Genomic DNA, 258,583 nt, shown 5'->3' with positions numbered 1-258,583 from the left:
CTCATCTGCCTCGCTGGAAGCCTTGCAGTGTTAAGGCCCCTGCCTATGCCTGCCACTGGCAGAGATCCGAGTCTACTTGTGTCTACTTGGTTTCACTCCAGCCTTTAACCTGTTGGCGGGTGGGTCCTTATTTCTGCCCCCGCTGCTCCTCCACCTGTATGAAAATGCAGTGTCTGGGCCAGACTCCCCTCTTGTCCTGACCCTGAGCACTGCAGTTTCCACACAGGGGCCAGGAAGCTGCTAAGTTGAGGTTCCCATAACACCTTTCTTCCACAACACATCAGTGTGTCCCTCTCTACAAAAGATGAGACCCATGCCTCTAATAAACTATTAAACAAACACAGTACCTCCCGCTTTGCTTGTCCCTCATCCTTCCTCTGTCCCCATCCCCTGGAACTGGCCCACTCCTAGCAGCTGTCATTGCATGGAAAGAGTTGTTTGGAAAATTGCTGGTCTTGTCTGCCACTGGGCTCCTGAGGTGATCTGAGCACATACTGCCGTGTTCACTACAACTGAGGTCCAAGACTGAAACACTGAACACGTCTCCAAGTACCCCTATGAAGAATGACTGGGTGAATTAAGCACTTTAACCCCTAGGGGGATAGATAGAGCCAGTGACAATTCTGAAGACTCCTTTATATAAAAAAGTGCTAATGGCTTAATTTTAAGTGCTAAAAAGAATGCATTATACACTACTATGATTGCGGACACATAATGACATATGCTGATGAAATGAATGGGAAATGAACTTGAACAAGTGAGAACAATTCAACTTAGAGTGTTGATAATGTGTCAGCTTTTCTCTTTACTCAGAGTTCAATTAACTTATGTCATGTCATTTATTTGATAAAGAATAAAATGATTAGAAAAAAAGTAATAAAAGGCCCAACTCAGATCTCCTTTGCATACATGCCAGGCTGTGTCTGAGCTCCCAGGAGGGGCTGAGGCTCAGCAGGGATATGGGTGTGCCACCCTGTTTTCCCTGGGAAAACTTCCAGCTCAAATTCTTGTTTGTTTTTTTTGCTAGCTTGAATTCTAAAGTCATGCAAAGGACTTTCTCATTTATAGTTGTAATGTGTAATCCCAATGTTGAAGGAAAAGTGATAACACTATGTTACAGGGTTGTCTCTTATTTTTAAGATTTATTTTATTTTTTTATTTGAAAGGTAGAGTTACAGAGAAAAGGAAAGACAGATTTTTCCATCTGCTGGTTCACTCCCCAAATGACTGCAACAACCAGTGCTGAGCTGATCTGAAGCCAGGAATTTCCTTTGGGTCTCTCACATGGGTGCAGGGGTCCAAGGACTTGAACCATCCTCCACTGCTCTCCCAGGCCACAAGCAGGGAGCTGGATGGGAAGCGGTGCTGCCGGGATTAGAACCAGTGCCCAAATGGGATCCCGGCACCCTGAAGGTGAGGACTTTAGCCACTAGGCCACCGCACTGGACCCAAGGCTACCACTCTGTGCCCTGTGCCCTATGCCCTGTGTTTTAACCACAGCACCCCGAGTGGCACTGTGGACAGCCTCACAGGCGTGGACCTGCAGGACACTGAATCTCACTTACCAGGATCCGAACTCTCAAACTCATGTCTTGAGAAATCCATGTATAAGTGGGAGGGCACTTCATGAAGCTCGCGGAAAAACTGAATGAAGTTTGTTTGATGTGAAGAAAACATGAAAAATCCAGGCACAGTTTTTTTATTCCATAATGCTCACTTTTCATACACTTTTTAAAAGATCTCTTGTAGACATAAATTTCAAAATCATTTTTGTACCAAAATAAGCTTATAATTCCATTTCTCATGATTTTAAGTACCTATATATGCACATGTGGGTATATACACATGTATGTATACATGAAGTACACACACACACAGAGTTTTATTTTGCTTCCTCATGACTTTCAATGCATTTAGCTTGGCATTTTGGCTCTGCTGTCCCAACTTGCCCATTTGGATCCGAGTGCCTGCCTCCGGACTCTATCTCATCATGCCTTCCATAACGCTCTCCTGACTCCTGACATTGCCACTCAGCAATTCACCTAGGCCACTCCCGGCTGGGCAGGCTTTCTCCTGCCTCTGTAGCGACCTAGGATCCTCTCCCAAGGCTTCGGAGGAGCAAAACAGGAAGCAGCACCTGCCCTGCGAGTCTCACTGCAGTCAGACAGCCTTCCTCTGCCTCATGGGTGTGAAGTTATTTAAGTACTCTGACAGGAAGCATAGCTATCTCACTACCTTTTTAAGGAACTGTAAAGAGTATTTTGGACATTGCAAGAAGTTCGAGTGGCATAACTTACATGGGGAGGCTCTCAGAACTCCTGCAGACCCTTCAAGTCCTTGCAAAGGCACTGCAGCTGCGGGTGGCAGGACCTGGAGGCCGGACCCAGCCGGCTCCACCGCATTCCAGATGTGAGTCCCACGTGTGTGTGTAGGCTCATCTGTAGAACAGGAATAACAACAAACACCTGACCGACCAGGTGAGGAGGATCAAATGAGATGCTAGCAAAGTGTGAGAAAAAAAAGAATAAATAAAAGGCAGTTGTTCTAATTATTAGTGTCACGCACTCATTGCCTTAATTACAGTGGAGAACAACAGGCTTGTCTTAAGGGACATAAAAGACTTGGCCCATGCCTGCAAGATCCTGTTCAAGGAAAGAAATTGTGGAGGCAGCTTGCGTCCATTAACACTGAGTCCCATGGAGTGTTGGGATCATCTGGTTCCTCAGGCTGGGGTTCTGGGTGTGGGATGGGGGTTCAAGGTGTGAGGTAGTATCAGAACTGGCTTTTGGTGGATCTCAGGCTGCCCGGATGGAAAGCAATAATAGGGACACTCAGTCCTGCGTTTTGTGCCCCAGATCCCTGAGTCAGCCAGCTTCAGGGCAGCCCAAGGTCAACCAGGACCTCTGCAGTGGTCACAGGCTGAAGCACAGGCCCCCCGAACTGGGGTCCCTGGGTTATCTGGTGGGAAGCAGCTGCTTGTTGCATCCTTGAGGCTGCAGCAGGACCTCACTCATTCATTCATTCATTCATTCATTCGCCTCCCCCACCGCTCGCACCCCGCGGAGTCCCTGCAGCCCGCTGGGGACCGAGCAGGCGGTCTGCGAGGGTGACTTCAGAGAGAAGAGATTTCCATTCCTGGGCTGCAAATTTCTGTAACAAGTACGTGCCTCGTTCTAATATTTGACCTGATCGAGGTCCTTGCAAAGCTGTCACAACGCGGCTGTTCACCAGTAACAGATTGTTAAATGAAAGGGAGAAACAAAAGTACAGCTAGGAACTCGCGAATTAGTCAACAAACAGTCGCCCTTACGGTCGTGGTCATGGTTACTGTCAGCGGCACTGCTGCGTCATTGATGGAGGGCTGAGTCAGCTCTGCCTGCACCCGGAACATCCCGCGGGACCGAACGTGTTCGAGGCTCTCTAGCTCCACCCTCTGGTGGGGGCCTCCTGCTAGCCCTGCTGTCAAGGAAGCCACGAGCCGGGCGGATGGCGAAGAGGAAGTCGCTGTGCCTGGTTGCTGCGTCCTCCTTCCGCTCCCTGCCCAGCCGCCACCGAAGTCTCTGCCCAGGCTGGGGAACTGCCTGCGTTGCTGCGGCTTCCTCACCGTGAGGACTGGGCGGTGCTGGCTTGGCTAGAGCCGGATAGCCTCCTTGCCTGAGGCTTCCACTTTTTGTGTGTGTGTGTGTGTGGGGGGGGGAAGGTTTAGCGGGGTTGGTCTATGACGTCCTGTAAAGTGTGCTCCCGCCCCACACCACAAGGCATTGTCTTGCGTAAATGTTCCGGGACCCAGTGGACATTCAAGTAGGGCAAAGGCGACTCAAGATTAATTCTCTGAGCTGGAACACAGCGCCATCTTACAAATCAGCCAAAACGTGTTTTTGCAAATCTTTTTGTTGTTGCTATTTTTTTGAAATTATGATAAAATCTACAACATAAAGTTCAGTGGCATTAGTGACGTGTGTCCTGTTGTGTGGCTACCACCATTATCTGTTTCCAAAGTGTATTCATTGCCCTAAATGGACCCCCCCACCCATTAAGCAATAATCGTCTGTCCTTCACCCTTCTCATCACACCCCAGGAACCTCTGTTCCATTTCCGTCCTGGGAACTTGTCTATGCTGGTTAGCTCCCCTGCGGAATAGCATGCCATTTATCCTTTGTTTCATCAAAAGCTTTACCAAGAGTTGTTTTCACATTGGAAAATCACCAGCAACCAGAACAAGGCCACACGTGTGGGGTTAAGCCAATATAATATACGTGGATCAGTCTGTACATGTCATCATCATGGCCCATATACTTGACACTTGGATATGTTTCTAATGTAACTGAATGTTTATGTTTGGATACATGTATGGGGTGGGGAGGGTAGGCAGAACACAGCGTCCCTGCTTCATTCCTGAGTTCAACTTTCCATCACTGTTGTTACTGTTGTGCTGTGATGGGCAAATCATGAACACACGGAGCCTGGGTCATTTCTAGGCGGAGCACCGTGCAAGCAAAAAGTGATGGCTCAAGGTTTTGTATCTCTGTAACCCACGGGGGGACCTGAATGAGGCTCTGGGCTCCTGGCTGCAGCCTGACCCAACCTTGACTGTTGCAGGCACCTGAGGAGTGAACCAGCAACAGGTGGGAGATTTCTCTCTCCTCTCTCTCGGTCTCCTTCTGTTTCTCAAATTTAAAACAAAAATTATAATCCTTTAATTGAACATGTTATTTTTAAAGTTATATGCAGATAGCATAAATGAGCTATTAACTTTATTTCAGATTAGTAAAGGAGACATGGAAAGATATTTTTTGATAAGAAGGTCCTGGACCTAAAGCGGCATCTCCTGTAGTCACGGACAGATAACCTTTCATGAGAGTATGTGACACTGAGGTGAGGCACTGGGGACCCACCATGAATCCTGTCAGCCTTTCCCACCTCATGCAGCCAACCCACCTCTATCAAACAAAACCCCCACATTCTGGACTGCTATCTTCCTCGTGGGAGACTTGGATGGAGTTCCTGGCTCCTGGCTTCAGCCTGGCCCAGACCTGCAGACATTTCAGGAAATACCCAGCAGAAGGAAGGTATCCCTCACCTGTCCCCGCCCCACTACCACCAAATAAACAAATGAATTTGTAAATAAATAATAACTCAGTAGGCTAATCTTCCACCCTGTGGCACCCAGCACCCATGTAGGTACTGGTTCACTTCCTGGCTACTCCACTTCTGATTCATTTCTCTGCTATGGCCCGGGAAAGCAGTGGAGGATGTCACAAGTTCTTGGGATCTTGCACCCATGTGGGAGACCTAGAAGAAGCTCCTGGCTCCCAGCTTCACGTCAGCTTAGTTCTGGCCATTGCAATAATTTGAGGAGTGAACCAGCAGATGGAAGATCTTTCTCTCTGATTCTTTGTAAATCTACCCTTCCAATAAAAATAGATCAATCTTTAAAATAAATAAATGGAGAAGCCCTCACCTGCCGAATCTGCTGACTCTTGGTCACAGCCTGCCAGGAGTTTGTGCCACTTCCTTCCATGGGAAGGGGGGGCATTGCTGTCGCTGTTGTTACTGTCGTTCTGTGATGGGTAAATCATGAACACATGGAGACCAAGTCATTTCTAGGTGGCCACCTGGGATTGAAGCTGTACTTTTAGCACTGGGCAAAATGATGGATCCTGGCACAGGCACCAGACATCTCATCCAACAGGCATCTTGACTTCACACCGTGGCTCCAGGCTGAAGGACATCTGCTTGGGAGCATCCAGATATCGATTTCTGCAGGCTAAAAAGGCAGGAAGTGTTTTAGATGCTGTCTCCTAATCAACCGCCTCTTTATTAGTCACACTTCCTTGGATCGGCCCCAAGGTCTTTCCTGAGAATGCGTAAGACCACAGGATGTTAAATCAAGTCTGGTTTGGCTGCACAGATCCTATGGATGTTAATGTGTGTGTGTGTGTGTGTGTGTGTGTGTGTGTGTGTGTGTAATGTGGATCTTTGGGAGTCTGTTGCTTTGTCAGAAGGCTGGAATGTTACAGCTAGATAATGCAGGCTGTATATTTCCTCACCTGTGCCACTATTCCCCCAGCCACAGGATGGCTAGCTCTGTACTTACGGCTGATGCCACCTACATGAACAGAATCCTTGGCTTCAAGGCAGTTGGAGTCTCCTGTAACAGCCAGACCAGGAAAAGAGGTGACATTACAGAATGTCATAGATGTGTTCTCAGAACTGTAGAATACACATATACACACAACCACAGAGACAAAGATAAACTGAGAGAAATCTTCCACCTGCTGGTTCATCCTCCAAATGCATGCAAAAGCCAGAGCTGGGCCACACTGAAGACAGGAGCCTGGCACTCCACCCAGGTCTCCCACATGGGGGGCAGAGATCCAAAGGTCTGGGCCAGCACCTTCTACCTCACTGGCTATGCATTAGCAGGAAACTGGATTGGAAGTGGAGGTGGGGCTTGAGCTGAGGCACTCTGATACAGGATGCACGCCTCCCAAGACATAGCTTCATGGCTGAGACACAATGCCCACTCCTACTCCAGTTCTTGATCAAGTACTCAGTGGAAACTCCAGCTTGAAAATGCTATGCCATGCAGCTCAGAGATGATTGAGACAGAGAAACCTCAAGCACGGGGCTCTGGCTGTGCAGAGCTGACCTAGTTTGGTTGCCTGCAAGTGCAGAAGTCTTTTTGGTAGCTGCCACAACAGGAAAGTCACAGGTGAATGAGTTATTCATGTGTCTTCAGCCTTGCCAAAAAGGTTCGCCCTAATGGGAACACCTGTCAAAATGAATGCTGCCAGAGATTCAAAGGCTTTTTATCAAGAAGCACAAGACCAGTCCGACAAGCTCATTAGACTGCCAGCTGTCTCTCTTTGTCCCTCCGTCCCAACAAGCACCCCTTGTGAAGTTTTGCCAGAGGGAAACCAATGCTGGTTGAGTGACAGGTTGGATAGGTATGATTATAACAATTGTTATCCTCTGTGGATCAATGAGGAGCACCAACAAGGAGGAGTGTATAAAGCAGGAAAAAAAAAAAAGCAGAGAGCATAAGTAGAAGACACAATTCCTGGCTGCAGAGTAGGGTTGCTATAGCAGGAAGACTTGGATGGCTGATAGTCTGTAGGTTTTTATAGATGGTAAAAAGGGGCCGCTTTCATGATTGGGTCTGGAAAGAGATGGTTGTGACTGGTAAAGAGGGCAGAAGTCCTGGTCCAGACAACAGAAAACACTGACACTTCCCCCAAGGTAGGTAGCATTCCCGTGACCTAGATCAGGTCCAACAGCACAGAGCATCTTGAACACAAGGATAAGCACGTGGCACCAACACTCTTCACAGAAGCTGGCTGCCTCAGGAGCCATTTCAAACCCCTCACCCAGTCTGTCTACCAGCACAGAATCAGTCACCTGCTAATGACCATTCTGAGCCAGGGTGCCACCCCGATGTGGACTAGGCTTGGCCAACTTCTTATGCCTTGTCCTCTCAAAGCTGGGGGTACATGTCCAATGTAGCTAACCAGTTCGTGTATCTTGAGTACCACCCAGTTCAACAATTAGGAAGCAATTGTCCAGGGACAGGACTGTGGCATGATAGGGTAGGCCTCCACCTTTAGTGCTTGCAATCCCTATGGGCACCGGTTTGAATTCTAGCTGCTCCACTTTTGCTCTGGCTCCTTGCTAATGACCTGGAAAGGCAGCAAAGGATGGCTCAAGTCCTTAGACCCCTGAACTCACGCGGGAGACCTAGAAGACTTCCAGGCTCCTGGCTTTGGACTGGTCCAGCTCCAGCCATTGCAGCTATTTGGGGAGTGAACCAGCGGATGGAAAAATCTCTGTTTCTCCTCTCTCTCTAAATCTGCCTTTCAAGTACAAATATATATATATTTTAAAAGCAATTGTCAGTATCATCATGTTAGCTAAGGAATCTTCCAGTGTTAAGTGAATTCAACAAAAAATACTTAATGTAGCTGCCGTGGGTGAATGGGCTTCCACTTCTTGTGTATGTTGACTAACTCTAGAAGCTGGTGGTGTTCTCATCTAGGGGACCTCAGATGTCCGCACTACACCTGTCACACACACATCCTGTTCCTGTGTTAAAGTATTTTATTTTAAAAAAAGATTTATTTGTTTTTATTGCAAAGTCAGATATACACAGAGGAGGACAGACAGAGAGGAAGATCTTCCGTCCGATGATTCACTCCCCAAGTGGCTACAATGTCCAGAGCTGAGCCGATCCAAAGCCAAGAGCTTCTTCTAGATCTCCCACATGGGTGCAGGAACCCAAGGCTTTGGGCCGTCCTACTGCTTTCCCAGGCCACAAGCAGGGAGCTGGATGGGAAGTGGAGCTGTTGGGATTAGAACCAGTGCCCAAATGGGATCCTGGCGTGTTCAAGGTGAGGACATTAGTCACTTGGCCACAGTACCAGGCCCCCTCTGTGCTAAAGTATTTTAAAGGAAGCAGAGCAGCCTGTCTAAGAGCCCTGTAGAGCATGTGATTAAAGGGGAACTTAGCTGAGACATAACCACAAGAAACTAGCTCCACACCCATTGAGCTGGGAGCATGGGCACGTGTCTGGTATAATAGGTAAATGCTGGTGCTTTGGATTGAAGTCATTGATTTCTTCTTTTTATTAAAAAAATAATAATAATTGTAAATTCACAGGAAGTGACAAAGAGAGGCACCAAGTGCCCTACACCTAGTTTCTTTCAGTACCTACATTTTTCTAAAAGTTAACCTGTTTTGGGTTTTTTGGTAGCAGTGACCATATGAGGGAGAATGTATGCTTGTTATTTCCCATGTATAGTGGGGTAGTGTCAGGCACACTCATGCCATTGTGCCACAACCTCCAGAACTCCTTTCAGTGTGGGGAACTGAAACTCTGGATGCACTGAGCCATCACTTCCTTCTGCCCACTACCCCTGGCAAAGTCTTCTTTCTCTGCAAGTTGGATATTTCGGGGCTTCACTTAGAAGTTGTACAGAGTTCATGATTCCGTGACTATGTTTTACCAGTACAGCATGAAATCAGCCATGTGCACTGGGACACTAGGTGTCCCTGTGCCCACCCTGTGGTGATGGACACACAGAACTGCTCCCCCCACTGGGGGACAGAGCTGCTTCCTCAGTGTTGCAAAGGGACAGTTGAGTGGTGGCTCACGCTACCTCTAGAGCCACATGCCTTCTGCACCCCTTGCCCTTTGGCAACCGGCAACATGTTCTTTCTGTACTATTCGGTCACTCTGAGCATGTGTATACATAGACATCTGCAGTGGAACACACCAACTCTAATCTGGTGATGTCATGGCCATGATCGAGCCAATGTTCTTGCTTAGGGAGCAGGTTGGGTTGTTTTGGAAGTTGCTGTGGCTCTCAGGAACAGACCCATCAACTGGGAGCGTGTGCTCTTAGGGGCTGTGGTTGTGCCCAGGCACACAGTCCTCCTGACCAGAGGCTGTTTCTCGCCTGGTGGAGGTAAGTTCAAAAGCACCCAGGAGGGGCAGGTGCTGGCACCGTGGTTGAGACATTCGTGTATGTATCAGAGTGTGTGGGTTCAAGAACCATCCCAGCTTCCTCCAAATGCACACATCAGAGGTAGAGGGTGGTGGCTTGGGTACCTGGGTCCCCACCCCAGCCACATAGGAGACTCACATGGAGTTCCTGGCTCCTGGCTTTTGGGGGAGTAAAGCACCAAATATAAGATCTCTTTCAAATAAATACAATTCAACTCTTTTTTGTTTGTTTGAGCAAACAAAAGCATCCCAAGAAAATCTACAAATAAATAAATAAAAGGACAATTAAAGGTAAAATGAGACCAATTGGATTAGAGCTCATCTGTCTGTCCACTTGAAATGTGGATACACATACTCTAGGGGTAGAAAAAAGATCAGGAGAAGATACAGCAAGAGGACAGCTATCGGCAGGCCCTGGAGGCTGGGGGCCAGGGGTCACAGGGCAAACCAGCCCTGCCCCCAGGCCTGGATCAAACACTTCCAGCCCCAGAACCTGGACGAATAACCTCCTGAGGTTGAAGCCCCGAAGCCGGACGGTCTTTCAGCTTTGATGTCCTGAGACAACAGTTGAATGCAAAGGCTCTGCTGGGGTAAAATATAATTTTTTAGAAGGATTTTCACTTAGCAAGGGCACCAGGAATAACATTTTGAAACATTTAACTGATGTGTTTCTCAGAACTCAATAAATCATGTGCTCCCAGCATCCTCCTCCTTGCTGTTCTGCCCTCCCTCCTCCCCCAAGCTCTGCCCCCTGAAGCCTAAACCACAAATTGGAGGAAGGAGGTGGGAGAAGTGGTGGTGGTGGCTGGGGGGAGCCTAGAATGAAAAGATCCTTGATGAACTTTGGTTTTCAAAGCTGACTTTGTTGATTTCACGTTGAAATGGTAGATTCAAAGGTCAGTCTTTATGCAAAAAGAAAATGTTTATTTTCTGAATTTTACAAGCTCCCTTTGTAGATGGGGTGTCTGGCTGGCATTTTGGCATGTTTTAAGTGCTAGATAGAGAGAACCTGGGTTATTCAGGGAGGAGGGGGCGTTGCTGATGGGCTGGAAGGAGGAAGACAGGAGGGAAAATAGTTGGATGCTTGTGTCCTGAAAGAGGGTAGTGTTAGAGACATCCAGCTATGGGGAGTCTGGGAGTCCTGGTCAGTTCCTTTCCAGGTAATGCCTGGGGAGTGGATGTTGAAAGCTTAACTCGCACCCCAGCACTGCCGGCTGGGCGCCATGTTCACAAGACACAGCAAGTCAGAAACACAGGTGGGCATGCTTGCATGCAGCCCACCCCTCTTGTACGCAACCAAGGCAAGTTCAATGTGAGCAGCTTCTGCTCTCCTTCCCTGAATTTTCACTTAAAAGCACTCAGTGTGATGGGACATTTTTTTTCCCACTTAGATCCAGCCTTACTACTGAAGGGGGGTGGGGGTAGAAGGACCACCAGCTCAATATGCTCTCTTCTGCATTTTTCCTTGGGTCTCAAGAATTTTGGTTTAACGGGAAGGTGAGGAGAGAGGTGGGGCTTGTGCTGCCAAACCCAAAAGTTAACTCCTCTCTATCTCTGCATGCATACATACACACACACACACACATCACCTGCACAGAAAGGTTGGTTATGAATGCTGGATTCCAAGGTAGGCAAATTGAAGCAGAAGCAGGCAAAGGGCTTGCGTAGAGCCCAGGCCTCACACATGCAGGAGAGCTGGGATCCTAGAGCTGGCCGAGGCACTCTCCTCCAAGTCCGTTGTGGTTGATAGCAGGTGCTAGGCATTGCTGGGTGGAAGGAAGGCTGCAGCACCACAGGACCCAGCAGGAAAGAGAGAACCTGATTATTCACCTCTTCTGAGTTCCTGATAATCACTTCTACCTGGTATCACAAGACTGTAGCACAACAGTGATTTTAGTGCAGGCCCTTACCTCTTGCTGCCACTCTGCTCCCTGGAATGGGCACCAACTCGCCAAATAGAAGGACCCGGCGTCTCTTTGGGATTTCTCAGGTTTCTGCTTCTTGTGACCACACCCTCAACAGGTCTCCAGGGAACACTGTGGTGCCCAGCCTGGGGCTGACATCTTGGGGAGATTGACTGAGCTGTAGCTCCCATCTGGAGGTGCAGGACTGCAATAGTCAGAGATCTGGAGACAGCCCTGGCGTATGACCTAACAGAATAGAAGAGGTGAGAGAGAGAAGCTGAAGGTTCTCATGTTTGGCTAATGTCCCATTCCTGGAGTGTTGTGAGTTGCCTCTCTCTGATTGTACCCAGTCATCTGATAGAGGCCATGGGGATTATTCAACAACCACTTATAGGGCCACTTATAGGTGCTAAGCTTCACTTCAGAAAGAGAGGCTGACTCTGTTGTTTGTATCCATTTCTAGTCCAAGTGTGAAATCCATGTTCTTAAATAGCTCTTTGCCTCATTACTCTTCTACCTCCTCTTCTCAGCTGAGCTGATGTGAATGCAAGGAACCCTAATGTCTGTGAAGCAGGCAGCTCTGTTGGGAAATCCAGAGATGATGAGTACTGTGACAGGCAGATTCCTATGACCATGGAAAAGTCTGGAAACAGGTAAGAACCCTGTTGGGTAAGCAGATGTTTATGATCAGAAGGGTGCCAAGTAGGTGAACCTGGGAATGCTAGTGAGCCCAGCAAGAACCCCAAGTACAGGCAGATGATTGGTGTGGGAAAGCAGGTGTTAGTGATGCAGGATTCCAATACATCGGGCCCCTTACCTCAACTGGCGAGAAGGAAATCAGGAAATGGGCACCAAAATATCCCCTTCTTATTGCCAACACTGATGCTTAAGAAAGAAACTATGTTAGTAGGTGGGGAAGCTTCCCAGGACTGAATCCCAGAACACAGTGGACTTACACTCCAGTCACTGTATGACCTGGCCTTCCCGGGCCTCCCGCAGGGTTACAGGGCTAGTTCATCACACAGGAGGAGGTGGAGCGCGGCTCCTGCCATCAGTGGCCCTAAAGGAGAACACGAGGGGCAGATGAGCCAAGTCTGCATAACAGATTACCCATCACTTGGCAAATTAAAACCACCATCATTGTATTCATCCGTGCTGCTTTTGGAGCTCAGCTGGGCAGTTTTCCTCCATATGGTATTGATGTGAGTTACACATTGGTATTTGGCCAGTAGCTGAACTGGGCTGGTCTGGTCTGGAGAGCATGAGAGCTTTGGGACGTTGAGATTAGCATGGGATGTTATAGAAGTCTCTGGAAGCTTGGATCTGCTGGTTCTATCCAGGTATTCATGAGCTCTGTATGTGGCCTTCTCATCAAGAGAGTCAGACTCCTCAGAGATTTAGCGCTCCCAGATTTTGGGGAGTGGGAATCCAAGAGATGGGAAGTGGAAGTTGCCAATAGGCCTGGAAACTGTCCCAGCATCAGACTCGCCATATCTTGTTGGTCAAGGAAGCCTGCGGGATTCCTGGGACGAGTAGCAAAGAACTTGTGTCCTCCTAATTTGCCACAATCTGAAATCCTCTCCCTTCTGATATTCACTGTTCTGGCCCTTTCATGATTCAGGGCTCAGCTGGGAGGCTCTCCCTCCGCCGCTTCCCCATCGTCCATCCTACAACAGCTGCATTTAGCACTGCCTCCTTCCCCCCTGCCCTGGCCAGATCGCCACTGCTCCTCTGTGATTGCCCACCCAATCTCATTGCTGTTAGAATGACCTTGCTTACTGGTCTTTCCTGCTTGGAATCAATGCAGTCTGTGAGCAGGGAACACTTCTTACCCATTGTTTTATCCAAGGGTGCAGAACAGTGTTGTCTGTGAAGCAGGCCCCCAAGAATACCAGTTGACAAAATGGCTACTGTGCGATGAGCTTATCAGCGTGTACAGTTAGCAGCAGGGTTTCCACAGACAGAACAGAAACTTGTGTTCAGGCTGGCATTCCTGCCCCTTTGTCGTCCCCAGTGAGGCCTGTTATTTCACTGCCATGACTGTGTGCTTCACGGAGAGCCAGGGGCAGACCACAGCCAAGGAGTGATGGAGCCAGCAGGGCTGAGAGAAAAGGTTAGGGGCAAGCTTTGTGGTGTAGCAGGTGAAGTTGCCGTTTGGGGTTCCTGCATCCCATTTCAGAGTGCCTGGGATAGAGTGCTGCCTCTGTTTCTAGTCCAGCTTCCTGCTAAAGCCCCTGAGAAGATTATGGTACAAGTACTTGGATTCCCGCCATGCATTTGGGAAACATGTATGGAGTCCCTGGTTCCTGGCTGCCTTCAGGTCAGGCTGTTACAGGCATTTAGAGAATGAACCAGCAATGAAAGAGCTCCCTTTATTTTGGTCTCTCTGCCTTTCAAATAATGAAATTTAGAAATGGGGAGATATCCTGTCTAAGATGAAGTCCACATAATCACCTAGGCCAGAGGTAGGTGAGGAAGAGAAGCAGTGCTGTTAGTGACAGGAATGGAGGAGTATCTGAGTGTGAAGGAAGTGGATACAACATTGAGGAATTTAGTTTGAAACAGCAGAAGCCAAGTAGCCAGAAATCAGCCCCCAAGGCACCGGCGGAGCTGGTTGGACACGGTTGCTGGTTTTGCTGTTGAACCCTGGCTCCCACAGCATGGAATGCAGACCCCACAGGCCCTGGACACGCTCCTGTGAGACCCCCGGTGTGGAGAGGGAGCTCCTGGATGTCATGGCTTCCCTGCACTGCTGAAGTCAGTTTACTTATTTAAAGGGCAAAGTGGGGTGAAGGTTCATTCTCCAGGCTGAGCCTAGAGGTCCATCCAGGTCTCCTGCGTGGGTGGCCGGGACCCACTTCCTGGAGCTGTCACCTACTTCCCTGTAGAATGCATGTTAGCAAGGAGCAGAGCTGGGTCTCCAACGCAAGCATTGTGATATGGACTACAGGGATCCTGTGTGGTGTCGGCCATTATGCCAACATCGAGCCTTTCATCGTTTTAGGTTCTCTAGCGCTGTTCCAATTTGTCTATATTATTGATAACAGTTGTTACTTTCTTAAAATAGCAAGCTTATGCTACTCTTGTAGGTATGCATGGATACATTGTGATTATTTGCCTGCTCCCCTACCCCACCAGCCATCAGCTGGTTTCTCCGATAATTGCCTCTGAAAGCAGAAAGAGCTGCCTGCGGAGGGAGGGCACTGGCTCCGGTTCCTGCATGCAGGTACTCTGGTCCCTGAAGTACCACAGGTGTGGAGGTGTGCCTTATGATGCTGATTTGCATTTCCTTAATGACTAAGGTCTTTTCATCTGCTCATCATTTGTATTTCCTCTTTGGGGAAATGTCTAGTCAAGACCTATACCCGTTTTTTAATCCAGTGGCTTGTCCAGAATGTATCAGGACAGATATTCTTCGAATTTATAAGAATTCCTGATATATTCTGGAATATTAGGCCTTTATCAGATAAATTGGCAAATATTTTCTCCCATTGCATAGATGGTCTTTCTTGATAGTCTTTTGATGCACACAAAATTATTAATATTGGTAAAGTTCAATTCATATATATATTTTAACATATTTTTATTGCATTTCATTTTTTATCTATATTTAGATCAGAACTAAATATAAAGAAGTACAATAATTTTTTTTAAAGATTTATTTTATTTTTATTACAAAGTCAGATATACTGAGAGGAGGAGAGACAGAGAGGAAGTGGAGCTGCCAGGATCAGAACCAGCAGCCATATGGGATCAAGGCGAGGACCTTAGCCACCAGGCCACGCTGCCGAGCCCAAAGTACAATAATTTTAACAGTAACATCAACCATCTTTTCAATGATTCCCATCTCTAACACTGCATATGCACTTTTACACATACTGATTAAACTAAATGCACAGCTCTTTCAGCTAACTATAAATCATAGCATTTTACAAGGAAAATGACCGACTAATGCAAATTTAACACATCAATCACAGCATGAATAACAGCAGCAACAACGTCAACGACAAATTGTAGCACCTTGATTAAGCAATGGGTCGCTGAGTAGGCAGCACATGCTTAACTAAAAGGAAACACAGAAGTCTCTTAGGAACTATGTTTCCATCCCATACTCCATGGGCACTTGATGAACTCCACCTTTCCATGTTGGCTTCCTTATATGAGAGAGAATATATGGTATTTATTCTTTTGTGATTGACTCATTTCGCTGAGCATAATAGTTTCTAGTTGGGACCACCTGGTTTTGAATAGAATAATATCGTTCTTCTTGACAGCTGAATAATATTCCATTGAGTAGATGTACCACAGTTTTTTTAACCATTCTTCCTTAGACGCACATCTGGTTTGTTTCCATGACATTGCTATTGTGCTGCTGTGAATATAGGATTACAGATCCCCTTATCATATGCAGATTTTACTTCTGTTGGGTATATGCCTAAGAGTGGGATTGCTGGGTCATATGGCAGGTTTATTTGCAATTTTCCAAGCACTCTCCATATGGATTTCCACAATGATTGTACTAGCCTACACTCCCACCAGCAGTGAAGGAGGGTACCTTTTTCCCCACATCCATGCCAGCATGTGTTGTTTTTCGAATTCTGAATGTAGGCCGGTCTCACAGGAGTTAGGTGGTACCTCAAGGTGGTTTTCATTTGTATCTCTCTGATGGCTAGAGAGCCTGAGCATCTTTTCATATGTTTGTTAGCTATTGCATTTCATTTTTTAAAAATTAATTACATTGCATTATGTGATACATTTTTTATGCACTGGGATTCCCCCTGCCCCTCCCCAAACCCTCCCCCCATGGCGGATTGCTCCACCTTGTTGCATTTCCATAGTTCAAATTCAGTTGACATTCTTTCATTGGAGGTGTTTACCAAGCATAAAGTCCAGCATCTTATTGTCCTGGTAAGTTCAATGGTTTCTTGGTGAGACCATCTCTGGTCTGAAGGTAGAGCCGGCAGAGTATCATCCCAATCAATTAAAAGTCCCAACATAATATTTCCAACCATTTACAACATTATGGCATTAATTGACATGGTATTGATTAACCAATATGTTACTAGGAAAATGCAGGTTCTCAACCACAACCTGTGACTTCTTCATAGACATTTCAATTTTGGTTTATATTCAGCCGTGTTCTATACACCTTAAAATGGCTTAGATTGCTATTCAGCTGTCTCATGCCTATTTTAATTTTAGTCTTTAACAGTTTATAGCATTGAAGCATGTTTTCGCTGAACCTGGCTGTTTTTCACGTGGTCTAACTCTATAATTCTAACAGGATATATGTCAACAGTTTAGGTGAGCGTGTTTAGGAGGGGTGTGCAGAGAAATCTTCAATACCCCAGTGAGGAGTAACTAATCTTTGTGTCCCACTCAGTGCAATTTATATATTTTTAATTTTAAAATGTGTTTTATTGAGGTAGCTTTTGTTTTAAAATCTAAGAACCCACTGTCAAATAGAAGGTCATGGCAATTTGCCTTTATGTTTTTTTTTCCAAATTACATGATTTTAAATTTTACATTTAGATCTTTAATGTGGTTTGAGTTAACTTTTGTGAATACTGGAAGTTAAGCACTTGGTATTTTAAAATTTTAATTTAATTTATTAACATGTCAGAGAGAGGGAATAAGCTCACTTATTAGCCGGCTCAGTTCCCAGATGTCCGCATCCAACTGGCTGGTTCAGTCTGACTCCAGGTCCTTGGAGCTCCATATGGGTCTCCTATGCAGGTAGGTGGTAGAGACTCAAGTGCTTGAGCCATCATCTGCCTCTCAGGGTATGCATTAGCAGGAAGCTGAGTCGGAAGTGGAGGAAGGAATTTGATCCTAGGTACTGCAATATGGGCATTCCAAGTGTGGCTTGCCCTCCCCCCCCATGTCACAGTATCACAGTACCCACACTGACACTTGAGATTTGTAAAAGTTTGTGATGATGCCAACAGCAGCCAAAGTTGAGAACCACTGATGCAGATGGTCGAGGATATAGGGCTGTAGGATGCTTGCTGTGCCAGGTGCACCTGAAGAAGGGGTCATGGTTTCCAGGCAACAGGCACGAGCTTGTACTCTGTGAATTAGGCAGTTGGCTTTGGAGAGAATCAAGTTTGCTCATCACATCTGAGGGAGATATTTCAAGTCAGGAGAACTCACTTCTCTGTTGGCCAGTGTTTCAGGGACTCCTTTGAAAGCGGCTGCAGTCTGGTTGGAGGGGTCTGATATGAAAGAAGCAGATGAGGGGAGCAACAGGGGTGACTTCTGCTGTGGCAGAGACCCCAGGAGGCACAAGTTCTGAGGTTTGGTCTTGTTAGTGGGTAGGTAGATATCAGCCAGGGGACAGGTCAACCCGTGTCTGCTCTCTAGTGGGCATGCTCATTGCACAACCCTGTTTCTTTTTTTTTTTTTTTTTTTTAAATTATTTATTATTTAACTTCAGTAATTACATTGTATTATGTGACACAGTTACATAGATACCTGGGTTCTCCCCACCCCTCCCCAACACAACCCTGTTTCTTATACTCAGGGTACCTGTTATCCAACATGCTAGGGCACTGAGTTGCTGTAGAACATCAAGCAGGTCGATTGTCCAGGGCTATTGCATGTGATGTACAGAGGGGCTATCAGCTTTCTAAACCTTAAAATAAGAACTGTGGGGCCTAGCGCAATGGTGTAGCGGTTAAAGTCCTTGCTTTGGACGCACCGGGATCCCACTTGGGCGCCGGCTCTAATCTCGGCCGCTCTGCTTCCCATCCAGCTCCCTGCCTGTGGCCTAGGAATGCAGTTGAGGATAGCCCAAAGCTTTGGGACTCTGTACCCACGTGGGAGACCCAGAAGAGGCTCTAGTCGTTGTGGTCACTTAGGGAGTGAACCATTGGACGGAGGATCTTCCTGGCTGTCTCTCCTCCTCCTCTCTGTATATCTGCCTTTCCAATAAAAATAAATAAATCTTTAAAATAAAATAAAATAAGAACTGTGGCCTCTCACAGTGTCTGACTCTCCCCTCTTCACTATAAAAGACCATGTGTGTTAGGATCATCCAGTATGCTTATTCAAAATGTTGATTTTGAGGGCTCCAATCCAGACCAATGAATCTGAATTGCCTGGATTAGACAGCAGGAATTTGCAGTTCAAACCACACTTCCTGCATTTGGAAGTGTGACCTTCTGGGCAGACCTTGAGGACCTATAGGATTCATCATTGTGAGCCTCCCTGGTTACTGTGCTGGAGCCCATAGCCAGAGGACATTGAGCCTAAGTTGTTTTGACCATTTGACATATGCTGGAATTTGTTTTTTCAGTAAAGAACTATTGCAAGTTTTGACTTGTAATTTGTCTAAAAATACATAGGGTCTTCAAAGAGTTCATGGAAAATATGTAATATGAATAAACTATGCATTTTTTGCATTGAAATAGCCTTACCATTTTATTCTCCTTTTCCATAAGCTTTTGCTGTAAAGTTCAAATATATGCAGCAGGTGTCTAGCCCAGAAGCTCAGCTGCCAGTTAGGATGCTGTAGCCCAGCAGTGCTTGGGGTCAAATCCCTGGCTCTGGTCCTTGGCTCCAACTTCCTGCTGAACACTGAGAGGCAGCAAGAGGGACTCAGGTCGCTGGGCTACTGCCGCCCTGGAGGGCACCTGCATGGAGTTCCTGGCCCCTGGCTTCAGCCTCCAGACATGGCCCAGCCCTGGCCACAACAGCTACGTGGCGAGTAAACCAGTGGCTGAGAATTTCGTTTTTTGTCCCATTCTCTCTAACTCGCTTTCTCAAATAAATACAATTATTTTTTAAATGTCAATTTTATGATATTTTATATCAGTGTCAACTTAATGTATACATATATTTATTCCAAAAAGGAACCAAAATGGTTTTACCCTAATGGCTTTATATTTTTACTTTCTTCCTTGTTTTTATGAGAATGGTTTGTTGTTGCGGTATCCACAAATGTCTCAAGCAGTAATCTGTGTCCTCCATCTCCTCTGTGCTTTGTTTTCTGCACCCCCCTGGTAGGCAGCTTACTTCTTTCCCAGGAGTACTCTTCTGCAGTGTGCTGGGCTAAAAATGAAATTAGGAATGCTGCTTATCAGAAAAATCCAGTTCTATCAGTTGCATTTGTTTATTGTTCCAAGGATATATATTTTTTATCTTCAGAAGGAAGTAGTGCCTTGGAAATAATCTGGACTTCTTGGGCTATTTTAAAAGACAACTATTCATGTGGATGTAACATGTTCTCATAACTGGAGGGAAATCTAAGAGTGAAACTGGGACAGTGTGGGGAGAAGAGAGCAGTGGTGAGCATGGGTAGGGTGGCTAGAGCTGTGCTTTCTCGGGTACAGGCTGCTGGCTGCATAGGGGACACATCCCATAGGGCATTTGCACCACTGCATCTCAGATGCATGGTGAACTCAGGCTTGGTGCTGTTGCGGTCTCAGCCAGGGGTGGTACACACATTTCCTGGCAGCAGGCAGTCCTGTGACATCAGCTGCACTTGAACAATGGCTCTGAGATAGATGCACATTCACAGCGTTATGCTACCACAGGCTGGTGAAGCCGGGACCAGGCAGTGAGCTCCGACTCCTGGGAGAATGGAAAGAGTGCTGATGAAGACTTCAGGAACACAGCCAAGCAGGCTAGGTTCAGCAGGACACAAGCCCCAAGGGGAAAGTAGTGTGAAAGTCATGGAAATGGGAATTCAGGCCAAAGCACAGGCAAGCATGAGCCAAATGGACAGCATGTTCCGAGACCCTGATGATTCGCAGCATCTGTTGTCATACTTTGCTTGAACCAAAGTCCCAGCTAGGAATCTGGGAGCTGCATTATCTGCACCCAAGGGCTGGGTAGCCCCTTGCAAGGAGTATTCATACATGCCTTAGGGAGGGATTGGAAAAGAGAGGAACATCAACAAGCGAAGGCCTCGTGATACTGCTAACAGCATATGGAACTATGTCCAAGCCAATGATGGCTTCAGGAGAGCAAGGCCTTTAGCGTCCGAGGGACTCCGTGGCCTCCTTTTACATACACTCTCCATTTTCCCTCTTGCTTCTATTTTCTTCTCCTTCTCCTGATCTCTGTCTCCCCCGACTGGTGTGCCCCATCATGTGAAATTGCTGGGACCACATTTTGCTCAGGTTCCTTCCTGAGATTGTGGTTCCTCTCTTGTCTCTTTCAGGATGATAGATGCTTTCAGGGAAAGTTCTCTTCTCACTGACATTCTCACTTCCCTTTGATCCTTGTGTCTTTCAGGAATACATTTTCCTTTTCTCAAGAGCTATTTTTCACCTCATTATTTGCTTAAGTATCCGAATAATGGATGATACCATTCTTCTTAGAGGGTATCTTTCCTAGTACCTGGCTAGAAGGTCTATGATGATTTCCATTCCTATATCTAGACCTGACTCAGGAGTTAGATCCTCAACCTGATCTGCAACATCCAATCTACTCTAAGAGGAGTAAGACCAGGGAGCTATCCCAAGCCCCATTTCTTTTCTTTTCTTTCTTTCATTTTAAAAAGAAGATTTATTAATTTTTATTTGAAAGGAAGATACACAGAGAGAGGCAGAGACAGAGAGATAGGTCTTGCATCTGCTGGCTCATTTCCCAAATGGCTGCAATGGCCAGAGCTGAACTGATCTGAAGCCAGGAGCCAGAAGCCAGAAGCCAGGAGCCAGGAGCCTCTTCCAGGTCTCCCATATAGGTAGGTATAGGATCCCAAGGACCCAAGCCATTCTTTGCTGCCTTCCCAGCCATAAGCAGAGGGCTGCATGGGAAGCAAAGCAGCTGGGACCAGAACCAGCACCCATATGGGATACCAGCACTGCAAGGCAGAGGGTTAGCCTGTTGAACCACAGTGCTGGCCTGCCTGCCTTCCTTCCTTCCTTCCTTCCTTCCTTCCTTCCTTCCTTCCTCCCCCCTTTCTTTTTAAACATTTATTTATATGTTTGAAAGAGTTACAAAGAGGGAGAAGAAAAGAGCTTCTGCCCATTAGTTCACTCCTCCAGTAACCGCAAATGGCCAGGAGGGAGCCAGGCTGAAACCAGGTACCAGGAGCTTCATCCTGATCTTCCACATGAGTGGTGGGGCCCAAATACCTGTTCCATCTCTACTGCTTTCCTCTGGCCATCAGCAGGGAGCAACTGGGATGCAAACTGGTGCTCTCATGGGCTGATGTTGTTAGTCAGCATCTTCACCGGCTAAGCCACAGCACTGACACCCAAGCAGCATTATTTATTTATTTATTTATTATTTTAAAATTTTTATTCAAATTTTTGAATTTTATCATATAATTCTATATAGTCTGGGATTCCTCCCCCCCCCCCGATTCCCACCCCCGACTGATTTTCCCATATTGTCACAACAGTACATTCCATCATATGGTGTTACAGTTCCATCAGTCTGCTGTTTAAGTGTGCCAGACATGACTGGTATACAGACAATGTCAGACAGTCCATCATCCCATTGTTTAGATATATTCAACACTTTTATTGGGAGTTCATCTTTTGTTTAGAAGTAGGGATGCATGTTGCATTGTGTCTTCACATCTGGATATGGTAGACTCCATTACTCCACAACTATACATTCCAATTAGCATGATGGTTTCCTTATATTAGAGAAAACATTGGTATTTGTCTTTTTGTGATTGACTGAGCATAATAGTCTCTAGTTGGGTCCATCTAGTTGCAAATGGTATAATTTCTTTCTTTTTAATGGCTGAATAATATTCCATGAAGTAGATGTACCATAGTTTTTTTAACCACACCTCTTTGGAGGGGCATCTTGATTGTTTCCATGTTTTTGCTACTGTAGGTTGCGCTGCTATAAATATAGGATTACAGATCCCCTTCTCATATGCAGTTTTAATTTCTTCAGGGTATATTCCTAGGAATGGGATAGCTGCCCAAGCATCATTTTACAGGACTGTTTTCTCCAAGAGTTGACTTGGTATACATCGTTGGGATCCTGTCTCACTTCCTTTAGTGTTTTGAATTCCCCTGCTGCTCTGAGTGCCCTGATGAATCCTGGTTCTTCTGGGAAGCCAGAGTCCTGGGAAATGCTCCTGGAACCCACCTTGTTCCTGTTGGTGGCTTCCTCTGTGGTAGGAGGGTGAAGGATTAGCAGGATTTACCGCTCTTCTTAGAGCCTCACCCCTAGCTTGTCACCTGCCGTTTGACACATCTCCCAGTCAGTCACACCATTCTGCCTGCCCATCCACTACAGCCCCAGATCTCTGTTGCCATGATATCAGCTCTTTGCACTGACATTGATGCTTTTCTTAAACACAATAGGACTGGCTATTAAAAAAAAAAAAGCCCTGTATCTATGTTATTTGGTCATTTAAGAACTTCTATGTCTTTATAAATCACACATTTAAAAATTTTATTTTTATTAGAAAGGAAGATTCGCAGAGAGAAGGAGAGGCGGAAAGAAAGGTCTTCTGCTTACTGATTCATTCCCCAAGTGGTTGATGGCCCGAGCTAAGCCAATCCAAAGCCAGGAGAGCCAGGAGCCAGGAGCTTCTGCTGGGTCTCCCTTGCGGATGCAGTGTCCCAAGGCCTTGGCCCATCCTCAACTGCTTTCTCAGGCTACAAGCAGGGAGCTGAAAGGGAAGTAAAGCAGCCGGGACCCAAACTAGCATCTGTATAGAATCCTGGTGCTTGTAAGGTGATTACATGGCCACTGAGCCATCAAGCTTTTAGTTCATGTCCCAGCTGTCCACTTCTGCCCAGGCACATTGCTGGTATTGACAGTGGTCCTCATCGCTGAGATGTGGGAGGGTCTGATGCCAAAGCAAGTTATAAATGAGTGCATAGGTTCTCCAGGCCCCACAGACAGGCCAGTGTGGGGCTGCGGAAGAGACAGTTGCTTGGGAAAGCCAGCTCCCCAGGAGGAGCCTTGGCAGCAGGCAGCACCTCTTGCCACAACCCTGTACTGCGCTTGCCCAGGCAATTCTTGCACTGCATGTCTCTGGGATTTCAGGAGGTCTCCCAGCCCTCAGAGCTGCCTGGTGCACGGTGACCTTGGCCTCAGTTACCCCTTTCATGCCTGTTCCTGAGCAGTCTTGATGAATGAGCCCTTTCACCGTGATCAACTGCCCTTAGTCCTGTTAACATTCCACACAGTAATATTTACTTTATCTGCTAACAATATAGCCTCATATCTTCTTCTGCTTCCTAGAAATATGTCTCTTTTCCTCTAATTTTATTTTCTTTGTAACTTTTGTAATCAGTGAAATGTATTGATTGATTTGAAAGCTAGAGTGATAGAGATATCTTTTATCTACTGCTTCTCTCCTGAATATCGCAATAGCCAGGCTGAAGCCAAGAGCTGTAAGTTGCGCTAGGTCTCCGACCTGGGTGGCAGTAACTCAGGCACTTAGACCATCAGCTGCCACTTTCCCAAGTGCAGCAGCAGGAAGCTGAACTGGAAGTGAAGGGAGCAGGGCTTGAACCAGCACTCTGCTATGGGATGCAGGCATCCCAAGTGGCAGCTTTTATGGGTTTTTCATGGAGGGCAGGATCAGTCTTCACAAATGAATTTGAATGTTGGTGCTCATGATACCACCCACAACAAGAGATGATGGAAAGATTTGTTACTCATGTAAGGACTTTTGGGGGACAGCAAGGTGAGGACAAGGTGGTCAGGAATGGTGTGAGCCAAGGGGTGGAGGATGGGGAAAGTAGATTTGATTTATCTTGTGGTTAGGAGTTGGCTGGTTTAAGAGACTTGCTGGGTTTGAAATTTCTCCTTCCTTCCTTCTTTCCTCCCACCCTCCCTCCTTCTCTCTTTTTACTCTTCCTCTGTCCCTTCCTTCCTCTTTTCCCCTTCCCTCTCCCTCTCTCTTTCTTTCTTCCTTTTTTCTTTCCTTCTTTCTTCTCTCTTTCTTCCATCTTTCTTTCTCTCTCTCTTTCTTTCTTTCTGGCACACTTACAAAGAGAGGAGAGAGAGAGAGACAGATAAAGAGATCTTTCATCTGTTGGTTCACTCCTCAAGTGGCTACATTGCCCGGAGCTGAGCTGATCTGAAGCCAGGAGTTTCTTCTGGGTCTCCCACACAGGTGCAGGGTTCCAAGGCTTTTGGCCGTTCTCGACTGCTTTCCCAGGCCTCAAGCAGGGAACTGGAAGGGAAATGGAGCTGCCAGGACACGAACCGGCAGTGTCTATATGGGATCCCGGTTCATTCAAGGCCAAGATTTAGCCACTGAGCTATTGTGCCAGGCGCTGAGGTTTCTTTCTTTCTTAAGTTGTATTTACTTATTTAAGAACAGGCAAAGAGCAACAGAGACACAGGAAGACCAAGAGATCCAGGGAGGAGGCGGGAGCATGCTGCCATCCGCTAAGCAAGGGCCATAGCCAGGACCTAGGGACTCAGTCCTGCCCTCACAGAGGTGGCAGAAACGCAGCTCTTAAGCCATCACTGCTGCCTCTCAGGGTCTGCCCCAGCAGGAAGCTGCCCTTAGCAGCCATAGCCAGCAAGGAAGCCAGGTCCTCCTCTCTGAGATGTGAGTATTCTGACTGCAGGGCTTAAGGCTCACACACACTCAGGGTTGGACTTTGAGTCAACACCAAGGGGGGGAGCCGATGGGCTTGCTTTCAACTTGTCCAAAGGTGGGACGCAATCCGGTGTAGAGAGTAGGACTTGTAAACCACCAGCAGTCACACCTCGGAAATAGTCACACAATTTACTGCACAGTGTATCTCTTTATAAATGCTCATTTCCTCACAAATTTGCGTGTCATCCTTCCGCAAGGAACATGCTAATCTTCTCTGTATCATTTCAATTCTAGTATATGTGCTGTCGAAGTGAGCATATTAAATGCTTATTTCTTATAGACAATCTATAGTTAGGTTTGATATTAAATTCTGACAACTTCTGCCTTTTAATTGATTATCCAATCCAGTTATAATTACTGAAGTCATTGATATGGTTGAATTGAAATGGGCTATAATGTTATATTTCCTTTTTTGTATTTCCAATCTAATATTGTGTCTCTTATTTTTCCTTTTCTGTCTGCTTTAGGTTAAATAAAATCATGCTTAGAACTTCAATTTAATTACTTATTAGATTTTGTAGTTTAAAAATTTTTTTTAAAGATTTATTTATTTTTATAGGAAAAGCAGATATACAGAAAGAAGGAGAGACAGAGAAAGATCTTCCATCCTGCTGGTTCACTCCCCAAGTGGCCACAACTGCTGGAGCTAAGCTGATCCAAAGCCAGGAGCCAGGAGCTTCCTTCCGGTCTCCCACATGGGTGCAGGGTCCCAAGGTTTTGGGCCGACCTCCACTGCTTTCCCAGGCCTAAAGCAGGGAACTGGAAGGGAAGTGGAGCTGCTGGGCAGTACCCATATGGGATCCCAGTGGATTCAAGGCAAGGGTTTAGCCACTAGGCTACCATGCTGGGCACTATTACATGCCTTATTAATGATCAGGTCTACTTAGGACTGATGACAGACATCTGGCAATGCTGTAATTCATTTACTGTTGTTGTTGTAGTAACTGTGCCCACCTAAAAAACTGCCTGGAAATTAGTCCATCTGCCGACTATCTCTCAGTGTGCTGGTCAGTTCTGCAGGGCAGGAATGAGGACAGCACTGTGGGGCTGTCTGGGCTCAGCTGCTCAAGCACAGGGACTCAGCCAGAGGACTCGAGCCTTTGTAGCTGCCTTGCCAAGTAGAAGATGGCCAAGGCTAAGTGAGGGGAGTTCTGAGATGGGCCGGAAAGGGCAGTTTGGTCTCCCGTTGGGGCTCCTTGTCTCTTTCCGGTGCTCATCCCATCCTTGTAGTACAGCTACCATGAGGCTGCCCAGTCCACACAGAGAGGTCCCATCTAAGCACTCAGTTGTTCCAGCTCTGGTATCTCGCGGCTAACTTCCAGACACATGAGGACACAGCAGGTCTTCGGTCAATGTAGCACACGGAGTTCCAAACTTCTGGCTGAGTGTGTAGACTCACAGGCCTTGGTGTGTTGAGGGATGTTTTGTGGGAGGCACTGTGGGTGACATAGATAGGACATGTGACAGGCCATCCTACAAATGCCTCCTAAGCCTAAGATAATTACTGCCTGTCCTCTACAGAAAAACATCACTAACCATAACTCAAAGGCATGGCCCTTTCTCCTAAAGTGTGGCCCTCCTGGGATCTCAAATGTCCAAGTGCGTAGGGGGAAATCTCTCCACTCTGTTTTAAGTGCAAACTCCAACAAACTCTGGTCTCCGGAATACCTGTTCTTTACTAAGCGTTATGGAACCCCATCTGCACATGTCAAGTACAGCCATGGACTCACGGGGAACTCCAGCACGAACTTGTTGTGCCTGCTCAATCACGAGTACTCCTGGACTCTGTCCTGAGAAGTGTAGCCACTTCCACACTCCAAACTCAAGTATCCACCGCTCAGCATGGAGCGTTTTCATTGAATGTCAGTCCTCCTATACCCTTGTGCAGTGCCTAAGAATGGCTCCCTCATAATCTAGCCCTGTCTCACAAGTGTTTTAAAAAATTATTTGTTTAGAAAGGCAATTCTGGTAACTCCATTTTTTTACAGTGGAAGCCCTTTGACTTTTTTTTTTCATGTAGAGACTCCCTTTCCATCTTTTCATTCCTTCTCTTGCAATTTATTTATTGAAAGAACTGTATAATTCGCATGATTAAAACTATTTGTTTACTTGAAAGGCAGAGAGCCAGAAAAAGATTTTGCATCCACTAGTTGACCTCCCAAACACTGGCAAGAGCTGGGGCTGGACCAGCACAAAGCCAGGAACCAAGAACTCATTCAGGTCTCCCAAGGGGCTGGCTAGGACCAAGTTCTTGAACTGTCACTTGCTGCCTCCCAGGGTCTGCTTTAGCAGGAAAGCAGGCAGGAGCTGGATCCCAGGATCGAGCATCCTAGCCACTAGGTTACACTCCCACCGGTGTGACCCACTTTTGAAGTAACTTTTGGTTGTCAGGTCTGCGTTCAGATGCCTTTAGTCGCCTGTAGCTATCCAGTTGTTCTGATACCATTTGTTGAGAAAACTTACCTTCGCTCTATTCTGTAGCCTTTATTTCTTAACTAAAAGTTAAATGTATTCATGTGAGTTCATTTCTAGTTTCTTTCCTTCCACGGATTCATGTATCTATTCCTTCTCCAGGCTCCCACCGTCTTGATGGCTGTCGCCTCATTGCAAACCCTGAGCTGCAGGAGCATCTGACTCCTTCAGTAACTGTGTGTTATTCTGGTCCTTTGACCTTTTATGCACACTCTAGAACATCTGTCAGTAGGCCGCTGAGCTCTGGGCTGGGCTGCTGTGACCTATCGGTCGAATTGGGAAGAACTGACATCTTGACAATATTGAGTCCTTCTGTCCAGGTACATGGAACATTCTCCATTTATTTAATGCTTAGATTTTCTATTCAGAGTTTTCAAGTTCTTCTCTGGTAACTCTTCTGAGTGTTTTGTTAGATGTGTTGCTAGGTATTTCGTTTGGGAGAGACACTGAACTTTGAATTTCAAATCCCCCTGTTGGCTACTGATATCTAAGAAGGCAACTGACTTGTATATTGACCTTGCATGCCATAGGCTTACTATATCTATTGTTTAAAAGTTGTGTGTGTGTGTGTGTGTGTGTGTTTGCATGAGAGAGAGAGAGAGAGAGAGAGAATTCTTTCAGATTTTCTACACAGACGACCAAGTTCTTGTCTCTCTTCCATCAGCTAGGGTTTCCAGCATCATACTGAGTAGCAGTGTTGAGGATTATCCCTGCTTTCTTATTGATCTCAATGACAGAGTTTCTAGTCTTTTGCCAATAAATGTCATGTCAGCTGTAGGGAATTGTTTTTAAAGATTTATTTATTTGTTTGTTTGAAAGGCAGAATAGAGGGAGGGGAAGGAGGAACACAGAGCGGAGACATGTGGGAGAGTGCTAGCTACCTTTCACCCACTGGCTCACTACCAAATGATGGCAATGACCAGGCCTGGGCTAGGCCAAAGCCAGGAGCCAGGAAGTTTAGCTGGGCCTCCCACAGGGATGTGGGGGTCAGAGAATTTTGCCGGTTTTCCACTGCCTTCCCAGGTGCATTAGAAGAGAGCTGGAATGGAAATGGGACAGCTGGGATTCAAACTGGTGCCCACGTGGGATGCCAGTACTGTCCATCCCACCACGCCCCAGCCCCGGATGTAGGTCTCCCGTAGCTGGTCTTGAGCAAGTTGAGGAAATGTCTCTCTAGTCCGAGCTGGCTGCTTTTCTTCCCAGCCTTCCCCTTTCTTGCCCTTCCTCCCCTCCTCCCTTCCTCCTCTCCTTTTCTTCCTCTTTCTCTCCCTCCCTCCTTCCTTTCTTCCTTCATAATCTTTTCTTTTTCTTTCATTTGAAATGTTTTATTGTTTAATCCTTCTGCAGTTGCTTTTGGCTTGATCTGAGAGTAAGGTTTATTTGAGTTCTTCTCACTGACTCCACATCTAATTGAATTACCGCAACTTCCCTGAGGCGAGGAGCCCTTTGCAAGACAGAGAACTTTAAACATCTAGTCCCTGGCTCTTGGCACCTGGGGTCCTCAGATGACACACAGGGTCCCAAAGTTAGTCTTCACTATTACTAAAGGCCAGTCGGAAAATGGCTTATCCACCCACAATGAAACCCACGCTGGTGGGCACCTGTAACTTCTGATGAGAATCTGATCCACTCCATTGAGCACCTGTTATGGACCCGAATCTACAAAACCCTGGGTTCTTGACAGTGATGTCAGCGAGCTCATGGAAAAAGAGGCCAATCATGGAAATGGTATGAATAGCTCCTTTCAAAACACGAGGTCTACGAAGGAAAGGAAATAAAAAATGGGAATACATTGCAAGATTCCTTCATGTCTCCTAGGCCTACTTAGTTTTGCATACTCAGTACCTAGCCCAGTGCCTGGCACCTGGCAGGCACTCCAGTGATTTAGTGAATGAAATTAAACTGCAAAGAAATTCCAGTTGATGAAAGCCCATGAACCACAGAGCCCTGTTCTCTGGCGACAGTTTTTAGCTTTCAGGGGGGAGGCAGTGATGTTATATATTTCAGTGTATTCTTCCAGAGAAAGAATCTATACAGTTCCTCTGGAACTTGCAGACAATCCTGCCATAAGCCCTGTCCTGATTAAGAAACACTCTCTTGCTCAAATTTGCTCCCTTGAATAAGATGTTGAAACAACATATTAATGACTCCTGAGATCCAGTTTTCTGGGAGGTGAGAGGTGTATTTTTCAGACAGACAAATGTCACTGGTTTTGGGCACCACACCAGGGCTTCTTCCCTTGCCAAGTGCATCAGAGGTTATTGGGTACAAAGATAATGTCCTGCCAGGGAGACCCACACTAGTAAAATCCACCGAACCATTGACCCAGCTGGGCACATCGGGGTATGTGCCCGTTCCCAGCCACATGCAGACTTGGCAGCCAAGGTGGAGACACTGCTTGCTGGGTGGACCCAGCTGCGGGAAACACCCCCAGACCTCTGTAATTCCAGAAAGGCACAAACTAAGAACACTCCAGGCCTGGCAGGAGAAGATGGTGGAGCTCCCACATCCCAGAGTGCCAGGGTGGCCTTCCCGAGTGAGCTGTGCTGGGGTGGTTCGCCCTGCTCTCGGTGGACGCTGGGGGGAGGAGGGTGGTGACCTCCATCCTTCTGCTCCCACATGAGCACCTGGACCGCCTGGCCCAAGATCCCTTCTCACTAAACAAGGAATGAGAGCTCATAGCCCAAGCTTTATGGAAAGCATAGCCGAATGCACGTAGGCTGTGCCTTCAGAATTATAAAAATAAATCATAGGACAGACTTCCCTCCTCGAATCAGTTTTTAATCCAACAAGCACCTCCACCTAGCCGGCCATGCCTATCTTCAGGATCTGGCCAAGGCGCTGCTGTGCCGATGCCAGAAGGTGGCACAAATGTCCACTAGATGGCGCCCCAGTCCAGGAAAATTGCCCCCATCTTGGCAAGAGGTCGGTTTTAGTATTACATGTCGCTTTCCCGAAGGCAAATTAGCACAAAGCCTATGGAATCCTCACCTAGATAGTTCCGTTTCCATTAGAACAGTTCTTTCTGTTACCCCTTACTTAGTTTATGTGACATTTATCTGTGTGCCTGTAAAGGTGGTGGGCAGCCTTGTGAATGACAGTTTGCACTCAGAGCAATGGATTTGACATTCTTGGCAGTTTCCCGCTCATTTGGCCGTGTGGGGAAACACCGCGGGGACGTGGGGCGGGGGCATGTCCTGGATACTCTCCTCTGCCTGGCCCAGGGGCTGAGGGCTTGGCCCCTCTTACTTCAGACGGATCTTTCCCTGCCCTGGGGTGGGGGTGGACTTGGGGAAAGGGTGATATTTGCTCCCCACCCTTTCTATTCCCTGTAAGTACACTTTTTTGGAGGGAGTTATTTAATATTTACAGAAAAGTTGCGGATAGTAGATATTTCCAGCCTAGGCACTCTTAGTTTCTTTTGGTGCTTACATTAAAAATGCACATTTATGAAAACAAGGAAATGGGAGAGGTGGGTAGCCAAAGAAGGGGCCGGATGGGGAGACCCCACGGAGTCCCACCCTCAGACAGGAGTTGATCCCAAGACATCCATTTTAAAGAATTTGTCCCTGTGCCCCAAATTCCCTTTGGCTGTTAGGAAGGTCCTTCCTAAGTTTTAAAAGAAAGATTTATTTATTTGTATTGGAAAGGCAGATTAACAGAGAGAGGAGAGACCAAGAGAAAGACCTTCTACCCACTGATTCGCTCCCCAAATGGCTGCAATGGCCAGAGCTGAACTGATCTGAAATCAGGAACCTTCTGGGTCTCCCATGTGAGCACAGGCTCCCAAGGACTTGGGCCCATCTTCCGCTGCTTTCTCAGTCCCTATAAAGAACACTGGATTAAAAGTTGAGCAGCCAGATTACAAACCAGCACCCATACGGGATGCCAGCACCACAGGGTTGAGGATTAGCCTGTTGAGCCATGGTGCCAGCCCTGCTTTCTAATTTTTTCATGTTTGAAACTTTTGCACTCTGCCAAAACAGAGCAGAGAGAGAGGTAGAGCTTCCATTGGTTGGTTCACTTCCCAAATGCCCACAGCCACCAGGGCTGGACCAGGCTAAAGTCAGGAACCAGGGACTGCTGGAAACTCCCAGGTGGGTGGCGATTACTTGAACTATCACCACTGCCTCGTAGGAACACATGAGCAAGAAACTGGAGTTGGGACTGGGGCTAGGACTTGAACCTGGGCACTATGGTATGGGATATGGCATTTTAACTGCTGAGCCAAACATGCCCCCAGGTTGTAACATCCTAGTTACCAAGCATGTTCTTTAACTTACCATGGCCCTTTTGGGTTTTGTAATCTATAGTCCCATGGTTATTAGTTTTGCTGTAGTTAGAAGAGTGACAGGATATTTTAGTTCAGTTCTGCAAGCACTTAATTCATTCTGCACCTGCCTTGCCCTCCACCTTAGGTTAGGCGGTATGTAGGCTAAAAAGGCATGGAACTGCATACAGTTAAAATCCTACAGGGCAGCGGGAGAAGCTGTAAGCACGACCACAAGGCAGAGCCCAGGGGAGGTACTTGCCATCGGATAAACCCATCACAGCACTTTCTTGGGCAGCCTTTCACGGCTTCCAGTGCTGTCAGGGCGGACCAAAGTTCTGGGCCTGCTTCCCAGCTCCTTCAAGACATCTTGCTGTTGGTGCTTTAGTCCTAGGAGCACTGGCTGCAGAAAGCTTCCCTCATATCCTTGAGGGATGCTGCTGCCTCGAGTCTGGGCTTTGGAGCTTTGCAATTCCTGCTGCGTAGAACAGCCCCTCTTTCCTGAGCAGCCGCTGACCTGCAGCTTCTGTGTCTCTTTGTCAGAGAGCTGATCCCCACATGGCCTGGGCTCCAGTCTGCTGTCATGACATCCGGGGCATCCCGGTCCCTCTGGGCGGACGCTCATTGCCTGGGGATGCTGACCCGCAGTTCAGGTCTGCCTTTGCCAGGCCTTGTCACTGTTGGGTTGTAAGTGGCCAGCACACAGGCCATGCTAAGAGAGGGGATTATGGGGGTAGATGGTGGATGATGGGAAGGTGGAAGGATGGGTGGTGGATGGATAGACATAATGATAAAGTAGGTTTCGATTTCAAGAGACAAGAAAGAGCATTTAGATTGGTGAAATCAGAAAAAAGTTCCTGCGTAGCCTGACACTGACATGGTCAGAAGGATGGGAGGCTAAGCAAGGGCACTGGCAAAAGCATGGCGGCAGGAAGTGGTCCAGTGTGGACAAAGACACGAGGGAGGAGAAGAAACCAAGAGCACAGCGCACAGAGGGAGTCTGGCTAGGGGACTGCCCATAGCAGGACCTGATGCCACTTAGTACCTGAGATAGAACATCAGGAAACAGCACTCCTCCTGCCGCTGGGAACGTTGCCACGGGCGCCAGGTGGCCATCTTCCCGCAGTGTGAGGGAAGCCATTCCTCACAGCGTCAGAGGACATGCTAAGGCTCCCTCCAGTTTTAGAGCCTTTATCCTTGCGATCTCTCCTTTCTGTTCAGTGGGCACACGCGCGGAGCTCAAGGACCCTGGCTGAGAATACAGGAGCGCCACTGCCCTGGAAGGGAGCATCCGGCCTACAGCCTTGGACCTGGCTGGAGGTTAGGCCAGACTGCCTCAAAGCTGTGCGCCAGAGACCTCGCTCCGCTCCGGGAGAGACGTGGGAGGGAGAAGATGGTGGGTGGAAGAGCCGGGGATGTCGTGAAGGGGACAGGGCAGGGGCCGAGGGCGGTCGGAGAAGGGCCAGAGCTTGGAGACAGCGGTGTTCTCAGGAGCTGAGGCACACAGTGGGGCAGCAGGGCATATGAAGGAGCTGGAGCGCCACTCCTCTGCGCCTGGCACCTGTGTCCGTGGCCTGCCATTTGGGAAATGAGCCTGTGGGTGGGAAATTCTCTGTCTCTCTCCCTGTCTTTTCTCTGTAAAATCTGCCTTTCAAATAAAAATAAACAAATCAGAGAAAGGAAGGAAGGAGGGAAGGAGTGAGTGGTGAAGGGAAAGTTTTTTTTCCCTCTTTTTAAATTAAGATTTATTTATTTTAAAGAGTTAGAGTGAGAGAGTGACAGAGTGAGAGAGAGCGCGTGCGCACTTTCACCTGCTGGTTTACTATGTAGAGGCTGCAGAGGCCAGGGATGGGCCAGGCTGAAGCCAGGAGCATCATCCAGATAGTTCATGGGGTGGCTGGAGCCCACGTCCTCGGGCCACCTGCTGCTGCTGCTCTTCCCAGGCCCTGAGGGGGGGGTCAGTCCTGCAGTGGGCGGGGCTGGTCTTTGATTCAGACTGGCCAGATGGGCTTTGGGTCTATCAAAGAATTGGTCCAGTCAGCTTGTCAAAGGCAAAAGTGTTTTGGTCGTTTCAATTTTGTAGTTTCGTGGACTGAAGCCAGGAGCCAGGAACTTCTTCCAGTTCTCCCACATAGGTGCCAGGGTTCTCGCACTTGGGCTATTTTTCACTGCTCTCCCAGAAACATGAATATGGAGTTGGATGGGAAGTGGAGCAGCCGAGACTAGAACAGTGTGCCCATACGGGGTGCAGGCATCCAGGGAGAGGGTTAACTTGATATGCCATAGCGTCATCCTCCTGAACGGTCTTGACTTCCTTCCCGTCCTTCTATACACCGATGAACTTCCTTCCCCTCTTCTACACACCGATGAACTTCCTCCACATCCCCGAGAAATGGTGCAGGGATGGGCTGGTGCTGCGGCACAGCAGCACAAGCCATGGCTGCAGTGCCAGCACCTGCGTGGCTGCTACATGGTGTCCCAGTGATTCCGCTCCCTGCTGATACCCTGGGAAGAGTGACCAGAAGGGCCCAGCATGGTGGCCCAGTGGCTAAAGTCCTCACCTTGCACGTGCCAGGATCCATGTGGGTGCCAGTTTGTATCCCGGCTGCTCCACTTCCCATCCAGCTCCCTGGGAAGGCTCTAGGTAGAGGATGGCCCAAAGCCTTGGGACCCTGCATCCGCATGGGAGACCCAGAAGAAGCTCCAGGTGCCTGGCTTCAGATTGGCTCAGCTCCAGCTGTTGCAGCCGTCTGGGGAGTGAACCAGCGGATGGAAGATCTCTCTTTATCTCCTCCTCTCTGCATATCTGTCTTTCCAATAAAAATAAATAAATCTTTAAGAAAAAGTGAGCCAGTAGATGGAAGAGCTCTGCTTCTGTTTTTTAGTTATTTGTTTGTTTGTTTTGGTTGTTTTTGCTTTGTAACTCTGAGTGTCAAATAAATAAAGAAAGAAGAATGGTTGCCTGGCACAATCATGTCCCAGGCATGGACATGTCCCAGGTGGAACTAAGACAGAGCTAGCAAGGATCTGGTATTTTTTTTTCTTGAGGTAGGCAGTTCATGTCATTTGCTCATGCTTTATTCCAGCCACCAAAGGGGTCCAGTAATTCTTAAGGGGTTTCAGGGAGGTTGCTTTGAGGTAGACCCTGATGGGGCCTGGGTAGAGGGTGGTCGTAGATGCACACATCAAGGGGAGAGGCGACTGACACGTGGCAAACGTGTCGTGTGACCGGGGAGGCAGGCCCTGATGCTGTGCTGTTCCAGTGCCGCGGGGAGCTGTTGTTCAGAGTGCATTCAGTTCTGAGCTGCTGTAGGGGATTTTAACTGTTCTCACCAAGAAGTGTTGAGTACATCAGTTAGGCTGGGGTGGTCATTCCACAAAGTAAGCATGTATCAAAATATCACGTAGCACCCAGGAAGTCGATGAGAGGTCTCTACACTGTCCCCTGACACCCCACACGGGTGGGCCTGGCTGGGATTCCCAGATCTATTCCCAGTTCTGGCTTCTTATGTTCCAGCCACCTCTGTAGGAGTCACAGAGGAAGTTCCTGGCATGTGGCTTCAAGCTGTTGCAAAGTGAACAGGGCATAGAATGTCTGTCTCCCTGTCTCTCAATTACACAAAACAGATGGTTTAAAAGTTTGTGGGAAATGTGTATTATAAAAATGATGCCTGCTTTCCAAATTTTTCAATTTTTTTCACACCCAAATAAATGAATTTTTTTTAAAAAAGATCTATTTTTATTGGAAAGGCAGATTTTTGCAACACCTGGAGCTGAGCTGATTCAAAGCCAAGAGCTTCTTCTGGGTCTCCTACGCGGGTGCAGGGTTCCAAAGACTTGGTCCATTTTCCACTGTTGTCCCAGGCCATAAGCAGGGAGCTGGATGGGAAGTGGAGCAGCTGGGACATGAACAGGTGCCCAAATGGGATGCTGGGGCTGCAGGCAGATGACAAGCTTGCTATGCCACCATGCCAGCCCCGTCAACATAATCTTTTAATTCTGGTTTTCCGTGAATGGCTTGGAGTACTTTCATCTATAATTATTTACCAATTAAAAATAAACTAAAACTCAAGGAGAAGAGAGTGGTAGGATGTGGAAAGCTGAGGTAGGTGATGTGCACACAGCCTGAGGATGGGGCCCGGGCAAGCTATGGTGGCGCGGATGCATCTGCTGTGGGCTCAGTGGCAACCAGGGGGACAGGAACCACAGCAGCCTAGTCCTCACGGTTTCCTGGGGGTCTGAGATGGCACCGAGGGCCTCTCCTCTCCCTGCGAGCCTGGAGTGCTGTCACCTGCAATTCCCGTAGTTCCCAGCAGACGGCGCTGCTGCAGGTCCTGGCTGCACTCTGACAGTTGCTGGTCCAGACTCATCTCCGCACAGATGGCAAGGATGTTGCAAAGTCAATCACGGTGTTGAGCCTTATCATCTTCAGTACACATGCAAGAACAATGAGGTAGATGGAGTTCAAGCCTGCAGGATCACATCATGAAAGAGCAGCAGGGCTGGATGCCGTCCAAATCCTCTGCCTGGTGCCCCCTAACTGGCAAGCTCACTGCTGGCAAACAAAAAGCCAACTAACAGCAGCAGGGTCTGGGGTCAGCCAGATGCCCAGAAATGACACTGTGAAAGTTCTCAAAAGCAAGACAAAGGAACTTGAAAGCCACGGATGAGCTGTCGCTCTCCCAGGTTCTTGGCGGTGGGGGGCAGTGTTTTGTCAAGATGGGCAGGCCGTTGGAAAGCTGTCCCTTCCTGACCTGAATTCAGATGGAGGTCCCTTGGAAAACCTCCATCTTGGAGGAGTGAGGATCCTCAACAAGTCATGCAAATTGGCTGCAGCTACTTGAAGCTGAAAAGCCCTTCCCGGAAGGCAGGGACTGCAAGCAGAGTCACAGGGCAGTGTCTCTTTGGGGGACTGCGGCCCCCAGGAGCCAGACCGAGAACTGCACTGCCACATTCGTGGACAATGCTGCTTTCCCAGCCGTGCACCCCATGTCGCTCTGGTTGTTCCACATGCTGCTGCCAGCACTGAGCATAGATGGTGTCCCTTAATTGAGGCACCTGCCATCTAAGTCTAGAAGATGATCATCTGCCAGCAGAGCCCACATCCCATGCCTGGCTGGTGCCCCAGGGGACAACATTGGCTTCTACGGTGGCCATCAGACCCTCATGCCCAGGCCTCCTGGGAAGATGTGGTGGGCTGCTCTGTGTTCCCCTGATCCTCCCCTGTGGGGACCCTGACACCCAGCCCCCGTGAGTGTATCTGCACATGAAAACAGGATCTGTAAACACGAGGTCATTTGGTTGGGCCTCATCTCACTGGACAGGTGTCCCTATAATAAGAGGAAATGTGGACAGACAACACCAGAGATGAACACACAGAAGGAAGACCCTGTGAGGACACAGCATGGAGACACCGTGAACTGTGTCATGCCCTGCCGCCGCCTTGACCGTGAACATCCACATCCAGACTGTTGCAAGTCCCGGCCACCCGTGCTTTGCGCCAGCCACTATGGCCGACTCAGGTGGAAGGGAACTGCTCCACCTGGGGAGGGCGCTGGGGGTACATGGCTGACAGAGCCCAGATCTGTCCTTTGCCTTCCACCAAGAGCACCTGTGGCTAAGGTTGTGGCATCCAAGGGAGGTCAGTTGTGGGTAGGAAGACGTGCAGGCCCGCTGGTGACCACCCTGCCAGGGCTGCCTGAAGCCCATGTGGGGAAGCCTGTGACTCTTGCAGCTGTACCACCTCAGGCGCCTCCAGAATTGGCTTGTACTGGTTGCATTTGGCAAATGTGCGTGCCTTTGGGGCAGCCAGAACTCGCCAGCTCAGGGTCTGGGCCACCTCCCAGGCCAGCCTGCCACCAACTACACTCCTTGCCAGGCCAGCTGTTGGGCACTCTGGCAGGGCCGGGCACAAGCACACGTGTTGGCTGCAAGACCCTATTCTTGGGGTGGAGGTTGGTGGCCTTTGGCTCTCGGGTCTTGCCAGCTGTTGTCTTGGCCAGGGCTGTGCCCTCCCTTGCTTATGCATGAGTAGTTACCAGCCTCATGCTGGGTGCTGGGGACAGAAAGAGGATGCCATGGTGTGTGTGTGGGGCGGTACAGTGTCCTCCTACATCTGGCAGGGGCAAACGATTCAGCTGGAGGGACTATCCTGGCACAGGTGAGAGGAAAACCAGGGCAGAATAAAATCTGATATATCTCTTTCTGGATTCTGGCTGGTGGCATCAGATGGTCTCATGGCTACTTGCCATTCATGATAAGCCACACCTAGCTTGGTGTGAGTAGCTGCAGGCCCCAGCAAGTCCCAGCAAGTCCCAGCAAGCCCCATAATGCTGTGGCTTTGCATTGTCTTGGTCAGAAGGAAGGTGAGACTGGGATCCAGTGGGTTCATGTGTACTGTCCCCAAGCCCATCTCCGGGTCCTTTAAGTCTGAGCTTCGGGGACTTGGAATGGCCTTGCATGCATCCCAAGTCACAAATCCTCCTTGTGTCTTGGCCTGAAGACAGGCTGGGGCTAATTATCTCTGCCCTGCACATGCTGGGTGACCTGGAGGGGAGCATTTGACCTCTCTGGGGCTGTTGCCCTCTCTGTAAAATGGGGTTAATAGCATTGACCCGTCTCACAGACTTAGCACAGGAGGTATCTCTAATAAAACTTGCCATAAAGCCTTTGTCCCTTCTCTCCGACTCGCTACCCCCTCACCCAGATCAGCAGTTACAGTGTGTGTGTGTCTAGAGGTGTGAGTGGCAGCTGTGTGTCTGTGTGTCTATGTCTGTGTAGAGGTGTGGCAGTCCTGGGAAGCTGGAGTAGCTGCTGCCTGGAAGAGACTGAGGGCTTAGTCTCAGGACAGTGCCAAGGAGAAGCAAGTGCCCCCTGCCAGGCCCCTAGTTGAGGGCTCTTGTGGCAGCGTGGGACATGTGCAGTACTCACAGTGACAGCTGCCTCTGATGCTTGCTGTCTAGGGTTCACCAGCACTCAGGCGTGAACGAGGCCGACTTGGCTGGGAGTTTGTGCTTGCACAGAGGCATTGTTTAAGAGAGTGCAGAATTCTGTGGTGTGAACTAAGTGGATAGAGCTGGCCACAGTTCCCTGCGGAGTGCTAGCCAGCACAAGGGCTGTGTGAATGTGTGTACATGTGTGGGGGTGTGGCTGTAGATGTATATGCACATGCATGCATGTTTAAACACACATGTGTATCATGTAGCCAACATACTTGCGCATATGCGTGCATGTGTGCACTTACATGATTAGTGAGTAGATGTGTCTGCATGCTGTGTTCGTCATATCTGTGAGGATGTGTGGATTTTGAAATCTTTTTACCCTAAAATGTAGATTCTGTTTTCACAAATTTTTAGAAGGGTCCTCATGTGTGTGCAGGTGTATGCAAATGCAGGTGTATGTGTGTGTATTTATGTGCCTGTAGATTATGCATATAGGGACAGCTGGAGGACGGGGACATGTCCACACGTCTTGCCTCAGGCCTTCACAAGGTTGTAACAAAGTCAGAAAGCTGCCTGGGGACTAGGGCCAGCAAACCTATCCGGCTCCAAGGTGTGCGAGCTGGCCTGTGACAAGGGGCTGCCTAGGTCCAGAGCCCGTCCCTTCCCTCAAGGGCCGAGAGGTTAGATATCCCACATTCACAAGTCAGAAGTCATCCAAGCCAGTCACCTTTCCGTATTTCAAATCTTACAGATGCCAGGAAAGTACCAGAACACACTAGTGTTTCTATTTTGCATCTGTGAAAATTAAGAAACTCCTTTGAGTTTCATCTCATCCAGGTAGTGCTTTGGCTGTTTTCTACTGTTTTCACCTGATAGACATGTGGTTTTTCTTACTAGTTTTCCAGTATTCCCTGAATGGCTGTGGTCTAGGGCCACACAGGACTCTGTGCCAGCCTGAGCTGGCGGGCTTTGGAGCTCAGTCCGATAGTTCTGCAGAGCAGGTTAGTCTTGGGGGAGGTTATTGGCTGTTTTAAGTCATCATATTCACATCTCTAAAATGGGTGCATGCTAATGGGAAGGGCCTTATGGGACTGGTACAAGAATTCACTGAGAATCTGCAGGGTGTGCCCACCTATGTGCCTGTGAGGTGCTAAGGCCCCAGCCACCAGGCTTAGCTCATTAGCAGCATTGGGGGCCAGGGACTGATTATACTGTGGGGCACACAGTTTAAAGAAAATGTGGAAGTTTCTTCTTTTTTTTTTTTCCATGATGATAGTGTACTATGCAATAAAGCCGTCCGCTTTATTTATACAGTCAGTCAAACTCTGGCTCAGACTTTTTACGTCATGATCAAATGGGTGTTGCTAAAGATAATTCTGCTGTTTGTCTCACCTAAGGCAAGCTCAACCAGTAACACATACCTCTTGAATCAGCTAAGGGAGGAATGTGTCCGGAGGCAGGACCCAAAAGATCAGAGAGAGAGAAAAGAATAGATTCCCCCAGCACCTGGAGGGTTAGCACCCTTGATTAGCATATGGTGAATGGTGGCAGCCGTAGCAGTAGGTAAAAACCTTTATGCTAGAAGCGAATATCAGTAACATCAACTTCCAAGCTCGCACAGATACCATACGTCAACTGTTAACTCCGCAGGGGCAGACAGTGCCTAGGCAGATTACTGAAAACTCATTGGGGAAGTCCTGTGTCCGGCAATGGAAAGCGGGCTGCATTCAGGTGATCAAAGCAACATCCCGCTGAAGCCCTGCTCGGCGGGGAGTTCCCTCGCGGCCTTGCCTGCAGTGGAAGCAATGCTTCTCACACCTTCCTGTTTTCCACATCCATCACACGGAAGTTTCTTCTTAAAACGTTGTCAGAAATGTTCAGACGATGATGGCAGAGTGATTGGCTAAGTGCAGGGTTCCCCCAAGCACATGGCATTGGTTGCCAGCCCGGGAGCCCAGCTGTTCCTGCAGGTGCCTCATGTGGAGGGATGAGTGACACTGGGCGAGGCCATAGTCTGCTGATGCAGGCACTCCTGAGGCAGGAACTTGGACTCCTGAATGTGCCTCTGCCACTCACAGGCAAGTGGTCCTGGGCACGGTGGTGCCCCAGCTGCTCAAGGCGCTAGCCAGCAGGTAGTCTGGCTAGGGACACAGGCGTTCCTGGGTGCTTAGCATCAAGTGACATCAAAATGACTGCCTTTACCCAAATCAGGTGCTTTGTGACTGATATGCCCTCCTTTCTAGCATCACTTGGCTTATTTATTTATATTTATTTTTGTTGGCAAAATTTATAGAGACAGAGAGAAAGATCTTCCATTTGCTGGTTTACTCCCCAAATGGCCACAAGGAGCTTAGCCTATCCAAAGCCAGGAGCCAGGAACTTCTTCTGGGTCTCTCACATGTGAGTACAGAGTCTCAAAGATTTGGGCTGTCCTCTTCTGCTACCCCAGACCATAAGCAGGGAGCTGGAAGGGCAGTGGAGCTACTGGGACACAAACTGGTGCCTATATGGTATGTCAAAACTTGGGAGCGGAGGATTAGCCTGTTGAGTTACTGCACCAACCCCAAGGTGACCACATTCACAAATAAAGTACACCCCACAGATTATAACTTCACCATGACTTTGAAATGCTGACTACAAAATAGATTTGACTCAATGGTGGGCCTTCAGTCTAGCAATGAAGACACCAGGTAAGACACCTAGGTCCTGTCTCTGACTCCAGGCTCCAGCTTCCTGCTAAGGCAGACCTTGGGAGGCTGCAGTGTGGGCTCACATACTTGGGTACCTGCCATTCATAGGAGAGCCCCAGACTGAGTTGCCGGCTCCTGGTTTTTTTTTTTTTAAAGATTTATTTGTTTTTATTGCGAAGTCAGATTTACAGAGAGGAAGATCTTTCATTCACTGGTTCACTCCCTAAGTGGCCACAATGGCCAGAGCTGAGTCAACCTGAAGCCAGGAGCCAGGAGCCTCTTTCAGGTATCCCGCATAGGTGCAGGTTCCCAAGGCTTTGGGCTTTTCTCAACTGCTTTCCCAAGCCACAAGTAGGGAGCTGGATGGGAAGTGGAGCAGCTGATTCAGAACAGGCACCCTTATGGGATCCTGATGCATTCAAGGTGAAGACTTTGGCCGCTAGGCCCTGGTTCCTGGTTTTGACCTTGTTCAGTCTCAGCTGTTGTGGGTATTTGAGAAATGAATCAGTGGATCGGAGTGTTTGGGGTCTCCTCTTTCTCCCCACCTCTCTACTTCACAAATACATTTTTAAAAGTTTGGGATCAAGTTCAAGGTACTAGCATTACCAAAGTGCAGATGTTACGCTGTCAGTGAATACCTTATAGAATTCAACAATTGAAATTTCAACTCACATTTGAGTCATATAGGCACATTTGATTTGACATTCAGGACTGTGAGGTTTGACTCCCCACTGCCCCTTAATATGTGCTGGCTGTAGACACTTTTGCTACCTATTTGAGTACACAAAATTTCTTTACAATGGTGAATACCAGGAATTGAAGCCATGAACCTTAAAAAGGGGTTGGGTCAGAAATTGGGTTTAGGAACTGGCACAGCAGTATAACAAGCTAATTCTCTGCCTGCTGTGTTGGCATCTCAGATGGGCACTGGTTGGAGTCCCGGCTGCTTCACTTCCAGTCCAGCTCCCTGCTAATGGCAGAAGTAGCAGAAGATGTCTATGTAGTTAGGAACCCTGTACCTATGTGGGAAACCCCAGAAGAAACTCCTGGCTCCTGGCTGCTGGCTTCCGATCATTCCAGCTCTGGCCCCTGAGACCACTTGGGTAGTGAACCAGCAAAAGGAAGATCTTTTCCTCTGTCTCTGTACATTTTTCAGCAGATGGAAGATCTCTATCTCTTTCAAGTAAAAATAATAAACAAACAAATAAATAAATCTTTTAGAAGAAAGAAATTGGGCTTAGCACTTAAAGTATAAAACCTAGCATTCTAAGGAGTGAACCAGTAGTTGGAAGATCTCTCCTTCTCAATCTCTCTCTCTCTCTACCCCCTCCCCCTCTGAGTTTTACTGTCTTTGGAACTCTGGCTTTCAAAGCAAACAAAGCCCTTTAAAGAAAAGGTTGAGGAGGCAAGCTCAAGTCTTCCATGAAACATTTAGATGTTTTATCTAAAGTCAGCTTTCACTATCTACCCTATTGCTTGACATTTTCTTTTTCTAATTAATTAATTTATTTTTTGGTACAGTTCCATAGGCTCTTGGATTCCCTCACGTTCCCCAAATGGCATTTTTTTTTTTTAAATTGAGGTTATAGCTCAGAAGTAAATTAGCATATAGTGTTTTTTTTTTTAGATTTATTCATTTCATTACAGCCAGATATACAGAGAGGAGGAGAGACAGAGAGGAAGATCTTCCATCCGATGATTCACTCCCCAAGTGAGCCGCAACGGGCAGATGAGCGCCGATCCAAAGCCGGGAACCAGGAACCTCTTCCGGGTCTCCCACACGGGTGCAGTGTCCCAGTGCATTGGGCTGTCCTCAACTGCTTTCCCAGGCCACAAGCAGGGAGCTGGATGGGAAGTGGAGCTGCCGGGATTAGAACCGGCACCCATATGGGATCCCAGTACTTTCAAGGCGAGGACTTTAGCCCCTAGGCCATGCCACCGGGCCCGGCATTTTCTTTTTATCTTAATTATGAAGTGCCGGCTGAGTGTGAAGGGCAGTCTCCTTTAGCATTCAGGGGGAAGTGGAGGGGTAGTTCACCCACTCACCCCCAGGTGCCACGCCTGCGGCATCGTGTTCACTGAGGGCCAGGAGGCACAGACTGTTGTGAAGCACAGAGTGGCAGATGTAAGCAGCTTCCTCGCACTCAGCGAGCCGTGCATCATGTTAACGATGCCGCTCCTGTGTTATTGCTGCACAGAATGTGGAGGAAGCTCTGAACTGGTTGTCAGAACCTGGGACTGGGAGGCATGCTTCTCTCATAAACCATCTAATGATGCTAAATGAGTCACTTTATCTTTTTTTTACATCTGTTTAAGATGCACATTATCTCACCTGCTCATTCTGCCCAGTGTGTGATGTGAGGAGACTCCTCACCAAAGATCTCTAGGAAAGATAAATTATTTTTTGCCAGTTCTGTTCTTTCTCTGAACTCAATGCTTTCTCATCATTTGTGGGCATTTAACGTTAATGAAACTGGAGTGAGATTGAGCATCTAAGTGCTCAGGTATATAAACTGTACGTCAAAGCCGTCAGAGGCACATTTGAGTTGACATGCAGGACAGTGAGGCTTGACTCCCCACTGCCGCTTAATAGGTGATGGTTTGACTCTGCTTCCCCTTAACGTGCAAGGTGTGCTTTCTGTCTGCTTTACCTCTTGTGGATCAGGTGGGGAATATTTAGATTGTCACATGGTAGTAACCTGTCATAGGTAAAACATCTTTTAAAAAGGCTGATTCTGCTTCTGTGGGATGGGAAGATGCTGGTGAGATGTATACCTTTGATGGGTTTTCCTTGTTTTCGCACAGTTGAGCATTTTGAGATGTTTGGAAGGGCTGGAACGTTATAAACAATGGCAGAGCAAAATGGTATTGCCAGTATTAAGACCAGGACTGTGACTTCATGGGTATGATGTTCCCACCATCCTGAACTTGACCATTTCCAAAGCCATTGTCAAACTTGACTACAGTGACTCCCATGGACTCTCACCATCCTAGCCCCTGTCTGAGCACAGCATGGCTGATACTGGGTTTCAGGAGTCTGCTGCAGTTACCACTTGCTGTAAAGACACCAGGGAGAATGAACAGGCATGGGTGCCATGTAGCCTTCCAGTTGTGGTTCAAATAGATCCAGGCCGCTTCCTTATTTCATCCAGAACCCAAGTCTGTGGGCTAGCACCTATATGCATGGTTGTCTGGAGGGGAATCTTCTCCCTGATCCACTCTGGAACAAAATAGTATTTCTTTTTTGGCACTGGGTTGTTATTCAACCAAATCAGCTTGGGCGACTTGAGGAAACACTGGTTTTCTCTCTTGCCTTTGAAAAAGGCTTGAAATGGACTTGGAGACTGAACTTTCAGTAATCACTTTGCTCTTTCATATACACAGAAAAATGACAAGGACAGAACCGACCCAATGCAGATAACTGCCTAATTAAAAGTTCTGTTACTGACCAGTTAAAATCAGGATGTCAGCAATGTTTGTTAGAGACAAAAATTTGACATGCAAGTTTTTTTTTTAAGCTTGTTGAGCTGGCGTGGTGGCCTAGTGGCTAAAGTCCTCGCCTTGAATGTGCTGGGATCCCATATGGGCACTGGTTCTAATCCCAGCAGCTTTGCTTCCCATCCAGCTCCCTGCTTGTGGCCTGGGAAAGCAATTGAGAATGGCCCAAAGCTTTGGGATTCTGTACCCGTGTGGGAGACCTAGAGGAAGTTCCAGGCTCCTGGCTTTGGATTGGTGCTGCGCTGGCCATTGTGGTTACTTGGGGAGTGAAGCATCAGACGGAAGATCTTCCTCTCTGTCTCTCCTCCACTCTGTATATCTGACTTTCCAATAAAAATAAAACAAACGAACAAGCGCTTGTTAATGTTTAGAAATAAAAACTGACTTGGACAGCAGGTGTTTGGTCTAGCGGGAAAGATGCCCATGAGGAAGCCTGCGTCCTCCAGCAGAGCCTTGAGTTTGGATTCCTGGTTCCAGCTCCCAGTTCTTACTTCTTGCCAGTGCAGACCCTTGGAGACAGTGATGTTGGCTTAAGTAGTTGGACTCCTTAGAGACATAAATTGCATTTCCAGCTCCTCATTTCTGCTCCAGTCCAATTTTGGCTGTTGTGGACATTTGACGAGTGAACCAATAGAAGGCACCTCTCTATTTCTTTGTCACTCTCCTAGTAGGACAAAAGAGAACAAGAAAACACAGTATCTTCACAAGAGTGCGTGTGATCCAGGGTATAGTAGATGCTGTGATGTGCTACCATGGAATAGTTGTTTCCCAGCTGCTTGATTCACAGCCCTGTCCTTCTTGGTGGAATATGTTCAACCAAAGGAAGTCCTCTTGCCCAGGGTTGGGCCCTCTTCCCAAGGGCACAACTGGCACTTCATGAGGGTTGTTGCAAAACTATGGTGTTTATGTCCCTTATTTTGGTTCAGGGTCTCTCTGATGGGCTAACCCAGCTTCAGCATTCCTTGATGTGGGTCAGTGTCTGCTGTCCAATTCTATCTCCCTTGCTCTGTCACAGATTTTCATTGGGGTGGGAGTGCTCCCTAATACAACCCTGGTTTATAGATCTTAGGATCCACTTTGTTTGGTAACCTATCCCATAGCTGGTCCTGGGAGGCAGTTGCAAATAAGTGGGGTTTTTGCAGATGGTCCAGCTGCTAGAGGGTTACAATGAAGATCATAACATGGGAGATTGTGTATGGAGAGCCTGTCAGGCTGCAGTTGTGTCTGCCATTGTTAAAATTTTTATTAAAAATGAAAAGAGAAAGTGCAGCCATGGGTAACATAATCCAGTTCTTTGAGATGAGCCAGTGCCGTGTGTTACTGTAATAAAATACCACAGATGAGGTAGCCCAGTTATTTCCTGCAGTTTCAGAAACTGAAAGTGTGAGATGAGGGCTCTCTTTCTTATTCATAGACAGCCACCTTCTGTTTGAGGTGCCCATGTGGTGGAAGTGTGGGATCAGTGCAAAACTCCAGCGTTTGTTCCCAAGAGGACACTCACCATACCACAAAGACCCCATGACCTCATCTGAATCTAAGTCCTCTCACCTTGGGGGTTAGTGCTTCAACAGATGTATTTAGGGAAGGGATGGACACACTAACCAGTCTAAAGCAGCCAGAGTAGTCATCATGCTACAGTGGAAGTTGGATTGCTGCTCCTGAGGGACATCAATGCCCCGAGAAGATGGCACATGGCTGTGGGAGATGAATCACCAGCCAGAGGCTGCATGTGGCAGCACGGAGCTCCCTGACTGTACTGGGGAGACTCTGCTAAACTCAGAGCGCTGACAGAAAAGACGGAAGATCTGCCTGGGATGGAACTGCAAGGGGCCAGCTCCAGTAGTGCAGAGTCCCGGGCCCTGAGGGAACAGATGCTGGCAGATGAGACAGTGATGGTGGCATTCAGAGCAACTCACTGTTAAGAGTTCTCAGAACATTCTCGGCCTGAAGAAGTGACCTGCTCCTCCTTGTTATAGACAAGGCATGGGCATCAAGATCCTTCAAGACAAAGCACACTCTTCCTGTATCTGAGCCCACTTTCAGTGCTGGCCATCAGACCAATCACTAGAGCCAGTTTCCAGGATAGCCTGCCCAGGTATATGCTGGGCCCACTGAGAGAGGAAAAGGACTATTCCCTGAAGGAGCTGCAGGGCCCAGCCAACATGTTCTAGAAAGAGCCAGAATTTACAGTGGAGGATATACTAAGGGAGGCAAAACTCAAAACCAGGTAAAGGAGAATGTAGCTATTGGAGCCCACTGTCTCATTTAATAATCTCATCAAGTCTCCTGGATCCTGGGAGATGTTGCTGACACACTTAGGATGTTTTGAGTAAGCTCAAAATGATGGCTGACACTGCATAGATTGGAAGGCCCAGAATTGCCATCAGAGACAGCGGAACATGGGTCCAAAGGCCTTGGTGAAGCAGGCATGCTGCTGAGGGCTGAAAACCTCACCAGTCAATGCTGCTTCTCAGAAGTGCCCATTCTGCCCACTGTCTGCCCCCCAAAGCAGATAGAGCCACAGAGAAATGCCATGGCAGCTGACCTCTGTGGACCAGGGCAGAAGGGCAGGGCTACTGTTGGATGAAGGGGCTTCCACAACAGTGGGAATGAGGAGGTTCCAAAGGCAGGGAGGCCGAGCAGAGGGGCTCTGACAAGGCAGGCAGGTGGGAGAAATGATCCTAAGGAGCACAGGTCAGAGTGGCTGCTTGCTGATGTGAGGGAGTTGCAGAGCCAGCCTGTGACAGCTGCTACACACACGGCCAGAGACAGACCCAAGATAGTGTCCTGCTGTTGTTCGTCTCTTCCTAGCATGCTGGGGAGACAATCTCAGAAGCCTGCTAGAGTCAAATTAAAAATGTTCTATTTAAAATATCCAGTTTCTTTAAATATAGCTCAAACAAATATAACCTTTTGCATTTGCTGCTTATTTTGCATACCCTGCATCCAACCTTTGCAAGCCATAGGTAGGATGAGTCCTGAGACTGTGTAAGATTCCAGACTATTGTTGCCCTTTTGAGAGCTCAAACTCACTTCAGGCTCCTCTCCAGTTCTCCTCTTTCCTAGGAGTTCTCTTGCCTTCTGCAGGCAGCCCTGTCAAAGCTTGCCCAAACCAAACTCATTGTGTGGTTCTGCCATCGGTGGTCCCATTTGTTTTTTCTTTCATCAGCCCTGAAAGCCCAGCCCATATCCCCAGGGACAAGACAGAGGAGTAGGCAGCAAGGGTAGGCTTGACCTGTAGGATATATAGGCTAAATGAAGACCAAGGAGAGGTGAGCCGGAGGCTGAGAGCAGCTATCTGGAGAAAGCCACGATCCCTCACTTATCTTCTGAGCACGAGCCAATTTGCAGACCTAGAAGAACCTACCAGCTGCAGGAGAGGCAGTGTCCTCCAAAGAACAGATGCCACAGCACTGTGGCAAATGTATGGTTGTTGACTTCGCCTTTCTCTTAAAAAACACCTATAGCTGCTTGTTTAATTGCTCCATGGGGAAAGGTGGCAATGCAGGCATTTTGAGGACTGTAGGATCCAGGTTGCAAGTTGACATGGAGTCCTGGGCCCCCCAGATGTCACTGTGGCTCCCTTGTTAGCATATGGAAGCCTGGTAGATGGAGTTCTGCCATAGATCTGCCCACTGTGGCCCCTGTACCCATCATCCACCTAGCGCGTCTTCCATTGTCTTTGAATGCATTATCAGAATAGACCTATTGGGGAGGTGGAGGAATGGCTACATAGATTCTTTGTCTTGTGACTAAGAGGTATAGCTGTGAGGGAGAGCAAATGGCAGCCTCTGAAATCTCTCCTTTTACCCTGGCTAGAAAAGCAAATAGAAAAACCAAAATCACCTCCTCAGGGCAGAGGAAGAGCTTAATAAAATCTTTAAATGTCTAAAGGATAAACTCATGATGGCCCCAGTTATATGCCTGTTGGATCACATTAGCCTAGCTCCTACAGTAGCCAGAGCATGACAACAGGCAATCACAAACTAACACAAACAGCAGCACCAGTTCTAGCTACTGCACTGGATATGGTGATTTCAACCATAGTATATAGCTGTCAAGGCAAATGTGTTCCAATACCCTTTAGAAAGGAGAGTCAGAATCAATTCATGTTCATGTGAGACAAGCAGCATATACATTTGTATTAGTGGCCCACGGTTGGGCTTAAGTTCTCACCCTTGGTCATAATGCAGACTTAAGGGGCCTGGCCAGTCCCAACAGGCCAGCTTCAGTCTCTTCATTCCCAGTAACCCAGTGACTTAAAGAGCTTAGGCTTCTTTTCTTTGAAGTTCTAGGAGGTCCTGGGGGTCCTGATTGCCAGAGGGAACTATATCCACCAGGACACATCACCAAAGTCTTTGTAAGCATCCAGCAAGGTTATTGCTAGAACATTGGGGCTCTTGGAGCCAAAGCAATGAGTCATCCACCCAGCCAGGGTGTTGATTCTAATCCACAGGGGCAGGTGGGGCTACTAGTGAAGAATGAGGGGCAGGAGGTGTATGTCTGGCTCCCAGGTACCCGGTGGAAAAACCTGCTGGCGCTCCCCTGGTGATTCTGATGGCAAGTAGAGAAGGTGAGAAGTCATGACCTGAGAGCTTGGTCCCCAGAGTCTCCATATCATGAATGACATTCAGAGTCACGAGCAGGGCAGGCACCCTAACAGGCAGAAGGGGTAGGTTTCACGAACTCTAGAGGAGGGGGAAGATGAGTTCTGGCTGTCGTCTCAAGACGGGTATAAGTGGCAGGGGCCATAGTTGGCCTCTTTCTGTGAGTTTCCTTTAGAAAAGAGGAAAACTCTGAGTTCCCTAGGTGCTTTCCAGATGGGGTAGACTTTGTGAAGAACAGGACTGGGCAGCTCAGGGGACAGACTGTGGTGGACACTGTGTTGGCTGAAGTCTGTTTGTTGCCTTTGGGACCCAGGCACTCTTTCTTCTGGCTACTGTTGACTGTTGAAGGTCCACAGATGCTTCCTACCTGCAGGCCTGACCTCCAGGGAAAGCAGTTGCTTCATCCAACGTTAGGCACGGTTAGTGCCTACCTCATGGCCCCTGGATGGAGGAGAACAGAGGCCTGGACACCTTGCCTCCATTTGGGATGTGGCTGAAGAACCATTGCATTTTCAGAGTTTCCTTTGGCCCATCGCAGTGAACTTCTGCTGCCCAGTCTGACCTCTCACTTCCTCTTACTTACTGTGGGTAGCAACGTTCCTCAGCAAACTTTCCTGCATACAATCTCTAATTTGGAGTTGGTTTCCCAGGAAATCAAGGCATACTATTTTCTCTATCTTTTTTTTGTTTCACCTGAGCACTTCTTCTCCTTGGTGATTTTATTTCCCATTTCTTTTATGTATAGGGTAATTAAATATTTTGGATTCCTTTGAACAGTCCTGTTTTATGCACCTGTTGGTATGGTGACTCATTTGACTGGTATTGCTTTTCATTTTCAAAAGGGTCCTGATTTAGGCCACAAATTGTGTGATCATCCTACTAATTTATCACATTTTATACTTATTACATTTTTACTAGGTGCTAGGAATATAGAGCTAAATAAAATATTCCAGTCATCTGAGCCCAGGCACTAAATTCCTGCTGAAATTAAAAGAATATTATCGTAGAAAAAAAATAAAACCTATTATTTCTGGGAACCAGAAAAAGGTTCCATTCTCATACAATAAACTTCAAGAAATTTCTGTAAGACATATTATAGGTGCAATTGGATTGAAGAGAAGAATTTGCCTGGACAGGTGTTTCCTTGGCATTCTTTTCATGCATTTTTTTTGCAGATGAAAAGCTGCCTAGGGACCAGGGCAAGTTACCCCAGCAGCATTACCAGCAGGAACCAGTGATGGCGTGGGTAGCTTTCAGTTCCTGCTGGAGCGCTGAGCCCTGCATAAAATGATTCTCTGACATTAGTATTATTCACCTGTTGAGGAATCCTGACCACGGACCACAGGAGCGTACCTCTAGAAAAGCAAAGTGTATAGTCATTCTGAATGCTCGCTTTCTTTCTTCATGAGGTCTGTGGGGGATCTCAACAAAAACCCATGTGAGCCCCTGCCTCTACTCTTGCTAGCCAGAAGAGATATGGGGGTGGGTGGGGGAAAGGAGCCCTACTCCACTGCTGGTGGGATTGCAGGCTGGTGTAACCACAATGGTAGTCAGTATGGAGAAGACTTAGGCAACTGAAAATCTACCTATCATATGACCCAGCAATACCACTTCTAGGAATATATCCAAAAGACTTGTTATATGAGAAAGCAACATGCACCCCAATGTTCACTGATACACAATCAATAATCGCAAAAACATGGAAGCAACCAAAATGTCTGTCATCAGAGGACTCGATAAGGAAACTGTGGTTCATCTACTCTATGGAATACTACTCAGCTATTAAAAAAATGAAATACAATTGTTTATAGCCAAATGGGCTGAGCTAGAGACCATTATGCTAAGGGGAATGAGCCAATCCTCAAAGGTCAGATATCATATGTTTGCTCTAATATAAGATAATAAGCTGTCAAATCTAAGGATTTTTCTTGTGAATTCTACCTTAACGCACTTCCTAATTATTTGTACCTTTTATAATAAGACCTTGTGATGTAATCCATTAATTAATCATCCATAAGAGACCGATTGCGTGTAGTAAAAAAAGATTTATTAGAACTTATTCATAAAAAATACATTTGCTACAATTCAACAACTATTTGTGATCAAAATTCTTATTAACTGATACATTTTTATTAATATATCTGACATAAGAAAATCAATAATATCCAGGACAAGGTTTGTCTCCAACATGTCTACAATGTCATTGTATTAGAGATCTTAGCCAATGCAACAAAACAGGAAAAATAAAACAGCTAAATTTATTAGAGAAAAGAAACAAAATTATCATTAAGTGTACATGACAATATTGTCTATTTGGAAAAATCAACTGAATAGATTAAAAAACTATATTCAACTAATAAGAATGCGGGAATAATAATTCATTTTCTTATATTTTGGTTATAATCAGGAGTTACCACAGAAAAAGAGCATGCTTTCTAGGTAGGATAATTGAGTCAAATTTTTTTGTTGGACCTATATGAGAAGTACTATAAATTTTACTGTAAGACATAAAATGCATAATCCAAAAATTCAGCTTCCTAGTTTTTAAGTGAGTAATAAATTTCTGATTCTACTTTGTCACAAGTGTCTCAGGTGGCAGCATGACCTGATACACCATAGTGCTGATCCCTGATTGCCACTTCTTAACATGAACCAAATTAAACTTCAAATGATAGTTGACATATAAGTAGCAAATGTATTTTGAATACACGAACCAATTAAATGTTTCCATGTATCTATGAGTCTTCACAAAGTTCACAGAAAAACTCATACTATGGATGATGAAAGGGTGCAATTTTGCACCAAGATATTTTTAGTTCTATTTTCCCACAAATCTTTTGAAGTGTCCTTATGTAGCTAACATTGTGTTTCAATGAGTCTTCCAAAATTTGGTGCTTACTGTTGAAAGTGGAACCAAGATCTCAGTGAAAAAAAAAATCTATTGAGGGCAAAATTGAATGGAATAACAGAAAGCATAAGAAAATTTAATATTTAAATTACCTTGGAATGAGGTGGCATTGCCTGAGTGTGACAGAAATGGAGAATTTCATAAAGGAAAACATGGATGGATTCAACAACCTATAATTTAGAGGAATGTGTGTGTGTGAGAGAGAGAGAGAGAGAGAGAGGGTTTGATCTGTTGCCTCATTTCACTGCCGTTGCTCATCTTGAGGCATCCTCAAAAGTAGATGTCAGGTGGTGGCTTCCACAGCATCCAGTCCAGCTGCGGATGGTTGCGGCCAAGGAGACCTAAGGGCTGTTTCTGGAAAAGCACTTACTTTGCTACAGGACAGAGGCTGCCTGTCTCTGTTCCTCTTGCCTCCTGCCATAACTGTGTGCCGGTCTTGCCGCTGAGTCAGCAATCTTGTACCTGACACAGTAAACATGAGGTTGAAACCAATACACAAAGGGTGAAGAGGTGGGCGAGGGAGGGGAAGAACCAGGATGGTCCGTGGCTTACAGAGTGCAGCACCCAACCTGGGCCAGAGTTCTAGCTGTGTGAGACAATTAAATGTCTCTATTGCCTAAAACATTTTTAGTCACTTATTTTGTCACTTGCAGATGAAAACATTATATATAAAATAAATCTACCCCTGCCACCAGGCAATTACCATAAAGAAAATGAAAGGCACAGGAAGACTGGGGAGATACCTGCAACGCTCATGGTAAATTAAGATTCAGCATCCTTAATAGAATAAGGACTTGCAGCTTCTCCAGAGGTGTATACTGGCCAAAACAAACAAGAAACAAAAACAAAACCAGAATGTCACCTTGCTGGAAATTCACAAATATAAACAAGCTACAAGTAAAAAATGCAAAAGATGATGTCTACACTTAGAAAATTTGGCCAATTTGTAGAGTAAACAGAAGTAGCCTCAAGGACCGAGGACGGCTGGGAATCAGGACCCAAGGTCAATCTCCAGTTTTGCTGGTGGAGGTATAAAGATCTTCCCAGAGCCCACATCTGCACTGAAACACAAAAAACAAACACAGCCTTTGGTTTTGCAATTGTTATTTAAGGACTTCATGGCAAGAAAAGAAATCAGAGGCTGAGGAGCAGCAGCTACCAAGATGTTCATCACAGTGTTGTTTGTAGTGAAGAATTGGAAAGAAACGTCTAATGGTATTATACTGGCTCAGCAACTGGTGATATGGATAATGAGCCACCATACCAATAATAAAGGTTACAGTATTGCAGTATTTAATGGTAAGCATAGATATCCTACACGAAATTGGCCAAAACGTTACAACTGATGCCTTGATTTACAGTTGACCCCAAAGAAACATGTCTAAAAGAAAGGTTGGGAGAAAACCTACTCCCACACTAGCAGTCATCATTGATGTGGATGTTGTTAGAAGTGGTTATCAATTTCTCTCGTCGTTTGTCTAGGTTTTCTGCGATCAACATACATCTTTGTATAAAAGGTGCAAATAAAAGGACTTCTAGGGAGTCCTTTGGATCAGGACATTTGGTGCCTCCCCTCGACACTGGTTCACCCCCTTTCCTGTTAGCCCAAGCTCCTGGGTCGGCAATGCTCTCAGCCTCGCAGCTTCTCCCAGCTTCGTTCCACCCGGACTCTGGAAAGCGATCCTCAGCTCTCAAGGGACCGGGAGACACCGCGTTCCTGCAGAAGCACAGCGGCTCCTGCGGGTGACCGCTGGGGAAGGGGACGCAGGAAGGGAAGCGAACCGCGAATAGACTGTCAACACCGTCCCAAGGATCTTTGGAGAGTGCGGCACGGTTTTCTTCAATTCTCCAGCGAGTTCCGCGATCCCAGGACACGCCAGCCTGCCAGCAGCGGTTGCGGAGAAACGCGCTCGCGTCCAGGGAGGCGACTTGTGGATCACCGCTCCCAAAAGGCAGGCGCTGCTCCGGGAAAGTCGCCTTCCCCCATCCCCCCAGGGAAAGGCACCCACTCGGTGGTCCTAGTAGGCGCCGAACACTCCCGAAGCAAACACTCACCTAAAAAACTCGAGAACCCGCCAAACCAAGGTTAAAAAAAAAAGGCGACTCAGAATTTTTCACTGGTCCGGGGAGAGGGGCGGGAGTGTGGGTGAATCTTTCACATGGGAGACCCACGGAATACTCTCGAGGGCTCCGCGAGTCCAGTGCGCCAACAGGAGCTTGGTGGTTTTCCATATGCAGATGCTGGGAGCACGCACGCACGCATCCAAGAAGCTCCAGTTTCATGAGGACGCCTTCTCACCCAGAAGGCAAATGAATCTCTGGCGGAATGGATATCCCCATTTCACGAGACGCAAACTGAGGTTCAGAGAGTAAGATCAAATGCCAGGCTCTAGCCTGGGTCTGTGGATACCGAAGCTGGTGGCTTGGGAACAGCAGAAGCGCCCGAATTTGCCCAGGGTCAGATGTGGGCAGAGCCCAAGATGCGAGCCTTCCAAGACTCCCCTGTGGGGCACGGCCGCTAATGCCCCAAACAGGGCTCTAGACTTTCTCTGCAGTTGAGAATCACCCCGCGGTGATTCTCCTTACGCCCAACAGCCCACGCCTGTTCTCCTAGGGGAGAGCAGAGAAGCTGCCCACCCGTCCGGGCGACGTGAGTCTCTGCCCAGCTTGAGGCTGGAGTGGGCACCACTTGGGTGTGCCTTGGATGGACCTCCCTAAACCGAAATGAGTGATCCTCTTCCCCATGGGCCAGGGGTCGGGAGGAGATTCTGGGTATCGGAAACCGAATTGCTTAGGCCTTGGCTTGAGGGACGGAGTCCCACAGCTATACTTTAGGACAACTTGAGCTGACCGACCACCTGGACTATGTAGGGTGTGTGTGTGTGTGTGTGTGTGTGTGTGTGTGTGTGTGTGTGTGTGTAGGTTATGCGTTGGAGGCGATCTTCGTCTCGTGCCAAATGCAATGGAGTTCCAGCAGGTTCCACATTTGGATGTGGGACCTAATTCCGCTGCAACCCCCCCCCCCTTGGGAAAATAAGTGGAGTAAGAAGAAAGTTGGGTCTGAAGGCCAAGGGTGCCTGTCTGGGGGGCTGAGACCAGAGACAGCTTGTACTGGGGATGGGGTGGGAGCATTTGTCTCCTCTTCCCTGCACACGCCCCCACCCGCCCCAAGACTGTGGCCTTCCCTAGGGGCAGCCCCCGGGCACGTGGAGGCGATGTGTGCGCGTCGGCCCGGGGTAGAGGTGCGCGCCAGTGCGCTCGAGAACGTACGTGTGAAATGTAGCGACGGTGGCCGCGGCCGGGAGTGAGTTCGGCAAAAAAGATGCATAATCAACACGTCGCTCACACCTCCTAGGCGAGCCGGGAGGAAGCTCAGGCTGTCCCGCGGGCTTTCCCCAGCCGGCTGGCGCGAGGCAGGACCACCCGGAGAGGGGGGTGGGGCATCTCTGCGGCGCTTTGCGGTTATCTTCCCCCAGCTCGGCGGGGCTGAGAGTGGGGACGAGGCGTGTGTGTGTGTGTGTGTGTGTGTGTGTGTGTGAGAGAGAGAGAGAGAGAGAGAGAGAGAGAGAGAGAGAGAGAGAGAGAGAGAGAGAGAGATTACAGGTTTTTCTCGGAAGACCTGCTGCGTATTGGAGGGTGCAAGATGGGTCTTTGTTGCCTGTATGGCCCCTGAAACGCCAGTTTTCCATACTCACTCTCAGTTTGTGCATCAAAATCCGGCACAACATGAGAAATTGGGGCAGGTAGCTCCCTCTTAAAGTGTTGCTGGCTAGGGGTAAGAACACGACAGCGAGGCGGGGGCTTCCTCTCCCAGCCATTCAGTTAATGCCTGCTCCAGTTGGTTCCGGAATCCGGTCCTCGTCTCCAAGAAGACGGTGGGGACCTGCTGAGGTCCTGCCTGCGTGCACAGGTTTCTGGACAGCCACTGGCTTTCTTCACCCAGCACTCCCTCCTTTCCCCCAACGGCCGCTAGTGGGTCCCTAGCTTAAGTGGGTGGAAGCTGCACCAGGCACCTCCCTTTCTCCAGACCATTTGACCCTCACAACCCGCACACCTCCCGAGCAGCACAAGGTGCTGGTTTCCACACCACCTGATGCTTTGAGAATGTTCTCTTGGCCTTTCCGCTTTTCCGTCCAGGCTTCCTCCCTCTCTGCCGGCAGAATAAGGCAATGGGAGGAATGATCTTTTCCACTGGGCAAACCTGGAGGGGGAGCAGCAGCAGGCTGGAGGTGAGGAAGCTGGAGAGGGGGTGAGGTTGAGGAGAAAGACACTCTCTGGAGGTGCCAAGCATTGGGGCTGAGGCTAACCTGGCTCTACCAGCGTGGCGACTCAGCTGGCCAGGTCCATGTCCAGTGGCCCACAACACCTGCACCCATGCTTCAGTCTCTTGGCCACCAGTCCCACTCTGTTCTTTTTGGCCATGCAGGAGAATAGAGAGAAGCGCTTCCGTTTTGTTCCAAACTGCATTGGTCGGGGTGGGTGGATGGGGGCGTCCTGGGGCGAGCTGTTGTGTACGGCTGCACAGTTTTTCCTCCTCCATTCTCGGCTCCAGTTTCTGGGGAAGAAAAATGCCCATGTTGCCATTTGGAGTGAAAGTTCATGAAGCTAGGGACTTGAAAAATCATTTCACCAGGAATTTTCAGGAGGTGGCCCAAGAGGGCGGGCAAACATTTCTAAGTCGGTTAACTACACGGGGAAGATCACACACACACACACACACACACACACACACGATTCTCATCCAATGGGAGGCTTTGGGGTCGAGCACTTACTTGCAAAACTCAGACTGCTTGTCTCAGGGCATCCAATTCCCCCGGACTAGTCCAGCAGTTTGAGTGCTCCCTGCTGCCTTTGCGCTGCAAAGCAGGTGTGTGCACTCGCAGGTGGAAGTGACCACCCCCAGGGAGGGAGGGAAAGAGGGAGGATGGGGCTGTGACCTTTGAATTCACTCCAGGAGCCTCCAGGAGAGAACCGGCCCCAGAGGGCAACTTTAAAAAAAAAAAAACAGTTCTCTGAGTTGGGCAGCTCGGAGGAGATCGGGTGAACTGGCCTGAAACTAGTGGCTAGTGCGGAGGTGCAGCAGCGAACCGTGTCTCCGGGTCGTTATTTGCGACGGAGGGGGCCGGTTAGAGATAGAACCCCGGTGCCATCGCCCTCCACCTGGGCTGAGGGGCCGAACGCAGCTAGCCGGCTAGGGGAGAGGAGGGGAGGGAAGGGGAGGGGAGGCGAACGTGCGGGCCCTGGCTCCACACCCCTGCCGGGCCGCACTTTCCCGGTTGCAGCTGCGCCCGCCCTTGCCCGGCAAGGCTCGGGGCAAATTTTGTGTAGCGCATTCAAAAAGGAGGTGTGTTCAGGGGTCGCCCGAGGCGGTGGGAAGGTCCCTCAAGGCGCAGCGGCTGCTGCCGCCGCCACTAGCCCCAGCCTTAGCCAGCGCTGCGTCTTCGGCTCCTCAAAACCAATACGAACTCAATGAGAACCCATTCGGTTGGCAAGAGAGCTCAGCGCCCACGAGCGCCGCAGCCCCTGGCGCTGCCCAACTACACCCGAGGTCGTCGCGCAAAGACGGGGCTCCGGTGGGTCAGCTTCCATCCGGCAAGGAACTGGTGCGCCTGAGGACAGCGCCTGGGGAGCCTCCCGGCCACGCCCGGCCCTCGGAGCCTTGGGTGAGGAGCAGTGTGGACCTTCCGACCTGGTCCACAGCTCCCCCAAACCACCTCCCTGCGGCTCCTGAACGTGTCCCTAGGGGGTGGGGCTGGAGTGGCGGTGGCCGGGCTGTCCCTGGGCAGCCGTCTGGTTGGAGGCGGGCTGCCTGGGAGCTGGGAGAAAGCAGCAATTCATTCGTTTCCTGAAGGGCATCATTTGGGTGGCAGCTGTTACCCGCGAGAAAAGCCAGCCGTGTCCCCGACCCCGGCTCTGCCCTTTAACCCTAGCCAATCTGAGCCCGAGGGGCTGAGCGTCCGGGCGAGGGCCAGGCCCGCTGCTGACCAGCAACGCCTTAGGGTAAGCAGGCGTCTCTCCCTTGCGGCCAGAGGTGTAGCGGTGCAGCTGAGCGACATCCTTGGGCAAGAAGAACCCCAAGGCTCACGCACACGCAGTTCCAGTCTCAGCCTCAAGCCCGAGGCTTCCCTTTTAGGCAACAGGGGCCGAACGGTAAAGAGGAGAGGCTGCTTGGGGTTCAAAGAAATTTATCAAGGACGGCCAGGGACCACAACTCTGCTTAAGTTTTGGAGGCACTTGAACGTTAGCCACAAGGCCTGAGTTTAACAGAGAACAGCAGAGTGGAAACCAGGCAGTAAGTTTTATCTTTGCAAATTTCCCTGTGTCTTGTTGTCTTGTACAACTCCTGTCTAACTGGGCTTTTACGGCCCCTGGGTCCCTCTTCCTGAAATCCGTCTCGTGTGATTTCCCCCGCTGCTGGGCCGGAGCCCTGGGTTCGGTAGGCCCCCCCCCCCCGTGGACACAAAGCAGAGGCGGGGTTTCATCTCCCCTCCTTTCTCCTTTAGTCATCTAGCCAGTTCCGGAGAGCCGGGGAGCGAGGGTCAGGGTCCTGCTGTTCTGCACGCTGGCCCCTGGCTTTCCAGTCTCTGCAGTGGAGCCCAGGCGCAGTCCCGCGCGCTCCGGGATTGGGCCGCGCCGCTGGCCCCAGGCAAGGGTGGAGGCGCGCACAGGTCCCTTGGCGCGGAGCGCGCCTTTTCAGAAAGCGCAGGCTTGGGGCCGGCACCGCCGCGCAGGCTGGCGCTGCGAGGCGCCGTGTCCTCTAGCGGCAAACTCCCGCAGTTCAGTTCGTTGGCGAGCGCTCACCCACGCCTAAGGGGTCTGGTCCGGAGTTAGTGGACGCTCACATCAGAGTCCCACGGGATGGGTGGGTGTTGGGGAGGGGGGTGTCTCTCGGAAACGATCCAGGGTCTGGGGCAGGCCCTGTCTGTGCGGAGGCCGGGAGACGCGGGCGCAGTCGCGAACAGCTGATTGTTTCGTCCACGGCAGATGGTCTTTGAGCACAGATTTGCATTCATTGTCTTCAAATCTGTTTGCGCGCGGGTGTTCTAGATTTCAGCAGCCGATCTACGCACAGAGCAGAATATAAAAGGAGAAGCAAGAAAATCATACCCAGCCAGCCGGGAGATTATTTTTTTGTAATAGGTACCTGGAACAGCGGCCTTCGCTGCAAGCTAAAAAGCCGTCTAGGGTTTCAGCCGCGCGGCCGAGCGGCTACCAGCTCCGCGGCCTGTACGCACGGCGGCGGCGGGCAAAGTTTCCTCCTCTTTTTCCCGGGCCTCCACCCCGGGGGCTTCAGGAGCCGGGGCTGGGGGCCCCGGGACTGCGCCCTGGCGTGCGCCCTGGCCGCGGGCGCTCCCCGCCTGCCCCGATCTGTCTGCAGCGTCTCGGCACCGGTGCGCCTCACGCTCACGCCGCCCGGGGGTGTTTTCCGGAGCTTCTTCGCCGGCCGCAGTTTTTATTTGAACAACACTCGAGCCTCGCTCGTCCACACACCCCACCCCATCCCATCCCCGCCTTCAGGCCTTGGAGCCCACCGTACCCCCCACCCCTGTCCCTTCTCAACAACTTGCAGACCGCTCGCAAAATCGGAGCATCTCTGTGGAACTCCAAGAAACTCGGGGTGTGTGTGTGTGTGTGTGTGTGTGTGTGTGTAGGGGTGAGGAGGGAGGACGTGTGCGCGAACACGGGGACGTGGGGCTCACACCCTGCGCGCCTTCGCTGACACGCGCACACACCCAACCCCGGGCAAGCTGATTGCAGGCAAACAAAAACAACACCACCCGCGGCCGGAGGCGGGGTGTCCACCGCTGCCTCTCACTCGGGTTAGCAGGAGCCCCTGCTGCGGGGCCTCCGGGCAGGGTTCTGGAGGAGCCCCCAGTCCCGTACGGCGGGCTGCGACAAGGACGCGGCGCCCGCAGCCGCGCGTCCCCTTTCACCTCCCGCACTCGCGGCCACGCCGAACGCCGCGCGCGCCGCCGGGGGACGTGGGCCCGGCCTGCCCGGCGCCGGCCAATCCCGAGCGCGCATGCAAATGAGGCTCCTTATCGGGCCGCGGCCCCGCCTCCGGCTGGCCGGCCGTAGTAACCCATGGACGGACCGGCGCGCGGCCGCAGCCGGGCTCCGCCGCTCCACGCCGCGCTGCGCGTCCTCCCCTGCCCGCTCCACTCTGCCTGCCGGGGATTTTTTTTTTTCAATTGGAGAGGTGGGGAGGAGCAGGGAGAGGGAGGGAGCCCTGGAGGAAGGGGGAGAGATTAGGCAGCCATCAATCTCCTCCCGCTTCTCCCAGAACAGGTGATGCTTCTAAATTGTGACCACTTTGTGGAGGCAGCACTGCGGCTGGAAGGATGCGAGCGACCTAGGGCGCAGGGCCTGGGGCGGCAGATCTGAACTTTGCGAAGGACAACCCCCAAACTTTTGACTCCATCAGTCCACGTCGCGCGCGTGAAACCAAGGCCCGGGTCTTCTTCTTCTTTTTCTCCCCCCAACCCCCTCTTAACTTCAAGAGAGACTCAAACTTCAGCACTTGGTCCCTTTTCTTGGATTGCTTGGAAGGAGACGGTGTGTTGGCAGCCGCTGGGAACTGTCGTGACTGTGTTGTTGTAAACTCTTGATTTTAAAGCGACAGTCGAGGATCAGACTTTGTAAATGTTTGGGATTCAAGATACTTTAGGACGAGGACCAGCTCTGAAGGAGAAGTCGCTGGGCGCGGAGATGGATTCGGTGCGCTCCTGGGTCCGGAACGTCGGCGTGGTGGACGCCAACGTCGCGGCGCAGAGGTAACGAGGCGGCCGCGCGGGGACGGCGCTGTCTGCGAGGCGCTCCCCTGCGCGTTCCCGCCGCCCGGCCCCTCGGCCTGTCCCTCTCGGTCCCCAGCTGTCGCGGGGCTCGCCTCAGGCCGGCGTGTCGCGGCCCTCAGGGGCACGTAAAGGGCCCGGCGGCGGTGCACACTGCCTCGGTCGCGTGTGCTTCTTCCTGGCTTCGTCCCCGAAGGCCACTCTCGGGGACAAAACCTAAAGTAGTATAGGTCGCCACGACGAGGCTCAGCCCCTGGCCCTGGGGAGCCGGCGAGGCCCGGGCGGAGCGCGGGGAGCCCGAGCAGGGAGCCAGGGTAGTTGCTGGGCCCTGGGGTTCTCCACCGCGCCTACCTTCCCGCATCACCGCCGGCCTGGTTCCCAAGGACCGGGAGTTGGGGTGGCCAGAGGGCAGCGACGAGAGGAGACTGAGAGGCGCGGGCGAGGGCCGAGCGGCTCTCCGGGAAGGAGAGGTGCAGGCAGCCCTGGAAGGGACTGCAGCAGGAGACTGACCCGCAGGCCAGACGCGCAGAGGCGGGGAGGGCGAGAGGCGAAGTCAGGGAGTCACCGAAGCAGAATGGCGAGGAGAGGAGCCCGTGCGCCCGGCGGCCGCCGGCGGGGTGATCCCCCAAGTTCACTTTGTTCCCAGGCGTCCGCGCTGGGATCCTGGACAACGTATCCAGGGTGCCACCCACGGGGACGTCTGTCTGCTTCCCTTTCTGCCGCTTAGGGGCTGGGATTTTGGGCCTCCTAGAGGCAGACTTCTTTCCTTCCCGCAAAGAGCCAGTCCTTCTCTCACGAGCCCCTCCTCGCCACAGGACCTCCCGGCTGTTCTGTAAGTCCCGGCGTCGCACCGGGAAATTGCTGCTCTCCCAGGCAGGCTACGTCTCCAGGTGTCCCGGGTAGGGCGAACCCGCCGCCGCCGCCTCCCTCGGAGCAGAGGAAGCAGAAGTCGCAGCTCTCAGGGCCTGGGGCCGGCGGCGGTTCTTGCCCGTGGGCCAGAGCTCGGGGGACGCGGGTGCCTACGGGCAGACGGCCCCACGCAGCGGGCGGGCGGGCGTCCGGGCGGCGGCGGCGCGTGCCAAGGTCTGGGCGCAAGCTAAGCTACGAAACTCGGTGAAGCCTACAGCGCTACCGAGGCGTCTCCGCGGCGCACCTCCTTCAAGACGTCTCCCCACTTTCCTCCCTTCCCGGAATCAAATAGTTTGTGAAAGTTGGCAAAGCCATGCTGTCCGGGTTTGTGGTGTTGGTGCTGGTGTTGGTGGTGAGGTCCTGCCAAAATAACTACACTCTTGAAACAAAGAGTGAACGTGCTTGCCACTGGGACACAGGGCTGGGCGACCCCCAGCGCCACGGGACAGCTCCTGCCACCTGTGCGGGCCTGCACCCCGACTGGACGCGCAGAGCGAGCGAGCGGGGTCATTTTGGCTTCTAGGCGTCCAGTAACTCGGTTGTGTGTGCGTGTGGTGGGGTGGTGGGAAGGGGGGACTAAGCATCTCCAGTGTGTGTGGTCCACGGTGACTTATGGTTCCCAGGGCTGGTCGTGGTCATTCTGCCCCAGGCTGCACGGGTCACAAGTTTTCGGAAAAGCGAGGGAACCCTGAGGGTGAGGCCAATAGCAACGAAATTTGGGTACTGGGCCTTCCTGCTCCCTCGCAGGGTGGAGGGGAGTGTTATAGGCAAGGGCTCCAGGACCAGAAATTATAATGAAGTAAGAGGGTCATCCCTTAAAGAACAGATGAGAAACACAGGTCTCTAACCGGTGGGCCCCAGCTTTGAGCCGTGGGGGAGAAGGACGAACGCAGCCCAGTGCGCTGGGGACTGCTCCAGGCCAAAGTCGACAGACAGCCGGGCCCTGAGGTTTTTAATCAAGACACCAACAAGCAATCGACTCCTCGGGTCGGCGTTTCCTGGACACCTGGCCTTCAATGCTCACCGCCGTTGCCACGGGGACTCCCCTTAAAGAGTTTTCACTTCTTCCTCCGTTTTGAGACGAGGCCGAACGGGTGCAGGCTCCTGGCGCCCCCTCCCTGACGTGGCCCCTCGCCCCTCTCTGGGGCTTTGGTAAAGTGGTTCTCTCTCTCTTCCCCTTGTCACTGTCCCCGTGTGTTTCTTCTTGCGCAGCGGGGTCGCCCTGTCCCGGGCCCATTTTGAGAAGCAGCCCCCTTCTAACTTGAGGAAATCCAACTTCTTTCATTTCGTCCTGGCGCTCTACGACAGGCAGGGGCAGCCGGTGGAGATCGAGCGCACGGCCTTCGTGGACTTTGTGGAAAACGACAAAGTAAGGGACTCCCCTCGCACTCCCCCACCCCATAATTCTCTCTCTCTCTCCCTCTCTCCCTCTCTCTCTCTCTCTCTCTCTCTCTCTCTCTCTCTCTCTCTCCTTGGGAAGCACTAAAGATTCCATCTGTCACATGCGACACTTTTCGACTCGCATCATCAGGGATGATAAATTGAGGCTTCTCACCCCCAGCTCTCAACCAGCCAATTCCCCCCACCACCACCTCCTCCTGCCGCCTACCCCGTGGACCCTGCTCTGTAAGGAGCGCTCCTCTAGCTGTGGGCAGTGAACTTCAGGGTCATTTGCCCAGCCAGATCACGGCGGCAGCGGCGAAACGCACTTGCTACCTTCCCAGAGTTAGAAAATACACCCAAGACCGCTTGGTTCCTGTTTGGTTATTTTTGCACCTGCCAAAGCCCACTACCGTAGGATGGATGAGTACTAACTGGAACCGCACTATCCAGTTGTGGCCCAACTTTCATCCTCCTAACTCAAACCGAAGTTGGAGGCTTGGATCTGGTTTCAAATGAAGCACACTCCACCTAAACCTGATGTGTGACCAAAACTGCCTTTACCAGGGAACCTTAGATCAAAATGCCCCTTGACTCTGGCACTGGGTCACTGAGCTGGTGATGCCTGCGATCCCTGCAAGATGCTGGCCAGACAGCTGCCCTTTCAATTGATCTGCCCCTTTCCCCTCTGCTCTGGGATGGACAGACAGAGCTGGATGGGTTGGGTGGGTTCTGTTCAAAGGCAGCCTTGTTACTGTGTATGCTGATGGCTTCTCTAGGGTCCCACTCCTGAGGACAATTGTAATGGGGGCAAAGAGCTGGAGAAGGTCAAGTGTCCAAGAGACTTTGCAACTTTCAGAGGTGGCCAGGGGCAGGCAGCTGCTCCAACTCCTTGACCTGGGTTGGACAGGAGGAGGTTGTTGGAGGGGTAGAAGGCAGCGGGAGGTGGTGTGAGGACTGTCATTTTTTTTTTTTCTTTCCCCCTCATTTGGGGCTGAAAAAGGGAACTGGATGCCTTCTGTCTTTTCAGGAACAAGGCAACGAGAAAACCAACAATGGCACCCACTACAAGTTACAGCTCCTCTACAGCAATGGTGAGCGCCGGCTGCCGGGTGCCCGCAGTCAGTACCCGTTCTTGCCATGGACCTTGTGCGATCCTTTGCACAAGGTCCATGGGAGGCTGGAAGGTCGGCCGCCTGGGAGTGGCCCAGCCTGGGTGCTGGGATTGCTGGCTGACTGGTTTTCCATCCTCAAAAGTGGAGATGGGAGGGGGTTGGGGTGCCTAGCAGGGGCTCCGAGACCCCTGACTCTTGCATCCTCTCTTCGGCCCCACAGGTGTTCGCACAGAGCAGGATCTCTATGTCAGGCTCATTGACTCGGTCACCAAGCAGGTGAGCCCCATCATCTGCCGCCTCCTGGCACTGATCTCACCTGTTTCTGATCCCCCCACCCCTATTTCTCTGACATCCCCCTGCATCTTGATTTCCTGGGCCACACTAACACCCTGTTCTGTATCATTCTTCATCGTTCACTCTGGATTTGTTTTCTCTCTCACCGATTGCCTTGTTTCTCTTGTGACTTGGGGAGAGATGTTGGAGGGAGGGAGAGGTGAGCTAAATCATGGCAAGGAGAGACAGCAGTTGTTGGGAGATTTAGCAGTTATGTATTCCCAAACTTTTTTTTTTTTCCTGGCTAAGAACTCTGGCCTCAATTGGGGCAGATTTCTCTGGGATGATTTCCCTTGGATTTACCTGGCAACCTGCTCTTGTTTTGTACTGCGTGTTGGGACTCCTAAAGAGGTGGCAGTTAGTGAGAGGGAAAGCCAGGGTCGGTGCAGGATCTAAAATTCCTTCTTTGTTTCTTCACTCCCTCTGGTATCTTCCCTACCTGCGTTCACCTGCCTCTCAGCCCATAGCGTACGAGGGCCAGAATAAGAATCCAGAAATGTGCCGAGTTCTGTTGACGCACGAAGTGATGTGCAGGTAAGAGCCACATGGGTCTGGGAATTGGCTGGGAAGCCGTGCAGGTGAGCCGTGCCTGCAGGGTTGCGCGCTCTCGGGGGTGGGGGCGGACTCAGCAGTGAGGGCTGCCAGCGAACCGGCGCACGCTGGCCCGGGCCATTGCGCTAGTCCTCGCCTCTATCCCAAACAGGTGGCTTAGAGCAGATCCATTAGGACTAGGAAAGAAAGCCCCGCAGACTCTCGCGATTCCAACCTCTGCACAGCCAGAGGTTCCCGGGGCCTCGGGCTGCGTCTGCTCTCCCTCTCTCTGCACCGCAGCGCAGGGAGGTGACAGGGCAGCCTCCGGTAGGGCCCTAGGACGATGGATTCTCACGCGCCGGCTGGCTGAGAGTGGATGGTCAGGCGGGGCCACCACCTGTGGAGTCGCTGAGGCCAAGTCCTGGAACAAGTTGCAGTGTGGCTCAGGGACCACCGCCCGGTGAGCCGATTGTGTTCCCGCCGCTGGCTGCGCCTTCGCACCTGTCGGTGCCGGGAATGCGGGTCTTCTGGTTATTTCTTCACTCTGTGTGAAATTGATTCGCCTAGGACTTCATGTTTCCGCAAAATTTCTAGAAGAAAGACCAGTCGCGATTCCCAACAGGATGTGAGCGGCACGAGCGGGCGATGGTGGGGGGACCCTTTCTTGGAGACGTGGGGAACAGAGCCACAACTGTACTCTGATAGGCACGCAGTGAAAGTTGCAGGCGACTGGTATTCCTGTACTTTTCCCATTTGCCTTCCAGAGACCAATGCCTTCCTTTTGAGTTTTGCCTGTGGCCCTTTTCTTCTGCTTGATCTGAAGAAAAACATGTTAGAAGTTCATATACACACTTACTCATTCTTTCATCAATTGTTTGAGTGTCCAACTTGGACTGTGTATTTGGGGTGTGGGCAGTGGGATCCCATTGCCAATAAGGCTAAGGAAGCCAACTCTGGCAAGAGCATGGTTATTTCACTGTGAAAAAGAAACCAATCACAAATGTTCGTTCTATCCACATTTCTTCTTCCCAGCTCCCCCAGAATCTCTGGTTGAAGGGGATGCCTCAGTTTTGCTTGCACTGCTCTTGCTTCAGCCTCAGGTCTCCCAACACTATTCCTGCTGGTGTTGGTAATTGCAGACCCTCTAATTTAGCATGGGCTGTTTTATGGGTCACTCCCTGAAGCTCTGTTTCCCTCGCCAACCCAGTTAGGAAGAAATCATAACAATCAGACAAGTTTGTTTTGGTTCTGACCCCATATTAGAAAAAAACACGCTTGCCAAATGCCAAGTTCAGCTCAGCCGAATGCTTCAAGGGAGGAGTGTTGAGGGTTCCGTGGCTGAATAGCAGAATGGGGCTCTGGACCACGGACTCAGGAGATAGAGGCTGTGTTATTCTGAGGCTCCTACAAAGGCTTGTTCAGAAAGAAAATACAGTTCCAAGATGGACTTGCCTGTTGTGTCTTGATTAAATAGAATGCCGTGATTTGGTTATCTAAATGAAGGGAAGTTTAAAAATTTCTCTCTACACTTATAAATGTCTTAGAAGAAAACAAACAAACAAAACCCTTGGCCCCTTGTCTAATGAATTATACCTATCACTTTGAATAATATTTTCGAACCCATCCAGCTGTAGTTAAGGCTGACATTTTTATTTTTAAGCCCCATCAAATCCTCCTCATTTTATGCTGTTTAAGTAGCAGCATCAATTTTTAAAGCCTCTAGTTTAGTCTGCATTAGTAACACAATATAAAAATTTAATGTACTGTAACTTCTCCATGGTGGAGACCAGGGAAGATGCACAGCTCTTTTCTACCCAAACTAGAATTTAAAACAAATATTAATCATGGGCAAATAAATGATCCATTGGATGGGTACTTTCTGGTGTGTGTGTGTGTGTGTGTGAGAGAGAGAGAGAGAGAGAGAGTGAGAGAGAGAGACCGAGAGACAGACAGACACGGGGTTTTAGACAGACAGATAAACACGGGGTATGAAATAGATCCTGGCAAACATTGGATGCATCTGAAAGGGAGATTTTTACTCCATCTTTCAGAGCTGGTGATTCCCCTGGAAGGGGGAGATTCCTTGTTCCACATTTTAAGAGCCAGTTCTGGCAATCAAGGAGAGAGGTGAAACAGATACCCTGTTTTCCAACAGTTATTGCATGCACTTAGTTTCATTTGCATGATGTTCTTCACCATACCTGGGTGCTCCCATGAATGGTTTTTATGTTCTGTAATCTTTATTAAAAGGCTCCTAAATGGACATTTAGTTTTGAGAGAGGAATAAAGCATAGGGACAAAAATCAGTCTGTAGGAATAACTTTTTCCTCCCTTCCCCAGTGGGTCTCTGATCCGCTCTCTCCTGCTTTAGTTCATTTTGCCAATTATTAGCAAGGAGAAATCTAGTTGTTATGTTGCTGCCAGCCACCTCTATGCCCTCAATGCTCAGAGGGTTAAAAGATATTATAATTTGAACAGAAGTCGTCTCAAGGCCTACAGCTGGCTAATAACAGAGTTGTATTGAGCGCGAGCAAACCCCACAGCTGTGACTTTTCGCCACAAGGCGCAGGCTAGACAGGGCCCTAATCAGATGGGCCAGCCGGGCAGTGGGGCCAGTGTCTTTATCGGCCAGATGGTGTGAATTTAGACACTTTTGTTATGCAATCGCAGGGAGGAGTTGGGGAGAAGAAAACAAAACAAAAGCCACCATGCTGTGCGCTTATTTGAGTTTGAAATTAGAGACAGATTTTTGAAAGTTGAGGGTTGAATTTTAAAATTGGTATTGAAGGGGAAAGGGACACATTTAGCTTGTCTTAAGCGGGAGTTGGCTGGACATGCTCTAGCTAATGCGAGGGCTTTTATTTCTTTTTCAATTTCCCTAGTCATCTTTTATACCCTTTATTTTTCTGGAAAAAAAAAGCAGGTAAAATTCAGGATTGTGATAAGATTTCTCATATCTTCTCCCCACCACCCCCCTACCCCGCCTCAATTGTCTTGTTCTTTCTCTTTCCCTCCTAAAAGACTCCGTGTGGAGGAGGGAGAATGCAAGAGGCCTGTGAGCCAATTGCGAGGGTTTCAGGTGGAACTTATTCTCCAAATAAAAGTGCTAGATTATAAGTAGCCCAACCGAGCCGGACAGAGATGCAGAGAAGTAGCTTTCATTTGCTACAGGAGAAGGAGAGCGTCTGGAAGCCTCTTGGCTTACTGCTAAGTTTAATTTCCTCTTTGTTTTAGAATCCTCCCCCCCCCCCCCCAATCTTTCCCTACTTATAGCCTCTCTCAGTCCCTTATTGGAAACTCCAGACTTTTAGACTTGGTTTGGGGAAAAGAGCCCTTCAAGTCTTGTAACCACAGTAGCTGAACTTGAAGCTGGCCGCCCAGCCTTTGTCTGTACAGCAGAGGGGAGGAGGAAGTGCGTTTGTCGACTGAGTAAGTCGGGGTCCCTATTCTTCAGGGTCAGCTTCGCATGTTGTTTGGGGAGGCTGGATGTGTATTTGGTGTTCCACTTTGTTGGTTGGTAGGACTGTTGCTGGCATGTGGACTGAATGTTGAAATAAAACAAAAATGAAAAACAGAGTCTACAAATGAGCATTTTTTAAAAAAAGATGAAAAAGAATTTTCTTTGGCTAACTTTTAAAGACTCAGAAATTTTAACGGATCAAATGAGGCAAATATAACCAAGTGCTATTATTTTTCTACCTTTAATATTACTGTTGAACAGTAAAGTGACTGTCTTTCCTATCTTGTCTGGGCTGAATGTTAACATTGGGGATTACATTTAAATATGTCACTGTTGGAAAGTAGGGTTATCGGGTCCTAAAGTTCCTTTGCATTTTTCTTGGGCCATCATTTCCTTCCCCACACTGGCACCAGGCTTACATTTTTATCTGTTTTTCTTTTCCTCCAGAGCAAATCCCCATGGAAAGCAGCTGAGTTGAGCTGAGCAATTTTGCAAACTTTTCTCAGCCTCCGCAGTCAGAATCATTTCTACCCAAACTAAACAGATTGGCACAATCTGCCAGTGTGTGCTGTTGTAATTAAATTGCACCCAGCATCTCGCACATATTTGGGGTTGGGTAGACATGCTAGTGATGTCAAGAAAGCATCTAACTTGAAGTCTTTAGGTAACTATTAGGCTGAAATTGTGCTGCTAAGCAAAGTGGTTAGCTTGAGCTGCAAAGGTGTTTGATGTAACAGGTGAGGTGGGAGGGGAACAGTTGGGTGGGGGTAGGGAGCTAGGAGGAGAGGCAGGGCAGGTGGGAGTGCAGCTGGCCATACTTTCATTGGTGTTAATCTTGTGAAGATTGAAAGTTGAAAAGTTAAGGCTTAATATGATTTCAAAGTCCAAATATTATTTCAGAAAGTCCCAGTGGCCAACTCTGGTATTAAAGTTAAGACAATTCTTCTTATGCTTCTTACTAATTTGATTAAATTTCTTTAAAATCTCATTGTGCTCATTTGGTGAAAATGATCTAGCATTTTCTCCAGTATATTTTCCTTTCTAAGGATGGGAGAATTGTTCACCAAGTGACCATGACATCCCTGAGTGAAAGAGATGAGTTTTAAAAGTTTTAAAGTGTTTGTTTTTTTGTGTTTGATTCTATGGGCAGAAGTGAGGGGTTTTCTGAGGGCCACAAAATAAATTTGGGACTGGTGCCATCTAGGCCTTACACTCGATGGCTTGTCCTTTTTTCCCTACAGGATCATCATTTTGGAAGGATGCTCATGGAATCCTGTAGCCTCTTGAATTTAAACCGAAAAGGGACTCTAGAGAGAATCCAATCCAGTACTTTAATTTTATATGGAGGAGAGGTACAGCCCAGAGGGGTTAAAGAAATTTGACTAAATTCGTGCAGCTGGTTAGTGATGAGTTAGACGCCAGAGAGCCGATTCCCAGTTCAGCCATGTTTCTCTGGCACCACATCAATCTTAAGCTGCAGAGAAACTGCTGGGGGAAGGGCAGGGTTCATAGAGTTTGGTTATTGTTAAACATTTATTAGACATATTCTCCAACCACTATGGAAGACAATGATTTTCTTACAAACTATATCAAGGCTGCACCCTTAATCAACTACAGTTGATAGTAGACTGTGCACTTAAAATGAACTAAGAGGGCTTCAGTGGTGGGTGGGCCTGGCAAGTGGCAGAGAGGCACCACGGTGCTTGTGTCAGGTGGGTGGGCGTACTTCAAGTTTCTTTTGCCCTTCTCAGTTTGTCTCCATATTTGCAACACATCCTTTTGGACAGGAGTGTGTTGCTATCTGCTCTAGTCTTTCTATTTGTTTCTGGTAGAAAGGTGCTGGGGAATGCTTTTTATTTCTCCTTGTCATTGGCACCTCTCCCCCTCCTCCCTGTCAGTATTTCCCCACCCTGGGTGTCTACCCAGCACTTAGCCAGGAGGTTGCCTTGGGACGTGAACTTGTCAGGATTGGGAACTACATGCAATCAAGTCCCGTTTCTTTCCCAGGTGTGGTGAAAATTACTGGAGAAATCATTTTACAGTTCCCTACCTCATTTTCTTCCTATTTTGAAATATACACCATGGTGCTGGTCTTCATGTTTGGAAAATGATGGAAATGAGTAAATGAATAAATGTTTATAAACTACGCTGAATTCTCTAGAGAAACATGCTATGTAAATAAGGTTTATAATAATGCAGGCGGCTCCTTGTGGTCTATTTTATACATTTGCCATCTCCCACCCCTCTCTCCTTAAATATTTTTTTGCAACACAAAGATCTAAAATAAAAAATGATCAAGTCATTGAATACCAAGCTGGAAGTAACCTCGTAGATCTTAAGCCCAACTGTCTGTAGTTCAGGTTGCAGAGACGGCCCTTGGGAAAGCTGAGGTGTGCTGAGTGGTCATGAGTGGTGCTGAGGTGTGTGTAGGTCATGGAGTGAAAATTTGAACGTGTGTGTTTTGGCTTGACTCAGTAAATATCTTCCTTTTTACAAATGAAAAACATGGTGCAGATTCTGCCCTCTAGCAGCTGGTAGTTGAGAGGCTCCCCTGGACACAGTTTGCTTTTTTGTGACCGTTCTGACAGTGAGTACCCTTGGTATTGCCTTGACTTAACACATTTTTCTGTGTACTCTTTTGGCTGCTTCCGGAACTACAGTCGCTGCTGTGAAAAGAAAAGCTGCGGAAACCGAAATGAGACACCTTCAGACCCAGTCATCATTGACAGGTAGGGGGAAAACATGATTTCTGGGGTCTTGTCAGTGTCTTTCCTTCATGAATTTCAGCTGAGCATTGGTGGCTCGCGCTGTGCTGTGAGATTGGCTGCTTCTCCAGTATACTAGGATCACCTCTTAAGGGTTTTCTAGTGCCAGCTGGCCTCTCCTGGAAGGAACGAGAACCTGCCTTGTAGAACCTGTGTCTTTGAAGCTGGACTTTTCCCCCCAGGTGCACTAAGGTCGGCTTAATGGGGTAGTGGGGCGTGAATGACACAGGAGGTGAAGCCTACTGCAGCTCCTTCCTGGTGGGTTACACCCTCAGTTTCTTCGGTACAGCTGGTGTGGCCTGAGGCAGGTGGCTCAACCTTGACCTGTCTCTGTGGTTGCTGCACAGGATTCACATGGCGTGGGCTGCAGCACACGGGATGGTGACAGGCCCTCCATCGCACTGGGACAGATTCCCTCCTACTGCCTGGGTGTACCCTGTGGATTCTGTGCTGCGTTTGGAGCAGGAGAGTGTCTTTGGGACAAGATGCTAATTCGCTGAAATGTGATTTAAGCATCCTCAGCTGTCTGTTTGTGTGATTGGAAACAGAACTTACAAACCAACAAAGAAATACCAAATTAACTTCCAGCAATCATGTAATTTTTAAGAAACCCCATATTCCCACCCCTAATTTTTTCTCTTTCGTTAAAAAACGGAGTAATTCCCTGTTGCTTCTTTCTTTGGGTTTTTGTGTTTCTAGCCAGGTCCTGAAATGGATTGGAGAGACCACAGTCTCCAAAGTTGTTATTCCGATATTCCAATGAATTCTCAGCTGGGAGAATGGAACCTCTGGCATCCTTCCCAGAAAGCTAGCTTGGTTTCTTCATGGAAAGTAAAGTATAGGCCTAGGAATTGAGGAGGTTAGAATTCTGATCCCGACCTAGCTGCTGACCTGGGATGAAGTATCCTGCATCTCCATTCTCCAGATGTGTGGTGATGGGTGGGAGGGTGCTGCCTGCTGCTCTGTGGGCTTCAGGAGGCCGCTGAGATGTCAGGACCTGAAGCGAATAGTGTTCTCTGAGATGCCTGGGGACAAGATGACAGATAGGGGGTGTCTATTACTTGTGTACCAATGGTGCCTTTGCCATTTTATCAGGTTCCAGTGAGCTGAGGGAGTTCTTTGAGTTTCTTTGGCATTTTTGGAAGCGCAGAGAAGCTTAAAGCTATGGAGTTGAGGTCACTCTGCAGGGGTGAGCCGTTGGCTCCGTTTATACATGCTGGCCTGATTGATGCACCTATGCTTGCATAGCTGACCAGGGCAGAGCTGGTGCTAGGGCCCCGTCGTCCTTACTTCTAAGACCATAACCTTGTACTTCTAGAATGTTGTCTGTCTGAACAGATGAGGTGGGTCTGCTGATTGCACATAGCAGCATCCCCTTGCGTTTTCAGGGTGCCCTTGGGGCTCTGCTGGGGAAACTGGATGCATGAGAGGCCAGCCTGGACCTGAGTCCTTTGCTTTCTGTTGTGTAGACTGAGCTCCCTAGTCTTCTAGCCATTTTCACGAACGTGAGCTCCTCTTTGAAGAAGGCACTCTACCCTCATGCCTGTTACATCTTTTCTTGTCATAAACACCCCATAAACCAGCTTTAGAAATGTTTGCCAACCCGTAAATGCTAACCTGCACATTAAATCTACACACACAGCCTAACGACATGGTGCTTAGCAGCAGTGCTTAAGCTTAAAATACTACAAGTCGCTTGCATCTGTGGATGAAGCTGGGTATGTGTGTGCTTTATTCCTGTGCTGTACACATGTTGCATGTAGAAAAGAGTCATATTGATACCATCACAGTTCATGCTAGGAAGCTTGAAATTCTTCTGAGAACAGCAATTGTATCTGGGCTTCATTTGCTGGAGTCTTACATGACTGGCATTTATTTTTACCATCCTAGGTACAATAAAGCAGCCAATTGATGTTGTCTGCATCATTTGAAATATGCATTACTTCCGAAATGTTGCCTGTCTACACATGGAGACACCCATACCAAAGGGTGCTGTAAACTGACAGTGTTGGGTTTTAAGAGAACCCGTTTTTATTATAAACAGATGCGTTTGTTTGGCTTCGTCACTGAAGGGCTTTGTTTGAAGATACTGTTTCTTCATCACAGCCTTGTCTTACTGCTTCTGAGCTACCTTTTTGACTATGTGCTGTCATTTTCAGACGTAAAGGCACAGGAATTCAGGTTTCCATTTGCTCGAGTTGGAAAAGGTGCTTAATGTTATCCAGAGGTGAGCTGTGCATCTGGTTTGGGGTGCAGTGTCTGCCGGCTTGGCGGTGTCCGGTTTCCTGACAAGCACCGAGTGAGTGCAGAGTACCCTGTGTTGTTGCCCTTGTTCCCATAATGCCAACTAATGATCTTCTCCCCCTTGTTGCCCAGCCTTCCCAAATTTTACACCGTCTTTCTTGAGTTTTCTCATGCAACAGGCCACCTCCTTCTGGCCTAAGGGAAGTCTGTTTAGTTCTTGACTGGCATGTTTCTTCCTTGGTGAAACCAGGGTGATGCAATGACATGCCTCTCAAGTGTGAACCATAGCATTGATGTGTTTGTGATTCCATTTTTTAAAAATCAAGGATGTAAAGGATTAAGAAGGAATTCTCATCTCAGACATGCTCTGCGTGTCATCAGTGGCAGGTCAATTTTTGATTGGTGTAGGTGTATGCGTTATCACATTTGCTGGAGAGACTTCAGCTCAAACACGGAAAAAAACCACTTCAGCTTCTAGTCAGCCCTTGTGATAGTCAATTTCCAGTGGACTGGTTAAAAAAAAAAGGAAAAGCACTTAGAGGCAGATGTTGTGGCACAGTGAGTTAAGCCATTGCTTGTGATGCAAAATTCCATATCTCAGTGCCAGTTTGAGTCTTGGATGAGCCACTTCTGATCCAGCTTCCTCCTAAAGTATCCTCAGGGACAGCAGGTGATGGCTCAAGTGCTTGAGTCCCTGCCGCTTACATGGAGCAGCTGGATGGAATTCCAGGCTCCAGGTTTCAGCCTTGCCTAACCCTGGCTATTGTGGGCATTTGGTGCATGAATTTGAATCACAGAGATGAAAATAAATAGACATTAAATAGAAAGATTTCATTACCCTGTAGCTCCTTAATCGTAAACCACTGTATTTTACAATAAGGGATTTCCCCCATGAGGGACTTCGTTCTTCATTTCCTAAAAATTGGCTCCAAATTGAAGATGTGATTTTTTTTTCTCTGCTAGATGACGTACTGCCTTGATATCTCTAGAAACATTAGCAGACTTGTCCACAGGCTTTGGTAGCTTGTTGGGCACTATGCCCCTCTTGGAAAAGCCAGGCCAACACACAGCGCAGAGATCTGCTCTGTCAGGAGCTCTCAGCAGCACCTTCCTCCTATGTGAAAAACATGTATGAGCACAGGCCAGGGGCAGGACTTTATGATTTTGGGGGTAAAAAACAAATGTTCCAGTTGACAAAACCAAATCAGAACCCAGCAAAACAAAACCACCAAGATAATACCAGCCTTCTGGTGGTCTCCAGCCATGAGCCTGTCCGTGAAAACCCGTGTGGTTCACAGAAGCTCAAGCTGATTCACATTTGTGGTTTTGGAAGGAAGCTCCGACTCCCACTGGTTTGTCATGGGCTGTGCTGTCTCCACTCTCTTCTTTCCAAGAAACTTGGGAATATCCATGGAATCTCCAAAACTCAGGATGACTTAGTGGCCCAGGGAAGAGAGGCTAAGGGCCAGTTTTACTGGTGTGGGAGCAGAAAGAAGAGTCTATAATTTCTATCTCATGGAAAGTCAGATGAGTAGAGAAGAAGGCAGGTCACCTTCTTACCTCTGTAGGGTGTCTCTGCCTCCGTAAATCCTTCTAGGGCCCTTTCCTGCGAAAAGAGCAGGTCCAATATATTCCTCACTATCTTTAATTTGGAGATCTTGATTATTTCAGAGTTCTGTCCTGAGAAGACTATTTCAAGAGTTGATATTTTTTTGAAGCAAAACAAATAACAGAATGACCCTCATTCAAAAGTTTCACTCAAAAATGTCGGGTTTAGTTGTCTATAAGTGATTTCCCTGACACTATTTTGTATTTTCTTAAATTTCTAACTGGCATCCTATTTACAATATAAAACATGTCATCTTAAACATTCGCTGACATTTCTGTATTTGTTTGAAAGGCTGTGTGACACACGAGGAGAGAGAGCCATTTTCCTTCTGCTAATTCAATCACTAAGCATCCCTAACAGCTGGAGCTGGATTGTGTTGAAGCCAGGATCCTGGAAGTCAATACAGACCTCCTGTGTGAGTGGCAGGAACTCACACACTTGAGGCATAACCTGCTACCTTCCAGGGTGGGCATTATCAGGAAGCAGAATTGGAAGGAGAACCCAGGCACTTGAACCCAGGCACTCCAATATGAAATGCAAGTATCCTTAGCAGTGTCTTAACGTGCCACACTGCAATGCTTGCCCTGCCTTAATCATTTTGAAGTGTGTGGCTCAATGGCATTAAGTACATTCATATATTTGGGCTATCATTGCCACCCACCAGTCATAGCACTTTTCCATTTTACAGAGTTGAATCTTGATATCCATCAAAGGATTTCCACTGTCTCCTCCGTTTAGTGTCTTGCAATGCCCATTCAATTTCTGTCTCAATGACTTTGATTCGTCCAGGTAGTGTACATAAGTGGAATCAGACCCTCTTGTCCTTTGGCTGCAAGCTTATTTCACAGGGCTTGGTGTCCTCTAGGTTCCTCCCTATGGAGCCTATGTTGGGATTTCCTTCCTTTTTCAAGGCTGAGTTAGGTTCTGCTGTGTGTGCTAACAGAACCCACGTTCTGCTCTCTGCTCATGTGGTGATACTGTGGGTGGCTTTCACCTTTTGCCTGTTGGAACCAGTGCTACTGGGAGTATGGATATACAAAGGGTCTGTTTAAGTTCCTCCTTCCAGTTGTTTGGGGGATACACCCACAAGTGGAATTGCTGAATTACATAGTAATTCTTTGGTTAATCTTCTGAGGATCTGAAATACTGTTTTACACAGTGGCTATACCATCTTACATTCTTGCCAACAGAGCACAGGCAAGGACTGGATCCTCTACCACTTGTTGTCTCCTTTTGAATGTTTTTTTAAAAGATGTATTTATTTTTTATTACAAAGTCAGATATACATAGAGGAGGAGAGACAGAGAGGAAGATCTTCTGTCCGATGATTCACTCCCCAAGTGAGTGCAATGGCCAGTACTGCACCGGGGAACCAGGAACCTCTTCCAGGTCTCCCACGTGGGTGCAGGGTTCCAAAGCTTTGGGCCATCCTCGACTGCTTTCCCAGGCCACAAGCAGGGAGCTGGATGGGAAGTGGAGCTGCCGGGATTAGAACCGGGCCCATATGGGATCCTGGGGCATTCAAGGCAAGGACTTTAACGCTGCTAGGCCATCGCTGCTGGGCCCTCCTTTTGGATGTTTTTGACAGTAGCCCTCCTACTGGGTGTGACTCCTATCTTTTTTGTAAAGTTTTCTCCTACCACTATCTTCGTCTTTTCTCCACTCTGGTCCAGCCCTCTCTTTTTCCTGTCCTTGGCTGCCTGGCACACCTTCCTTCTCTTTTCCCCACAGACCACCTTATTTGATGGGAGCATATGTTTGCACCCACTTTTTTCTGGACCATATTTCTGATTCCTCTCCCTTGATAGGTCATTTGACTCCAGCAAAATCTTATCTATGGGACAGAAGCTTCTAGCAGTGGTGGGGAATATCCAGTGCCGTTGAAATCATTTGGTCTGGTCCTGCAAAGGTGATTGCAGGTGGGACTGGAAACTCAGTAACTCTATAGCAGGCTCATTTTAAAGTTGATAGTTCTGTATAGCCCATGCATAATACTATAAATATCCAAATGACGCTTGGCAGGGAAAACTTTCCTCACCAATGTAAGAACAGAACTGTGGGAGTAAAGCCCTCACGTGCTGTGCATGCTAGAGAATACTAAATCAATCTTGAACAGTGTGAGTTTTCTTCCATTTTTTGCTAATTTATCAAGCCAAATGTATATTAATCTATTGTTAGAAGCAGATTTTTTTTTCAGTTACAAATTTAAGAATCGATATCAAGATGGCAGAAAAGGGCAAGGACACGTTTTAACAGAATGAAAAACATTAGCCAGTGTGAAGCAGAGGGCACATGCCAGGAAACAGGATAGACAATTAACAGAGGGGCACCTGGAGACTGACAGACACAGAAAAGTAGCAGACACAATGGTGTGGTGTTGCAGTGACTGATACCCCAGTGGCATTCAGTGAACGGCGATCTGAACAGCACCAGCAGCCAGAACACCACCAGCAACAAGGTGGGAAGGCGCATTTAACGGGAGCTGAGGAGGTGAACGTAGACAAAGAACTGCCCGTCCTGTGAGTCATAAAGAGACATGAGAGAGAGAGATCTGTTGGTTTAATTTCTAAATGCCCCACTGGGCTCAGGGTGGGGACTGAAGTTGGCAGTTGGAAACTCACATGTCTCCAATGTGGGTGACAGGAACCTGATCCCTTGAGCTGTCACTGCTGCCTCCCAGGGTCTGTCTGCCTTACTGAGAAGAAGCTGGGAAGGGGCACTAGACCTGGGGATCAAATCCCAGCACTCTCATGAGACACAAGTGCACTAACCAATGTCTCTATTGTTGGGCCAAATGCCTGCCCTCCAAATGGACATTTCATCTCACTGTTCCTTTCATGATAGAGATGGTTATTTGGTATAGTTGGCATTCAGATTTATGGGTGAAATCCATGACTGCAAACCCCAGCATACTCCTGTGGGCCTTGGCCACTCAGGCCAGATTTCAGGCCGTCACATCTTCCTTCCCTCCAGAAATGGCTGAGCCTGGCATAACGGTGGTGACACTCCTTTGAATGAAGAATTCTGTTCTGAGAAGCACAGTTAAAATCAAGAATAAACATTTTACTTAATTGACACTTCTAGTATGCTGGGCCTTGTGCTAAGCAGTTTGTGCTAATTAAATGACCTTCTTAATTAGTTTTCAATGGTTGATCAAAATCTCAATTTTACAGATGGAAAAAATCAGTCTGAAGGAGTCGGGTAACTCGGCCAAGGACACATAGCCAGTTTGAATGGTGAAAGCAGAGCGCAGTCAATGGGTAGAAATTACAGAGAACAGGATGCTAGTATTGTGGAAGGAACAACTTCACAGAATTTAGCTCTGTGGGAGGTGGGATGATCTGGAAGAGGTGATCTGGAAGAATTTCTGATACAAACATTAGGGAGGGAATCTGCTTTCTGCAAAGGGGAGTGTTGTTGGCCCCTTTGGTGTTGTTTTCAACCATGTGGTATTCTTGGTGTGGCTCGGGGTGGCTCAGTGAAGCTGAATGGGCCCTAGGTCAGGAGACCTGCCCCTGGTGCCAGGTTGACACATTATACGTTCATGAGCCTGCTTTCTGAACCTCCGTTTTTCTGTTGAATGGGTTGATGGATGACCTCTTGTTGCCTTCTCACTCTGATTTCTCGGGTTCTAGTTGAGGGCCCAGGGTTGGGTGTCTGCATTGTTAGTTTGGGACACTAGAGCTGCTCAAATTCATGTTTTCTCTGCCCAAACTTCCCTTCTAAAATGCAGAAGACGTAATGCTATGAAGAATCTATAAAAGCCCGATCCCCGACCTTTTTTCTTTTTTTGGGAAAAATTCTATTTCCTTTAAGAGACTTGAGATTTTTTTTTCATTGAAAATATGCGTATTGTCTAACCAATGTGAATGCACCATTCTTTCATGTTCTCGTCCCTTTGTTTCCTAAATAAAGATTTGCTAGTTTCTTGGCCATTTTGAGAGATGCAGATAGAGGAAGGAATTTTCACTTTTCAGTCTAGAAAACAATTTCCCCATGGGTCAAAGCTGTTCACTGGATGACAGCCTGAGCCAAACAGTATAAGATACAAACAACATTTCCTTTGAGAAAATGATTTCTCTTAGTGTTTAACTGGGTGGTGCTACAAGTTGCAGTGTTGACTTCAGTTATTGGGTTAGATTCTAACAATCATACTTGTTCTACCTAGGTTATTAGTCTCCCTAAAATTGCAAAGCTTTAGAGCTTGACACGCACCAGCTTAGTCATCTATGAATCGGTTCGTTCCATCATTCTTTGACTTAGCAGTGTCTTTTGTTGTTCAGTAACTAAGCAAATATTTGTGAATTCCTAGCAGTGAGAAGTCAGCAGGGAGTATATAACAGGTATGGTTCTTACTGTTGAGGAGTGTGCAGCTTACATAATTGCAGCAATGTGTTTATAAACTGTGGGGATGCTCTGAAGACCAGGTAAATGAGTGATAAGTAGGTTCCAGCTTTCTTGTCCAAGTATGCCTTTTCCACAGACTTCCAGGTCCATTACACAGATGTGGAATATTTACCCCTTTCCACCTTTGTATACACTATTTCCACCTGAAATATCCACTCCAGGCTCTCAGTCTAAATCTTGTCTTATTCAGGACTGACTTCATCATCTACCTCCTCAAAGAGAATCAGTGTTTGTAGCCAAATTGACAGTTACCACCTATGCTTGTTGTTGTTTGCATATGAGTGTATGGATAGTAGTATCTTTGTACCCATTTGTGTTGCCTTACATTTTCAGTTATGCTAAAATTCTTGCCAGACACTACATATCCCATAAGTTTTTTTTTAAAAAAGATTTATTTATTTTTATTGGAAAAGCAGATACACAGAGAGGAGAGACAGAACAATCTTCCCTCTACTGGTTCACTCCCCAAGTGGCTGCAATGACTAGAGCTGAGCCTATCCACACCAGGTCTTCCGCATGAGTGCAGGGTCCCAAGGCTTTGGGCCAACCTCAACTGCTTTCCCAGGCCACAAGTAGGAGCTGGATGGAAAGTGGAGCAGCCAGAACATGAGTCTTGATTCTAATATTAGCTGTGTGATGGTGATGTGATACCACCTCTTCAGGTGAGTTGTGTAAAACACATTAATGTAGTTCAGGTATCTAAATGATGCATGACAGAATAGATGCTTTAAAACAAGTCTCACAGTAGTTAATACCCTATATCTCCTACTATGACTATAAGTGAATTGGATACTGCAGGCACACACTAAGTATTACTTGACAAGATGATTGTCAAGTTTGAAAGAGTTGGGATGACTGAATCTTTGGCTGTTCCTATTTTTGACAGCTGCTTTTCTGTCTTACCCTCAATGGCAACTGGGTACACAATACTTCCAGAAACTTATCTAGGGTCGTAGAGCCAAATGAAGCCTTATTTATTTTTTTAGATACTTATCCAGGGTCTATTATGTCACAAATTTTGTAAGGTGTGCTTTGTGGTTTAAGTCTGTTCTGCACACTGAATGGACTTGTTCTCTGTGTTAGTGGGGTGTAAACACAGCAACTATTCAGAAAGATGGAATAGATTCAAAACGTTCATCCATATATTGTTGGTTTTCATGGAAAAGCAACAGATTTATATCTGTAACTAGGATAAAATGTGAAATGTATAACATTCCAGAGAGAGATGGAGACAACTGCAAGAGAGGGTTGTGTCCTGGCACAGCAAGTTAAACTACCATCTGTAATGTCAACATCCTGTACATCCTGGTTGCTCCACTTCCAATCCAGCTTCCTGCTGCTCTGCCTGGAGAGGCAACAGAAGATGGCTTCAAATAGCTGATTTCATATGAGGCAGCGGTTCCCTGGTACTGGGACATGTGGAAAGTCATGAGTGGTTGGTTTCCCCTTTTGTCTCTTCCCTTCCCCCAGGAATAACAAGAAGAAATAGCAAATTTGGAAGCAATGAGTTCACCCAATTTTCCCTAAACCTTAATCCTTCCCACCTTGATCAACCACGTAATCATTACTAAAAAAATAAAATTTAAAAAATGAGCTGATTTCTTGTCACCCATGTGGGAGACCTGGGTGGATTTCTTGACTCTGGTTTCATCTGGCCCAGTTCTGGTTGTTGTGGCCACTGGGGGAATGAGCTAGAGGATTTAAGATGACTTTGTCACTTTGCCTTTCAAGTGAATAAGTAAATATTAAAAGGTATGCAATATGTTAAAATCTTATATGTACTGAGGGAGTGAGACAATTTTCATCTTCAAGAGGTGGATGGGGTGACAGTTGTAACTTGGATGTGCTCAGGCTGAAGGACATTGCAGAAGGAAATTGTGTATAAAAGACATGTAAGGAGGATGTAATTCCCTAAATCGGCCTGCAGTTTTACATGTGTTGCATGAGTGTGATGCAAGACAGGAGAAATTGGAAAGACTATTTGTGATCAGATTTTGGAGGGCATTATGTGTCCATCCACTTATTGTGGCATTATTCTATTGGTGACGGAAGACAGGAGGACTTTGAGGAGGGCAATTTCATGCTCAGGTTGACATTTTGGGGAGAGGGATTAGAAAGCAGGAACTAGATCTAGGAAGTCAGTTTTTCCCTGCCAGATACATTATCAGTCACTGGAGATGAAAGCTCATTTTTCTCACCTCTCCATATCCCTCTTCTCTTCCCCTAATACACCCACCTCTGCAAAGCTGTTGCTGACATTGCCACTTGTCCCTGGAAGTAGATATCTACTTTGTTCATACGGGAGCTGATTCTTTGCAAAGAACTGCTATTATACCATCTGGCAATCTGAATTTCTTAGTGGCCTAAATGTTTGCGAGAAAGCAGAGGCTCTGAATTTAGAGTCCAAACAATTTCTAGGAAATTCTCTAAAAAAGAGGAAAGAACCATCATTGTGAGTGTCCTGGCATTTGAAATGCTTTTGCTGAAGTCCTCCAGATCAGTTAGAGGACTTACTAGTTGCGTGGGGTTATTCATAAATCACTGTCATGCCGCAACTTCCATTTTCTTTATAAAATTGTGCAATATGATTAAATAGTAGCTTTGCCAGGAAACAGATGAACTGTGGAATTGTGCTATGCTGGATATAAGAAGTAGTTATTTGTTTCTAGGAAAGGTATCCTACTCTGAGTATGTCTGGTTTTGGGGGAACAAAGATCCTGGGCCTTGGGAAAGATTATGATACAATTACATATGAAAAGTCCATAAAAAGTTCTTGAAGAGGTGTTCAGCTTAGTAGGTAAGACACCTACGTCCCATATCAGGGCGTGTGGATTCTGGTTCCTGCCTCTAGCTTCCTGAAAGTGTAGAAAGCTTTGAGAAGACATGGTAATGGCTCAAATACATGGGTTCCTGTCTGCTATGTGGGAGACCTAGATTGTGATCCTGGATCCCAGCTTTGGCCTGATCCTGCTTTGACCATTGTAGGCATTTAAAAGTGGATCAGAGGATGAGAGCTCGTTTTCTGTCTGTCTTCCTCTCTTTGCTTCTTAAATTAAAATTAATGGAAAATACGTATTGGTTACTTCTAGTTCAATTTTGTAATGGATTTTTTGAAACACCTTTGGATTTATCTAAAGAGAACTGTCTAGAGATCCCAGGTAGTTCCTTTCTTTTTCTGTTTGAGTAAGTGATATTGGTTAAGTTCTTTTGGGCCTATTTTGACACTGCCAAGAGACTAATGGACCAAATGATTGGGAAATGGAACACATGTTTCAGAGATGAGAAGAAGGAAGGTATCCACAGATTTGCATATTTAGGGTTCTAAACACTAGGACTTCATAGGTTATTTATGAGAACTGAAGTTTTGCAAGCATTGTACCTTGTTGCTCTGTTTCTCACATTGATTTAGAGTTGTAGTTGGAAGGGATATTTGATGAGACAGGAAAGCAGTTAACTGACTAGAAGCTCGAACCTGTTAGCTGGTCTGGACCCAAGGCCACAAGGAGTCAGCATTTCAACACTCTGTGTTCCAGAAATAATTATCCTCCAGGAAGGCTTTGTTCTCAACTCAGAATTTCCAGCAAAAAGCAAATTTTCCTGCACCTGGTTGTCAGGGCCAGGACTAGTGAGAAACTTTTCAGCTACCTTCATAGAACAAAAACTTGGTGGGAAATTTCTAGTTTTACAGATTCGATGTGAGGAATGGAAAAATTTTCAGGGCTGGCATCGTTGGCTCCAAGTTGTTCCTTTGTGGTAACACTTCCATTTGTTGGACACTGGGACTTTTTCAAAAGAGAGCAGTGGGGTTACAGCCAACACCATGATACTTCCCAGTGCTACTTGCGCATGATCCCTTCCACAATGTCCCAAAATGGATCTCTCTGGGGACAAGTGGGGTCTGTCATGCATAATTGCACAGACACTCCCAGGCTAAATCTACAGCTATGATATATGCTCAGTTTTGTTGTATTCTGGGGCTTTTATCCCACATCTCAGAAGAGAAAACCCAATTGAAAATGAGCTATTATGGGAGCTGGGCAGCAGGTCAGAGACTCTGCTGGGAGTAGAGGTGAGGTCTCTAGTCCCCAAGACAAAACCTGCCGGCAAAGCGACAGGAGAAGCAACAGGGTTCTTGCAGGAAGTACTGTTGCTCAATTACCAGGCTTCCAACGGAAATGAAGGTTTGGAGAAAACATCAGCTTCCAGGCCTGTGCCATGGGGCAGACAGGTTGCATTTTACTTTACTATAAGCAGATATTTTTGTCACTAGCCAGTTTCTTCCATGCAAGAAGAATTTTCTTACTTCAGAAGAAGTAAGGAATATACAGGACTAAGATTTATGAGATGTGGGCTGAGGACTTCACATGGCTATTACCCTGCAGCAGGATGATGACTGTAGTGAGATCTGGCAAAGAAGTGGTTTGACTATTACCCTGCCATTCACTCACTCACTCACTCACTCATTTCCTCCCCCTCCTTGAACCTAGAGATGCCAGAGTTAGCAAATGAAAATAGTTGAATGTTAAGTATCAGTCAAACATTTCTTTAAGCTTAAGTATTTACAGTGAAATTTGAACTTCAATTAAACAATGAATCCTTTTTCACTGTAAGTCCTTCCCATATGTGATATTTGGGATGACTTATACCAAAAAATGACTATTTATCTGAAATTCAGAGTTAACTGGAAATTCTGCATTTTATCTGCAAACCCTTCCTGAATTGTTTTTTTCTCTGAAAGCTAGGAAGCTCATGGCTGTCTCACAGTGTGTGTGTGTGTGTGTGTGTGTGTGTATGATGCAGGAGTCTTGCCCATAGCTAGTCAGCACGGATGGTTTTCCTACTTGTATGCGGCACTCATTATCTTTGCCTTCTAGGAGATGCATTGAAAAGCCGAATAGAGCAGCAGACAGCATTGTTGGGGGTTTGGCATATTCCCCCTCTTCTTTGTCAGCTGCTTCCAGACTCCTCATTCCTGTTCCCTCTCTTCCCTCCTTTTTTGTCACCTCTCAGTGCCTCAGTCTCATGCTCTGTCTAGACCCTGCTTTATGGACTTGTCACCTCCCTGGGATTGCTTTTGCTTAGCGTCCATGGTCCATGTCTGCCCACTCACTGTCTGACTTCCCTAAAAGCCTTTGTTCAGTCTTCCCTGAGTCTCCTTCCTCAGTGCTTCAAACATGTGGGATTGTTTAGGCTCAAGTGATAAATTGCACGGAGTTAAAGGTAAGGGAGAAGCTTCGCTCTCTCTGCTTGGTCTGGGCTGACGTTTGAACAAGAGCCAGACTTGACTTCGAGGGACTGCAAAGAGTCCACTTGATGCTTGCCCAAGCAAATGTAGAACGGCGAAGACGTTTTATCATTCAGCTGTTGTCACAAGATGAAGAATAACTGCCCTTTAGACGTATCTCTGGATAATTTAGTGAACTTAAAAAAAAAAACAACAAAACCCTAACTTTGAAAATTGTAGTTTCAGCCTATGTAGAAAAAGGGTTGGTGGGTTTCAAAAGTCCCCTTCTGCTTCCCTTGCTTGCTTTTCACTGGCACCTTTACCCTTAGCTCCCACTTTGTTTTCCAGTCCGTCTTTCCTCGTCCTTTCTGCCTTCCCCTTTTGGATCTCCTTTGCTTGCTTTTAGCCTGCATTTCCATTGGGGTATCTCACCTCAGTTTCCACTCAGCTGGTCAGGAATATTTTTGTTAGCAACTTGCACCCTCTTGCTCTCCTCTCCAGTTCCCCTTCCTGTTTTGTTTCATTCCCCTCTGAAGAAGGAAATGTCCGATTCTCTGTAGGTTCCCCTTTATATCTCTGGTTTTCAAGTGGTGTCCATTGAGCTTGTAAATGGTATTGGATCAGTGAGCCCATAATGAGACCTCCAAACCCAAACACTGGAAGTCTGCTGGGATTTTATTGTTCATAAAGCTTCTTCCCCAGGGAGGGATAGAGTCATTAGGTGTGCACTGTGTTTAATATTTGGTCATGACAGGAGGCAATTGTTTTCTATTTTTATGGAGTGGGGTTCAGAGGTTTTTTTTGTAATGCAATTGTCTGACTACCGTGCCTCAAACTGGAAGCCAGTGAATTCAACAGTGGGGCAAAGCATGTATGGTTTTGCTCGGGGTGGATCTTGCTTAGTGTCTTCCTCCACCCTGTACCTGATCTGCACTTCCTCCTATGGCTGCCACCTGCCTGTGCATGAGTACAAACTATGAGGTACCTGGACTCCTCGCCAGGTAGAAGCATTTCTTCTCTGAAGAGCAAAAACAATTGTTGCAAAAAGGGCCTCTTTGAGAAGCCCTCCCCTTGTTCTTCGAAACATTCCCTCCCTCCCATGTGAGAGGTGTTTCCACCCTCCAAGTGACTGCTTCTGCATGTCTTGCCTTAACTCTTGGGAATGCAGGTGGCTTTGAGTGTGATTGCCATTCTGCAGATTTCCAACCCAATCCAGCATGAAAGAAGTGTTAGGTCTCCCTGCCTCACTGGGGAGGGACATGGCTCAGGCTAGAAACTTCTGGGACAGAACCCAGGTGCTGTAGTAATCCCAAGTTCCTGGAGAATACTGGAGAAAGAGCTTTTGATCAGTTTGCATGATTTCCATCCATTGAGCCAGGCCGAGCTCTGAGGCCAGATGATGAGGTGGGAGTTTTTGAGGGGATGAGTTCAGCTACACTTAAAGGACCATAGCTAGCCAGTTACCCCAGAGGTCATGGGGCCCATGTCCACTCAGTTCTAGATGCTCATCTACGCTGACAGCAGAATTTCCAACTCCATGGAACCAATTTTCTATGATGTAATTCTGAGGACACCACAGGATGACCAGTGCACCAGCTGTTTTGGTTGCAATCCATTCTGGTTGTAGAATGTCTTGATCTCTTTGGAACATTTCTTCCTCCTAGTAGAAAAGTAAAAACGAGACTTCAGACACATGCTTCTTTTGGATGTCACAGCCTATCTGTTTTTGAGTTTTCCAGGCTTAGTGGGAACCAGCTGAGAGAAATTATCCTGCTGGACCTGGCCCACAAGCTGTGGGACAAACTCTCAGCTGTTAATCGGATGTGATGGCCTTGAGATATTTTCTCAGGCATTTGATGCCTCAACTTGTTGCCTATTAGGGAGTTCCAGGGAATGTTCGGAAAGCTTGGTCTAAAGGCACAGAGCCCAAGCCAGGGAGGACAGCAGAGACTCCTACCTACCTGTTCCCTGAGACAGTATGTTGCCTGCGCAATGTAGGGATGCTTTGTGCTGTGCCCAGTGCACAAGGTTTTCTTTACCTTTTAATTTTTTTTTTTTTGGCTAGGAACCCTGTGGGTGATCCAGGGTGTCCTGTGAAGCTGTCCTTGTAGCTTTGTCTACATTTAAAATGGGAGGAAATGATGGATTTCAGTTTGAGAGCAGTGGAAGTAAAGATGTAGTGTTTACCTGTCCTAGTTGGGGGACCTCTTGGATCTCCAAGCACGTGGGCAGTGCTACCAAGGACACTTGGTGTGCCCTTTCCTGTCTCCCGTCCATCAGTTCCCATTGTTTCCTTGCTCATCTCTTGCTTTTTCTTTGTTCCATTCAGTTTGCTTTTTTGTTTTTGTTTTTGCTTTATCTGTTTTTTTTTTTTTTTCTGTTTCTCCACCCTCCCGTTGCCCATCTTCTCTTCTCTAAGTTACTGAGGATGTCTAATGGGAGTAGCTGACAGCGTGTTTGTCGGTACCTTAGCCTTCACCATTCTGTTGCTCTCAACGGCCCATTTGTTTGCTTCTGTAAAGAAAAAAAAAAAAACTTTTCCAACCTACGAGTTCCGTTGTCTCCCTTGGGAACCCTGTTTGAATCTTTGCTGTAAGATTTTTTTTCCCTTTGCTCTATGAAAGTACCGAAGAAATAATTGCCTTATCGTTAACAAACAGAACCTGGCTCTTATCACTCCATACCCCAGAGTCTTGGTGCGAAAGTTGGGCCTTGCCAAGTGCATGCATTAACCTGATACGCGAAACCCCTTTTCAAAGCCAGTCCTCGGAGGACGCTCATTGAGGGCGTTTTTGTCGAGAGGTGGCACAGAGAAGCCACTTCTTATAGCTCTGGGTGCCAAAAGAGATTGGCTGGCGTTTACACCCCTGTTACAACAAAAAGGAGTGTATTCTTCCAGGAGGAACATTTTCAGATTGTTCTAATTGTCATTGGCAACAAACGGTCCTTGGAACTCAAATCTTGCAGTGGTCTCACTGGAGTTTTAAAGCATCCCTTGGCACAGGCGATTTGTTGGTTCCATTGGTGAGATGTGGCCTGAAAAAGCAAACTGATCATGAAAAGGAGCAGGCCTGGCTGCCTGTTTGTCCTGGCTAGAGGATGTGATGCGACCTGGAGCTCTAAGCAGGCTGTCCATGCACTTTCTGGGTTTGTTGTTGGAGCCACAGAAGCCTCCCATGAGAGCTCCTTTGCATGTAGTAACAACCTCTTTGCTGTTTTGTAGAAAGGGCTCATCTTCCTTTGGAACCTGGGTGAATTGTGGTGTCTGCACATTTACATTGATGGTATCATTTTCAGGAACATTGAGCTTGAGTTGGACTCTATCCTTTCCTTGCCAGCAACAGACCAACACCAACTTCTGGTGCATTTTTGATTTCTTTAATCTGGTGGATGCTCAAGAGGCCTGGCAAAGGGTTTGCTCTGGGATCTACTTGCATTTCCATCCTTTAAAAGTGTTTTCCCTACTGTATCTTCTTTGTTAATAGAAAATAAATAAATAAGGAAATCCCACAGCAAAACACAGCAAGATATATGATGTTGTTTCGGCATCAGACACTGACAGCAAGTCTCAGAAGATCCTTGGGGAGGCTTTTGTTTGGGGGTGGGAGAAATCTTTCTTTTAAGCATTTCCCAGCATTCCTTTCAGACATCTGGTTCTCTCATTTTCTGACTTCTGTGCCTTTTTTTTTTTTTTTGGAAATAACTCCACTACTGTCATTATTTTTATTATTTTTAACCATTTAACTAAATGTGCTGAATGGTGATCTCACATGACGTCTTCTCCAAAACTCATTTGACCTTCAGAAGCCATGATCTTAACCAGTTTATACTGGCAAATGTCTTGACATAATTACTTGGAGACAGCTTCCTTTTGTACCTTAAGGAGTGAGTGAGTTTGTCTTAAGATCAAAGGAAAGAAAAGTACAAGGAGACTCTACCTACCACCTATCTCTGTGCTAGGCAAAAATGTTCTCTTTCCTATCCCTGTTTTATTATCATTCTCAGCATCCTTATAAAAATATAAAAAATAAGGTGAAATCTCACCCATGTCTTCCATAGCCACATTTCCTTCTTAAGGCATTTGGGTGAACTTTTTGTTTGCTCTTTGAAATTGGGTTGCTGAGTTGTAGCATCATCTTAAGTAATTACTGTGTTATTTTGTCCAGTCCAGGCAGGGGCTAAATTTGTTAAATATAAGATTGCATGGGTGAGTAAAAGCAAGCTAGGCCATTGGATTCTGTTATAATTTAGTAGGTCTAGGTTTGAGCAAGAAGGATGAACCTGGTTGCCTTTTTATGCTACCCCTTGACTGTATTGCTAACCTCAATGCGAAGTGGGCAGAATGGCATGCAGTTGGTAGACACTGGATAAAGAGGCTCCAAGGCAGAATGATCACAGTAGATGGAGTAATCTATGTTGGGTTGGGAGTGAGAAATGGCAGGAAAGCAGATCAGCGTTGGGCTCTCTCTATCTCTCTGCACTAAAAGACAATTTAGCTTTCTGGCATCACAAATCTCAAAGGCCTATAAACTGTTAGGAGAAAAGAGCATTTAATCTGTAGCCTCTTCCCTGGAAATGGGAATGAATCTTTTGCTCATCTGAGGTTGCTTGTTAGGAAAAATACTATGGCCTTGACACTGAAACTTTCTTGTGAGGTGTGTGTGTGTGTGTGGCGGGAATAGTGAGAATGGAGAAAGGGGGCTTCTTTAGGGAACAGATGTCTGGAGGGCATTGTGGTGTGGGAAGGGTCCAGAGCTGCTCTCTGTTACCCAATATTCACTTATATCACTGCCTTCAGACTCTCTTCTCTCTTAATAGCATTGGCTCTATTCATCTGAGCTTTACCACATGTCAGGAAATTCAAATACCTTTGGCCAAGTGCTTGACCACATTATCAGGTACTGTAAGGAAGCATTTTTGTTGGTGTGCTGAGGTAAGGAGATTTCCTTTATATGTGCCATTTAAAGTTTGGATTGGTAGATCATCAGTAAATACCATTTGCAATAAGAGAAAGTGTTTTAGAACATCGAATTTCTTCATGTGACATTACTCTGGCAACATTGCTCTCATACTATCCAAAGTTCTTAAAGACAAGTCAAGCAGTGCTGCTGATCCAGTTAGCTGATCATGCTTGGTCAACCCACCTATGAACTTAATTACATTAAACACCATGGTAGAACCAGGGCAGGGAGTATGAGATTTTTCTGGTTATAGTGGAAGGGCATGGTGAGGTTTGTGGCTGTGGTAGAGATGACCATTTCTACATTCTTGGTTCTATCTATGCTTATCTTTGTACCTAGAACTCTTAGGATATGGTACACATTTCTGGGTCTCAAGCTCAGCGATCAATTCTAGAAGTCATGCCGATGGCATTGCTAGATTGTTTTTTAAATTCTGTGGTCACTATTAGTTTCTTGTCCTCCCCCTACCCATCCCAGTCGCAAAACAGAGGTCATAGCACCATGACCTTTTCCTGGTGGAATGGACTGCCGAAGAAATCACACGGCCAAGTTTGTACTGGGGGTCCACATTTGTTTCTTCTACTCTTTTAATCAGAATGCTCATTTAATTCTATTCCAGCACCTGTTCAGCAATTAACACCCTACGATTTGCATCTTACCCTGACATTTGCTATCTTTCCAATTAGTTTTTATATCAGTATAATTAGGCAGGGTTATTACAGTGCATCAACCAGGGTCATGGTGATTCCCAAGCCTTTAAGCGCTTTCCCAGATTTGTTTAGGGAAGCCACTAAGGGCAAATGGTTGATTAGGATCACTGTTTTTCTTCTTCATTCAGATCAGGAGAAAGCTGTTTCCCCATGTGGCTCATGAAAGATCAGGGAAATATGTCAACCTATAAGAATTAGTATTATGTAGTTCATGACTTTGGGGCAAATTTACAGAGGGGTATAAATAAAGTACATAAGGTGGCTGTACTGCACACATTTCTACACAGGGGCAAGACAAGTCCTTATGTCACTTATTTCTGGTTAGCAGTGGCAAGGACAAAAGGAAAACATCAAGAGGCATTAAAGTCAACTTTTCAGTGAGGAACTGGGGTAGGGGAGTTGGCAGGGGTGGGAATTTTCTCTCCAGGGCAAAAGAGACAGTTTGAAAACCATCCAATATATTTCACTTTCGGTTTGATTTGATAATTTTTACTCACCTTGGGAGTATCCAAAGAGGTAACAACCAAACTTTTCTACCTAAACAAATATGCCAAGGGAGGATGAGAAGAAGCAAGAGAAAGTTAGAGAAGTCATAGCAGAACCTTTGCTCACCTCGTTAACGTACCTGTTTATCGTAGCCTGGATACTTGCAACCATATGGAGGTGTGCTCTGCAGATGATCTGTTATATGAGCTGGAGGGAATTGTTGCCTATCATTAAATAGAACATCCAGAATAGAAGCTAACCTTTGATGAGATTTCAGGTAAATATTGTTCAATAATATATTATCCCATGATGCAAATATGTGTATACTGTTCTCCCATATATGCCTATATTGGAACCAGAGCTTTCTTATAAATGTGTATGCATAGGTCAAATTCAAGTTCATCCAATACACATGTCCCAGAATACCAAGAGCTGATAACTATTGGAAGAGTTCAGATTTTTGTAGATTTGGTACTACTTGTAATGATACCTGACTTCATGGTTTGAAGGAAAGAGACTGCTGAATTGGTAGGATGACAGAGCAATATCTGGATACTGCATCTGATACAGTTGTTGGAGAAACAATGCCATGATTGATGGGGGATGTAATAATGCCATATTCCTCAGGGAGAGAATTTTACACTGTCTGATTTCATATCGACAAGGTTTTCTTTTACCTGTTATACAAGGTTGCATGGAGTCATCTTGTTGGGCTTACCTTGATTTTTTTTTTTAATAATAGGAAGAATGTGATTTTTTAGGTGTGTGGATCAGAAAGCCAGAGAATAAGAATTGTCATAACTGGAACACATTTATTTACTCTTTGGAGGATGTGTGAAATGAAAACCTCCAAGTGCTGAGTTGGGATGCTGTGAATTGCCTGCCTTAAGGAAAGTAGGAGAGTAAGGGGAGAAACAGACGAACAGAACCATGGGATGGAATAGCTGCTGCTGTCCATCCATCCTGATAGTTCTTCCTTGCTGTGCTCGACATCGAATAGGCACCCAGCAAATATTACTTAAAGTCATGATGGAGCTGATTGCTAAAACCCCAGGAACTCACTGGTCCAAGGTGAATGGTAGAAGCTGTGAATTGACCTCGCAGAGTAAAATAGAAGCACAGCTCTTTTCCCAGCTGTGATTGGAATGACACCAACTATAAGAAAGTCCTTCTTGTGAGCTGTGGCCCATTACTTACTAGTGGGGACTCTGTGCTGCACTAAACAGCCTGTAGCTCTTTGCCTGGTTGTCACCTTGGTGGCACATCCCTCCCCAGCCCAGCACTTAAACCCCCTTTTCCTGTTTTCCTCATAACGCTTGTCACCAACTACAATGCTGTTTCTTTTACTCGTTTATTTGTTGATTGTCAAATTTCCCTTTCCCTGCCTCCCACTGCTAAGCTTTTCTGTTCCTTGGTATCTCAACATCCAGAGAATGCTAAGAACAGCATTTCAGTGAACATTTGTTTCGTGGATGAATAACGGAAGACCTGTTACCATGGAAGGCTGTGTAATACTTCATGGCAGTCAGAGGTGTGAGGATGGTTTCAGCACTCAGGACACACACTGTGACTAATAAGGACCTTGTCTGTTCATCTGTATGCATTATTAATACAGCTTGTTTGGCAGACACCCCCAAATAGAGCCCAAGTGTCTCCAATGAGGCATACATATGTTAAGAGTGTAGTGAGAGTGGTCGCCATGCCCATTTGTGGAAAAGTTAAGACCCCTTTGTGACTATCTCAGCTCACACTTCATGGATTTCTCAATAGATCTCGTTTTGTACTGAAATCACTTGGAAAATACGAGTTGCTCACTGTGGGAAGAGGATAAAGCTGAGAACGAGAGCGAGAGAAGCCAGTCTAGTGCAGGCATCAGACATCACTTGAGTGATTAAAGTTAAGGAAAATTTGGCCAGCTATTTCAAGCTAGTTATTTTTGATTGTATTGTTCCTTACATAATATTTTACAGAAATTAAATGTGGTCTATCTTTTCCTATACTGGACTATCTGACACAAACTTGACTAAGTCGAGGCAACCATTCATGAAAAAATCTCTCTGGTGCACCTTGTTCTCTTCCAACCCTCAAACTCCTGCCCATTTTAAATTTCAAGGTCAAAAGTAAACTTCCTTGAACCCAAATCTGTGATGTAATGGTGCGAAGAAAGTCACATGCTTACAAAGAAGTGGGAAAAGTGGAAAAGCAGGTGTTATTCTTCCTCATTTTCCTTGCACCAGGAGCAGATTTGGTTTCCTAACGTGATGAAGTTCCTTTCTCTACTTCAGTTTTCCGAGGCTTCCATTCTTTCAAGGCCCTCTTTGTCAAGGTACTGTAGGGCGGTGGGAAGACATCAGCCCATGAGGAGGAGGGCTGCTGGGAGGCGGTGCTCGCCTCGGCCCCTGTTTGTTATACATGTCACCGTGCTTCTGGCTGTGCACATGTTCTAGAAATATGATCCCGTGGTTCTTAGGAGAAAGGGTCCCCAGGAAAGCTGTTCTCCCTTATGTCTGCTGAGGGCTGGGAAACTCTAGGAGTGGCCATCAGAGCAGACTCGATTCTTCATGTAAGGGTCCATGGCCAGTTCTTGGTCAGGGACCTTGTCTGTCACTGGTCTCATCCACGTGTACTTAGACATCTGGTAAAGACCCATCCAGAAGTTGCTGGTAGTTTTTGCTGAAGCATCTCTACTGTGGCAGTGCTGCTTGGCTGTGGTTACAGTGTCGGACGGAGGGCGTATCTATCTTGGGATTATCTGTATTGGGTGTTTGGAGGGGACCTGGTGCAAAGAGATGTGAGCTAAAGATATATATATATATATATAAAATATATAAAATTATTATTTTTTTTTACTGGAAATGCAATAGGTGAGAACGGCGTATAAAGCCAGTCTAAATAGAACTTAAAACAAGGGAGCTGGAGACTTTTCTCCTGCACAGAAAATCTGAAAGGAAAACAATTCTGTTCTTCTTCTTTCCACCCTTGTTTGAGTGGAGCAAGCTGATTGTTTTATAAATGCAACCTAAAAATCAGAAATCATAGCATGTGAGAGGAACGGCCAGATTAGCAACATGATCAATATAAACAATATTGCCCACTGTATGCAGTTTCCTTGGGAATAACCCTAAGTGACAAGGATGCAGTTTCAATCACTGTGATAAATGTAGGTTGCTTTCCTCTGTAAGGAGCAAAGCTGATCAACTGTTGCATGCTCGCTTAGAGGCGGAAGCCATGCAGAGTTGGGAACTTTGGCCGCAAAGAGGAACGTGAGACTACCTTGAAGCATATGTGTGCATACGTGTGTGTAGATATTTGCACATGCATGCATAAGCACAGGCACATATGTGAAACAAATCTCATCTTCTGAAGGTAACAGTCTGCTTCTGGACTTTTAAAATTAGTATGGACTGTTGAATCTTGCCTATCCATGCCCACCTTGGTCAGTGCCTTTGAAGATCTCCATTCGCAGGATGGGAAGAGCTACCCTCTGAGGTGGCCCCAACACAGGCCTCAGGGAGCCAGGAGCTTCAGCACCGTGCCATCCAATTTGGGACAGGCACTACAAGATGTCGTAAAAAAAAATCACATTGGCTGTTGTTTAGAAATCAATTAATTTGTAAGTTGAAAGGTCACACAAAATATTGAGAGCTTGGCGGGGCGGCTCTAGAGTGGCGGCAGTGGTGGCCCAGCAGCAGCTGGAGGGAGCGTGCACCCTCGCAGCGCACCCTCGCAGCTCTCAGCTGCTCGGCGCTGGGTATTTTCCACCGGGAACAGTGACCGCTTGATTAGTCGCTACTGGGTTTTGTTCAAGGGAGAGCTCTGCATGGTTGCATTTTAACACCTTCTCTGCTAAGCAGGAGGCCAGCCCAGGGTGCTAAATTCCTGTCTGTGGCTGTCTGTGAAATACATCTGTGTGTTGTGCCGTTCCAAGCTGTCAGCAGTGGTTCGCCCTGACGGGTCCCTGAAAGGAGTTTCCTCCCAGTCTGTGGAACAGTGAGCAGCCACTAGGGAGCTGTCTTTAGCTCGGATTTCAGAGTTAGCTCATTAGACCAATAACAGCAGACACTCTCTTCAACATATTCACAAAGTTATCTTAGGAGAAGGAGGAAAAACCCCACGGCCAGACAATGCTAATATTCGGTTTCCCTTGCCTCCTGCGCCAGCCTGCGGAGGAGACTGGAGGTGGCAGGGCTCTGTGACTTCAGGCTCCCTTTTCTTTCGTGTCCCCCTACTTGCCTTTCTGATGTGTGGCTATCTCTGTGACAAGTTTATTTATAAAAGCCCAGTTTCTGCCCTTTCTGGCGAGCCAGTATCTCTTTTCCATTTTCTTCATTCCTCCTTAATAGGAGCCTCTGCCAACGGTATCTCGAGTGAAGGCCGTCCAGTGAGATGATGATTCCTGGCCCGGCAGCGCTGCTTGTTCGTTAAATTGCATGGTTTTTTTTTTTCGTGGCTTAGGAGGTCAGCTGGCCTCTCAGATGTTTATGTGAGATTTTATGACATGAAGCCAGCAACTAGATGTCTGGGTTGCATGGTCTCCCCCACAGCAGTGCTACCCCCTACTTGTTCAGTCAGCTTCTTCAACTCTTGAACTTTAAACATCCCAGAATTTCTGGGACTCTTTGCCCTAGCTGTTCTTGGTGCACGATTGGCAGACTAGAGGCCACGGAGATGCTGTTTACAAAGAACTTTGGAAGCCTTTGCTTTTGGGGATGTGGGGGCAATCAAAATTTTCTTAGAGAATCCAAGCTAGAAGAAGCAACATCTCACCAAACCCACAACATGCAGTGTTTGTATTTCAGTAGATACTGTCTGCCTTTGAGATGATGATTTCTTTGTTAATTGTTTAAAAAGGACCTTAGGAGTCCAGTTCTCGGCTGATGTATCCCAAGGACTCGCTTGCTGTGTTATTCCTGCAGTTGCTTGTCATTATGATGTGTGATCTGGGTTGGGTCTGGCAATGCTGGTGTTACTGTTATGTATGGAGCTGCCTTGAGGATTTCCTAGCACTCCTTAGTTGGAACATGCCAGATAGGTTCATATTTGGCCTTAACACAACGGTGAATTTCTTTTTTCTACAAAATAATTGGAAATAAAACCCCTACTTGGGTGAAGTTTGCTCAGCCATTGTAAAGTATCTCAAAGAAAGGGAAAGAAAGAGCAAATAACTTTTTTTCCCTCTTTTATGACAATTTCAAACTCCCACTCCATGTTTTTTTTTTCCCTTTCACTCATGGATAACTTAAAAATGGCTCAACTTGAAATTTTCCATGTGTCCAGCAAAGCTCCTGGGACTTCTGAGGCTGTGTAGGCAGGAAACACTTTGGAATATATAAGCAACCAAAAATTTGTTTTCAGTTTGTGAGCGCGGTGTATAAAATACCACAAACTTTCTGGCTTAGCTACATTTGCCTACAATTTTATATGCACATACTGTATGTTGTTATTTTTACTTTAGCTTAGTTTTTATACTGAGACACTGATTAATAAGGTTAAGAATAGTTTCGTTATTCTACATATGGACAATGAACTATTTCAGTATCAAGTAACTGCCATTCCCCTTCTGTTTAATTTCTAAGGAAGCAAATGCTTGGGATATGAAAAGCAAAGAAGAGACAACACTGATCATTTATTTTTTAAAAGATTTATTTTTATTGAAAGACAGATCTATAGGGAGAAGGAGATACAGAGAGAAAGATCTTCTGTCCACTGATTCACTCCCCAAGTGGCCACAAAGAGTGTAGCCAAGTTGGTCAGAAGCCAGAAGCTTCTGCCGGGTATCCCACATGGGTACAGGGTCCCAAGGCTTTGGGTCATCCCCTACTGCTTTGCCAGGCCACAAGAAGGGAGCTGGATGGGAAGTGGTGCATCCGGGACATGAACCAGCACCCATATGAGATCCTGGCACTTGCAAGGCAAGGATTTTAGCCACTGAGCTATTGTACCAAGCCCAGCACTGATCATTTAATATTGGTTGTAAAATTTCAGGCAGATGTTATAAATTTTTGAATTTTACTCCTGTTGATATTGTTTTATGGGTTTTCATTTAAGGGAATATATAGTAACTGTGTAACAGACTGTCATATCCAGATGGGAAAATACAATGCAGTATGCATCTCTACTTCCAAATGAAAGATAGACTCCCAATGAAATTGTGAAATACATCTTGACAATAGGATGCTGGACTGTCTGCCATTGTCCAGACCTACAATGTCAGGACACACTTAAGCAGCAGAATGATGGACTTATGACTGCTTATGAAGGACTATACTCTTGTAATGATATTACAATATGCTATTGTGATAATAGCAGGGGGAGGGAATTTGGTGTGGGCTAAGGGGAATCTCAGAGCCTATGGAATTGTGTCATAAAACAAAATAAGCAAAAAAATATATTCAGGCCAGAAGAAAAAATAAAATGCAAACTCATAGTTCTTATCTGAACTGAATTTACTACTGTGAGTATTTTGGTGGTTTCACCAAGTGGTTTGATGGACTGGAGTGTGATTTCTTGGGTAGCACCTTCTCTCAGTCTTCCCTCACTTTCCGTGCCACCTGCAGGCTGACTTTACCTGAACAGTAACTCAGACATTAATGCATTGAAACATGACCTCACCATGTGCTTCTCACAATGAAGGAGGCAGAATCTGTTTTGCAATATTATTCAAATGCAGAGTAGGAAGGGTATGGAAGGGCATGCAGAAAGAGAATAGAAAATGGAGGAGTGCAGAGATGGAGCACATTACAGCTTTTCATCCTGGCCGAGGGTAGGCTTGGTGCTTACAGACAAGGAGAGGTTTTGTGCTGTAAGTACTGCTTAGTAAAATGGACCCACATCCCTGTTTCACTGAGGTCCCTCTCCGACGTAGTTGGAGAAAACCGATATTGACCTCGAAGATCTCCCAGGCCCTGCTAGTCATGACGATTGCATTGGAATTGGGGACAGAATCTCCCAAGTGGATTCAAATATTAGCCTCTGTGAACAGCCCAAATGTAGGACATTTAGAACGATTTCACTTGGAAACTATGCAGTGATAGCGTCGTTTGCAGGAAGAACTGCTGAGATCTTCTGTGAAATCAGATTTTAGGGAGACCTGTGCTGGCGCTGCACAGTTCAGGTTATACCGTGTTGGGCTGAGGTGTGTAACTGGGGCTGTTTTTCCATGAGTGAGTGAATGAGTATACAGAAGTTGTAAGTGTTTAGGGAAGTGATGGTTGTTCAGGAGTTAAGATCTGAGTCCAAGCTAAGAAACAAAGGTGCTTTGGCTATTGCAGCCTGGTTCCCATTGCATGGGCAGTGTTAGCCTGGGACTCCACATAGGCATATGTACGTCATGTAATCTGGATTCCTCCAGGCTGTCAGTACCAGCCCTCCATACCAGTCCAGATTGGAATTTGTTTTCTAGATGGAGCTGTTTTGGTTGCCATCCATTTCTTTACAGTAACCTCCCCCATTTTTTAAACAAGATAAATGGATCTGGAATTAGATGATTTTCCAGAAGCAACTCCAGTGAAATAGAGAACAGACAGCAAATGACAGTATTGGCAAGGAAACATGATGAAGCAAATCGCATCTCCATCTTCCCAAAGGGAACTGACACTGAAGCAATTCATACTTTGTGAATGGAGCATGTCAGAGGCCACAGCATGTGTTCAGGGCCTCCCTCAAGGCGGTGGAGTAAATCAGCCCGGGAGGCAGGACATGAAGCCTGTGCCTTATCAGCATGTCCGAAGGCCAAACTCTCTCCCTGTTGACCACTCACGTTAAGATAGTGGGGATAGAAAAAGCCTTCCTCCAAGAAATGGGGTTCCAATGAACAAGAAGCCATAGTTGGCTGGAAGTTATACTTTAGTTCTCGGAGCTTTTCTTAAGGTTTGTGTGGGTCCTGTCAGCTCCCTTGCCACTGTTGTCTGGAGGGGCTGCTCTTGTGGCAGCAGTGAGCGGCACATGCATTCCTTCTGGTGGAGAGACTCTGCTCCCGGCTTACACGAATATGGCCAGAAGCTGACTTTGACGGTGACAGCAGAGTTTGGATTGAAAGCTATGTGCCTGTGGGTTCCTCTCTGAGCCTGTTGCCAGGTCCCATGACCTCTCAAGCCAGAAAGAAATGGCACTGGTTCTAAAGAGATACAGCAACCTATTTCTAGTCTCTCAGAAATGGAAGGATGAGGACTTGGCAGTATGCCTTGTCCCACTAAAGCCAACGTCATTCTGGCTGTTGGACTTTCTGGTTTTGCCTCCAAGGAACCCCTGCTGGTAGCTGGCAAGGAGGTGGCGTCACAGAACTGTGGTTGACTGCACCGTGTAGTTTACTCATGAAGAAGTCTACGGGAGGTTGATTATTTTTGTATGGACTCATGGGGGACGATGCAACAGGAGAAAAGCTTATGTCTGTGAATGTTCACTTCATTATATTATCTATATTAGCCAAGACCTCAGCAATCTAGTCCATCAGAGAAGACCATGTAAATGGTAGCATAGTGATGTGCAATTGGACACACTGTTATGCCATGGAAGAGAAGCCTAGACCATCTAGCAGTGAGGGTATTGTTTGATTAAGACTTAGAATACATACTAGTCTCTACAATAGGTAGCGTGCTCTTTACTGGAATGCTTGGGACCAGAAGTGTCTCAGCTTTCAGAGTTTTCCAGATCCTAGAATATTGGACTGTATTGGTTGGATATCCAAAATCTGAAAATCTGAAATGCCCCCAAATTCTGTCAAGAATTTCGGGTTTTGGAGCATATTTGATTTTTGAGATTCTCAATCTGCACTGTGTAAAATATGCCTGCATTTGTGCATTCAGCAGCAGAGAAAATAAAACGTGGTGATTAGGGTGGTAGCATTACAGCTCTATGCCTGCTTTTTTTCTTTTCTACTTTGTTTTTATCCCTAATGTAATTAATATTAATATTTCAGAGAAAATCCCCTGGACCAGCTTTTGGATAATCTGCCTTCATATGTTTTTCACTTAAAAAAAAGATTTATTCATTTTTATTGCAAAGTCAGATATACAGAGAGGAGGAGAGACAGAGAGGAAGATCTTCCGTCTGCTGGTTCATCCCCCATTGGCCGCAACGGCTGGAGCTGAGCCAATCCAAAGCCAGGATCCAGGAGCCTGTTTCAGGTCTCCCACACGGGTGCAGGGTCCCAAGGCTTTGGGCCGTCCTTGACTGCTTTCCCAGGCCACAAGCAGGGAGCTGGATAGAAAGTAGGGCCGTCAGGATTAGAGCAGGCACCCATATGGGATCCTGGCGTGTGCAAGATGAGGACTTTAGTTGCTAGACTACCATGCCAGACCTCATTTTTTTTTTTCACTTCTTATTCCCACTCTGCCTTAGTGTGGATCCAAGAATGTGTGGCCCTTTTGTAAATGAACCTTCATTTTGCATAAGGAGATGTTTTTCCCCTTGTTCAGGGGAGGAAGCAGAAGGCCAGTAGATATGTCTACATGGAGATGCTTCCATTTTAAAACCTCAAATTGGTGCTACTTTGGGAAAGTTTGTATGCTTTGCAGTTACTGTGTCAAAGCCCAGGCCCTTCCTGATATGGTTTAAAACTCTTTCCATTAAAAAGAACACACAGCACACTCCATCTTAGAGTTATTGCTGTGGACATCAATCTAGAAAAATAAAGTAACTTTAAAAAGTTAGTCCAGCTGTTCTCCAACATGCAGATAACTTTGGTAGCAGCATTCCATAGGATTTCTCATGACCTGTTGAAAAGCACATTGGAGAAAGAAAAAAATCCTGTGCTCTAATTGAATTTTTACCACTGAATTTGTGTTTCTGGGCAGGTGGTTCTAGCTCTTTGTTATCTTCCTACCTCCCTCAATAATCTCCATGTCTCTTATCTATCTCCAAGGAATACTAGTAACCTCATGGGGCTGTTGTGTATGGATCTCATTGTTCTAGATACATGAAGCAACTGAAGATAATTCTATTTTACTCTGGGTGAATGATATGTGTTTTGGAGTGAGGTGTAGCTATATTTGAACTATACTACTCAGCTCTCATGTCTGGTTCTGAAATTACTTAATAGACTGTTAGCAGTGTAGCTGCCTTTCAGGGTCTCCTGTATTTCTAAAAATGGTATGTTTAATTTTGATGGACTGGCTTTTTCGGGGAGCATTTTATAAGAGAGCACTTTGATTTTTAGCCCTGTCTTACTAATTAAAGTAATTCACACTTTGAATGCAATTTGGAGGTTAGGTGCCAATACAAATCATGATACAGGTCTACCCTGTTCATTTATCATGCAATAATTTTGTCAAATGTGGCCAATTTAGAGACAGTTCATTTGTTGGGTTGTTCCCAGGAATAGCAAGTGTGTAAATTAATGGAAACAGTAGTACATTTTATTTTAAATACTCTTAATAATTAAAAAAATTTAAATTCACCTATTGAAAAGGGGAAATATTAACTATTAGGTGGCACCTAGAAACTAAAGTCTTCAGCACAATGCTTGGAAAAGACATCTCCTAACGTGATGGAAAAAGAGGAGTGAGTGGCAAAGACAAAGAGCTTTGGTACAAACTACCCTGTTCCCCTGAGAGGCCAAACTCTTGCTGGCAAGAGAAAGCACTTTGGTTAATCCTTAATTGTTCTCTTGGTGTTTTGCCAAAGAGGTGCTTTTTTCAGAAGACATGATGGTTCAGATCAAAGTTTTTGATGATCTGATGGTGAGAAGGACTAGTAGCATCTGCAGTTCCAGGACAGGACTCAATGAAAACTGTCCAGTAGTGGATTTGGGAGAGCAGATGCAGGTGGAGCCAGGGGATGCCACTTCTTGCCTGCAGAGGTGCCCACTGCTCCAAGACCTGCTGCAGGTTGACCTTGGAGGCATGTCAGGCAGGACTACTCGGGCACATACTGGGTGCTCTGCATTTAGCCTGAGCTTGCCTGTGGCCGGGGAGAAGCCCCCTCGCCTTCGGGGCTCCCCAAGGAAACCATAGCTGCAGGCTCCAGGCTCCTGACGCTGAGCTGATTCCAGCAGCGCCAGTGGGGAGAGCCACCTCCCTGATGTATAGGAGTAATTATAAATGACTGTTAGCTCTCTGTTTTGGGGAGAAGGTAGGGAGTAGCAGGAAAAGATGGCGGTGCCAGAGAGCTACAAGAAACTGTTGATCACAGAAACAACTTTGCGATGATGTTTGAACAGAAAGGATGAAGAAGCTGATGGGGACTTGCTGCTCCTTTCTAACTGGATCTGGAAGTTTCTGGCCACTTTGCAGCAGGCTTTCCCTTAGGACCAGAGCCTGAGGATGAAGGGTAACCCTTATATATCCATTGCACAGCCACTCAAAGCCTCAGTTGCAATTTTACTCTGAGTTTCAAGAGACCTCCAGAGCAGGAGCAGAGAAGTGGCTAAGAAAAGGCTCTCAAGGTGCAGGTGAGGACCATACTCCTTGCTCCCAGCCTGCTGGGGACTTTTTTCTATGGCTCCCTCTTCTACAGAATGAGACTGGAAACAGGGAAGGGACGGTGCCCAACAGGAGCAGTCTAGGGCCTTTATATAGCCATTGGCCCACCTGACCAATGCTTAGGATTGTGTCTATAGACATAAACAGCCACACTCTGCTTTGAGACGAGGCTTCACACCCAGGGGGGAGAGACACAGCCGGGAAGAATCGGGCCCATTATTACCCTCATTATTTATTTCTCACTCAGCACTCCAAAGCCTGCAAGGAAAAGAAGTCTAATTCCCTCCACATTTCAATCCTGCAATATTTACTCCAAGCCAGAGCCTCTGCCTGTTAATGCTCTCTCTGAGGAGCTGCACTTGCTTTGAGGCAGGTGCCGTGGGGAAACGGAACACAAAGGGAAGGGGATGCGGGGAAGTGCTCAGGCCAGGCCTTTGCCCAAGTGCAGGGCTGTCGTGATCTCTACACCTTGCCTAACACACAGCACATGTCTGGCCCATGGAAGGCTACAATTGGCACTGTCTGCATCACCATGGGCCTGCTGTGAGTATGTCAGTGAGACTCATAATGATGACAAAGTAGTTCATCAATAATGTGTTCCTGTCACACCCTCATCCAAGGACTGAGCAACAAAATAAAATCCGGCTCCCTCCAACTCCCATTGCACCAGCCCTGAGTGGACTTAGGCATGGAGGCCACAGGCTCAGTCCCAGAGGGGTGGGGTCCTGGCTTGCAGGCTGGGACCTTCCACTAGGCTTTCCAGCAAGAAGCCCTGGTAGCTCCCTGTTTTCCTTTTTCTAAACACTCTGTCCAGTATGGTAAAGTCAGGTGGTCCTTTGGTCCCTGTGCTATATTATACTTCAGAAATGGAAACTGCTAGTTCTTCTGTAATCTTAGAGAGTTCAGTATATTTCAACTGCCTTATATGCTTCAGCCTTGGAGCTAATCTGGGAGTGGCCTAGGGAACACCACAAAGTAGACAGAGCCATTCTTTATAAAGATGTAAATGGGGCAGACATTGGTACAGCAGTTAGACGTCACGTGGGACTCCTGCAGCCCATGTGAGAGTGGTCATGTTAAAATACTGGCTCAGCTTCTGATTCCAGCTTCCTGCTAGCGTGACCCTGGGAGGCAGCCAGTGATACTTTATATACTTGGGTCTGACTTTGGCTTGTCCCAGCCCTGGATGCTACGGATATTTGGGGAGGAATGAATTGGATAATGGGAGATTTCTTTTTCTCTTTGTGAATCTACCTTTCAAATAAAATGAAAATAAACTTTGTTTTATATATATACTATGTTTCATGGATAAGAATTATTCAACATTAATGATATTATAAGAAGAACAGAGCCCATCTACTGAGCCTAGTCACTACTAACATTTACTAAATATGCAGATACCTATTCAGCTAGTTTGTTTTCCATCAATATTTTTCTCTTTTCTTTCATTCATTCTTTTTCTTTTTCTCCTTCATTTCCTTTAAATACAAGTTTGTTACGAGAAGCAGGAGCCACAGAGTGGGTATTGTGGCCCAGCATAGTAAACCATTGTTTGCTCTGCTTCTGATCTGGCCTTCGCTAATGTGCCCTGGGAGGCAGATGATTCAAGTATTTGTGTCCCTTCCACCTATGTGGAAGACCCAGATGGAGTTCTGGGCTCCTGTATTTGGCCTGGTTCAGCCCCACCTGTTACAGATATATGGGGACTATGACCCATGGGTGGACGATTTCTCTTTTTGCAGCTCTTCCTTTCAAATAAACAAGCAAATACACATTAAAAAAAATGTAGGAGCCAGTTTTATAAGATACAGTCCGTGTGTATGTTCTCTCCTCTTGTAGGCAAGGATGAACGGTTGGCAGTATCTGATGGAATTTGTTCTTTGAGGCCCCATTGCCAAGCATAGTGCCTATCCCCAGGAGTTGGGTTAGTGCTCATGAGTTATGTGTTTGTACAATGTTTGAGGTATCCCAGGGCTGTGTGTTTATTTCTTCTGCTGGAAATCATATACTAAAGACTGTATCATAACTGGAATTTGTGGTAAGGGCCCCTTATTGAGATGGATCTAACTTCCACTCTCCCCTACACACACACATTTGAGTTTGGTATTCACTTTCCAAAACATGACTGTTACTGATGTTCACACAACACAAAAATTTTTTGTTTCTCAGACTAGCTCCTTAGTTGACATTTTCATGATGATGTTGTACCTGTTGATAGAACAAAATTCTGGCTGATGACCACAAGGAAGGACAGTTTGCAAATTCATTTTATCCTTTTGTTGCTTTTGCAGTTCCAAATGTTCAAGGTTAATTTAACTAATGTATTATCCCTGGATCCCAGGTGTTTCCACGTGACTGTGTTGCCTCGGCCTGACTCCCTGGTGGGACATTCAAGATGCTAGAATGGATGCAGCCGATGAAATACTCAGTTCCATTTATTAAGGGCTCGAGGACCTCAGCATAGCCAGTTGATTAAAGTTACAGACAAATAGTGTCATTATTTATGTGTTGACAGATGGATTATTGCATTGGTCATCCTTGCACAACATGGCCTCGACACTGGTAAACACTGCCACTGCTCACGGGTTTCAGGCTGTAAGTGCTGAGCTGACAGGGACTAGCAGTATCTCTTCAACTTCTGTAAAACTTACCATTGCCATAAAATATGTTGGTGCCTCATATCTGACATTTGGTGATGTTGTTGATGATGGTATAGCTGGCACTTGGTGGTTATGTTAGTTGGCCAGCCTAAAATACAATGCCCAATGACCATTTTAACTACTACCCTCTGTTCTTTCGCTTGCCAACATGAGATCAGTGGAGGCCTAAACCTCTCCCAAGTCTGCAGTTGCAGTGTGACTGGGAAGTAAGGACTCAAATGACCACATTCTCACATTTTAATTATCCTAGGACAATAATGTTGTGAATTGTTTGATAATGTGTGTATTTGAATATCAGCCCACCCAGGAGTTTATTCCCATGAGATACACTGTGAATTGCTGGTACTATTGCAATTGGTCTTAAAGTCAAGTGGTCTGGAGAACTTCTCTTCCAGAGAACACGTTCAAATGTATTGGTCCAAGTAGAGAAGGGACTTGAGGCATGCAGTGGGACTGGGAGAAATTTAGGGGAAACAGGCAGCAGAGTCTCTGGAGCATGTTAGACAGCTGCAATGGGTACATTCTGTGAAGAAATCACAATTCTGTTTTTTTAATGGGCCACAGGACTAAGGTACAACTAGTTGATTAAAGCAACAGATGGATAGTGCAGTTACTGATGCATGGAAACATGGAATTGTGGGAACGTGGGATAGCAGGAAGAACTGGCTGGTCAGGCTGAGTAAGAAAGAGGGACAGGAAATGGAGAGAAGGAACTGTCCATGAAGAAAAAGTCTGAGGCTGTGATGGCAGGCTTGGGGGAGATGGGAGGCAATGGAGGACGAAGCAAAGTTGAGATCCAGAGTGACACCAGGAAAGAAAGCAGATCTGCAGGGAGAAGAGGAAATGAAAAATCCAGATGTAGAGAAACCAAGACAGCACCAGCAAGAGAAGGAGAGAGATGGGAAATGACGACAGAAACAGTGGCAGGTTTTCTTTGAAGAGGGAATAAGGAATTAGTCAAACGATAGTTTTTATCAAACATGCTAAGTTTGTTGGCTGACTTCAGGAAAAGAGGCTGGGAAACTAAATGATATCTGATGAGTTTTAAAAAATGACTGATATCTACATTGGCACCCAAATCCACAGAACAGAGACCAAAGCGTCATGGAAAGGTGTTTTAAGGAGAATAGACAAAATACAGTCATTGCAGTGGATTGTTTTTCATTTTCCATTTCAGAGACAATTTAATAACAATTTGGCTTTGATGCGGTTGTTTATTTTGCTGCTGCTTCTCAAGGGCCTGTCTTGTTTGCCCTGTTTGCATCATTTGTTTACAGCTAAGAGAAACCTAATCTTTTACTTGAGTAACATCAACACACTTTTCGCAAGGAGACTGGGTTTTTCTTTCTTCTGCTATTTTACAAGAAATGGGCTAGCTGTCCATCTTTCCTTTTCTTGAAAGGTTTTCTTCCCTACCATACTGGTTACTCAGTGGTGCTAAGAGGAATTGGCTATTTGTTCAAAGAAAGGCAGTGGTGACGAGTGGGTCTTCCGTGGTGTGAAATGTGAACTCAGCTGCACTCTTGGATATCAAGCTTTTGTGTAATGCCAGGTACTGCGCCTAAGTGCCCTCTTGTAATGTGTTATCCCTGAGATGATCATTTGAGTTATTTCTCCGTTAACCTTTACACAGCTGATAACAAATTAAACATCATTATCTGAGTTTAAAATAGGCTGTAAATCTTTAAGCCCTAGTAATACCCAGACACCTACAACTAGGGAGTCATAAAATGACATTAAATGACACTCGGAAACACAGCCCAGAAAGTGGGACAAATACATAAGGAGAAAGCGGAGCATCGCCAACAGGAGTTTATGTGGGCTGATCGGTCTCATTCACCAAGCTCAGACTGTTCAAATGAAGGCAGTTTGCTGTAACACCTCAAATGTACTTTTTGAGTCTTTCTACTGCTTGTCCTTCAGAACTGGATGCTTATTCTTTGTGTGTGGCTTTAAACATTGGGAGACTCAAAGCTTGCTTCTGTGGAGGAGCCAGCATTGTTCTTTTCTCACCCATTGCCTGAATCTCGTCTGTTTGCTTCCTTTTTTTTTCTTCCTCACTAACGTGGTTAGTCATGTCTCCCTCAGGATTCCAAGAGCCTCTTGACAACAAAACTGTTGTCTCACCCTTATCTGCATAGGAGGTGAGCCACAGTAATGAGGCGGGTGGGGCGGCAGAAAAAACTGTTTCTGGAGCAGCACTGCTAACTTGCTTGTTCTTTTTTCTTTCTTAACTCACTCTGTGGAATCACAGTCTACTTAAATTGAGCCTTGTGCTTCCTCCAAGGCCAGAAGGGCCGAAGACAGCAAAGGTAGTATAGATACTTCAGTGAGCAGCAGAACGAGAACTTAGGGCTTCCAGAACTGAATATTCTTTCTGTTATACCCATGTCTGATGGAGATGGCAAAAGCTAATTCCTTGGACCAGAAACTATATATATAGTTATATATATGATTACATAAATAGTTGCGGCTCAACAACATATATATATATATTTATATATATACACACACACACACACACCTGCTCACAGGATGCCTTATAAGATGGTTTCAGTGTCATAACAATGACTGGTGTGTTTACATTTCATACTTGTTGAAATTCTGTTTTAAAATTTAGTACTTTCTTAAAACTTCACCTCGGCTATCTCAGACTTGACTTGCACGTATGCCAGCCATTGCAGGCTCAGGTTTGGTCTGTCATCCAGTCCAGCCAATGCACATTCCAGTGAATGCAGCTGCGAGGTCAGTGCCATCCCATCCCCATCTCTCATGCAATCTGATGGGTGCTGCAGCCTCGCTCAACCAGCTCGCCACAGACCCAGCCCTCACACGTACCAGCAGATGCTGCGACCCAGTCGGGGCAATCCTCAATAACCCACAGCAAATCAGCCGCTAGCCTTGCATGTGCCAGCTTCTGCCATGGCGTAGTCCAGCCCACCCTGCATCCCATCTGGCTCTCATGTACACCCATGGGTGCCACAGCTTAACTCCCAGACTCAGTCCTCACGAATGCCAATAGGTGTTGCTACCTTGTCCAGTCTGGCCCATCTCCAGCCCTGATTTTCTTGCTTACCAGCAGTAGGTACAGCCTAGCAAGAGAGTGCCCACAGTTCCCCTGCTAGGCATGCTTCCAGTTCCGGTTCTTGTTCCTGCCAGGGGGTACTGAGGTCCAGCCTGACATGACTCGCACCCAATCCTGGCACTTGTCACATGATGCTACCAGCTTAAAAATTTAGTACTTTCTTAAGAATAGTATATGTAGTCAACATTTTTTATAGTTCATAATTATGTATGATATTCTCATTCATTTTTAAAAAATCTCCACTTTGGTTAAATTCCTGATTTTCTTCATTTCTGTTGAGTTTAGTATGTTTGTTTCTTCCCTATTCCTCTTTTCTTCTCTTTCCTCTTATTTATTCATTGGAAAGCCAAAGAAGAACAGAGAAAGATCTCCTATTTGCTGGTTTCCTTCTCAGATGGTCACACTGATGGGTGCTGAGCCAGGATAAAGCCAGAATTAAGGAAATTCTTCCAGGCGTCTCACATGGATGGCAGGGGCCCAAGCACTCGGGCTATCTTACGCTGCTTTTCCCAGTACGTTAGGAGGAAGCTGGATTGAAAGTGGAGCAGCTGGGACTCAATCTGGCACCCATATGAAATGCTGGTATCGCAGGTGATGGCTTTATCCACTGTGCCACGATGCTGGCTCCCTCTCTTTTAATATTGTTGACGGTAGTTTTTTAGATATTTAAATTATTATTTATTACTTTTAAAGGATTTGTTTACTTGAAAGAGTGGCAGAGAAGGAGAGAAAATGAGAGGCAGGGATAGAGGTAGAAAGGGATTGATTCATCTTCACCACCCAAGAGGCTGTAGCACCAGGTCCTGCTCAGGCTGACCCCAGGAACCACGAGCTCCATCTTGGCCTCTCATATGGGGAGATGAAGGTGCATTAGCAGGAGGCTGGATCAGAAGTGGAGTAGTTCCAGGATTTGAATATGGAATGTTGGAATTGCAGCTTAACCCACTGTGCCATGATAGTGATCACTATATTTAAATTATTTATGTAAATCTGTTCTATTTTCTAATTCAGCTTCCCTGGTTTCTGTGAGTATATTTCATTCTAAATTTCCTTGTTTGGGTTCTTTTAAATTTTATGTCTGTTTTTATTATTGGATAGGAAATGTGGGTGTCTAAATTGGAGTCTTAACCAATAGTCTACGTGTCCTTATGTTTTATTCCTTTTGCTTTTACATCAAGGAGATGATTTTGGGCTGTGCATTGTCCTCTGTGTCCAGTTTTGATCATAAATGTCAATGTTTTTCTTCAATGTCATTTATAAGTACTCAAATATTAGTTTTTTTATTAGAGATTGATTTGTTAATTGAACTTAATTTTAAAAAAGTATAAATCTTACATTGTGGTAGGAAAAATGGGATATGGACAGGTTGGTGTTGTGACACAGTGGACTAAGCCATCACATGTTGGAGCACTGGTTTGAGTTCTTGCTACTGTGCTTCTGATCCAGCTCCCTGCTAACGAGCCTGAGAAGACAGCAGAAGATAGGTGAAGGTTTTGGGACCCTGCTACCCACATGGGAGACCAGGATGGAGTTCCTGGCTCTTGGCTTGAGTGTGGCTCTGCCCTTGTGAAAATTGGGGGAGTGAACCAGTGGATGGAAGCTGTCCTTGTCCTCCCACTAACAACCTTTAAAAATAAAATCTTTTTTTTTTAAAGAGATGTCATGTGATCTGGACAATTTCTACTTTTTTTTTACTCTGAAACAAATAATTAAAAAAATGCAAATTAGAACAAGTTATCCTTTTTGAGTGAGTTAAGTGCTTCTTACCTTCAACTTTATTGTGACTAATGTTGGTTTTGTGACTTTTGCTTAATTTTTTATAATTGCCTCACAATTTTTGCATGTATTTTTATTTCTAATTGTATAATTTTTCTTAAAATGGTTTATATAGCATAGAATACTTTTTTGCTGTAGGACTTAATCATTTTTAATAAACTCATAGATGTGTATTTGGCACATTGGTTAGGATGGCAGTTGAGGTACCTAGATGCCATAAACTTTCTCATCCCACTTGCTTCACTTCTACTCCAGCTTCCTCCTAGTGTGCACCCTGGCAGGTGGCGTGTGGCAGTGAGGTCCTTGTGTCCCTGCTGCCCACTTGGGGGATCCTTATGGAGTTCTGGCCTTCCAACTTCAGCATGGCTTACTCCTGGGCTTTTGGGGAGTGAATCAACAGATAGAAGACCAACGTTTGTGCCTCTGCTTTCAAATACAATGAAAATAAGTACCCAAATACCCAAATAAGTTTGTTAAGTTTTGGAACATTTGAGTGTTCTTTTTAAAAATAGCATGTAGTTGAATATAATTGGATCCAGTGTGAATCCAGTCTCCTGTTAGTAAGAGAGTTTAACTTATTTACATTTGTTATACATAAGTTAAACTTTCATTTTTATTTCCTTGTCATTTTTAAACCTTTCTTCTTAAATATAGTTTTTCACTTTTAATATTCTTCAGTCTAATTTTATTAAAATATTTTCAAAAATATTTCTTCACCTATATTTCTGTTATCAGTCATGAGTGAAATGACATCTTTTTATTTAGCTCTCTTCTGTTGCCATTTATTAGTATTTTAAATAATAAATTCAGCTTTAATTTCCACATTAATACATACTTTTTGTCATGTCTTCCCTCAAAGTATGTTTAGCCAGCTAAGTTGCTTTGATAATTAGGATGCCTCCATTTTGGTTGGTTTCAGTATCATCTCACTAATCTTTCAGATGATCCTATTTGTACTTGAGAGCTTTTAATTTGGCTTCTTTTTTTTTTTTTATAGAGTTTGATTACATCTTCACAGATCTTGTCAAGAAGGGGATGTGGTTCTTTTTTCTGAAACTTTGATTTTCTGCATCTTTTAATGAGATTTTTACTTATAATGGCTATGGAATTTTGCAAGCATGTGCTTCTCAACTATTTAGAAGCTGAACAATGTATTATAGCATTTCATGTCAAGACGGAGAATTCTGGTAATAGCTTGATTTTCATTGATTATTACTGGAACATAATGAACTTTTAGCATCTGCATATGTTTTTTTAAATTCAGGAACATATTCCCGTGTGTGTGTGTGTGTGTGTGTGTGTGTGTGTGTATGTGTTCATTTGTTTTCCCTCTTGCATTTCTCTCTCCTCCTCTGCGTCTGAGGAGAGCATCTCAAGCTATGCCCACATGGTTGTTGCAGCTTTCTCCCTGGCAGCCCTGTGGCAAAGGGGCTTGAAGGAAGCTGGGGATAGGGTGCAGCTGAAGCACAACTGGTGGCTCTTGAAGAGATGTAGGAAATGATTTAGCACCACTCAGGCCAGGGGATTGACAGAACAGAGGTAAGGAAGTCGATGGATCTTAGATGCATGTTTACAAGTAAATTTCAGGTTGTTGGGAGCAACCTCTGTTTAGTTGTCTCTTCTAGTATTGTGGTAATGAGACTGGAGAGAGCCTAGAAACTGCTAGTTAAACGCTGTTTGAGCATAGCTCTGCTAAGAGGTGTGGCAGATTTACAGGGAAGAGGAATTCTAATAGCTGGGCACTTACAAAGTGCTTGAAAACTTACAATGATGGGCCCGGCATGGTAGCCTAGCAGCTAAAGTTCTCGTCTTGCATGCACCAGGATCCCATTTGGGCACCAGTTCTAATTCCAGCAGCCCCACTTCCCATCCAGCTCCCTGCTTGTGGCCTGGGAAAAGCAGTAAAGGATGGCCCAAAGCCTTGGGACCCTGCACCTGCGTGGGAGACCTGGAGGAGGCTCCTGGCTCCTGACTTCAGAGCTCTGGCCATTATGGCTACTTAGGGAGTGAACCAAAGGCTGGAAGATCTTCGTCTCTGTCTCTCCTCCTCTCTGTATATCTGATTTTCCAATAAAAATAAAATAAAATCTGAAAGAATTTATTTATCTGATGCCTTATTTGAGCCTCATACTACAGCATAGAGAAAGGTAAGAAAATGAAGGTGATGAGTGATTCAATGACTTGCTTGTATCAGCAGTTAAATGGTAGTGGACTCTCCACTTAACCAGTATATTGAGAGCCTTATGTGTTTATACAGATGCTGAAACTGCCATCAGAGTGGGAGGAGGGCAGAGGGAGGGGACAGGTCAAGTCTTCACACAGGGTCTGGTTTCTTACAGTGTAGAAATACGCTTTTTTTTTTCATTAAAGGAAGCCTGTTGCTAGAAAATGGAGCTTGCAAATCATTTCAGGATATCATGTTGCCACCAGCCGTTGAACTTGATAGGTCAGTGGCTTTAATACAAAGATTGAGATCCTCCCCTCCCTCCCAATCTAGATTCTGACCAAGTGCATCGCCAAGTGCAGGTGTCATGACAGCCTGAGACAGTTTGGAAAATTCATAGTTCAGCTTCACTGAGCCAGGTGGCTTGGAAGCCTCTCCACCCCAGGCTGCATCTGCCAGCAGCCCACAGCCACCCCTGCTCCTTTCTTGCCTTTCACTTCACCTGCTCACATAGAGCCCCATCCCCATCTCTCTCTCTCTCTTCATATATATACATATATATACTGCTATATATATATATATACACACACACATACATACATACCACTGTGTGTGCATATATATATGCATATATACCACTCTATTCTGGTTTAAAAAGGATTTTAAAATAAAATTTTGGATTTTATTGATTCAAAGACAGAGACAGACAAAGGTCTTCTATCCAATGAGTCACTCCCCAAATGCCTGCAAAACTCAGGGCTGAACCAGGCTGAAACCAAGAGCCTGGAACCTATTTCAGGTCTCCCACATGGGTGGCAGGGGCTCATGCAGTGTGACCGTTACCTGTTGGCTCCCAGCAAGCTGGAATTAGGAATGGAGCAGGGATTGAACCCTGCTCCCACTCTCACATGGGGCTGCAGGGACCCCAACCAGAACCTCCGTGCCAAATGCCTATTCTTTTTATTTTTTCTTTCCCATATTTATCTTTTCCCACTGTGATTTCTATCCATATTTTTTGGCATATTCAATGTTGACTTACTTTCATTTTTGCTTTTCTTCTGGGTCTCCCTTTCCAGTCCTGTTTTCCTATCCTTCCCTTTCCCTATTTTCCATAATACTTGTCTTCTAGTCCTTCTGCTATTTTTAATAATTTTATTATGAAAATACTGGAAATGCACAATGCCAAATGCATTTCACAACACCTGTGTGCCCACCAGATTCCACTATTACCATTGTACTAAACTTGCTGTACTGCCTATCTGTTTATAACCATTCACTAGCATTTTTAGTTGCTCCCCAAGTTTTGGTTATTGCTCCCCGAGCTTCACTTATAGTCCATTTTTAGTATGAAGTGAACATTATATTTGAATGGCACATGTCTTAATTGTACTACTAGATGTTTTTTGATGAATGAATATCGCTGGGTAACCCAAATCCTAATCAAGAGGGAGAATGTTCCAGTCACTTCTGGAAGTCCCTGCAAGTCCTTTCTCACCCAGGCCCTGCTCCAAGTCACCATGGGGAGACAACTGCTATTCTGATAGATTGTCATTAGATGATCATGTGAAGTCCCAAGACTTCCTATGAATGTGAATTTGAAGAATAAAGATTTTGAGTCATGGTTCTGGAGGCTGGGACGTGCAGGGGCATGTTCTAGCACCTTCTGGGTTTCTGGGGAGGGCCTTGTGTTTCTTCCATTCCAGGTGGAAAGGGGAGGGGCTGACAGGGATGTGTGGAAGAGAAGACAGGAAGGGGACAGCTCTGCTGCCTGGCTTTGTAACAACCCACTTCTGACACAGCCAGCTCAGAGCCCTGAGAGCCACCTTGATCCCTCTGGACAACCAATCCCATTGTAACTGCCCTGCCTGCCGACACTGCCCAATGGGAGTCCGATTTCCACACCAGGGTCAGAGGGGACAAATGGTGATCAGACCATGGTAGCTTGTTCCTCAGCAAAACATGCAAGTTGGTGCTGCGTCCATGATTGTTTCTTTGGCTGTGCTCCTGTGGATGGCTGTGTTTGTGAATAAAAGGGCTGTGCATCTGCATTTTATCTTTATTGCCCTTTGTTTTCAGCTTCCCTTTCCTACTCATCCTCATCACGTTGCCAGAACACACTCAGGGTGTTGGAGTAAAACGGAGATCCTAATGCCTGTGTCACAGAGTTGTGGTAGGAAGCAAGTCAGATGTTACCTAAAAGGCTCCCAGGTCAGGCTCTGACACACCAGTAAATGGTAATTAGGATTATGTAAAATAGACATCAAGGCTTCAGTCTGCAGGACTTCGGGGATTGAAATTTTGTTTCATTTTCTAGCTCTGCGCCTCTTGCCAAGCTGTATCACACCTATGTGCCTGTGTTTGCTTCTCTAAAATAGTTCCCTTTCCTCGTAGCTATATAAATACGGAAACATCAATGGCCCCACTAGGATTGGAAGGGGCTGATGAAGAAAGATGACAGCAAAAGAGTTAGAAAAAAAAGTAGCACCTACTTTTTCCTCCCCGCTAAAGTTCTGCAAGAAATTGCCTTGAGATCCTTGGATGAGAAAACTGTGTTCAAAAGCCAAGAGCTACAGTTGGAGGGATATCCTTTTCCCAGACCCATTAGCTGCCATTCAGCTAGGACTTAGCAGTTTCCACTGGAGCAGAAAGAAGTTTATTTTACCATTTTAATTTGGTGCTGCTTTATTTACCCTGTTTGTGCTAACCCAAATTTGGCACTCACTCTGTACTCCAAGTGCTAATTTAAGTGACATATTTCCGTTCTGCCTGGGAAGAGTACGCAGAAGAGCTGAAAGACGTGTGTTTATAATTATAAGGGACCGAGTTGGCTCAAATAACATCTCATAGCATATGGGAACTATGTGGGTTAGTTAGCAAAAGTTTATGCTGAAGCCTGATGCTGTTTGGCTGAGTTTTGTAAACTCAGAGTTGTTAAGCTGTGTCTAATAAAATATGGGCTGAGTCAATTTAATATTTCCAGGCTAGTTAGTTGTGGCAAGGACAGCCCCTTTCCCTGTTGGCCTGGATATGCGAAGGATTAGGGTTGTGTTCTGGAGGGTGGTAGATATAGTTGGGATAAGAGGGACAGGCTATTTTCTTATAATACGGTTTGAAGAATTTGTACATGAGTCCTTGGCTACCAAGTGGAGTTCTTTTATTTTTTGTTCTAGATTGATGTGGTTTATATTCCACATAGTATATTTAAAATGCTTATTTATTTATTTTCATTTTGTTGGACAGAAATTATGGGTCAGAGACACTGGACTGTGAAATGCTAACTCTCTACACATTGAACTCTAGAAAACTCTAGAAGCCTCTAGACATTGAACTGCAGGCTAGGTCAACCTGTGGAAAAGAAAATCATTAATCTTCAGTGGAAGGAGCTGGGAAGCCTGTCCTGATGCTTAAGGCACTGACTTTTTGGTGAGCTTAGCAATAAGGCCACCAGCCAGTGCTTTATGCAGAAAACCAGCTCAGTTTGTTGACAGGGAAACCCTCGTGCCTTTTTGTTCCTTACTTGGAACACGTGATGCCTTCCTATTGCAGGCGTGCTGCCAAGAGACTGAGTTCCAAATTTAAATAAATGCCTTGTAATGTGGGAGAGTTCTCTGCAAGCCATTGGCATTGTTTTATATCCAAACTGTTTTGACTCTCAAGTTCCTTGGGTGCAAACAGGCTGAAGTGTGTAGTCTCAACACCCTCCTTCTGCCATGCATGTGGGTATTTGTTTAGAAAAATCGGAATTTCAGATGTTAAACATTATGCTTGTAAATTGCATCCTTTTCCATTTTCAGAGGGGATTAGGTGTGAGATCTTGTTCTTTGACAAGTTCGTTGTAACAGAGATCTTTATAACCCAGGGTTGAGTGTGCTGGAGACAGACACTCAGCAGAGAGTACAGCTGGCCCTGCTGCAGTCCTGGCCTGTACGCCCCTGAGTCTCATGGCTGTTAACACCCCTGTAGAGGCTCCCTTCCCATTGCCCTTCCGTCCATGGTTAATGCGCCATATTCCCTTGTTCTTGTTCTGTCTGTATCCACTTATGCTTTACAATGACCATCTTGCTGGAGGAGATGCAGTTCTTCCATTTTATAGAAAACTTGAGACTCAAGGAGGCCTGTGTGAAGACATGCTGCTTTACCATAAGCAATAAGGCATGCATTGTTGGACTCCAGGTACAGTATATTCCTGCATGCTGTCCTTCATATGTGGATATCAGATCATCATTAGCTGGATGCTCTCGGGTGATATGATGCTGTTGGTTTGGTTTTCATGTGCAAGTCTTGTTTTTGTACAACCAGCATGATTTCTTGAAAAGAGCTGTGGATTTGGAATCTGAAGAACTTAGCTGAAGTTTTTGCTTTTCCTCAGTTTAGTCATGTGGCTTTGAGCAAACTGATTGTTTTCTTACCTGTGAATTGAGAATAGTAGTAGATGTATGTTTTAAGATTCATATGCTGGGCCTGGAGCATTAGCCTAGTGGCTAGTCCTTGCCTTGCACACGCCAGCATCCCATGTAGGCCCTGGTTCCCATCCAGCTCCCTGCTTGTGGCTTCGGAAAGCAGTCAAGGACGGCCCAAAACCTTGGGACCCTGCACTCAAGGTTTAAAGTGTGAGAGACCTGGAAGAGGCTCCGGGCTCCTGACTTTGGATCAGTGTAGCTCCGGCTGTTGTGGCTGCTTGGGGAATGAATCATCGGACGCAAGATCTATTTTTCCTCCTCTCCGTATATAACTAACTTTGTAGTAAAAATAAAATAAATCTTTAAAAAAAACATTTATTTGCTTATTTTAAAGAGAGGGAGGGGAAAAGAGCAAGAGAGTGAGAGATCTTCTATTCGCTGGTTCACTTCTCAGATGACTCCAATGACCAGTGCTGGGCTGGATGAAGCCAGGAACTTAATCACCTGGGTTTTTCTTGTGGAATGCAGGGGCCCATCCAGTTGGGTAATTTTCCTCTGCCTTTTCCAGGTCATTAGTAAGAAGCTGGTTTGTAAGTAAAACACCTGGAACACAAACTGGTGCACATATGGGATGCTGGTGTTGCTGGTGGCAACTTCAACTTCCACCCCACCACACTGGTCCTAGGAGTAGATATCTTGTAAGAAAGCATCTTGTGAAACAAAATATGATGCAACATGTCAAGAGCCTAATTCCCTAGAGTATAAGAAACATGTCTCTTAACCTGTTCATATGCATATTCATGAACTTGGAGAACTCAGTTATGTGTGAGAGGGTCTTATAGGTGATAATCTGTGTATGTGCCAGGACTTTATCATTAGTGGGGGCTCACTGACGGCCAGTGCATAGGACCAATGGAGCCTCATGTCAAGGCTTGTCTGTGTGACTCTGGGCAGCTCTTTGATGTTCCAAGGCTCTCAGAGATGCATTTAGGGCCCCTGGTGGGAGCATTTGCTGCACCTTTCCCATTTTTCCATCTCCTCACACTCCTCAGTCAGTTGTTTAGTGAGCAGCCAATTGGAAAGGAGGACTAGGCAATCCTGAAGGACTAAATCTGTTATAGAATCCTTGGATAGCACTAAGATGTCCTTGGAACACATGTCTATTAAAGCATTTAGTGAATCGTAAGATGCCTTATAACATGAAAAGAAAAACGAGTAATTTGGAAGACATTCTGAAGAGATTTTCAGTAATATTGCTTTAATATGTGACTGCTGCATACATGTTTGTGGCTGACAGGCTGTCTGTGGGCATACAGCTACTCCCCAGATCCTGGAGAAGTGCTTGGAAGCCCCTGAGAGAGGTGCATTGAGGGAATGCAGGGAAGGCATGCTGCAGGTGTGTTGGACTGAGGTGGGAGGGCTTGATATTTGCTTTGAAGGGGAGCGTTAGCATATAAACCACTGAACGCAGAAGTCAGGAGACCTGGATTTTGGTTTGACAGTTTTATTCATGACACAATGTAATCTCTGTGTGCAAAGAATCAAATGGGAATTATGCATGAAACTTCTTAGAAATCTCTGACGTGTTGAGCAAAGAAAAGGTCACATGATGGTTGCTCTTGGGTGACTTGGCTGACGTGTAGGCTGGCCCAAGGAGAGTGATGGAGAGGAGCCCTCCTGAGGCTGCTGGGGACCAACCCTCAGCTCTGGTACTTGTCTGCTGTGACACATGCTGCTCTGTCTCTGTGCCTCAGTTTCCTCTTCTGTAAACAGGAGGTGATAGTCTCCAACAGTGCTGGAACACAGTTTATGCCTCGATATATGCTTTGTTTTATTTAAAGTAAAAATATTTGAATATAGATGGTGTCCATATACATGTCATTTACAAGTTTGCAAAGAATGGAATGGAGATACATTTATTTTGATGCAATTTTAAAAACCACGCATGTGAATTCTTCAGAAGTTTCATGATAAATACATATTATGAAAAACTGTAAGATTCCAAACATTTTTATATCAGAATAAACTTTTCATTCAGTGAAGTTTTGGAAATGCCTTCTTACATCTCAGATTATTATCTGATGAATGCAATTTTTAGTAATTCATTTTTCATTATTAATAGTGGATCAGTTTTTCTTATTTCCATAAAATCAGTTCTTCATGTCCTTGCCCCCATTTACATCTCTTTAGGCTTCCTCTTCTCTTCTGATTTTATGGGAAGAAGTTCATTTATCACTGATTTAACAGTTCAGGGTTAAGTGTTGAGCGGTGGATTTGAGTTGTGCTCAGCAGAGCCCTGCAGAGCTCACTGAAGGATTACAGAAGTGCTGTGGGTGCAGGTAGGAGAGCTGGGCATGGGCCTGGATTCCCATTTAGGTTTTCGCAGAGCCTTTATCCCCTTTAAGCGTCTTTGTATGATTTTGTTAAGTCAGAGTTTAGTTGCTTTAAAAAGTTAGAAACTCACTGGCTCAGTTTAACAGGTGGCTCCAGTCTCTGGGACCTCTTCTCTCCAGGTCTGCTAGTTTTGTAGAGTGTTGTTGGTAATCTTGATGAACCACAAAGCCTTATGCCATATCCAAAACAACACAAACAGGTTGGGTTTTTTTAATATGTATTTTGGGGGCTAGTGTAGTGGGTAGAACTGTTTGTGACACTGGTATATCATATGGATATCAGTTCCTGTCCTGCCTGCTCTACCTCTGATCCAGCTCCTTGCTAATGCCCTGGAAAAGCCAGGGAACATGTCTTGGGCCCCTGTCATCCACATAGGAAACCCGGATGGGACTCGTGTTTCTTGTTTTTGGCCTGGCCAAGTTCTGGCCATTGTGGCTTTCTGGGGAGTGAACCAATTGGTAGAAGATTTTCTCTCTCTCTCTCCCTCCACACCCCATTTTTCTCTCCTACTTCCTCTCCCTCCCCTTTCCTCTCCCTCCCTCCCTCCCTCCTTCACTCCCTGTCCCTCTCTGTATATGGCTTTCAAAGTAAATAGATAAATCTTTAAATATATGTATATATATATTTATTATTTTTGGAGGTAGACTACATGAAGCAACTACAAAACATCATTGAAAAGGTTAAAAATAGATTAGCATAAACATTAACTCAGATGATTAGAAAATAGCCCATTGAGGTTTTAAAAAGATTATTTATTTGAAAGATAGAGTGACACAGATGTAGGTGCAAGGGTGTCTTCCATTTGGGCCTCACACATGGATGAAGGGGCCCAACAACTTGTACTATCAGCTGTGACTATTTCCCAAGTATCTTAGCAGGAAGTTGAATCAGAAGCCAAACATCTGGGGCGTGAACTGGCCCTCTGATACAGGTTTGCCAGCATTGCAAGTGGTGGCTTGGCCTGCTGCGCCAAAGTGCGGGCCTCAGGCCACTGACCTTAACTGAGATTTTTACACAGTCAGAAGTGAATCAGGGACTCTTACTCTTAGAATGGGCTTCTGTCCTGACGCACTTGCATAAGGTGAAAATATCTGAAGTTGAGAATGCACCAGATTCACCTACTGAATTCTCCCAGCGACCTAGTTCCCTGTAGTGTATTGGCTGGCGTCGTGATCCTGGGGCTGACTGGGAGTTGGGACTCCATGCTGTTGCCTGGCAGTGTGAAGGAGGGTCAAACTGTGCATTGCTAGCCCATGGTAAGATCAAAATGCAAAGTTCAGTTTCTACTGAGTGCATGTTGCTTTTACACTATCAAGAAATTTAGTAACTGTGTAATGGAGACTGTCATGTAGTAACATGTTATTTAACTTCATGGCATTGTAAATTTTTATTTTTCTTTCTATTGTTGATTTTGTATTATGACTTTTCATTTAAGGGGATGTACAGTAGCTGTGAAATGGAGATTAACATCCAGATGTGAGGATACAATGTAATATGCATTTCTACTTCCAGACAAAGATGGACTTACAATGAAACTGTTTACTATATCTTGACAATAGGATGCTGGGCTCTCTGCCATTGTCCATGCCCACAATGATGGATGTATGACTGTGTGTGAAGAACTATACTTTAGTAATGATATAGAGGAACTAGGTGGGGGGGGAGGAAATTGGGGAGGGGATAAGGGAAATGCCAGGAGCCTATGGAACTGTATTATAAAATGATAATAATAAAATGTCAAAAAAAAGTTTAAAAATCCTAGGTCGCACTACTGGTAGGAAACCATGTTGAGAAACCGCTGTCTCATATAAAACCCTGATTTCTTTCTTTCTTTTTAAAAGACTTATTTATGCTATCTGCAAGTCAGTGTTACAGTGAAAGCAGGGTCAGGAGAGGGCTTCTATCCACTGGTTCACTCCCCAGATAGTTGTAATAGCCAGAGCTGGGCAGGTCCAAGGCTGGGGGCCAGGAGCTTCCTCTGGGTCTTGCATGTGAGTATATGAGCCTAAGGCCTCTGCTGCTTCCTTAGACCATTAGCAGGCAGGTGGATTGGAAGTGAAACATTCTGGACTAGACTCAGTGCCCATATGGGATGCTGGCACTGCAGGCAGAGGATTAGCCTACTATGCCACTGCACCTCACTCCCCCACCCCTGCCTGCCTAATGTCTATCTTATGGCTATAATTACCTTTTAAGTTCATGAAACCTGTCCACACCTTACCCACTTCTTAAAGAGCAGCATTCTCAGTCCTTCCCATTACTCTCAACTTCTTCTGCCTGGTTGGACCGAGAATAGACTCCCAGTGCATGTCAAGGATTTAGGAATGATTGTATATATTCCAAACCTCTGTATCTTAGAAGAAAACTAAGCCCACAGAAGTGGTGTGACTCACCCAGGGTCATACAGCCAACTGGTGGCTCACCGTAGGGTTTCCTTCTGTTCAGAAGATTGGCTTTGCAGTGTGGTGCATGCCTTTCCTGTTGGGGTGGAGTGGACTCTGGGAACCTCAGCAGAGCGCCCGGCAGCTCATCCTGCCTTGTTGTCTGGCAGGTCATCCTGCCTGCGTGTACGTATGGAGTGTGCCGATTTGGGGTAACCCATGTGTGAGGGCACCTGCTACCGCAGCATGTGTTGGAGTTGGGACCACTGGGTGTTTCGGAGAAGGCAGTGGCTGGTCTGCCAGACAGTCCGGAGAGCACCTCTTTAATGGTGCTGCCAGAGAGCTCCTTGGAGCCGTGGAGGGTTCTGTGAAGGCACTGGGGTGCACTGGTGAGCTCCTGGCTTAACAGCCTGCCTCCTGCGTGGTATAGCTGTTTTATCACTTTTCAGATAGAAAAACATGCCCCTGCTTCCCCTAAGAGCAGAGTTTACTGTCTCTGAGATCTGGAGACAGAGGAAAGAGGTTTTTCCTTTGAGCCATGATTTTTTTTTTTTTTTTTTTTTGGCAGAAGCTCAGTTTTTTGGGGGATGTTTCTGTTACAGAAGGTGGGTGTATAAACATCTTTGAGAACACCCAGGAAGGGTAGCTACAGATCTGAGCTGTGCGAATCTCATTCTGTAAAATGCCAAAGCACTCTGCTTGAAGAAAGAATGCTGGGTGGGTCCCAAAATACAAGCATCAAGGAAACACTGCCCCAGTGTCATCGCCCGGGAGCTGACCCTTCCGGAGCAGCCGTCAGCTAAGGGGCTCACTGACTTTTCCCAGTGCTGTGACTTGTTTGGTAGTCATGTTGACAGACCTGAGTTTGGGGTTTATTTACATCTGCCTTTAATTGTATGGATAATGCAACTGTGTGTTAATCTGACACACACATTGAGTCCGCCAGTATTGTTTAGTGCCACTGCTGCTTCTGTGAAACTGGTGGGCTCTTACAATCTTACGGATGAAGGATTCTCAGGTCCTACTATATTTGGATTTTAGTTGACACCCACATGCACAAACACACAAAGTACACACCTTGTTTTAACTTATGCTTTACTCTCCTTGACTTGTATTTTCATGGCCACGCACTAGTGCACGAGACAGCCCTGTCTGCAGCAGCAACCTAGCAAGTGTTGAAGGAGCAGATCCTTTAAAGATATGTTCTTATGAAGGTTTTTTTTTTTTAAATCAATTGTTGAATGGCTAACTTGGGCGTAGCTTTTAAGTAACACCCCATGGTCACAAAGGATAAAGTTCACAAAGCAAAGTTTTTGATTTTTTAAATGGACATTGATACCAAAGGGAAGTCCTTTGTTATGTCTCCAGTGCTTGGATCTCGGCTGATCCATCTGCACCAGTGGGCACACGCAGCAAGTTTTCATAATGCATAAGCCCAGAGGCCCCCGGCGAGCAGGAGCGCTGCACAGCCGGGACTGAGCGCTGTGCTCAGGAAGCTGGAGCTGGCTCGGCTGAAGGCTGCAGATGGGAGCGCAGGCGTCCTGCCTTGCCTGAGTGGTGTTGGGAATCCAAAGCCCAGGCCCCAAAGTGGGTCCCCAGGGACAGCCTGAGAGAAGACGGGACTGTGAAAGACTTCTCACTGGAGGCGGAACTGGGCTTGGAGTCAGAGGACTTGATTTTAAAGTTTTCTTCTTGAGTTCTAAAATGAAGTAGCAACTCAAAATAAAGTCTGGGAAATAGGAGGAGAAAAATCACTAGGATTCCCAGCATGGTTGCATAACTTTTCACTATTGTGTGTCCTCTCTGATTGTATCTATAAATGTATTTTACACATGTTAATATGTGTGAGAGCTGGTATTCTGTTAACGTTCACATTGAATGATGCACATTTTCGGTGCTCTTACATATTCAGATTTTCAAAATAGATACTATATAAGTTGGGTGGACAAATATAACACAATTCACTTTTTTTAACATTATTTTTGATACATGGAAGTTATCATTTTTTCCTTTAAGAATGGTATGTGAATAAACATGAAAGTATGAAACCTGGTTTTGTTCCACATTTGGGTGTTTTGATGAAGGGCATTAAACTGCTTCGAATTTGTCTTTCACAATAGAATATTCTTATACCTGTTTTTCCTATAATTTTAAATAGTTATGTGTTTTATAAATAGAACCATATTAAAAGGACACATTAATATAGTAACATAACCTATTCATATATAATTCTATATATAGCCACTATTTCAAATTACGTGAGTTTACATATATCTTCATACATGAACATAAATGTGGGTTATATGTAGAATATATCACATAAGTACAATTTTGTGCCTATGTCATTTCTGTATGTTTCTGTGAAATTTAATGACAGTTTCTGCATTATGAAACCAAAGCAATTTAAACCATCTTTAAATTTAAGAAAAGAACAAACAGTTTTTCTCCTGCAGGGGTGGAAGGGAGAGGAGGTGCTGGAACAATCACACAGTACCAGCCTGTTACCACTGTCAAAAGGTTAGAGGCCACCAATTCATTTTACTGGTCTTGGAGGGCCATGTAAACACAGATCAATGAAATGCACACACAATCCCCCAGCCTGCTGCGAGAGAGTGGCTTTGGTATCCTCATCCATGCAGTCCTGCGTTAAAACTCTTCCCCTGGGAATGAGTTTCACTTCCCACATCCAGCTTGAGTGGAGTGTCCCATGCACTGAGCAAGAGGCAAGCGGCAAGGGATAGAGTGAGGGAGGGAAGCAGACCCCAGCAACTGGCTGGGGAGCCTGCCTGGTAGACTCCAGTTGACCAAGCGCCCAAGCTCCATCCCACCCAGGAGGCATTCCTGGGAACTGGAAGAGTGAGCATTCAGTGTGGGTGTTCCTTTGCACTTACCATTTAGCAAATGTCTGAAGGAATAGCTCACAGATTTGGCAGGAGAGTTCAGAAAGAGTATGGGAAAGAGGAACTTCAGCTGTTTTTGAAGCGTAAGTGAGAATGTTAAGCCCAGGTGTCTGGGAGTAGGGAGTTAAAAATGCCCATCCAAATCTGCACTGTAATTGGGTCAATTTTATATATAATGTGAGGAACTGGAATGACGGAGCCTGACCTCTGGGGTAAATCTGCAGTCAAGGTTTTTTTTAAGCTTGGTCCACAAGTGGTGTTGGACTCCACCTGCAAGGGCTCTGGTCCACAGAATATTAGTTAGTTTTGTCCATTGTATTAACCAGTTGCGAGACTCTGAATTTGCATTTAACTATGAGATTATTTTGAAAATGTAACTCTATGTCCTTGAATTTAATGAAGGGAAAGCCAGATACATATGACCCATACCGATTGTTGTGCACATAGTTCCTCTGGGAAAGCAGATGCAAGTTCTCTAAGGCATTACTTGAACCCATTGCCTGCCTTCACTACTCTGTACGTTTCCTTCTGGGGACCACACTCCTTACACAGTCATCAACATGGATTACAGTGTGTTGATCCATCCAATCCTAAGTGAGGGAGGGTGGGATGGAGGCCGGGATCTGGACAAATTATAACTAACTTTTCCTGGTTACAATTTAGAGGTTGGTGCTAGGGAAGGGAGGTTAAAACAAACAAATGAACAAACAAACCTAAGGCATATGCAAAGGGAAGTGCAAGGGACCAAGCACCGAATTTGCATTTTGGGGCATGAGTGGTGGCAGCTGGGGTCATCTGGGAGAGCCAGGAGGAAGGCTTTGGGGACATAGCTTGTAAAGGGGGAGGACTCTGGCTGAGCAAGGCCTTTAGGTAGTACAAACAAGAAATATTTGTTGAGTTTCAGGCATAAGCTGAGCCATTCCTGGAGCTGGGATCCAGAACTAGATGGTAGTTGGAGTTCTTTGCTCATGGACTTTGTCCCACTGAGCTGATCAAATCCTCCCTGGCATAAATTACAGTCCCTTGGGGGTGAGGAGCCTACTCCATCCACCATGCTATGGTGGCAGTTTGCTGGTGGCTCCTGACTACACCCACCCCCAACTTCTCTTCTTTCAGGCATTTGGTACATGCGGTGGTGTGGTGTAGTGGTAGTAGTGTGTATGTGGTGGCCTCCTAGTGTCATTAAATAAGTTAAAGGTCATCAGTCTAGAAACTGACACACTTGACCCATTTCCTTTCTGCAATGGACCTTGAGTTTGGAGCCGGCTTCCCCAGGGACCGTGTGGAGGGCTTGAAGCCGAGTCCTCAGTGCTTTCTTCCCATGAGGTGTATAATTTGATATTTATTGCTTCTCTCCCCAACAAGGTCTATGGTACCACTGGGATCCATTTGGTAAAGAATGCTCGTCCCCTTTATGAATTTTTGATGATGGAGGAGGAGCGCTGGAGACACTGGGAGGCCTTGTGAAATGGAAATTTTTTTTTTTCTTTTTGATCACTTCTCTTGTTATTTTTCTCTCCTCGATTGCTTTCTTCCCTCCCTTCCTCCCTCCATCCTCTCTTTCTCATTTACTGTTGTTGCACTCTCCGGTCTTCTCTGATGGCAAGTGTGAAGTTTCTCAACAAGAAAGCAAAATCGCAGGTCTTCAGGGCACCAGTTCCTAACACTTCCTTGTGTTCCTAACAACTGTGGAAACTTTCTTTAGGAAAAGGAATATTTTACGTCCCCAAATCAAACGAACAAAATGTATAGATGGAAAGTGGAACAAAGGAACAAACAAGATTCACTCTAGATGGGAGAGGATAAGAGCCACCCCCTACTCCCCCACCCCTGCCGTGCCTTTTTTGGTGGTCTTAGGGGGTGGGACTCCAGGGACTGAACGAGTCAGGATCTGTATTTCATTGCTGAGAGTTTGACAGCTATAGTGCAAAGCAATACAGTCCTGCTTTTTATTAGTCTGTGTGGGTCCAGCACAGAAAGGAGGTTTTTTTTTTTTCTTTTCATTTTTCAGAGGTAGAAGTTTTTGCCAAACTATGAGATGATTTAACCACAGTTTCCTTCCTGATTTTTTTTTTTCCAAAGGGTGGGGGGAGGAGAGGACCGGGTGGGTGTTATTGTTTAATAAGATTTAAACAGGGTCTCTGTTTTGTGGCCGGAACAGCCTTTCATGCCCTTTATCTGCACTGGGATTTCAGCTGGGTTTTTATTTTGGTGACATATGGCCCATCGTATAATAAAAAGAGACGAACCATTCAGATTTAATTTGAGTAGCTAAGGACGTCAGAAGGGCTGCAAGGGGAGGCTGTACCTGAGCTTTCATTTGTTTAAAAAAAAAAAAACACAGAGAAGTTGAGAAGGTGACTTTTGGAATTAGTTTGGTTTGGAGGCATTAAGTCCCAGATCAAGAGAGAAGGTCAATTTGAAAGTTTGGGATGGATGCCAGCTTTGCTCGCTCTTTTATTGGAGGATTGCCTGTGGGGCCTTTCAGAGGAGCTGCCCTTCAGGGGTCCTGCTTTCCACCTGCTTCCCCCTTGAACAGGGAAATGGGCTTTTAAAAATATTACGCAGCACGCTGCAGCCGCCTCCTGATCCAAATGCTGTGTGGCATGACACAATGTGACTCGAGGGCCCGGGGCAAAGCTCGGGTCTGCAGCTGGCACACAGGGCCTGGCCTGTGCCGAGGTTGCTTCGGAGCCCAGCATGTGCCTCCCTCCGCGGCCCGGCCCACCTGGCCTCCAAACACCCCTGGCAGCGGTCCTAAATCCTTTACTCCAGATTCACCCACAGGCACTGTCATGGAGGACATGTTTTATTTTTTGTTTGTTTGTTTGTTTGTTTTGGTATCTGTGGACATACACCAGCTTGCAGGGATGGTTTTGCGGGAGCTGGGTGTGACAAGTACGTGGAGGTCAGAGAGATGTGATTCACCACATGGGACTCTCCTCCTCCTTCCCCCGTGTGCATCTTTGGGGTGTGTCCTGTGTGTGTGTCCTTTGATTGCACATGCTTGGGGTGTGCATCCTTGGCATGTACGTGTGTTCATACACTTGGAGACTGCCACAGCAGTTTGAACTCATGGTGTCACAGGAGCAGTGGTGTTGAGTTGCAGAGTGAAGCCTCCTCATGCCAGGCGGGTTGTTTGCCCTCCCCATCAAGCTTGCATCTCTAACATCTTTGAAGCTGCCTCTAGAGGGTGGAGCACAGCTCTTCTCTCCCATTCCTTTGGGTCCACTTTTCTTAAACTCTAAGATCTGGCTCAACTTGGACTCCTGCTGCGATGTCCCTCATTGCCATCAAGGAATGACCAAGATGACCCTGCAGGCCACTTTCCAAGACAGATGCCAATAGTGTCTTTGATTTATTTGCAGCATCTTGGAGATCCACTGCTAACAGCCATCTTGATGGGAAGCAGTCTTGTAATTGCATGGGGAGAAGGGCAGGTGTTTAGCAGTCATAAAAGAAAGTCTGCTCACCGTCAAATCAAATCCTGCAGCTCCCCTTCTATGTGGTTGCCACGTGTACCCTTCTAGGCAAGCCTCCTCCTCCCCACCCCCAGCACACTGGGATCCTCCCAGGCTATTTAATCCTGCCCGTTTTGAATCTGGGGTTTCGGGTGATTCACTTCCATTCCCCCAGGGGAGGTGGAGCGCACAGGGAGGGGGTAGCAGTATTCAGGGCATGCTTTCTGGGGCTTCCAGTGTGACGAGTTCCATGACAGGAGCTTCTGACGGGCTCGGGCTGCCCAGCAGCCTGTGACCACAGTCGATCAGCTGGGGGTTCATGATACTATCTACCTCTTCAAAGTGACAACAGGACACACACACACACACTGACACACACACTCACAGAGTAAAGCTTAAAGCAAACCCAAAAACCTGCAGGCACACACATACAAGCTCAAAGCAATCCCCAAAACCTGGGTAACATGATAAAATCCTAACGATCCATAGCTTTTCCCATCACATGCCTACATGTACTCCTTATCACCTGTCTCCAACCCTGGTCTCCAATTGGCTATTTCTGTAGCCAGCAAAATGTGTTTTTGACATGTGTCATGGAAGTCACTGTCAGCCAATAGCAGGTGTCCTTCTGTACTTTGGGTAAGGAAGTCGAGACTGATGGGGAATGAGCTCTGCCGGTGCCAGAGGTCAAAAAGGGTTGCTACTGTCTTTCCCTGGGAACAAGGCACAGCTAGTCCGATGGCATCAGGTGGCCACCTCTTTTCTGGGTTCCTTCCTCCTCTTCTTGCCCTTGGCTTGCCTTCACCTGTTGAGGATGCTATATAGGCCATGTGTGAAGTCGCAGGCCCTGCCCCTTTCACTGTGGGGTGTGGAGAAGCTGCTGTGAGCCTTAGGTACCCAGAACTCTGTGGAGGATCAAATGAGAGAGCATAGGAGGAAGTGTTTGGTCAAGTGGCTAAGCCACAGAGGGCATGTGATGCGTGGGCAGAGGGCGTTGTGGGGCCCAGACTGCCCTTGGCCTGCTCCTCCCTCCACCTCACCCTCTCACAGAGGTGCCTGAGAGCCAGAGCTCCGTACCCAGGAATGCAGCGGCCTCTGGGTCTGGAAGTGCCTCTGCCGTATTCCCTAATCAGATCTCCGCCAGATAGCAGCGCAGACCTGGGAACATGAGAGTTTAATGTGAAATGAATAAGTACCCTGAGACTGAAGCTTGTCACTGCCGCGCATCTGGAATCACTTACAGCTGGGTAAATTCACTGGGAGCCGCAACTGAAGTGAACAAGGGGTTTAAAAGGAGGCGCACAGCGCGTTCCTTTTAATGTCTAAACAATCTGATGTTGACAAGCCTTTCCCATTAACCCCAAAGTGGCAAAGTTTAAACCCTTTATTATCCGATTGGGTTTGGCAAATCATTTAGAGGCTTAAGAGTCCATATTTACAGGGAAGAAAAGTCAATCTCTGTCTCTGTCTTCCCTCCCCACTCCAAGCGCTACTAATGAACACACGCTTGTATTTACTGAGAAGGTTTAAAAGACCTTCAACATCAAATGAGATTCAGGCTAGAGAAAGTTGATTTTTTTTTTCTTGCTGGAGGCCTCTAATCACTTTGAATACATCAGGCATGAACATTCTAAACCCTGGAAAACTATATCAGATTAACAAATAAGTAGAGAAGAAATACAGGAAATTGTTCCCAAGTATTACTAGTTTTCATTTGAAAAACATTGTATGCTGGCAGCTGACTCCAACCCTGTGTCACTTTCCTAAAGTTTAGCTCAGAGCATTATGACTGATTGTGAAGATAGCAAAAAAGGTAGTTTGGTGTTCTGTAAGAGACCACCAAGTATTGTGGCATTTAGAAAGCCGAACAGTCAAACATTGCTTAATAAACCATTTCTTGGACCTATTGCCAAATTTTACGGACCTCCAAATTAGCATGTAGAAGAACATGGAAGTGGCTTTTGGGACATAGAATTAAATCATAATTTTAACCACATCCTCTAAGAGCAAAGGAGATACTCTAATTCAGCTTATTTTTTAAAAGCATGATAAGAGTTAAAATGTTAATTTTCACCTGAGGAGAATTTAATGTGATTGAATTTATTACTGTTACGTTATTTCGAAGAAGACCAAATATTAAGAATATGGTAACAGACTCATTCTCTAGAAGGAATCTCTCTGGAAGGTTTTGGCGTTGGTTTGAATCATAAAGGTGACCGCTATAGTATAATTTTGACCATGGCTGTCCAGCCTTTATATGTAATTTTTAATATTGTTTTGGCAGGTGTACAGATCCTGAAACCAGACCATTGGGTTCCTGCTCCACTTAAGCAAAATTTCCAGTTCTGTCATAACTTTCTGCCTGTTGATTCTTTCTGGTAATTTTGTACACAATGCCAATATTTATGACTGAGGATACTGCTGAGTTTCTGCAAACAAAAACTTTTTTTTTTTCCTTTTAAAATATTGTTTGGGGTGGGGAACATAAATATTTAGCATAATGCTGCAGTTTTCGAGTCAGGCAAGAGGAAAAAAGAATTTTAGAATCTTGTTTATTTAAAACATTTCTTACAGCACAACCATGCATATAAAAAAATAGACTGCGTATTCCAAATGTTTCACTTAGCAAAGCCAATGAATATGGTCAACAGATTAATCGGTCTGCAAAGCATATTACTCAACTTATAAGTGCACTGGTATCTGCCTAAACTTCTATTACTTAACCATGAAAAATTTGCATCTGCATTTAGCGTAAGAGTGGTAAGAAATATATCTGCTGGTATTTTCTGCTTTTGCCTACCTTACATCATGTACCCATGGCCTGCTTTCCTGAGATTGTTGTTCTTATACCAGCCCAATTTCAGCAGGAGTGAAAGCTCCAAGACCCATTCAGGTTTGCCTGATGCAAATTGCTGTAAAATGTGGACCGTGCAGCGTTTCTTTCATTGTTCCTGGTCACCCCTGCTCACAGGGTTGCGGAGAGAATGCAGTTCTCAGCACAGGAGTCCCTGTGTTCACAGCAGTTCCTGAGTTCGGGATGTGAAAGTTTGCTTTTGTTTGTTGTTAATTCGGGTGTACAGTGTCAAGGAGTGAGACTTAACAGTTGAGCTGGCACTGCTTGAACTCTAGTCTCTGACGAATCTTTTGTTGCTTTTCATTTTTGGTGGAAAACAAATAGTTTCAGCAAAGGTAATGTTTATTTGAGAAATGGATGTCAGCTTCGGAACAGGAGGGACGGAGCAGGCGGTAGCTGGATTGTTCTGGATGAACTGGCAGGATCTGGTGGGAATACTGGTACCTTGATCCCGATGGCCCTCAGAGTGCTGAGTGTGAAAAATGGGAAGTCTTCCCAGCCCTCAGAAAGCACAAATGTCAGAAAAATGAAGTTCTTGCAGAACTAGTCTTTTGGGCTAACGTGTGATTGGGAGTGGGGAAGGAGGTTGGCAGGAGGGACTAGAGGGAGAGAAGGGGCTTCTATTACTTTATGGCCAAAGTTCTAGTTCTCTACTGTTAGTATAGTGTGTTAGGACTTAAGAAATTGAAGTAAATATGTGTTTTTTAAATCTCTTGGTTGTGTAATAAATTTCCAATTCTTTTTTTGTTTAGTTTATACAACAGTATAAGTTCCAGCTAAGTGATTTCTGGCTCTAGTCATGTTACCCACATTCTCCCAAATTAAGGGTAGTGTCTTTTTGATAACTAGGATACCTCTCCAGCAGTTGTCTGCTTAGTCTTCCAAAGGGGTGCACTAGACTTTAAAGAGATCTCCCGCTCACTCATAATGAGTCACTGGTTGCTCAAGTAATCAGGGAGGGACAGGAAGTCAGTGGGAGGTGCTGGCAGGGGCTTGCTGGGATCTGAATTCCAGTCTCAGTTTTGCCCACTCTCTCTGCGACCTGAGCCACCTCCCATCCATGCTAATGGCTGTCAAAATGAATCAGAGTTGGAGAGCATGGTGTCCCTAATTCTTTTCTTGGGTGAGGATTTCTAACTCTTTAGAGGAGTTTCAGCTTGGAGCTCTCCTAGATGAGAGTGGCACTCAGACCTCGCATTCTTTGGAAATGAGCAGAGAGCCATGTAGAGTTTTCAAGAGAAATGAAAAAAAAATCAGCCTTGCAGGAATAAAACAGTTGAATTCAACAAATAGATTTGAGAGTGAAAATTTGGTTTGAGGGTTGCTTGTTTTTTTTTTTTAATTCAATTTTCATTAAAAAAAAAAACAAACCAGTTTCATCCATGATTTTACAAACCTTTGGAAATAACTCCTCCTCCTCCAAAGTAAAATTTTAATGAAAGTCAAAATAATGCTTTGTGGTGACCACAGGCCAGTCCAGTGTGGGAGGAACATAAGTTCTCTGCTGTAAATAGACACTGTCCAGATGAGCTCTGTGGATAGGCAATGATATTGCAGAAATGATCTGTGTAGGTGACTGAGGCTGAGCAGGTGAAAGGTGGGTTACTAAGCCTAAAGGATGGACTCCTCATTTAAAAATGCAATAAATACATAAATTGATGTTGACCTTGCATTTTTTTGATCGTCTGCCCAAATTCACATTTACCTGGGAGACCAGTTGGCACCCAAGGACAATCTATGTCTCTCAGGTAAATAACAAATGCTTTGCAGACCGCCTAATTGTGTTCCTTACCCTGGAAACCACAGGCCTCAGGGGTAAATGCTGTGCTTTGGAAACTTGAAGTAAGAGGGATACACAGTGTGTGCGTGTGTGTGTGTGTGTGTGTGTGTGTGTGTGTAACTTAGACCCAACCAGAGCCAGGAGAAGAGAGGACACCAGTAGCTCCCATCCAGGGGTGGGAGTAGGGAGAAGATCAGTTTTTGAAATGGAAGGGAAATTCAACCACGTTTGATAAAAAAAGGTGGCTTCCAAAGCAATGCTACTCCTGTCTTCTCTTGCCCTTTGTACCCATTTGTTTTCTGGAAAATTCCAGCTATTCCAGTTGTTGGGTAACACATAGCTCCTGTTGCCTGTGGTTTTTGCACCTCGCTGTCTGACTTGCCCTCGCCTGTGGCCAAGAGTCCTTGAAAACACCCTGCATGGGTCAGACTGGGCGTGGCTTGGGCTGCACCTGCTCGCTGGTGGACTTCAGACATTGTCACCCTTCCTCTCCAGTTTCCTTGTCTTCAGCCTGTCAGATGAGACTGGTGTTTCTGTTGCCTCTGAGAATCTGGGAAATGAGCCATGGATTCTGTGCTGTGGATTCACTTGCCCACTGTAATCTCTTCAGTGTGACCCTGCGATGGATTCTGATCCTGCCCGGGTTCTGAGCCTTCTTTTCACTTGGCACAGGGGTAGCTTGTTGGACCCTCCCAATCACACCACATTGGACCTGCAATAAAACCTCCAAATTCACCCCCAAAGGAATAAGCTTTCATTTGGCAAGCTAGAGGGGCTTCTTTTGTCCCTCATTCAAGGAGAGGGGTAATTCCTGGTCTTGAGTAGCCCAAGGTTGCTTGGTGTTTAATTTTTGGGGGGTGGTAGGGGAGTGGAGGTCCTTGAGGCCCCTTAATAAGGGAGGATCATGACAGTCTAAGACTACTGTTGTTCAGGAAGTTGCTGTGTGACAGGTGCCTGAGGAACCCTTCTCAGGGACGGAAGGCTCCATTCTGTTGACTTCTGCAGCCTAGGTGTGGGCTTTGTCTCCTGGGGAACAGTGTAGTGTCCTGCTCTTGCTACTCAGGACCCTGGGCCCTGGTCAGCTGGAGTCAACTCTGCCACCCCCTTGCAGAGCATGAGCCTTTTGATTTAACTTTATTCACCACAGCAGGCCAATCACCAAAAAAGGGAACAATGCATCCTTACCATCTGGCCTTAACTGCCCGAGGGCCCCCAGCCCCGGCCATGCGCAGCCCAGAGCTCTTGGAGGGGCTGCTGAGAGCCACCTCCCACCAGCCTCACTAGACGGGTGTCCTGTTTTTGTATTTTTGCAAATCAACTTTTTAAAATCCAGATGCAGGCTACAGCCAGTGACTCAGAAAATCATAAATAATACACCAGACTTAGCTGGAGAAAAAAGAAAATACAAGAAAGTGTCTCTGTCACTGTACTCAACCGGTAACAAGCCAAAGATGGTCTTTTTCTTTCATTCTCATGACCCTTAAGTAAGTGTGACAGGCATTACCCTATCAATATTAGTGAGTGATTTAAAACACCAACCAACATTTGCCTGCAATAATTTCTGTTGTAAACGACTCCTTCTGGGCCCTCCTACCAATAATTCAGTGTTCATAAATCAAAGCCCAGAGCGTGTGGCTCTGCTGCTGCCCTGGGCAATTCTTGAGGTCTTTCTTTCTAGGGGCAGAGGTCTGGAATCCATTCATATTGTTGTATTCCCCCTCCTGTCCTTGCTGACATCTTCCTATTGAGAAGGAACATGGCTCTGTGAAAGCAGACAGGGCTGCATTGGCCACGGTGCCCCTTCTCCACTGTCTTGTCCTACTAGCGGAGATACAACTTCCTTTTTCATTGTTCTTGCTGGACACATCATCTAGGGGTTATGCTGGCTTTTGGAGGAGGGACTTCTAGCTAGAGCTCCATGTTAGCTAACAGCATTAGAAGGGTCATCCTAAGATGGGGTTTTGTTGAGACCCCTAAGAGAAGGAAGTGACAAATCCAAGGAGAGATGGGATAAGCAACCATATGGTTAGTGATCCAGCTCTAGGAGAGCAGGCTTAGGAAAGTTCTGGATAAGGAATAATAGCAGTAGCAACATGGCCAACACCAACAGGCCTCATGTCTGCAGCTTTCATCCTTCTGACCCATATTCTGGCTCAGAGTCAGCCTGAGTACACTCATGCAACCAAATAAAATATCCACTTCAAGAAAAGTAATTTCTTCAGAGTTAAGATTTATTAGGCCTTAAGTGTGTGTGTGTGTGTGTGTGTGTGCATGTGTGTTGCGGAGAGACTGAGACCCATCTGGTTTGTTGTGGGTCTTTTTTTATTAGAAGAGAAAAAAATCGCTCTGTGGATTCATATGTCTAAGGAGAGCTCAATTAAAGTTATTTGCTGGAGCTTAAAATATGCCCGCACCTGCTTCTGCGCCAGGCTCCGAGACCGACATGTGCTCCCAGAAGGCAGAGCAGATGAAGGCTCCTGTCGAGGCAAGCGGCAGAGCAGGGGACAGACTTTCAGGGATGCTTCGGTCCCAACCTCGACTGAGAAAGTCAGCAGCCAATGAGAGATGGCTTCCTGGTTTACCCAGAAATTAGAACCCAGGAGTGTCCCTGCTTAGCCAGCTGCAGCCCTCTGGAACCACAGCAGGAATGGAGCTAGAAGACAGAATGGCACTGGCTGAAACTGTTAGCATCTTATCCAAGTCACTCACCCACCGGGTGGTTGCTGCTTTCCCAATACCGGGAAGACTGTAAAGTCTGCTCCAAAGGTCTGTTGCAAGGATAATAAATAGTGAGGCTGACGTTTGCTGTGGAGTGGAAACTAAGCCTGTTTTACACATCATCCCATTGATGTTTTACCGCAACACTTAGAAAACAGGTAATGTTGTCATCCACATTTTATAGATGAGGAAACTGGTGCCAGGAGAGATTAAATTCCTTGCCTGTGGTTACTCAGCAACCCAGATCCATCTGCCCCCAACCTGAGCTTTTTAGCCACCTTGCCTCAGAGGAGACTCGTGAGTGAGAAAGCACTTGCCAATAGTACAACAGCAATGTAAAATCACCATGTTCTGAGCTAGGCTCTGGTTAAACATGCACCTTTGCATTGAATATGTTCTGTGTCCTTTCCGGGTCTCAGGTTAGGACGTGTGCCCCCAGCACGGTGTCTAGTGTTTCTGTGAGTCGTGAAAGAACCCAGTCCAGGGAGGATGTTGAGTAGCACAACCCGGTCAGAGGTGCAAAGAGATCACCAGAGGTGGGAATGTCTGTTGCCTTTGTTTCTGAAACAGGAGGCAGACTTCAGGGCCTCCTTTCTAGCTCGCAGAGCCTGGTGTCTCCTACCTTGCAGGCAGCACACCATGAAGGGAGCCAGGGCTCCACACTGGGGAAGCAACACACATAAGAGACAGAGGAATTTGCCAACACTTAGTGGTAGAGTTTTTCACTCATTAGACCTGAGTCTGAAACTTTTAAGACAGGTCCATGGCCTCCAAAGGTTTGGCGATGAGAAGGCCTCTCCAGCACAAGAAGTTAGAGGTTAGTGACCACTCATGTCTGAAAAGTTTTGATTATGTTAAAATACACTTGCTGTAGATGTACTGCTTTAATGATCTTTGTATCGTTTGCGTTCGGTCTGTTAGCATTGGTGCAATCACTGCTAACATGCACCTGCAGATCCCTTGCATGTTGCAAAACTCAAACTCTGACTCCCCTAGAACTTCATTGCCCTTCCCAAAGTCATTGTCGTTTACTATTGTACTTCTTGTCTTAATGAATGTGACTCCCCAGGTTCCTCACCTTAGAGGACTCGCTCAGTCTTTGTCCTTTTGTGGTGAGCTGACATCACTTAGTATGATGTCCTCAAGGTCCATCCATGGTGAAACTGAGTCAGAATTTCTTTCCTTGTTAACACCAGATAACATTGCACTGTACAGTTATGCTGTATTTCTTTATCCTTTCATTCTTTGGGCACTCGAGTTGTTTCCAGCTCATGGCAATTCTAAATAATGCCATTTTTGCAAAAGGATATCATTTAGATATCGTGCTCTCAGTTTGTTGGAGGGAGATCCTCAGAAGAAGAGTGGCTGGATCTCCAGCCTCTGAGGTTCTTGACTAGCTCTTAAGTGGACTGGCATTCATTTAATAGCCCACCAACTACACACCTATATTTCAGACAACATACACGCACACCACATACATACATACACACACACCAACTACAACCTATGTTTTGGACAACTTTGAAGACCTCTGATCCTGATTCTTTCAATTATGCTGTATGAATGTGTATATGAGTACTGTGAGTATACCCTGGGTGCATATATGTTGTATGGGCCACCCCTGTGTGAAGTGCTGCTGCTGGCTCCCTCACTTAACCTTCATTATGATACTCCTATGTGGCAAGTGCTGTTAGCTCTCTTCTGCAGTCTGCGACTGGACGAAGGCTCACAGAGGCTAAGAAACCATCCCGTGCGGGAGCACATAACTGAGCTCAGGCCTGCTGTCTCCAGAGCGGCTGTCTGAACAGCTGCTCTTTGCTGTATCACAAGGCCCTTGTGTAGGAAGTTCAGCTGATGAATGCTCCTCTCTCCTGCCCCCAGTACATGGATGCACACATTCCAATTCTCTACTCAAGAAAGAACTTAATTTTTCTTTCTTCTAAGCTAAAATACAGATTTCCAAATGGTTGCTTCTAGTTTCTATCCTTAGCAATGACTTCATAAACATCTATCATCTTTTCCTTTGCAGCCTCCACCCAGTGGGAACTCCCCCTTAGCAGTGTGCTGTACATACCTCTCTTTGAAGATTTGGTTTCCAAATACACAGCCATCTCCATTTTCTTGCTTTATTGCCTAAGATGACTGTATTTATTTAGCTTCCCTTTTCCTCATTGATTATAGGCGAATTTGTAGTTTCTGCATGATGAATTCTCCTAGCCATTGTTGATATTGGCTCTTGGAATTATATATATTCAGGCATGGTGTCTGGACAGGCCATCTAGTGAGAATCTGCAGACGAAGATACCTGGCTAACTGTGTTTCAGGGAGGGCTCGGGGCTTGTGGTGTAGCCTCACTGGCTGCTGTCTTCTTGTACGCTCTGGCATGCTGACTTTGGATTTGCACAGGAGGGTCTATGGTCACCTTACTTGGTTGACTTCTATCAGCCAAATGGCAACAATGTTGAAGCACTAGGAGGCGGGGTGTAGAATAGACTTCATCTTCAGGCCAAGGTGCCTCCTCAGTGGGACTTTGTTAAAGACCTGGGGCTTGCTTGTAAAGATGGTGCAGACGCCTTGCCTTCAGGCTTGGATGAGGCCTCTGGGGGGTCGACAACAGAGCTGCCAGGCAACTTCTGCCTTCTCACTGCTACTGCTCGAATTCTTTCATCCCAGATAGATGGGGTGTTGCTGTTGCCAAATGTGCAGATAAGGGAAGTGTGTGGGATGGGATTTCTTTTGGGTCTCAGGCTCCTGGGACAGGCTTGGGATAGGGTGGGAAGAGTAAGTAAGGAAAACTCCAACCCACCTTTCCCCTCCTCACCCCACCTTCCCACCATCGCACCTTCATTTACCTTTCTCTACTTCATGGGGATGAGGCGTGGGTTTGAATGACTCATGTCAAATATGCCTGTTCGTTGTTTTTTTTTTTTTTAAGATTTTATTGTTATTGGAAAGCTGGATATACAGAGAGGAGGAGAGACAGAGAGGAAGATCTTCCATCCGATGTTTCACTCCCCAAGTGAGCCGCAATGGGCCGGTGCGCACCAATCCGATGCCGGGACCAGGAACCTCTTCCGGGTCTCCCACAAGGGTGCAGGGTCCCAAAGCTTTGGGCCATCCTCGACTGCTTTCCCAGGCCACAAGCAGGGAGCTGGATGGGAAGAGGAGCTGGCGGGATTAGAACCGGCGCCCATATGGGATCCCGGGGCATTCAAGGCGAGGACTTTAGCCGCTAGGCCATGCCGCCGGACACATATATGCCTGTTCTTAAATGAGTAGCTTTGTAAGCAAAACCTCTAGAAGCTCCTGCAGCTTACTTCCTGGCTTGCAAAGGCATTGCTGTCATTAAATGCTCTTTCCCTTTAGGAAGGAGCCAGCCCTGCTGCAATGGGGTACAGTGGGTGCCCAGATGGCCAGAATGCTGGAGGTTTTCCATCTTTATTTTCCTTTAGTAGATTAATCAGGGAGGTGACAGTGCTCCTCCCCCATGTTTAGCCATTCCTGAGTGAAATGTTTTATGTGCAGAGTACATGGCCAGTGCTGTCCACATAACAGCAGGAAACCCTTCACTGCTGCCCATGGGAGACATGGTGACCTGTGGGACTTGGTCAGGTACAGATGCTGGGATTTCTTTCCACCTCACTTGATGTGATCTCATGCTGCCTGTTCTGCTAAACACCTTCCCCATCCTTCAACCTGAGTTGGCTGAGACAGTCAATGAAAAAGGCAAATCTAGGGTCCTACAGTGAGTCTGGGAGTCTCCAGGGCCCCATGGCAGTAGGTTGTTCTCATGTCTTTGGTGGAAATGGCAGGCATCAAACTACCAGCAGTCATCTCTGGTATTTGTCATCTCCTGTGAAAAGTTGACAAATAGGATTTCCTTATGGATACACATTTACATTGGTTGCATTCACTTTTCACATCATAGATTATTTTTGGCAATGGAGAAAATGAATGGACTCCTCAATCTGATATTGTTAGCATTTCAATGTGCATTGGGACTGGACTCTGTCTTTCTTTTGGTGGTAAGTTGCATGGGACCAGACACACACAGCACTTGCATATAAACAAAGCAGCAGAAGACAGTGGGTACTTTTTATGTTGCTTAATAAAATATGTTAACACTAAATCTTTATAGACTGAATATGTACTCAGAGTTCCAACAAAGTAAACCAAAGTAAATATCAGTCTTTAGGGAAATAAAATTCCATGTGGTTAAGGGAAAGGCTGTGATTAATTCAGTGGCAATGGACGGACCATGAAAATATAGCAATGCTATTGATTCTGACAAAGAATTTAGTATCTGCTATATATATACATGCATGAATATATATGTGTTTATATTATATATATGATTTAATACCAAGTGATGGGTGGTGGGAGAGGAATTGGAGTTGCTTATCTCTAATTATATTTTTTAAAATGTGCAGATACACACAATTGATGTATAGAAATCAGTAAGGAAAGCAATGATATAAAGTAGCACTGCAAACAAGAGGTGATGCTTCTGTGATTATGTGTGTACACATGCATGTAATACTCCTGTGTGCGCATATACAGTTGCTAGTCTGCAAGCATGTTCACGTGCATGTGATAGTTTCTTGTGGGTGTATCAGTGTGAGTGTAGACAGTTCCATTTACCTTTTTAATCATTATCAACTGAACCGGAGATTTGTCAGAGTTCTCTTGGACTGCAGCCATGTCTAAAATGCATGCTTTCATAATATGCATTTTTAACATTAAATGATTTTTAATATTCTACATATGGTTTCATGGCTTTATGTCTCCTCTCTGGAAATGAACAGGGCTGTGGTATTATGATGAATGGTGGATTGTATCCAGGACACCCACTTACTTCCCTACGTATCAAACATGTGGCGCTCTCATTAAACATGGGACTGTCTCTAGAGATTGCAGTTGTCCTATCTAATCCAGTCCTGTTTTGTTCCCTCGACCCGGATTGAGAAGGATACATTGTTCTCATACATTCTTCTTTTAATTAAATGCAGTAGATATGTCACGTCCATGAAATATTCCAGGTCTGTGTTCACATCTGTGGCCATTTTCCTCTCCTATATTTCCATTTGGCTTTTTGGAAAGAAAATCAACCTTAAATGTATACTTGGATTAATTGATTGGTTGTGTGCAATTTGTCTGGATCTTATTTTGTTTTAGATTAGATCTTATTTTGTGTGTTTGTTTCTCATTCTAGCAAAATGCTGTTGGTGGCAGCGCTTTGGGACACTTACTGAAGACTTCATTCATGTCCAGTGATTAATTTGAGTAGGATATTCTTATTCCAGTTGATTCAGACAAGGTCATTCCCACCTTCACTCCTGCTGGAGTATCAAGGGTACTTTTGGGTGTAGGGATATGCCTGTATGTGTTTTAAATTATAATTGCTGGGATAATTTGCTAATTGATCCTGTTGGTACAAAGCACTGTCAGGAACCTTACATGCAGACAGCACTAAAGCAACAGCACCGAAACCTGATATCTCGTCAAATTCTCCATTCAATTATAATTTTAAAATACTGGAGTAAACTCCTAGCAATTCACAAGAGGCTAAACTAGAGCCCCATTAGAAGAGTACTACAAGTAAACATTATTAATTATAAAAAAATTGCCTAAATTAGATTTTTTTCACACCTGCTTCTTGCTTAATTAGCTAGCAATCCACATATTCCATTCAGTTGAACTCTTACTATTTATTCAAGCATACTTGACATTAACATACTGTTTGATGTTTGATATCCTCAGTTTTAATTTAACCACATGACAACAAATGGTGTTTATGAAATACCAGTGAGCTGGAAAAATATCCTGTGTTGTAGTCACACATGGGATTGAATAAGTGAATAGAGAATAGAGCTTTTTCTTAGGAAAAGCTTGGAGGCATAAAAAAGTGAGACCCTTGTTTTCTTTCTTTTGGCTATTTTCTTCCCTATTCTTTTTCATTCCCTTAACAAAAAAAAAAAAAAAAGCTTTGGATGAACCTACAAGAATAGCACCCAGGCAATGATACACAAATATCGAATAGCATTCTATTAGTAGTTAGAAAGGATAGTACAGAATTGTCTTCATATTAAAGATAGCACGACCATTCTCTAGTGATTAAAAAGGAGGGCAGGTAATATGAAGGCCTTGCAGGGTTGTTTGGTGCCAGAGAGGAGAAAGCGAAGGGTACAGAGGCAAAGAATTCCAAGACTTGACCTGTGTTACATATTGGCTAGTCTAAGAAAACATCGCTCGAGTGTGATGCATTTGCATCTGCTAGTCCAGAGTCACACCCATAAAATGGGATGTGAGCACAGGAATGGGCTACACCATTCAAAATAAACCTGCTGACAAAGCCTTGGATTTGTTATCCTGAGACTCCCATGTCTAATTGGATTTATTCCTTAAACTTTCCTCTACCCCTCAAAAACGAGCCACACAAGGGATCATGATTGTGATTGCTGTCAGCCACTTTGTAACCCGAGTCCCTTGCAATCTAGCGATGAAACTCAGCTCAGAAAATTACCCAGGCTGAGAGACAAAAGAGAAAATTGTCTCCATAATGTATTGGAATTGACTAATGACACAACTTGTTGTAGGGGATTCAGATTGATAGCTGCTGGCTTGTCTCCAGTTCGACACCAGGTTCCACCTGACTCTGATCAGACGGCCTGTAAATCATTGTTAACTTGGGTCCTGTAGATTTTGTGTTCACACCACAGAACTATGGCTTGGGTTTGACATCATTATTCTTCCTTGGCTGTCTTTGTTCAAGAGCCACTTAAAATTTTTGGCTGCTGGTGAATAGAAAAGCTTGTTAGCTAAGGAAACATGTGATGTCCCACACTTGCAGGGTTTGTTTCTGTTTGTTTATTTTTTAAAATTTTGATCAGGCTGTGTGGATCCAGGAGAATGTGTGTTATCTGCAATGGGTGATTTTCGGTTCAGAGGCCAGGTTCAGATGTGTCTGGATAATAGCTGGAAGTTGATCCGAAAGGGCGGCTGTCTCTTGATAGCTAGTATATTTACATCAGACCAGTATTTCTCACTTCTGGAGAGCTTGTTTATCCTTGGCCTAACTTCTTATCTGAGACAATTCTCCTGTAAGAAGGGTTCCCTGAAAACCAGGTGCAGCAGAAAGCATCTGCCAGTAATACCACGAGCCCATCTCATTCCAGGACCTCAAGAAAAATGTACCTGGAATCCCAATTCTGACCTCTTCCATTTTATTCTTCACTCACAGAAACACATCCACTCCAAATGCGATTTTGAATGGAGAAGACAGCAAGTAGGATTTGTATTTGGCATTCAGAACACGTGCTTCTGCTCTGTCACATCATTATCTGTTTCAGTTGGGCTGCCCCAAGGAACTTGCTTTCCTGTTGTCTGGGTCAGCTAGATTCTGGGTAGATGGACATCCTAGTGTGATGAAAGGCATAGTTTGGCTTCTGTGCTTGCTAAGGACAGCTTGGAGAGGCCCTTGTCTATAGGAAAATTCTCTTTCTCTTTTTAAATGAACTGTTCAGTTACCAAGCAAAATGGCAAATGCAGGTTCCATTACACCTCTTCATAGTATATTGAGTTTGTCCCTAAAGGTTCCCCTTCCAAAATGACCCACTACTCTTTCCTGTTGAAAAAAGTTGTAACAGCGTAGGAAAACCAGCAGAATAAGGAGCTGTCTCTGTATTGTCTGATCTGCAATGTTCCATAAGGATCAAATTGTAAAGTTCATTTTAGTTAATCTAGGGAAATGAGTATTAAATTTTCTGTTTAGGAAATATCACATACATACATAAATAGAGTAATATGAATCCTTGTGTTTCAAAGGATTCATTTGTTTTATGATACACCTATTTTTTGGATTTCAATGGTTAACTTTGTGCTATTTTTTATTTCACATATACAATGCAGGGAAACAGATATATACTTCCTCCCACCATGTGTCAAACATAATGAAGTGAAAGTCCCTGGATTGTGTTTTTATAGTGTTCAATACAGGTACTATGAGCACATGCTTAACAGTGTTATCCACATGTAAAAAATTTCATGGAGAATTTTATTATCTGTTTTTAAGTCTTTTAAGATTTATTCTTTTACTTGAAAAAAAGCAGAGTGTGTGTATGTGTGAGAGAGATTGATGTGTTGGTTCACTCTCCAAATAACTGCAGTGGTTGGAATTGGGCTGATGTGAAGCTGGAAACTTCTTCCTGGACTCTCATGCGGGTGCAGGGGGCCATCCTTTGTTGCTTTTCCAGGTGCATTAGCAGGAAGCTGAATCAGAAGTGGAGCAGCTGGGTTTTAAACCAGCACCACTCTGGGGTGCTGGTGCTGCAGGTAGCAGCTTGATGGTGGCTTTACTCACTGTGCTGCATTGCCAGGCCCTGTTTGTAAAAAATTTTAAGTTGGGTACATTGAGGGGGTAGAGAACTCTAATGTATTTGGTTTGATTCCCAAATGCTTGTACTGGCTGGGGCTGGGCCACGCTAAAGCTGAAAGCCAAGAAATCTTGGTCTTTCACGTGAGTTACAGGGACCCAACTACCCTGGTCATCACCTGCTGCATTTCCAGGTGCTCATTAGTAGGAAGCTGGAATCAAGGATTGAACTTGGATTTGAACCTGGTTGCTTTGATATGGGACTTGGGTATCCCAACCATTAAGTCAAACACTTGCTGTCTGTTGTCATTTTTATAATTTGTTTTTATTTCCATCTGCTGACACATATCCCAAATATCTGAAACAACTAGGGCTGGGTCAGATTAAAGCTTGGCACCCCGAACACCAGCCTGTGTGGCAGAGACTCAAGTTCTTGACACTTCATTTACTGTCTTCCAGCATGTGTCTTAGCAGGGCGGTGAATTGGAATGAGAGCAGCTAGGACTCGGGCCAGGTACTCCTGAGGTGGGATGCAGGTGTACTGAGCCATGCAGGCCCGGAAAGGGGGAAGCCTGATTCTTGCAATTGGATTCCTGGTTTTTTAAAGAGACCACGTGTGTGATGGTAGACTTTCTTGCCTCAGGAACCCAAAGGAGGTTGTGATGTTGGGTATGCTTCTGTCTCTGTGCAAAGGTCAAGAGCCTGTCATGACTCATGGACTCCAGGGCTGAGCAACCAACAGAGGGTGGATGCCCATGTTCCCTGTGTGCCAGGCAGGGGCAGTTCGCCCTTGCTCAGACACACATGATGAACTTCTGGCCAATGATGCAGCATGCATATGTTAGTGGTCCCATAAGTATAATCTCTAGAGGCCTTGTTGCTATCTTAGTTTATGTAAGCATGCTCTGTGATGTTTGTCCAGTGATGAAATCACTTACTGGTACCATTTCTCAGAAGCAACTCAGTGCTGAGTAATGCCTGATTGTACTTGAAAACCATTGTTTGAAGTACTATATGGGTAGCCCCTACCAGAAACCAAGAAAGATGAGTGGGTCAGGTGTGAACAAGTTGTGTTGATTCAGTGTTAGCTTTGCTGTTTGCCATGTCTCTAAGCTGTTGGTTATTATCTGTAGAATGGAGCAGTACCGCCTAATTCCTGATCCTGTTCATGAGATGAACTGAAAACCACACACACACATGAGTTATTAAATGTGAGAACTGTGTTCTGGTCTTTGGCGCCATGTAAGTGTGAATTATACTACTTAAGAGACTTACTGGCCCACTTTGGGTCAAGAGGATAACTCAGCTCTACTCAATTGGAAAAATGACTTTGCTTTTAAACCGTGAATAAAGTAAACAATGAAAAGTCATGTTTTTGAGGCATGCTGCACATCTGTGCTATAAAACAGTGTAAGAAGACGCCTTTCCTTCACTTGCCCAGGATGTAATATTGTTGCTATGCAAGCTGAGGAAAGGGAGAATGTGTTGGAGAACATTTCAGATTTTGTGGGATGAAGTTTCTACTTGGACACAAAAACTTCCTGAGTGCATTTTCAGAGAAGGAAGCAGCACAGGCAAATGCAAGGGGCCCCAGATCAAAGGCCAGGTGGGCAAAGCAGCCTCAGGGTTGTGGGCTTCAGGAGGCTGCTCTGCCTTCTTGGATCTGAACTGGAGACAAATGAGAAGAGAAGCCATTGGAAATGTCAATGACCTTTAAGCTTGTGATGGTCAGTGGTGTTCATTTCCTACCACTTGTTAGCATTACTTCTGATGCATCACCATTTTTGTAGCTTTTTCATTTTGGATGCTATATTTTAGAGGGGACTATGATGATGTAATTTTAGGTGATAAAACCCAGGCAGGAGAGGGGACCGAACTTGGTGGTAGATACATCAAAACTTGGGGCAGAGAGATTTGGGATAATGTTGAAATGATTATGGGGTGAAGGATGGAACTGGAAGCTGAGTTTGGATGTAAGAAAAGCAAAGTAAAAGCCAGTGTTTCCTCAAACAACAGACAAGAGCTAATCTCATCATGGGAAGAAAAATGATGGTTAGCTTTTCAAACTTCAGTTCAATTGCCTATAAAAGGATATTTTCAATATGAGTTGGTCCTCAGTGGCAGCCAGGAGGCCGACCCTGGGTGGCTTCTGGCTTTGCAGAACAATCTAACACATTGAAAAAAACGCCTGAGCCCCAGCAATATGGAGCAGTCATTCCTCAATCTCTTCTAGAAAGTTCTACCTCAGTGTCTTCTCCCCTAGGGCCTTTCCCATCTTTTTCTGGGCCTAACTTGCTGCAGCTCCCAAAGAACCACTCCTGACAGCTATTTGTCACAGGTTGGGGCCAGTCATGCCGCTGGGAGTAAAGTAAACAAAACTTGAAGACCCGATTTTTTTTTCCTCCTTAAAAAAAAAAAAAAAAGACATGGAAAGAGGCTACTTCAGATTCGACTGAAGTGAGAATAAAACTAGCCCCACTGGGTCACCATATGTTGGGAAAAGTTCTCTTGGGCCTTAGTGTACACACTCAGGGAGGGAAACAAAGAAAGACAGAGCAGCAGTTCTATTGGCAACTGTTGTTAGGTAGTATAAACAATGGCCAGTCACTGGCATGGAGCAGGAGCTCGGATTCCAATAGCACTCAATGGGGAGCCTTCCTTAAAAAATTACAAGAAGCTGGGCTGGAGCTGGTCCATGCTGGGAATGGCAGAAGAAGCAAAAACAAGAGTAAATGAATGGAAATTAAGCAGCAGGAAATGGGGATTTGGCACAAAGTTGGAATTTGAAACTGCAGAGAGGTGTCAGTGATAAGGTTGTATAGAGTTTCTGGCCAAAAAAAGAGAGGGAAAGAATGCAGATGTGTTCATTGAATAAAGTGCAGATGGAGAAGGAGGCAGGAAGAAAAAAAAGGGCTGGGGAAATCATAACGAGTGGAGGTGCGTTTATGTTTAAGCAAAGCTTTCAAAATTATTCTCCCTGCATGTCTGGATGAAATTACAGGTTGTTTCAGATTGTTCCAATCTACTGGAGAGATTAAGGCTTCGTTTATTTACTTTCACCCTTTCCTGCTCTGGGCAGTCTGGGCTGTTTCTGCTGACGGGCTCTGAGTGGGGCTGGACAGGCGGGACCCAGGTGGGAGTCTTGGTTTAGTGTCTGCTTAGGAATTGAGTCTATCAGTTCCTCTTTAGCAGAAACAGTTGAGACATCTCCAGACAGCCTGGGTTCTTCTGTAGGCTTGTCACCTGTCTGTGGAGCTCAGGAGCAGATGGGTGGCAAGGAGCTCTGACCTCTTCCAGGGCCACCTTGTCCTTGGCTGGGGAGGCAAGCCAGCTCCTTGGCTTCTGCCTCCCTGACTTCCCTGCCCAGCCCCCAGCCTACCCTTGCAAGTGCTGGCTTGGACTGCTTTTTGACAGAAGGCAGCCCAAACAGTTCAGGACAGTTCTTGAGTTTTCAACACTGGCTGATTTGGCTTATCTCATAGACAGGTTCGAGTTGGCCTCTGCAGCTATATCTTGGTCCCTTCTCTTTCTTGCCCAACCTTGAGTGTAGTTAAATAATAATAACAGGATCCAGTCAAATACTAATGTTGTGCAGGCAATGGGGATGGGAGGCAGAGGGTGTCCAGGGGGGCAATGCAAAGGTCTCTAGCTCTGAGCTAGGAGATGGGACCCTGACGAGGTCACTTTACTGTCTGCAGATGGTATTTTCTCAACATGACTGACAATCATGACCCAATGCATTTGAATCTTAGGTGACACATGCAGGAGTGTTCTATAGGATGTCCTGTGTCATTATTTGCAAGGTATTGTCAACTTTGTCACACGTGGGACAGAAAGATTTGCCCTTGGAAGGGGCAATGGCCATGTCGGCAAAGAGACAGGGTATTGCTAGGGAGGAAGGCCATCTAAATGGGGTATTTTCACTGTCCTCTTTCCTTCTAGAAATGAAAAGAGTGGTTTTTGATGTGTGTTACTCAATCCTTGTTCCGTGTTTGGAAAGCAGTTCACTGCATAGGGATGCAATTTGGTTGTTGCCAGATATTTCCAATGGATCAATATGGACATTGGTAAATGCACAGCAGTGAGTAACATGTCAATCTGGTTTCCTCCACTTGATGAGCAGTGTTTCCTTGGGGATAAACACAAATGTTATGTTTTCTACATCAGTGCTGGTGACATGAATGTCTGGATTACATTCAAGTCTGATTCTGTCATCTTGTGAGAGAATATTGGTTAGTTAAATGTTAGCATTGAAACATAAAGATTAGGTGAGGGTTGGAGATTGGGCTGCAATGGCACAGGTGTCACATAGAACCTGCTCACTTTCTTGCTCCTTTTACTGGGGGATTCCGGGTCAGAAATAAGGACTTTCTGTTCTTGCTCTGTGTACTGGCTTGTGCATCCTGCCCATTCAGTACTGTGCTCACTTGGAGGGGGAAAAGGGAGCATTAATACCTCCACTTGTTGTTACCTGCGATCACCAAACACAGGAAATCGTACTCAGGCCCAGCCAGGATGAGAACTTTTAAAAGGCTCCAGGTAACTGACAGTCATCTTCAGGTGGAAACACGTTTGAACGTGGCTTATGGCTGAAGCTAGTGGGCGTCTAGTGACTCCTTTCCTCGCCCCCATTTCCTTCTTTGGAGCCTTTCTTCTATTAATAACATCAAAGGATCTATAGAAAAATATAGATCATGGGTTAAGATAACATTTAAAATTATTGTCACAAAATGTTTTCTATAATGCTCCTGGATGCATGAATGTATCAGTGAGTAAAGATTAGTGAATATAGATAAGCATATTGGTAAATATGTACTAAATGTTGGGTCCTTAATTTTTTGATCCCCTCTCCATCCCTTAGAATCTTATAAAATAATGTTTCCCACAAAATATTTTTGGAAATTCTCCTTTTCCTTCTCCTCTATTCCCAAGACCCCCCCCCCCCTAATTTGTGTTCTGTCTTGTAGCTAATTAGAAGAACACCTGAGCTGTTTTTCTGTCTTCAGGCTTTTCCTGAATTCCCAGAATTAACTTCCAGGAGCACACACTTGACCTTGGTTAGTGCAGGAGTAGCAGCTCCAGCAGCTGTTGGAGGGAAGCCTGGTGCTGGCTGCCCTGGTCTCAGGGCTGGACCATGTAAAGGTGGGCAGTGGCCCACTGTGGTGACCTGTCCTGGTGGCTTGATTCTTCCACAGCCCATGTGCATCCTGAGGATGTAGTGTGCCTGGTGCTCCCTCTGACAGCTTTTTATGTGTGCCCATGTCCTCCTGGCACAGAAATTCAGGGCCCCATACTGTGGTGAGCACATTAGGTTCAGCCCCTACCCTAGGGGAGGCGGCAATCCATTCAGGTAGAATCAATCCACCAACTAGAATTAAAAGTGCAGTGGATCTCCAAAAGAGTAGGAGGCTTCAGTAGTGGATCACCAAGGGAGCCTTGTCAGGTGCATAGGAGGGGTGCCTGCAGGAGCAAGAAGATGAGTGGGGAGTGTTGCCACAGGTAGGTGTGGGGGTACCATCCCTAAGAAGGGCCCTGAACTGGGAGCACAATGCAGATGGCGAGTACAAGATGTTAGAGGGAATGAAGTGAGCCCTGCCCCTCACCCTGCCAATGAGTCCCTTTCCAGAAGGGCCATGATTATATGGAGATATAGATATAGGTAGATACAGGTATAGGTATAGATATAGGTATAGGTATAGGTATAGATATACATATAGATAGCCTTTAGTAACAAAGGTGAAGCATCTGCATGTATCAAAGCCCCTACAGCCCATGCCCTGTGGGAATCTGCCCCTGTATCCTTCACCTGCTCAGCCACCAGGATCAGGAGTTGCCTCCTCTTCTGGCCTGTGCACTGCATGATGGAGCCACAAGCCACACGTGTCCCTTGGCACCCCCAATACAGGTGGCTGCCCCTGGAAAGCAGTTTGGATTCGTACACTGTCCATGGCATTCTTCCTCTACCTCGACTATTCTGAAACATTCCTGCCTCTCTTCTCTCTCCCACACAAACCCTTACCATGACTAGAATATGGTTGCTTTGAGCTAACATATGTTCTTATAATTATGTTGCTAGCATGATAGATTATTCATTCTACTCATTTTTTTGGAGTCTCAGCCCTGTGTATCAAGACGAAAGATCCTTAAATAAAGAGATACTAACACACCTTGACAGCAGCCTATAAAAAACCAGAAAAGCCTCAACCTTTAAGAGGTCTCAAATCTGCATTCCATCTGTTTAATATGCAACCTAATGGGCTATTGGGAGACTCATTTTCTAAGAAACAGAAGGGAGGAATCAGAGGCTTTGTCTGTCGAGCTATCCATCGCTGACTGTGGGGACCTTGGACCTGGGGGGTGCTGTTGCTGCAAGGGGGGCCTCCCCAGGCTTTGGGGCCGGCCTTCTCCAGTTCCCAATGGGCAGTCAGAAGCCCTGAGCACAGTAACTTGTACATGGTATAGGCAGAGTTGGATCCCAAGCTAGTTACTCTTTGGCTTTCATGCCTCGTTTGCTAAATGTTATGGGTCAGCAAAGTTGGTGGAAATGGATTTCACTGGCCAATCTGGGAGACAAACAGGAGCCAAGAATGAGCCACCCCAATGTGCTTCCTGTAACTGCTGCATCCCAATCACTGAGAACATGGTGATTGATGCAATGGAGTTCTTGTCCTTTAGGACTTTTCCATATGGTGGATATTCATTCAAGAGATGGCTGTGCTGGTCCAGTCATCATGGCAAGTGATATCATACAGCAGTCTGGGCTGTACTGTGAAGCATACATGGTCCCTGGAAATCGTGGAAAGGGCACTCTACACACACTCTACTAGAGCAGTGGGTGTCAGGATAGGTTCTTTCATTTTGCAAAGAAGAGCCTTGATATGTCTTTAGATAAGGTTATGTCTGAAGTTGCTCTGAAATTCCTCAATTGTTCTATTTAACATTTTGAGCATGGTGTATGCTGTCCTAAGATACAAGGCAGATGCCCACCTTGCAGGAGCTGAAAGTCTGATTGAGAAAGGAACCTCACCTTGAGGAAATAAGTAGGGAAAAAAATCCAAATCAGCATATAGTTCAGAGCTTTGTTAGATGAGATGGACAGTAAATTCTCAGGTTATACAAAGAGACGGAAAAAAAGTAGAATGAGTTGGAGTAGGCAGAAAGTCGTGGGAGGGAGGGATGTTCATTTGGGTTTGAAATAAAGAATTTGATTTGCGTAGAAGAAGGGAGATGGGGGAGGACAGTCCAGGCATGAAGGATGGGGGAGATTAGCAAGGCCTGTGAAAAGGAACCCAGCAGGCTGGGACTGAGCTGGCAGGCTGGGCTGTTTCTGAACTCAGGGACATCCTGGCCACATACACAGGGTGAGCTCATATCCCAGTTAGCCCTAGCCTTTCCTGGATGATGTGCCCACTGTTCTGGTGTAATTCTTAACAGTTTGCTTTGAACCCTCTTAAATATGTTCATGGTTAAAGAAAAGTGTCATTTCTACTGAGCCTTGAGCATACATCTTGGCCTTGTCTGTTTCTCTAAAGGTACAAGCTTGAAGACATTACTTCCGATTTCTGTACCTTTGTTTAGTCATCTGTAAAATTGGAGGGACATTTCTCCCTTGGAATAAGTGGAACAAAAAGAATTCTTCAACCTTGTTTTTTGCTTGATAGGCCAGAACAATGCAAATGCTTGTATCTTTCCTCCAGCTCCGTGTGTGTGTTCCGTCTTCCCAAGTGAATTTCCAGGTTCTCAGAGATCCATCTTTGTCTAAAAGGGCCAGAGAACTGAGTCAGATGACTTGGAAAGCATTTAAAAATTCTTTGTACAGAGGCATCATAGAAATACCAGGTGGCCACTGGGAAGTGAGGGGGCGGACTCCATCCAGTGGTGGCGCCATTTATCATGTTCAGTTGGGTGGGCCAACAAGGATCCTGGAGCAGAGAATAAAGGATTGTATGCTGTGGGACTTGATCTTGCTCTCACAGCTGGTAACTCAGCCTGCACAGGCCTGGGCTTCAGCTGACATAACTGTTTCTGAGTCTGTCCCTCACAGGCACTGTCAGTACAACACCTTTTTATGAGTACTGAGCTTGTGAAAATACCAAATGAAAATGAACTTTTGCATCCATTTAGCTTGTGTTCTGTACAATGAAATAAATAAGAGTGATATCAAATTAGGGACTGATTTAATTATCTAGAAAAAATAATTTCTAAAGATGCCAAATAAGAAGGATAAAAAAGCAGTTATTTATTTTTGATTTTCATTTGAGCAAGAAGCTATACAGAGATTTGTTTTTTTTTTTTTTTTTTTTTTTTTTTCTTTTAAAAATGTGAAAGCAGTACATGGTCCTGGCCTGGGGAATCAGTAAAGGCAAAAAAAATTAAAAAATTAAAAAAAATTTAAAAAATAGATGGGATGGAGGAGGAAGGACTCTTTAATTTTATCTTGTTGTGGTTTTATTTTTATTCTGACTTTTATCAATTCATGTTAAAATGTTGGTACATTGGCCTCATTTGTTAAGTCTTGCTGGCTTTTCTGGTAAAGGAACGCCAAGGCATGAAGATTGCCTGAAGAGTTCTCAAACCTTAAGACTAGGATTCCGTGCCTGAGGCAGGTGATGAACAATTGTGGTAACATCTTTGACCTAGGGTCAGTGGTTAAAAGATTTGAATCCCTTACTTGCTGAAGAAGACCACAAGGTGTGGTTTTTCATTGGCCCTGCTGACTCTTCGTGTGTGTGTAAGTACTCAGGATCATTGATGTTTTACCACCCTTTAATTCACGTAGAGAAACTGTCCCACTCAGTGGCCAATGGTGGCTTGGCTGCCTACTTCAGCAGTCTGGAACTCTCTGGAACATAAAAGCATTTAGATTCTGGGGACCTACATATTGTACGTGCACGCTTTATGCAGAACTCTTCTAGTGCTTAATGAGGCCAGTTTTCTTTCACATTTGTATTACTATTTTGAATTCAAGTGTGTAGCTCTCCTGTGAAGAAGGCATTGGTGATGGCAGCCATCTTGTTTTAGCAAAATATGGAGTTTGAGAGGCAGGCATGAGGTTAGAAGGAGAGTTTCTCCAAAAGTTACGGTACTGATGAGTATAAGAGGGGAAGCGGGCAGTTCTGCTGGGAGGCTCTTTCAGGAAGCTCTGGTCCACCTTTTAACATGATGTCCACGAACTTGCTTCTAGACTGAAAAGTAAGGTTGTGGGTTTTTTTTTTTTCTTTTTTCAAATAAAATCCCAGATCTGTTTGGCTTCTTGCTTCTTGCTGTGGTTTTTATTTAAAAGGTGATAAGGTTAACGCTTCTAGAAATAATGATTTAAACCTTAACTGATTTAAAACATTTCACCAAAATGTCATCCTGTGGTACTGATAAATGCCCCCAGGCCAGCTTTGGGCAAAACTGAAGTAGGCCAAGTTTATTTTCGACTTGCCCAACTGGCTCCCTAGGTGGTCACTTCCCATCCTGCCCAGGGCCTTTGGCCTCTTCTTTTCCCTCACTCTCATAACCCGCTTCTTCAATCCCAATGATATCCTTCTAATGCCCTTAGCTTGGTTTTGTTTTCTTTCTAACAGTGAGGGGATGATCTGGAAACCCTGTTGCTTGCTGAGGGGTTATTGCGTTTCACGAGGACATACTGAACAAGTCATTTACCCTTATAGGAGGAACCTCTGATGGGCATCTTTCAGGCTGTGCTATCAAGGATGTTTAGTTAGGGTGTGAGTTGATTTTTATTTGGACCAGTTGCTGGATTGATCTCTGAGTAGTTTGTTGTTTGCCAAACCAGAAGAAGATCCTCATTGAATCAAAGTCTATTAGAAGAAAAAGACTCTCCACCTGAATGTGGAGATACTTAAGGTTAGAAACTGCTGAGAAGTGGGGCAGACAGCATCGTGTAGTAGTTACAGAACCTGCTGGGGCCACAATGCCCAGCTGGAATCACAGCTCCACTTCTTTCCAGTGGTGTGAGCTTGAGAAAGTTACTCATCTTCTCTGTATCTTTATTTTCTTGCCTAGAAATTGGGAACTGTAATGCTAATGTACCCCATTGGGTTATTGTGAGAGTGTGCTAAGTTAAGGTGTAGACTTAGTGTTGGTAAGTGTTTAACCTATAGGAAACACTTAACAAATAGGCCCCTAGATGGTGATGATGATGATGGTAAGAATAACCGCAAACATTCAAAATGTGCAAGTATATATTTGCTCAAGATCTGTTTGGCTTCCTGGCTGATTCAGAATCACCCCTAGCTGCCCAGAGCTGTACAGTCCTAGTTGGAGTTTGAATTCAAGCCACACCCTGGCTGGCCTCCCTCTGCAGAGATAAGGCACAGCCAAGGCAGTCAGCACCAACAAAGGATTAGACTCCAGAACTCCCGGAGTTGCAAAACTCAGGGACTCAGAGAGAGGTTCATCTTGCAGTTACAGTGCTGTTTATTTCCCTGGTGTTCAGGAGCTCAAGGAAGGAACTGTGTTTCCTTTCCTTTATGAATCACAGTTCTGTGGTGTCATTTGGGGAAGGGCCTCAGGCCCCTCAGCAGTGTTGCCGTTGCTCAATTATCTTGAGCAAAGGCGTGCACACGCACACACAGAGAAAGAGAATTTCCTTTTTAATGTAGTTATAAATGTCGCTTCAGTTAGAGATTTAGGGATGCGATCAGGAATTTCATTTCATAGTCAAATGGGACATAATTAGAATGGGACTCTGAGCCTGTGGCTCATAAGGGCGGTGTAACTGGGGAGAGTGAAGTCAGGTGCCCGTGTGCTGCCCCTGCCCCACGAGGGTATCAGCCAGAGATGAGCCCCCTTGGAGCTGCTCTAGTCTGTGCACAGCTCACACTCCTCCCACTCCCTCCTGCCACACCCCTGCTTCCTAGAGAAACAACAAGATAGTTTCCAGTCATCCACAAAACTCCAGTGCTGGGCAGGGAGCATGGCAGCAGAGGCACACTGCCCATTTTAGAGAAAGGCTAAGGGGCCTCCAAACCATTTAACAAACCTGCTCTCTTAAGATTAGGCTCTGAGCTGTTCCATGTTCAACATGGAGGAGACCTAGAATGTAACAGGAGTAAACGAATGAATGATGCTTGGCCAACCACGTCATCTGAAAGAAGCTCCTGGCATCACATGTGCCCTTCAGAAGTTTTTACTGCACATCTTCCGTGGAGCGAGCATACACTCTGCTCTGCAGAGAAAAGCACGTGTCACAGTTTTTTGCTTTCCAGCTGGAGAAACAGGCAAGGACACTATAAAATGACAGCAGAGCGTGTCAGCATAGACCAGAGGTCTGTACAAACTTTACTGACAGGGTGTCTGACTCTTACGACTGCAGAACAGGATCATGGATTCTGCGATGCCTAGACTTGGTAAAGGAGGAAGAGAGGGTGCCTGGGAGGGGAAGGAGGGAACAGCCTCCTGGGTGCAAGGGACAATAGCAGGTGCATGAAACAAGGGAGGTGTGCAGCACTGCAGAACTCTGAACTTGCGTGGGGCTTGCCTGGGAGTGTGGTGAGGAGCATATTATTAAGGGCTTTTAGACCAAGCCAAGGAATGTGGGCTCACTGTGGTGTGAATGCAGTGGTGTTGGGGTAGTGTGTGTGTGTCGGGGGGGTGGGGTGAGAAAAGTTTTCTTGTAAGAATGCAATCTGATTGGACTTGCCTTTAACTAGTCATAGAGTGGTCATGGGAGAGAACCTAGGGGCAGGGCATCCCTGGAGGGTCCTCAGGTAGTAATCTGGCAAAAGGGGACAGGAGACCCAGACAAAGGCAGTTGCATGGTCATGGAGTAGAGTGGAAGAACTTGGAAAATATTTTAAGAATCATCAGGGTTTCAGAGGGTGAGAAAATGAAGCAGCGGGAGAAGCCTAGGTTGGCTTTGTGGATCCTATCTCGAATAGAGGGTGGATACAGAGTGTGTTGTTTAGAGGGTGTGTTTTGGTGATAGGAGCTGGTTTGGGCATGGGGAAGGCAGAGAAGAGCACAAGCAATACCTTGTACAGTCCAAAGTAAATTCTTCCAGTGGGTCCAGTTGCCCTTTATCAGATGACTGTTGGGAAAATTGGTAAGTCTTGATCTATTTTCCTTCCAGTCACTTCCTGCTTGGTGAGCATACTTGGATATAGTACCATGCCAGGTATGGAGCACACAGCTATGATAAAGCATAATCTCTGTTCCCAAAACATTTGCTTAACTGGGTTCTTCCATGAGCACTCCCTATGCCCTGTCCCACCTTGAGCTCATCTTCCTGGTGTCCCAAACCTAGAGGATGTGCTTTATTTCAGCTAGTTATTGCCCTGTGGTAAACACAGTGGTTGACTGTAAGAGTTGCAGGGTTTGTGGCCATTCTACACAAGTGTGCGTTTGCAGGACACTCTGTAGGGATAGGATCTTGTTGATCAGAAATCATGAATTTGGATGATGGCATTTCTCCAGCATGCCAGACCTGGAAGGGATGGTTTGGGTCTGTTAGGACTTCCTGGAGCTGGAGTAGGCAGATTGCTGAGGTAGTAGCTGCTCAGTCCCTGTGGATGGGCTGTCCAGTTGCAACTCCTGGCTCGTGTTGAAATCAGCCTTCCTTATGAATAGTGAAAGGCTTTCACTGCTTTTACAATGAAAGACCAGGAGAGTTTAGAATATTTATTCCTTCTATAGCACTGAGAATATAAATTCCATTCCTCCCAATCAATTTAGCTAGCCTCCAGCAGCATTAAAAATTTAACAGAGCTGGAATCAGAACCACCTTCCTTCCAACTTTACTGTTTTTTTTTTTTATAATCCCAGCTACAGACCCATTATTCAGAGACCCTCAAAGGACTGCATTATCAGAAATAAACTCTGCAGCTTTTCCTTGTGATCCTGAAGCCAGACACAGCTCAAACTAACAGAGAAAAGAAGGGAGAGAAAGAATTTGGAAATGATGCCACTCCTCTGATGTACTTGTATTTGGGATATGATCTCCTCTGTGTTGGGAAAACCAAGGCAGACACTTTTACTTCTCTAATCAGGTGATCCAAGAAGCCTCCTTCAGCCCGAGAGACTGAAAGGGAAATGGAGTCAGAGTACAGAAGAATATGGTCTCTGCCTAATTTTCCTTAGCCCAGCTGCCCCAGAAATCGGCAACTCATGCAGCTTGAGAGCCTTCAAAATTCTCTAGTCTGAACTACCACCTAACAAAAGAAGGGGGGGGGTGAGATGAGAGATAATTATACCCACTTTTCCCTAACCCTAGATCCTTCCCACCCTGATCGACTATGTCAACATCATGTAAAATAAAAATTAAAAAAAAAAGATGGGGGAAGAGTTAGCTGCCCAGGAAGCCATGTGAAATGACACCTAAACATTGGGTTCAGCTTTGGGACCATAACAGAAGCATGTTGACATCTGAGCCTGCATCAGAGGAGAGCCATTAGAATCGTGCAGGTGACAGGAACTGGAACCCGGGGCAGAAGCAGGTTGGAGCAGTGGGTCTGGCTAGGAGAGGCCATCTTCATATACAGGGAGGATCGTCACATGATATAACGATGGATATTTTACTCTTGAGAAACCTGAAGCCTAAAGGGATAAACACCTTTTTGCATAAGAGGCCTGCACACTCGTGTCCTCACGCATCGGACAGAGGCCACTTGTCAGGATGTTGCTGACTTCTTACCTGGATGCAGCCCCTGCTTAACAACTGAGTTGCTTTGTGTCATAACCTTCAGTGAGTCTGTGAAAAATGAAATTACAAGATAAATTTATTTTGGCATAAATGAAGTAAAAATCTATGCATAGGTTTCATCATAATACTCTGTTAACGAACTTGCAGACCCCATCATAAGCATGGATTGTAGTTGTTTTGGTGCCAAAACAAACCTGTTTTAATTCTATCTCATGGACTCTTGTAAGTACCTTTGTATTTTTTGGAAGGGCAACTGAGATTTATGCTGGATGCTAAGGGGAATTCGAACTGTATACTTTGACATCTACCTCTTTAAACCTTCCCATCCTATCAGGAGAGGGAACCTGAGATTGATAAGGAAAGAACCAACTGCGCCTAGCAGGTCATCTCATAAGGGTGTGAAGGGAGAGTCAGGAGATGGTTGCTCTTATGAGACTAGATATACAAATATCACTTCAGCTGAATGCTGGGACATAAAGTTTTTCATGAACTTGAATTTGTAAGTCTGTTGCTGGCCCTTGTCATCTGTGTCTTGTCTGTTAACTTACAGCTCCCTTGAAAGCTGGAACCCTGCCTATGCTTTTTCTCTTATCTCCACAGAGTGCCCAGTGTGAGCCAAACAAATAGCAAGTGCTTAGCATAACTGAAGTAGAAAATTATACAGAGATGCATTTTTAATGGAGATTGCCTTTTGTTTTGTTTTGAAGACTTGACTGTTCACCAGATCTTTTCCGAAGGGGAATAAGATCCCATTTCAGGGTCTGGCTTGGGCTTGCTGGAATCCTTTTGTACTCTAGAATTTTCCCAATTGTTGGACATTGAGTCAGACATCTGTTCATTTCAGGATTTGGGGGCAGCTATGAGGATTCTCTGGTATCTTGTTCTGCTCTATTTAATTTTAATGAGAGATGAGAAGGAGGAGAAGAATGTTCCAGATAATAATCCCATGGACAGCATTTTAGTATACCAGTTTGGAATTAGTGTTTTACTGATCTTTACAGTTCTATTTTAAGGGGTGAGAAGTTGTCTAGATCATGGGGAAGGGTTCTGAGATAATCGCAGTCACCATCCATGTAGAAGGATCTGTACTAGTAGGAAGTTTTAGAGTAGAGCTGAGGAACCTTTGCTCTGCCAAGGGTCATTTGGACATTTATACCGTCATTCACTGGCCGTGCACCACAATCAGCTCAAAAAATAGCCTCCTATAGAATTATTGGATTTTAAGGCCTGCCTTTCAGGGCCAGATCAAGTTATTTTGCAGGGTCCTTAGATGGACCATGGGGCCAGACATTCACCACCCTTGCTGGAGGAACACAGAACTGGGGGTTAGGAAATCTCTGATTTAAGTATGAGATCCCAGGCAGATGGTGCCTCACATAACAATCTCATTCCCTAGAGGAAATACATATTTGACTCCATTCAGGCTCTGGAGCTAAGTGGGTGCTTAGGATCCACGAGAAACCCTGTGACGTCTCCCCAGAAGATGACCAGCGGTTTTCCCACAGGCTTCATGGAGAAAACACTGTGCCCTAAGAGGTTAGCCTCACTTGTACGGGAGAGCAGTAGAGCACACCCAGCGCGCCGCACTCCCATGGCTCGGTTATCCTTCCTCAAATTCTGTCCATGTTAAAAGCCTCCCAGTGGGCCAAGAACAGTGCAAGAGGAGAAAATAGGAAACTCCAAGGAGGAGCCATGGAGGGGGCAGGCCCTAGGTCAGGGAGGGGGGTTGGTGAGATGGGCAGGGATGAAGGGAGATCCAGTTTTCAAAGCTGCTCTGCGCCTTGGCCGCCTCGAACTCCACAGTTAATTACCCAGGAAAGGAGATATGTGTAGAATCTCCAATTTAGGCTTAGGTCAAGTTAGAAAAGCCTTTCGGTTTCCATTTCAGGAGTGACTTTACCATATATGTATCTCTGAAGCTGCCTGGGGAGGGGGCCTGGGGTAGCCTCTGCCCCCCTAGTGACCTAAGACAGCAGCTAATCTCCACAGAGCCTCCCTAAAAGGGGGATAAGCCCCACAGGGACCTTGTGTCCATTTGCTAATGACTGTAAAAGGCGGTGAAAACCCCCAGGACTATAGGAATGCTACTCCCAGCAAAGGGAAAAGGAAAGCAATGTGACTCTGTGATGTGGCAGCCTTGAGACTGTGTTTTCCCTGGGTGCGGGTGCGGCGGTTGACAGCTCCTTGCCTCCATCCTTAGGGGTAGCTGGGCTCCTGTTCAGCCACATAAGGACTGGGTGGCTTCCAGGTAACAGAATGCAGCCTCAGAAGGGGAGAGGAATTCAGGAGAGGGCTGTGGGGAACCGTTGAGAGGATGAGAAAGAAGACAGAGGAAGGATATGTGACAGTTTCCAAGTCCGCTTGAATTCAGAGCTACTGCCTGAGTTCAGGGGCACTAAGAAAGGAACTGCTGTGCACTAATGTCTTAGCAAGTTTATTAATCCAACAAACATTGATAGAGTCCAACAAATGTCCCATGTGCTTATTAGACATTGCACATGATACATCATTATAACTCTTTTATATGTGGGTGTATGAATGAATGCATATATATGCAGGCACTTAAAATTTGTGGAAAATAGAATTAGAAGATCAGTTTATTTTGCTGCAAAAATTTGGAAATGTGTGCATGCATGGAATTTTGAAACAGTTCACACAAAATGCATAAATGGAAAAGACTATGCATGAATTTCAAATTGTTTTGCATCAAAATTAAGCTATCTTTTAATTCCATTTTCCTTGAATTATTTGAAGCCTGCACACATGGACACGGACACAGATATATACAGATGTACTTGGCAGTCCAGATACAGCAAATGCCTCAAGAGATCCCTTTAACCTTTCCCAGGACTAAAGTGTGCACACAATAACAGATATAAGTGCAATCCGCCTGCTATTGGCATGCCCGAGTGAGTGCCCGGAGTGACAGTGAAGTCCATGCACCCACACTGTCCTGGTACTTGACAGTCACTCTGTGGGGCCATGCACCTCATTTTTCATTGATTGCTTTTCCGGTTATTTCTGGAAATCCTTTCTTTATTAGTTTTCAAAACTGAAACTACTAATGTCTCCAAAAAGTATTCAACAAGTTAACAAAACATAAATATGCACCAACTTAAAAAGGTTACATTCAAAGTTTATTGATATCAGTATGCTTATGCCCCAAACTCTGAGGTTCTCTGGCTGCACAGCCCCTTCCCCAGGGCTTCATTCAGCTCGCAGGCGGAGGGCTGACCATCAGCCAGGCATGACAGTGAAGGCAGATGACCTGTCCATTCATCACGGAGAGGGACCTGATTTAACTCACTAACCCGGCCTCTTTCCTTGGAGATACATGCCAAATTCAGGGGGGAGGAGCTTCTGACATAATACAGATTGCTGGTGGTAGATTAAAGATTGATTTATTTTTGAAAGGCAGAGTTACAGAGAGAGGTATTCCATCCATTGGTTCACTTCCCAAAGAATTGGAACAGTTAGAACTGAGCTGGTTCGAAGCCAGGAGCTTTTTCCATATCTGCCACAAGTGCAGGGGCCCAAGCACTTGGACCATCTGCTGCTTTTCCCATTTATATTAGCAGGGCACTGGATAAGAAGTGGAGCAGCTGGGACTCCATCTGGCTTTCATATGGGATGCTGTGCTGTAGGTTGTGGCTTTGCCCACTCTGCCATAGCACTGGGCCCTAGAAGAAGTATCTGATTTTCAACTGGAAGATGTGATGTGAGAGTCATTCTATGTTCTCAGATGGGGTTTTTGGCTCCTCTTCCATGTTGCCTGCTCACCTCACTTCTGTCTTGGGACTGAGTACATCATCTTAGAATTTTCTCACAGTGTTAATTCCTCTCCACTAACTGTTGGGTTTTGGAAGACATGCCTTTCTATTTCTAGCTTGCAGTGCAGTGCTTGGCATGTGACAGATAGCCCAGGAAATGTATTGAATGAACAAATGATCCACTCATATAGCCTCAGCATGGACTAAAGTGGACCAGGACTGTCTTGATGGGAAAGGTTCACTTTGGACTACAATCCCGCATTTTACAAATGTATCACAAATTGGAAAATGTGGTTGGACGGAGGGGGAGGCTGTTTCAAACACAAGGGAGGCAACTTAGTCTAGTGGAGGTTGGCTGTGGGACTGGCTCTGTGAGAGCAACCGGTAGCCCTGTAGCCTCTTCTGGCCAGTCTGGATGTCTTTCATGTTCTTCTGAGGCATATGACACCGATTAGATGGAGGGCTGATAGTTTCCACTGTCCTGTCCTCTCCTTCGCTTCTTATATGGTGCTATTGTACTATCCCTCAAAAAAAACTTAGGTGGAAAAAGTGAGCAGAAGTAGAGGGAGCAGCTGCTGCTTGGGGTCTTTGGTGGTTGTCTAGTCCAACAGCAGCCAAAGCAGGAAGTTGGGCAAACCCCAGGGCTGCAGAGGAATGGCCTGCACCCTGGCGTCCCCTCATTACTGCCTGGCACCCTTTACACCTAGGAGACTCTGTGTCACACCCTGTTGACTAACTGAGGGAAAATATGCACAAACAAATGTTTTAGACACCGAGTGCCTCAGAAATAAAGGATCTTTGTCATTGTTATTACATCTTGACAAAGTGAACTATTTCCTTCAGGATGAAGTTGTTTGGCACACGGGAAAAATAATCCCAGCTGTCAGCCTTGGAAATCACCAGGCCGCATTTACTAGTCTACCGTGTGTGGGGCATAGGGAGGCAGTGCTGGGCCAGGGATTCTTGCTGGATTCCTATTCCACATGCCTTGCCTCATGAGGCACATGGAAAACGCAGTGAATGAAATCATTCATGCACTCACCTGGTTTGAATCATTGTCTGCCTGATCAAGTGGTCAGGGTGCCTATTTTAAAAGTCTTTGAGGATGCAAGCAGAAATGAAGGTTTTCAGTCCGGATGGCTTGTGAAGAGGCTGGCTCATTCCTTTTTTTTTTTTTTTTTTTTGGACAGTGAATGAGCCTCGGGAGCTGACAAAGCCCCATGCTTGCTACGGGCATCCCTGGGCTGCTCATCACCTCGGGGTGAGATGTGCATAAATCTTGAACCAGGGAGCAGCTTCTGGACAGATCCTATCCAGTGTCCCAGGTCCAACCTTTCTGCCACTTGCAAATCATGGGGGTTCAGGCAAGTCCCCCCATCTTCTGTGTCTACTTCAGAGCAGCTAGGGAGTCCTACCTCACAAGGTTGGAAACCATTTCATCAGATGCTGTTCTGACATGAGGCACAAGTAGCCCTGGTCCTGCCAACAGCCTCAGGGAAGTAGAGGGGTTGCCCAGATAATTTCCTGGAGGTCTCTTCTGGTTCTAGTGGTCTGTTCTGTGATTCTTACCAAGCAAGTATATGAAGCCCCCTACTGAGCTGCTCTCTGCCTTAGCATTATCATTATTTATAAATGTAAATTATACACACACACATAGCTGAAAGAGACTTTGATAGCATGTGCAACACCAGGCAAAAATTTTCTTTTTTGAAAAAATTCTTTTATGACATCCTTGATATTGAGTTTATCATGATAGAGAAATGGTGCCTAGCAAGACAGCCTCTTGTGATTTTGAGTGGTATAATACTTTTTTTGTAAGATTGATTTTATGTATTTGAAAAGCATAATTACAAAGAGGACATGGAGGAGAGAGAGAGAGAGACAATGTCTCCCATCTGTGGGTTCAATTACCATATGGTCACAATGGACAAAGCTAGGCCAGGCAGAAGCCAGGAATTTGAAACTCCATCCAGGACTTCCAGATCTTCCACATGGTAGCAGGGACCCAAGCTTTGGACCATCTTCTGTCTTCCTAGGCACATGAGCAGGGAGCTGCATCGGAAGTAAAACAGCTAGGACTTGAACCATGATCATATGATATATATCTGTCACAGACAGTAGCTTAATATGCTATGCTACAATGCTATTCCTAAATAGTTTGGCACTTTCATTCATTTTTCTCCTATGGAGCCTTGTTACTTGTTTATGTCCCCTGGAGCCCTGAGCAGATGAAAGTATTAGTTCTAGCTCAGACTCCTCTCTTGTCTGGGTTATTCATCCTCTCCCTGCTTCCAGGACAGGGAAAAAGAACAAAAGCTTTGTGACTAGTCCTGATTGCATGGTGGGGCATAAAAAGAATGATTAGAATTTACTCCCACTGAACCCCCCTGAGCCTTTTGGAAAGGATCTTTCAACTCATGTAGGAAAGTCTTCATTTTGTTTTACCAAGAAACCACAGCCTATTGCTTTGTTTTGGGTCCCTCAGTTTAGTTCATGTTTTCATTCCTTTCAGATAAGGTCATCAGTACATGAACATGCACACACATGCGTGCACATCCACAAAACAAACATGTGGAAATCCAACATCTAACCCAAGTGATGTATCAGGATACTACGGGGGAGAGCTGTTGTTAACGTTTGTACGTTAAGCTTGAGACAATGTCAGGAAAATAGGGAACATACAGATGGGGTGAAGACCTTTTAGTGCTGCCAACCCCAACAAACCAGTGATGTCAAAGAACAGAACTAAGAAGAAAATGGTGTAGAACAGCAGCCAGGTTCAATCCTGACTGTTGAGGGCATCTGAGGAGTGAACCAGTGGATGGAAAATCTCATCCTTCCTCCCCCCTTCCTCTCATCCTCTCCTCTCCCTTCCTCTCTCTCTCAATAACTTTTCAAAAGTACAGAACATTTAAAAGAAATTGAGTTTTATTTTGTTAAGACTGTGGACTATCTTCCTTAATCTTCCTGATATTCTATTTTTTTTGAGTCTGAGTGGAAGCACCCCAACAGCAAAATGCACAGTGGCTAGGATTGTGTGGGGCAGCAGGGAAGCGGTGAGTCTGAAAGCGGGGGCTGTCCTTGACTCTGGGAGCCCCTGAGGGGCCTCCAGGCCTTTAGGCTCAGGAGTGAGGGTGGCAGACCAGGCAGTGGGATCCTAAGGGTTTTTTGTGACATGGGGGTCATCCAGAGTTCTCTGTCTGCTCTCCATACTGGCTATAACTTTCCAGAAATTGGAAGCCCAGAAAATTGTGGTGACTTGAGTGCCACCACTTCTCTAACTGGGCAGGGCCAAGATTGAGTCTTAGACCAGTGCTGTGATCTCACTTATACTGTCTATGGACACCCTAAAAACAAAGGCACCTCTCATCCCACTCAAAGCTCTGGGAGTCACCCCTGCCACTGAGCCACAGAGAACCTCTTGTGGTTACCCCATCAATGTTTGCCCCAAGGCGTTAGTGTTTCATTCCTGTTTCTCAGATTTCGATTTAGTATCTTACAAGGCTAAGAAATTTGTCTTCTCGACTTGCTGTCAATGAAGGAAGAATTTTAACAGCTGTGCAACTAGAGAAAAAAAAAAGGAAGGAAGGAAAAAAAATCCTAGGCTTTTATTTTTTCAGGGTGAAGGAGGAAAAATAACATGAACACAAAGGAACACTCTTACTAAGAGTAGGTGCAGAAAGGCATCTGAAAATAATACCTCAAGATGCATTGAAACATTTTAGGGAATTAGGGAATTCTGATCTCTTGGAAAAAAAAAAGAAAATTAATATTAAAGACAAGCTGTGAGTTTCCATCTGGCCTTGCCGCTTTCGACTAACGCTTCCATGACGGAATTCATCTGTCCATCAACTGTCAAAAATTCTCCTGTCAGTAACTCCCCCGACGCCCCAGCAAGCCCACCCCGCTCAAAATATTCCATGCCACAAACTATTCCCAATTCTGAATCCTTTTTTTTTTTTCAGATCTCTGCACTGTAAGACATAAAAGTTGTTGCTTTCTCCCCTCCCCTTCTTTTTCTCTGCCTTTGACTCAAATCTCTCTTCACCCATATTCTCCGGATGGGGCTGCAAGGAAATCCCGGTGGAAGATTTGGGGATCCCTCAGTCATTTGGAAATTGTGTTCCCACCAAATCCTTCTAAGCTGTTTCGCGGGAGTCTGACAACAGACAGCCCACATCTGTTTTAAAACACTGAGTGGTTGTGAAGTGTGAACTCCCCACTGTTTAATGTAACTACATGACTATTTAATGTACACAGTGGTAGAGCCGCTCAGAATACCAAACTGTTGTGACATGCCTGAAGGACATATATAAACAGAATATACTGTGGTTTATTGTGACAAAGAACATCGATGCAACAAATAGGGAGATCTGTTTGCTCACCGGAGTAGTCAAATGAGGCAAGAACAAAGCCTGTGGTGGCCTCTCCACCCCCGCCAACCACCCCATAATCCATGTCCATTGTGAAATTGCTACGGGACACATCTAGAATGGGCATTTGCAAACGTGTTCTGTTCATAATTTTAAATCCACAGTGTTGCGTGACTTGGTCTTTCTGTGAACTTGAATCTGGTACAGATGGGCTGGGCACAGGGATAACTGCTGGAGACTTGGTCACTTCTGTGAGTGTCACGAGGAATCCTCACATGGCAGGAACTCAGCCACCCTTTTGGGGGCTGCTCTTGGTGACCATAATTTTCCATACATTACCACCGGTAGAAAAATATCTAGAGTTGTGTTTGTGTTAACACACGAAGTAATAGGCAAAATGGTATGGCTTCGCAAAAAATATTTCAGTTTGAAGACAATTCTCCCAAAGGTGAATTGTTATACTTTCTGACATCTCATTAATCAATTGATCAAAATCTGTTATCTTACACCTCATTGCTACAATTCTAATTAACCTTTGCTAGTTAAACACTTAGCAAAAATCCTCTCCAATTGTAACTCCCTTTACTGTAATCCAGGCTTCCAAGCAGAAGCTTTTCTTTTTAGCAGTCTTTAATTAGGAATTAAGTGGAAAAGAACTTTGCTGTGTGGTGCCTACTGCTCTTTTAGGGGTTTTGAAATTCTAGAACAGAATCTATACATACAGAGCACATTGGAGATCACCCTGGCCCAACCCCGGAGTGTCAGTGAAGCTACTCACATGGACATTTAGGAAAGCATGAGTTGCTTTTTTGTTCTGTTTTTCTCATTTAAAGTGACCATTTCTTAGAAAAAGAGTTCCACGGAAAACCAAACATCCTGAGATGACAACAGCAGTAACTGTCTTGCACACGACACCAGGAAAGAGATCTAGTTTAAAAAATACATTTCAAATTTTTATGGTTGTCAGTCTTTAAACCATTTTGGTACAAGACCAAGATTCAACGACATCAATTATTTCTGTGTGGAAAATACCAGCATTTGTCTCCATCATTAGGGAAACTCACTCCAGTCATTGACTGTGTGTGGTGAGTTCTTGTGATTTGTCTAGTCGTGTGTATCCTATGGTTTCCTTAAAAGTCCTCCAATAACTTAGCAACCACCCAGGGAACGAATCGGAGAAGACCATTCACAAAAGTGGCTGCTGCTTGCATTAGCTTCGGCAGCATGGCCTCGGTCCTCCGTCTTCCGTCTGGGCTGCAGACGAGCTGTCCGAGGCACTAAGGACTTTTCCTGCAATGCATAATTTAGAAGGGCAGTTTCAGGGGCCCAGAGTGGAGTAATCCAGCAACACGTCCAGGAGGGGGAACAGACCACTTCTGGAGAGCAGGGGAAATGCAGAGTTCAGGTAGCAGGTTGTTTAGAAGTGAAATGCCGTTTTTAAAAGGTAGAGACTTCACTGTCTTGTCTTCCACACGGTTCTCTAACTTAGGCCTTTAAGTTAGCCTCACCCAAGAACACCCCAACTTAGCCACTCACACGCTGGTTTCTGGTCTCAGGGCTGCAGCTGCTGGCTAACGTTACCACCCTTCCCCAGCCTAGAGGACTTGAACGGGCTTTTATTTTAATTTCCTTTCTCCTGCTGGTTTCAACTTTGGAAAGGAACGCAAGCGGTTGCTGGCCACACAAACAGGGTTAGTGCCTCTTTAAGGAATATTTAAATTGCATTTCCTACTGTCAGTTAAGTCTCATCAATCATGTTTTTAATTAAAAAGAAGGACATCTACATCCCACTTTCCACTCAAACTGCCTAATGAAATTGTAGATTGGGCTAGGGCTGGAGAGTTTTAGCTTTGCTGGTTGCCTTCTGCGGAGATGCAGAGGAGGCCAGAAACCCTGGTGCATATGCAAGTGGCAAGCAAATAGCACTCCTGATAGGGCCGGGTGACATGTGTCAACCCTTGTCATCGAGAAACAAGAAAGGCAATGTGCCCAGACAAAGGGTAGGGTGGAATCTCTACACACTGGCAGAACCTGACCCACGAGCAAGGGCTTTGTGTAGCAGATGCCGTCTCTCATTGTTCTGTGCCTCCCTCCCCAGTACCCCTGACAACAGCCACTGCCGCTGGCATTCCACCCTGACATCTGTTCAGCTTTATTGATGCGGCCCTGGAGGAATTCCCAGTGTAAACAGGGAATTCTCTAAGGGAACCCCATGTTGTAAAGGGATGAGCTGCATAATGCAAAGATTTAACCACTATTTAAAGGTGTGACACTTGATTGAAAGTGACTTGATTCCCTGCCCCCCCATCCCACCTCCCTTCCACCCTTAACTATATTTGGCGCAAACTGGCTGCAGCCACACCCCACCTCCCACTCCAGCACATCGCTTTGTTTTCCTGATGCGGAACTGTTAGAAGGAATGAAGGCTGGGGTTGGGAGGGGCGGGTGGTGGCTTGGGGAGGAGGTGGGGGCTGGGGGTGGAGAGTACCACCATCCAAAAAAGCCACTTAAAAAAAATTCTGAGTTACAGTCAATTGAGTCTAGTTGTCACATTGGGACCCTGCCCATTGCCCACCCGCACTCCTGGCGAGAAGCAGCTTGGAAGTCACTTGGTCCTGTGGCTGACGCTAATGGGGTGGGCTTTGTGCTCCCTGCTAGAAGCAACTGTGGCAGTTTACAGTCCCCAAGCAAAGCCTACTCATACTAGTTCTGGCAGTGCTAGAACTTAAGGGATTTACCTTTGGAATTTTATGTTTTTGGCAATGGCGCCGTAGGATATTAATAAGGATTTTTTTTTTAAAAGCAAACCTGGTGGGACACGCCATGCATCTATCATTGCCTCAGCAAAAGTACACACACTCCAGGGCCAGCTCTGAAATGTTGTAGCCTCACTCAGCTGCTTGGCTGAAAGTCAAGTCCAGGGAGTGTCGTGTGAGCTCTGGCCACCAATATTTTCTTACTGCAGTTAAATATGCAGAGATCTGTAAGCAGGGCCCAGTCCAGTGTGATTGCATCCAGTTAGGAGTGAACTTGACTTATAGCATGTGAACAGTGGATTTTGTGAGGCTGCGGGCTGGATTTGGATTTGTGCGGTTCCAACCCCTGCTGCCTTCGGTTGACGAGTGGCTAAGACAAAATGGGAGAGCTGGAAGGACCGCTTTCTGCACTGCTTCAGAATAAATGAGGTTCTGGGTTGTCTTAGGAAGGGCATAAGAAACTAGGAAAATTACCAATGTAGGCAGACTCAAGACACTCAAAGAAAGCTTACCAAGGTCTGAAGTGCTGCTGATCCGCGTTCAGAGAGCAGGCATGGGCAAGAAGACTGGGCTGCCTGTGTTGCTCAGGTGCAGTCTGCAGGCCTGCTCTTTCCCAGGAGTCTTCTGGGTTGCTTTCGCTTGGCTGGGGTCTCTCCATAGCTGGACTGATAGACGGACTGACGCGGAAAGACAACGGAGCTCACGTTGAAGAGGCCAAATCCCCACTCGGGAAGGTTTCTTTTTCTATTGCTACACGTGGAGTTTTTAGAAAAGAAAAAGAGCAGAAACTGTGTAGAGATTTTTTTTTACTTCTAAAAATGTTTTTTTTTTTAACTGAAACAATGTATTTTTAAAGAAAAATTACAAAATATGGACAAACAGAAGAAAAAAATGACACTTTATCCCACCCATCAGAAAGAATCATTCTTGCTCTGGGTGAGCTTTTTTGGTCCTCTCTTTTTTGAAAAGAGTGACTATTCTGTGCTTACTGCTTTGCAGTTTTTAACTTGACTACCATCTTTCAGCATCATTACATATTATCTTAAACATTGTTTAAATCATGACATATTATTATTCCTTGGAGCTCCAGAGTCGATTATTTATTTCAGGGCAAATGTGGTTTCTGCTATTTATTATAAATAATTCTGCAAGGAACATCTTTTGTCGTTAAAGCTTTGAATGAAAACATGGTTTTTGCTTTGGTGCTAATCCTTCGAATAGAGGTGCTGGGTGAAAGTCCACATGGGTTTTTAAGACTTGTAATCTGTGTTGTCATAACCAGGAAGAATGGAATCAGTTTACCACACTTCCTCCCCAGCCTGGATGGATCAGAGTTTGTTAAAATGGACAACTTCTGGGCTTATGCATGTGCATCTACTTCATAGAGAAGCATGAGTATCATGAAATACTTAGCATGGATTTTTTTTTTAAAAAGGTTTATTGTGTCAGAATAAACTTACCTTTTATGAGACTTAAAAAAAAACTCTTTGAAATACTCTTGTGTGGTGAAGTTACAGTCTCTCTTCCAAGAATCCCAGCATCGTTCTAATGAATACATTTATCCCTTTGCATCTGTAGGACTCTGCCCACAGTGACTGGCAAATAATGCACGCAGCCAAGGGCTGATAGAGGGCTCAGGGTCTGACCGCTCCCTTCCTGTCCTTTTTCAAGAAAATAAGTTAACTTTGTCATTTTCACCAATGGCCAGTTTAAGGCAGAGTGGAAGGGGAAATTCAGGTCCAAATCTAAACAGGACAAATGAACGCAGCCCACAAGCCTGGCGAGTTCTACTAGGAGGTGGTGAAAGAGAAACACCTCCCAGCTTTGCAAGCGAGTTTGTTTTCATCAGAACGTGACTGGTGACGGGCTGCCCCTTTAAGTGCAGTTTGCCTTCCCTGAGTCTGATATACCTTTTGGGATTCAAAATAATTTTGCAACAGTGGATACAGACCTTCTTTATGTGTTATTGGTCTGGGAACAGCAACAGATTAAAAAAAATATTACCAGGTCAAATAACAGCTGTTATTATTAAGTTCAGCTTTTATTATCAATTTGCCAGTAGATTCCAGCAGTAAAAAAAAAAGTCTGCATCTGAGCTTTTTCCTAATCAGTACTCTCATTTTGCTAATATTCTAACGACTGTCAATTTACTTCAGTGCTGCCATTTGCAGAATTTTCCAATTAGCAGCAAACCTGTTCCACCTTCTCCTGTAATTACAGGGGACTCAGTTCAGATCAGCTGTGGCCAGACAGCATATGATGTAGTTGCCAAAATCTGTGCAATGTTGTTTTTAACCTTTGCATGTGCTGGCACAGTTTTAACATCTCTGTTTGTAGGCAGGAGGCTCCCACAGTAGTGGCATGTGTCAAAATATCAAAATTATTTTTAATAAACACAACACAGATGAAAACACAAATATGGGCATATTTGGTTTTTGGATCAATGTAATGTCTGCTCCACATTCAGTAGCGTTCTCATGCTTTGCTCCCCCTCCTCCCTTTTCATTTTTTAAATCAGTAGTCTTTACAAAAAGAAACGAGCGAGTGTTGCTGCATTGCATTGCATTCATTTCTCCCCATTTCCATTGCTAGTAAGACCACGTTTATGAAGGAATCTTAAAATTTGGCATGGAAGGGTTGTGCACGATAATTTTTACAAAGGAGAAAACTAAGGACCAACAGGCAGAAGGTACTGTTGTAAGGTCACAGAGCTGGCTGTGGGCAGAGCTGAGACTAGAACCTGTTCCTTCCGCCTCCAAGCCAAGGCTCTTGCCACTACAGCTCACATTCCCCAGCTCCCTCCGGCTCCCACTCCTGGTGGCTTCTAAATATGGCAGAAGACAGAACAGGGAAGTCTCACCCAGATTCCTTGTTTCACAGAATGCCTTGCTAGCAAGATCAAAGCCAGTCATACTCTGTGAGAGGCGCCTAAACAGCTGACATTGCAGTAATAACAATAGTGCAGCAATAACTATTATTGCTACATGAAAAAAATATATTTAATAATAAGCTCATTGATTTTTAACAACATCTCTGTGTTGCCTAATTGATGGGAAGTTGTATGTTTGTGTAGCCGATGGGGGTTATGAATTAAATATGGCCGTCTTTCCTTGAGGGATGCATGTCAATGCAAGGAAGACGGAAGATCTACATTTCCCCCAAGCAAAATAGTCCCCTTGTAACAGAAGCAGGGAAGACTGAAATGCGAACAAAAATAAAAACCATCCATCACTGTTTATTAAGTGCTGCTACTTGAAGGTAAAAGGGATATTGAACTGTTTTTAAATTGGAAAGAATGTAGCTGGACAAAATATTGATGGTAATATTAGCTGCGTGACAAATTTTATTCTTTTGTCCACATTTATCAAAGGAGCAATTTGGAGTGAATTATTCTCTCTATGCCCATAAACCAATTTTTCTCCTCTTTTTATTTTTTAAGCACACATGTTTATTAAAGAACCTGGGGTGGACAAGATGATGGTTTTGGGTTCAAGTTGTGCATCTCTTGCTGTATGAGTCAAAGGGTTCCCCAACTGCTTGAGACTAGGGCATGCACTGATCTCAAAGGTGCTTCCGTAAAATTTAACATAGACTTAAAAATTGAGGCCGACTAAGTCTGTTCCCACAATTTGAAAGAAAAGGGGTGGGTCAGATTTGATTTCATTTTTAGCTGTGGTTTTCAAGTGGAAGTTCTGAAGCATTTATTTATTTTTCCAAATTTATAGTATGCCCCACCAGTCCAATGTTCACTGGCTGCTGTTCAATGAAAACATCCAAGTTTCTATGGCAAAATGGGCTGAGGCAGGGAAATGAAAATTGAAAATGTCGGCTGACAATGGGGAGAAATTTCAATAAAAATTTAGTTTGAGGCTTCACTTACTTCCATTCCATTAGGCTTCAAGTCTTTGTTGTTTTTTGTGAGGCCCTGTAAACTCTGAGCTGTTTCCTGAAAGCCTTCCCAGGCAGCCAGGGTTCTCAGCAGGAGAGAGGAATTACTGTATTTAAGATTCAATCCAATCCGCGGTGTTCTCCGAAAAACCTGCTGTGTGTCTGCAGCTGGGCAAGCCGGTTGGCATCCCCAACTTCTTCACTTGGATTTTTTGGAATCCAGGTTCTCTCATCCTCACACATGCAGGAAATGACAAAATGAAAGTATGGATTCTTCCAACAGATCTCATCATCCCAACCAAAGTCAGATTGACATGAAGAACTTTGTTTGTGGGTGTGTTTAAAAACTGAAAGAAACTGTTTCTGGAGAGCCCAGTGAATTTTCTTGGGTGACACGTGACTTACACTGTTATCCATTTCTCAACTACGTGAGAAAACTTTAAGGAAGTTACCCAGAGTTAATTAATCAGTCAATTGATCCACAAGATTTTAATGAGTCCGTGCAAGGCACTGGACAGTGATGACATTTATGTGGCCCTTTATGTGTTTTGAACACACCCATGTACTCTTACTTACTGATTATATAGGAGGCTATTATCAGTGAGGCTCAGAGCAGTTCAGTGACTTCCCTAAAGTCACAGAACTATGAAGTAATGGACTCTAGTTTGGGTCTTCTGCAATTGGTTTCTCCTCCACTGCCCTCCCCTGCCCTAACTCCGCTTGAGATGTCAATTACTGTAACATCAAGTATCAAACAAGTGGAGCAGTCAAAAGTATGCATGGTCTTAGGTGAGCCTAGGAGATGCATTTGACAGAAAGCTGCAAGTCCACCTTCCCTGCCTCAGCATGATGTTAGACCCAAACATTTCAGTAACCAAAAGTAGTTGAAAGTCATTCTAATTTTCTAGGTAGCTTTCAAAGAGCATCAATGCAAACTAAGATTTCATCTCATTATTTTGTTCTCCATCCCTCTTCCCCACTTCAGCCACCAGGAAATCTATTTCCCAACTCCCCATTTTCAAATGCTTTGCCCCAATTTTTATTCCTCCTTGTTTTTCGTTCTCTCTTCTTGAGTAACTTTTAGCCTTTCCTGCCATGACTCCATTATTTTCCTGCTAGTGGTTTGGGTATGAATGAGGTTTTGGAAGCCCAGTGGTATAGATTGTGTTGTGGGTGAAGAAATAAGATGTGAGACTTACCTGGAATTGATGTCTCTTCCTTGTGTGTGTGTGTGGTTATCCCGATGTCATGGATTAAAGGAGCAAGGCTTATAAGGGGGGTGGTGTTTGTGTGTGGTCTGAAAAATGGGTGAGCCTTACAACATTTCAAAAACAGAGAAATTACTTGATGGAAACAAAGGAAGACGCACATTGGATGAGAATTAAAATAGAGCCTCCTTGCCTGGGAATCAGGCAAGTTTACAGTAAAACGTTGTATTGTATGTTTTCAGCAGGCATGTAGCAAGGGGGTCCAGTCACCAGCCTCCTGATGAAATGCTTGAGGGGAATACAGTGATTCCTTCTATCAGCTCTTCGATCTGTACAGTGGTTCAATAAGGAAATTCTAGGAGAGCATACCCTGTGTATATCCCCTCTCTGCCAGCAGAAAAGAGTTAAAATCAATTTAACCTCAGTTTTCCCATCTATATAAAATCATGTGGAAATGCTATACATCTCAAAGATTGTGAGCATTGAATTAATACCAGCAGATCACTGGTCAACACAGGATGAACATTAGTTAATTATTGTGTCTTCTATTGAACTCCTGTGATTGTTTTTGGATTGCTAACAATGCTAACAAGTGCATTGTTATTAGGTATTGATATAAAGACATTTCACAAGATTTTACATAATCCTTGAGGGCATTTGGCATGGTAGGGGCCTCTCCTATTGAGCAGCTGCTTCTTGGAAAGTAGGGAGTGTTTCCTGGTCTGTTCATAGTTTGGCCAAACCCGGTCCACTCCCTGGTGGAGAGGGGTGACTTATGGTCCCTTTTCACCCTCTCTCTGCTTGGTGGATGGCATTGCATGGAAGTCTGTGAAAGATCTTCAAGGGTTCTCTTGCTCTCTCTCACAGTTTAAACCCAGGTAAGGTTTCAGTTCATGGTTTCTCATAAAGTTTTTCTGTCCTATAGTATATGGAAGTCCAGCCTGCATATTCTTAGATGCCCAATAGTTCAAAGGCAGCAGGGTAAATGTTTTTGGAAATCACACTTAGTTGTGCATTTGATTTTTCTGAGTTCAACTGAAAAAAAAATTGCTCCTACCAGATTCCAACCAGTTTATTTCCCCTGTTAATTAGTGGAGAACCCATATCTGACAGTTACTGAAAGTTTGCCTACAGTTATACTGATGAAAGGAGAAGGCTGAGACTTATTCCTTATATGACAAGCATGGTTCTTTTTCTATTTTCATCCAATGGAGTAAATACATCCTGAGCTTTTCCTGAGGCAATGTAGGCCAGGTTTTATTCTTAACAATATTTTCTTATTGGAGTTATATAATCCTTCCAGAAAATCAGGGGATTTCTCAGAACAAGAAAAAAATATGCACAATTTGACACACTTTAGTTATACTTGGGCTATATTAATGACGGTAGCCATTAAACTCACTCTGCTTAGGTCTTCAGCTCTAATTGAGTGCATTTTATTCTGATGTGTTAAAAGTAAGTGCTGTAGGCTTCAAGTGTTGTAGGCATCATAAATGACGCAAATATTCCTCAAACCCTTTATCCTGCCACTTTTTTAACACTCAGAAGGTCCCCATGAAGTTGTGTTATTACATTATTATTTTTTAAAATTTTTATTTAAAGGTCAGAGTTACAGAAAAGAGGAGAGGCAGATCTTCCATCTGCTGGTCCATTCCCCACATGGCTGCAAGGGTTTACAGCTAAGCCTATCTAAAGTCAGGAGCTTTTTCCGGATCTCCCACTTGGGTGTAGCGGCCCAAGGACATGAGGCAGCCTCTGCTGCTTTCCCAGGCCATACATAGCATGGAGCTGAATTAAATGGAGCACCAGGTATAAATTGGCACCCATGTGGGATGTCAATGCCTCAGGAAGATCGTATGTTGTTCCTTCTTCCTCCCAGGGACATTGGTCTGTTGTGATCTTTTACATAGAACTTCAGTCTGGTTTGGTAAATTTACATGGTTTTAGGGGTGATGAAAAGAATCTTCAAATGTACTTCTCAAGTCTTAAAACAATCAACTACTGCTTGAATTGGATATTGGTTTAAAAAAATCTTTTAGAAATAATCTGGGAATATGGAGAAGGTCCATGTCTTGATGGATTAGGCATGATTATTTCTTTTTAAGTTTTTTTTTTTTAATTGGAAAGGTAGATTTACAGAGATGACAGAAAGATCTTCCATCCTCTGTTTCACTCCTCACGTGGCCTCAAGGCCAGAGCTGAGCCAATCTGAAGCCAGGAGTCAGGAGATTCTTCTGTATCTTTCATGTAGGGGAGGGTCCCAAAGCCGTGGGGCCATCCTCCACTGCCTTTCTAGGCCACAAGCAGAGAGCTGGATGGGAAGTGGAGCATTCGGGACATGAACTAGCACCCACACTGGATCCTGGCTCACGCAAAGCGAGGATCCCAGCCACTAGGCCACTGCACCAAGCCTGGACGTAAGTTTTCACTGCCTGTATTTTGATAAAGTGGAGCATGAGGAGGAATCAGTGAAAGTGTGGAGATGATACCAATGAAGATTTTCTACCCAAATGAACAGCCTCAAGTCAGCACGCCTGAGTCAGGGAAGATGGTACCTCAAGAAACAGCTCTCACACTGTCTCCAGTCGAGGCGGGGAGATGAGTGTCCAGTTCAGATACTTAAGTGTTCTCTGTCTTCAGGGACAATCTTTCCTAAGAGACTTGCTCACCACCATATTCACTCAATTGTTTATTATTTCTTGGCAGGCTTGAGAAGAATATTAGAAGTATTGGTGTTCAAACAAATGTGGGGTGAGATGGGAGGCGCCACAAGTACCTTCCGTTTTGCAAGGCTGTCTTTATCGTGGGCGAACTGGCCTGAACCAGGTCACTCTATGGAAAGGAAGAGGGGGTCCAGTGGCTTATGGAAATATGGAGCCCTTGTCTGGTGGCCACACTTCATAGCGGAAAGAGCTCACAACCATTCTGAACTGAGGAAATGTTGTCGAACACCTGTTGTTGGGTCTGGAAATTGAGGGATATTTTGCAGTTAGGCTAATTGGAAGAGTGGGAAAGCATTATAATTAGCATCTCTTGCTCTCTCACACACACACACTTGACAAAGATAAGTACAGCCTGCAAGGAAATAGACAAAGGAGAACCTTCTAAGGAACTGGCTGAAACCTGTCTATATCAGTTGCACTTAAGGAACATTTATAACCAGAACCTGTGAATTTAACAACCCTGACATAGGGATAGTCACACTTTGACCTTTAAAATACATTCCCCACGTGGGCCAAAAGCACTTTCCTTCCTATCATGGCAATGGAAAGCTGAATACTTCCCTTTCCCCAGACTGGCTGTGAAGGGATTTGGGGCTCCCCAGCCATAGTGACTCAGAGGCAGCTGCTCTGACCTGTGGCTCACACAGACCTCCAATGCAGACTGTCCAGAGGTTTGGCTGCCTGGTGATGAGGCCCTGAAGAGCTGTTTGGCATTTCTGGCAGTTGACATACACTCACGCATGCGCACAAATGCTTCAAGAAGCAGTGGAAGAAGAGGTATGTTCAGAAGGACTGGCTGCAGGGATGGAATGGAGTGGCCTCAGACAGAGGCTAACACAGCAGAACGTCCCTTGAGCCCTTCTGTAAGGTGCAGAAATGCTCTACTAATTCCCAAGTGTGTGTGTACAAGCCATGCTGGGCAGTACCTCCAATGCATGCAAGAGCCCCCAACCCTGATGCTTCCTCAGCTTCTACACTCAGCTCATTTTGTACACCCCTGGCTTTCAGAAAAGCCTACTCTTTGCTAGTTATAAGATTCTAAAATTCTGAAAGCCATTGGAGTTTCAGGAGTAACATCTATTATAACTTCTCAAAACTGCAGAAGTTAGAAGGGGACAAGATACGTATAAATTTCCCTAAGAAGGGGACTGTTCTCAGGGGCTGGGAAGAACTGCAGGGCCCTGTGGGGTCCTATAACTGCAACAATGGGCAAATGACCAGGGTCCCAGAGAGAGCCATGAAAACAGGGCTATTGTGTGTGAAGATGTCCCCTCAAGGCCAAAATGTATGTCCAAAGCACCCCCTTAAGACAGGCCTTGGGAAAGCGTCAGTGTGCTTTGCAGAGTAAGCCCCTGGTTTTCTGCACATCGGCTGTGTTTCCAGGCCCCAATGGATGCTGTTGCAGCAAAAATAGGTGCCTGCATTTGGCATGTATGTTAAAGGCACAGGACTGCAGGACTTCGAAGGTCTTGTGCCAAATCATGTATTGCAAAAGTCAAAATTCAGGCTCAGACGGCTGATGATGGAATCACACAACTCCAGGATTAGTCATGCTAATGAAAGCCATTTGGCCCTGTTTTCTCTGTGAACAAAGCTATCCGCGTTGGTTCATTTAATCTAGCAGATATCTGGTAATTATTGATATTAAATTGATTTATTGGATTGAAAGATGTTTCAGGCACCAAACACAGTGCTCCCCGTTTATTTTACAGTTGAGTACGGAACATGAATTCCTTCCCGACACAATCAGCTTTCCATTTAACCCCTAAAGTGGAAGCATCAGTTCTTCCTTAACTCAGCAACTTGATTATTAACCACCACACCCTCCCTCTGTGCGATTTACTGTCTAGAAATAAACAGAACCAGGGAGGGGGGTTCACCTGCCTAAGCTCAGGAGAGCATCACTGTTACGGAGTGGAAAGACAATTTGCTAAGTGTGCTACAGTTATTTACCAGAGGCTGATTCTATGAGAGGAACATTAACAATATCTGCTATTTCACAAGAAAGTTATAAAAGGTGTTTTAAGTTGTTCCCCAAAGCACCTAAGTAATTCTCCCTGCATCTCTCCGAGGTATTACCCAATTTTCCAGGAAGATATGTGAGAATGTGGATGAGGGGTGAGAGTAGGAAAGTGAGGCGCCTCGTCGGTTATTCCAATAGTCGCTGAGTGAGAGCTCCTTACTCCTGAATTCCATTCTGTCAACCACTCTGCCTCCTACGTTACGTTATCAGTATTAACATAAACATGGGAGATTAATTTTATAGGTCACATGGAGGTAGGTGGCATTTATGTTTCCTTTTGAGTGAGTCATCTCATTAGGGGAAGCATCAATTTCAACCCGGGTTAAAATAGTTAAGAGCAAAATTAATCCACTAATAGCTTTATCTCTGAAAAAATTGTAGGGGTGGGCACAACACCAGCTATGATGCCCACTTTCCATAGTTGAGTGCTTAAATTCGATCCCTGGCCCTGCTCCTGGGTCCAGTTTCCTGCCATTGTAGACACTGGGAAACAGCGTCGATGGCTCAAGAGTTTAGGTCCCTGCCACTCCACAGAGACCTGGATTGAGGTCCTGGCTCCTGGCTCCTGGCTCCTGGCTCCTGGCTCCTGGCTCCGACTTGGCTCAACTCTGCTCTTGTAGGTGTGTGGGGAATGAAATCAACAAAGGAGAGACTGTTCTTTTTCTCTCTCTCTTACATAACCGTTCAAATAAATAAAAACATTAAAAAATTTTAAAAAGGAACTTTTGGCATGAATTATGCACTAAGTGTATGTTTAGGATAGTCTTCTTGTGCTTCCCTTGACATATTGGGAGATGTAGACAGACAGACAAAACCCTAAGTCTGATTTTCCCTGTTCTGTTCTATTTCAAGGCAGGATTTGGCCAGGAGGAATGGGGGACATTTAAGTTTCCATTGAGGTCTAGTGAGCAGCCAGTGAATTCTGACTCAGACATGCAACCAGAGGACTTCCTTGTCATAGTGTTGATCAGAGACATTGTGGGGCCACTTCTGGGCGTGGCAGCACTGCTGATGTGTTTGCATGCAAGCCTGATGTCAGGTCCCTAGTGTCCAAGTGAGCACAGAGCACTGGGCTGCAGAGTGGCCTCTCTCCCAGCACAGCGTGCCGGCTCTTCTGTGCATCTTCCCCAGGGAGCTGTGGTCTCTCTTTCCCATGCTTCTAGACCCCGTCCCACAGCTCCCTGAGAAAGCAGATCTGGCTCTGTGGCCTCTGAGTGAAGGCTTGAGATGCTTTACTTCCAGGTCAGCTGATGGTTTCCCAAGGGAATTAAAAAAAATGTTAATGGTCATATTCCATCATCCACTTCATGGGGAGAAACCAGGAGCACAGCTCTCAACTTTGGGGTCAGAAACACTCATGTAGGTAAAATCAAGTCACTGGTTTTTGCGAATTCTTGGATACTGAGCATATTGATAAGGCCTTTTGTCTGCTATTGTCGAAACTTTAGTCATTTATTTAATTCTTTGTCCCGTTCCCCAAAGAACTTGAGGTGGTTCGTTTGGCTTATCTGTACTACGTTCAAAGGCTAGTTGAACAGTGAGAAATCCAAGGACATTGAAAATCTTAATTCAGTTTTGAGGGGTTCAATGTTACATATACATTTTTGTGCTGCCCCTGTCTTGTGTGTGCATGCATTTATGTGTGTGTTTCGTTTTAATGATGATATCTATTCTGGCAAGTTAAATAGGTTGGTGAAATATTTTGAAGTTTAGAATTTTTATAAACAATTATACCATTGCATTCTTTTTCTCAAGAAGGGTTTGCCTTGAGTCATCCTGATTATTTGGTCTTTTTTTTTAAAGATTTATTTTATTTGAAAGTCAGAGTTACAGATAAGGGATAGGGGAGAGAGAATGAATATCTTCCATCTATTGGTTCACTCTTCACATGACTGCCTTCTCCAGAGCTGGGCTGGGCTAGACTGCAGCCACGATCCGGGAGTTTCTTCTGGATCTCCCCAATGGGTGCAGGCACCTAACACTTGGCTCTTCTTCCACTGCATCCCCAGGTGATTAGAAGGAAGCTGAATTGAAAGTGGAGCAGTCAGGACAGGTACCCATATGAGATGCTGGTGACTTAACCTGTTAGGCCAACAATATGGTCTTTGGTAGAGAGTTTGGTTTGTTTAGTGTTTGTTGCTTGGTGATTGTTTGGTCTTTGATAGAGAGAGAGTTCATTTGACCATGTTTTTGAAATAGATCTCACTTAACTAAGCCATGTTTTTGAAATAGATCTCACTTAACTAAGGTCAGAACCAACAGATAAAATCTTTAGAAATTATCTGGATTTATACAACCTCGTGAAAACATAAAGCCAGGTTAAAAACAGAAGTCCAGTTCAGCTTGGAAGTTATTTGGAAGGCTGAAGTTTGGGCTGACCTCAGTTAAGGACTTCTGAAACCTCACCGTGAACTCAGATTCTTGTTTAAGCAAATTGGGGCTGATTTATGGTGTTCTTATGAAACCACCCCAGGCACATTTGCTTTTTCTTTGGATGTGGGGTGAGAAAGTTCAGTCACTTGGGGTGGGATATTCTATGCCTGGCCTCAGTTTTTGAGATCAGATGGCTCTGATTTCACCTTGTTCAAGTAATCCAGCGTAATTTTGAGTAACAGTGTGATGTAATATGCAGGAAAGATTGGAAATTTAGGATTGATCTGTAGAACTATCCAGAGACTACTTCTACTCCCAGGGCAGGCTATTCAGCTCAGCAGGGCGCTCCATTCTCCCATGTCACTTTCTGTCAAAGTGTAATTCTAAATGGAGAAAATGAAAGAAGAGACTATGGGCCAAGTGAAAATTTCACGATGACCAGTGTTTGTATAAAATGCAATGGCATTATAGATAAGGAAGAGATGTCAAACACATGGAATTCTCTTTGGACATTTAAAAGAAAGCTTCCATTTGGGGGGGCATGATTTGGAAAACTCTAATTACTGACTTCCATAGAGTCAATGGAAGCTTTAGAGTCAGTAAAATTCAGTGAACAAAATGTTGGAAATAAGTGACTGCTTCCTAGAACCATAAATAGACTCACAATTTTGGCTGCTCAACTGATAATACTTCAGAATATCCTGAACCTTTTCTGAATGTCTTTTGTATCAAATTCTTGACCTGGTTTCTGTCCCAGTTTTTGTTTTATACCATTTTAGGTTTAGTTCTTTAAGAAAAAAAAAAGTTTAAAAAAATTCCAATGAAAGCTGGCCGACTCTACCATGAGTAATATAAGAAAATCTGTTTTGCTAAGAAAGTGAGAGAATATTGAAATGCCTGGTTTCATGTTTTTATGTGGGTTTGGCAAATGTAGTCTGAAGGTGGCTAATATGATACCCGACCTGGTGTTAATAGCCAATGATAATTCCATATGTACCACCTGCTACCTGTCAGGCTACACCTTTCTTTCTTTCTTCCTCCTTTTTTTTTTTTTGTGGCATGAAGTTTCAATTAACTGTGAATATGGGTTGTCTTGGTTAAAGTAGAGGCAAGCTGTCATACATTTTTCAAACAAAATTGAGATCTGCTATAATTATCGTCTTGGTTTCTCTTCTTCAGTTCACCTCCTTTTCCCAGCTCACTTCTCCACCTGCAGTGTTACATAGCACTGAAAGAGCATCATGCATCAGGCTACATTTGGAAATGGGGATAGGGTAAAGGCAAGAGAGAGAATGGATAAAACATGAAGGATTTTCATGCAGGGAAAAATATTCCTGCCAAAAAATAAGAGAAATTTCCTGAAATGTGTGGATGAGGGAAAGCAAACAAAACAAAACTCCAACCACCAAAGGTGCTACTTTGTGGACCCCCTGCTTCATACCTGGGAAACAGTGTCACCACATCCTCTTTCTCCCTGGTAGCATGCTAACTCCACATGGGACACCATAGTGGACCAGTACATATTTGGCAAGTGGCTGGGCAAAGCTGAAAGAAAATGAAGCCCTAACCCCAAACCTAAACCAAAGCAAAACTGCCTGCCTTTCTGTTGATGTACTTGTTGGTGAACCGTCGGGCTGTGTGCAGCTCCAAGGTTGGCTGTAGCAGGTAGGGCCAGCCTCAACTGGGCACCATCTGGGAGGAAATAGGTAGAAAGACTCCATACTTGACGCTGTGGGTTTAACCATCAAGCACTTTTTGCTGCAGAAAGATAGACTGACACATGTCCCTGACTACAGAGAAGCCAGATATCGTATTACAAGCTGAATGTCCCTTGTTCATAATGCTTGGCAATAGAAGAATCTGTGGTTTCAGGATTTAAAGAAACAGGGAGGGAGGACTGGCATATGTGTAATGAGGTATCTTGAAAAGAGACCTAACAGCCAGGCGTTTCCAAAATAGTTTTCGCACTTAGGTTAGTTGTTGGGGCCAACCCCATAGCTGTCCTGGCTTCTCCTTGCAAGTAAGGAGATGCAGAGATTTCTGGAGTCGGTGTCTCACCATGAAATACAGGACCAGCTGCTTGGGTGGCAGGGGCCTGCCTTATCTGCTGGCTTTGTCCAAGGGTCTTTTAGACATCTATGCACTTTTTAACTTCTCAATTCCCAACTTATTGTCTAAGCTTCATAAAACATTGAAAAATACACTTTAAAATGTTGGCTGCCTGCTATTGAGACAGTGTATCTGGCATGGGAATGAACTTGGGGAAATTGTTTCTCCTTTACAATGTTTTACCTAGAGGTGATAGAGCCCTCATTCCATTTCAAGGGACTCCGGGCTTTTGGTTCAACCTCTTTTGGCCACTCATATATGTGGTTTCACTGAATTGGAAGGGTCAAAGAGCCTTTTATCTTCTCCAAAATCCTATTTCTCCTCTTCTTGATGGTTTAGGGTTCCTCTTGCTAGCACATTCATCGCCCACAATCTTTCTAGATTCTCTCAATGTGCAGCACTGTTTATTAGGCTTACCTGTCTTCCACATTCTTGCCTTAGATTTTCCAAAAATCATCTACCCGTACCTTGAGCCTGCTTGTCCTGGGTTTATTTTTCATGTCAAAATAAAACTGAATGCTTAGTTGTAAAGTCTACAGCTTCCCGTCTTCATGTGCACAAATGCATACTTTGTGACTCTACTCTCCAGCATGAAAGAGGGACCCTTCGTAGCGATCATTACCGAATGGATACAGTACTAATGGAACTTAATTGTTTCCACTAGATGGATCTCGGGTGTTTTTGGCAGCCAAAATGAAAATGATTCCAAATACTATCAAAGGGGCTTCTAAGCACCCAGCATGCACAGAGTGTTTTGATATACAGTGGAGTGTTAATATCATTATCTCTCCTAATACAACATACGGTTCCTTTAATCCTTTCCCGCCTCTGTGATCTTGGAAGATCCATTGGATAGAAGGCAAAGAATAAAACACTATATACAAGAAGACAAAGGAAGAATTAGTCCCCATCCTCTGGATGGTATTTTTTTGATTGTTTGATTGTTGGCTTCAAATATGAACCTTTATCAATACTGACTTCTGCATCTTCTACGCTAGTTTGAGTTTGTATGTGACATCAAACATACCTTTTCACACATGTTCTTCCCAGATTTTTTTTAACACTTACTTAGCAGTTTATAGAAGGAAGTGAATGATCTCCTCAAGCTGCTTACAAATTAAAAAAAAATCTGTGCTTATTAATTATGCAGGATTAGTCTAATTATAATTCAGCAAATTAATTAGCGACAGAAGGTGTTCTGAAACATTGGAGTACATTTGCATGTTAAATGGAGAGGCTAGTCTGTAATATATGTAAATTTATGCATGGCTTCATAGTTTAATTTAAAAATTTGCAGCTGCATATGGTATGGGAGCAGGTGAAAAGTCAGTTTTAGTTTAATGATGCTAACAAACATTGGATGGTGTCCTGTCTTAACAAGAGAATGCACTCATATCTGCTAATCTATGAATCTGTCAGAAGAATATAATGTTGCATAGGTGCTCAAATCCAAGGGCATTAATGAGAGAATCCATAGGTGCTGTACGTCTAAAGCTGAAAACTTAGTGAGGAGGCCATGCTACAAGGTGCCCAAACTCTAAACTTAGTTCCCCACTTTCTCCAATATTGGGTATTTAGTCATGCAGCCTTGGTTTAAGAAAAGTAACATTCCAGCGTGTATGATGAGGTATCATATTGTCTCACTGCTATCTGTTCTGGCAGGTGTAAAAGAGTTGCCCAACCTTGATTCCCTTTCCAAATATTCACATTTGCACTTCATGTCAATTTCCCGGAGTCATGGGAAAGTTATTGCCGAGTTATGAATTAATGGTAGGGTAGAGAGTTTTACACATTGGCCTCAACCATCTGGCAAAACAGTAAAACCAGCGGACCAGGCAGCAGCAAAGGGCTCTTGGTGTAATTGGTGTTCACTGCTCAGCCTACCATAGATGAGCTTCGCTGGGAGGGCAGAGAAGTAGCGGGGGAGGGGAAAAGTGGGGTACAGGCACTGAGGAAATACCTTGGTGAGGACCGAGTCAGCTGGTGGTGGACTAATCACTGCATTTCTCTCCTTCACCTGAAGAGTCATGGTGCAAGAAAGGGAAATCCTTTGTGTTCTTGTTTGGAAGTTTCACAGCAAGATGTTTTTCAGAACAAAATCTGTCATGTGACTCAGTTTTGTTTTTGGCTCTGGAGGAGAAAGGAAAAGAAGGGATAGGTCCAAGAAGAGGATGCAGTTTGAAACACAAAGGAAAAGATAGGACTAGAATGGTGTACCTTGCAAAGAGCCCTCCAAAGATGTTTTAGAACAATTAGAATCATAAATATGCTCTTCATGTTGTGTTCCATTGCAATTCAAACCCAACAAGTTCAATTATTATTTTCATTAATGGTGTCAGATTTTTATCTGAGTGCAAAAGCAAGGACTTTTCCTTAGAGATTTTCTCCCCCTACGCGTCTCATGGTGCCAAGTCATGGAATTCAGCAGAGTGAGGATATGTCTGAGGACCTTGTCTGTGTGATGGTCAGAAATCAGCTGAGCGTCCAAGTGGCCCCTTATCTTTGTACCGCCACGGCTGCAGGTGGTCCACCACTTGCCGTGTGAGCTGTGGGAGACATTTGGTTGGAAGAAGTCCTGAAATGGCTTTGGAATGAAATCTATCGATATGGAGTTGTATTTACACAGTGGGAGAAGCAGCTCCCTCCTGGTGCCTAAATGAATACAGCAGAACCTCCTCGGGAGGCAATGTGTTGAATAACAAAGAATCTATTGCCAAATTGCAATGCCACTTCCAGGAGCTTGTCATTGGAGTGAACATGGAATCAAATGTGATTGGACAGGGCCTGTTGCCAGTTAGGAATAGCCATAGAGTGTAGATTAGCTGTGAAATCTTCTCTTGACCAGAGTTTACTAACAATGAGGAGGACTTTGATCTGCTGTCTACCTCAGTGTGTATGTGCGTGTCAATATCTCTCCCACAAAAATTAAGGGGAATTCTTCAAGTAGAAGACACGCCAATATTGGAGAGATGGCCAGTGCCAAGAGAATCGGATTGGATTTTGTGATTACTCTCTCAGGAATGATTTTGTTGGCATATGGGTTGTTTAAAGACTAGCGGGGAAACCTGGACAATATTGGGAAAGGGACAGGAGTATGCTTAATGAAATGGATAGCAGCTGACTTTGTACCAGGCATTTACTCACACACTTTGCATTGATAACTAGTCCTTCTACTGGTCTTTGAAGTTCCTTAATTTTGATGTATGATCCTTAATATTAACATAAATTTTAAATAATAGTAATATTAGATACATTGAAGTCAGGTGGAAATGACTTGGTAGGCACTGCCTGATTAGCCGCCAAAGGAACCAGCTTGCTGGATCTATTTAAAAATCTCCCTCTGAGGAACTCTTCCTCTCTCCCTTGGGTAAGGCTTTCAAAATTTAGCTTTGATGACTTGATTCTGAAAAAATGTTTTCCAAGATTTAATTCAGCTTCTTATGTGGCATGTTTAATTCTTGTCTCACCCCTCTCCATAGTGATGATGGACAAATGGGCCAGAATCTTCCTAATAAGCTAGAATAACTTTTTACATTTTCTGGCAGAGGACAGCAACTGTTTGATCTGTGCCATTTTTGGAACTTGGTTTCATTCAAAGTCTGGTTTTCTGACTATCTCATAGACTTTCTTGTATAATCATAGACTTTGTGAGGGCTTGTAGGCATCTTGGCTGTCTTTGTCTCACAATGTGAACAACTTCACTCTGATTCGTCCAGGAAGGGGGAGGACGTGACATGATTTGCCAGGTAGACCAATGAGGCCCTTAGTTTCTGAAACAAAGAGCTGCCTCGCAATGTACTCCACCTTTTCCTTCTAAAGGGGCCTGGGCTCGCTCCCTCTAGAGCAGCTTTGGGCAAGCCTGAGTTCCGCTGCTAGCTCTTCCACGTCCTAGTTAATTTGCATTGGGAAAGACTCTAACCTTTCTGAGTCTTCTTTAGCACCTCTGTAAAATGGGCTGTTAATCCCCCTATTCCCAGAGCAATAAATGCATGCATAACAAATAATCTGAGCCCATTGAGTCTGGGCTATCATTAATTGTTACTGTAATTATCATCATGTTCAGTTTTTTAGCCAAAGGAGTTAGAGAAATTGAGGGGGTAGCTGAAAACAAGAATGTTTATTGCTTGAAAAATTTCTGAGCACATAAATATTTTAGATATGAAATGGCCTTTACTAAAATAGTTCAATGAATAATCTTTTCTGGTAATATGTCTCTTCTGCAGGAAGGCCCACAGGGATTACAGATTTTATACCTAACTCTGTTTAGATATTCATATTTACAGTGGAAGCATTGTTTATATAAAGGGATTAGATAGAAATTAGCTTACAAAAATTAATTTTGGGTTTAAACATAAAGAAGCCAGTCAGGCAAAACTTGTAAATCATTTCCCTTTGCATAGATCTTCTTGGGTCTTTGTGTCAACCATGCCCACCTTGCCAAACAGCTCTCAAGTACCAGGCATTCTCAGATGCCTCATTAACAAGGGACTTCAGATAGCAAGGGCCATGGAAGGCTGAATCTGCTGGAGTCTCTTCATTTTCATAGACTCCATTTAGAATCATCTCAAGGTGTTTAAAGCTTCCAGACCCTTGCCAGCCTGGACTAAGATCTCCATGGATCAAAAGATTGATCAAGGGCACTTTGTTCCCAGACCAAGGTTGGGATGCACTGTGGCCCTTCATGATTGGTTCTGCTGCTGTTTGAATTCTATTGGAGGTTTTGGGAGAAGGAAAGTATGTTCCCCATTGACAAATTCAAAGAGGATATGACTGTTAAGTCTTGGGTCAAAGATCATTGTCATTGTGTTATCACTGTTCTCCAGTAGATATCACTTATTTGGGGGTTGTGCTACCATATGAAGCACAATGAGTTCCCACAGGGCCATTTTCCAAGTGAGCAAATGGATCCACGGGTGCACCACACAGCACTGCATCTCACTGGTGTGAGAATTGAGTGTTCTGATCCTCCAGGGGGTGTGGCGTCATGGAGAGGACCCAAGGAAAAGGAAGGCAGTTCATTTCTCTCAGATGGGATGTTGTGATCCAGCCTCTCCCTGTCATTGGGTGCTCATAGACATGCTGTCAGGGAAAGGGGCCCAGCAGTTTTGGAAGCATGCACAATGACACTGAATATTTGAATTTATTGGACTATTCAAAAAAAATTCAACAGCTAATCTAGATAAAAAAACATCTTCCTCTCAAATCAATGAACATAGACCTCAAAGGACCTGCATGGTGTGTGAGGGTCAACTGCAGGTTTGACTCAGCCGTCAGTGATTGCATCCGGTTTATGTGAGCCTCATGGCAGACAGACCCTGCCGCAGTACCCTCTTCTTGGTCTTGGAGAGTGCGGGGTGTTTTCATTCCTGTGGTGTGTAAAATGTGGCCAAGTCATAACAGAAGTTGTTTCCAAGGTGGACAGAATAAGATTTTTTTAAAGGAGTTTTTCATTTTATTTGAAAGGCAGATTTACAGAGAAAGACAGAGAGATATTGTCCATCTGCTGGTTCCATTTGGCCTCAACTCCATTTGGAGTTGGGTCTGTCTGAGGCCAGGAACCAGGAGCTTCTTCTGGGTCTTCCATGTAGGTGTAGTGGCTGAAGGACTTGGGCCATCCTTGGCTGCTTTCCCAGGCACATTAGTAGGGAATTGGATCACAAGTGGAGCAGCCAGGACTCAAAGCAATGTCCATATGGGATGCTGGCATTGCAGACAGAGGCTTAAGCTATGATGCTATGACACCAACCCTTGAACTATGTGTGTTTTTTTAAAGAATAAGGAACTAAGTTTCAGAGTGAAGGCTTATTGTACTTTTTGCACACAGGTTAAGACTTTGTATATGGATGCTGTTAGGATGCCAAGGTCCTGTATCTTCAATATGCATCCCTTTCTAATTTTTTCTTGAAAGATGCTTTGTTACCTTTCTGAATACTTGTTTACTTTTTTTTGTACTTGAATTGCTTAAAAAGATTTATTTATTTAAAAGGCAGAGTGAGTGAGAGAGTCAGAAACAAAGATCTCCTATTTGCTCGTTCACTGCCCAAATAACCACAATAGCCATAGTTGGGCCAGACAGAAGCCAGAAGCCAGAAACCAAGAACCTCTGGCCTCCCACATAAGTGTAGGGGGCCCAAGGACTTGGCCCAACCTCCACTGCCTTCCTCAGGACACATTAGCAGGGCCCTGGATCAGAAGTGGGTTAGCCAGGAATCGAACCAGTAACCTTAGAGGATGCCACCAAGCTGGCTCCTTGTACTTGTATATTTTTTTAAGATTTATTTATTTTCACTGTGAAGTCAGATATACAGAGAAGAGGAGAGACAGAGAGGAAAATCTTCTGTCTATTGATTCACTCCCCAAGACACTGCAACGGCCAGAGCTGAGCCAATCCGAAGCTAGGAGCCCGAAGCCTCCTCTGGTCTGCCATGCGGGTGCAGGATCCCAAGGCCTTGGGCCATCCTTGACTGCCTTCCCAGGCCACAAGCAGAGAGCTGGAAGGGAAGGAGGGCTGCTGGGATTAGAACCGGCACCTATACAGGATTCCAACACACTCAAGGTGAGGACTTTAGCCACTAGGCTATTGCGCTGGGCCCTTGTACTTGCATTTTTAAAAATGGCACCAGAGCTGGGATTTTAAGTGGTAGGGGGAGGGAAAGTGTAAATTGAATGGCTACTTCCATCTATCTGGAGAAATCTGGTGCTGAGTTTTGTGGCAATTAGACCCTTGCTTACAATCCTGGAATCTGGCCAACAGTTGCCATTCCAGGGATTTTTGATTTCTCCCTGTCTCCCCTATTGGGGCTTAAGTCGGATTTTGATTTGAGCATGCAGGTTCAAACTTGGTTTGTATCTTGGGAGGACACAGGACATGTCTAGCTCACTTGGGAGCTTTCACTGTGTTTCTGAGCAGTGCAGAGTCTTTCTAGAGAGTAGAGGGGAAAGGAGGACCACCTTTGTACAAGGAGATCCCTCAACCTTCTACCTGTCCCTGGGACTTTGCGGACCCAGGCTGCAAGCTGCACCTTCACCCTGTGGTGTGTGGTTTTGCAGAGTTCGGTTTTGAGCTTGAGGAGGCATGGACTTTGCCACTGTGCCTGAACTTTCCTGATGGATAAAACACACTAAATGCATATTGATCAAATGAGTAAATGAAGGAATTTAGCAGTTTTTAGTCTTTGCATTTACTTCCATGGATTCTCTTTCATCTAATACTTTCCTCTTGGGGGTGCTACAGCCTCTCACTTCCCCCAAGAAGCCAGAACCCTTCACCTTTTTTTTCCCCTACTCAATTGTTCTTGCTTTACATTTTGTCCCTATTGCCCTTTTTAAGTCATGTTTTCTGAAGTTCTTTTCTGATAGCTTTGCCAATATATAATTCATACATCATAAACTTTTTTTTTCAAGATGTACAACTCAATGATTCCTGGTAGGTTCACAGGCTTATGTGATCATCACAATGTGATTGATACAGGGAACACACAATGCCAAATGGAGATGTGACCAAGATCCAGGTTCGAATCGTTGCATCCACCATTTATAAGCTTGGAGGTCTTTGGTAAATATCTGAAGTTCTTGGGGTCGTCCGTTTTCCCCGGCTGTACAATGATTCATCACTCTTAGATTGTTGTGAGATTCAAATGAGGCATTGTATATAAAACACAGGACTTTACTTTCCATGGTGTTGGTTAAATGGGATCAATTGTGGCCAGAATAAAACTAAATAGAAGATCTTAGAAATAAGCAGTTTAAGTTTTAAATAAATCTTCTTAGAAGATATTGTTATCATTGTTCCGTTCTGTTATTAGCTGTTGTTGTTTGGTGTCTTCTTGTGCCTAATTTATAAATTAAACTTCAGTCATGTCTGAAGAGAAAAAACATGGTGTATTTAGGGTCTGAGACATTGCCTGGGGGTTTTGGGACTCCTATGGCTGAAGTGTGGGAGCTGCACAGATATCCATCAAGCCCCCTTTCTCCAGCTGCTGTGACCCCGAAACCCTTCAGCTACTGAGCACACAGGACGGTGAGAAGGCACAAAGATAGTGCCGATGTGTGACGCTGCCCAAGTACAGTCCCTGCCCCAGGATCCCCTAGGAAGGATCCTAGTGGAAACTTACCTCTGCGCCAACCAGCTGCCCGTCTGCAGTGGGCACTGCCAGGGACAGCCAAGGCAACATCCCAGAGACTCCATTTTCTGCCCCTCACCTATTTCCTTAGCCCCATCTCGGTGACTCCTAGCTGTCTTTCAGAAGCCACCATGTCACACACACACTGGGACTCAGGAAGTGTTGATCTGTTTGCTTTCAGGAGTTTCTCCCTGACAAGGAAGTCGCTTCCAGAGGTTCGTCAATTCTGTGTATTTTTTTTTTCATTGCACTCACATAATATGAGAATGACTCGAAAGATAGGTGGAAAAACAAGGTTAAAAGAGGCATTATGGGCCCGGCGGCGTGGCCTAGCAGCTAAAGTCCTCGCCTTGAAAGCCCCGGGATCCCATATGGGTGCCGGTTCTAATCCCGGCAGCTCCACTTCCCATCCAGCTCCCTGCTTGTGGCCTGGGAAAGCAGTGGAGGATGGCCCAAAGCTTTGGGACCCTGCACCCTTGTGGGAGACCTGGAAGAGGTTCCTGGCTCCCGGCTTCGGATCGGCGCGCATCGGCCCGTTGTGGCTCACTTGGGGAGTGAAACATCAGACGGAAGATCTTCCTCTCTGTCTCTCCTCCTCTCTGTATATCTGACTTTGTAATAAAAATAAATCTTTTTAAAAAAAGAGGCATTATTTTGGTGTAAACCATTTTGAAATCCACACATAGTTTTTTCATGATACATATTTTCCATGAGCTTTTTGAAGATCCCTCCCAGCTCCTCCTTCCACCGACTCCCCACCCCCCTAACACTTTGTATGGTAGTTGGTAGCAGATCAGGACTTGTGTGCTGGTGGCATTTAGTACATATTTGTGGACCAAAGGAATGCCTTTTAGTACATTATATTTCCATCAGTGACCTGATTACCAGACTGAAATCTGAGGGTTTAAGTTGCAACTGTGACGTTACCTCTTGACTCCTCTTCATTCATGACACAAAGATAAACCTGTAGTTACCAGTGTTCAGTTGAAAGAGCAAGATCAGAAGCCTTGCCTGCCCCATCCTGCTAACGGATTGTAGCCTTCACGTTGTCAGTATTGTTGGGAGAACGTGGAAATGACCTCCATCCTGATGAGATGGGAAGCTGCACATTCGGTCTGGATCTTGTAATTCATTTTCTTTCCCATTTCTGAATGCAGAGAGCTGACATTTTCCAGGCAGCCCTGGCTTCAGTGGGATCTAGACCCAGGGGATTCGAAGAGAATTTGTTCCCTGCATGTTATGCGCTGGCTAATGGACGGTATGGTTGGTAGAGGACGTTGAATCAAGCCCTGAACACAGAGGTCGAGGGGGAAAACAGTGGAAGGCATGAATAAAATCAGGAGCCCTAGAATTTTCTTTTATTACTTTTCAGAACCATACATTTTAAAGGATCTAGGTTTTATTTCTGGAGCTGATCATTTGGGGTAGCAGTGCCTGCCTTTAGAAGATACTATGTGTGTAAGAGAACCTTCTTTTCCCTGCCTCCTCTCCCCACCCGCCTTCCCCTTTGTAAGCTGAATGCCACATCCCAAGTGTGCAGGGCTGTGCAGTTCATAAACTCAGCCCCCAGACACATGAAAGGGTCAAAACAAAGTACTCTCCATCCCAGTAACTGTTTTGGTCCTAATTTAGAATGAATAAAGCCTTTCAGCAGGCTCTATGTTTCCCTAAATCAGTTTGATTTTATGTAAACATTTATCTCCTTTGCACTTCTCCACCTACCACGCCGTTCACGTAACAATAATGCCTTCGCGAACATTAATGTTTTCACCAGATCCACTCTGGAGAAGGAGTGGAGGGGGAGGACGGAGGAAATTTCTCTCTTTCTCTCTCTCTCCCACCCACCCACACACCCACACACAGTGGGTTTGAGTCTAGTTGTGGCAGAACTTCCCTGAAATCGAGTGAATGAGAAAAAGCACTTGATTTTGGTTTAGTACAGGAAAATTATAAGTTGCTGCTGGGAGTTTTGGGGGTATGTGTGATGTGGGCTAGGAACAGTACTCTAGAAAGAGATCCTGAAGAGAAAGGGCAGGTGTTTGATACAACCTCAGAGCGTCCTTGTACGCTTCAAGTGGCTGGCACTGTCTGGGGTAGGAATGTCCCCATCGAGCTAGGCTTCCTTTTTGTTACCTGAATCCTGATCTGTCTTCACTTACCAGAAAAGCAGTTTTTGCGCTAACGCCCTCCGATGACTGCGGGCGGATGTTTCACTGCAGGTCCGAAGCGGCGGCGGGCTGTGAATTTACACCACGTGTAAAGCAAGGCCGCTGTTTGCCTTGCCTTGTTCTTCTGGAGCAGCTCTGACTGGGCCTGGGTGACACCTCTGTTACTTGGGATGGCAATGTCCCACCTTCCGCCCTCCCTGAGAACGATGGAAAGACAGAGTGAAAAGTAAATGTTGTAAAATAATGAAATAGTACTTAGCTGTTACTTGCAAATTCACACCCAGCTTTATTCACACATTGGGTCAGGAGCATGTTGGCAAATATTTTTAGCAACATCGTAGTCAAGATACGAACTATTTCTCCATTATTGTTGTTGACTGTTTATCTTCTTCTCATAAGGTTTTGTTGTTGTTGTTTTTTTCCTTGAAGTAGAAAGGGAATTAATTCAAGCATTCTCTAATTCTTTTGTGTGATTGTTCCAAACATAAAATGGAGCAGAAGGTTGTGAAGGGAACATTTCACTCAGCATCGCTTTAAAATAGAATTTTTGGAAGCATTGTTGATTTCTTCATATTTTTTGTTGGTAAATCCTGGGAAAAATGTATATCTTTTCCTTTAAAGTTCTAATTCAAGGCATGGATGTGAGAGTTCTGAAGGGACTTTGGGACTGCGGTAAAATTTCGTTGTCATAGTAACAGAAAGGGAAATAGGCCTAGCTCACCTGGGACTTTAACACTGCAAAAGCTGGATTTTTTTTTTAAGGAAAAGGACTCTGCAAGTGAAATAAGTGAAAAACTTATTGTATTTGGAAACAAAATTTCAGACATTAATGAGGTGAATTACTTCCGCCATTTTTCTTGGTTGAGGCACTTTATTTGATTCCTGGTGTCCGATTTTAAAATGGCCCAGAGAGTTAATTTAGGAGAATATGGGCTTCAAAAAAATAACGTCTTCGCATTGATAACCTCTGTATTTTTCTGGATGAGCTAGAGATCATCTAGACACACACTCACCCTTAATCACAAAACCTCTGACCCGTGTGTGCACAGACAGAAGTTGTCTTTGGATAGCAACATACCATGTACTGATGATATGTGTAAACAATGGTTAAGAATATCAGGTCATCTTTGCAAGTGAGCATAGGTGTGTGTGACTGGGGAAGTGCCACCTACATCAGGTGCCCCAGGGGTCATGGGTCCAGTCCAAGCATTTTTAACCCTGGAGCAAGATTTTCTGTACAGCAGGGGTCACTGCTGTGTTTGAGCAACCCCCCCCCCCCCCCCGCCGCTTTTTTTCCAGTGTGCTGTGCTGTGGAAATCCCAGAGCCCATGCACAAACCAGAGCCCAGCTCGTGAACTGCTTAACAATCCCCTACAGTGATGAAGTAGGGGTTGCTGGGCTTGCGATTGAAAACATCCAAATTTGCAAATTGCACCAGGTCAGCACTGTTCGTTCACAGGCAGGGCTGGTTGAAATTCCCCAGACCTGAAATACAATCGCTTTCAAATCAAATCTAATAGAATGCAGATATGGTCTCCCTTAAAAAATGTTTACTGAAAAATGTAACACATTGCTTTCTCTTCACAGATTCTTTTTAAAATTTTTCCTCAAGTGCAATCAGAATTGTTTGAAAACAGCAGGAAACCCAAGGGACATGAGACGGTTTCAGGTAAGGAGTTCTGCCGATCTCGCCTGCTAAATAAGTCATCCTTTCGCTTTCCTTTCTCACTCCTTTTTCTCCACCCCCAGTAACCACCTCTACCACCAAAACAAAGCAAAGCAAGACAAAACCAAAAAAACCCACCATCTTTCAGTGATGCTGCTAACAGTCTCAGAGTCTCAGAGATAAGCATCTAGGCTAACCCTCATCCATTAGTAAGGGTTGGGTGGGGAGAGCTGCATTTTGTCGTATTTAGGCTTTCTGCCTCCACTGCCCAAGTCCCACTGGGAGAGGCAGCGACCTAGCCTGGAGATTTGATTCGAAGCCCTCAGGCTGCCCACTGCACACGCAGCTGCCCACAGCAGGAGCTGTGTTCTTGATATTCAGCCACCTTGGGATTTTTCAAAGCAGCTTCTCCATGTGTTTTGGCGAGCAGCAGTTTCTGCCTTCCCTCTTCCCTGGTTTAACTATTCAGTGGCCTGTCTCAGAGCCTTTTGGAAAGCAGCAGCCCAAGCAGCTGTGGTCACTTTAAGATCGCAGCATGACAACAAGACCCACGGGACAGTGACCCAGCTGCCTGGCAGTTAAATCTGCCACCGGTTTCATCAGCCTTGCCACTGATGTACTGAGAAGACAGCTAATAAAAACACAGAGAAAGGCCAAGGGTGTGGGGTGGAGCTGGGAGCAAGTGCAGCCCTTCTCGGCCCCTTTCCTTAAGCTTTGAAGGACCCTACTGAATTTGCCAAAAGACCCCACTGCCATTCATGTCCAAGTTAAATACATGGCATCCTCTTTTCCATAGAAAAGTAAAAAATGTGTTCAACAATAGTATTTGAACTTGAGGCTTTAAATAATCATCCTCACAGCAATGCAGGAGACAGGGATTTCCAAGCCTCACACTTCAAGGGAGGGAAATGAGGTTGTGGGTGGTGAAGTGGTTTGCCCACAATCACAGTGAGGAGCCAGTGGAGGCGGGAGCATGTGTTGGACCAACCTCTTCCCAGTAGGCCATGCGTGCCACGGGTGGCTCATGCGTTGCAGCCGGCAGCTTTGTACGTTGCAGCGCACTTCTTGTAATTCTTCGCCATGTTGGAACAAGGAGCAGTGCGTTTTCGTTTTGCGTGGTACCCCACACGTGCTGTTGTGCTCTTGCCTGTTACTTAGGGAGTTTCTGGGTTGTGGCCATGTTCAGACAGGTGACTTGAGACAGAATCATTTGCAAAGTCAACAAACGAGATGGGTAAAACAGGGCCACTGAGAGTTATTTGGAAAACAAAAATCCTGTAATTTATCTATTTTTGCACCATTCGTGGTTATTAAGCCAATCCTGCTATGCCTTTGACAACTTTGTGATACCACTTAACACAGTTCCCAGCTTTCCTTAAACACATGGAAGCCTACCTCGCTCCCACAGAATCTTCCCTTGCTGGACGATCCCAAGACAAACAGAAATGCTTTCAGCTTCTCCTGGGAATGAAACAGGAACACTATACAGAGTGGAAGTATCAGTATTTCAAATAAAATAATAATAATACTAATAATAATTTCAGTCCAAAGGATAGCTAGATTCAGAAGAATCCCAGAGTACCTGGATCACCAAAGCTCAGCCTCATTCGGGAAGAAGTAGCAGCAGGTACGGTTGGCACAGTGGCTCAATAGGTTAATCCTCCACCTGCAGTGCTGGTGTCTCATGTGGGCACCGGTTCTAGTTTCAGCTGCTGCACTTCTGATCTAGCTCCCTGCTTGTGGACTTGGGGGTGGGGAACTTTAGCCGCTAGGCCACGCTGCCGGGCATATGGACTAGGAAAGTAGTGGTAGATGGCCCAAATCCTTGGGTGCCTGTACCCACATGGGAGACCTGGCTTGCACCTGGTTCCTTGCTTTGGATCAGCTCAGCTTCAGTCATTGAGGCCATCTGGGAAGTGAACCAGTAGTTAGAAGATACCTCTCTCTCCCTGCCTCTCTCCTCCCCCTCTGTAAATCTACCTTTCAGATATAATTAAAGTTTAAAAAATAGAGATAGGAAACAGAAGATGCTACTTCAGATTCCTTTATTTATTTATTTGAAAATTAGAGTTGCAGGTAGAGATCTTCCATCTCCCAATTTGTTTCCTAAATGGCTGCAGTGGCCAGAGCCAAAACAGGCCAAAGCCAAGAGCCAGGATCTTCTTCAGGGTGTCTTATATGGGTAGAAGGTACTTAACAACTTGAGCCAGCCTTTGCTGACTTTCCCAGGTCATTAGCAGGGAACTGGGTGGAAAGTGGAGCCTCCAGGACACCAATGGGCAGCCAAATGGGATGGTGGCATTGCATGGGATGGGTTTGTTCACTATGCCAGCACACTGGTCCCCTTATTTCAGATCCTTATCCTATCCCATTCTCCACTTCTGTGGAAGGGTTTTAAGATGAAGAATGCTCCTGAAATTGTGAGGAGGTCTTAGAGAATGCCTCGTCCTTTTTCTTCTCCTGAATTTTAGCAAGATATTCACAAAGCAAGAGCATGCTAAAATTTCTGCTGCTTCCTTGGTTATTTGCTGAATCAGGTTTTCATTGTGCCCGAGATTTCTACTGGCTTAAATAGTGTTGGTTTCAAAAGGAGGAGAAATTCTGATCCTGGGTGAAACTATTTGATTTTGATAAAGCTGAGGGGACGGGGGTATAGAGAGGTGTGTGTGGATTCTGTGCTTACATTATTTCTTGGGTAGAAATGAAATCAATTTGCAATTTTTTTGTGTGTTTTTCGGGGATAAAACTCATTTAACATAAATTTACTATTTTAACTCTCTTAGAAACATACAATTCAACAAACTTTATTGCACTCTCAGTGCTTACAACCAGCATCACCCTCTGATTCCAGAATGTTTCCATCACCCCAAATAGACCCCAGGCATCTTAATTCTTGTTTCTGCCCAACTGTCTACAACCACCAACCTACTTTTTATCTCTCTGGATTTTTTCCTGAAATTTCATATAATTGGAATCATGCAATATGTGGTCTTTAGTCGGATTTCTTTTATTTAGTATAATGTTTTCAAGATTCACCTATATTGTAGCATGTATTTGGATGTCATTCCTTTTTATGACTGAATAATATTTTGACCTGTGAATATATCATTTTGTTTATCACTGTTAATAACCACTTGGGTTGTTTACACATTTTGGCTGTTATAAGTAATACTACTGTGAATATTTGTGCACAAGGCTTTTGTGAGCATATGTTTTTCATTCTCTTGGGAATGTGACTAAGAGTGGAAGTTCTGGGTCATATGGTAGTTCTAACTTTAACTTTTTGCGAAATTGCCAGATTGTTTTCCACAGCAGCTGCACCATTTTCCATCACCACTAGTAATGTTTGAAGGTACCAATTTCCCTAACTTCTGCATCAACACTTAGTTGTTTTTTGTTTGTTTTATTTTGTTTTGTTTTTTAAATATACCCATCCTGTGGATGTGCAGTGCTATCTCAAGGTGGTTCCCATCTGTTCATCGCTAATGAGGGAAGGATGTTGGACTTCTCCTTTGTGTAACTTCTTTAGAGCAATGGCCATTCAAATCTTTTGCTTTAATTGTGTTATTTTTTAAATGTTGAATTATAACAGTTACAATATATTTGAGATACTCAGCTCTTATCAGTTATGTAATTTGCAAATGTTTTCTCCTACTTAATAGATTGTAGTTTAACTTTCTCCTTTTTTCAAAAACCACTATGATGTGTCTGTGTGTGTGTGTGTGAGAGTGCTGATTCACTCCAAATGCTTTCAATTGTCAGTTCAAAGACAACATTTTTATTTTATCTTATTTTAGATGAGATTTACATATTTGATCAGGGTGGGAAGGATCAAGGGTTAGGGAAAAGTGGCTATGATCATTTTTTCTGAATTTCCTACTTCTTCCTGTTTCTGGGGGTAGGGAGGAGCCACACCCAGCCTCCCAACCACGTGCCCCAGTACCTGGGGATGGGGAGAGGCCACCTGATATCAACCCAGGGTCTCGAAGTGATGCATGCTCTGAGGCAAAGACAAAAGTTGTGAACTCCTCAATCCAGGTCCCTCATGTGCATAGCTAAAGCTCAATTACTTGAACCAGACCTTGAATCCTAGGTGTGGGATGCAGGCAGCTTAACTGGCCTTAAGCTACAGTTATACACCTTAAACACCTATCTTCCACTTTTTTGTTGGCATTCTTTTCATAAAATAATTTTTATACTGTACTCAGATTCTATTAACAACCCTCCATGAAAGCTGTTTCATATGAAGAAAGCTAGTATGAAGAGAAGCTTGACTATGTGCTGCTGTAATAGCCAAGTAAGATCCAGGTGCAAATAAGAAATCACTACAGAGTGGTGGGGAGTGTGAACCGAAGGGATGGTAACTTCTAGGACTTCTGGAACATCTTTCTCATTCAGAATGATAAAGTTGATCATCTTGAACCACATGTACAGTCATTCCAGTTCACGATTATTAGATGATCAAACACATGTTTTGACATGAAGGGCTCACTTATGAGAACTTGATATAGGCAAAATAGAAATATAAAACATTTCTAACCAAATGATGAACTCAATCAAACTCTGCTCATCCTTCTTCCTGCCCCATCACCTAAACCCTGGTGGGACCTGAAGTATCTTCCCCAGAATGATCAGATGAGAAGATAATTGGTTTATCAGACTTTTTCAAGTCTGAACCAATCTTCTGTTTACCTCATTCAAGTCTTAGGCATCACTGAGTGTAAAAAGCATCTATTAACAACACAGTAGGCTTTCACCTTTGTTTGGTCTATAACCCTTTAAGAATTTGTAAAAACTCCGCTCTTTGTCTAAACAAAAACCTGTTTTTTAAAAACACTGTCCTCCACAGACCTCCATTCCGCCACTTGACACTTGGTCTGATGACAGTTTCTCTCTTGACTAGACTGTGTGATGCTTGCACTGGTTGGCAACTTTTATTCACATTTATATTTCTCTCCAATGGCTAGCACAATTCTAGGTGCTCTGTGGAGCAAATTATTAAATGAATCTAAGAGCAAGAAAGAAAAGAAAAAAGAAAACCTTTGTAGGACTTTCCCAAAACCTCAGTCCCTTGATAATTTTTTTCTCTTTGAAATGGGGCAATTAGGTGAACACCAAGATGAACAGCTCCTTGAAGGAAAGAAAAAAATATTTGTCGACTTTAGACAGGCCTGTTAAAACATGAATTCCGTTCTTTATTTCTCTGCACTATGGGTGGAGAGCAGGACGTTATAAAACCTAGAAGAAAATGAAGTCAGGAAAATAAAGTTGGGCACACTATCTTTTCCCAGTCAGTGTCTAAAGGATAGAAGAAATTGACAACACTTTGGCTCCTGTTGCTTTAGTGAAACCTAGAGGTTATTCATTCATTTGTGCATTCTCCCATCCTGTGCTGCTGAGGACAGCCTAGGGCCAGGCACTCTCTGGGTATAGGAGATGGGACAGAGCATATCAGAGCTCACCTTCTCGTAAGGAGACAGAAGATGAAGAATGAAGGTACATGGATCAAGTTTGCTTGTCTGTGGTCTCCAGGGGACTTGGTGGGGAACAGTGGGATGCCTTACTATGCCACTTGTCTTTGTGGTGCCGCCCAGAACTCTGCAGGGTGACCAAGTATGGGGAATATAGAGTTAAATGATGCCCAGCGTTACAACATTGGCAAACAAGGACACGCCTCACAGTGGTTTCCAGAGACTTCCACAGCATCATCTACAACAGATACCAATGTTAGCAGCTCTTTTACTTGAGATAGAGGACTGGGTGCCATCTTTTTACCCAGTACCTCAAAAGAATCCTATTTTTAAAAGACAGGATCCACTGTAAAAGTGTAAGTTGTTTTCCATGCTGTGGGCAGCACGATTGAGTGTTAGATCTTGCTGGAGTTGGTAGCTTTCTTGATAGTCTTGACATATCTCCGACTACCAAGTTACTTTTAATGAACTCCTTCATTCCAACTTAGAGCTTGCTTGCATCTAAATAAAGATTCTTTCTTGGGAAGCTCTTGGGTAGTTCAGATTCATCCCATAAATTACTCCCTTTTTTGATTAGGTTCACCAAAGTCGTCATCTTTCATTTGTACAGTCATACTGGGAGAAGACTGCGATGCATGCGTAGATGTGTCATCTCTGGCTTCAAGAGACAAGGATCCCAGCAGGCAAGGAAGGGCATGTGCATTTCCAAATGCAGATCAGGCTGATGTGATGTCCACTGGGAAGCTGGGTACTATGAGAGGCCTGGTGTGTGAGGGCCCCGAACTGGATGTAATGACTGCACAAGAATGATGGGAAAATGAATGTCTGTGACAAAGACACCCAGTCCACACAGCTGGGTGTTAGCCATTAGTCTGTTTTACTAAACGATGCGAGAGCAAAGGGCACGGCTACTCATGTCTTGGAATCAAGCCAAGATCCATCCAACAATCCCTTATGATTTTTTTTTTAAACCCCCAGCTCTTATATAAAACTTTTAATGGCACCACCATCTATTTTCCTTAAATAAAAAACACTGAATGTTTCTCTCACACCCGTTGAAGAGGGAAACGAGAGTTTAAATTAACTCCAAATGGTAAAAATTTAATACAGCTCCAGCTGCCTGCAGGTTTCTCCAGTTCCAACCTTTCAGTTGGAGAGCTACTCCAGCTGCTCTGTGATCTCATCCACCATTTGAAATGTGCTGTGCTACTGAGCAGCAGTTCTAAAGCACATAATGAAAATCACTTGACTTATGGCCTCTCACATCAACAGGTGAGTCCATTATCTGGTGATTAAACAAACCAGATAGTCCAAGTTAAGAACAATAATTATCTATTCAAGTCACAAAATACCTTGCAGGAGTTGAGTATCTTGGCCTTGGCCTTGTGCTGTCCATCTGGAGAAGGCTTGCTGGAGGAGGCTTGCTGGGGGAGGTATTAATCTGCCATCTCACTCTGACTTCTTTTGTGTCTCAAATGAGGACAAAAACCAAAGCAATCATTATTTTGACCAACTCACATAAGAAGTGTGCTTTGAGTTCTTTCTGAGAGAAAAAGAAGAGTTGCAACAACAGGTATTTGCTTAAGTAACCTTTAGGAAAGTATGTGCCGGATTCCATGTAGGTGCAAATAAATTCTGTTTAGGTGCAAACAAACAAAATCCCAAGTGCTGCAGTATTCTGGCTAGCTGGAGTTTGGGCATCTGAAGCCATTTAGGGCAATCAGATACAGAACTTCCTGGAAAGCAAAACTTAGTTCTGCATGATGAGTACACGGACTCCTCAGCTGCCTTGGGGGCTGGTATGCTCCTGATTTTAGACGGATGATGGGTGATTCATGAGGTTCCTGGGCAGAGAGCTAGAGATTTGTGCTGGTAGAGCCCAAGAAGTGCACCAGGAATGTTCTGGGGGCTCCCCTGTGGCTCTTAAAACTTTCACTGGCAAAATACTGCCCCACCATAACCATCCCTCTTGGCTTGCATTTTAGATGGGAAAAACAATGAATTCAATGGAACAAAGCGAAGAGGGATGATATTGGCCAGTATCTCTGGCCTTGGTGTTAAAGGGAAATGCAGTGTTGTATAAAAGCAGTGAAGGACTTCAGGCTCCATGTGACGTGAAAGGCTTGTTCAAGCTCTCACTTGTTTTCTGTACCCACACAGCTGGATTTCAACAGGCAAACTCTTAAGAAGCGGCCGGAAATCCTAAAACCAACCTGCTAAGATGTGCCCATGTAAAGCACTGAGCATACGCTACTTCTGTTTAAAAATGAGAATGTTGAAGTCACTCTGATGATAATTTTGGCCATCTCAGGCTATTGCTATCCCCTCACTTGATCGGTTCGTTAAAGCATAGCCCAAGTCTTGCTTCCTTCATGAAAATGTCTGCGTCTGCCTTCAGTGCAGGTTGACTCGGCTGATCTCTGACACATAGACTACTCAGTGGCTGCAGTTTGGGTCTCGGTGATTTAGTACTATGCAGTAACATCTCCTGTCTATGTCTGGTGTGCTTCTGCTTTGTCAACTACGGGTTAAGCTCCTTGAGAGAGGGGCAGTATTCTCCAGAAATGTCCATGGCAAGCAAGGGAGTCTCCATACATACCTAATGGCCGCGTAAAACCCCGTGCTTCCTGGTTATTGAAAGTACCTGTTCAGTCACACCACAAATACCACAATCCTGCCTCATTTAGTGCTGTCTCTATGGTCAGCAACATTGGGTTGTTCTGTTTGCAGCTTGATGCTTCAACGATGAAAAATTTTAACCTGATAGAATATGAAATAGCAGTTATTGCTAAGAATAATATTCATTCCTTCTCCTGCTAGTCCTCTTCCTTCAGCCACCTCCCCTCTTCTTTTTAAGACAAACTCCATTCTTATTGCATAGGTGTTTAAAAGTAATGTTGAAGGCTCCAGAGTTCACTAACAGAGAAAAACCTGGGCTTCAATTCTGGTTTGAAAATAGGTTTTGTGCCAAGAATCAAGTGGCATGGAGACACAGAATGTAGTAACCAATTGGTTTGCTGTTAACTTGGTTTGAATTAATTGAGGCTTAGGCACAGTTGTTGCCTTAGATTCACCTTATCAATTGTGAGAATTAGCCAGTGACGAAATCACCAAAGTTTATTTCTTACCACAGTGCGGACTCCCAGTTTGACTGCCCACCACAGCCAAGAGGCCCGTCTTGATTTTCTCTGCTGCTTTAATGGTCTCCGTGTCCCTCTCCTGCTTCCACAGGTGGAAAATAAAATCCCACATAACAGCCGTGCTTTGGGAAAGCTGAAATAACATATATAGCAACTGAACAGTTATAAAGGAAAAGCACATCGTGAATTTAATTCCATTTCCAGATGTAAAATGTCATAAAGAATTTTTTTCCATACTTGGCAAAATAACAGGAATTTTTTAGACCATTTTATTTAGCCGGGTGTATGCATGTTCGTAAGTATGGTATCAGAGTCTTCAACGCTGAGTGTGCTGTAAATGCTACGTGTTATAGCTTTACTGAGATTAAACTACCAAAGGCCCCACATCCAGCTAGGAGGAGCATGACTCGCATTGAATAGTGGGGACCTGTGTCTCACCAGTGGTAGAAACTGGTATGTTTTTAAAGAAAAACTCTGATCTGTGTGTTGGGGGGAGGTTTTTAGCTGATGTAATTTTCTCCAGAAACTATATACTCGAAATATTGTCTGTTTGAAAGAGCAGATCATTTAGTCATTCCACACATTTTTCATTTGAAATTCATTTTTTCCCTCTCCTTGTATGAAACTTTGGGTCTTTGTAGGAATACCTGGGTGTGAACTGAGACGAGCTAACTGCAAGGAAGGCTTGAGCTGGCCATTGCTCTGACTTGTGTAATTCAACTAAATCATACAGCTAGAACTTAGAGAAATCTCAATATTAAACACACACACATGTACACACGTGTAGAGCTCCAAAAAAATAAGAACAAGGCATAAAAATAACCCAAGGGTGAGAATTAACCCGTTTAATAACTGTCCTCACATCACACACTATCATGGTGATACCAAAGAAACAGCTCCTCTACTCGAAAATGAAAGGAGCAGGAGATTAACAGATGTGTCCCCCTGATAGGTAAATCATGAAGTGGCTTTTTATGAGCAGGAAAGAACTGTTTACAACTCAGCTGTTTCTTTGTATAAATTATTAGAGTAAGGGAGAACTTGTGGACAATGAATGAAAAATAGAATTTGAGAAAACCAGTTTCCTTGAGTCATTGTAGCAGACCACTAGCGTGTTTGTAGATTTTACTTTAAAACTTTTGCTTGTACTTTTCAAGGGGAGATAAGACATTTTATTCTTGTTTACTTCTGACTATCTTACACTGTTGTATAATTAGAAATGAAACCTACCACAGTCACTCATCACTTTTCGGCTTATTGAGCTGGCTTCCTCAAAACCTAAGATATCATATCAAAAGAAAGTAAGGGATGACGAAACACAAAAATCACTTTCCCTTAAAAAAAAAAAAACAAACACGCAAGCAGTGTCAGCTGGTCCCACAGTTGTCTTTCTTGGATACTTGGCTTCCAGGTAAGATCACAAATACTTGGGTTGTTGCTTTTGTGTTGAAGTGCGTTTATGGAAGAGGGCTGCTACCTGCAATGTCTTTGCATACAGATCTGCTGACTGCTACTGTAGCTTTGAGCTGAAATATAGTTACATCAACTAGGAGAAATAAATGGAAGTTGTCACTAGTGTCAGCAGCAAAACCCAGGGCCTGTCCCACGCAAATTATGGACATCTGTGTTTCTAATTGGCATTCTTGGAGGACTGTGCCAGCAGAATGGCAGTGCCAAGAGATTCTGAGAGCCTTAGAAATTAGGAGGTGCCATGCTGAGGTGACAGGATACGTTGATGAGGCACACAGAATCCTTGGTAGAGAACACCTTCCAGATGTTTGTTGTGATGGCAATGATGTTTAGTTTCAGGTATCTTCAAATGGCATCTTTTATCCATGCTAAATTAACTACTTTTAAAGCATATCAGTTTATGATCTTAGGAGAACAAGTGGTATTGACGGTTACCTGATCATAGGACGGTTGGCAAAGTTGCATACAAATAGTTAACAAGGTAATGGTAAGAAATGTTGACCTTGATTTGTTTAGCTAAGATGTAAAGATTTTTGAAGGTCAAAGGTGTCCTTGTGTAGTGTTTTGGAGTCTAACTGTGCCTGACCCTCTAACATTAAGCTGCTGTGGCCTGCAGTTTTGAAGAGTGAAGCAAACCAGGGGAAAAGCGAGAAGGGGGAGAGAACAGGAAATGGAGTGAGGTGTTTCAGGAAGTTGTCAGGGGTTGACTGATTGATTCCAGATGGAAAGGGTCAGCCTTCATGACCCAGGAAATACTCACTAGGGGAAAGAAGTTGGCTTGTGCAAGGGGAAGGCCTGGGAGGGAGATGATGTTGGAATGCACATTCCACTTCCTTTAGTCTTAAAGCATTCCGAGAGTTTAACTTCTCTGAATAGAAAGATATCAGTGTTATCATCGTTCAGCAGAAAAGAGTGAAGGAAGTCGAATTAGAAGCTCTGTTCCAAATATATCTTCCCTCCATAGTGTGGTTCATTTTAATACAAGTGGTGTGAACATAGGGAATTTCAGTATTTAAGTGTGCGTCTCCACACATCAAAACCACCACCAAAGGGGTCTGAAAGCATTGTGGACTTTGTGAATTTAATTCGTTATTTTTCCAAATTTAATTTCATGGGCAGGCTCTTCTAGGGACCTAGCAGTTTAAGATATTTGGAATTTGAAAAACTAGAAGTTGCCTCATATTTGTATCTCTCTATCTATATATCCAGGCACACACACATACATTTGGACATAATTTAGAATCTTGTAATAAATTTTACAGACACTGAAATAATTCAGGTTAATTCCCTTGCTGTCATGAGAGGCCAGCACTAGCCAGCAAGAGATTAAAATTTATTTCCATTGTTAATAGAAAATAATGAAGTGCATCTGAGCCATCAGGGTATGTCATTCGGGAAATGTTCACTTTGGAACTAAGTCTCACTCCACCCAAATGAACAATGATGGAATCAGCTGGCTCAGGAAAGCCCCATATTTTGTGGCAGAAATGCATGAGGAGCGTTAACAGACAGCATGACAAGAAGCTTGTGGAATGAATTAAACTGGTCGCAGAGAGAACGCTCTGTACAGCCACGTAATCCTCAAGTCAGGGCAGAGAGTCCCCTTGCTGTGCTGTGTCCAGCTCACTAGCAAAGCTGCAGATAACTTTGCTGTGTTTTTTTTGTTTTGTTTTGTTTTCTAGGGATGACAGCCATATCTTTGAGAATCCATTCACTCACATAATTTGTCAGAGTGACTTGAGTCCTCTGCTTCCTTGCCTTTCTCCTATTCTTTTCAGAGGGTAAACATGACTACGGGGGATTACTTTCAACCCTCGCCTTCTTAAGCCTGTGACTGTGAGGTTCAGTCTCTCACTGGAACGGTCATGTGCTCTTATGCTTTTTAAGATCCCTGTGTTAGAACTTGGGCCTTGGTGCCCTTGCGGGGAGTGGTGGGTGTCTCTGTTGTATAGATGCCTGCACATGGTAGGAACTCGCCAGAAGGACTTTTCTTGGATTCTAACATATTAACATGGACACAATTGAAAACAGACCCAGAGCCAGACAGGCTGCATCCCTGAATTGTGAGCAATTATGCTGATGATAATTTTCTGAATGACCACAGAATTTCCTTTAGGTTTACTCATTGAATCCCCAGAGCCTGTCATAGTACCTGACATGTAGTAAGAACTCAATGAATATCTGTTGGGTTGAATGATTAAAACTTTGTGTCCATGTAAAATTTCATGTATGCTGTCACCATGCCTATGGTGTGAGGATATATGAAATGATTTGTGGGCCCATGGGTTTCATGAATTCTTCCAAATCAATTCCATTCTAAATAAATAAAGATTTTTAGAGATACCATCAAAAACTGTTTACAACAAAAAAAGGAGAAGAATGTTGCTTTTGTGGTGGTGGTGGAGGAGGCAGGGTTAGTATTCAGTGGTAAGAAAATAAAATAACTTTCTGAGGAGATGAAAATATTATAAACTGTGCAGCTGAAATTTCTGCATTTTAGTGCACATTAACTTTACTTGATAGAAAACCCTCAATATGTGGTCAGCATCATGACAGAATAGGGAAATGGAGTGGGTGTTAGCATAGATGAAATAACAATAGTAATATTTTGACAATTCTTAATGCTGGGTGTTAGGTACTGTGAATCCATTGTGATATTTTGTTGTGTTGAAATTACTCAAAGAAAAAAAATTCTTGAAGTGTCATCTAAGATGTAAGTGAGGGTCAGCCTCCTCCCATCCCCCTTCATTTAGGGAGTAATGTGAATGGCCACCAGTAAAATTGGATGGCCATCAAATTTCATTCAGGAGTAGGTAAGAGTAGTTCCTTTAAATAGAACTCTCCATTATGTACTTTTCAATGTTCTTCCTTGAGAAGTTTATATATATGCAGAAATAAGTACATAACATGTTCCTTTGTCAAAACAAAGTGTACAGAAATAAGCATAGAAGTAGTGGAGAAGTAGCTCTTTCTAGAAGCTTCCTTAGAGCTCAGACTATGGAAAAATCTCAGTAAGTCATCTTTCTGACTGACTAGTCAAATCTGGCAGGGGTGAAGCAAATGAGGAACTCATCCTAATTTGGCACAAATCAGGCGTTGCGCTGAATGCTTTTATGTATTATCTCATTTTATCTCATTCAACACTGAGAGGCAGTTTTGTCTTTTTTACAAATAAGAAACACAAATTCTGAAGGTTATGTAATCTGTCCAAGGAAACAGCAGGCTTTGGATTTAAATTCATTCTGATTCCAAATACATGTTCTTCCACTCCTGCATACTCATCCCTTTTCTCCAATTAAAGAACCTTGCACTTGGAGCAGTGCATCTCAATGACCTCATTCTCTTCTTACAAAGCCTGAGCTCTTCTGTCCTTGTTCTTGGTGGGTGAGAACGTCACAGACAACACGTCAGCCAGAGACTGGATGTATGATGTGACTCTAAGGTCTGACTGATGAGCAAGAAGCCCGTCCCCAAGCTTGGGGCGTGACCTTCCAGCCAGTGTCTACATCTTAGCTTCCGGAATCACGTTCGGCTTCTTGCGGTGACTACAGCTTGAGGGACTCAAATGGGAATGATGGGCCAGTGCTTTGAGAAAGAACTACGTTTCTGAAAGCATCAGGCAGATGGCCAATCTCCCCACTTCACTACATGGATATACTTTGAATACAAATACACAACAGCACATGGGTGAAAGGCAGTCTCTTCTTCATTAGCATTCTTCCATAAATGAAGGAACAGGAAAACCTGTTGAGTTGTTGTTAATATCATGCCCCATCCTCAAGTTCTGTAAAACAGAATCGTGGGACCCCTTACTATTTATGTTAAATTAACTCTGCTCTCCCCTCTCTGTTCTACTTTGAATATGTAGGTTGTGCTATCAACCACAGTCAATGTGGATGGACATGTGCTGGCTGTTTCTGACAACATGTTTGTTCACAATAACTCCAAGCATGGACGGAGAGCAAGAAGACTCGACCCTTCAGAAGGTGGAGCCTTTTGACTGAGCATAGTGGACAGATGAAGTTCCCCACATACATCTTTATTTTAATTTCAAATTCATGTCTTAGAGTTAGAATGGAGGAAGTAGACAAAACCATGTGGGTTTTTGAATGAAGTTGTAAACACTGACTCTGGCCTGTTCTATTGCAAGCTATTCCAGCATCCATCCCCAAGTCTCCCAGTCACTTCCATTCAGTTCTGTGTTTTTCTTTTTTGCTAGATACGCATTTCAGGCAAATGTAGGCCTATGACATCTTAGTTAAACAGGAACATTACAGTGCCAGACATGTATGAATAAGTGTCAAATGTGCCCTTAAACAGATTGTGGGCAAAACAAAACAATGTGCAGAATGAAACTGACACTAATTGATTTTTGTTTGCTTGGACAAGAAGAAATCATGTGCTGTTCTGGGTAGTTTTCCAAGTGCATTAAAGTAATTAGAAATACCAGTAACTGTTAAACTTCAAGTTGTCCAAAAAATTAAAGTATATTGAGGAAGATAACTGACAAATCGAAGTAAATTCCAGTTCAGTCGTTCCCCTTCCTTCTGCACTATTCAACTTAGTGGTGTTAGGCAAACCTTATAATATGAATGAGTGGCCAGATTAGGCTACTATTTTAGTGTGATATTTTGCTATATTCTGACCACCCACCCCTAACCCAGCTTGGCCCTTTAAATGTATCTTATATCATTTTAAATAGGAATTAATGAACTGAAAGAAAATGATTGAATCAGTAAAGAATTTGGAGTGGTGTTAATTCTCCCACAGTGGGCCCTGAAAGGAGAGAAGAAAATCCCAGAGTTCAGAATTTAGGAACCCCTCCAGTTGCTTTTGACTGATTGGATGTGATTGACTGGCTGTTCAAAGGGGGCTCATGTTTTTGGAGTCCTGCCAAAGTTCTCCTCCACCTTTGACCCTGTCAACTTTGGAAATGGAGTGATGGATTGACTTTAGTTATGGCCTGAAAACCATATTGGGTTCCTGTTGGGATGTAAAGTCCAGAGGCCTCAAACATATGGAAGAAGGGAGGAAAATTCTACCTACAAAGTTTGGAGCACAATTAGAAATTGTCTCTAGATTGTGCTAGAACAAACACACATCTCTCTCTCTCACACACACACACAAACAAAACAAACAAAAAAACGAAACAAAACAAAAAAAACCACTTTCAGCCACAATACATTCTGCTTTCTCTTTTTCTCTCTAATATAGTGACAAGCCTTGCATATCTTAACATCTTGGGTCAGGGGGCAGGGGAAAAAGGATTTACGCATTTCTATTGATCAGCTTATAAAAATGTAGGCAAAAATAACAGTTTAAAAATATCCTTTGCATGGTTAGCTCAATGTTTCACTTTTTCATACACTGATCAATTAATTAAACCTTAGTGATCTGGAAAAAATAAATCAACAATCAGTTTGGGAAGGATGGCAAATGAACAAAACTCAAATTGAATTTCTTGGAATGACCAACACTGTGTCCAAAAATTGCACATTTCGACCACCAAAGGACAGAGCTGACTTTTTTTTTTTATTTTATTTTAAATTCATTAATTACATTGTATTATGTGACACAGTTTCATAGGTACTGGAATTCTCCCCACCCCTCCCCAAACCCTCCCACCATGGTGGATTCCTCCACCTTGTTGCATAACCACAGTTCAAGTTCAGTTGAGATTCCCCCATTGCAAGCATATACCAAACATAGAGTCCAGCATTTTATTGCCCAGTCAAGTTCAACGGCTTCTTAGGTATACACTCTCTGGTCTGAAGACAGAGCCAGCAGACTATCATCCCAGTCAATTGAAAGCTCCAACATACCATCAGCAAAAATTTACATCACCATGGAATTAATTGACATAGTAATGAGTAACCAATATGTTAAAAGTAAATGCGAGTTCCCAGCCACCTTCTGTGACCACCTCATTGACATTTCAATTTTAGTTTATACACAACCTATAACATTCAAAACATAACATGTTATACATAAAATCATATCATCTTAAATTAAGGCAAACATGTGGTATTTAACCTTTTGGGATTGGCTCATTTCCCTTAGCATTATGGTTTCCAGTTTGGCCCATTTGGCCACAAAGAACTGCATTTTGTTTTTTTAAATAGCTGAGTAGTATTCCATGGAGTAGATGAACCATAGCTTTCTTATCCAATCCTCTGTTGATGGGCATTTTGGCTGCTTCCATGTTTTTGCAATTACTGATTGTGCTGCTATGAACATAGGAGTGCATGTTGGTTTCTCATAAAACAACAGAGCTGACTTTTTCTCTCATCTCCTTAGCCACTCCCTGCATCAAAGCCATTAGCCCAAGTGAAGGCTGGACCACAGGAGGAGCCATGGTCATCATTATCGGGGACAACTTTTTTGATGGCCTCCAAGTAGTGTTTGGAACCATGCTTGTATGGAGTGAGGTAGGCAAAATCAACTTATTTCCCAGATTTCATTTGGTGCAAAGGTTGTTTTGATTTTAGGAAATCTAGTAATTCACCGAGTATTGCTAGCATGAACACACATTGTTGAGTATCTTCTAGGAAAGAGACACCAAGGGTACAAAGACATGGAAGCCATGATAATTGAGGGGATAGATTCCTTAACAAAAACATAATATTAATTGTGGAAGTATTTTAAATGTTGAAATATTAGAAATAAACTAGAATTTGGAAATAGGAGACTAGAAAAATATGTGATGAAAAAAATTCCATTATTGAAAATCATGTTTTGAAAAAACTTCTAATGATACAGGAAAGGTGCTATGTGTACATGATAATGTTAAAAAGAAAAAAATTCAGGACAGCAGTGTTTATGCCTTGCAAAATCTAATTCTGTAACAGAAAAATATCGGAAATGCTAAATATTAACATTGGTTTTATTTGGGCTACATATTGTTAATATTGTGTGATTTCCAAATTGAGTATATTTTACTTTCACAATAAAACAATGAAATATGTTATGAAAAGATCAGTAACAGTACTATATTGGGCATGAAGATTGTTAAATCAATATGTAAGGCTGTCAGCAGTGTCCCTGGTGATGGCTTGTCCAACAGCATCTTAGTTCCTTTCCGATTCTCTCCTCAGCTAATAACCCCTCATGCCATCCGAGTACAGACTCCTCCTCGACATATCCCTGGAGTGGTGGAAGTGACATTATCTTACAAATCCAAGCAGTTCTGCAAGGGAGCTCCAGGAAGGTTCATTTACACAGGTAGGTGAGAACATGTTCCAGGAGACAATGGCTCCTGGTTCACTTTCATTCTACTTCCTAGTATCTACACTTTTCAATTATTCTAAGTTTCTGGGTTTTTCTACCTGCTTGGGATGTTAAATATGGAGGTGTTAACTTAATTCTGTATTTGCATTTTATTTAAGTAATTTCAGTATCATCTGAAAAAGCTCATTTCAGGAATATATCATTAGAATTCTAACTGTATAGGAAACTCAGTAGTATCCTCTTTCATTCAAGCAACTGGATTTAAACAATAGTGGTCTAAACCTAAGTTTTCTTTAAAAACCAAGGTTTCCCAGCTATTCAGTAGGGTGATAAATTATTTTAAAACTTTATGAGGTTAGAATTCATCTATTTCAACATTTATTGAATGTCTACTTTGTATGTACTGCTTTCTCAATGCTGAAAGTTCAGGTTACATGTAAAGATATGCTTCTATCCTTGGAAGAGGTAGGAACTCTGGGAGAAGGTAAGGAAGAGCTGGAGAACTTGTATTTTCAAAACTCTTGGTATGTCCAAAGAATGGAATGTGGGTTTCATTAAGAGAGTGTTTAGTGTGAGTTAGTCATGGGTTGTGGTGTCAAGAATGGGATAGATAGGGAAGACTTGGATGAGCAAAGAGAAAGGAGAATGTTCTGACTGTGGGAATCCTATGTGCAAAGGTGGTAGGATCAGGTGAGTTTGTGTAAGGAGCATGCAAGCTGGCTCAACAGTGAGAGTGATGCATTTTGTAGAACGTACACACAGATCTTAGTCTCACTGAGAGACAACCTCTTCTGTTCAGTGTGTAAGTGGTTAAATATCAAGTAGGAATATATGGAAAATTGCTATGTTCAGCTATATTTGTTTAAAATTTTACCTTTGAATGCTGTCTCCTGTGATAAGTGCATCTCAAGTGTTACTCCTTTTGTGAGTCTATGGAAGATTCTGTTGTGACATTAAAAACACTTCTGCAGTAACTCTCAAAGGGGCACATCCATGAGTTCAAAGTAGTGTTTATTACAGGCACACAATGGGTGGGTGCAACTCTAGCCTCTGAATCATAGAAATGAATGAGGCAGAGTCCCCTGTGTAGAATAGAAGAGACAAATAAAACAAATGATTTAATTGCAGAGAATGAGAGATGGGTGGTGGGGAGGAGTGGGGAAGGTCTTGGCTTAGAATGCTGAGAGAGGCTTCTCTGAGGAAGGAGCATTGAGCAGGGACCTTTATCACAGGAAGGGGTTAACTGTGGAGTTTGGCTCCCTCCATCTCTCTCCGCAGTCCCTCTCCTCCCCGTTCACACTGCCTTGCCTCCATCTGGAGCTCCTCAGGACTGTGTGTTCTGTTTGGTTCACTGATGGTCAGTGCAACATGGACTGGCAGTTGATGAGTCTGTGGGAGGCTGTGCTAGAGACAGAACATAACAGGATGACAGGCCAAGAGGTGGGAGGGAGCCTGTGTGGGAGAGGGGAGTCACAGCAGAGACGGTGGGAAAGGGCGTCGTGTGGGAAGATCTTGAGACTGCTGGGCCATGGAGCAGTCAGCATCTTGACAAGCTTGAGTCTCAGGGCTGGATGAGCTCGCTGTGGAAGGGATGGGAGCGAAGGATGATGGCTTAGGAGCACCACACACCTATGGGACCCAGGATGACGGAGGATGACTCAGGAGCAATTGAGTTCAAGGCATTTTCCCTATAGGAGGCATCTGGCATTTCTGCTGTTTTGTTTTTTTTAAAGATTCATTTATTTTATTACAAAGTCAGATATACAGAGAGGAGGAGAGACAGAGAGGAAAATCTTCCGTCCAATGATTCACTCCCCAAGTGAGCACAACGGCCGGTGCTGTGCCAATCCGAAGCCAGGAACCAGGAACCTCCTTCAGGTCTCCCACGTGGGTGCAGGGTCCCAAAGCTTTGGGCCATCCTCTACTGCTGTCCCAGGCCACAAGCAGGAAGCTGGATGGGAAGCGGAGCTGCCGGGACCAGAACCGGCGCCCATATGGGATCCCGGGGCATTCAAAGCGGGGGCTTTGGCCGCTAGGCCATGCCGCCAGGCCCATCTGGTGTTTTAAAGATACCCATTGGATGCAGAGGATGGGTCTAGCCCATGAGGACATAGTAGATATAATGGCAAGCATATTAGAACCAATCCCATACTCTCTACAGAAGTAAAGAAGGATCTCTGTGGCCAGCAGGGCTATGGACATTGAGAGTGATGGGTAGTGAGTGCATGTGTGTGTGCACAGCTGTGCACATCTCCTTAAAGCAGATTCTCACACAGACTGGACTTCAGGTCACCAGTGCCTAGGCTAGACCCAGACCAGTTAGAAACCTTACAAAATAGAAGAACCCAGGTAGCAATGTAATCTATCTATTCAGTGAATCAATATGTGCCCAAAATTAGGTTCAATATCAGTGCTGATAACCAGTAACCACTTTATCAGTCTGGAAGCAAGGTAGCTATTTCTCCAAGACAATAATTAGGGTAAGTCTCCTAAGATGTGTAGAGACAAAAAAGGGTGGAAGAGTAACAGGGAGTGACTAACAGGCAAGAATCAGGGGATGTAAAGCTGCACCCGATGAAACCATGGGAAGGAATCTGTGGTCTGTTCTTGGAAACTGCCCATTAGAAGAGCAGCACCGTGTAACCCTGAAAAGAGCAGATGTCACTTAACATGGCTACGTGTCAACGAGCACTTCTTTCCTGCTGTGAGGCATCATGCAGTGATATCACTGACTCTCCCGTGCAGCATGTATTCACTGAATGTGCACATTGTGCCACGTGTTAGTGCTCTCAGGGACAACTCATCAGCCCTCATGGTCCACAGGGTGTAGTGATGTAAAGGTGAACTTCTTATACTCTGAAGTCAGACTGCCCAGACTCACAGCTTGATTTGTCCCTTACTGTTTTTTTTTTTTTTTTTTTTTTTTTTCTCTTAAAAATGGGCTACCTGCCTTGCTAAGGTAAAGTGAGAACCAAATGGATGTGGTGTTTGGGAACAGTGGTAAACTGGTACAGGTTTAGTAACCCACCAGCTCTCCAGGAAAAGGGAGATTAAACAAGAGCATTGTTGTAGCAGCTGTGATGTTTGTGGTACAAATATTCTCACCATGTCTCAGTTCAAGCAACCAGTGTGACTTGGACCAGGTTACAACATTCCTAGTAATTTAACCACCTGCTCTTGTAAACTGATAAAGTCCAGACTAGTGCCCCTCTCCATGTAAAGCACTTGGGACAAAACATAAGTAGAGAATGACATATCTTATCCAAAAGATGTTTATCATTAATATTATTGGTAATAATATACCATGGAAACTGACTTGACTAAGCAATTGAAAATGTGATGAGTACTATAAGGGAGCTGAGAATATATGCCAAGAGAAACAATAATTTAAGGTTATAGGAAAGACCTAAAAAGTCCAAGTAGGAAAATTGTGTACAGAGACCCTGGGGTGAGAAAGAACATGGAACATGTTTGTGAAAGATGGATTAAATAGAGGTTGGGATCCAGCTGGAGGGAGGGCAGGGGCCAGTCTCATCAAGGCGTTTCTTTTATTCCCCCACCCCACAGGTGTTCTGGAGAGCTCTGGGAGAATACTGCTATAGTCAGACTCACCTTTTATGAGGTTTTTCTGCATTGAAGAGACTGGCTTAGAAGCCGGGGTGGATGCAGGCAGGTCAGTCAGAGGCCAATGTGGTGGCCTGGGCCATGAGTGTTGGCTGCTTGGTCCGCAGTGTCAGCAGCAGGGACAGGCAGAAGTAGATGAAATTTAGGAGGTAGCATTGACGGGACTTGATGATTGATTGGATGGGGTGAAGGTTGGGAGGGGAGGGAAAGGGACAATGCTCAGGTTTCATAGTTGAAAAATTGGGTGGGTATAGCTTAGAAAGTGATTTTTTAAAAGGTATAAAGTGCTGAGGGAGTTCAGAGGAAGGACAAAATACTTCCAGCTGGAGGAGAGGTGGGAAGATTTAATATTGTAAAGATGTCGATTAGTGAATAAACTTAACACAGTGCCAATCACAATAACAACAAAATGTTTAGGGGAAACTTTACAGAAGTTCATCTGGAAAGGAAAGGTGCTAAAATAGGGACCTTGATTTTGAAAAATGAGAGGACCTTGCCCTGCCAGACATTAAAACCCATTTTAAGTTCCAATAATTAAAAGAATATGGAGTTTTGCAAGAACATAACAGCAATGTCATGTAACAGAAAATGTAATAAATTGTTTTTGCCCACATCCAAGGTATGAGTATCAGTGTGAGGCGTAATCTCAGGGCAATTGGCAGAGATGGAATGGTTAGCAAATGTGTTGGGTCAGCTAGTTAAGCTTTCCCAGAAAGAGTTCTCATCAGCTGAAACATATTCAAGTTAAATTTTCATTAAAATATAGACATTTCAAAATATGGGGGCTAAGCAATACTTAGTCTTGAGCCTTGTTCATTTTGACAGTAAGAACAGACTGTCAGGCAAAAGATTTGATTGCATGACAAGCAAAATTTTTCATGTTAAAAGACAAGGCAAAAAATAGCTGGGGACATATTTTCTCTGAATTCCATAGTATCTTATGCATAATAATAATTATTCTTGGGCGTGTGTTGTGACACAGTGGATTAAGCCACCACTTATGCCGGTATACCATAGCAGTCCCAGCTGCTCCACTTCTGATACAATTCCCTGGTAATGTGATTGGGAAAGAGGCAACGGATGACCAGATAACTCAAGTGCTTAGGCTCCTGCCACCCACATAAGTTCTCTTCATAGAGTTCTTAGTTCTTAACTTTGGGCCCAGCCTTGGCCAAGGCCTTTTGGAAATACAAGATTTATATTCCTTGTTTCTCTCTCTCTCTCACACACACACATTCTCACATAGATGTATTTTTATTTATTTGACAGGCAGTTGAGGGGAGGAAGCAGAAAGGGATATATATAGAGAGAGTGGTCTTCCATCCATTAGTTCACTCCTCAGATGGCTTCTTCTGGGTCTCCCACACGGGAACAGGGGCCCAAACATTTGAGCTGTCTTCCATTGCTTTCCAGGTACATGTGCAGGAAGCTGGATGGGAAGTGGAGCAGCCAAGACTCAAATTGGTGGCATTGCGGGCGGTGGCTTCCCCTGTCATGCCACATACTGTACTCTTTCTGCAAGTGCCCTTCAAATAAATAAGTAAAGCTTTAAAAAAAAACCAGATTGAATATATTTTTTTAGAAAAAAAACATTCATTCATCTCTTCAGCAAAGACTTATTTTTTCCTATTTTTCATTAGCTGCTATGTTATGTACTAAAGATAAGAAAGTGCACATTAGTTATCTTAAACATTAAGGGGGAGACAAATCTCCAGATAGAAAGCTAGCAAGCAACAATAGGCCTTTAATTCTGGAAGGAATTCAGTTAAGCAAGAGACATTAAAGAAAAATCCCAACCACATTTATAATCAAATACATGCAAATGAGGACAAGAGGACCCCATCGTTTCCCTACCAAACTGGCATGCATAAATAAATAAATAAATAAATAAATAAATAAATAAATAAATAAATTTATTTTAAAAGACACCTAGATTGGGCAAATTCAGAGAAAGTGAGGACTTTCTAATGCACTGTTACTATAACAATGTAAATGGTTAGAGGAGAGCCCCTGAAAGATATCAGCCTTAAAGTGTGTGTACGTGTTGAACCAGCCATTCTACTTTTAGGAATGTACTCTTTAGGAATTAATGAGTTTGCCTGTAGGCTCATTATTGCAGCACTGTTTCTACTGGTGAACAATCGCACAATCCTAGTGTGCGTTAGAGGACTAATTAAATAAACAATTGAACATCCTCACACCTCTTTCTAGATAGTCACAAATGGATATTTACATGAAAGATATCTGCAGTACAAATTTTTACAGAAGCATAAAACTGTACATTCCCAATTTTTATATGTGAAAAAAGGATGGCTGTTCCAAGTGAAGTAGGGAAGCCTGCACACGAAATGTAAATACAGTTAAGGGGCTCCTGAGTGTTAGTAATGTGAGTGGTGTTTTTTTCATGATGCATACTGACAGCTATTATTTTCTAGTAAAAATTTTTAATTAAAAGCTTTAAGATATAAAATTAATGTCATATGTGCTGATATACTGAAAGCACACAGTAGTAAACTTGCCTTTCCAGATATGAAGAAAGGCTCTCTGGACAGCAGGTGAATCTTGCAGGAGGTGGTCCCTGAGAAGGAAGTCCGGCCTGAAAGGAGCAGGGCCTCAGGTCTCTGACAGTCACAGCAGGTGTCAGCACCACAGCAGGCAGTCACTCCGGATAAACTTCCACCTGTGGGTTCTTGGGCCACATGCAAGTTAGCAGAGACAAGAAGCTGCTGGCAGCCAAGGTAGGGGTATAGGAGTCCCATCAGTGGCTTATCTTTCCCACTGAATGGACAGACACTGTTATAGAAAGCTACTTTAATCCCGGTGACTGAAAAAGCAGTGGCTTCTACAGGAGATTGAAGATGAGACTGCCGGCCCCTGAGTGAAGTCCTTCGCTCCAGTCCCTGGAGGGTCATGACCCTTTCCCTGGGCACACACTTGAAAGCCTTTTATATTTCCTACTGGCCCAGCCTCTCGAATGCTGGAATTGAAACACTGATCCAGAGCTGCGAGCTCCTGGGTGTTGGCTGCGCCAGCCCGACAGCTGGGGTTTTCCTGAGGCAGTATTCCAAGGCCTCAGTCACTGAAGTTCCCCCATGAACTACTACTCAGTTCCAAAGCTGAGATGGAGAAACATCTTTACCCAGAGGAAAAAGAAAACTTAAAACCTGGAGAGCTTTGCTGGGGGCAGAGTGAACCCTCTGTGTGGGATGGGATCTAAGAGGAAGTGCATTCTCAAACAGCCAGAGGAATGGAGCTCTGAGGGGCTGGCTGTGTTGCCAGTGACCTGTGTACCCCTTGGTCAAGTCCTCGATTTCTGTAAAGCTCTGCTCCCAATTATGCTATTACCCCTAGGTGACTCCCTCATTCAGCTGACCAGGAATGCTTGGTATCAGTCCAGAGGTACCAAATGTCCTCTTTGGGAGAGTCTGGAATCTGCATTCTAAACAAAGAAATGAGTTTGAGAGACCCCTGTCTTGCCAATAGGCTGTTGCAGAGTTTGCTGGCTGGTAAAGTGTCTCACATGTAGGAGGCTTCTTAGATGAAGCCATTTCCCCAGGAACACAATAGTAGTATTTACTCTTAGTGGAACCTCCTAGCAGAAAACCCAGAAGCAGGAGTCAGGAAGAAGGCCTCCAGTAAACCGCTTCTCCCTCAGGCCCTGCCCATCACACATACTCCACGGCCCTCAGTCTGGTGGTTGATAGCTCCTGTCTTCAAGGGCGCACCGCCATTACAAACCCAAGCCTTATTAGAGACGCTCAGTATCATTAGCAAAGTACATAATCGGTTCCCCATGGTTGCTGCTGCCAAGCAAAGCCAGCATCAGGGCTCTGAAAAATGTTTCTTTCACACATGTGGCTTTGTGGGTCTGTTTTTTTTCCCCCAACCAAGGTGTGCTAATGGGCAGCTTGCTGCTGTGAAACTGGAAGAGTCTCTTGGGGAATGTGACTTGTCAGGAAAGTTCAGTTGCCTCTGTCTGGCTTGAGACAAAGTGGTAGTATGTCACCCTGAGCTTAGAAAGCAGGGGCTCCTTCCTCGACTGCCATCACTGGATTTTCTTTTCTTTCCTTTTAAAGAAAGATTTATGTGCGTAGTTAGTTATTTGAGTGGCAGAGTGAGAGACAGAGATCTTCCATTCACTAGTTCACTCCTCACATGGCCACATAAGCTGGGGCTCAGTATCCTGCATGAGCGGATGGCAGGTCGTTGAAGACACATGGATAGTTAAGTGCAGCCCTTGCTCCATGGTTCTTGGCAGAAAGTGGGCCACTCATTTGAGGGCTGACTAAATTTACCATAAGTTTTATCATAAGACAGAGACTAGTAAGGAAAAAAATAATAAAATAATTGAGTTGTGGCAGCTGTCATCTGCCATGCATGCAGGGCCAGGCCTTTCCTGTGGGTTTTGACCATCATCACCTTTGCTTTGATGATGGTTTCATTATATGTCAACTTTATAGATGAAGGTCTTGCTGCTTAGAGAAGTTAAGACACCTGTATCTTGTCACTAAGCGAGTTTTAATTCAGGCTGTCCTAAGTTCTATCCTTCACCATTCACCTCTGCCACTTCCTAGTACTGAAGAGCTTATTGGAAGGAATGACAGCAGAGCCATCTGCTTGGCCTTCTCCAGTAGTTGTACTTGACACATGCACATTCCCTTGCCTCTCCAGCTGTTTGTCCCTCACAGGAAGTGCCCACAGAGCAGGCTGCAGCAAGGGAGTCTCAGATGGGGCCTGACTGTTGACCTGCTTTTGTTTCTTCCTTTCTGCAATGCTCCAGGCGCACAGCCTGTGAGGTGCTCAGAATTGCACACAAGTGCTGCTAAATTGCCTTGACTAACTAAAATTATAGAAGGCAAAGGAGTACAGAATACACACCGTTGTTAATTTTGAAGAACTTAGCCTAGAATGCTGCTATTGGGTGGTGAGGAGGTAGTGATGGAGTGAAGAAGCTGGGAATTATATCCCAGTTTTCAAGGATATCCGTTTGACTACTCTTTGCACCATTTTCCAACTTGAAAAATGGGAATGTACTTAACTTACTGGGAGGGAGGAATTATAGACATAAGCAAAGGTTCATAGGTAAACGCACATCAAAATAGAGAACTGACCATTCAGAGTCTCTGTAGGAATGTATGTATCAGCCATCATGAGTTCTGGGAAATTTAACTCCTGGTTCTGAGCTTTCTACAGGCCTACATCTGGCCATTGCAGCTTTTTGGGGGAATGAACCAGCACATAGAGGATCTCTCTCTCTCTCTCTCCCTCTCCCTCTCCCTCTCTCTCCCTCTCTCTCCCTCTCCCTCTCCCTCTCTCTCCCTCTCTCTCTTCCTATTTCTCCTTCCCTCCTTATTCTCTCCCTCCCTCCTTCTCTCTCCATATCTTTGACGTTTAAGTAGGATAAAGTGATCTTAAAATAGAGGTTTGATAGCACACAGAAGGCCAAAGCAGCCCCAAAGCGTGGGCTTTGCAGGTGGTAAGTGAGGGGGAGGCAGGTGGAGATGAAAAAGGACAAAAGGGGCAGGGGAGACTGATGGGCCCGACTCTGGGACAGGTATATACAGGCGAGGTGCTTTACCAGTATGTGGTTGAATTGAGAAGTTAACAAAGATTATCTGTTAATGGAGACACCCTGAAAACCAAAGACTGCTAGTTAACTAGCTTCCTAGTTTAAAAGTTGAGGTTCTTCAAAATATTCATGAAAATAAGCTTGTGTTTATTGGATGCAAAGATTTGAAATCCATGCATGAATGGGCCTTCAAAAATTGGTCATGGAAAATGGGCATTATGAAAAACTATGCATAGGTTTCAAGCATTTTTTTTCCATCAGATCAAATTTACCTTTAAATCCCACTATCCACAAACAAGGTATTTTAAAAAGTACTTGTCTACCTTTTATCTTTTATATTAGCAAGAAAATTAAATACCCATGGTCATTATTTGGGAGGAAGTATATTTCTATAGGAATAGGCAGCCATGGGGAGGAGAAATAGAAGGCCTGGATTTTTCCACAAACTCTTAAATTGTACCCCAGGCGGCCCACTCTGCGAGGCTGTGCACAACGTGTGGGGTTTCACCTCCATAAAGCTGCACCGCACAGATGTGCAAACTGGATTTCAAATGTTAATAGCTCATCCACTTTGCATTTTTTTTTTGGATAGCATTATCCTAAAAAAATCCCATTGAAGAAATGAATCTGATTTTTAGTTAAAAATACCCAATTCAGACATCAAAACTTGGCACATCTACAATTGTTCCCTGTGCAGAGTGGAAGCAGGTTGAATCAATAGCCCTCCTGGTAGCCTGCACTTTCACAGAAGTTGCCTGCCTCCCCACTTTTCCTGAAATTCCAGTACATGATGGAGCTGAGTCTGACGAATGGCATGTCGGTTGTCAGCCCCAGAACAGGAGGCTGTTTCACTGGAGACACCCCCGCCCTGTAATGGGCTGGCGCTCTCCACTATAATATTCTAAATACACATTCCTGAGAGCGGGAGCATATTCATAACTGCTCCATTGTGGCATTTAGATTTACCCTTGAAATTTATCTTTAATTTTTACAGTTGTCTCCTTAAGCATGTATATTACTCCCTTCTTCAAACAATCTGTCTTGCTGCTGCAGTTTTTCTTGACACCAAAGTGTAATTAAATATTAAATTAATATTTCATTTAAGATTAAATATCATAGGCTTCAGTCTAATTTTTCACTTGTGTGCTGTTGGTTCTCTCCTCGTCGTCTTGTTTCTATGTCCACAAAGGCAGGTACCACCTCTGAATAATGTGTTCCCATATTATCTTTGTTCCTTTTTCTTTTTTTAAATGTTGACTCTGAACTTTGGCTATATTGAAACAAGCGAATATGCGGAGGCATTTCAACCTAGCTAAGGCTGAGGACAACTTAATTTACCAGCCTCGTCAAGTGCTTGGATGAAGGTGGTGCCACTGATCTGTGTCAAATCTAAGGCATATCTGAAGAAAGGGCCTGCTGTATATTTGTAGCACCATGACAAAATGTGATATTAAAAAATGGAAGCATTAAAAATGTGAATGTGCTGCCAATTAAACTTTACTACATATTGAATCTCCATAACACCCAAATTCAACATCCAAAATGTTTCAGAACTGGAAACTGCAAGCAGGTATGATGCCACAGGTAGAATCTTCTGCCCCTAACTTCATTTCCTCTATCTCAATCCAAACTTGAAAACACTGTATAGAGTTACCTTCAGGCTGTGTAAGAAACATAAATTAATATTGTGTTTAGACTTGAGTCCCAATCATTATGTACAGGCAAAATCGGGGGCAGGGGAGGCAGAGAACCTGAACTATGTAATCCTTATTGTTCCAAGTACTTGAGGTAAGGGATTCTCAACCTGTACAGCTTTTGGATGTTTGTCCTCTAAAGAGTAGAGCAGAAGGCAGACAATTGGATAAGAAAATTGTGCTGAGGAAGAGGAAGGCAGAAGAGAATCAAAATCATAGCACTTGATTAGTAGACTTTATGGCAATCTGCGGGAGAATTGAAAGCACTATTAATGCAGAGACTGTAAGAGAACAAGGTCTCAGGGCTGCCTGAGGGCAGGTGCTTATCTGTAAATATTTCAATTCCTCCTAAAGCTGGGTGGTTTGAAGCCCTTCTGTCCTCCAACAGAGCAACTCTCACTGGCCAGATGACCACTTTCTCCTTGTATCTGATTCCATCTTCTGATTGGTGTAATGTGACTTTAAAGAAACATCAATTTTAGGTTTCTTTATCTTTGTACTTTTTTTTTTTTTAAAGATTTTATTATTATTGGAAAGCCGGATATACAGAGAGGAGGAGAGACAGAGAGGAAGGTCTTCCATCCGATGTTTCCCTCCCCAAGTGAGCCACAACGGGCCGATGCGCGCCGATCCGAAGCCGGGAACCAGGAACCTCTTCCAGGTCTCCCACGCGGATGCAGGGTCCCAAAGCCTTGGGCCGTCCTCGACTGCTTTCCCAGGTCACAGACAGGGAGCTGGATGGGAAGTGGAGCTGCCGGGATTAGAACCAGCGCCCATATGGGATCCCGGCGTGTTCAAGGTGAGGACTTTAGCCGCTAGGCCACGCCGCTGGGCCCCTTTGTACTTTTTTAAAATAAGAATTTATTTTTATTTGAAAGGCAGATTTACAGAGGGATGGAAAGACAGCGATCTTCCAGTACTGGATCATTTCTGAAATAGCTGCAGTGGCTGAGTTGAGCCTGTCTAAAACCAGGAACCTAGAGCTTCTTCTGGCTTTCCCATGTGGGTGCAGGAGCCCAAAGATTTGGGTCATCTTTTGCTTTTTTCTATCCCAGATACATTATCAGGGAGCTGCATTGGAAGTGGAACAGCCACAACTCAACCCCATATGGGTTGCTGACACTGCAGACGAAGATTTAATCAACTGTGTCATGGTGCTGGCCTTGACTTTACATTTTTAAAATGCGAAGAATATGATTCCTTTCCATTGTTTTCTTTAAAGTTGGAATTTAGAGTTGGGCTTGTCTCTCCACCCCCACAGTAGGGGGAGAGGATTTTGTGAATATCTGATCAAAGACCACATTCTTATGAATGTACAAATGTGCAGAGCCATGGAGTTAGTGGCCATCTGTAGGCTTCATATAAAGACTGAAGAATAAAACTCAGACTCAGCCAGAGCAGCCTTCAAAAACCAGTTGAAGGCTCCGGTTTTCCTTCAGTCCATCATCATACTCCTTTCTTCTCAAGTTTCTGCGGAGGAAATCGGTCAGGCCTTTATGACTAGTGCCCCTAACGATCAAGAGTCAAAAATGACCTGCCTGCAATATCATTGCAGTATTGGTGAGGACAGACCAGAATGCTCACAGGTATCACTCTTTCCATCCTAGTCAAACAGATTAAGAACCATGCTGAGGGATTAGCATTTACTTGTCTCTGCATTCTCTTAAGAAATTCATGCAGAATTTTATGTGTCTTACTAATCCTTTGGGAAAATTAATATTGAGTGTTAGCCAGCTTCTTTTTTTCCAAATGAGTGGTTCCCAGTAGATATTTTTAGTTAAATACTATTTATCTAAAAAAGAAACCTTTCACACATGGCTTATAATTTGTATCTATTTGTTGGGTCCAAGATATGTAAGTAACCTCATATTATACCTGCAATCAAGATGAGAAACGATACTTGAGTTCCAGACTCTGGGGAGAAATGCTATGAAATCTCAAGGTATTGATGAAAGTTTTTCAAGGCTGATCCAAATGGGATTTAGATTCTGTGGCAGTTGAAATGTGTATTATTAAACTCCTTAAGCAAACCCGAATGACTCCCAGTGGAGGATTAAGACATTCTATGTATAGCAAAGACGAAATTCTCATGTCTGAGTTTTCTCTATTGAATTCCCCCTTGATTATCTTCTGTAATATTTAACTTCATGCCATGCCATAATTATTTAATAAAAGATAAATATAAATTATATTTCAGTGGGGATATGACCTTTTACCTTAATGTTATATGACTAAAGAAAGACATAGTTAAACAGAGCCTATAGATTGAAGCATATTTTTAATTTATTCTGTTTTTGTCTTGCCAGCATTTCGCTGTGTCCCTGTCAGCCAAAGGTTGGCAGAACTTCACAGCACCCATTCTCCATGTGGTAGGCAAGGTTGTAAATTTACCCTGATGATGGCGGTTAATGACCTGGTTGCCCCTTAGAGACAATCCTGGTACTGGTCTTGGGCATCTCATTAACTAATTGAGGTCTGTTCAGCTCACACCATGCCTGAAAAATTAGTGAACACCCAGAGAGGTGAGGCGGGGAAGCAGGAGAGGGAAGCTAGGGTTCAATGTGAAGGCCAGTCTAGAAGATGCATGGACAGCTGGTCAGCTGGAGAATCAGTGTGGAACTGAAAGAGAATTGATGTTTTGAAGGCTGATACTGACTTTTACTCTTGTGGTTTTATGGCAAGTAAGCACCCCTGGTACATTTGATTTCATGATTCTAGTTCAAACATGCACTTTATTAAATCAGATTTGTGTGTGTGTGTGTGAGAGAGAGAGAGAAAGAGAGACAGAGACAGAGATTGAGATAATTCCCTGTTTATATGCAAGGGCACATGAAAAAGTTCATGTTAAATAGAATTCCAAGAGGAGTTTATTTTGGTGTGATTAAAAATATCTACAAAAGGGTCTTCAGAAAGTGCATGAAAATCCATGGCATGACAAAACTATTATTCCCAGTTTGGTGACTGGGCTGGGGAGGGGTGGGGAGACGAGATGACATGAGACCTGATGCTCTGGTGGTTTTGATTCTGTTAGGGCAGAACCAAAGGGACAAATGTGCTATGAATTGTTGCAAAGCAGCTGTCCTCTCCATCCCACCCGTGTGCACTGGTCAGGGCTGAGCTTGAGAGGAGCTAGTGAACAGAGCAGGGGACGGATGGCCGGATGCTGTGGGTAGACGTGTGTAGTGGGCTGGTGGTATGGGGTGTAGGAGTACTCAGGTAGACAGAAAGGAAGAAGTAATGACAGCATTGGAAATGGAGAAAGGTTAGATTTTCTACCTTACAGATAATTACTTCTTTTGTGTTTGGCTCATTGTGATCATGCCCACATTTATCATTTCTTAGTTTTCTCCACTTAAGAAAATGCAATGGTGTGTTACGAAATGGTGTGTAATTTTTAAAAGATATTAGGCAATAATGGACCTGTATTTGGTCAGCACATGTGCTTGCACTATAGCACTAGGCAGCTGTTTGTAGTTGATATTGAATGGGACCTTCTGTCTTTTGCTCCCCAAAACGGAAAAGTCAGGCATCCCAGGCGGGGCTTTGCGTGGTGTCTGCAGCCAGTTTCTTAAAGCTGGGGACAAAGCACAGAGACCAATGAAAAAAATCTATGTGTAGGTCCATGGTGGGAGAGGCTGAGAGCACAGGCTTGGGAGCTTGGGAAGCCAGGTGCTGATGGATCCATCTTTACCCCTGGAATTGCATTTAAAGTGGGGATGAAACCCACACCATAGGGCTGCCACTAGCAATGAGCTAATGCATATAAAAGGCTTTGCAGGATCCTGGTAACACAGTAAGCCCTCGGTAAATTCTACCAGTGGTAATTATGATTTTCATTATTGCACATCACAACCACTAAAATCCTGTTATTAAAGAAAAAGGAAATTGCTGGCATTATAATGCTAAGTGAAAAAAGTTTCCAGAATGATTCCATTTATGCATACAGCTATTCTTACACGTTTCTGGCTAAGATTGTAATGTGAGTGCAAGTGTTTAATCTGCTCCCACCAATGCCTTCCCCTCCCCCCAGTCCTGCCCTCAGAACATGTCAGAGGATATTTTTGGGAAAATAGAAAAAATGAGGGAATTCTGGTTCGATGCTTGAAGCTGGACTACTGTCATCAATATGGCAGCATCTTTGTGCTGGTCTGTGCAGATGGCATGGTACAGAGGATGTGTGAAGCCAGCCTCATCATTCTCCACATGGGAAAGAAAGGCGAACAGGAAGGCATGAAGGAGACCCTGACAAGCCCCAAGACCTGCCTTGTCTCCACCTTGGGGAGTGACAACGATTGGTATAAACTTGACCTTGAGTAGAAAAAAAAAAAGGTTAACTCTTTTATAACCAGAGAGGTTGTTTATCTGTGAAAGGCTCAGACAGAACTCAGAATTGTATTTATTTATTGTTTGAAAGCTAGAGAGACAGGGAGAGTGACAGAAACATCTCTCAATTCTCTGTGGGTCTCTCCTCAGATTCTCTCAACGTCAACAGCTTGGCCCAGATAGGAGCTGGAACTCAGTCCTGGTGTTCTACATGGGTGACAGGGAGCCAAGCCCTTGGGCCATCATTTGCTGTCTCCCAGGGTGTACAGCATCAGAAATCTGGACAGGAGAACAGAGCCAGGTCTTGAGCCCCAGGAATTCTGAAAGCAGTTACAGGTGTCCTGAAGGGCATTTCACCAGAATGCTGAATATCTGCCCTCCCGCCCCCACCCCTCCTTCCCCTGCCCTCCCGCCCCACCCCACCTTCCCCTGCCCTCCCGCCCCACCCCACCTTCCCCTGCCCTCCCGCCCCACCCCTCCTTCCCCTGCCCTCCCGCCCCCACCACCTTCCCCTGCCCTCCCGCCCCCACCCCTCCTTCCCCTGCCCTCCCACCCCCCACCCCTCCTTCCCCTGCCCTCCCACCCCCCACCCCACCTTCCCCTGCCCTCCCGCCCCCACCCCACCTTCCCCTGCCCTCCCACCCCCCACCCCTCCTTCCCCTGCCCTCCCACCCCCCTCCCCTGCCCTCCCACCCCCCTCCCCTGCCCTCCCACCCCCTTCCCCTCCTTCCCCTGCCCTCCCACACACAACTTACAGATCTCAGGTGTCAGACTTTGGAGAATAGAATCAGTGAAGAATGCAGGAAGGAAACAGTTACAATGTCACAAGGTGGAAGCAGTTTAAAATGCAGAGTGTCTAAATTGCTGTTTATATGGTGAAAAACTTTGATGTAAATGGTTTCTAAAAGATACAAGTCATTAGAAAGACTATGAAGAACAACATCAACTCAAGATGATAAACTATCAACAAAAAAGTAGAAATGAATGAGAGAATGAGATGGAAAAAATGAAGCAAAGTCAAAGTCCTTACGGTGGTTTGAGGAGACAGAGATGCTAGTCAGCCTGACTTGATCATTACGCATAGTACAGATGTGAATTATCACACTGGACGTCAGAAATAGGTGCAAGTATACGTCAACTGAGAATTTAAATTTTTAAAAATATATGAAAGGGCTCAACAGACGCAAGAAATTATTTTTAAAAATTGAAAAATCAAAAGCAGTCATAAAAAGAGGGCATGTCTCTTCCAAATCACTAGAAAAAAACATGTATGCTAAAAAAATGGATATGGAAAGAAATTTATAATAGCAACAATAGGTAAGATGCTAAATATGATAAAAAGATATATTAGAATGTTAAAGTATTACTTACAGCACACAGACAAGACTACAATGTTAATTCATGAGACACTTCGGACCAGCATTTGTCCAGCAGTTAAGGGTCAAGATGCCTGAATTCCACATCTGAGTACCTGGTTCAATGTCCAGCTTTGTTGCCTGACTCCAGCTTGCTGTTAAGGTTGACTATAGGGAACAGCAATGATGTTTCCTGCCACACAGCAAGGATGGTGGCTCCTGCCTTCATCCTGGCCTGGTCCTGACTGGTCCTGGCAACTGGAGCAGTATGTGTGCAAGTGAACACTCTCTCACTCTGTCTGACTTCCAAAGAATTTTTTTTTTTTAATTTCAAGGCACTTAAGATTGAAAAGGTAAGGTTATACAGGCCACCTATTTTGGATCCAGTGCAATTAACTAAAATAAGAAATAATACTCAACTATCTAGAAGATCTAGATATTCTTTAGGCACAATTTAATACTCAACTAGATAGAAATGTTGGCTACTTTTTGAGCAAAAGATAACTAGAAATAAAACTGTTCAGAAAATGAGTACAAAATGGAGAACATTAGAAATTTTAAATACTAAATAGAATGTATGATAAATTTTAAAAACTTGATGAAATGATGTTTCTAGGAAATCACAAGTGAAATTCGATAATAAGTTCAAGATTTCTGATTGGAAATCACTATACCATGGTGCTGGTTACTTAGACACTCATGGACTTGGATATTTGGGAGGGGAAGAAAGGGATATACATGAGGAAATTTTCAGCCAGCTGTTGTATAGGATGAGTATTTATCTGAAAGGCTTGGAATTCAGAAGTATTTTGGATTTCAAGAGTGTTGTGTTGGACTATTTTCATAGCCTACTGACTGAACATTTTCATTCTGAAAGGCTCCCAAAGCTAAAACCTTTAGGGTATCCTATCAGGAATTGTGCATTTTTGGATTACAGACACTCAACCATGTGATGCTGTATCTCTGGCAAGCTGTCCAGACTAGGGCCAAAGATTTGTGATGATCAGCATGTAACTTGGCATGGCAACCATGGGCGCATTGATGTAGCTGCCTGGCAGAGTGCATAGCAAGGCAGAGGACTAGGACTGCCTGAGCAATGATCTTGAGTTTCAGTGTTCCCAGGATGAGCAGAGAAAGAACAGTCTTCAAATTGATTCGAAACAGTATGCCCAGAGGAGTCAGGAGGAGTGTGGGTTCCGGAAAGCCAGTGAGTGGGAGTACTCTCAGATGAGAGAATCTTAGTGGCATCAAATGTTAATTGGAGTGCAAAGAAGATTTCCTGTGGGATCCCCTCATCCCAGGTCAGAGCACCTGATTTCGTGTCCTGGTTCTGCTTGCACAGACCCTGGGAGGTAGTAAGTGAGGGTTCAAGTACTTAGAACCTTGTCAGTCACATGGGGAATCCAGATAGAATTCAGGATGCTCTGAAAAACACAGCCCCCTGTTAAGAACCAGTCTGGAGGAGTTTGACAAGAGACAAAGTTCTGTGGCTTATTAGCTCTTTCCAAGGAAAATACAGAATTCTAGAGCACTTCAAAGTTGCGACTTGTAAATTCTGCTGGGAACCAAGGCAGGGTAATTGTGAATTCTAGGCAAACATAAAGAGAATACTGGAGGAAGGGAGTCAGGGAATGTAACATGTAAAGGCCTGCTGGCCACGAGAATCTGCCTACGTGTTTGTCACAGTACACTAACAGCTGTAACGCATGTTCCCCTAATGTCAGTGATTCATATGATTCTTGCTCATTAAAAATGAGTGACTTTAACAAGCATTTTTTTCTCAGAAGTCAGAATCTTCTATCTGCTGGTTCACTCCCCAAAAGGCCACAACAGCCAGAGGTGGGCCAGCCTGAAGTAGGGAGCCAGGAGTTTCTTCTAGGTCTCCCAATGTGAGTACAGGGGCCCAAGCACTTGGGCTGTCCTCTGTTGCTTTCCCAGGCCATTAATAGGGAGCTGGATCAGAAGGGAGCAAGCCAGGACCTGAACCGCAGCCGATATGGGATGGCAGCAAAGCAGGTGGCAGATTAGTTTGCTATGCCATGGCACTGGCCTGAAAATGGGTGACTTTGGCAACAGCATTTTGTTTTAAAAACTCAAAATAGTCAAATCTTTATAAGATGTATTTATTTTTATTGGAAAGTCAGATGTACAGAGAGGAGGAGACAGAAGATCTTCTATCGCTGGTTCAGTCCCCAAGTGGTCACAATGGCCAGAGCTGAGCCAATCTGAAGCCAGGAGCCTCTTCTGGGTCTCCCACGTGGGTGCAGGGTCCCGAGGCTTTGGGCCGTCCTCAACTGCTTTCCTAGGCCACAGGCAGGGAGCTGGATGGGAAGTGGGGCTGTTGGGACATGAACCAACCGGTGCCCATATGGGATCCCGGCACATGCAAGCTAAGGACTTAAGCCACTAGTCTATCATGCTGGGCCTGGCAAGAGCATTTTTGCTTGGTTCTTTCAAACATTTAGTTGAGATACTATTTATGCATGTGAGTTTTAAAGGCAAAGATACAGAAAATTGTTCAATTTGTTTTTCAAAACTGGTATAATTGAAACTTAATCATAACTTGGGCAGAACAAGGCAAATTGGACATACACATCATAATCCTCCCCATCAACATTATAACAGCTAACATGTGAGTGTCATTGTGTACTAGAATAACTCCATGTAATCCACCCATCAGTCATCTTAAGAAAATATTAACAAATTAAGATCAGGATACCAAGAAAATTGCGTACCATGTTGTTGTCTTCATGTGCACTTGTGTGAAATAGAGAAATCTAAATTTGTCAAAGCAGGAGATTCTTTGGATTGAATTTTTAAAGTTACAGAAAGTCATGATTTAAAAAAAGTCATTAAAACATAGTAAATAATCTTTCTCAAATAGCCCACACCACTTCTGGTGGTGAAATACGAGTGTGATTTCAATTAGGAAAAATCCAATAATACTCAATATCATACTCCTTTGGGAGGCATAATTATTAAGCATTAATAAGTTCTTAAGAAATATGAAAGTGATCAACAAATACAATTATAAGAGTTCTTTTTCCTCACTGGTAAGAAATCCAAGTGAAAATGACTATGCATTTTGCTAGAGGGAGTATTAATTTATATATTCTTCAGAGGGAGGATTTTGTATGAAAGACCTCAGATATAAATTACAATTTTCAACCCAGTAATTCTAATTCTTAGAATTTGTTGATTAAAATAACTAGTTATATTCAAAGGATAATCACTGCTCTGATTTTTTAACAGTAAGAAATTAGGATCACATTAAATGCCCAACATTAGGAAGCCATTTAAATAAATTACAGAACATGTCACGGAAAATATGCAGGAATTTTAAATAATATTATAAAAGAATATTTAATAACCTAGGGGAAAGTTTATGCTACACAGTCTTATTAAGTAGATAAAAAGTAGGTTATGGAACAGCATGAGTAGTTTGTCTCTGGATAATTTCACGTGTCAAAATCTGGAAGGATGTAAACCAGTTAATCCAGGTCATCGCTTATGAGGTGGGCTTGTGAGTGATATTATTTCTACTTCTGTACTGAGATTTTTAAATAATTTAAGAAAATGTGTTACTTTGATGTTAAGATAATAACAGATACGCATGAAATCTGTGAACACAAAGCAAATTTAAAAGAAAGTGCACACTGCTGTGCTCATTGTTATATAACATGAGTTCAGGGAATTGTTTTATTCTTTGCATCTTTCCTTTGATCATGTATTAATTTGAAAGCCATAAAATTTAAATTGCAAAGTTTTTCAAAATGCAGGAAGGAAGGAGAAAGAATAAGGGGAGAGCGTTGACGTCTGTCACTCACTCGTTTCCTCCTTCACTCCTTTTCCCAGTCCCTGGCACTGATCGTCTCCGTGTGTCAGGCTCCATCTTAACGCACATGTGTGCAGAGGCTAGGCCAGCTGAGGTCCACTCCCGAGAGCCCCGCGGGAGAGCAGGAGCCGGCATGTTAAACACGCACCTCTACCTCAGGACAATTGCAATTCTGGAATGTGCTCATGCTATGCACACATGAACTGGGTTTTTGGGAGTAAGTTCATAGAAGGCCTAAGAAAGCGTGATATTTAGAAGAATGAAGAGATGGTAGAGGTATACTTGTGGAAGAAGAGAGGAAGGAAATAGGGAAAGTAACATAAAGGTAGTTCATTTAAGAAATTGAGGTATAGTTGATAATGCAATGTTTGATTCCTGAGAGCATATGGAAAATTATACATTTATGCATGGAAAGAAAAATTAATTCTAAAATTTTGAATGTTATCCTGGTAAGATAGTGTAAATCATTATAAATTCCAAAATTATTTATGGATTAATCACCAACACTGGCATAAATCCTTTACTTCATCCATGTGTGTATTAATTCTTAGATAACATCAGGATCTTTTACCTGTGGAAGGCTCACAAAGCTGACTGTATGGCCAAGATAGACCCTTCATGTGAGGGCTTTTCTCTTTCAGCCTTAAATGAACCCACCATAGACTACGGCTTCCAGAGACTGCAGAAAGTCATTCCGAGGCACCCCGGGGATCCTGAGAGATTAGCTAAGGTAAAATGCTTTGGAAATCAACTTGTGAAAACTTTTTTTTTTTTGTAGGATTTTTGCGCACCTAGAGAGATCTACCCATTTACATCCTGTTAGCATTAATTAGACCTGCCTTGAAATTTGACCGGGCTTTAAGAGCAAGATGTCTATAAAACACCATAAAGTTTATTTTTTTAATCTCTGAGGAAATATTCCTATGAAATCTGAGAATTTGGCCCTGTAAAACAGATATCCCACAAGAGAATTCAGCTGATAGGACACTAATGAGTTTATTAAAATAGCTGCTTCATTGCTTAAATATGTAAACTCCCATTCTTTGTATTTAAATAGGATTATGTGTATATTTTAAATTATTATTTTATTTTGATAATCTTTACATAGTTGATTAGGGTGCAAAGAGTCAAGGGCTACAAGAAAGTGGGTAAGACCATTGTTTACACTTTTTTTTTTTTTGCCTAGCTCTGGGATAAAGGGAAAATAAAGGGAGAATCCCCACCCGGCCTCCCACCAATCCCAGGTCCCCAACATGGGGCATGCTCTGAGGGTCTGAGGGCACTGCTCAAGTGGTTTTCATAGTCCAGCAGTTCTGAATTCCTGCCAATCTCACCATTCCAAGCTCAATGAAATCTCTACAGAATCCACTGGCTGACATGGTCCACCTTTAAGTCTCCATTTGCCCAGATTTTCACTGCCAACACATGCCTGGGGTAGATGATTGATTTATTTACCCCGATTACTAGGGTCTATTAATTTATAATCATATACATCATAGGCTCTCAGTGAATAAGTATTTAATGAAGAGAAAGATATCTCCATATGAAATTTCTATGAAATGCATCATTTTTAAATGAACTTGCTTATAAAACTTGTATTATGAATCTGACCCACAATGGTAGTTTTATAATTTAAATAATATATCAATTTATTAATCATCATTCAACTAATGAGAAGCTATTAAAATGTATATTTATATGTGTACTTTAAACATATTCTAAAATGCCATGTTATTTTTTTTTCTGTACTGTAAGTAAAATTCAACTTCCACAGTTGATTTTACATCATACCTTTAGGTTCCTTCTGGAAAATTCCCAGTTCCACCATTAAATCAGATGATCTCAGAAAGTAGGTTAATAGCAATTTAAATGGCTGTAAAAAAACAGGAGGTAGAAAAAACAGAATGAGAGGAAAGGGATTAGTTATCACTAATTCTTTCTGGCTAAAGTGAACAGGGGGAAATGTTATTGAAAGAATTCATCTTTATTAGACAAAAATTTTGTGGAAGGCATTGCCAACACAATTTCAGTACTCTGGACAACTCCTTGGCAAGCAACTAAATCCAGGTCCATCAATCATTTTAAGAGTTTTTGGTTAATTAGAGTCCAGAATTTTTAACAGTGATCTGAAAGTAGTTTTTAAAATAATTTGTGGCATTAGTTATAACCAACTCTACCCTCAATTTGGTTGAGATTTTTGTTTTGTTTTGGTAGCATAACTCCTTACAAAGATATTTCATAGTGGTAAATTTAATGTAGATGAACAATCTACATGAATGATTGCATTATACATGTCAACCCCTCTGGTGATATTTACATTTTGGGCATGCGTGTGTACTTCTGATTTTTATCTGTAGTTTTCCTGTGTGTGTTTGCATTTGACCTCTCTTATTATCCCCACTCCTTTCTTCTCTAGGAAATGCTGTTAAAAAGAGCTGCAGATCTCGTGGAAGCACTCTATGGCACACCACACAATAACCAGGTGAAAAATCCACATCTTGCTAGGTCGACAGACTTTGACTCTGGACTCTGAGGCCAATGCTCACCCCACCCTTCTGTTTTCCAGGACATCATTTTGAAGCGAGCTGCAGACATCGCTGAAGCCCTCTACAGTGTCCCCAGGAATCCGAGCCAGATTCCAGCCCTTTCCAGCTCCCCAGCTCACAGTGGCATGATGGGAATCAACTCGTACAGCAGCCAGCTTGGGGTCAGCATCTCAGAGTCAACTCAAGGAAATAACCAAGGTACCTCCTTTCTCTCAGGATCCAGATTCAAACATATCTCACATGTTTAACAGATTTTCTCTGGAAAGAGAGCTTCAGCCAATGCTGTCAAATAGAATGCATCTCCAGGGAAGCAACAGGATCTTAGATTGGATTTTGACATTATAGATGCTCTGTTAAATGGTTTGCAGCTATTTGGGCACCATGTAGAGGAATGTAGATGGGTTTAGGTGTATGAAATTAATACTTATAAATCTAGTCTCCATAAAATGTACACTTCCTTTGTGATAGACTGAAGAATGAAAAGAGGCGGAGTTTGAGCATTATCATCTGTTATTACCAAGAACCAACCAAGAGTAACTTGATTTTTTTTTTTTTAATAATCTTACTTAGTTGATTAGGGAACAAAGGGTCAAGGGCTACAGGGTGAAAGTGGGTAATACCATTGTTTCCACACCAATATCATTTTTCCCTGTATCTGGGGTCAGGTAAAAAAACAAAAGGAAAAGCCCCACCCAACCTCCCACCCATCCCAGATCCCCAATGGGAGGCGCGCTCTGAGGGTCCTGCTCATACAGTTTTGATAGTTCATCAGTTCCGGATTGCTGCCAATCTCTCAGTTCCAATCGCAATGAACCCTATTCAGAATCCACTGGCTGACAGTCTCTTCATGGTTGGGGTTCTAAGATCAGCAGTTCAGTTGGAGGGATCTCCAAAGAAACTTCGTCTGAGATGAGCCCAGGCCTGATTATTGCGTGAGTTTGCTAGTACAGAGTCCGACACCATCCGTCACACCAATCAGCTTATGCACATGCTGGTCGTTGGGATTGCTGGGTTCGTTCTGTTTCCAGCCCTGTCTTCCTCGTGAACCAGTGGGTGTTGTAGTCCAGTTCGAACCTGCCTCTTCACACTCGGTCCTCACGCAAACCGGTTGGAGCTGCAGCCTAGTTGGGGCGACTCCCCATAACCCCCACCAGTTCTGTCCCCTACCCTGGTTCCCATGCTTACCAGTATGCACCGCAGGCTTGTCAAGTCTGTCCCACATCCCATTTAGCTCTCGCACATGTCGATGGGCATTGAAGCCCAGCTCAACCCAACCAACCTACTATCCAGCTCACACACCTACTGGCAGGTGCCCTTCTGTACAGCCACCCCTGACCCTGTCCTGGTGTTCGTGCTGTCCAATGAGAGTGGTAGCCCCGAGGGAGGTGCTCACTAGTTCCCTTCTAGGCCACACTCACTCCGAGATTATGCACTCTCCAGGTGGTTCTGGCATTTGACTTGACAGAATTAGATCCCAGTGCCAGCCTCTGCCAGCTAGTACTGCGGCTAGCCCAACCAACCCTCACCCACTCTAGTTTTTGCTTGCACCAGTCGGAACAGTCGGCCCACCGTGGCCCTTCCCTTATCTAGTCCACAAGAGGCCCACAGGTGTTACAGCCCTGCCTATTCTGATCTGCCCCCATCCCGACCCATGCTTTCCAATGGAAGCGGTTGTCCAGCAGGGAAGCCCATATTCCCATGTTGGCTTTGCCTCCTCCCCCTGATTATCACATGTGCTGTTTGGGCACTGCAACCACATCTGGTACGGCTCATCTCACCTTGGCATTCCTTATTGTGTACTAGTATGTGTCACAACCAAACCTGGCTCGACCCACACTCTGCTCTGGCGCTTGGACTCACCAGCGGGTGATGTGAACAGGTTCAGCCTGGTCTGCCTTCAATCCGTGCCGTGTGTATACCAGTGGGATAAGTTCCATAGCCTGTTCTGGGCTGTTTCCTATTGTGCTTCTTGTGCTTACCTGCAGGGACTGTGTCCTGCCAGAGGAGTTGCCCAGGCTCCTCCATCAGAAACTCTCCCAGTGCCAGGTTTCACGCATACCAGTGGGTCCATGAGCCAGCCCTGTTCAGTTCACCTCCTGTCCTAGCAGGAACAGTGGTGTTTCCTGACTGTTCTTCAACCCAATCTGGTTCTTATTGGATGTTTCAACCCAGCCATGGCTCTTCCATAATCCCATACAGCTTACACATGGTTCAGTAAGAGCTGAGACCTAGCCTAGTCTGTCATACATTTCCCCTGGTCCTGCAGAGCACCAGATGGTGTTGGAGTCTGGCCTGGCTTGGTGCTTCCATTCCCAGTCCACACTTGTGCCAAGTGGGATTACACTCGTATCCTGATCGGTGCGCAGCCCCATTTACAGCCCATGTGCTCATTGGTGGGAAACTCAACCCAGCTAGAGTATCCCCTTAGCTGCCCAACTGGACCTATTCCCAGACTTAGATCTCGTGAAGGCCAGTGGTTGCTCTGATTCAACTTGGCAGAGCCCCTCACTTATCCTGTCCCCTTAGATGCTGTGGCTTAGCATCCCTGTCTTACGCAGATCAGTAGGTGCAAGGACCTACTTGGCATGACCTGTGCTCCAACCTGATTTCTGTTGTTTCTTGTGAGTTAAGGTTAGCTCAGCCTGCCCATTCTGTCCCCTTCCAGTGGCAGCACGACCCACCCCACAGCCTGTTAAAGGATGCACTTTCAGGTGCTGCTGCCTTGACCTGCCCGACTGTTTTGGGTTCCTGCACCCGTGTGTGATGGCAGGTGGCATGGTCACATCTAGCTTAGTCCATCCCAACCCTAGCTTGAGAGCTAACCAGGGGATCTTGTATTTCCACAGGGTTGGGTCCACACAACCCCATAGAGTCTACCCCCAGACCAAGGTCTCTCGCGTGCTGGATAGAGTCTTGACCCTGCCAAATGCGACCACTCCACCATTCCACCAAACAGTCGGGTAATGGTACCCATCACTGCCAAAGAGGCCCCCATCTATAGCATTGGTGTGGGCTGGTGTGTGACGATAAGTGATGTTCTAGGCTAACAGGCCGTTTCTGTATTCCTAATTGGGCCGGTGTATCTGTCTAACCAAAATTATCTCCTGGGTACTTCCCTCCAAACCACCAGGTCTCAGTCCCCACACATGCCTAAAACTTCCATGACCCTGTCACTGGGAATCACACAAGATTTGCTACTCACCTACACTAAAATTGGACTTAGTCATGGGTGTCCCCAGGCAGCAAACATATCTTAAAAAAAACCCAGAGTTTGCCGCCGGGCGGCCAGCAGGCAAAGCCTGGCACCAATGGTCCACTGGTCGCCCTGGGGGAGGCTGAGGACTCGTTCACTGCCTTCCAGCAGTGTCTTTGGCGTGAGCTCCCAGCATTGGGTCTGACCCGGCAGGGGCAACCCCCACAGCCACCACACTGCAGGGAGCAGCACTTGCCCCCAAATCCAAGGCCCGATCCCCTCCCAAACTCACCCAGCCACAAGATATTAGCAGCTGGGCAGAGCTAGGAATTTTAACCCAGTTCCCAAGTTCCCTCATGGCAGACTTACCCTGAGGAAAGAGCTCTCTTGGGTCCTGGGGGAGGCTGAGGACTCGTTCACTGCCTTCCAGCAGTGTCTTTGGCGTGAGCCCCCAGCACTGGGTCCGACCCAGCAGGGGCACCCCCCACAGCCGCCACACTGCAGGGAGCAGCACTTTCCCTCAAACCCAAGGCCCGAACCCTTGATTTTTTAAGATTTATTTATTTTTATTGGAAAGGTGGATATACAGACAGGAGAGACAGAGAGGAAGATCTTCCATTCGATGATTCACTCCCCAAGTGGCCGCAACAGCAGGAACTGAGCCAATCTGAAATCAGAAGCCTCTTCTGGGTCTCCCACTGGGGTGCAGGGTCCCAAGGCTTTAGGCTGTCCTCGACTGCTTTCCCAGGCCACAAGCAGGGAGCTGGATGGGAAGTGGAGCTGCTGGGATTAGAATCAGTGCCCATATGGGTTCCTGGCACATGCCAGGCGAGGACCTTAACCACTATGCCATCACTCCGGGCCTGAGTAACTTTATTTTATTTGGGTAATTTCTATTATATTTTGTCACATAAGGAAACAGATAACAACAAATGCAAACAAGGGCTCTTTTAAAAGTTCATTGGGAAACCTGAATTATGAAAGAGCTTCACAACTGTGTTTTGCAACAAAATAAGCTTACCTTTTTATCCAGTCTTCCATAAGCTTTAAAAAAGCTTTTATTCTGGTGCATGGTGCAGTAACCTAGTGGCTAAAGTCCTTGCCTTGTGTGCACCAGGATCCCATATGGGTACCAATTCAGGTCCTAGCTGCTCCACTTCTGATCCAACTCCCTGCTTGTGGCCTGGGAAAGCAATAGAGAATGGTCCAAGGCCTTTGGACCCTGCACCCATGTGGGAAACTCGGAAAAAGCTCATGACTCGTGATGGGCTCAGTTCTAGCCATTGTGGCCACTTAGGGAGTGATTCAGTGATCCGGTGATCTTCTGTAAATCTGCCTTTCCAATAAAAAATTTTTTTAAACCCTTACATTCATTTAGTAGGTAAGTGTGTGCATAATTAGTGGGTCACTCTCCAAATGCCCACAAGGGCTCTGGGCTAGGGTGGCGACCAAGTCAGAGGCCAGTTACTGCATCCACAGTAAACTCCAGTGTGGGGTGGAACTGGGTATCAAATCTAGACTGTGAAATAGCACACAGGTATCTTAACCAGCCTGCTAACCATTAAACTAAAGCCCTGCCCTCCACCTCAAATTGTCTGAAGTGCTCTCATATAGTGAAGCGTGCCTTTACATGTAAACCATATCAGCAAAGATTTTTTTCATTGATGTTGACTTTATTACAAAGACTAAATCTGCCATAAATCATTTGTGAAAAAGAAATGTTCTTAATAGTGTCACTAAACCTAAGAGTTTTGTTTCTAATTATCACTCATCCATCGGAAGACATTTCCCCTTCTTCTGTAAGAGTGTGTGAGACTCATTATCACTTTTCTTTTTGGGGGTGCAGACATTGGACTTATGGATCTTCTTTGTCGAATTTGGGTAGTTTTTGAGATGACTAACCCTAGCAGCTTATTTTGTTGGAGACTGAGTTTTGTGTATAGGTTGGGGTTTCAGGAGTGCGGGGAGAATCCATCATCTCTTCGCTTCCACTGCATGGGATGGATCCTCTCACCCTGAGTTGCTGGTGCCTCCAAGCCTTTGGTTAAAGGAGAGCACTTTTGCTGAACTTGATGTTTTTTGAATGAAGATGACTTCCAGTCCAATACAGAGTATGCAGTCACTCTGAACTAATCTCCCTGCTTTTCAGAATTCAGTTGGTCTTGGAAGTATTCTTGAGCACCTATCCTCCCATCTCTAAGAAAGACATAATGGAATATTAAACCCGAGAAATGCTAAACTAGGCTTATTAAGCCAGTTATCTATGCTCTAGACCTTTCAAACATGATCTTCAAGAAATGACTATAGAACATAACATCTGCCTAGATTTATGTGATCATAGAAGGTTTTTTGCTTGTTTTTGTTTTTTGGGGTTTTTTTAGTGACACCAATTAGTACTCTTATGAAATAAAGTTTGGGAGACAGCCCTCCACACTGCCGTTAGTTGTTCCCCCTTAACATGAGCTAAGTGCTGAGGGCTGTTGGAGAGAGGAGGAGGGAGACACTATCAGGAATACCACCTTGTGTAGGGAGGGAAAGGGAGAAGAACCAGAGGGTGAAGATGAATTGTATAGCTCCTGGGTTGGGGGCTGGTGCAGGCCTGTGCCAGGTACATTCCACATGGCTTTGCATTCCAGCTGACTTACCAGGGCTTTTCCTTTATTGTCAAGGATACATCCGCAACACAAGCAGCATCTCTCCACGGGGATACTCTTCGAGCTCCACACCTCAGCAGTCTAACTACAGTACCTCGAGTAACAGTATGAATGGTTACAGCAATGTCCCCATGGCCAACCTGGGCGTCCCAGGATCGCCAGGATTCCTCAATGGCTCACCCACAGGCTCCCCTTATGGAAGTAAGTCTATGCATCCACCTTTCTATTCTGTCTTGTCTGAGTTTAATGATGGAATTTTGCAAGGGAAAATTGCATTCCCAAATAATACTGATTTATTTTGCGGGGAGTAGCTCAGTTTCTTAGTGCAGTGTCCTTCCTGTGTTTGTGTTTGCTTAGCTGCCGTTGACTTCATGTGGTTACTCAGTGCCTCCTGGGAGAAGAAAAAGGACAAAATGATTCCCTTTACACAGAGAAAGAGTATCCAACAATACTTTGAAATCCATGGAAAACATGTATTATGAAAAAACTATGGCTTCAATTTTTAAAAATTTTAATTCCATTTTCCATGAACTGTCACTGTCTGATGTGTTCCTTTTATGCCTCGTGAGGATGAGAATGAGGGGTTATGAGTATTTCCCTTATCTATATGGACGTTCTTCATTAGATGCTCTGATATAATAAATCGTTTTCATGAGAATTTTCTGAGGTTATATTTTTATCTCCGTGTTATAAGTGAGAAACTGTAGTTGGAGTTCAGCATGGCAATTGGGCACAAAATGGATGACTAAGAGTTTTTCTGTGTAGCACACTTGTGCTTCTGTTTGATTTTGTAACATGACCTTGCCGTCCCTTAAGTACCTCCAGAGAGGTGAAAGTTGACTGATAATACCGAGATATATTGAGACAGAACCACTCAGTCTATGGTCTAGCAGAAAAGTTGACACTCGGGCAAATTGTGAACACTCATTGGTTGTTTTGGGAGCTAAGCTGGGAGCTTGCACAATAGTCCCAGAGGCCTGAATAGTATGTTTTTCAAACCTCAGAGAATGCTTCAGGCCAGGAGACATGCTGGCATGCTGAGTCTGGAGTGAGGAGTGTTCTGGAAGCCCTGGGTGTTACTGCAAGGTCCTACAGGCTGTCCTCTTTTCACCCGGAGTGATTCCTTTGGCCAGGAGTGAGGACATGTCAAGGACAGCCCTCAGCCATGGTCACCACGATTCTGGAAGTGTCATGCCTGGGAGGCCGCCTCTCACAGCCTTAGGTTCTCTGGGGAAACAAACCACTGAGAAATTTCTGGGTTATCTGTACAATTGAGTCACTCAGCCCCTCTACACAGATTACCAGAACAGAGTACCAAGTAGCAGCGGGCAGTCGAGGTCAGTTCTAGCACAACTGAAATCTTGTTACTACAAAAGTACTCTGTTGTGTCTTGTCAGATGGCCTAGGCTAATTAGATTAGTATGGTCCGGGGGAAACAAATTATTGCCTGATTTGTCTCTTGGCTTGATTTTGCCTTATCTGCTTCCAAAAATTTAGTAGAGGAATCATAACAGTCAGATGGGTGTGTGAAAATACAAGCTAGAAACAATTGAGAAACTGCAATAAGTGAAAAAATAAGTCTGTTCAGGAATATCAAATAAATCCAGTGGCAAGCATAGATACCCTTTGGTTTTTCTGAAGGAAGTCATTGATTTGGTTCTGAGTTTTCATGATGCTGGAGTGAAGAGAGGAACAGGATTTTCTATATGGGTTTATGTCCACACATTTGTATTTCCTTATGTAGATCAGAGGAATGTGGGTGCTTCCATTGCCAAGGTCTTAAGGAAGTCTCCCCCAGGCTTCCTCACGGAGAAGGAGTCCTGCGTGATAAAAGGCCCATATCTTTAACAACCCATCTAAGTGATGTGATGGCCACTGTGTAAGTAATGCTTGCATCTAGAATCCAGGCAGATCCTCACCATCACCTCTGATATGGGAGTAACTTATTATCGTTGCCATGTTTCCTTGCACAAGATAAGAGATGTTGCATGATTTACTCAAGGATTAGAGAACCAATAAATAGCAAATGTGAGACTGGAACACATGTCATCAGACTCTAGATACCATGTTCTGAACCTATGCAATGTTATAAGAAATATTTACTGCTTCATAATTATTAAGCTGTGCCATATGAAATGTCCTCTATTTGATCTATCAAAACAAATTTGATGTAATTCAATTGTATATTATGTAATAGCAACCTATTACATGTGAACCAAATGAAACAGTTGGTCAGTCTAATACTACAATGCTGATAGGAAAAGAGAAAAGTTGAGGAGGCACAACAAAAAGGAGGGAGGTGGGAAGGAAAGAAGAGGTCAGGGAAAAGGCCAAGTTGAATGTCAGTTGCTTAATGTTTCTTACTGGGTAATTCATTTGGGAGGAAAGAACGCTTCCTACTCCAGCAAGTAATGAACAACCCATTCCACTTTCCCTTCATGAACACCCAACACCCCAGCTATGAGAAAATTAGCAACACCTCAAGTCTTTTTTTTTTTTAAAGATTTATTTTTATTTTTATTACAAAGTCAGACATACTGAGAGGAGGAGAGACAGAGAGGAAGTGGAGCTGCCGGGATTAGAACCAGCAGCCATATGGGATCAAGGCAAGGACCTTAGCCACTAGGCCACGTCGCTGAGCCCAACACCTCAAGTCTTAAAATCACCCCAACAGAGAGTAGGAAGAGAAAAAGACCAAGGCCACCAGCCCAGTTGGAAGAGGGAAAGATAGCAGCTCCTTTAGGCTGCTCCTGTAACCATTGGGAGCGTTTACACCTTTGTTTTCACAGGGAAGTGCTGAAGGGGATGCGGACTAGGATTAGGATTCCAAACAATGCATGCAATACAATCAGATTCCCGGAATGCAAGAAATACTGAATACCCACTGGAGTTCATTACCATAGTACCTGACCTGTATTTCTAACCAGTGGAGTCTTCACTTCTCTGGGAAACACAAGAAACGCCCAGGGGGAAACATTTCATCAGCTCAGTTGCTTATGTCCAAAAACACAATCCTGTGAGTTTTCATTTTCTTTTCTAAACGAGTCTGATGTGGCTGGACCATGCCATACAGCAATTACTTGCCAGAGACATTGAAAAAGAAACCGAGCCAAGCCTCTCCGTCAAGTTGGACTTGCATTACGGCCTGACCCGAGTTTCAAAACCCGCATCTTTCCTGCATTTGCTTTCTCACTACTTCAAAAATGGCCAAACAGATGTTTTTTCAATTTTACATACAAACTTCACTTCCTGGCGGTAGCAGTGTGTGCCAAGTTCCAACTCAGTGTAAGTTTTTATGGCTGAATTCTAAACCCCTGACAATAGGGGGTTATAATGAAATGCTGACAGACCCCTCAGCGCCAACAAATGCAATGGCTCAATGCAAAGGAGGATATGTGCCCCGTGAGTTCCAGCTGGGGCTGTGCAAGCCAGTCAATCCTTGTGAGAAGGAAAGTGGTTTTTCCTTTGCTCCCCATGTTCACATAGATTCCTGGCCCAGACGTGCTTGCCTTTACTTTGGCCTCTCTCCACAGAACAATGCTCAGCCAGAGAATTCCTCCAATGGAAGTATGAGCCATCAGCTTTCCTAACAGATCCGTCTGTTGTCTCCAACAAGCGTCTACTTGACAAGCTTGCAACACCCATGGGGACTATTCTTCCGAAGCCCAGAGTCACCCAGCCAATCCGCAGCTGGGGACAGGGTCCACAGAGGCAGCCATCAGATCTGTTCTTAGGGATTCTGACTTCCCTGACAGTCCTAGACTATGTCCTGGCCTTCGGTATTTTTACACTTTCAAAAGTAAATGGTAAAATACTTTTCTATTGTAAATATTAAATGATTATTATAGAAAATGTAGAACATAAGGGAATACTTTCTAAAAGTAGTCAAATTACCCATGTAGGAAACAAGTTCTTTTAAAATATTTTAGTATATTTCTATTGTATTTCTTTGGAAAAGTAAAAAATATACATACCCTCTTACAATAGAAACATTCTCATCATAGATATTTTGAAAAGTTTGTACAGGTAAAAAAAAATTTCCATGCAGAGATATGGGTTGAAGTACAGTCCAATCACAGATACATACATTGGGAAAATTGCAGTGTTTGCTCCGATGCACAGCTAATGAGCTCTACAGTAAAATCAATGAGAGAAGCTAGAGAGATGTGCCCACATCACCATAGACACAAATAGCAAGCTGGTCGCCCCAAAATCCAGTGATACAGACCTGGGTCCTGAGTGTGCAGAGCAGAAAGACAGGTGATGTTTGCATTTAAAACTTAATGTCCAACATCACTCTTTCCCCAGGAGTTTGAGAACTTATGAGTCGGCTTGGTTTCTGTGTTTGGTAGCAGAAGTAAGACAATTTTGTTTAGCCTTAGATCAAAGAGGAATAATTATTCAGGAAAGATAGATGTTTGTTGCCAAGGACTGTACCGTTTCTTGTCAAAGAAAGATGTTCTAAGTGTTCTACTGATTTCTCATTCAGAAGTCATACATGTTCATTGCAGAAAATTTTGAATAAATGGATAGTTCAATTCATCTTCAGATAGTCATAATCTAATCAACAAGAAGAGATGCCATCATTATGTATTTGGATGTCCATCAAAAAACTTTTGCTTTTTCTTTTTTTTTAAAGCAAAAGTGAATTTGATGTGTATGTACATTTTCATGTAATCTCAATTTTCTTAAGGATACAGACCTTTCCATGTTGGTTAATAAAACACTATTTTGATGTTTCTATTGTATGGACTTAAATAATAATATAGTTTATTTTACATTGCTTAATTTTTCATTATTATAAAAAATGCCCTTGGATTGATTTCTTTTGGCACATTATTATTATCTCCTTGGGATTAATTTCTGGAGATTACATTAGTGGGTCAAAGGATATGCATATTTTAAAATACTTTGAGATGCATTGCCTCAGTGTCTCTAGGGAAGTTCATTCCCCCCCCCAGTAAAATAACGTTTCCCAGCCCTTCTCATTTTTTCCCTAATCTTTATCAATTTATTAGGCTGAAAATAATGTCTATTTGCCATTTTAATTAGCATTTTATTACTAACCAGTTGGAAGAATTTCTATATGGGTCTCTTGGTCATTTTCATTTTTCCTTTTGTGACCTTCCTTTTTTTGTGTCCTTTGCTTATTTTTCCATTGTAGTGTTTTTCTAACTGGGTTATAAGGGTCTTCTAACTACCAAGGCCATAAACACATCAAAGTAATTATTGCATTAATTTTTCTGTCATTGTGTGTGGTAAGATTTTCATTATATGGTAAACCTGTCTTGGAAGCAAAGATTAGGCAAATTACATGACCTTCCTAATTTTTCTACCATCATGTTTGTAATTTTGTTTGTACTTGTTAGCCCACTTAGATTTATTTTGGTGTTTAACATAAGGAGTACTTCCAAATGAGCTTCCAAATGTTCAGTGAACTGTTTCCATGTACTTATTTCTCCATTAATACAAAACAGTACCTTTATATAATATTGTCATACATAGCCAGGTCTATTTCTGGAATCCCTTTTGCTCTAAAGATGTGCCTATCTGTGTTAATGTAACACTGATTTCATTGATGTAGATTTTATCATGTTTTAGATGCTGTGTTCACCTTGCTTTTACTAAACTTTAACAGATTTTCTGACTCTTATAAACTTTTGTTTAATGTTACTGAGTTTTGGAGCATATAAACATAGAAATTGAACTTGTTGAAATGAACAAATTAAAACCCCCTTTAGGATTTCATTATCATATATATGTATATATAAAATTTTAAAAATGGTTAAAATGGCATATGGTTGCTTTTCTGCCAAATGCTGTGAATTACCTTTTTTTTTTTTAAGATTTTGATTTTTACTTCAAAGGTACAGTGACAGAGATCTTCCTTTTGTTGGTTCACTTCACACATGGTCTCAATGGCTGGGACTGGGGCAAGCTGAAGGCAGCAGCCAGGAACTTCATCTAGGTCTCCTGTGCAGGTGGCTGGGACCCAAATACTTGGCCCATCTGCTGCAATTTCCCAGGATCATTAGCAGGGAGCTGGATCAGAAGTGGAGCCCCTAAGGCTAGCACTGTGGCATAGCAAACAAAGCCAGTACCTGTGGTGCCAGCATCCCATAACAGGTGGCAGTTCGAGTCCTGGCTACTCCACTTCCAATCCAGCTCCCTGCCAGAGGCCTGGGAAAGCAGCAGAGGATGGTTCAAGTCCTTGGGCTTTTGCACCCACATGGGAGACCTGGAAGAAATCCCTGGCTCCTAGTTATGGACCAGATCAACCCTGGCCATCTGGGGAGTGAAGAGGCAGATTTGGAAGATCTCTTTCTTTCTGTAACTTTGCTTTTCAAATGAATGAATGAATGAATATATATTTTTAAAAAGTGGAGCAACTGAGACTTAAACTGGCATTCTGAGATCTGAGCCTTGCAAGTTACCCACTGTGCCACAACACCAGTTCCACTTATTAAAGGTTAGAATCACTCCTCTTCCACATAGAGACTGATCTTTGTTCCAATAAGCCTCACTTTAGATTGGGATCTATTATTAGAAGAAAATACCTGTCAAGCAAGTCATGCACTGACTGCTAATGGAACTGAATGTAAGTGTGAATGCCTGGCTTGCAGTGTAAGAACCTTCTTTGTCATGCTGTGTGGGGAGGAGGCTCCGGCATCGCAAGTGCTGAGACCTGTGCCACATTGGTACCTACACGATGCAGGCAGCATTGTAGAGCTTGGACCATCATCAGATTCAGGGACTCCCAACCCTCCATCTTTCCTTCACCTTGAATCCCATGCCTCAAAGAAAATCGGATTTTGTTTTTCCTCTGACTTTAATGCTAAAACCAAAGCCAGAAGAGGAACTATTGCTTGGAATTATGCATTAGAATCACACATGACCAATTGTTTAACCCTATGTCCTATCTCACTACAGTGCATTGGCCTAATTTTTGATTCATGAAACATCTTCAAGTATTACCTGTGATTCTTCTAGAACTCTGTCTTCCATTCCAGAGTCTCCTCCTTTAATCTGTATTTTTTTGAGAAAAAGAGAACTCTTCAGATGTTTGCTTCTGCATGGCATAGCTCAGCTCTTTAAGTCATGACTACTTATGAATAGTTTGTCAGAAGGTGCACTCTGCCTCTGTAGTTCTATTGTAAAAGGCAGCATACAGGAAGTGTGCCGTGTGACTGTTTTACATATCCAGTTGAAGGAATATAGCCTGAAGTGTACTTATAGGAGAGAGGGGAAAATATAGCTAGCACCTTTGACAGGACATCAGAATGGGTGACTTTTGGTGTACCTTGTACTTGGTCTTTTAATCAGGTCTTCTTTGGGGTAAAGGGGTCATTGAGACAGGATTTGGCACTGCTGTCTTTACTGTGAGCTTTGGCAGCAGATTCTAAGAGGTCTTTCCCAAGCCATGGGAGTTGAACAGTTCAAAATCTGGAGCCCAAAGCTAAGAGGAGCCCCTTAAACTTGACCTTGTACTAGCAGTGCATATGTAAGATTTTTGCCCTCATGAGCTCTATCCCCTTCTGGAGCAAATCAAACTCAGAAAATTATCTTCTCATCTAATGTAACTTAGTACAGCGTCTGACATTAAGAGACGGGGGCACTTCATTGTGCAAATTGTCTTTATTGTTCCTGGAAATTGCAGCACTTCGTTTTTGGCTTCCCTTAAGTCATTTTAATGTTAATAGTGTTAATATTGCTGTTTTTTTCCTAAACATTATGTCAGGGGAAACTGACTTGCAGCTTTATTTCCCAGGAGCTCTGAAAGTACACGGAGAGGGAGATAATCTTGTAAATGTTAATAAACTTTTACATTTAATGAGGAAGTGGCCCATAGAGATGGTGCTCGCAGAGAAGATGTTAACCCAACAGATCAAACCTCTGGGGCCCTGGGCCTTCCCTGGGAGGCTTAGAGCTCTTGCTCAGGGCTTTGTTTTAGGCTGAAAAAGAGGCTTCTATTGCTGGATAGATCTGATGCTTTTGTAGGTTGGTCATAGTCTTTTCTTCTTGCTGAGCTTCTACTCTCGAATTAAGGCCCATCACAGTTTTACAGTCCACTGATTCCTTCCTGACTCTTCCAGACAACACTTTCAGCCCTCTTCATCACCTTAGCATGGTAAAGATTCTTCTAGTGGGACCATTAACATTGTAAAAGTGTGTCATCCTCCCACTGGACTAGGTGCAGCTGTTGTCACATTCCATTTTCTCTTTAAACTCCTGGAATCTGGAGGAAGTCCTGGAAATGAATCCTTCAATGAATGTATACTAAAGAAAGATCTAAACTTCTAGATGAGTCCCCTTTCTCAAAGAGTCCATTTGCTTTCCAGTCATGTCGTCAAGTCCCACCGTCGGATCCTCCAGCACGTCATCCATCCTCCCGTTTTCCTCTTCAGTCTTTCCTGCTGTCAAACAGAAGAGTGCCTTTGCCCCTGTCATCAGGCCTCAAGGCTCCCCTTCGCCAGCCTGCTCCAGTGGCAATGGGAACGGATTCAGAGGTAAGCAAAGGAACCACCTTGGGAGTCAGCATGACTCACGTGCCCCAGAGCCCATTGATAGCTCTAGCCATTTATCCACAGAGATGGTCTTTTTCATCATGGACCAGGAGTGGCTTATGCTTTTAGCATTTTAAGGGAAACAGAAGCCAGACAAATGTGCAGGTCACAGGCTTGACTAAAGGTAAAACTATGAGTACTGTCAAGCAGTGTCTGGACTCCTGGCACTATCCTGTCCACAAGCCATTCCACTGTCTCCCAGCAGGTGCTGGCCTCCCTGTAGCTGCCCAGATGCTACAGGGCAAACATTGCCACCCTGATCAGCTTGCCACATGCAGTGCACACAGATTCCCAAGGAATACATGGACAGGCTCCATCAGGAGCAACAAGCAAGGTCTGAGAATTCTGGTTATAGGTTAGTCAAATTGATAGCAGGTGTCTCTGATCAAGGATGGGGTAGGAAGGAGGAAAAGACATACTGTTTCTAAGAACAAAAATTAATATCACCTGTCAAACTTACTTTTGAGCAATGTCCTACAATATGATATGACGTGACGTAACACAAATGTGATGAGTACATGAGAATCTAATCATCTCGCTGTGAATGGGAGGCAGCTGATGGCAAAAGAGCAAATTGGAACCTGCTGAGCACTACGGCTCACTGGTGACTTGTGCTATTTTTGGGCTGCTCATTGCGTTTTGACATGCAAACAATCACGGCAAGCAGTGTTGGGTAAAACCCAGAAGGGCAGGGGTATGGTTAATGCCTCATGGATCAAAGCCTTTGAGAGCAGTAGAGCTTGATAGGGAGCCTGGGACAGGAACTGCCTGGTGTCCTTGTGATGGGTATAGGCTCCTCATCTTTTTTGGGACATCTGTGAAGGGTCCTTCTGTTTGTGACCTGGGAGGTGTGCCTGATCCCTGTTCTAGTATTAGAGACAAGTGGCTAGCCAGAGAAACTGTCAAAAACTGGAACATGTAGCAGTAGGAAGAGCTACCGAGAAATGTTTTTCCTCCCAGTGAGGCACTGCAGCCGGGTCTCCATGCCACCCAAAGTGTGAGTAGTTGGAAACATCTGTATATTCGATGGATTTTTTTCCTCACCCATATGTCTAAGCTATTGGGAAATAGGCTCAGCCTGTAGCAAAATATCTCCACCTGCTGCATCTCATCAGAGACCAGTGGCTTCCAACGCCTCGTTAGCAGATGTGCCAGAATATTCTCTGTCATTATTCCTAGACTGAAAGGGAAAGCAGTGGCTGAATTCCCATTGTCCACTTCTTCCCCACAACTGATTCAGTGATGGTGTGTCTGTTTTCTAAGTCCTCTGGTTTTATTCCTGAGCCTTAAACCAGCAGGAGCCACACAGCTCTCACTGGGAAAAAGCAGAGCGAGAAAACAATAAAACCTAAGGAGGAGTACCGGGTCCCCTCCACCCAGACACCAAAGGAAGACAGAAAGGGTGTGATCCTTTTCTTGTTCCTAGCAACTCAACAGGCTCACCTTCACTTGAAGGAAAGCAGTGTCACTTGACCTCCATCCAGCAGCCCTCCCTTGCCTCCTTTCTCATATAAACCATGGGCTGGGGCAAGGAGTGGCAGTGCACAAAGATCTTCTCTGGCTGGGCTGCCCATGGAGACTCAACATGGAACTGGTCCAGCTCCCAGCTTACAAGTTTCTCATTGGAATTCATGGCCTGTGATGCCTATCCTGTCTTTTGCTGCATACCCAAGATCCCTGCTATGTCATTGGTCAGCTTTGAGTCAGCCCTGAGAGCTGGAAGGGAGTCTTGTGAAAACTTAAGATTCCCTGTCTCTAGCAGTGGCAGCTTTATTGATTATGTTCAGCCACAGGCACTAGACTCTAGCTTTATTTCTGCAGGATCACTGTAGATTCTCAAAGTGTGAGTGGACACAAGGAGTCCTTGAACTTGGGGTTTTGCCGAATAGTCAACCTCAAGTGAATCATGCTCAGAGAAAAGCTGTATTTACTTGTTGACGATTAAAAGAGGCAATGGAAAGTATGTCAGTTCCCTGCAGATACTGCTTCCTTGAGAAGCAGGGTTAGGGGAGGGCTAGGACATAAACTCTCATCCTCATGCATTGTTCCAAAAGAAAAAATAAAATAGCAGCCATCTCCTCCTTTGGTGGTGAATTTGCATTATATTGAGAAAAGTTCTGTCTGGATAGCAAAAATCTGTCTCCATCTTCTTGGTTGTGAAGGCATTTGTGGTAAGACAAGCTTTCCTGGGACATCTTCCCGAGGGCAAGTGCAACAGAGGTTGGGCTTACTCAGCCCATCTTCCTGTCACTCCTTTTTTGCCTAAATGCTATATGAGGTCACACAAGCTCTACTGAGTCTTACCATTCACTCTAAATTTCTTTGTTTATAACCTTGAAGGAAAGGGAAAAGGAGAATGGATGAGGGGGTGTGGGAAGGGGTAATGCACCTGTCAATTTAGAGTTCTGGTCTAAAAAAAAGTTTCAAAGAATTTAAAATGATTTCTAAAGAGAACCCCTTAGAGTTTGAATTGTGGGAAGAGCAGCACTCAGGTTCAACAGTCATGTGTTACAGCAATGAATCCATGCAAGTTGCCTCCTGCTCTTCATCATTGTAGAGCAGGTGGGTGGAGGCTCAGGGGCCAGAGCTGTGAGGGCCCTGCAGAGGAAGAGAGGTGGGAAAGGCTGATGGTGGTTCGTTCATGCACCATCCAAGCACTGCAGGACAGGTGCCTGAGAAGCAGGAAGCTCCACTTTTTTCTGAGATAGGCAGTGAGAGAATGGAAATGCAGGCTAAGGGCTCTGGCTACTCCCAGGCCGATGAGGCTGCTCCCCAGACTTCCTGCAGGGTGAGATGTTCTCCATCACATGCCGAGCGCATGTGCTACCTACACGCTTTAAGATGCTCTAAGACTCCCTATTACTGAGTCATACATGCAAGGGTTCCACTGAGTTCCTCAAAGCTCCTCCTTCAGGTCATGCATTATTGCTATCACTAGTCAGGCAGCTGGTCATGACCACACACCAAGTGACCAATGACGTGGACCCAGATGTTTAGTCTCTAGAACCCATTATGCCTTGACAGTCCATTGTCTCATTGGGAACAATCATAGTAAAATTCCTGGACCCTTCACCAGGTAATCTACTCACCACCTGGACCAAAGAGAGGTCATTACTTTCCCATAAAATGTCAAAGGTAAAAAGAAATTGGAAAATACATTCATGCATTCCCCCACTGCTGGTAAAAATGCTCACTTTGATTTCTGCCTGTTGGTGCTGGTTTCGGTAAACACAAAGTCTGGGTTGCCCTCCACTGAAGATCCATCCCACTTGAGTACTGGATGTGAGACCAGGAAGAAAGGAAGTAGGTGAAATTTGTTTCCCACCTGCTGGGTTCTTGTTTTCTGAGCAACTCTGCCTTTCATAAGCCCCACTAGTAACTATACACCAAGATAAAGGGGCGAGGGAGTTATAAACGCAATAGCTAAGTTCATGCTGAGAACATGAGTGAGTGGGATTCTACTGGCGGAGTTCTATGTGCAGCATTCATTGTTGCACCTTGTGCCTCATTTATCAGGCATTTAGAGTTGATGAGTATAGATTGTCGAGATGGTATTATACACTATGTGTCTGATTCATTTTCCAGCTCCCTCCAGGAAGAAAAAGAACTCCTCCACTCTGGGATAATTACTAGGGTTGCTATCTCTCCAAATCTTCTGGGAGTGTCCAGAATCGAACCACTTTTATTGAAAAGTTACATCGATTCAATATATAGTAATACAGGCAAAAATAATTAAGGCTTTGCTAGCTGTGTTAGACCTTAATCCAGATCTCACAAACATTCAATAAAGGCTGTATGAGCAGGGAAATAGATGGCTGACAATTTTGCCTGAGAGGACTGACTGCTATGTTCAAAAGGGGTGGAGGCAGGAGAGTGAAGAGGAGGAGGCAGAAGAAAGAGCGAGATGAAATGGGAAACAGAGTTCTGATGATTTGCTTGTAAACTTAGTAAATACCACTTGGGAGAACGCTTCTATGGTGTTTGATAACCCCTCTACATACATTACAGATAGCATTCAAAAGAATCAAATTCTAGATATGATTGCTTTGCATGAAAACTTCAAACCATCCTGTAATTTTCTAAGGAAGGCCAAGGCCAGGATACATTTTATTTATTTTGTTGCATTATACCATTTATTTCCCATATTTAGGGAAAATCATGGACATAATTCTACACAGAAGACAGGATTATCTGTGTCCTCTCGAATGGATGGGGACAGCAATGGACACTGCCCCTGGAGAGGGGCTATAGAGTGGGAGGTGGAACGGTACCCAAATTAGGAAGGAAATTAAATCGACTCCAGTACCTCAGGGTTTGGTGGTAAATAGTTCATATATGTGTGAGCACTAAAGGAAGACAAACTAATTTGAAAAGTGAGCAAGAGCAAATCAAACTTAGGCTAGCTAGGATAGACAGGTGCAGATGGCACAGCAGGTGGCTACCACTTGGAACCCTGCAGCCCAGTGCCTAGGTTTGAGTCTCAGCTCACACTGCAATTAGTTCATGTATTTTCATCTATCATCTCTTCTAAAAGTTCATGGAAAGTATTATGAAAATAACTATACACAGATTTCAAAATTTTTTCTGAAAAAAATACAACCTTGCCGTTTCATTTTCCACTAATTTTTAAAATTTCTCTAATACAACTAGTAATGTAAAACAAATCTTAAATGGTAGTCTCCTCAGCAAAACTTTAACAAGCTGCTTTTGCATTTCAGTAAGCCTTCAGTTCCTTTCACAAGCCAACCCTTCAGAGAATTCGTTCCCTGGTCTCTAAATTAAATTGAGTCAGACTGCATTCTTCCTACCTCATCCCTCTTGAAGCATGTAGTCTTCCACCCCCAAGCTCTCCAAATCTCACTGCTGTGCCATTCTTCCCCTTGCAGCCATGACTGGACTTGTCGTGCCCCCGATGTAAAGAAGAGGAACTGCTTTCTTATGGCACAACACGATGTACTCGGATGGACCCATAGAGAGAAAAGCACTATGAGCTCGCTGGGAGAATTAAGCCCCCAAATGAAGATGCTGGGCAGATTTGGGTGTCCAACGAGCTGGCGTCTTGGTCTCACATTTCTCCTATAGTGCTGATGGCAGCTACACAAACTGATCCTCTTGGGGGACATGGACAAAAGATGTCATTGGCGTGGTCAGTGCTAAGAGCAGAAATGCAATTCTTTGTTATGAACATTATGAAAACCACCTTCCTATGTTTGTAAAATATTTAAGAAAAAAATTGGCAAACAATTCATGCTTAATATTTTGGATACTATTTGTTTTTCTTTGTAGGAAAAAAAAGTTGAAAATTTCTATTTTCTATGAAGCCTTTCAGATACCAATTTAGTTTATGCAGAAAAAAAAATTGAACAAAACAGGGTACCAGCATGGAAGACTTTCTTAAAAATGAAACCTGAATTGAATGATGAAATGTTGTATGTGTGTTTGCTTATAGTTTGATCTCTTTAAAAAAAAGAAACAAAAAAGGGAAAAAATTTTAAAATGTTTTACAATTATTTAAATAAATAAATGTGTAACTTATTGTAAGTAGAAGTAGCAATTAAGATCCTTTTTCGGAGGAGAGCAAAATCTCTTCCTGATGTAAAATGAAAATGATGCAAACCTGTAGTAACAAGTTTAAAGATGTGTGATTATTACTGCAGTTACTAACTAGTCTCTTCCCCCTATCCTGCAGCCCCTCTTTTTCCATCATTTTATTGGCCTATGGGCAAGAACATGTAACTTAGATAGATTGCTACAGAACAACCCAGTACAGACTCAAGTACATATGCGTCCACAAATACTCAAACTCATCAATTCATTCCCAGCTCTGTGTGCTCTCTCAATAGTCTACATGTCCCTTTTGATATTCACTCTTTGTGAATTTTTTTAAATTCATATTAGCTTTCCACCTCTTCTCTGAGCAATGCAGAGAATTCCCCCTTTAGTGTGTCTCTGGCTTTAAGCATCCCAAGGACAGGTGTGGCTCACCTCCAGAAAAGCCAAAGCCACATAAGTTTCTTAGCAAAGCTGCCCCTTTGGAATTCTTTCTTTGCTAGAGCCACACATGTCCTTGGCTTTGCTTACTCCATTCAGCAAGGAGGCATAAGACCCCACAGAACTGTCAAAACAGGTCTTACAGAACAGACTCCGGGCATGGGGGTGCGGTAGTGGTTTTTCTTTTACTCTAGTGAATCAGTCTAGGAATATCCAACTCCTTTCCTCTCTTTGTATGTTTCTTTCACAGAATCAAGCTCTCTTGAAACACATACACGCACACACACACACACACACACACATACATATATATATCCTGCTTGACAATGTTTCCAGGTAAAAATGGGATGGGGTAGGGTGTGGAAACACAATGTTAGAAAGGCCTAAGTCCTTCTCCTTGTGTCTAAAGAAGAGGTTCAGATTCCTGCGAGTTTCAGACCCTAGATCCGGCAGAATTCTAAGCCAAGCAGGAAGCCAGGCCTCTAAGAGGCCCACCGTGCCCAACTCCTAGGGAAGGAAACTTTGCAGTAGAGTACAGCAATTGATTCTGGAAGGCCTCTGTGAGCCTAGACACTTGTCCAGACTTAAGTGGCATGTCAACAAGGATGTCATTGTCCGCTGGGGTAGGGATCTCCTTGTTGACTTTCAGCCGCACAGTAGAGTCTGCACACAGGCTACCGTTTGTGGTTCTGACATTAGATTGATGCAGCTCTCATAGAAAGAGCTTGAGTGCACCTGAGCCAGTTTCAGATAACTACAGCCCTCCTCTGCCCCAGGCAGCCATGCCCACACCTAACCAGCCCTCTCCTCTCTTACTTGCCATTAGTCCATTCCAGAATTACCCAGTGTGACTCACTTATTTCTATGCACATGAAAATCCAAGGTTTTAGAAACCTGGCATGCTTATAACTATTGCTGACACTCCCTCATAATCAGGGCCTAAAGAGCCAAAATACATGGAAGCATAAGTTTCCCAGTGAAAATTTTGGTAGTAGGGGAAGATTGTGTGGAACACAAACACTGCCATCCAAAAATGAAGGCAGAACAAAATTAAGCATGTTTAGACCTGGATTTGAGCCAATCCAACATAAGGAAATGTTTTTTTAAGTAGCATTGCTTTTAGAACCTGTGAAATTTTGCTCTTGCATGAAGATGAGTGCAGTACTGTCTTCAAAATGATTGTAGAATTTCTTGGTAGCTTTACACCGAAAAATGTGTAACTAAATATCAGACCTCCTTGACCATTCAGCTAGAACCTTGGCAGCAGATCTATTTAACTGTACAAATGTGTGTAAGGACTATTCTTAGTGTACTAATAAATTAAAAAATGAACCAACTCTGTCCTCTTTAGTCATTGCTGTTGAATCATCTGGTCCCAGATTATTTTTGTGCCACTTGGAATATGAGTATTTCTATAGGTAACTAACTACACATTCTATCCTAAGAGGAGCTGTGTAAGATTTTTTCATTTAAAGGGACAATTTACTTCACTATCTCATGTCTTTCGTTATAGCATTGTAGTTCTTCCCAGTTTTTCTTTGCACATTTCAATATGCATGGTTTAAAAACCATTATCTTCTTACCTTTTGTACAGTAAGGTTTCATTTTCAAACTGTATAGTTTCATTTATTGTTTTGCTTTGTCAGTTATATACAGTATAAAGTTGCTATGCACAGAGCTTTTTGTAAAGATAGCTTTTTTGTTTACTGTTTTTAATGGTCTTACTTATGGAAGAATATCTTGTTTGTAAAATGAATATGTCTACTTCAGTTTTAAATTATCCTAACAAAAAATAAAATTTTTGTACTGTAAAAACTATTGGATCTTTGCATTTTTCAGTGGAAGAATATTGGATTTTCTTAATGCTCATCTCTATCATTTAGTAACAAGCTTATTCACAGTTATGGGAATAGAGTAGATAGGAATAAATATGACTCAAGACACAATTATTAGAAGTTAATTGTTGTGGCATCATTTGACCCAGCAATTCCACTTGTAGTTTATATCTTATATCCAAGAGAAATAAAAACATCCTAAAACAAAACTGTCAACAGACAGTCATAGTATTATTTATAATAGCCAAAATGCAGAAGTAGCATTTTGTCTCATAACTTGTCCTTCTTGGGCTCTGGTTGAGGAAATCTTTAGTGTGAGTTCACATGGAACTGGTGTTGAGGTATTTGCTTGAAGGAGAGAGTATGAGTTTAGGTCATTTTTTGGGTAAGTATCTATAGATCTGTTTGGTCAAATTCCTACCTCCAAACAAAACCCTCAAAAATCAAGGGTTGGCATTGCTGCACAGAGTTGAGCTGCTGTTTGTGATGCCAGTATCCTGCATTGCAAGGTCACTTTCAGTCCTCATGTTTTGCTTGCAATCCAGCCTAATGTGCCTGTGGAAGTAAGATGGCTTGAGGGCTTGGGCCCCTATTACCTGTGTGTGAGACCTGGATAGAGTTCCAGTTATATAACTTGGGCTTGATCCAACCTCAACCACTGTGGCCATTTGGGTAGTGAAGCAGTATATAGAACTGTTCCTTTGTCAGTCTTTCAAATAAATAAAATCTAAGTTAAACTTTAAAATCAAAAGATCCCATGTACTATGTGGAATGTTGACTATATCAAACTCTTGAGTTTGATTTGAGACAAAACTGCTTATTAAATGCTGTAAGTTGATCTTAATGCAATTCTCAAATGCCCACAAAAACTGGGGCTGGGCCAATCTCAAGCTAGAAGCCAGTAACTCAATCTGGGTCTCCCACAATGGGGTCAGGAAGTCAACTCCTTGAGCCATCCCCTGCTGCCTCTCAGGGAGCCTGGACCTGGTGGCAGACCAGGGACCTGAACCTAGCACTCGGATGTGAGAGGTGGACATCCACTTGATATCTTAGCTGCTAAGCCCAACATCCTAAGTCACAGGAAGTGAAGAAGACACATGCTCAGGGAAGGGAATAACATAGATAAAATACCTTGTAACATAGATAGACTGCAGAGGCTCAGAGAACAAGACTGGGTTGGACGGGGCTTCTAAAAATGCTAGGGATTTTAGAGTGGAGGTTGGTAATGAGGACTCCAGATGGGAGGCTAGCAGGGACAAAGAGAAGTAAAGGGAAATCTGCAAAATGTAATTAGGGGAATCTAGTCCTAAAAGTGATTTGTCAACCAGAGAATTCACAAGTAGGTTTATCATTGGATTATCTCATCTCTGTGAGATCGCAAATATACCAAATTGACCTAAACTGCCTTCTCAAACTATAAAAGGTACTAGGACTTTCCTTCATGAAGACTAGATGCTTTCCCTCTTTGTCCTTGCGCATATTAAGTACCATTTGTTGACTGCCTCTGAGGATGCAGATTGCCTTACTTATACCCTGAAACTAAAATCTGCATCCTTGTCCTGATATAACAATCTGTTGTTTTGGTTTTCTGCCTCCATTTTCAGACTTCTGGGGCAAAGGACCAGGGACCACGGT

At 44.8% G+C, this 258,583-nt stretch overlaps 1 protein-coding gene and 1 non-coding gene across 2 annotated transcripts; one reads left to right on the top strand and one right to left on the bottom strand.

The window, feature by feature from the left end:
• Window positions 1–25,101: 25,101 nt before the first annotated feature.
• Window positions 25,102–25,208, bottom strand: LOC118760038 (U6 spliceosomal RNA). Its single transcript, XR_004996535.2, has one exon. It is a non-coding gene; the product is annotated as a U6 spliceosomal RNA (small nuclear RNA).
• Window positions 25,209–60,512: 35,304 nt separating this feature from the next.
• On the top strand, window positions 60,513–255,375 carry EBF2 (EBF transcription factor 2). Its single transcript, XM_004579068.2, has 16 exons — window positions 60,513–61,110; window positions 63,250–63,406; window positions 64,448–64,511; window positions 64,753–64,808; window positions 65,326–65,399; window positions 71,517–71,585; window positions 194,379–194,460; window positions 208,407–208,524; window positions 210,836–210,966; window positions 211,633–211,759; window positions 232,807–232,895; window positions 234,582–234,647; window positions 234,732–234,909; window positions 240,574–240,759; window positions 248,898–249,065; window positions 254,009–255,375. The coding sequence occupies exons 1-16, from the start codon at window positions 60,980–60,982 to the stop codon at window positions 254,038–254,040; spliced, it is 1,728 nt and encodes a 575-aa protein (XP_004579125.2). The 5' UTR covers window positions 60,513–60,979; the 3' UTR covers window positions 254,041–255,375.
• Window positions 255,376–258,583: the final 3,208 nt, after the last annotated feature.

Source organism: Ochotona princeps, chromosome 11 (genome assembly GCF_030435755.1).
Source record: "Ochotona princeps isolate mOchPri1 chromosome 11, mOchPri1.hap1, whole genome shotgun sequence".
Lineage (NCBI taxonomy): Eukaryota > Metazoa > Chordata > Mammalia > Lagomorpha > Ochotonidae > Ochotona > Ochotona princeps.
The sequence above is the reverse complement of the archived record's forward strand: the minus strand, read 5'-3'. Positions and strand labels throughout refer to the sequence as shown.

Excerpts from the sequence above, each read along its gene's own strand:
- EBF2 (XM_004579068.2), top strand. The coding sequence starts at position 60,980 with ATGTTTGGGATTCAAGATACTTTAGGACGAGGACCAGCTCTGAAGGAG. Across the intron at positions 65,400-71,516 it reads ACGCACGAAGTGATGTGCAG|TCGCTGCTGTGAAAAGAAAA; the intron begins GTAAGAGCCACA and ends CCGGAACTACAG. Across the intron at positions 234,910-240,573 it reads AACTCAAGGAAATAACCAAG|GATACATCCGCAACACAAGC; the intron begins GTACCTCCTTTC and ends TTTATTGTCAAG.